The 285,263-nt window shown below is 46.1% G+C and overlaps 5 protein-coding genes across 27 annotated transcripts; 2 read left to right on the top strand and 3 right to left on the bottom strand.

Annotated features, from left to right (window-relative positions):
* The first annotated feature begins 20,508 nt into the window (after window positions 1-20,508).
* Window positions 20,509-47,488, top strand: LOC104147285 (sodium- and chloride-dependent GABA transporter 1). Its single transcript, XM_009679860.2, has 14 exons — window positions 20,509-20,746; window positions 26,116-26,247; window positions 26,960-27,060; window positions 30,305-30,414; window positions 30,808-30,940; window positions 32,287-32,421; window positions 34,574-34,677; window positions 35,067-35,191; window positions 36,282-36,394; window positions 41,926-42,057; window positions 42,808-42,910; window positions 43,347-43,447; window positions 44,202-44,369; window positions 47,329-47,488. Exons 1-14 carry the CDS (start codon window positions 20,509-20,511, stop codon window positions 47,431-47,433), a joined length of 1,800 nt encoding a protein of 599 aa, XP_009678155.2. The 3' UTR covers window positions 47,434-47,488.
* Window positions 47,489-60,749: 13,261 nt separating this feature from the next.
* IQSEC3 (IQ motif and Sec7 domain ArfGEF 3) lies at window positions 60,750-170,514 on the bottom strand. Of its 5 annotated transcripts, none has more exons than XR_011141605.1 (15): window positions 169,754-170,514; window positions 121,801-121,881; window positions 100,166-100,454; window positions 92,850-93,943; window positions 87,551-87,712; window positions 77,329-77,451; window positions 76,488-76,654; window positions 74,281-74,420; window positions 73,335-73,460; window positions 72,104-72,203; window positions 69,793-69,954; window positions 68,897-68,989; window positions 68,163-68,206; window positions 62,186-65,928; window positions 60,750-61,452 (listed from the first exon to the last, which is right to left on the bottom strand). XR_011141605.1 is itself a non-coding variant. In XM_068946791.1 (15 exons), exons 4-14 carry the CDS (start codon window positions 93,935-93,937, stop codon window positions 68,005-68,007), a joined length of 2,280 nt encoding a protein of 759 aa, XP_068802892.1. In that variant the 5' UTR covers window positions 93,938-93,943; window positions 100,166-100,454; window positions 121,801-121,881; window positions 169,754-169,998; the 3' UTR covers window positions 60,750-65,928; window positions 68,000-68,004. The 5 variants fall into 5 exon arrangements, 3 of the variants coding, with proteins under 3 accessions (XP_068802892.1, XP_068802875.1, XP_068802899.1); XR_011141604.1 differs by having other exon boundaries at window positions 60,750-62,273; window positions 64,726-65,928; XM_068946791.1 differs by adding an exon at window positions 68,000-68,079 and having other exon boundaries at window positions 60,750-65,928; window positions 169,754-169,998.
* Window positions 170,515-188,907: 18,393 nt separating this feature from the next.
* On the top strand, window positions 188,908-234,442 carry WASHC1 (WASH complex subunit 1). Of its 9 annotated transcripts, none has more exons than XM_068946725.1 (13): window positions 189,873-189,923; window positions 194,515-194,641; window positions 194,762-194,856; window positions 202,159-202,312; window positions 222,437-222,548; window positions 223,304-223,450; window positions 228,559-228,695; window positions 229,622-229,757; window positions 230,909-231,113; window positions 231,604-231,768; window positions 232,128-232,286; window positions 232,903-232,971; window positions 233,616-234,442. In XM_068946725.1, the coding sequence occupies exons 4-13, from the start codon at window positions 202,164-202,166 to the stop codon at window positions 233,765-233,767; spliced, it is 1,431 nt and encodes a 476-aa protein (XP_068802826.1). In that variant the 5' UTR covers window positions 189,873-189,923; window positions 194,515-194,641; window positions 194,762-194,856; window positions 202,159-202,163; the 3' UTR covers window positions 233,768-234,442. The 9 variants fall into 9 exon arrangements, with proteins under 9 accessions (XP_068802802.1, XP_068802836.1, XP_068802813.1 ...); XM_009679863.2 differs by lacking the exon at window positions 189,873-189,923 and adding an exon at window positions 194,040-194,416; XM_068946701.1 differs by lacking the exons at window positions 189,873-189,923; window positions 194,515-194,641 and adding an exon at window positions 188,908-189,814.
* Window positions 234,443-235,342: 900 nt separating this feature from the next.
* On the bottom strand, window positions 235,343-255,191 carry DDX11 (DEAD/H-box helicase 11). 7 transcript variants are annotated; one of them, XM_068946677.1, is made up of 27 exons: window positions 255,099-255,191; window positions 254,788-254,913; window positions 254,050-254,313; window positions 253,596-253,682; window positions 251,806-251,963; window positions 250,565-250,607; window positions 249,861-249,968; window positions 249,207-249,294; window positions 248,503-248,708; window positions 247,694-247,846; window positions 247,544-247,590; window positions 246,638-246,717; window positions 245,313-245,357; window positions 245,121-245,188; window positions 244,545-244,583; window positions 243,950-244,070; window positions 243,341-243,475; window positions 242,731-242,843; window positions 241,220-241,292; window positions 240,729-240,832; window positions 239,773-239,922; window positions 237,661-237,729; window positions 237,365-237,465; window positions 236,842-236,926; window positions 236,145-236,220; window positions 235,793-235,947; window positions 235,345-235,661 (listed from the first exon to the last, which is right to left on the bottom strand). In XM_068946677.1, exons 1-27 carry the CDS (start codon window positions 255,129-255,131, stop codon window positions 235,632-235,634), a joined length of 2,757 nt encoding a protein of 918 aa, XP_068802778.1. In that variant the 5' UTR covers window positions 255,132-255,191; the 3' UTR covers window positions 235,345-235,631. The 7 variants fall into 7 exon arrangements, 6 of the variants coding, with proteins under 6 accessions (XP_068802789.1, XP_068802778.1, XP_068802769.1 ...); XM_068946668.1 differs by having other exon boundaries at window positions 254,788-254,937; window positions 255,099-255,149; XM_068946688.1 differs by lacking the exon at window positions 254,788-254,913 and having other exon boundaries at window positions 235,343-235,661; window positions 255,099-255,182.
* A 593-nt stretch (window positions 255,192-255,784) lies between these two features.
* Window positions 255,785-270,974, bottom strand: LOC104147289 (zinc finger protein 502). 5 transcript variants are annotated; one of them, XM_068946607.1, is made up of 4 exons: window positions 270,907-270,974; window positions 268,164-268,966; window positions 259,601-259,707; window positions 255,785-258,285 (listed from the first exon to the last, which is right to left on the bottom strand). In XM_068946607.1, exon 4 carries the CDS (start codon window positions 258,269-258,271, stop codon window positions 256,850-256,852), a length of 1,422 nt encoding a protein of 473 aa, XP_068802708.1. In that variant the 5' UTR covers window positions 258,272-258,285; window positions 259,601-259,707; window positions 268,164-268,966; window positions 270,907-270,974; the 3' UTR covers window positions 255,785-256,849. The 5 variants fall into 5 exon arrangements, with proteins under 5 accessions (XP_068802708.1, XP_068802729.1, XP_068802739.1 ...); XM_068946628.1 differs by having other exon boundaries at window positions 255,785-258,446; window positions 268,164-268,661; window positions 270,907-270,928; XM_068946638.1 differs by lacking the exon at window positions 268,164-268,966 and having other exon boundaries at window positions 255,785-258,282.
* Window positions 270,975-285,263: the final 14,289 nt, after the last annotated feature.

Below are 285,263 nucleotides of genomic sequence, written 5' to 3'. Positions count from 1 at the left end.
CTGGGTTGCTCTTTAGTATGAGATATGCCTTCTCAAGATGGGTCAAGGGGCCCATAACTCTTGTTGGCTCCAGCATGATGTGTATTGTCAGTCACATAATAGGGAATGGCTGTGGAGCCCTCCCTCCCACCCCCCTCATGCAAACCTATCCCACCAGCTGTGTCTAAGCAGCGAGTAGGAGGCACACCTATCTGACTGTTGCCAGCACGGGGCTTTCCAGTTCCTGGCTGCTTTTGTAGAGTTCAAATTTAAGCCTGCTGCTTAACCAAAGAGAAAGCTACTGGCTAAGTAAAACTGGAGCCCATGGACAGCTTGTCCCATCTCATAAAACCTTCCCTTCCAGGAGCCCAAGAATGGGGGTGTGCTTCCATATGTGGCAGAGTGGTATAGGTCAGGCCTGTTTAATTTCCTTGCAGAGCCTGTGGGTGGAAGATATTCAGGCTTTGAAAACATGTTGGTTTTGTAGTGGCAGGATGGGAAAACAGCATGTTAGAATTAAATTCTCTTTTTCACTTTTTGGTGAGTTACCTGCCCTATCAGTGGCTAAAATAACCAACTTTTTAGTTATTTGGTGCCTAAAGTTTCTAAAATTTTCCATAATATAATTTTCTATGTGAACCAAAGAACCGCCAGTCTGGCCTCTTCTGGGCTTCAAGAGAGGGGTGGTGTTTCCCTTGCATTTGGGGTGAGAGAGCCCAGGACCACTTTCTTGCTTCCCCGGCCTCCAGGTAGTTAGAGTTGGGCTTTATTAGTAACGAGGGTGGCTCCTCCAAACACCTCTCTTCTGTTCGTCTCCTGAGTCACCCAAACACTTCTAAAATCTGAGTCCCAAGTGTAAGCCAAGTTGCCCTGGTATGTGTAACCAGTGCAGCTTCAAAGAGGATGACAGTAACCGAGAAGTGGGGGACAGTGCTGGGCAAGAAAGTCATGGAGACCAGCACCCTCCATGAGTGGGGTCTAACCTGTAAACTTTGTGTACTGTTGGTGGCTAGGAATGGGTGTTGCTGTTCCTGAAGGGAAGCTTGCATATGCCCCTATTCTGTTGATGCTGATAGAAGCTGCTTCGTTACTTCTGTAGTGTTTCTTCAAGCCAGCTATCACAGCCTGCAACTGGTGGCAGGCAGTAGCAAAACATTCGCTGGTCAATCCTTGGGCTCCCACAGGGTCTCATGTAAAGACAGAAAAGCTGAAATGGGGTTCCTCTCAGAAAGTCTGAGATACTGATCTGAAAAGCTGCACATCTCTCTATGTGTGCATGTCAGGGTATCTGAGGGGGGATTAAGCTTTGGTATTTTGTATGTCTTAATTGCACCAAACCGATGTATGCACCGTGACAGCGCCCTGACAAGTAAATATGTTGCAGGTGGCGTTTCAAATTTGTGAGCCTCTAGACCCTGACTAAAAACAAAGGTAGTTCATAATCTTGGTAAACCTTTTTGAAATGTCTTCCCTCTCTGGAAGAAAGGGAAGGACACTTTATTTACCCTGGGCTGAGGTGTCAGCAGCACCTTTGGGTTGTTCTGGCCCAAGTCCCACCAATAGGCTGACGTGCAGCCCATCGAGCGATGGCAAAGCAATTTCCAACTGTCCGATTCTATTGATGGAAACATGTCTTCCCCGGGGGGTGAAATACGATTACCGAAAACAAAAGCTCATTTTATGTCTCTGCATCACATGGGCAAACAGCAGCAAGGCTCCAGGCTGAAGACATTTTCTCTCACCCAGGCCCCGTTGTGCCCCTTCCTCTCCCATTTGCACTCACACAGACATACCTATGAACAAAGCATAGGTACGCTGCTGATGTAAATTAGAGACTGCCCACATGGGGCTTTGCAGAGGGTTCAAGCCTTTGCTTTGGTTTGGGATACTCCTGGGCTTTTCTCCCCTGTCACAATTTGCTCCAAGAACCAGTCCTGGAAGGTCCCAACCTGTAGCCCTGAAACAGAAACTTCTCCTTTTCTTCATCCTTTTTTTAAAAACTGCTGTTTTCTTGGATGACTAACTTGTTTGCAGGCTGCTTATGAGCGATTAAGGTGGGAGTCTACCAGTGTCCTCTGCTCCTTGATGTGATTGAGACCTTGCCCACTGTTCCCTCAGAGGGAGACCCATGTCTGTCATCCTGGACTGGCAACTTGCCTTCCTCTTCTGCTGTCTCATCCCTTCCTCTTCTCTCCAAGTCTTTGCACTTTCCCCTATGAGTGTGGCATCTCTGGTGGGCAGAGCTACTAACAGCTACTTCATTGCCTGGCTTGCATCTTAGCACCAAATCCCTTCTCTTTCTCCCCGCACCTATGGCATCTTTTTTCCCCACACCCGTGGGTTTCAGAGGTGCATAGCACTGAACAAAGCAGCTCAAGAGCTCCACAATAAAGTTTCCTCTTCTTGTGGGAAAGTATTGGCATATGGTTGTACTGGGAAGTGACTTAAGCTATAGCAGTATAACCGTACTTTAGCTGTTTTAAAGCATCTACCTTCAAGCTTTTATCTGCATAAGCCTCTTAGTAAAGAGAGAAAGAAAGTCATACTGTCTCCTGGCAGACCTATACCAATGATGTAACTAAACCTAAGGGCACATTTACATTTGAAGTTTGGACAATTCACCCACTATATGATTTCAGTTAAATCTTCCAAAGTATGTGCGGACACTTCTATTTATATTCCTTTCACACTAATTTCAATTTATATTAAGTCCATCAGGATCAAATTTAAGCTGGGTTGAACATAGTGCTACTTTTCACACTGCTTTTGGATGGATTAGAAGCAAAATAGCTAAATCATCAATCTCTTGTGGAAGCAGTTTCACTGATAGAAAGATGTTCCCGTTTTTTAACTAGAAGTTAGTGAAACAAGCTGTAGCCACAGGCATACTTGCATCAATGCGACTGTGTCCACCTGTTACTTTAAATGGTCTTTAAACTGCAATGAGCATGCTTACAAAGTGGGTTGTTCTGGTTTACCGGACTAACTGGTTTTGATTTAGATGGTCTACAAGGGTCGCTTACGTGCAGACAAGAAAAGACCTAACAGAGCTCCCTGCACTTTCTGCCGGTGGATAGGTACCGTAGCCCTTGGGTCTGCACTGGTTAGAAGCCCTTTTCCCTGCAAAATCCAGACTGGTGTCTGTGACAGCTATTGCTTTTGGTTCCTCGCTTCTTAGTTATTACTATGATCAAATGAATAGGTCGGGTTACCCATGCACGCCGATTATCCTCATGTGCCACTGCCAGCTTTACTGCAATTGAGGAAGAAAACTTTATGATGGTACAGTGGTCGGAGCTTTCACTGTTCTTGCCAGTTAACAAAAGCCACAGGCGTGCTACTGTGTACTCACGTTTTTCTCCCCTCAGAAACGTCCATATTTATATTCTTATTTATTTCTATCAAATGCAAAAGTTTGGTTACACGCCTAGAATCACTTCACTGAAACAAAGTGGAGGTGAAGGCTCTTCATTTAGAGGAGGGTAGGAGAAATGCTATTGTGACCTCTTTGAATAAATGCATTTTCTTTTAGTGGCCTTTTCTTTCTCTAGTGCCTAATATCTCCCCTTTTCCCACAACATATCTCAGGACTCGTCAGATTGGTCTTTATTTTGCGCTGGAATGCTTGGTCCTTCCAGTACCAAGGATTATGAAAGGTCTCACCTGCTAAGTGAGAGCATGGTGATAATGAGTCGTTAGCAGAGATAGCTTTTCTCCTAAGTGTTGCTCAGCCACATGAGTTAAGCTGCTGTGTACAGGAGAAACAGCAGAAAAAAAGCTGAGCTTTAGTGAACTTGGCTGTTTTTCTCAGCTGATGAAGTCTAACTTGCCATATCTCCAACGGCATTATCTTAGTTGTTCTCCAAGTCTCTAGAGTATTCCAGGGGGAAAATTGAATGGGCAAGTCCTGAATAAAAGTGCTACAACCCAATTTGTTTTTCTTTTGCAGGTCATCTTTAATCTTTACCAGGTAGGAAATTCCTTTTCTTTTCTTGTTCTTATTTTCAGTTTCGTTCTTGCTATGTTTCTTTTGTGTTTTTACTTCCTCCACTATGTTCTGCTTTGTTTGTGTTGTTGGCAATGAAGAGATTTAAAAACACTCTGTCTTTGAAACAAGTAAACTCCAAATGAAATTGTTCTCAAGGGCTCCTAGCAGCTGCAGGGGCAAGTGGCATAAATGCAGTTTTAAGAGCAATGGGTGAAAGCAGCTGTAAATAAAGGTGCTGGCTGTGGAACTTGCTGCACAGATTTGCAGGGGAGGAATGTTTCGAAGCTGAGTGCCCTGGGAGTGGGGCTGGTGGTCCATGAAGAATTACAAACGCGTAGGGCAAGACCTCTCTGTATGCCAGAGGGCTGACTGGTCCCAGCTCAACTGGGAGAGATCACAGAAGGTGTCTAAAGCCAAGACTGGAAGGAGTCTTGGCTCTGGCAGCTGTCGTGGGGAGAAGAGTTCAGAAAGGGCTGGGAGATGATTATTTTACTGAATATTAGCAGCCTGACCACTACTGACAAAACAATCGTAGGCCACAGTCCCCCAAGGGAGTTTAAATATTCCTTCTGGGATTGGCAATTCTCTATACCATTCGTGGGTGGAAGCTTGGAGGATTAAGCACAGGAATTGCCATCCCTTGTCTTACAAGTTTTCCCTAAATTTACCCTACTGACCACTGTTTGAGCAAGGGTGGCTTGGGTGGCTTGGCTTTGTTTGTCAGACCAGACTGAACCCTGAGCCCAGCTGGTCAGGGAGGATGGAAGGAAGTGAGCTTAGCCTGCAGGCCAGGTTGGCAGGATTGCTATGGTTGCCTAAGAGAAGAGCATGCTTTAGAGTGGACTCACGAAAGCACTGCCTGCCAGACCTACAGCGCTGGCCAGCTTAGCTTCCCTTTGGAGCTGGTGGGAATCTTAGTCAGAGCCAGGCAGCCTAAGAGATGGTAGCAGCTCTTTCAGTGAGTGCAGGCCTCTTACTCTTTGCAAATTATCCTCGAGTGATTATACCTCTGCTTATTTTGCAATGATTGCGCTAATGATTTTTGCAAATGAATTTTATATGAAGAGATGACTAGCCTGATTATTTGGCTGCTTTTTCTGCTGTCATCACATCCACTATCTGCTATTCAGAAAACACTCTTTGCACTTGTGTTTACTCACCCGGATTATATGGTGGGGTTGGGCTCTTTTGTTGGAGACTTCCCAAGTCACCCAAAGCTTTGGAGGTGGCAGCCCAAACGTTTCAAATGCAAACGCTCAAGCCAATGCGTGTTTGCCTGAATATCTGCCAAGCTCCCATTTTCTGTGAACACTCTAGTGAATCAAAATTCAGTCTCATGAATGTTTATGGACACCAACCAACAGAACAGTTCCAAATCCCACCCTTACAAAAAAATTCTGCTTCTTTTCTAAGGTACATTCCCAAATTGATTTGGGTTTACCGATCCATGTCTATTTCCAGCCAAGCATGAAACATCCCCATCCTCTCTTTTTTGCTTAGTTCTTTTCTTGGTTCTTTCTGCTTGAAAGGAGAGGGGTTGCTTGTGTCAGAGCGATGCTGAGAGGAATCTTTGCTCCCCTGTGCCTTCCATACCCACTGCGTAGTTCTGTTTCTGACTCACGCAACTAATGTTTTACAAATAACACGTATTGCTTTCAAACTCATTTTTCACTCCTTCAGTGGAAATTGCTGCTTTATGGCCTGCTGTCTGTCCAGGCCAGCAGTGTATGAGATGGGAAGATGGTCTGCGATGGTTTCAAAGAAAGGACTGGATGACTTTGCCTACTGAGCCTAGTGTTTTCATTTGAACTACTGCAGTTCTTATGCGTCCCTCGTTTAAGATTCTATAGGGCACTATAAAAATGTATATAAAAGGCTAGTTCCTGACTGCAATTTCAAAACTGACTTCCCCAAGATACTTAAACGCTTATGTATGACCAGTTGCCCGGATTTCAGAAGGACAAGTCAGGGGTCTAAAGACTGGTCTCTGGCTAACCCAGAAGGAGCAGGTGACGCATCCCAGCAGTGGCACCTGGTTCATGTACTCACGAGGGCATCTGCACCTATGAGGCTAGTGTGACGGGGAGCAGCACCTGGCAACTCCTCACCTGCTCTGCAAGCAAACTGCTATGGTCTCTTGCCATTTTTTTTTTTTTAAAGTAGGTGTCACATCAGCAATGGGCCTTGAAGAGAGACCTGAAGACTAATAGGGAACAGTGATGGACCAGCAGCAGGCATGGAGTGGTCAGGAGGTGGTGAGCTGTGAAATGTCCATAGCTGGATTTTCATCCCTTTTGACAAACGGAAACCAGAGGCTTTGCTATGGCTTCCTACCGAAACTACCGTTTGCAAATAGCTGTTCTAATTCCGTTTGGTTGGATGAAATAATCTGACCTGGTAACACAGTGTTACATTGAAGAAAGTCTTTCCCAGCCCGGGGCCTACATGATTGCTGCTAAGCAAGCCTGCCAGCACAGGGAGAGCTAAGTCTTCAAAACAGTCTAGCACATTTCAGTGCTGTGCCCTTGCATTCCCTGGGAAACGGGACAACTCTGCACCACCGTGAGTCTCACTTTCCCCAAAATTTGTCAAGTAGCACTCTGAAATGCTGCAAGTCTTGAATCACAGGGCAAAGACTTGATCTCACTTCTGTGAGACTCAGCTGGGAGTAATTCCAGCCAAGATCCAATCCTGTGACGGGCGATAATTGTTTTCCTGTTCTGCGCTACCTCCTCCGTGTGCTCGTGGGCCTGTCCAGGGCTGGCTGCACTCACTTAAATGCAGGATGGATTTTTGCAGGGAGTGGGGCCAGCACAGCCTCTTCACTGGCTGTTTTCTGTCCCAGATAAGAGTCTAAAGGAAAGATTTCTGAGACAAATGCAGTTTACCTTTCTTTTAACTTATATTAAGTGCTAAGTAAAAGGTACTCGAGATCACAGAGCAGCTCAGAAAATAGAGGCTTGCTGGTAGAGGAGAAGAATCAGGGAGTCTCCATCAGACTCCACAGCTCATTCTCAAAAGGGACTCTCACCCACAGCATTTGCTCCAACTCAGAGCGGATGCTTTTTTTATCAGTATGCCTATAGCCTCTTTGCAATCTTCCTTTTTAGCGTTCAGACCCTCCTGGGTTTACCCAGCAGAAGGAATTTTTTCTTTCCGTTCTCCCTCTCTTCAGCCTTGCTTGCCCTTCTGACATCAATATCTTTTTCCTTTGTCTGATGGCCAAAATATCTTAGTGGGGGTCTTATTGTCTCTTCCATACTCCTCTAGCGCCTGCTTAGCCTGAAATATGTTTTTTAAATATAGTTCATTGGAAAGATATTAGTACGAGGATAGATGGGACCATGCACAGCAGCCCAAGGAAGACTCGGCAAAGATTTAAGCTAGCATGTTTTCCTTACCATCCAGATGGTTTAAGGGCTGTGGTAGGTTTAAGAGCAATGGGTTACGATGTGTGATTCTCTGCTCTGAGGGGGCACGTGGGATCCATTAAACAGGGTGGGTTTTGCTAATTGCCTTGGAGCTGTGCGACACGGTTGAGGTACAGGCAACCCTCTCTGTTGGGCAACTGTTTCAGCAGTAGCAATTTGTGGCAGTGAGAAGGACAGGCAAGAGGGGTGGGGATGTTTTTAGGTTCCGCCTGGGTAGACGTGAGTCAGAGCTGAAAGACCAGCAGTCCAGACAGCTGGCCCTGCTCATATGAGGGGCTCTTCCTTGTTGAGGTCCTGTAGCTTGATTATATTCATTTGTGTGCCTGCACCTGACACTTCTGCACTTCTCGCAGCTGGGTAGTGGCATGTACCATGTCTCACCAACAGCAGGAGCTTCTTCTCAGCCTCAAAAGCATGACGAGGGAGCTCAATGGGGAGGTAGGTTCCCCTCTGGGTCGTCTTCCATCATGAATAATAAAATGCGTGGGAATGCCGTGGTGCCCTCCAGCCCTCTTGGGCACCCAGAGAGCAGGGGCAAGTGTCTGTGGTCGGGATGAAGCAAACACTTCTCTAACGAACGGGGGCAGGAGGATGAAGAAAATCCAGGTCACTGGTTATGTTGGCTCTGCGCGGTTGAGAGCCACTACGTGTATTTTTGTTACTATTTTAAGCATACCTAGCTCTGCATTCACACAAAGAGAGGAGCTGTTAAGTGAGGAGGTGTCATTTTTGCAGGCCATCTCGCAGCAGAATTATGCTTTAATTCACTTGTGCTCCTTTTCTGGTGCCTCTGAAAATACTGCCACTAATAAGGAGGTGCTTGCAGAACAGTCGGTTCCCTTGCACTTGCTTCGAGAGAGACTTCTCAGCTCTCCCGGTGGATGCAGATTATCTTGAGCCCAGGAAAGAAAGGAAAAGGAAAATAAAGATTCCAGGCAACCCCTTTTAGAGCCAAGAGTAGGACTTACACATTAGACATCTGGTCTTTCACATTTGGATCCTCTCTTTGGTTAGTGGCCAAGATCTGGCACTCCAAACCTCTGCCTCTGCCTTCCCCTTCTCACCTTAAAAGCCTGAACCACAGCCAGTAGTGCATCTGACTGGGACACTGTGGTGTCCTGCAGGATGAGTTCTCCAGAGCCTGTTTGCCCTTAGCAGGGCTGAGCTGTCTCAAGCCAAGGCCTGTGTAATTGCTACATGAGAAAGGGCTGATGTCTGAGAGCAGCAAAGGTGGCTGGATAGAGACCCATCCTGCTCCGGTGCACGGTGCACTGGACCTCTGCTTCCTCTGTGAGACTATGGCCAGCTCTGGGTTCAGAGAAGAGGAAGACCCCCGTCCAGCTGCAAATGCAGAAGGCAGGGGCACACAGTGCCTTTAGCAGAGCCCCTCATGCTCTGCTGCAGCCAGCCCTGCAGACACTGTTGCAGTGGCACTGCTGCAGTCCTTTGCAGCCTGCTCACCTGCAGCCTCCTGCCCACATGGTGCAGCACCATGCCCTTAGCCCTTGCTCGCTGCCCTCCCTCCATGCCCTTGAAGCCTTTTTTTTCTCCCAGTGGCCTGTATGGGCAGTGTGTTTTTGCAGTGACTGTGGAAACCTGCCCCCCCCCCAAACACACACACACACACACACACACACACACCCCTCAACATGCAGAGGGTTGATTTGACTGGACGTGAGCTCAAAGCTCATTAAGGCCTCATCGATATGGGCAATGAGGAGCTGCATGAGGCGAGGAGCAGAGAGCGGGGGAGAGGCTCATAGCTCCCCCCGGGTGTGGGAGCCTTTCAGTATGCGCCTCCCTGGACTGGTGGCCCCTTGAGCAGCTCCACACACTGGGAGGACTCAGACAGGCACCAGGAGGTAGGTGCATCCGCCGGGAGTGAGCAGATCCTGGTGGCAGTGGTGGCCTGCCACGGGGTCCTGAGTGCTGGGGTGGTGGCTGGAAAAGGGAGCATTTTAACAGGGAGGGGACAGGAGCTGCCTGCCCTCATGAGCTTGTCTGGGGCAGACCAAGAAGGGCCCACTGCTAACAGGTCCTGTGCCTTCCTCCATCCTTGTTGAACTAGATGTAGGACTTGGCACCTCGGAGGACAAGGAAGAAAGGAGGACGGTTTTTGCTTCTCAGCAGGTGCTGTAGAAGTGAGCAACCAAGTGGGCAGACTTGCTGGCCTGGTGTTTGGTATGGACAGTGTGAAGCAGGTGTGCTGCCCAGGGTAGGAGCAGGTTTTGCCTGTATTTACCCTCAGCTGCCCCACCACTATACCTACATTTCTTCTGCTGTCTGCCATTGCGACTGCTATTGCAAGTGTCCTCTTGGCCAAGAAAAATGCCAGTTACCTGGAAAGGTAGCACACTTCCTGGCTGATACTGCTGTGCAGAGCCAGCCTGATGCCCCTTGGTGCAAAATGGGATGCTGCAGCCATCAACCTCGGCTTCAAAATGCTCCTCACACTGACCAGTAGCCTGGGCTGGTGAGGATTGCTCTCTGTTGTGGTGGAGAACCTATGCCAGTGACACATGTGGCTGAGACATAGGGAAGAGCCTGGGCAGGAGGAGTGGGGCTGGACCGACGCTACCCGCCAGGCAAAAGGATACGGGGAGATGCTGAGAGAAGTCTAAATTTCTTATTCAACACTGCAGGCCTTTCCTCAACACTGTTTCAGCAGTGGGAGTCTTACTAAGGTTTTTGCCACCTCCTGGTCTGTCAGAAAGCCCCTGAGGTGCTCAGGACCTATCCCTGGGCTCATTCTGTCAAAGGGGCTCAAGGTCACTCAGAGTCCAAGGGGCACAATCCACCACATCGTGCATGGTGAACCGGGATGGCTGAGGAGGTGCTTGCTCCCTGCTCTCTTGTGTACAGCAGCCACTTCCTGCTGGGAGCCAGTGTTGCCAGGCGGGGTGAGGGAAAGGAGAGTGGCTCTGGAGCATCACCAAGAGATGGTATTGAGGCTCCTTAATGTGGAAATCTTCCTGGTTACAGTCCTCACTGTGATTTAGCTGCAAATGCATTATCTTCTTGGGCAGCTTAATGGCTGCAGGGAACAAATGACTGATGTAGTCGTATTGAGAATGGACCTCTCCACGGCACCAGGTCCTGCTCATTGGGGAAAGGGCGTCCTAGGCCACAGGTGATGGCTGTGTCCGTAGGGCCCACGAATGGGGTGCTGCAGACCTCCTCTGTGGAGCTCACGCAGGAGGAGTGGTGCTGGGCCCTGGAGGATCAAGGCCCTGGTAATCCCTGTGACAGCCCTGCTGCGTGAGCTGAGGCAGCTCATTGCCAGGTTGCTGTGGCTCAGTTCTCCAGCATGGAGACAACAGTGCTTCTGTCGCCTGCCTTATCTACTGATATCACAAGCCCTGGGGGAAGAGCTAGTCCTTCACTGCTGCTGTATAGCACTTATCGGTAGGGGGAGGAGAAGGAAGCTCGAGGTGCTAAAGTAGTAGGAAAGATAATACCCGGTTAGCTACAGGCTGATCCTAGACAGCGGGGGAAGTTGTCCTTACTAAGTAATAAGCACGCTTCCTGGGATATTTTCAAGGAAATCTCAGCCAAGGGGCTGCCAGTTAACAGCGCTCGTGCATGGCTCCTGCTGAGGAGCTGTGTCTGGCATATTGTATTTTCCACCCCCCAAAAAGCCACATGAACAAATGGAGCCTCACAGCACCCTCAGGGCCTTGGTGGTGTCATTATCTCTCTGTTTTCATGGAGAAGGAGAACAAAGAGTTTGACATCTGAAAGTGGGACACGTTTCCTTTCTGCCTTGTGCTACAGCAGGAAAACGCTGTTGTCCTCTTTGCTAGGAGGCTCTGGTCTTTCTCAGAGCTGAGTATGTGTGCTTGAGTGATGTCACGCACCTTTGGAAGGTGCTGTGTTTTGAAAGAGCTCCTGGTCTAGACTAGGATGGTTGAAGACTCCTTGGCTCTTGATGCATTTGTTGGCTGCCGTGACCTAGTCCAGGAGGGGCAGGGGAAGGACTGTTTTTTGCTTCCTCCTTCTCTCACCTATTTGCCCCTTTGTGGTTTCAGCTGACTACGGGAGCAGAGATTTTTGAGCCGATGCAGGAATTTCACCTGCTCCTCCCACCTGAGGAGCAGTGGACGCTGGCTGGCGCGGAGCAGCCTCGACTTGCCTGTGCCCTGCAGACGGGCTGTGCCCTGACAGATGCTCAGTGGCTTCCTCCGCCTGGCAGTGGGTGAAGCCACCCCTAGGTCTATGCTCCCAGGCCACAGGGGGACGTACACCATAGCTAATCCTCTGTTAGGAAAGATGAAGAGACATCACTCCTCTGTCATATAGGAAACGCTGCAATTTCTGAGTCATTCTCACACTTGCTTTGGCTCTTTCTTGTTCCTTGTCATTTTTTTTCCTTTATTCACTTTTTCATTATTAACCTGTAGCAAAAAGTCCAAGGTGACTTTCTCAGGTGAAGGACATCATTTTCCTTTGCAAGACCAATTTTGCCCAGATCTCCGTTCTGTTACTTCATTTAAAAAAAAAAAAAAAACCCAGCCCAGCAAATAACCACTGAAATATCTCTGGAGATGCATCAAATCCAGCTCTACATATATAAAGTTACTACTTTTCCCTCCCTCATAGCACAGCCATGCTTTATGCACAGCATTTCTGACTCTCGGCCAGACAGGGAAACTTGCCTCTGTGAATGCCAGGTCCCACCGAGGCTGCTGCTGAAGCCCTATATTTGAGCTAAAAGTCTCAGCTCAGGGGTCCAGTACTGGCTAAGGTAAAGGCCAGCAGGTGCAGTAAATCGCACTGCGCCATATACAGCTGAATTGCGAGCCTGCAGCGTCTCTGGAGGGGATGAACTGAGGAATCGCTGGGGATCAGCGAGGCTGCTGGTCCAGGCGGTGGTGGACGTGACTGAACAGGATGCTTGGCTGCAATAAAAAAAGAACAGAAGATATAAGGCAAGTGCAAAAATTGAGTGTCACAGCTCAGCTGAAATTGCACTCGGTGTTCATTTTTAGACATTTCTGTCCTGGTGCTGTTCTCACTGAAGTCACTAGAAGTTTTTTCCATTAGCGTCCCTGGAGAATGATTGTCTCTTACCAAGGATGAAGACAGGCAGAAGACGCCAATAAACATTATTCCTTGGCTGTGCAAAAAAGCCGTGGAAGAAATATGGGCAAAACAGCAATTTCTGTCCTAGAGGAGGAATAACAAGTTGGGTTTTTTACTCAGCAGAACTGAAGATACTTATTTTTCTTTTCATAACGTCATTTGTCATTCTGTCTCTCATTACCAGTCCCTAATGAAAACGTTCACTTCCTCTCTTGTTCCCCTTCAAATCCCTCCAACTACCTCACCCTCAGTGGTCCTGCCTGTCCCTCATGTCTCCAAGCTGCCCTCTTGGGAGCTGCCTGCTTCTAGCTAGCCCTGTGCTGACTCACCAGCTGGCATGTGATGCACAAGTGGGGGCTAGCAGGCTCATCCCACAGCCTTTTCAGGGTAGCAGCACTGATTTGAGTCTCTTTCCTTTCGCCAGCCCCTCATTCTCAAGAAAATTCATGTCTTTGAGACCTGTGCTCATTTCTCAAATGTGGTTGAAATTGGCCAGTGAGCTCAAAGAGTTCCTGGGGTTGGGAATAGACAGATGGATAGACACACTGGATAAGAAAACCAGGCTAAGAATGGCTGGATTGCTTCAGGTGAGGTGAGAGAATAAAGTAGTAAAGCTGTATAAACTTCTGGTATGGTGAAATTGGCATCCCAGTGTGCCACCTTGCACTATACACGAAAAGGGAAATGCTTCTTAATTTAATCAGCACATTTTAAATGGGCGGAAACGGGCCTTTAATCTTTTTAGTGGAGTAGTTTCGCTGAGGAAGACGGAGACAGGAATGCCTTTAAGCCATTTGTCTGTCTTTTCCAATCTTGAAGTCAGCAGGGAATCAAGCAGCTGCTCATGGTTTTCTTGGAGGCTGGTGTGACATGTGGCCTGGTGCTGGGCTGTGTGCTGGTGTGGCCAGCTGGGTTGGGTTGGGTGGTCTGCAAGAGCTGAGGAAGGGCTCTGCCTGTTGTCCGCTCTCTGGGAAATCCTTCCTATGACCACCCAGAGCCCCTCTGGGCCTTTGCTCTGCAAGGCTGTTGGAGATCAGAGCTTCAGCATGGAGAAAAGGTTGTTGGCAGATGCACACTGCTCATCTTTGGTGTTCACAGCTGTGAGATGATCTTTAAATAAGGGCATTAAAACAGTTTAGTGCTTCTAAGGAAAAGCACAGAGGCTACATTATTTGTGTCATTCAGCTACAGATAAAAAAAAAAACCACAGACCAAAAAAACCACTACTTTCCTCTGAAGCGTGAGACAGAACCAGCCACGCAAGGTGGGAGTAATAGTGGTAGGTGAACCAAGGTCTCCTTTAGTATTTTATTTCACTCCCAGATATAGTAGTTTAGTTTCCAAACAGCTCTCTCGAGTTGGAGAGAGCCATTAGTTCTGCTCGCATGCGTGAGAGCAGAGCTTGACCTGCATTGTAGCTGCTTCCAGATGCATTTTCCGAGTTTCAAAGAGAGCTGCCTTCCTCCTGCTGTGAAGGAGAGCAGGATTTGACCCCACTTTCCCCTGCAGGAAGAAGAGCTGGAGGAGTTTTAAATGGGCCTTCAAAGCTAAAGAGGAGATTGTAAGAGCTGACCCAATTCTTTCTGTTTACATAATGCAAGAATTAAGGTGTCACTTGACGAAGTTACCAGGCAGTAGACTGGAGCCAGAAACAAAAGCTTAGAGGTTTTCCCCTCTGTTTTCCCTCAGCCATGAGGAGCCTCCACAGTCCTCCTGAGTGCTGCAGGGTAATGTTCCCGGATGAGGGCTGCAGCACCACTAAGTCTCACAGCCAGGGGGTTTCCAGTGGGCTCGAGAGGTATTCTGGCCTCACTTTGACGTCTTGCTTGCCTAAAGAGTTATAAAACACCGATCGCCTCTGCATTGTGCTCCCCCCTCCACAGCTGGAGAGCGTTTTGGTGTGATGCCAGCCAGAGCTTACCTGCAGCACTGTCTGGAGAGATTTGGGTTCTGTGAGGCTGCTGGCAGAAGAGGGAAGCTGGGCAACAGCCAGGGGTCAGATGTGGACCTCAGCAACCCAAATGCCATGCAGGAGGGTGGAAGAGGGGGGTGGAGGTGGAAGATGATCCAGCAGCTGCATCTCATCTTAGAGGTGGCTTATTTTATTTTAATGTGCTCTATTAGCGTTAATTTCTCTTGTAACCAAGCAGTCAAATCACATCAGGGGAAGCGCAGTTGAAAGGCTGGGCAGTGGTGGGTCTCAGCCTCTCCCTCAGTGTGCAGAGAGCTTTGTGAAATGCAAGACCTGTCTGTTTGACTCAGCTGGGTACAGAGACCCTGCTGTTGGCAGCAGTCTGCACTGCTCCTAGGAGGGCTCCCAACGTGGAGGAGGCTCCCTCCCCACCACCACTGTTGTTGGGAGGAGGATGAGGAGCATTGGGCCCTGGCCCTGGCCCTGGCCCTAGCCCTGCTGCCATACATGGGGTGAGGAGCTGTTGCGGTCTTTCTCGGGGGACCTCCTTGGGGACCTTCTGCGGGAGACATCCCAGCGCGCTGAGAGCACATCCCCCTGCTTCAAATCTGCTGGCAGCTTGCGAGATCAGGGAGGGAAGTTCTCCTATGATGTGGTCTGGCTTCTGGCTGTGTTTTTAACCTTCCTCATAAGTGTCAAACATTGCGCAAGTCAGGAAATGGGATACCCTGCAGGTGGGGGCATTTTGGAAAGCATGGTCAGAAAAGGCCCAGAGGGGCTCTAGGTGGGCAAAGGAAGGATTTCCCAGGGAGTGGAGAGTGGGCAGAGCTCTTCCTCAGGCCTCCTGTATATGTTCTGCCTGTATGCTCAGGGACAGGTCTGAGTCTGGAGGGGGCTTTTTCCCCAGATGTTTTGGAGATTTTGAGGGTCCTCTGTACCACGGTGCCAGAGTTCCCCCTTCTCCTTCCTGTTGGATGTGTTTTATGGATGTTAGGGGAAAGGAATTCCCACCCTTGGGTTCAACAAAGTTCCTTTAAAAACACATGATTGAGGTTTTTGGATTCATACCCTTCTTCCCCTCTACCTCCCCCAAATTCAGTATTGTTTTTCCCTCTGTTCTAAAGAAAGCAGGTCTTTTCTATGCAAAAGATATTCCTTCATAAACCTCAACATCCTGGCAAAAGTCTTGCCAGACGTACTTTGGCCAAATATAGTTGCACCTTCACTGTGCTACCTCTTTGTGATTATTCAGCCACAGGCTAGTGTTTGGCTTCGTCTTCTTCCCCTCAAGTGCGCCATAGCGAAGCACTCGGATGACCTGTATCTGATCTGTGGGGCACACTGCTGGCTTTGGAAGGCTCTGCTTGCCCCGAGAATGGCTCAACAACATCAAGGGTTTCACAGACACAGGAAGCTCAAACACATGCTGCTTCTGCAATGAGCAGAAAATCAGCACAGAGTCTGTTGTGGCCTGATCAGCTGGTCACTGCTCTAAACAAGAAGCAAGAGCCTTGAGGCTACTTGGCTGTCATTAAAATGATGTGGATGGAAGGGAAAAGTCTAATTGACTGAACAACAGCCTGTGCCACGTAATTAAGCTAATTGTGGCTCTACCTGCATGGGTCAGAAGTGATTTGCGTGGTTGTTAGAGCACTGACAAATAAGAGGTGCAAAGGTGTGAAAGTATTTTTTACACGCCGTTTCCACATGTAATTTTGCTGTTTCGTTTCAGGCAATTTTATGCCCTTGAAATTTTGGTTTCTGTCAAATTTGAGGAGACTGTTAATATTTCATACTAAAGCAGGGGAAAGCAAAAAGGTCACTGTTGTTAACAGTTTCAGTCTGCAGTATCTCAAGTGGAGGTAATACATTTTCAGGGCTATTTTCTTATTTTAAGTGAAGTTCCTCAAAAAAGAAGGTAAAGGATTTTTTTTCTTCTTTATTTTTCCAAAATGTGTTTTGGTCTGGTTCTGCATCTACTGGGGACCATGCAATTGTTTTTACGGAGTTAAACAGCAGAAGATCAGGCCTTCTAAATGACTCATTGAAACGCAGGTCACTATTTTACTGCCATGGATTTACATCCCTAGCTTTTGGCAATTACTTTGAAAATCTTAGCTTCAGTTTATGATGCATTTAGAAGAAGTTGCAACGAGAAACCTCCTACAGTGTGATATTTAAACTCTTTGACCTTGTTTTCAGGGCCTTGCAAAGCACAGCCCACCTCCAGCTTGTAACTCTGCTCTTATTGATTATCATTTTTAGTCCTTTGGGCTTTTTGCTGTGCCTGAAGTGCTGTGTGCTTTTCAGAACAAATAATGTGACATGACAGAGAGCTGTTGAGCGGACCCTGCTTTCTCTAGGCTGTCAGCACCGAGCAGAGCCCTGCATTTATATTAAAGGAGACCCATGTGACTAGACAGAGGGTTATTGCGTTTTGTCCCGGTAGGACTGCTTGTCTGGTGTCTGAGTTCATTTCCAAATATGAGAGTCAAACATCAAGCCTGGGAGCAACCAAAGCCTGGTTTTTTTCCTGGCATTTTTCCTGCATGTCCAGGGAACGGTCAGGGCCCTGGCCAGGCTGGGAGATGTGCGTGGGCCTTGCTGCCATGGCTGTTTGGCAGCTCTCGGGACCCTGGGAGCAGCCCCATCTGACTGCTCTTTGTGGCATCCTCCCTCCCAACCAAAGTCGGATGTTGAGCTGTCTGCTCGTGGGTGCTGGTACTTGGTGAGCGACGGAGACACCTGGAAGAAGATGTGTAAAAAATGGTGAGATGGTGGTCTTCCACAGACTGGCAGCTTTTCAGCTCTTTCTCAAAGGGGGGGGGTCACGTTTCGTGTCCCTCTGCCCCTCACTGATCATCACCCTGCCCTGCAGTGGAAAGGGAAGGGCAAAAGAGGACATGCCCAGGGCTGAATGTCTCTCTAATTCTCACAGTCCTTGGTCACAGGGTAAAAATCCACCTGATGCTACTAAACCCCAAAATGCAGGTGCAATCTCTAGCTCGGGAGGCTGAGTATGCTAAGAGAAGTACTAACTGGTACTTGTAGTTACTATATTCTTTGCCTAACCCTCTGCCACTGTCAGGGGCAGGACTGCAGGTAGGATGGACCTTCAATGGGTCCGTTTCACTGTTATGTCTTTTGGCTGTGGAGAAATTTCTATAAACTTAATTAGTGTTTGGCACTAGAAGAGAGTTTATTCTTCCAAAGCAGGAGATGAAGGAAAGACCTGCTTCTCGGGTAAGAAAAAAACTGCCAACATGGTCTGCTTCTCCTCTGTCCTCCAAACCCCAAGTGCCTGAATTATGGACTATCATCCTTTCATTACAACATTGCTCAAGAACTGCGAAGGCAAGAAAGAAAGAACACAAGAAAAGCAGGATTTTTTTCTTCTTTTGAAGACAGCAACTTACCTACTGTTTTTTATCTCAGGAAAAAAATGAGTCAAAATGGCTTCTGCTGAGCCTAATTTGTTATGTCTCCAGGCATAGCTAATTATCCTGACTTAGCCCAGCTCTGAATTCTTCCCAGGGGTTTTGGTGCTATTTCTTCTGTTTTGATTTATAAATTGTCTTTATTTTACTTTCCTTCTACACATTCACTACAATCTTTTTGCTCTGTGCCTTGCTGAAGAGCCGGGAATCGGTGTGACAGTGCTATCAGAAGGTGCAGGACAGAAAGAGGATCCATTCACTAAAGTCTTTGCTAGAGCATTTCTGCTATTTGAAATATGGTGGGCTATTTGAAACTTTCTTCTTGCCAGGGGTTTTTGTGTGCTGTCACTTCTGGGTTTACCTGGAACCATCCTTAAGCTATAAAGGAGTAGTGTGGCTCAGGGCTGCCTTTGTAGATATAAGGGCTTTGGTTACAGCCTTTATCCTGCAGCAAGAAGTTTTGTGGCTTCTCCACTGGCATATTAGAATAAATTATAGTTATTTTCTGGTTCAGCCATTCTCTTTACATCTGATACAGTTTTTCTAATCTCAGTGACAATTCTACTGAGGATGGAAATCCATCTGTTGTAAGTTATGGAGCGTCAGTTGTAGTAAGAATCAACTCATTCAGCCTGAGATTAGGAGATCCAGCTCTGTTCAGAACACTCTAGAAAACTTAGTTAATGAACACCTGCAAGCTCCTCACGGGACAAACAGGTACCATTTGCTTATGAGATGAGACTGACAAGAGGAAGTAACTCAAGTGAGACCAGCTTTAACTGCTGGAGTATGCTACCTCTTCATAGCGTTGTTTTGTTTCCTGATGTCTACTTGATATACATGGTTTTTTTTTTTTTAATGCATCCATATGGGAATGTTTTCATCAACAGACTTTTATGGAAGATTGTAATTCTAGTCACCATTATGGCCCTTGAAGGAGGCTTAAATTCACCCTTGTGTAAAATGAGCTGAGAACTGGGTGAGATCAAAGGCCGTTCCAGCCCCAGATCCTATCTTCAGCACTGGCGAAAGGCAGATAGTGAGGGAAGAGAGTAAAACCAGGAAACATATGGAGTGAGACTTTCCTAGAATATTCTCTCAGCCTCCAACAACTTGGAGCTCAGGAATTTCCTGAAGTAAGGATACCTCCCAAGGGTAGCCCATGATGGATTTTTCTTCTATTATTTTTCCCATTACATTGTTTTTTGAAGCCATGTAAACTCTCAGGATCCACAATGTTCTGGAGTGAGGAGCTTCACTGCATAGCTCTGCGTTATGTGGAATATCACCTTTTGCTCTTTTTGTACCTGTCATCTGCTATCTTGATTTAATTCTCTGTAGTTCTCATGTTAGAAACAGTGGATACATTTTCTGTGACACTGATACATTTATAGACCTCCGTCAGTCATCTCTTCCACAGGCCATTGAATCTGAGTTTATGTAGTCGTTCCTCATATAGAAGAAGTTCCACCCTTTTGAGCATCCTTTTAGCTTCCCTCTGTGCCTTTTCCGGCTTTCTAATAACTTTTGTGAGGGGAAGGGAGAACTGCATGTAGTTTTTGAGATGTGAGTGAATATGGTTTTATACACTGGTATGAGACTGCAGTCTGTTATCTCTGTCTTTCTGAATTGTTTTGGTGCATACTGGTTACATGCTTCTTAGGGCCTCAAGCCAATGGAAATGCTCATTATGTTTTGAGTCAGACTCTTCTGCTTAATCCTCAGGACTTTGGTCCGGACTTAGTGGGATTTCAGTGGTCCACAGGCTTCCTCTATTCAGTAATGAATATCATCAGATTATCACCTGATGATTACAGTATCACACATGGCCTCGTGTACAAGGAGGCATGGAGCAGACGAGAGGTTTCCTCATGCCAAAGGGGCAGTCCCTATGTTATGCTATGCCCACTCTTTGGGGAGCACTGTATGGCCCTGATGGCCCCACCTCTGCTGCTCTCAGGGATATTTCCATGAAGCACTCATAGGAATCCCTCTTTCAGGACAAATGATTCCAGTCTGGGATGTGTCCGTATCAGAGGTGCCATTGCAAAGGTACACTGCCCCAGCCAGACATAGACCTGCTGGTGCTGCACAGTCTCTCTGGCAGACCTGTGGTCTGTGCAGTCTGTTTTGGGCTCCATACCTGAGGGATGTGGCACCTCAGGCACCCCCTTCTCCACCGTCACTCAGACATGCTAGATACAGTCTGTCCCTGTGGTGGTCACCTGCAGGCAGTTCACTACTGTTACTTCCCTGAATGCGTGCTTGTCCTACAGCTTTTCTTACGGAGGAGGTGTTGGTATAAGGGGGAGATGAAATGAGACGTGAAGAGTTTGCTATACGTTGGTAATAGTTGGGCTTGAAACCGTTATTAGCACTTTGTATGAACAAGGCTCCTGGTTCAAAGGGAGCAAAATAATTTTCTTTTCATCCCTGAAGAAAGCGGTGGGGACCAGAGATACTGCCCTGACATGCACAAGACTATCCGATGAGTCCACCTCAGCCCCAATGTGTCCCTTCCTGAAGCCCAGTGCTCTAACAGAGGGTAACTTCTCTTTTTACTTTTTTGTCAGGAGCTTTGCCCAGTCCTTCTCCTTTCATCTGAGCTTGGCTGGGGCTGAGGCTGCCATTTCTGTCCCTCCAGCCCCTAAGCAAGAGCAGCTGTGCACAAGAGCCACTATGGGCAAGATTGACCATACATCTGTGGAGCTGAATTCTCCCTCTGAGGTGAAGCAAGCAGCCCTAGAGGAGTCGGAGCCCATCACCTCGGAGGCTGTGAGCACCAAGAGGAAGAAGGAGATCCCAGACAGAGGTTCCTGGAAGGGGAAATTTGACTTCTTGCTGTCCTGCGTGGGCTATGCCATTGGGCTGGGCAATGTCTGGCGCTTCCCATATCTCTGTGGCAAGAATGGAGGAGGTGAGTGCAATGCTCGTAATTGCTCTTCCCTGAGCAGCCTTGTCACCTGAATGAGTTTTGGTTTGCTGTGAGTCTGCTTAAGTGGCTGGTTTCCTGGCTGAGAGGTTTCTCATAATGTGTGTTATTAAATTATGTGGAGACTAGTTCCCATAGTCTGTGGTTTTCCTGGCAAGTGCAGGTTAGAAAGAAACAGCACAAATAAATATAAAAAGAAGTCAGAGTTTTGTAAAGCTTCTGCCATCCAGATTTGCAGGGCTACCACAAAGGGTATCTGTGGACCTCATGTTTTATAGGGAAGGTATACACCTGTGCTCAGGCACCCAGCCGGATGCTGGGAAGTTCCCAAGGAAAACAGCTCATAACTGCTAACAGTGAGTTTCTCCTCAGTGTACAGTGTTCTCAAAGGGTAACGATTTTTGCCTTTGAGTTTGGTTTGTGTTTCTGAGGAAGTCTGATTAGAAGCTTCACATGGACCATAGTAGGGCCACATGTAGAAATACATACACCATGAGCACACATACGTATATGAGGGGCATCCTCTGGGTTAGCAGTCTTTGCGCAGAGCTGTAGCTAACTTTCTCCACTGTTGTAATAGAGGTTGATCTCTGCTCCCCATGTACCCATACTCCCTTACCAGATATGCAGTTAGCGTGAGGTGGTTTCCAGATGAAGGTAGGAAGAAATAGTAACAAAGTTTTGTTTTTCTGGGCAGCAGTAGTCTCCAGGTACGAGGACTTTCAAGGAGTCCTATGGAAGGAAATGAACATTACTACAGTGCTGTGAGAACGATCCCAGTCATAATCTCTATTGCAAAGACTGGAAAACTGAGGCAGTGAAAGGAGAAGGCACTTGGTGAAGGATTTCTGGTGACTATACGATGCAGTTGGTAACAGTGCCCTTTGTTGTGGATCACTAGTAGCAGCATTTCTGACCCTTTTTCCCCCCACTACATCTCTTCCTTGCCAACCCTCAGCTAACACCTTGCCAGTCCCTTGCAGGGCTAGAGAAAGGCAGGCAGATGGAACCAGTGCTGGGCTAGAAATCAAAAGATGTGGGAGATCAGTTCCCTGCTCAGCTACAGACTGCATGACTTGGATCAGGTCAAAAAATACAGCCTTGTGTCTTGGCTCACCTCTGTTGAGCAGTGCTATTTCTTCATCCTTGACAGGGAGGTGCTTTTATGAAGGGGAACATGCACCTGCGTTGATGTCAGCAGGGCAGAGAGCCCTCTCTTCTCCTCCTCCATGCCCACCTCTTTCACTAGTTTTGCCTCTGTTGCTAACATGACCTTCTCTCTCTACGTGAAGTGCTGCTCACCTCCTTGAACCTTTTCTCAAACTTCCCACGGAGTCCAGACTCCTCCTCCTCCTCACCTTTAGGGCTACATTTATAATTTTAGCAGTGTCTGTGAGTCTTCCCATGTTGCTCTTTGCTTCTGTCTTAGCTCTTGCTAATAGGTAGCTCAGAGTCCCTGTCCCCAGTGTCACATTCATTCATGCTGCTAATAGGGTCTCTGTTCCCTCATCTACTCGACATCTTTTTCTCTCTTTCAATTCCCTTTCATCCTTTGCTCTCATGGCTTCTCTTCATGCACACCCTGTTGTCTCCAGTCCATGCTGTGAGTTGTGTAGGTTGACTCTTCTCATTCCCCGTTGGAAAGAAGGAGACAGGTCTAGCTCCTACGCAACCGTCTGTCTGTGTAACTCCATGGCATTTAGGGGCCCCTTGCTCCTTTCTTCAAAGCATGCAGAGCTAGTCCCAGCTGGAGGCAGGGCAGTATGTAGGCTAACAGCTTATCCATTTTGACAAGACGGTTTCTGTTTTGATGGGTCACTTTGTACAGCAGCGTGAGCGTGCAGCTGAGCTGGGTGAAGTTTGGAAGTATCAGCCAGAGTCTCGTAGGGGACCCGTGCTGCCCATCACCAGGGCTAGCACTGATTCACCACTTTTATCGAGCCATATTGTAGCCCCTCACCCTGGTAGTCCTCCTCATACAAAACTAGCCCCAAGGCTAAGTCATAACACTGGTGCGTGAGAGGTTTTGTTTTTAGTGCAGACTTTGCTCTGTGATTGCTGTGTGATCTCAAACAAACTGGATCAGCTCTGTTCACGACTCAATCATTTCACACACAGAGGTGGGGATGATGATACCTATAATTAGATGAAGGCTGTTTTGAAGCTAAAATAAATCCTATTTGCAAAGCTAGCTGAGCTCCTAAGATGGATGTGCTGTAGCAGTGCAGAGCGCTATTATTAGCATTAGCCACACAGCGCAGGGCGATCCCTGACCTGGCAGCTGCAGGCGCGTAGAGGGATCAGTAGGCTGTTAGTGAAAACACTGGACGGTTGAAGCAAGGGGATTTGCGCCTGGCTGTGCTCAAACGCCCTGCGCTGCACGGCAGTCTGCATCGCGTGCTCCTCTAACCCTCATCCTCTCCGGCTGTTTCCGCAGCCGGCGACGCCGAGCCGCGAGCGGAGGCTGCTGATGCCTGAGACAGGCAGGAGAACTGACGCATGAAAGCGTCACTCCGAGGCGATCCGCAGCGGCGAGGGAGAGCCGACGGCGTCTGGTTGGCAATTTGGTGGGCCCAGCCCTCGCGCTGCCCCGACGGAGGTGCCTCCGGAGGGGAGCAGACCGTGGGTGGCACGCTAATTATAGCGCCCTGCACGCGCGGGGCTCGGGGCGCGGCGGCGTGGGCTGCTTCCATTACGCACAGGCAGACTGAACTGAATGGAAATATTGTCGTTTCGCTTACCGCTGTCACATTGTGTCAGCTCGCGGCTCATTTGCTCTGCATTGTAATCGGGCACATAATCAGGGGATATGCACCCTGGGTACGGCGGCCCCGCACAAGGCCTGTCCGCTGCTCGTTGCAGGCTCTGCCTAGAAGTGACGCCTGGGCTCTGCGCCGGCTCTGCCCAAAGCCGAATGGGCCCAGCTATGGCTAACGCTCCGGCCTCTACACTGATGTCTAACCTCGTGCAATCCTTCTGAGGGCAACAGGATTTTACGGGACTCTAAATTGGCTCAGTAGCTGCTAAAAATTGCCTATGAGACTGGGAAATTGAATAAGTTGAGAGAGGAACATTTCTTTAAATAGACAGCATGCACTTCACATTTACACTTTGAGGCTCTGACCAAAGTCACGTAACTGCCTGTAATGCTCAGCTTCTAATTCGTGGGCAGTATTCGCTGTTACAAGGATTAATTACTCTTTCTTACTGTATGGCATTAGAAGCTGGAGACTCCAGATAGATTTGGGGCTGCATAGTGAGTGCTAGGAGCTGTACAGTCTTTCCCTGCTTCCAGGAGCCCATGCTCTGAGCAGACAAGACGAGACAAGCACTATTATCTCTTTGACATACGGCATTTGCACAGAGGTTTGGACTCAGCGAAGGTGAAAAAAATCATTTTTGACAGGGCCAGGAACTGAAACAGATCTTTCTGCTGCCCATCCAGGGCCAGAAAATAAAGAGCATCCCTTTCTCTCTTTGCTGAAGATTTAGGTGCAGGTGTACGGATTTTATTTTCAAATTCCCAGACTAGCTTCAACACTGGCTGTTCAGCATCTGAGCGTGGTATCAGCGCCCACTCGCGGACCTGGTCCACCAGAGTGGCTTGTCATTGGCAACAGTTCAAGGCTGTGCTCTGGTTTGCAGTTTTTCCCTTGAATGACCTAGGTCTAAAAGTTTGTTTGTTTTTTCTCAGTAGTCCAATAAAATCTTTCACCTACAAACTTTCCTGGCCTGCTGTAGATGAAAAATGCAGAATTGTCAGGGCAGGGGCCAAACTTCATTAGCTGCTTGCCCAGAAACAAATTGAGTATTGTGATCGCTAATTAGCTCAGTCTCCAAACTCTGCAACGAGGCAAAACAGTAACAAGACAGTATCAGTGGCCTAGAGGTCTGGAGCTGGCTCTGGCTCCCTGCACTGTTTTCTGAAGGACTGGATTTCATCTCTGCCTTGCGGGCCACTGTTGCTGGTGAGAGCACAGTGAAGGACACGGAGTGGGCAGTGCTTTTGCTGCAGTTAAAGCTGCTCGTTCCTCCATGCAAGGCTGCTGTTGAAGCTGAGAACCTGTGTTTTTATGCCAGCTTGCAATTCAGGCTCATGGTCATCAAGCTGCCAGCCTAGAGCATGTTTTCTCCCTGCTGCCAGCTGCTGTTGCATGGTGCCTACCAAGGACTCCTATGTTGCTGGCGGGCGCCAGCCTCTCCCAGCCAGGCTCAGCTGCCCAGTTGGCACGCAGGCATCCTTAGCTGGGTGCCCCCGAGCTGATAGCCCTGGCTGCGCCACTTTCCTTACCTGCCGCAGAGATGAGCTGAGGGAGCCCAGCTCTGCTGGGTCGCGAGCCAAGCTGCGGCTCTGCCGGGTTGCTTCTCTTGCTGGCTTGATGTTTGCTTTCCCGTCAATACCTGAAGAAGACGACTCAAATTGACAAACCAACCCTTCGGTTAATACAGAGATCAGTGCCATCTCAGACATTGCCAGCTGCTTCTGAGCAGATTGAAAGTCTCCTCTCTCTGCCGAGCCAGGTTCTTTTGCTACAGTTTGTCCTCCTCACGGGTGATGGCATGCTCTAGAATATGCCCTAGAAGTCTGGAAAATGAGCTCTGTCCCAAGTCCTGGAAGTCAGGATGACATCAACATTCATGGCCTTCAAATCATATGGTGAGGCTCACCTGTCATGTTTGCTCATATAGTGATGGAGTGCAAGTAGCGTCTGTGCTAGATGGCCGCACTACCTCACTTCTAGCAATGAGATGGTGTCCATAGTGTCCATACAAAGAAATAACACTTTTGCTGGGATTTCTAAGCATAAAACCTGGGAGAAGGGAAGGCTGGTGGGGGTAAATATGGAGTTGTTATGAGAGCATACACAGTCTCAGCCACAGCTTGCTTAAAACACTGAAATGTTTTACGTTAATATTCACTGAAATGAACAAAGAAAGTAGTTGCTAATGCCACATACTCCTACATTCTTTTTCCTGAAGGTGAAGAAATGAGTGCTGCTGTGGGTAAGAGAGAAAACACCAACGAGATCCAGTTACCAATGTCAGTTTTAGACTTCTGGGTTTGTTCTTGGGCTTAGCTTTGCCTAAATATTTAACTACTAAGTGAGGCTGGCATCACATAGCTAGTGATTACATATGATATGTATGTCTCATAGTGGTATGAACACATGAGGGGAGGGCAGTGCGGATCTTAGTGGGAGACTGACTAAACATACTAACTTCAGTATCAGAGCAAGTCATGATCCAATGGATGCTGGGGAGGTGAGAAATCTAAGCTGGATGCATTTACTTGTTAATAAAATGGGGAAGGATGTATCCTGGAGCTCCCCTGATAACGATGCGCCTTCTTTCAGGGGCCTTCCTCATTCCCTATTTCCTGACGCTGGTGTTTGCTGGGATTCCTCTCTTCCTGCTAGAAACTGCTCTTGGCCAGTATACCTCTGTGGGTGGACTGGGAGTCTGGAAATTAGCACCCATGTTTAAAGGTACTGTACTGTAAGCCTGTGAAAGCTGATGGCACATAACTAACTTCAGACAAAAAACCCTTCCTTGATTTAGGAAATAAGTCCCTGGGGACTGGGGTGGGGTGGTAGGTCAATGACAAAGTCACATCTGATTTTCTCTCTGGTGTTTATGAGGCTGTCCTTCACCCTTCTGCCAGGAATCACTAACATGATCATTTTCTGTCCAAGCAGTCTTACGTGGTGACCAAACACCTTATGAGCAGCAGGGACTTGATGGAGAGGCTCTGAATGCAGAAAACCTGCCCCAAACCCTTCCATGTGGGCTTGCTCAAACTGCACAGAAAAGCTGCAGATGCAAGATGTGAACCTGTTCCTGTGTCCAGAGTAGCAGCGGTCTAGGAATTAGCGGTGCTAGCATATACGAGCTTTGTGTTTAGGAAAGAGCAATTATGCCAGGGAAGTGACTGGACCCTGTTTTCATGGAGCCCTGTCCATAAAGTTTGCAGGTTACTGAAAGATAGCACTGTCCAACCCTTAGAGACGAGTGGGTGAGAAATGTGGTGGAATAAAGCTCGCTTGCTGACCAGTGAACTTGAGGGCGCAGCATTGCTGTGCGACATGCTGCATCTAAGAGCTGGGTTGTCACTTGTTCTAGCCCTGCCACGAAGCCCATTGTAAGAGACTGGGGTCTAGGAAGAGCTGGGCTGATGCTGCTGTCTGCCTCCTTTTGCAGGTGTGGGGCTGGCCGCTGTGGTTCTCTCATTCTGGCTGAACATCTACTACATTGTTATCATCGCCTGGGCACTCTACTATCTCTTCAACTCTTTTACTGCCGTGAGTCTCAGACATTTCTATGGTGTGGCACTGGCTGTAATAGGTCCCTACTCCCTGTTTCATGCGGATAGGTGCTTTTACCGTGAAGCACTGCAACAATGTAGTTTGTGCAGAGAGTTTTGGTCAACACTATGCTGGGTCCTCCCCTTAGAGGTTTCTCAGCTCTGGAGCCAGCTGTTCAGCATTGGTCAGTACAGATGTTCTCAGAAGTATTCCTCCCTTCACATAAAACTTTTAAACTCATCTTAAAGATGTCTCTTTCATATTTCTAGAGCTATGTGCATCCAAGAGCTGCACATTAGAAGGCTCGTTTTGTCACAACATGTTCTCATTACCCAGGACTACTTCTGACCTTAATTAGACCTCGTTTACACTGCTCTTGATAAATGAAATCCAGTGCAATTTCTTCTGCTGGAGATATGATTCAGAAAGCATTTAAATGCTTGTCTGTGAGTGCCCCTTATTTCTGTCCCTTAGCATATGCTTTGGTGTTGTGGTTTATAGAGGGTTCCTTTCCTTTAGAAGAGTTTTTCACCATGGAAGATTAGAATCACACTCCACAATAATTTCTTGGTAGCTGAAGTGGCTGAGAACAGCTCCCTTAGCTCTCTGAGCAACCTGCAGCCTTATAGACATCAAAGCCATGGTTCTAATGGGATTTTTTTTTTTTAATTTTGATATAACCCCGGAGTGCTGTTATGGACATCTTATAGCCCAGTTTCACTTTTTGTTTGATCAAAATATTTCAAGCATCTACGAACCCTTTTGCTCAGATATTCTATCCCAGCTGTGCTTGTATCAGCAGTATACACTGCAGGTGCTTAGGTGCAGGGTAAAATTGTCAGTAGAGGAGGGTTAGGTACATCTACAGGGGATTCCCACATAAACAAAAGGCTACCCTAAAGGAACCCATCCCAGTGCTGGGTGCATCTTAGGATGAGGCTTTGGGAGTTCATTCAAAGCCATATAAATATTCAGGTGTCACAGACCTGATGGGTGACGGTGATAGTGTCTCCATGGACAGCTCCAGACATCTGGGTCGAGGCCTTCACTTTTGCCAGAGATACTACCAGATTCCTGAAAGGAGCCAGATGCAAATGAAAGTGCTAGGTAGACATCCACCCTGTCTCCCCTAAATTTGGGTTAGCAAGGTTTTGAACCTGAACAGGGAACGCAGTTTACTTTCTGCAGTTTCAGTCCTCTGAAATTCAGAGGAAATGGAGCAGCAACAAAATGACCTAGAGCTCTCCCCTCCCATCGGAGCTGCTGTCTCTGACGTGCAAAACTCTTGGTCGAAGGGCTGCTGTGATAAGCTATTACGTTTGCTTCAGTGCATTTAGCAAGTCCACGGTGAAATCACTAGGTGGATGGAAACAGCCTCAGTGGCCACGGAGTCGTCCCTGTCCTGCCAGGCCAGCTTCCTCCTTGGGATGTATCTGCTGGAGTGAACTGGTTTAGATGAAAGGTGGAGGCTGCCCTTAGAGGCACTGATGCCACAAAGCACTTAAAACACAGATAACATTTACTAAAAGAGTCTGTACTCTTACAGGAATAGGCATGGACACAAACATGCTTTTGCAGGCTTTGTTGAACTGGAGCCTTAGGTCTTATCTGCAAAGGGAAATCATCCAGAGTAGCTGTTCAGCATTAGTCTGCATGCCATGGATGTGTCTGCACTGCACTCGGGTAATGCGGTTGCTGCATGTGGAGGTGTCTCCGAGCTGCTCTGGCTGGCTGCCTCAGCTACAGCACTACCTGCTGTGGGCTAGTCACCCTGGGTGCTCGTACAGCCTGTGGTGCTGTGGGTTCACTGCTCACAGCGCCAGAGCTGGCTGGATTAAATCTGTAGCAGTGTGCTATCATCACACCATGTAAGCATACCCTGGGAATCCCTTTTTTACTGCTTATAATCAGGAGAGGGGACAGCATGAAATAGCGACTATACTTTAAATGTAGCCTGCGCTTATGTCACAATAGTTCATCCATATACAGAAGCCCTTAGTCCCCAATTCTCAATGCCATGTGGCTTTTAAAACATTGAAGTTTGTTGTAAACGATAGATCGGTGTTTATTCTCTGTGCAGTAAATTCCAAACACTTATTAAGTGAAACTAGCCAAGAGTTCTAGTGATTATAAACACAATATGCCCCAGGTAATGAGCATGTGAGATCTAAGAATGAGAAGAACCATTTTAATTAGTAGCTTTTAATTAGCAACAGGTATTTGGAAATGGTTATCTATCTGAGCAATTGCTATGATTATATGAAGGTTATGTTATTGCCCTAATCATGTATTGATACTACTTCCTGGATAAGCTATGTCACCATTTATTATTATTTTGAACAATTGTTGAATACTTTTGGCTACTGGGCCCTCAGGATGGGCCATTCAGGTTTCTTGTCCTTTGTCCTCTTTGCAAAAATTTGAATTTCTGTTTAAAAGAAAAAAAATTGCTTCTCGTTGTAAAATTTGTAAAATTTTACAAACTGTATTTTACAATTCACATTGAAAAATGGTGTAAAATCAGAGATTCTGCACTGAAAATTACCGTACTTTCCATGCGTTGGCTCACGTGAAACTTGCTCACAATTACGCAAGAGGCTCCTGGAAGAGCTGGGAATAAAATCACACGCTCCTGAGTCTTGGTCAGGCTTGGTCCACAGTGCAAAACCAGTCACTTCCCATCCTCTTCCTCACTAGTCACTTTGCTCTAATTTCCAGGTTTGCAGCTTCAGACTTGGCAGATCTCCCATGCTCCTGCCCAGACGTTCCCTGAAATTTCTCAGAAAGCCATGCTATTTCCCTGCTTTCCTCAGGTCCTGTAGGGTCTTCACACCACCTTCCCTGTGCTGCCGTACCATCACCTTGCAGCAGTCCCTCCTTGCTCATGGCACATCTTGCGCTTCTCCAGGAGCTTCCCACAGTGTCTTCATGGCGCCAGAGCTCTTCCTACTTCTCTGCTCCCCTCCCTGGGAACCTCACATTTGAGATGTTATTTCACCCACTGGCCCTCCCTATCAAACAGGTTTTCCCCCAGATCTCCCTGGATCCCTTTCCCCGCTCTCTGGGGGTGTCCTAGCATTTCCTCCCTGCTCTCTGCAGACTATCCTATGCCCATGGGATGCCATGGGGTGATCTGAAAGGAGGGAAAAAAATGGAGTTAATGAATGAGGGCACACAAGGGACAGACTTGTGGTGGGGTAGAGCTTTTCCTTGTGGCTTGACACCCCATTGCTCCCAGCAGGACCTGCCATGGCAGAGCTGCGGGAACGCCTGGAACACCGAGCGCTGCTTCTCCAACTACTCCCTGCGTGACACCGCCAACCTCACCAGCGCCGTCACCGAGTTCTGGGAGTACGTCCACACGCAACGTCAGGTTTTTCCCCCTTGCCGCGGCCCTCTCCCTTCTTGCCGGGGCAGTTTCCATACCCGTCCAAGTACCACCTCAAAAAGCCCCTGGGAAGGTGTCAGAGTGGTCCCATCAGCCAACGCTAGCAGGCACCCGCCCGGGGCCCTCCCACCATGGAGTGTGTTGTATAGTAGTAGGCTGCACAAACAGAGGGGGTAACCACCTTTCCATCATTTCATCTTCCGTTGTGCTGAGTCTCGAGGCCCTTGAGGCCTGTGTGGGCTCCTGTGCATGTCTGTGCCCACCTCACCCTTCACCCTCCCAGCCATCCCTGGGAACTCTGGTCACTCTGTCCCCAGGACCAGGCTTTCCGATGACAAAATCTCTCCCCTCTGTAGGAGGAACATGCATCAGCTCTCTGGAGGCCTGGGGGAACCAGGCAATGTCCGCTGGCCCCTCGCCGGCACGCTGGCCTTGGCCTGGGTTCTGGTCTATTTCTCCATCTGGAAAGGCGTGGAGTGGACTGGAAAGGTATTTCGCAACAATGGGGCATTTCAGTATTACTTTTATTGCTGCACGCAGATCGTGGCTGTTGAAATGTCCTCCAGACTCAATTTTGTTTGAGTGCCTATAATTAAGGTTATGGTGTTTCAAGGCAGAATTGCAGTGGATGCTATTAAGTTCTTGACATTTACCTTTCACAGTTGTAAAAACTGCTACCATGTTTGCAGTAATTTTCATTCTATGCGTAGAGATTAACTCCTCACTGTAAAGTCTGGGCCAAATGCTCTGTCTTTTGGAATGACTTAAGAAGACATTTTTCAGAAACTACTTGTCGTATCTACATTAAGATGGTTCTTTAAGAGTGTGAAGAGCCTATTTTGAGCTTCCCCTTTCAAAAATCAGGTTGTCTTAAAATGCTTCTGGCTGCAAAACCAAACTTATCAACTCCTTTGAAAATCTTTCTGTTGCCCTTTAGGTACTGGTGGGAGATCTTAAGATCAGAGGCATATTGTTATGCACTATGTGGCATTTCAGACTAGCACAATGGAAAAGTGATTGCTTAGTTTGGTGAAGCAGTAACGCTGAGATGTGTTATTTAGAGCACAGCTTGGGGCAGTGTGACAGCATTATGAAAGGAATAATCTAGAGGAAAGATCAGAAAGAGATGCTTCATGGGTAAATCATTTAAATTGCTAACTTGCCTAGCGGTACTCGAATACTATGTTTTTGCTACATGACTGCAGCACAGTCCTGGTGATTGCTATTACAACAGCTGAAGTCAAACAAGCACCGACTAGCAAGAATCCACTGTTGTGGGATGGTAATATTTGCGATTCCCTGAAGCTGTGTTGGAAAGAAAGTGGTGGAGCCAAAACAACTAAAGTTGCTTGTTGCGTTTGACTAGCGAAAGACCAGCTTTAGCATTGCAAAATAAGGATGTGATGACTTGAAGGGATTACTTCTGTAGACTAAATTTATCCCTGTGCAGTTCCCTTGTCTTCAGGCAATTCATCCAGAATTTTGCCTGCTATTTTTGTAATTAGTGAGTCCTTCAGTGTCATTGACAGAGATAAACCTCAAACAGTCAGGAATGTTACTTGTGCAGGAACAGAAGATAGAAAAATGCAAGGAAGATGTCAGCCACTCTCTTGCCAAGCTTATGAGCCCTCGATGGGAGGGCTCTGGAGTTAATCCACTTCCCTGATTACCAGGCTCAACAGAAAGCAGCAGTGTGCTTGGAGCCCATTTCCTCCCCTCACATCAGGACAAATTGGAAGCAATACCATTAAGTCAGGAAAAGGTAGTCACAGCTGTGCCCCAGCGTGCCAGGTACTGAGCAACTAACAGCTTTTCTCCCCCTGTGTCTTTCACAGGTAGTGTATTTCTCAGCCACCTACCCTTACTTCATGTTATTTATTCTTTTCTTCCGTGGAGTCACTCTACCAGGAGCCAAGGAGGGAATCCTCTTTTACCTCACACCAGACTTCAAAAAACTCTCCGAGTCTGAGGTTTGTAGCCTAATAAGGAAAGCATTTACATCCCTGTTATCGCTGCATTAATGTTCCCTAGGCACTTTCCTTGGATATTTTAAGAAGAGAATATTAAAAATAAAATGAAATAGTTCCCCCTTTGAGTAGTCACAACCTTCACAGTTTGATACCAAATTGAAGGGCAGGCCCTCAGTGAGTAGAAATTCATGCAGCTCTGTTGTAATCAAACAATATTATCCATGAAGTTGTGAGAAATTACATGAACAAAGAAACCTTCCCTCTGGGTTGAGATGGCCTCATTGCACTGATTATTTTAAGGATGGCTATTTGGCCCAGATCTGGCAGTCCCAGAGAAAGGACTATGCAATAACGCTGGTGTGGGTAGCTCAGAAGCAGTGCAAGCTCAACAATACACACAGCAGTGATTTTTAGAAGAGTTTAAATGACAAGTGATGGTCAGTAATGTTGCTTTGAGCAGTGGAAGCACAGAGGGGGCCCAGGAGAAGTTTTTCAGGCAATACAGTCTCCCCCTTTTCCAGCAGCAGTGCTCCCGCGGCTCTGGAGGTCACCAGTCACATGTGAGCGGGGACAATTGAACAACCACGAGCTCCTGTGAGGTCCTAGTGATCCCTCCCGTAGGAAGACACCCTAACCATATTGACAGCTGCTCGGTGCTAAAGCTGGAAATAGGGCTCTCTAGGCCGCAAGAGTAGTTTAAAAATTATGCAATTAAGAAACGAACAGTTTGTAATCTTTTCATGTGCCTTCTAGGCTTTAAGCCCTTAAGGTACCCTGGGACCAGCTTTTCAAACTGCGGAGGAACTGTCCTCCGCAGTTGTTTGCACAAGAAACTTTGTGTGGAAGAATCAAAGACACGCTAATGAAAGACTAATGGAAGGGGGTGAGAGCAGGACTTGGGGCTCGCTCCGAGGCAAGCACCACAGCTGAGGGGGAAGCTGTGACAAGCTGAACCTGTGCACAAACTCAGACATTCTGCAAGGCCCAGGGTGCTGAGAGACTGCATCTGGGACACCTGGCGCACGGTTCTTTCTCCACCCGTTTGGTTTTAGAAGCAGCCTCATGCCAGCTCTTTGGGAGGTTTGAGTATGTATGTTTGGAGCTGCATAATGCATCATTCTTGTTGCGTTTGCCACTTGGGAAAGAGGTAGACACCGTTCTCCTGCCACTCTTCTGTGGAGCACAGGTCTTGCTCTCTAGCAGTCTCTTTTGTGGCACTGCAGGTGGGAGAAGCAAGTGTTGTGTCCGTAGCCCAGTGCCCTGTGTTGAAAACCCTTGCCAGCCCTTGCTGGCTTCTTCTTCACATGCAGAGAGAGGCAGACACCCTGCTGACCCCAGCAGAGCGACAGGACACACCTTTTCTCCAGGACGCTTTGAGAGCTCCACTGACATCTGTGCAATGCAAGCGCGCGTCATCGCCACCCTAAAGGCAAAAGGAAGCCACGGTCTCCCTTGCTTTCCTCTCCTCCTGTGCCATCCTCTCTGAGTCCTACCTTACGCTGGAAATAGATGTTCTGAAACATGGGAAAAGAAAAAAAATCTATTCATGTGGACCTAGGCCTGTTAGCAGTAACAGTTACAGGATTCAAGGCAGTTCCTGTGAGACTTCAAACTGCTGGCCCAAGTATTTCCTATTAGCTTGGGTCAACAAGCCGTAGCAACAGAGAACCCTGTTGATGGTCCCAGTGCATTGGATGGTAAAATCTGGAGCACAGCAGGCCGGATCCACACCCCTCACTAGCATTGACTCTGTCACTGGAGCCATTGCAGGTGACATGTGTGCCAGCATGGAGTCCTTGTTGCAGCGGGCACTCCCCACCCAGCTCAACCCAGGCAGCAGTTTTGCAAAAGCTGAAGGGAGTGATGGGCTGCATTATTCAGAGGTTGATATTTGTCTCCAGAGTGTGCCAGCCTTAAGTGTTCACTAATTCAGCAAAGAAAAGCAACCGAGTTTTTGGCTACAGCAGCTGCAACGCTGTCTCTAATAGACAGTATAATCAATAAATTTTGTCATTGTAGAGAAAGAATGTCTCATCCGTCCCCTCCACGCCAAGCTATTGCTCAATGGAGAGAGGTAGTCATGCTCGGTGGGCTTGATCCACCGAGCTGGCAGAGCAATGCCACACACTCAAAACTAGCTTCTTCTCCGCAGGTCTGGATGGATGCGGCCACACAGATCTTCTTCTCTTACGGACTGGGGCTGGGATCCCTGATTGCGCTAGGAAGCTACAACACTTTCCACAACAATGTCTACAGGTCCGTTGAGTTCTTTCAACCTTCTGCCTGGTGGGAACAGGAAAGGCAATTGCCTTGTGCTGTGAGCACCTTTGCCTTGGCCGTTGAAGCACCGATTTGCCATTTCTGGGACTGGTCCTGTGAGTGACTGCTCAGTGGTAGGGGGTCATGGTGTGTTGGTAGTGCCTGACCTTTGACTGTCGCCAGCCTGTCAACATGCAACCTATGGGGTGCACTTTGGTCTTTCTATCAGAGGTCCTATGACTTACAGCACACTAAACAAGTCACCCACTGTACCCCTGCCCCTCTCCAAAGCCTCTCCTCAGGCCTTGTTTTTTTTTGTTTACCCCACCCTTTGCTCTTTGATGGGGACCTGCAGATGGTTTCTTTTCTTTCTTTCTCTATTCCAGAGACTCTATCATTGTCTGCTGTATAAACTCCACCACAAGTGTATTTGCTGGATTTGTTATTTTCTCTATTGTTGGCTTCATGTCTCACATCACAAAGAAGTCCGTCTCAGAGCTGGCCTCTTCAGGTGAGCGGGTACTGCAGGTGTTGCATTCAGAATAGTGCTGTAAATCAGATGCAGACTTCATTCCTGACTCTGGCTCTGTGACAGCCCCTCTTCATGCTTGTATCTCTCAGATGTAATATTTCCTGGGAAACCTTTATACATTGTGCATGTGCAGAGGGCCAGAGCTTTTTTCTCACTTGGGTGTAGTGATACCACTTCACACAACCAAAGATCTTCCCTGGGAGGTTACCACAAAGCACCTAAAATAGGAAATGCAGCAGCAGCCTTTAAGAGCAATTTGTCAGCGAGCATGGGATGCTCCCAGGCCTTTGCTGAATGGGACCCAAGTGTACAGCCTTATCCCAGCAACTGTACAGAGTTGCCTCTGTGGGGCTGAGCATGCCCTCCCACAGAAATGGGTCTCTGGCACTTGGGGCTGATGCTCATTGCGCTCCAGTTCCTGCTACTAGGGGAATGGTGTTAATGTTCGCCTTGTTCTACTGCTGAAGTGTCATGTGTTTTTGCTGAAGAGGGATCTTAAAGCCATTTGCTTTCTAAAACCTTCCTATGGAGGGTAGGTCTTCAGACACCTGCTACATTTTCAGCAGACTTGATCAAAACTTGGAGTCTCTTTTCCATGGGAAATTTTGAAATTGTAATTTCAGAAAAATTTTTCAAACCTAGATGGAGCTAGATATTTTTACACAATGGCATATTTTGAAATTGTTGTCTTCCCAGAGAAAGCTTTTATCTCAAGAAATAGCATTTTGTGATAGAAGAAAGCTGTCAGGAAAGTTATAACCAGCTTTGACTCTGTTTGTTTTCCTAGCAAAGCGCTCCAGCTCCATTTGGGTAATTTGATGACTTTCTTGCTTACAAGAAGAAAAAAAGCGAAGAGTTTCTCCTGTCATTCCTCCCTCCCCTTTCAACCCTTATGCAGCCCCACAGAGTTGTTATGTCATGGATGAAAAATGAGGTTTTTGTAGCATTTATGCTGAATACCTGCAATTCTTGACTGTCATCACTGTCTCTTTTTAACTGTTGTACTTAGTTCAGACTTCCTATCACGTGATTTATAAACATGGACTCTTCTCTACTTTCATTACTGCAGGTCCCGGACTGGCTTTCCTTGCCTACCCGCAGGTTGTCACACAACTGCCCTTGTCCCCGCTCTGGTCCATTCTCTTCTTCTCCATGTTAATGATGTTAGGTCTGGATAGTCAGGTGAGAAAACCCAGGGACAAAACCGGGTAAGAAACAAAGATACTTTGGGATATGTTGGTGGCTTTCCCTTCTACATTTTGGAGACAGAGCTAAGCAGAGTCATTTCTTGCTCTTAACTGTGAGACCCACCTATATGAAGTGAACCCTTCTGTGTGGTCACCTGCTCTGCCCTCTCTTCCTAACGTGGGCGTATATTGCAAGTGTGACAGTATCTGACCACTACCTGACACTCTAATCACTGTCTGTTACCAATTAAAAATAAGGATAATGATCAGACTCCAGCAAATCAGCAGAACAGATCAGCCTTCCTAAGATGATCACCATTTTCCTATAGCAGGATCTTTGGAAAGCTTTCCTGCGTTCAGATCAACTTTTGTCCCTAGTGAACTGGGTGCAGCATGTCCCACTCTTGCTGGACATCCCTTTGTTGGGCGACCTTAGCAGCTGAGCTGACAGATAGTGCACAAGCTTTAAGCACAGCTAATGGGAAACTATCTCACCAAATATTTTTGGGCAGGGAAAAGAAGAAGAAAGATTTATCTCAAGTAATAACTGCTTTTCTTTTCCTGTAATATATGACGTTTTTTCCCCAAAATAGATCTATTACATAAAAAAAAAAATCAGTATTAAGTATTTTATTTTGTGTCTGCATGAAAATAGCTTGTATTAATCACAAGTCTCTTGGCATTTTGTGAGCATTTTAGTTTGGATACTTTGGATTTCCTTACGCTATCATGGAGCACCTTAGCCAAACTGCATTTCCTGTGAGGCACTGTCAAGAAAATTCTTTCGGCTTATTTTCATAGTTTAAGCTCGAACGTCTTGATTATCCCTATGCCCAAAACCTGGAAGGAACATCTCTGCACAACATACTCATCTTCTGCTAAACCACAGTGCTCTGGTGCAGCACTAACAGGTTGCACTGAGAAAAGCAGTGACGTGGCATCTGAATGAGGGCCATCCCACAGTTCAGGAATAAGGGTTGCTGCAGGGTTTCAGCACTGTTTTTAATAACAAGAGTGACTTCAACAGAGCTAGAGCTCCCCAGATAGTTTCATGGAGTGAGCAGACATGGCTCCTGGCAGAAGGGAAGAGGCATGCTTTGGGAAGGGCTGGTACCGGGGCACCAGGAGAGCTTTGCTATCGGATAAGTCTTCCAAGATATTTGAGGCAAAGCGGAGGGGAAAACAGCTGGATGTAGCAGAAGATCCCTCCCTTGTCCCCCTCTTAGCCTTTCGAAACCAAAAACAGTCTGTGTATTTTTTACAAAAGATGATACTTTTCTGATGATTCAGCACAAAAGTGAAGCTATCGGTTATCGTAAGCCTCCCTTTTGACTGGAATGTGTGTCAAAATCAAAGGCTCCCTCAAAAGCATGTGACTGGTCTGTCACATCCTCTCCTGCGCCCAGATAGCCTTTCCTTACAGCTCAAAATTTGAGTACAACATGAATGCTCTTCACGATTACACGTAGCATTCATAAACCTAGGTCTAATTCATAATCAGAGGTAGACATATTCCTGAAACATCACACCGGGTGTCCAAGAAAATCTCATCAACTCAACCTGATTTTCAATTATGGAACACTCCCATAAACAGATCATGAAGCTCATATCTGCATTATCACTCAGCTCTGGTAAATAGTTTGAGACATGGCAATAAGCCCTCTAAGCATTGCGTGGAATTTATTTACTGCACTTGTTTCTCAAATACCACTTAAAATTCTCCATGTCCCCTATGACACTTTGTCTCAGAGGGCAGACAGTCCATGGGGGGCTATCATTGCCTGGAGGAGGAGGAGGAGGAGGAAGTGGGGGGGAATGAAGCATCAAAAGCAAAACAAGCTTCCAAAAAAGCACAGATAAATACATGTGAAGAGGCTTTCTGTCTGCATGGAGGAGCTCTGATTCAATCAAATACATGATTTAGAGCATAGCCGCTTATGCATATAAAAGAAATAACATGCACAGGCTGTAACAACAGCATTTGCATTTTGAAGCGTCCAACTTTTAAAGAGACGGTTTGGTTACATGCTGACTAAATATCATCTGTGGTATTTACAGGGTGGAGGAAGAAACAGCTATTTTCCTTTTGGGTCAGCAGTCCAGTCCTGCAGCATGGTGGGGCTACTGGGTTTCTCTCCCAACCCACTCAACCACGGGCTGCAGCAGGGAGCTGCAGGGAGGTGGGGACAGGTTCCCAGGCAAAACGGAGACCTCTTTCTTGGTAGGAGTTGGTCCATCCATGTCCCTCAGCTTTGATAAAGAGTCTTTTGCAGACCTGACACTGCTAGAGCCACCTCCTTTTACCAGGAGAGGCATCACAAATTGCTGCTTGTTGTGCATGCAGCTCCTTGAACTGGATAAATGACCTGTATTGATAGACATGCACCTCTCTTCTACCCTCACTTACTACTCATGCACACCTCTGTTTGCCCTGCCTCTGATCTACTCGGGGTTTAGCTCTCTTGTGTCTAGACCCTGTTGCATAATGTGCTAATGCTTTCTTTTAACCTACCAGTTGCCAGGTCAGATGTTTTTCTCCCCAGGGGAGCTAGAAAGCCTTGTGACTGCAAGCCTGCTTCCGTCCCATGTGAGGCTACTTCACACAGGTTATTTGTGAGGGTTTCTGGCTGAGGGCTCAGTAGTCAGCCAAGTGGAAAGACCTGCTCTCAGGGCTGCATGTCTGTGAGCTGTAGTTAAACTTCCCTTGGGCCTTGCGGTCTTGGTCGGGGTGCTCTTCTGGCCTATGCTTGCTCAGAGGGACAGCAAGGTCCTGGCACTGAGAGAGGGTGGGAGAGAGATTTCCGCTTGACTGTCTTTCAGGCTGAAGTGCCACCTAGATGGGCTCCCAAGCCCAGAGTGTCCGACCTAAGCAGCTCAGGTAATGATTAAGCCTCTAAAGGGGAAAAAGAGTGGAAGAGAAACCAGAATAGAAATAAAATTTGGAGGAGAAAAACAGGATCATGGGGTAAGAAAGGAGGAAGAAAGGAACACATACTAAAAATTGTGGCTATGGACAACTGGTGAGAAAAACGGAACTTTTTGGAAAGCGGACTGAAACATGCGTGCATGCATGTGTGTGTGTGTGTGTGCGCGTCTGTACACTGCACAAGTGCACACACAGGGCAAAAGAGAGAAGAGAAGGGCACATTGCAATGACCAGGTGCTCATCACTCCTGAAAACCAGCCTGCTTTTGTTCAAGTGCCTACATATCTTGTGTGAGAGTCTAAGCTTAGGTATGCAGGCTTGGAAATTTGGACCCCAGGGCACCTAGGAATTCATGGTCCCTACAGTCAGAAAGAGGAGCTTCCTCAGACCCCCGGGGCTGCATGAGCTCTGAAGTTTGAAGATAACCTCAGGCAATTTTCAGTAAATGCTATGAAGGGCATCACCTGTTTTACAGCTAGGAAAAGCAATGTCCAGCGTTTGATTCCCCATTGCATCCACTGCACACCATCTTAATTTCGATAGGAGGCAAAGAGATTTGAATTCAGTTTCTATCACTGTTCCAGCTGTCATTTCCCCATTACCTGTCTCCCTATCTTTTCCTTTGTAGTTTCCCTCACTGATTTCCTTTCCCTCTGCCTAAAACAAAGGGCTGTCACCTCCTTCCCTTAACCGGAGATGTCTTTTCATTCACTTCCTCTTGGTTGGGCACTGATCACGCGTACCCTCTGACCATGACTCCCTGGCCCTGCACTCCAGGTGATGGCCCCCCCGTACCCTTTTCTTTCTCTGCCTTGCTGTTGTGACCTGTGCTGCTGCAACCTGACCCACACCATCCTCATGGCTGCCCGTCTCTACCACCGCGACCCGTACTCCTCCTGTCCTCTGCCCTGACACCTGAGGTTCGTCGCACTCAGCCCAGCCCAGCTGTCGCTCCTGCAGCGCCTGGCTGTCTGCAGTGACTCTTGCATTCATGTGGAAGGAATAGGTTGTGACAGGGGTTTATTTATTTATTTTTTTATTTTTTTGTCATGCTGACTCTTCACCACTGTGGTGCCGGCTGCACTTTTCAGGCCTGGCTCTCCCTGGCAATGGTCCGGGTGGGATGGGGTGAAGAGCTTGCTGGCAGTGCATTTGAAGGCAGCTTAGCCCATGCCCGTGCCTGAATGCCAAAAGATGCTTTAATAGCACTTGTATCCAACTGGAAAGGCTTAGTTCATTAAAAATTCAAGTTCAAGAAATTGACCTTTGGGTCTTTGGGAATACCAGCTTTCCACACTGCACCATGTGGATAGAAAACCCTGTGCAGCAAAACTACTCTTTGACTCATTTGATGCCCACATGAAAGTCAACTCCAGAAGCCAACTGTGTGCAACTATACAAATGTAGGTTTTTCCAGTGCTCTGCTGCTCTTTGTAGCCTGCCTATTGTCTACTTGCACCTCTACAGATAGTTTTTTTTTATTTTTGCCTCTCTATTCAAAGCAGAATCTAAAAATGCCTGTACAGTCCACTTCTGAAGCGCTCTCTCTGGGCACAGAAAGGTCTCTGACATCCAAGAGCAATTTGTCTTTCATTTTCAGTGCACTGGCTTGTACATTTGCTGAGGGTGACCAGAGAAGCTAGGATCTTGCTGCCCTCATAAACTTGCCAGTATATTTGCTGGAGGCATGATGTGCTCCCTGAGAGCTCTATGTTACCAGTGGTTTCCAGGAATGAGATATAAAAGTGAATCTCACAATGCAACAAGAAATATTAAGGGAGGATGCACTTTGCATATAAAAAGTCAAACCGTCCTCAGGCCATAGGGCAGAACTAGTAAGAAAACTGACTGAGGATAACATCCATGGGGATTTTTTTTTTGCCTTATGGTGGAAGACAGCATTAACTTACTATGCCTGGTACAGGGCTACACAAGCCAGCCAGGTGATGTTACCACTAGAAAGGCCACCTGCTGTGAGGATGGACTTTTAGTGTGCTATGTGCACATAATGTAGTGTGCTTGAAAATGGAAAATAAAATCAAGGACTTGGCAGACAGAGATGATGTGGCTATTCATATGTGCATGAGACAGGACACTGGGTAATGCAGCTCTTTAATAAATGTTTAGATCATTGAATAAGACAAGCAGTATTGTAATACAATGAGAAGAGCATATACAGGAAAGGGAAAGCAAGCAAGGTCTCTCATGTGTCCCAGCAGCAGATGGACACATTGCTGTGACAGAGACTGTGGCAGTGCTGTCCCTAGTGTGAGTGTGTGGAGCGGGGCTAAGGGGGATGCCCAGAGATTTTGAGAGAAAAAGAGGATGCTTCCCATAGGAAGGCAGAAGGTAGAGGTTCATCTCCACTAATTTTAGGTATTTAAACCCATGCTGTTAGTTCCCCTTATATTTCATGGAGAGAGAGAGAGGCACTTTCAGATCATTCAGGCTAACTTTGTGCAGAGGTGCCTTCTTCTCTTCTGCTGTTTTTAGAGAGCGCTTAAAACAGCAAGGCTCCCAAAACAGGAGTTAAACTTAGGTGGTGGTGAAATCAGGCTAGGATGCTGATAAATGTTCTCGATGCATGCCGTTTCTTCCAGTTCTGCACTGTTGAAGGGTTCATTACAGCCCTGATGGATGAGTATCCTCATCTCCTGAGAGCCAGGAAGAAGGTCTTCATTGCGATAGTCTGTTTGATCTCTTACCTCATTGGATTCTCCAATATCACCCAGGTACAGCTAGCAGTGCTTGTGCCTCTGTTTGTGGCACCTTTCTATTCACCTTTGCCTATCACAGCAGCACTGGAAGCTTTGAGTGAAGTGACCGTGTCCCTAGGAGGCATCCTAAGGCCAGACAAATGGGCTTGCTCATCACTACCATGGCTTAAGTGATCTAAGACTCCTCCGTAGTTGTCACCACCATCCTGTAGTCCGTGTGTCCTGTTTTCATTTTCTCTTGTTTTTTGCAATAAAGGCTCAGGCCAACAAAACCCAAACTGAGAGACTGCCTGGTGGAAAGGGTTAAGATAGCATAAAGAAGACAGGTCTGTTGGGGCCCTGAACCTACGAGGCTGAAGCCAAGGTTCATGTGCGTGGAGGTCAGGGCTGAGTGACATGGAGACCATTTGTGGAGCTCTGTAGGTTCATGCAGAGGTAAGGCAGCAAAACTCCCGGGAGGGGCAGAGCAGACTAATGTAAGTGACTCCATCTAAGACAGAGAAAAGTAAGAAAGCTAAATCAAGGCATCCTGTACTCCTCACTGTTGGCCATGTCTGAGCACACTGGCTAATTAACTGCAAGCGCACGCCAGTTTTGATGCTGGGAACCAGACTGCAGTAGCAACATTGCAATGCTAACTCCACTGTCCAAGAAAATTAACATCAAATTAACATCCAAGATGTAGATAGTACCAGCCGAAACAGCTGGCTGATAGCGTCTACGATGATCAGTAACTAAACAACTTGAACCTCGCTGTCTCCTCAGGGTGGTATTTATGTCTTCAAGCTGTTTGATTATTACTCAGCGAGTGGCATGTGTCTTCTCTTCCTTGTCTTCTTTGAGACCATCTCAATTTCTTGGTGTTACGGTAAGCACAAAAGACCTACTTCCTTCATTTTTCTCTACAGGTATGGTGGGATTTTCAAAAGCCTCCCACAGTGAAGCCAATGAAAGCTTTGTAACTGAAAATACCTTAAGCTGATAATTTCAGAAAATCAGGAGCGGGAGGCTGAACTCTCACATCTGCAGGCCTCCGGTCAGAGGACACAAGCACAGAGACCTCTGTACAAAGTAGCAGATGCCTAGGAACCTCCCCTCTGATTTCTTAAGAGGGCAACAGGAACATGGAAGCTGCTAGCATGAATCCACTTGTGTCCCCTCCTGCCCCCGCTCCAGATAATGCTTCTCTGTGACACACAGTTGTCATCCTTTTACTGTGGCTGGCCTGTTCTCTGTCATGAGAAGAGGTGATAAGCATGGTGCTGAGAAAGGATGTCTTTTTCAACGCTTATTTCTTCTTGTAGGCGTGAACAGATTCTACAAGAACATTGAAGAAATGATTGGCTACAAACCTTGCATGTGGTGGAAGATCTGCTGGGCCTTCTTCACGCCTCTTGTCTGCTTGGTAAGAACAGAGGCATCCTATCTGCAGAAGGGATCCCCAAAGGGCTTCTTAGCTTGGATAGGATGTGGGGGAAACAGGATGTTTTCAGGCTAGTGTAGCTCTGTCCTTAACTGCAAGATGGTTTTAGGCAGACCTGAGACGGGTAAGGTAATGCTAGGATCTCTGCCTGCTGGAAATTAGCCAGAAGAAAGGTTCCAGAATGGTTGTTTTAACCTGGATGATGCTATCAGTTATTTATTCTTCTTTCTGACATGCCAGAAGATAAACAAATAATTTACTACTTTAGAAAGCCATTATTGGCCCCTGATTAAGGTGCTCAGCCGCTCCAGCCTCAGCCACTGCCAGGCTTGTCAAAGCAAGAAAACAAATGCAATATAGCTGACTGCAGAGCAATTTCACCTTTCCTGGTTCCCACACCCCTAGTAAGACTTGTACAGGGAATGGTGCGAGAAGGGCTCCTGAGACCAGCTGTGAGGAAGCTGTTAACTGGCTTAGGACCTAGTATGAGAGATACCGCTTGTCCAGTGTCGGAATTCCATTCGGAGTATTCCAATTCCAGCTTTCCACATAGGAAATTCAGGGGAGAAATTGTATAAAATTACCACTTGGTAGGCTGAAAACATCTGAGACTAGTTTAAGGAGCTGCTGAATTGCTGTAAGGCTCTTGAGAGCTAGGAGGATGATGAAGTAAAGAGTGAATGGATGGTCCCTGATTTTGAACATCTTTACCTGTGATTGTTGCTTCTTTTCCCAGGGTGTATTCTTCTTCAGCGTGGTGGAAATGACTCCTCTGACACTGGGAAAATATGTCTATCCCGCATGGGGACAAGGCATTGGTTGGCTTATGGCTCTCTCCTCCATGATACTGATTCCAGGGTACATGCTGTACAGTTTCTTCACCTCGAAAGGGACTCTCCAGCAGGTATGACTAACTTGGCAACTTCTCTACTGCTTTCTGCTTAGTGTAAACTTCTCCCTGAATTAAATCAAAGGAGAATCAAGGAGACTCTGCACTGTGCTCCTCTGACAAAGTCTGTTTTGTCAGTGTGCTTCAGGTTGGGGCTGCAGGAGCTATGCACACCCTCTCCTCCAGGAGAGTACAAATCAGTCCCAGCGCAAGGCAGTATGTGACTGGCTGTATCTGGCCACGTAGACAGACCTTCAGGTAGTCGCTCCTTGGGTCAGATTGCTGTTGGTGTCTTCCACTGTGATTCCCTGTCAAACTTTGTGCTGTCATTGTCACAGAAAGCGAGCCCTCTTCACCTGGACAGCTCGCCTGGAGAGGTGCAAGGGAGTGGAGCCCTGCAAGAGGTGCCTCAGTGGTTGTTTGGGAAGAAATCCTTGAGGTTTCTTCACCCTGAGAATTCCCAGTTCCCAGCCAGCTCTGGCTACAAGCATAGTTACCTTATGGCAGTTCTCATTGGAGAGATCAGCATCCACCAAGCATGAAGCTTGCAATACCTCAGGGCTAAGACTTAGTAATGAATTAAACATGCACAGTAGCAGTTTGTCATGTGCTTTGCGGAGGGCACTCACTGAATGAGAGGGTTAAGAAGCAAGGCATAATTTTCTGCAGGACTCCCAGTATCTACAACTCTTTGTTCTTGTTTAAAACATTTTTTTCCTTATTTCGAGCAGGGCTTTATGGAGCAGTGAAGCAGGGTATATCATACCTAGTAATTACTGTTAAGATCTTATTTATAATGTTGATGTTCAGTTTGAGAACACTGTGTACAAAGTGCTTGACCTGATGCCATCATCTGCAAGCTATTGGCATAATAAATTGCTACTGGGGTGCTAATTTGTTGCATCAGCCACAGAGTCTATTTAGATAGATTCCATGTGGTTACTTCACGTTTACTGGGAAATATTTTGGCTGAAGTTGCTAGGCTAAGGTTAGCCTCAGGTTCCTGAGTTCAGGTTCCAGGTGGGATTGACTTTCTTTTTTCCCAGCTATCCATTTAGAGGATGCTGTTGGAACTGGGCTGGTTTGGTATCTCATATCTGCTTTGTATTTCTGGTCTCTAGTTTTAAGTCAGTTTTGTGTTTTTATCATTTTTTACCATTGGTGTTGAGATCAGCATTGAGGTTTCTGCAAGATTCAAGTCAGAGCACTGTCCCAAGCCACTTTGGTGATTATGATTTGAGGGCCACTTGCAATTCCAATAGCAGATTTTATATATATGTGTGTGTGCATGTGTATGTATATATATATATATATGTAATGCATGTATATGTAATGCATAACATGAGCTGCAAAAGGGGGAAAAGGGAAGTCTGCAAATGCAGATACAAGTTCAACCCCATGCTCAATCCTGTACCCACTAGGGACAGTAGCAGCGTGTCTTGGCATCTGTGCAAGCCAACCTGAGCTGGCCTGAGGTCTCCCAAGATTGATTCCCCTGCTTTTGACCAAGGTGCTGGTACTGATAATAGGCAGCAAGCACAGTAATCCTGGTGCTTCAAAAGTGCCGGGAGCTGAGAGCGTGGCTCCACTGGGATCTCCCGTGCTGCCCTAGAGGCTGAGGCATGAACTGCAGGTCACGAGTGCATTTCCCCCTTTTCCCTCAGCATCTAGGGCAAATCAGCAGTGTTAGTCAACAGCACGAGTGGCCTGTGTGCGCTGTCCTCTTCCCTCTCTCCCTCTAACAGGCTCCATATCCTGGGCCAGCCATTTTTTTAAGGAGTCTCAGATCTCTTCCTTATGGTCCATAGATCCAGAAATCAGCAGCACATGGCAGGCAGGAAGAAAGTATGCCTCTGTGTGTGTGTGTGTGTGTGTGTGTGTGTGTGTGTGTGTGAGAGAGAGAGAGAGAGAGAGAGAGAGAGAGAGAGAGAGAGAGAGAGAGAGAATTTTTGGCCTCTTATATACACAGATCCTGGATTAGTTTGTAATAGAGCTGAAGCTAGAGGGAAATTAGATGCCAATGCAGAATAAAGTGATTTTGACAGACAGGAAAGATTATAAGTCATTTTGATCCTACTGTGCATGAATGTGAGGGGAAAAAAGAAAGACCATGAATGGCAGAAGCAGCTCAGTGAACATTTCAGGGACTTCACCCAGCAACAGCCACTTCAGCTGTATTGCAGAGTAGGAGCTTGTTTCTCTTTGCTGGAAAGGGCTTCTTCCTGACTTAGTGATGTCTATTCAGGTCAGGCTCAATCCTCCGCTGCCTTCTCTTTTGCAACCAAAAGCATCAGTCCCTTTCTGACAGGCAAAAGTGATTCATTCTTCTTCATCACTCCTGATGTTCAGTCCACACGCCTCCAGTAATGACTTGCGCCTCCATATTTTCCTGGGTTCTTTCTTCCTTTTACTTAGCCCTACGGTTTTCATTTGATCCCTTCAGGGTGGCGTAACCAGGCATCACTGCTGGTGGAAAGGTTGGTGCAGGTGGACTGGTCTGACCTGTGTCAGAGGCAAAGACTATAACCTTGCCAGCATGCTGCAGCTAGTTTATAATGTTTTATAATAAACTCTAGCTGAAAAAAATATGGAAACTGGGAAAAAGAGTCTGCTCTGAAGTCTGTGACATTACAGCTCTCTCTTGTTCCTGCTTGCTGCTGATATTGCCTGGTAACAGTTTGCCCGTGTTTTAATGGTGATCCCTGTATTTCAGATAAAAGGAGAAGCTGCTGTGCTTGGAGCAGTACCAAAGCAAAGGTGTCTTGCAGAGAGTCGCACTGAATTGCTGAATGGTGCTGGAGGAGTAATTTTAGTAGTATGCTCCTTCACCTCTTGCTGTAACTAGGGCCATGGCTGAGGCTTGGGGACAGGGGTCCCAACCCTCTGCTGCTGTCATGCTCCAGACGTCTCACTGCTGTTTTCTCCTTGAAGCCCCCTGGCAGCTTATGTGCACTCTTCCTTTCTTCCTGGGCAGCGTTTCCAGCAGATGACACAGCCCAAGCCAGAGGCAACTGCGCAGAACAACGGCCTCCAGCCAAAGACTTCGTTGAATGGGAGACCCTCGGACGCCGCAGTCTAGGAGAGCTGGACCTGCTTGCCCTGCCCCATAGCTGTTCACGCCACACTGTCCCTTGACCTCCTCCGACATGGCTCGTGTGTCCCTGGCTCTGCTGTGGTGTTTGCTCGTTGAAGAGAGGACCTGGTGGAAGAGGCCATCCCATGCCTCTTCCTCCCAGCCCAGCTTATCAAGGCTCTGCACAAGCTGCCACTAGGACATTTTGCAGTGACCACCTTCATCATGCAACATCCTGGTTCGGGCTCTCAGAAAGGAGCGGTCCGTGCTTGAGTCTTCCTTCTCCTGATGAGAGGTGATGTTTCCTAAATAGCTTAGACTTGTCACTGACCATTTCTTTGCTCTTCATCTTCCTTCTCATGTGAAGCTCTCTACAGAGTACCCAGTAGCCTACATCCACATTGTCCCTTATAAAGCCAGCCGACACCAGGGTTCAAATCCCAGATTGTTGTTGATTGATCTAGCATAAAACACTACTACTTAATGAATAATTGGAGGGGATGGGGCACAACAAGCAATTCTAGTGAGGAGTCCAGCGTGCTGGTAGCTGTAGGACATGGACCCTGAAAACTGGAGAAGGACACTGGGGCAGTGATGTGCTGCTTGCATAGTTCAGCTCTGCTCAGTCTCCAGCCATTATCATGCATCCACTGGGGCTGCCACTGCGAGCCAGAGCCAAGCATGTCAGGCAGCCTTTTCTGCTGGAGTGACCTGCCCCTTGTAGCTTTGCGCAGTAACCACTCTCTGACCCTAAAATGCAGTTACAAGGGTAAGTGGAGGGCTCTTTACTCGAGGCTTGACCTGTCTCTGTCTCTGACCATGCTCTGCTGTGGTCAGTTTTGTGTTCAGGCAAGAGGTCTGCTGTGTCACACAAAGACTTTCCTGCATGGTGCAAAGCTCCCATCTAAGTGGAATGAAACAGCTCCTGCTGAACAGCCTCCTTGGCTAAGTCCCTACGTAGGAAGCAGTAAGATGCGGGGTAGTGCCCAAGATTAGTGTAGCTTATACCTTTTCGGGAAGTGGCAACACCTACAACCCAGCCTGTGGAAGACAGGAGTTCCTGGAGGTGCTGGTAGGACTTGCCTACCATGCTTAAACTCGTCCTCGTGAACCAGTGCTGATTTCCCTTATGAAGTCTCTGTGCAAACAGTCCCTGATGCTGACATGTCCTGACTTCCAGCACACACAGTACTGGGAGCAGCGAGCTGTTGTAGATAGTGCTGGAGGTGGGTGTAGCACCTGGGAGGAGGCAACAGCATGCTTCAGAGCAGTCCTAAAGCAGCGGTATATTTCTTGCTTGTAAAGCCTTGAAAAAGGATGCGGCTTCTAATAGTGCCATTGTACAGCTCTTTTACCCACCTTAATTTTCCAAAGTGCTTGCCTGGTAGGTAAGGCTCTCGGTCAGGTATGAGAGTAATGTTCTTGTTTGTGATAGCCCCGAATGACCCCGTGTGGAGATATCTCTGCCCTCAGAGTGTTTGATGGTGTGGACACGCTGTGTAACTCTGGGCAAATTAGGGCTGTCTCTTCCCTCCCTTGGCAGACTGAAGCATCGCAAGGTTTCCCTGGCCAGCGTTCACGCTGACTCGCACACCCAGGTTCGGCTCTGAATCAATTAGTAGGTATGTGGCCACGCACTCTTCTCTCCGAGGGATACGATCCGGCGTGTGACAGGCCAAAACCCCCTTGGCTTCCCCTCACGAGCCCTGAGGCAGGCACTGCTGAATGATGAACCTTTGTGCAATTATTCAGCTCTCAGTTAGAGCTTCTAACCTCAGCATTTGTCTGACTTGTGGTCTTGCATGTGGCGCATGTAAAACATCACGCCAGGTGTGGCAGCAGGGGCTGCCCTGCACATCGCCTCCTCAAGCTAATAATATTCAATGAGAGTTAACCATTTGCTCAATTTCCTCCCTCTATCCTTGTCTTTTATTTTCTCTTTTTTCCTGCTTCTTTTTCCTTCTGTTGCCTCACTTCTGCCCAACTGTTATCCATCCAGTAGAAATTATCTCCCTCAGCTAGCTTCTTCCTACTTTTTTCCTCCCATTACTGTCAAATTATAGCTCTATCTCCCTTCTCTTCTCCCTTCCATTCTTTCTCCGTTTCTCTCTCTCTATTTTATTGCCAGCTTCACTTCCCTGCTTCATGCACCTGCTCTCTTTCCAGTCTTATTGCTTATTGTGGTTGCTTGTGGCTCAGCCGCTAGCTGTGACAGTGATCAGCCCTCCTGCCCACTGGAAGTTGGAGGAGCTCAGGACCCCATGAAGGAGCCCAGCTTTCTGCAGGAGCCAGTCCCTAAGAAGTGATACCTGTCCCAGTATCAAACCTAAAATGAATTTCCTGCTGTCTGCTCTTCATCTTTGCACCAGAACGAGTTGTGCCAAACAACCCTATCCCTTGATATATTGGTAAAAGAGGTACTCAAAACCATGTACCACCAGCTTTTGCATAGCTGTGGCTGTTCTGAAAGATTTTGTGGCCTTTTCTGGGTTTGCACTGTTTTATTTTTACCATGAATGTTTGGATCTGCAAAGTCTGGCATTTGCAGTATGGCAGAGAGGCATTTGCCCTCAGTCGAGTTCTGCCTTTTTGACCGATATCCTTCTCCAGCGTTACAAACTCATCTAACCCTAAATGCTAAACAGTGCTTCCCTCCTCCATCACACTCTGGTTTCCTGTGTAGTTTTCAGGTGGGGATGGGGATGACCCCTTTTACCTCACCCCTTGCCTCAGAAATGCCGCCTGTGTGCAGGTGCAGCGAGGCAGCCATACCTGCTTATCAAATCTTTGACTTCAGTCGTTGGGTGCCAGCTAAAGGGCACGTGCCGCGTTAGGTGACACTAAATCCTTTGCAAGAGCTGCTTTTAGCTGAAGTGCAGTTCCCGCACTGCCTTACTTCTGGTGACTGCACCTCTACTCCCAAATTGTTTTGGCTCCTCAGTAGAGAAGGCGTTTTCATGGCTAGGGAAACCTTGCTCCTTGCTACTCTCACCTACAACATCGCTGAGTTTCCTCTGCCGTGGTGGCTCCCCAGCGCCTGCCAACATCTCCCTCCCTGCAAGCCAGCCAAAATAATCTGCCATGAAATCACTTAATTCTAAGGAGCTATTTAGGGAGCTGTGCTCAAATCCCTCTGAAATCCTCTTTTTCCTGAGGGCTGCAAAAAAAAAAAAAAGCCGTCGCCTCCACCCTCTGCAGCAGCATGGGGAGCAGGGGGCAGGGGGGAGAGGTAGAAAGCGGGATTGCTTCATTGCTGCTTGGACGCCACTTCCTGATGAGATGTGCATGGGATCCTCTCCCCTGGGAGAGGAGCGCTCTTCCTCCCCCCACTCGCCTAGATGTGCTCCAACAGCTGGCAACCGATTGTACGAAAATGCCTGTAATGTTCGCAACGTGATACAGATGCGGTGTGGCTCTGTAAGGCTTCGGCTAGCAGGTCGCCGCGTAGTTTGTAGTCTCTCAACTTCTCTATTAAAAGATGTGTCGGTCACATTCATGCTGTGCACTGGGGAGAAGGGTGGGATGAGGTGCAGCATGCTGTCCCGCTGGCCCCTGGCCCTGCTGGGCAGCGTGGAGACACCATGTGTATGAGGAGATCGGTGGCTGGGGGTCCCCCATCCCATCTAGTGCAGCAGGCACCAGGGCAGGCCCTCTCACAGCACCAGTAGCCCCCACTAACCCAGCTGCTCAGGAGGAGAGGGGCACGGAGGGAGAGGATCATGGTCCTCAGGGAAATGGGAAGGCTGGTATGCCAGTTTCTGACAGCTTCAGTGAGCAACAAGCTTAAAAATCAGCAACTTGTGAAATGACCAACTTGTCATTGTGCGTCTCCAGTCCCAGGCCGGGTTTCTCTTGGGAAAAGGGTGCCCATGGGTGCATTTGGTGCCAAGAGTCAAACGGGGAGGAGGTCTAGACCATGCAGTCCGCTGTTGTTTGCCTTGCATTGAGCATGCTGGCCTGTGGGCTACCAGCCTCCCTTGGCAATGGAGCACGCCATGCATGCCGCACCGTCCTGGGGAGCTGAGTGCACGAAGCGTGGCGCTCTGCAGCGTAAGCTGGCACTGGGGCTGAAGGCCACACAGTGCATCCATCTAACGCGTTTATCTTCTCCTGACGTCTCATTCTGACTCGGCAGAGTTCAAGCCTTTGATTAGAGGTCATTTGAGCATCACACGGCTAGGAAGAAAAATCCTGGACTGACAGAGCTGTTCAATATGACATTTCTTCTTACTCGGTTGTAGTATGTTAACGCTGAAACACGTGGGAACTAGCTTTCAAAGATGAGCATGCAGACTATTCTGCTCCTTGCTCCCCTTCGAAGCTCTTGAAACGGGGCAGGAAAGGGCGTTAAGGGAGAGCAGAAAGATGTGGGCTCCCACAGCCTGCAAGGAGACGCTTTTCCTTTGTCCCATGATGTCGAGGACCTTGAGGTTGGTATATCCCCCCCATCCTGAGCTCTCTCATCAGACCTGCTTTCCCCGTGGCCTCCTGGGACCCAGCAGTCCCCTGGGACTTAACTGGGCTTTCTCAGCCTAATCCTGAAAGGAGACCTGCCCAGATCAAGGCAGAGAGCAATGCTTGCACGAGGTACCTATCACTCCTCCCTTCTCGCTTTCTTTCTCTTCCTGCTTTACAGCCTCCCTCTCTCCCGTCCCTTCTTCTCTCTTCAGTGAGAGGCTTTGCTCTTTGCCCCAGCGCCGCTGTGCCCGTGACCAGCAAGCCCTGACCCGCCGGGCGATGTGGGGTTTACCCGGCCGGGGTGAGGGCCGACACAGGGCGCCAGCAGCCAGTGGCAGGAAAGTCACTGTGTGGAGGCAGGGACGCCTTCGCCCTCGCCGCTCCTCCAGCCCCCACCACGCGTTTCTGCGCCGCTTGCTTTCCCGGGGAGCAGGGCTCGACTCCTGCCAGTACTGTCAGATCGCCTCTGCTAATGGCATTTTGCTCAACGCGGGAGGTTAATACTCTTGTTGCCATCTAAAAGGCTGTCAGATGAAGTAGGCTTTCCTCTCCCTGATGGAAAGCCCTCCGTAGCCAGAAGAAGGGGAACGAGTGCTAGCGTCAATGCGAAAGCCGCAGCACTTTGCAATCCTGGCTTTTCCTTCACTTGCTGTATCTTTAATAATATGTTAAAGCGGTGCTAGGGGTTAGAGGCCCGCGCAGGCTGCGATGTTGACGTCAAAGCTGCGTGCTGCTGCCAGCCGCGCCACGGCAGGGTCACGAAACACCCGGGGCTGTTTATCCCAGCAGGAGTAACCAACCCCACAGACGCCTTGCCCGTCTCCCAGCGTCCCGGGTCCGGTGCCGTCTTGAAACGCAGCATTCGCGTGCCCTTTCCCGTGCCCTTGTGCGATGCTGTTCGTGCCTCGGGAAGGGCTGCGCTGAGTTTTTTTCCCCCCGGCTCTCAAGCTTGTTTCGTTGCACCCCAAGAGGCGCTGCGTGTTGCTGCGAACTCGCTGGCCCGTGGGCTACCTGTTGCACCACCGGCCCCACGAGGGCACCGGCCGTACAAAAGCCCTCGGGGCTGCCGGGCCGGCGCGGGGCTCTGGGGACGCGGCCGAGGACGCGAGGGGCCGACAGCCGAGACGCGTCCGTGTCCGGCCAGCTCGGAAGAGGTTAGTGCTGCCCGCGCCGACGCTGATGGAGACGCAGCCTGGTAGCGCCGCTCCGCCAGGAAAACGGTTCCCAGCCTTCGGCGGCGGCTGCCAGGGGCCAAGCTGGGGCCCACCCAGGCGGCAGGGCAAACCCGCCGGCGCAGATGACCGCGCTGCAGCCGGGTGGGTGGCAGCCGTGAAGCGGACTTGGCCCAAAACGTTGGAGCGGGTTTAAGTCCGGCTGCCTGCTTGCATGCTCTTCGCCTCGGGGGTGCGTATTGGTGTTTCTGGCCACGAAGCAAACGGAGCGGGAAAGGACCTGCCCCCTGTCACTGGTGCAATGAGACGGGGGGGGGGGGGGTTGGCGGTCTCAGCAGGCCCTGCCAGCGGGGCTGGAGCAGGGCTGGGACGGCGCGGGCAGCTGCTGGCACCGCGAGCCCAGGGCTGGGCAAGCCCAGGGGCCGCGGCCAGAGCGTGGCGCCAGCTTTGGGCTGGGAGGTTTTTTTTGTTTTTGTTTTTTTCTTTCTTTGAAGGCCGTTTGGGTGCAAGCAAACTCTTGGCCAGCTCTTGCGTTATCTCAGACGGGCTGGGAAAGTGCAACTGCCTCCCTCCGTGACCCTGTGAAGCACAACACCAAAACGTTTTGGTGTCGTTGCTGCTGGGCCGCCGTGGATCCCGCTGAAACCCGCCTCGTCTTTTCGAGCGCAGATGGCTCTTCAAAGGCAAACGCAGCCTTTGCGTTGCGCCCCCTCCGTCCCCCGGCCCACGCCTGCCCCGCAGCGCCGGCCCCTTGCAGGACCGCAGCCCCCCGCCTCGCTCGGGGCGCAGGTGCCGGAGAGCCTGCCCCCCCCAACCCCGAGCGAACGCACGACCACCCCGGGCGAGGCGACGAGCCGGCTGAGCTCCCCGGCGGTCTGCTGGCTCGTGCCCGCGTGGCGCGGCGCCGAGAGCGCGGCCCGCTGCAGCCCCGGCTGTCCCAGCCCCGGTGCCCGAAGCCCTGCGGCTTCAGAGCCGGGGGAGTTTCTGAAGGGTGCCTGGCTCTGCAGGAGCGGAGGAGAGCCAAGATATTCGTCCCCTGCCTGCACTCGCTGCAAATGAGGAGATTAGGAATTATAAGCCAGGATTTGCCTTTTTAAGCGGCTTTTGAGCTCTGCGCAGGAAACTTCGGCCTGATGCTCTGAGGGGAGCGCGGCGACAGGGCGGCTGTAATAGCTCCCGCCATGCTCCGCTGCCGACGTTTCGGCGGTGACAGCCGTGGCTTAGCAGCGCTCTCCAGCTCTAAAAGCAGCTGCTGTGAGTGATGTTTTGGCATGAGAAAGGTGTTGGCAGAGGGAGGGAGGGAGGCCCTGCCGCCCGGGGCGGGGGTATCTCCATGGCATCCCAGCCATGCACAGGCGGCTGCCCCAGCTCGCCGCCCGGCCCCATGGCCGTGTCCCCCAGGGCTTCCCATGGCCTTCAGGACGTCTGCTGGGAGCTGCCTCCATGGGGGGTTTGCTTACGGGTAAAGGCACAGACCTTCCTTCAGCCTGCGATGAAGAGGGCACGAGGCAGCTTTTCTGGGGTTCACAGATGCTTTGGGCTTTTTCCTTGGGGAAACAGAGGGAGAGTTTGTATTAAACATCACAGTCTAAAGGCTGCTGAGCCACCGCGAGATGTCTGCCGTAGCAGGGTCACCGTGGCTGGGTCACTGCCGCCACCGGGCGCCGCGTACAGCCAGCCCTGGGCGGCCCCGGTCCGGCAGCCCACAGACACCGAGGACGGCTCGGAGGTAAACCACGACTCTCAGACTGAGGGCCGGCCTCTTCTCGGGTGAGCGGCTCTACCCCTTGCTGCTGCTGCCAGGCCAAGAGCTGGGGCTGATCTCTGCCAAAGAGCAGAGCGCCGGTACCTGCAGCGCCAGCAGCGGTTGCCGCTACGGGAGCTGCTGCTGAGACAGCATGTGCCGAACCGTCCCAGGTCGGAGCCTCCCGCAGCCTCCTGGACACCCGAAGGGCATCTGCCCTGCACTGCCAGCAGCCTCTGCCCTTGCAAGACAACATGATCTTTCTTTGGATTTGTTTCCCCCTTTTCCTTCCTTCCACTGTCTTCGTTGCAGACCTATGTGAAATGGTAGAGAACTGCTGTTTCTCCACTGGCATCTCTGTCCCCTTTCCCCCCACTAATGCTGACAGATGGCCTGGGTTTTATCTTTGAACAAGCTTTTTAATAAGGGCCTCTGCTTTTCTTTTGCATGTTTTTTTTTTCTGCTGTCCTGAGCAGCTGAATGAGTTGTCCTTTTCTCAGGGGAGGCTGGAAGGTGCAAGAGGAGGCTGAAGGCCGAGGGCAGATCCAAAGGGTTGGGGGGGTTTCTTTCTCTTTTGGAAGGGAGGCTAATTCTGCCCAGATTCATATGGTCCATACTGAGTAACACTCCCCCTCCTCCCCACAAAATGACGTGACGGGGAACTAGACCCACGTGGAGGTGAGGACTGGTGGATGCTTTGGGGCAGATCCTTGGTGCACAGAGAGCAAACGCAATGGCTGAAACCAGAGCTCTGCCCCTAGCCGAAACTGGGCTTGCAGGGAGCAGCTCGTGCTCAGGCTGAGGCTGGCATCAGCTGGATGGTTTTGGCAGAACCAGTACATGAAATGGCCCCCAAGCCTCACCTGTTAGCAGTGCTGGATGCTGCTGGCTCCCAGCCAGGGGATCAGCTGCATCCCCCACCATAGGGCAGGTGAAGCTTTGCTGGTGCCAGCAGCAGGGGGCCCAGCTGCTCCTCTCTGCCCCAGCCCTCCCTGTAGCACCAGCCTGTGCGAAAGCCTGGCCCTGCAGAGTGCTGGAGAGGTGCTGCTCGCTGGGCACCCTGTGAGAAGCTGGCAGAGGCACCAGCCTGCCCCAGCCCCACAGACCCAGCAGAGCGGGTCTCTACTACTCGTGGGAGAAGCATTTGCCTTTTGGTTTCCCCTCTCCATTTAGAGCTGTGACCTATCGGGGGAAAAGGAGGTGATTTCTTTCCTAGGTGGAGGGTCAGCCAGGCTGGGACTGGGCAGACGGGAAGAGTTTGTGGTGGCAAAGATTGGCCAGCCAGTGAATGGGACTGCCCTGAATGCACCATGGAGCAGCATGGGACATTTGCCGGTCTGCTTGGGCCATCATTCCTGCAAGCCACGTGGCTGAAACCTGAGGCTGTGGTGGTGTCCGTACTGGTGGGTGTTCAGCGCTGGAGAGCTGTGCAGAAGCCGAGGTCACAGGCACACAGGGAGGGAGGGCTTGCAGTACCCTCCTGCCACAGCGTCCCCCTGCACAGGACCCCCCCTCCCCCCCGACTGGCGCACGTTTTGTTTCGGAAAGCTCAAGCGAGGGTTGCCACCACCTGTTGCTGACTCCTAGGCTCTGAAGGGGATGCCCAGGGATGCAGTCGCTTCTGGACCTGCTCTAGGAGCTGTGATAAGAAAGACAAGATCTATGGAGAGCTTCCCTTTGCCCACGAGTGAAAGCCAGGCAACAGTAGGAGGGGTTGGGCACCAGTTGCCTTGTGGTAATGCATCAGTGGAGACACCAGGCAATAGCTGCATAAGGCCTTGATACTGCCTGGCTCACTTCAGTGGCTATTTTTCTTTGTGTTTTTTCCTATGCCTTTCACAGGTTTTTTTCTGCATTTGATTCTCCTAAAGGGTTTTCAAAATCAAATATCTTGGGGACTTGGTAGCAATATCCCTGAATTATTTGGCTGTGCCTGTCTTTGCAAGGGTTGGAGGTAGCATGGGCCTGGGTTCCCAGGGTCACAGGGGCTGCTGCACAGCAGGCTACCTCTGCTGCAAAGCTGGGGTCTCGCTAGCTTTAGGGGAAGGAAACAGCAGAGACTTTTCTGAAAGGGAAAAAAATAGCTAACAAGACTTCAGAATCTGCAGAAGGTTGTTGGAAAATTATCGTAGTGAATCCCGCCTATGCTCAGCAGAACTCTTTTTTGTTTTCTCCACCCGAATTTCCCCTTGCCTCGGCAGCTGAAGACAGTTTTGGCGGCTTGTCTGATCTTTCACTCGGATGGTTACAACTACCCTAACGTCAGCTGTCCCGAGTCACTCCTATTCCTGCCAGAGCTGCTTGTCCTGGCCATGGTAAGAGCCCTGCTCGTAGTGTCCCAGGAGAGCTGGCAGCCGGCTCGCCGCTCTCAGAGCCCCGCTGGCTGCCCCCTCACACTGCGCCCTTGTGCTAATATGGCCCGCACCAGGGATTGGGTCCTGATCGCATTTCAAGTTTTGGCCTTAGCTGGAGCCAGCACAGAGATGTTTGCTCAGAATGTATGGATTTGTATTTTCATACAAATGAAATGTCGTCCTCCCTCTCCTACACTTCCCAGTGACTTCGCTCCAAGTTCTTTTTATGAAAAATAGTAATAGCTCTTTCTGAAAAGCTGGTGAGGGGAGGAAGGGGAAAGAGCCTTATCCCATCTCAGGCAGTAGTGAAACCCAGAGGTGTGCAGAGGCAGCTGCGGGAGCGAGCAGCAAACTGAAGTGTGTCTGCGGCAAGGACATAGCATTAATGAGCCTGTGTTCGTGGGAGGAGTGAGCATCCCTCCTACCATTGGGCTGTGCTTTGTGCAAAGGAGCATCAGCATGTCTGCAGCTGCTGGCCGTGCTGAGCCCTGCAGTTGTCTTTCAGTCCACGTCGCTCCAGACTGAACTGGCTTTTTTCGAGTGAGCTGTAGAAATGGCACAGGACAGCAATGTGAGGACACGGATGGCTTTAACACTCTGCAATGGATACCTGTTTGCAGCGGGGTGTGGGAGAAGGGCTGCCCTAGTCTCTCTGAATTAGCAGGAGGAAACATATGAGATGAGCAGAAAGTGGTCAGCCAGTGCAGGGAAAGCCTTACGTGGTGGGTGCACAGCTGGACAAGTGGATGAGAGGGATGATTTCTCCTGTTGCTGGGACTGTGTGAGGCTTGTTTGATCAGCAAGCCTCTGATTACTCAGTGTGAGGCTTCTGAATATCTGAGATGAGGAGCTGAAATGTACTTAAAAATCAAGCCTTCTGTAATATCAGGGAACAGCAAGGTGTATATGGAATATTAGTATGGGTACATTTCTCTATCAGGCACTTGTCTTTGTCTCTACAGTCTCAGCCCTACAGTCCTATGGAGGGAAAATCCTTAAATCTCTCTTTTGCCACCTTCTTTTTTTTAATGTGAACTTGATATTGTTCAGGAGTATCTACCCTTCATGAGCAGAAGGCTTAGGGAGCCAAAGACTCTTGTTTTCAAGAAGTCACTGCTGACTGCACCATACTGTCAGACCCCGAGGCTGGAGTATGGCTGTTGCATAAAATGACATCCTACACTACACGGCTGAGAACTATCCCAGCTTGTGGATTGTATGGATTTCGACAAAAAGCACAGCTCCACAGCCAGCTTTTGACCTCAGCTGCATTCATTAGCTACAGGAAAGATGCTCCAAGTCCTCCCAAGTGTGACTGAGCTCTTAAACCGGTTAAATCCTACAGCCCTGCTCACCAAGTTGTCCTCGTCCTTGAGGCACCTGCCTATTTTTTTAGCTGCCTTGCTCATATCAGGCAGGAGTATGAGCATTACTCCTGGTTGCTCTAATCAGGATTTGGGCAGAGACTTTCTTGAAGGACACTTCTCCCCCATTAGCAGGTGATGATGGGAACCTTGAACCTGCAGGAACCCATGGAGCCCGACTCTGCCTTCAGATGTCCCCCTGGGACCCTCGAGGCACCAACAGGACCATTCCAGATTCCCCTACATGACGTGGAAATGGGGCCGTAGAGCCCTGCACACAATAGCAACGTTGCCGGCACTGTACTCTTGCGGTATGTGATAAGGGACCGTGACACAACAGCTTTGGGTTTGTGGTAACCCTCCTGCCACCATGATGCTCCCTGAGGGCCCCATTGTTTGTGTTGGTCTTGGGAAGAGTGTTTGACCCCAAGGGAAACGCCTGTGTGGAGCAGGAGACAGCAACAGCAGGCTATCTAGTACCGAATTCAGCAGCAACCCCTGTGCATCTTGCTTGGTGGGGGGTGGAGGGAACCCAGGTTTAGCAAAGCGCTTTAGGAATGTGCTGAATGTAATGCCCATCTTTAAAGTTTCAGAGAAAATTGCAAGTCGAAATTCTCTGCAGAAAGAAGTGGCATATTTGGATCAGCTCGGAATGTATTATGTATATGTTATTGTATATTATGTATGTATACTATTTACAGAAGACAGTACAGAGATGCAGTGTGATAGCTATAGTATATGCTTTCTGATCTGTAAACTCTTTGTACAGGCACTACCTGTCTCTGCCAGCACAGTGCCTGTCACAAAGGGACATGCCATCTTCTCATTAGCAATAATCAGTATATGCACATCAGAGCAAGGTAGGAGTATATCACATATAGACAATCTGTTTTTATTGCTTTCATCTTTACAGCCAGGTGTGTGATCTAAACATCAGGCAGAACTTGTTGAGATAAGCTCCTGTTTCAAAACATTTTAGAAAATAAATGTGTTTGGGATGGGCTGATTTATAATATATCCGTGGCACACAGAAACATAAATGGAAGCCTCACAATCCTGGGAAATTTCCTGTGTGTGTCTCAAAGGGATTTCTATCCTCCTAAGTGTTTTACTGGGCCTGGGCATCTAAGGGATTCTTTGAAGCCAGCAAAGAATTGGCAACCTATAGACAGCCTTTTCAGCAGGTGCAGTTTCACTGTAGCATTTGTTCAAGTCTTGGCTGCAAAAAAGTAGGTTGCCTTCACCCATCTATTGGAGAGGAGAGCTTGCTTTGTGTGTGCATGTGATTGTCTGTGGTCACATCTCTCATCCCTGTGCAGAATTTTGCAAAGGTCAGTTTCATTAACTGTGGAGTTACACTTGGTGTAAATATGTATGTCTCTGATTTGCATGGGAAGTGGCATTTTCCTTACGTGGCTCTCATCAAAATGTTAACCAAGCATGAGCCCATTTAGCCTATGAGATGTGCTTTAATTGTAACTGCAGCCAGCACAGCTGTCCTGCTACGGCAGTGTATAGCTGCATACGCCTGATATTTTTATATGGCATGTTCATCAACATGGATAGTAGAGGTACCTACTTATTATCTGCCACATAGTCTTACATGTTAAATGTTGGCAGATGGCATGTGTATTCACATACAGTATGTGCCGACGTCTCTGGGTGCTTGAGTTTCTCAGTGGCCAGCTGGCGTACAACACATGCATCGGCACATGCAGTATATGAAGTTACTGTCCTAGCCGCAGCACACACTCATGGGGCAGTGTGCAGTTTGCATGTGTGCATGGACCTCCTTCCTCAGAGGTGCAGAGCTACACAGGTGTGAGCAGAGGGCTTGGGGCTGGCTCTGCTGTGTGCCAGTAGGGTGGAAAGGAAGCAACTGCAGCAAAGCAGCTGCAGCAAAGCAGCAGGCTTTGCCTTCCCCCATTTTCCTCTCTGCCTCACTGCAGGAGTGACTTTTATATTGAGTTGCCTTCTCTTGGACAAGGCTATTTCTTCCTGCTTGCCTCTGGGTCTGGTCCTCAGAGAGCCTGACCATCAAGTCAGCTCCTGCTGCATTGATGAAAAATCAGCAGTCACTGCTGAGGGCTGCCCTGAAGCCAGCAGGAAGCGAGGCTGCTCAGCGCTCCCTTCGTGCACCCTTCGTGCGTGGCCTGTGCGCCTGCGCACTGCGACGGAGCCCAGGGACATGGGGAGCCAGGCTGAGGCAAAGAAGACATTAGCGCACAAGTGACATATCTCAATATAATTTCTAAAACTCTATTAATTGAACAGATAAAATACCTCTGATCTATTTTTGTTATTTTGTTACAAAATATTAGCCATTTGGATTCTTTGCTAGGTGTGACCACACCACTTTTCCCAGAGGAAGCTTTTCTTGGTGATATTTACAGCAGGAAACAGGTACAGACAGACAAACAGGTGCTCTCAAAAGCCTACGCACAGGTAACACTTCTGGTTTTAGTTTTACTTTTTAAAAAGACACATTCAGATGGGGTTGTGACTAGTGTTGAAGAGCGGGGTGATTTCAAAGCTGCTGTCCCAGGCATGGTTGTGGAAGAGCAGGCAGGACAAGGAGCGCGCTAGCTCACGAAACACTGCCGGCAGTCCCTGGAGCTTACACTAGCACAGTGGGTGGCTAGTGGAGCGGGAAGCAGGGGAGGCCACTCAGCAGAGTCAGACAGCAACTCCCATTTCAAAGCAGAGACTCTCCTAAGCAGCAGCTGCTTTGATCTAGGGCTCAGACTTGTTTTGGAAACCTCACAAACACGTGTGGGTAACTGCAGATTGAGCGTTGTGAAAAACACAAAACAGAACTCAAACTCCTATAGCTCAGAGGCTCTCAAATACTTCCAAATCTGGTGGTACTTTTCCATTAGGAAGTCTGAGTATTGATGAAATCCTGCTTGCAGACTGTACCTTCCACCTTCCATCTACAGGGAGGAGAGAAAACACACACAGTGGAATGCTTCGAAGGTCTTGCAGAAAGTACTCAGTGCTGCTACAGCAGTAGCCCAAACTACAGCATTAGAAGTACTACAGCGGCAGCCAAACACTGCATTAAACCCAACGTGTCTGTGCTAAGCTTGATTCTCCTGTCACATTTCTCCATCCCTTTGCTGCTGGAGTAAACAAATTAATTTCCCTGGACTTGCACCAGCATGAGCAAGAGTGAATTAGGACAGTCTGAAGGTTTGCGTGACACAGTTGTCTAGACCTCAAATAGCACTTTGCTCTTTTCCACCTTCCAGCAGAGCCACTTTATTTTTTGGCCACTGAGTATTGGACACCTACTGCAGAATTCTCTTTATTGGTTTTCTCTCCCGCCCGCCCCTCCGCCCCTGCCTCCTTTTTTAATATAGAAGGATATGAATTCAGCAACAAAATGCCACTGGTTCATTTCGGTCGATCTTATCTCTGTGGCAGCTTCTTGCCTGATCCTACAACCTGAAAGATCATGCTAGGCTCATGGTCAGAATCACTGCTGCCAACAGTTGATGATTTTTCTTTGGGCTGATCCCTCATGGTGAGCTGCTGTGTACATTTTGCCCTTCATTAGGCTGTCACTAACATACTCATTCTAGCCTGCTCCCTGTCAACAACTAGTTTATATGCAAGGGTATCTTCTCAGCACTACAGGTATACTGCGTCTGTGGGTTTACTCACATGTGGGAGGGCTGTGGGAGCGGACAATACAAGAGATCAGATGAGGTGTAGACGTGCTTTAAAGTGCTTGTTATCCTTCTAGACCAACCTTCAAAGGAAAAAAAAAAATCCATATTTTGAAGTAAAGTCTGAAGGGCTCAGCTACAAAATAGAATTTAGAGCAAACTGTTTCACTAGAACATGGAATAAAATGATTTGGTATCTCTCCAACTGACCTGACAGAAGATGCTGTATCCAGCAGGCTAGAAGACATCAAGGGTTATCTATGGTTGCTTCTCTGTCCAAAGCTCAAGGCCAGAATTAGCCTTTGCAAGGTCAGGGAAAGGGAGCCAGCTTGCCCTGAGAAACTTTTGTGCCTCAAGTATCTTGGCACTTTAGTTAATTTGCCTCCATCCTCCATCCAGCATTGAGATGGGAATCTCAAGGAAGCCTCCTTACTTCTGTTTTACATTCTTGTAGCTTTCCCAATCAATTATTAAAGCGGCAAATCTCTCTTGCAGGAACTTCTTAGGCATTGTTATAAATATTTTATCCAAAAAAATTATTTCATCAAGTACCTTAAGGTGTTTGTTGTTGTCAGTTTGTGTTAAATGCCAAGTAAAATCTAATTTATTTATTTTAACAAACACACACACACAACTCTTCCGTGCCTCATCGTGCTCTGGGAGAAAAATAAGCAAATGAGCATTGCTGTTCCTTTCAGATAGTGAAGTAACATCTGAGAAGGAAGAGCAGTGCCATTGCCCCTTGGATACCTTCACTTTTACCTCAGCAGTGAGTAAAAATAAAATGGCAGCCTGGACAACAGTGGATGCCACATGTCAGCTTTCCCAGGAAGCTATGGGCAAGTCGGATGAGATCCCGGCTACCACAAATGTGGCAGGGTGCCACCTTGGGTGGATCAAGTGGCAAATTAGGTAAGCCATATTTCTCAGCCAGCTGGAGGGCTAGGGGCTGAGCCCTGTCTGGGTCCATATCCTGCAGAAAGGGTGAATACCTCTCTGTGGGTCTGGCTCTGAATGCGGAGAGTCCTTGGTGCCCTGGGGACTCAGCAGAAGAAAGCTTCTCTGGTATGGAGGGAGCCAGGGCTTTCGCCCAGGACTTTCCTACAAGTTTTCAGTCTCCTGCTTCCATAGGTCTCCCTGTGGCTGAGCCTGTTGGTTCCTGGTCAAAACATCTGCTATTACAGCAGCAGTCTAATGTCCTGCGCCACATAGCTAAGCAGTCAGCTAAGACAGACCTGTTGGCACATCTGGGTATATGGGTCAAGCTCAGAAGTTAAGAGGAGCTGGAGGTGAGCAGCCTTTCTGCCCTGGAGGGCTAGCCAAGCACAGGGGACCCTTCACTCCCGCCCCTCTCTGCTTTCCTAACCTTGGCTGGGCTTGTGCCCAGGACAAATATATAAGTTCGTTCCTCTAAGTGTTTCAGCAGAGCCAGATGGCATCCAAACAGCACTGACGCAGGCCAGGCCCTGATGCAAACTGTGGTTTTGGCCACTGGTAATGGCCCCAGAGACGAGCATGGTGGAACATCGGTTAAGAAAATTGCCGTTTTCTTTTACCCTAAAAGGTCAAAAAATCTGTCCTGCATCTATCTGTCATTGTCCTCCTTTCCCTGACATTTTGCACATCCACACACTGCCAACAACCCTTCTCTCTCCTTACCCAGTAGCTGTGTCATCAGCACCTGGTGCCCATGTTTCAGCCTCACATGGGAAGGAAGAACATTTCTTTCTTTCCCTCTTAAATTAAAATAAGAATAAAGGCCCTAAAAGGCATTTTGTCCTATTTTTAAAATCCTAAAGTTGATCTTCTTAAGCCTCGAAGGAAGATAGAGCAAATGAGTGAGACCAAAGCCTTTAAGCTAATTAATACCTTCCCCTCCCTATTTCTCAGAGTTTTTTCTTTTCTAAAAACACAGCCATAGCCCATTTTTAATGCCTTCTTCCTGCACATCAATGTCCCCAATAAAGCAGAGGAGCTGAGCTGTCATCTCTGTCTCAGGATCTTCCCCTCCCCTCGCTTTGAAACTGTGATAGAGAGGGAGGGAGAAGAAGAGGCCTTGGAGCCTGGTGTGTGTGGCGCTTTCCTACAGGAAGGGCTGACAGGGCGAGGGTATAGCCAGGCGAGGGATGTAGCTGGGACCTCACGTGGGTGGTCTCCAAAAAGCCCCTTCCCTCTAACACAGGAGGAAGAGGCCAAGTGAAGGGCTCATCCATCCCACAAGGTGAACATAACACTTGGCTTTTCTTTGAGAATATAAAAAATCAGGTGGGAAGGAAACACAAACCAGCTACAAGGGGGAAAGCAGAGGAGGGTGTCTTTCATGCCAGAGAAGACCATCCTCGTGTGTGTGTGTGTGTATGTGTGTGTGTGTGTTTGGGTGGGAGGGCCCCTCTTGGTGCCATCTCTTTGGAAAAGTGCCCATCCATCCCAGGAAGGTCCCTGGGTTTAATGTCTCTCTTCTGCTCCCTCAGAACTGCTTGGTGTTTCCTTTAGTAAGCATGCGCCATACATACTCTACCATATAGGTGTATTTACATGTGATGAGGTCTGCTAGGTCTCAGCAGAGGTGTCTTGGTACAATGCTCCAATATAACAACAGAAACAGTTTTTGTGTTCATAGTGAGGCCTTCCTTGTGTTGTACTGCAGCTTAGGACAGTCTCTCCTCCTCTCATGCTCTCAGTGCACTCCCTCGCTCCAAACCAGCTGCTGCAGGAAGGAGATAATATTGAAGAGCAATGAAGAGAAAGCATGGCAAGTGGTACAAATTCTCAGCTCCAGCTTAGCAGGCAGCAGCAGCAGTGGCAGGGGGAACTCCAGCCCCAGAAGTGACCCGAAGTTGGGCCTTGGCACAGGTGGGTCTGTCTCTCTCCGAGGCTGCTGAAGTTTTGGGGTGGGTATAAACCTATGACCAGGTAAATACAAGGCAGGGGAAAGGGGTCAAGGAGTAGCAAACGGAAGACACAGTGCCTAGAAAGCAGCAGGTCATCAAGCCTCTCAGGAACAGGGCAGCAAAGTGCTACATGGGGACGGCATGAGCGCAGGAGGCCAGTTGGGCTGGCAGGGTGTGAGGATGTGTGAGCATGTAGGTCAGCAGTTTCTACAGATGGCTCCTCACAATTAGCATCATCTTGAGGGGAGACAGGGTAAGAGTTAGGTTGGTCGGCAATTTTTTTTTCTTTTCTTCTTCTTTTACTAAAAAATAAATCACAAACTAGATCTCTGTAGGCAGAAAGGGTGCCAGGGAGGCGGTGAGGAAGGGAAGGGGGGAAGTCTGTGCTGTTTTGGTGCTGGTGGTGTGGCTACACGAGGCTGCGTGAGCCACTGGAGTACCTGCGCCTCTGAAGCAGGGAGTTGGGGGGGCAATACTGGTGTGGGTGATTGTAAGGAGGTGGTGGAGGCGGGAGGGGAGGCTGATGGACTAGCTTCATGGGGGTCCCGGGAAGCCCACTGCCTGCGCTGCGCCAGGGGGTGGAGCTGCAGGAATCGGAGGTGACATAGCGTGTCAGAGTCTGGTTGAGGGCCGGCTCCATTCGAGCGAGGCACGGCTTGTCCAGGACAATGACTTTGACAATCTGCTGGCACTGTACAAGTGTCCCCGCCGAGGCGGGGTGCGAGGCCACCAGTGCTGTCTCCAGCCGCTCCCGTGGCGTATTAAGACGCGTGCTGGGCTGCATTCCACTCTCGGGCCCCAGGGCGGAGTTGTGCTGGTACGTTTGAAGCCTGTTGTGAATTGACACCTAGTTTAGAAACAGTCAAAGAAGCATTAAATGTTACAAGACATTTTTCCCATCTGCTGCTACTGGCTGCCCTGAACCCTCCCCACCAGTAAATCTCACATGCACTAAACCCTCCCTCGTCAAAAAAAAAGAACAGGCACAACCTCTGGCGGCTTCCCCCCTTCCAACAGCCCCACCATCCCCATCTAGGCCTAAGTGCCCGTGTCCTTTCCATCACGTCAAAGGCAGCAGGGCCATCGTTCCCAAATGCAATGCAACTTTGATTATCCAAACAGTACAGGGAACACGAATCAGCTCTGCAAGCGGAGGAGTGAATTCTCATGGTAATGAACAGACCTCAAAGGTCATGCCCTTGTCCCCAGCAGCAGAAAGGAGGGGGAACTGGATAGCAAGGTTTCAGATAATCGAGGTTGTACATTTCAGTAAAATGATGGTAGCTGAATCTGAGATAGACAGAGACAGAGAGACTCGAGCCCTTCCCAGTCCCCTGCCTTTCTGAGTAGGAAGGTACACCACATGACCAGCTAATCTGTTTACAAAGGAAAAGGCAGAAATCTGACATACTCTAGCAAAAGGCAGCTCCCTCTGATCCATTTGATGGTTTGTCAGTGAAAGGAAATGATTTTCAAAAAAGAAAAAAGAAAGAAAAAAATGCCCATCTAGCTCATACAATGATAAAAGAAATTCATGATGAAATGGTAGCAGATTAGATAATATCAAAGAAATGGAAATGCTTTTCTGCTGGCGGAGTATTACTTGGGCAATTGGAACATGGAAGGGAAGGAGCAGGTCATCAGGGTCCCCGCAAAGAGATGCCGATAATAGAGTCACCGAAATAAGGGAGCTTGCTGAGTCCAGTGTGTAAAAGGGGAGCTGGCCTGGACTGGAGGTCCCCTGGGGGCATGCGCAGCAGGAAAATGGTAGGTGAAGTCATAGTTCCTCCTGGCAAGGACATGAGCTGATGGAGACCCCAAAGCAGAGCAAGATTACTGGCTCAAAACAGAATGTCAGTCAAGTGACAAATCCTACACGGGAAACGAGTGTTTGCAGGCGGGCAGGACACTACCAGCTAGGCAGGTGTACATGGGACAATTGTGGGTGCCCTGATAGAATGCACATTGGTCAGTGGAGCCAGTGACTGGGAAGAGTGGCAGCGGCAGTGGGAAAGAGCAGTTGTGGAGTGGCCAAACTTCCCGCAAGGATGGGACAAGGATGAGCTGTTTGTACCTACTCAAGCATAGAAGTTGCTCAGGCTCACTGCACAGCAGGGCATAACGCTGTGTCAATATTTGTTCAAGCAGTGGATCACCACTAGGAAAAACTGGTCACTGGGCCATGAAGTAAGTGCTAATGACATTACGTGGAAGCCATTCCCCAAAAGGAAACAGTCATCCCAGCAGGAATTGGAAGCTGACTGGGAGAGATACCTGCCCCAGAAAGGGTGTGTGTGCAGGAAAATGGGGTGCTCTGAACGGAAGAGCAGAAGCACCCATTCCCCACAGAGAAGCTGAACTCTTCAAGTAAATATACTGTGACAAGAGGGGAAAGAACTATCCTGGAAAAATGGCAAATTTGGCGCAATAGGGATATTCCAGACAAGGAAAGAGCAGAAAGTAGGAGATAAGATTTTTCTGTGTAAAGATGGCATTTTCCTGTTTCCTCACAGGCAGTAGGAGTAGGGGTGCCTGTGAAGAAACAGGCAGCCCACTGGATGTTAGACATCCCTGCAAAGACAGATGCATACAGGACAGCCAAGCTCCCTACCCAGGAAGGTAAAGCTCTAGGGCAAGTCTCTGATATACAAAGGCCACGCTTAATCCCCTTCAAGGGGGGGTGGAGAGGTAGAGCTGCAGAGACTGTGCAGGGAACCTGGGCTGCAGAGGAGTTTGCATGTGATGCTGCATGGAGTTAGCATGTCAGGGAAGTCTTTAGTGGGATTTTCAGTCTCCCCGTAAGCAGTGGGGTGGGTTAGTCTACAGCGTTTGGGAGCTTGGTCCATGAGGGATGTTACAGTTATAAAAACGGATTGAAAATGCTTTGAAGTTTAGTTTGGATTTGAAAGTTGTATTACCCGTCCTAGCAGTAACTTTTAATTGTATCTCTGGAAATTGGTAAAATTGTCAGTCTGGCTGGGGAGGCATTGATTAAAACCTGAGAAAAGAAACAACAGAGAATGTGAGAAGAGCTGAACTGAGAGGGAATTACTTACCTCAGCTGCTCTGAACTCTACTTACCTCCACTGTGCTGTCCGAGACCTTCTCCCCCAAATCCTTCTTGCCTTTGAAATAAAACAAAAAATCTCACTTATGAGGTCCATACCTCAAGTCAACAGCTGGCTCATACTGCGGACTGGAAAGCTCAAAGCAGGGGTATAAGGCCCAATAAGACTATCAGCTGCAGGATCAAATCCAGGCCCTTTTGCAACCTGATAGCTGCTTAGCGGTGTAGGGGGAAAACCCCTTTGGGACCCTATCCTTAGGTCCTGATCATAGTGCCATTCTAGTGAGTTGGCAGCTGCTCACCACTGCGCTCAATTTTCCCTGGCGTACAAACCAAGGCATGAATAGACACAAAGCCTCAGAACACACAATAGAAGCTACACAGAAAATGTTACTACACAGAAAGTGTTGATGAAGACTGTGAAAGAAGCTGACAGTGCAGTTATTGTGTGGCACCAGTTCAGGGAAGAAAAAGTGGGCCAGGGTCTCCAGAAGCTATCATGTAGCACTTTGCTCCATCAGTAACCCCTCTTTGCTGGATGTTACAGCTACAGACTAGGTAACGAGATTTTAATGGCTTTTCTACCATACCTGAAAAATGCATACGCTTCTCATATTTCCACTATTCACCCAAGGCCAAAGGATGCAAAACTGATCGCTTCTTTTAGCAGTTATTCGCACAGGGATCAATGAGAACACATTTGCAAAGGTAGCATGACTTGGCCAAGAGAAGATGGGGGTCCCCTTACTTGTTGGAGATCCTTGCTTCGATTGTGGTTCCATCTGTGCTCCATTGGTCCTTAATGAGAGAGTCTTTGCCCCTTGCTGTTTCTCCAACTCCCCTGCAAGAAAGAAGTGTAGAAGTGAATGAGGAGGGGGATGGAGGGAAGAGCAATGGCATACTGAAGGAGCAATGTGTGAAGTCAGCAAGGAGAATTAATGCAAGAAAATGATGACAGAGTGGCAAGAAAGGAGGAAGAAAGGATCAGTTAAGAGAGAAACAGAAACTGGAGAGGATTTGACTTGTGAAGGCACTTAAATATCTCCATGCACCAGCGTGTATGACCTGCATTCATATAGGATAGGTTATTGCTGCACAGGAGGGGACCACTAATGCTGAGCTATTTTGGCTCATCAGTTCATACGTGGGAAGGCTATCGGGGGCTATGTGAACATCTAATCTGTGCTTCACAGAGGGGCACAATACAGACTGCCTGTCCCCCAGCCATCATCACCAACCATGAGTGTCCTCTCACTCATGCAGAGGACAGCTCTGTTAAGACTATCAGATCTTTCCTGCACTTCCCAGCTACTAGAGATCATATTTGCATAGTCAAAGGAGTATGGCATGGAGAGGAGCCTTTTTGGTCAGCCAGTCCAGGCTTCACTATTTCAGGACGCTAAACTGTGGGCTCTGCTTCATAACATCATAGTAGCTACATTCTTCCAATTCTCCCACTGACAGGGGATCACAGAGCCTAACTGCTTTTTCTGTTAATGAACACAAGGACAATCATATGCAGACTTCTACTACTCATCCTCCTTGGCCCTGTTTCTAAAGAATTGACCTCATTTGCCCTTTCTCCACCTGTAGACATATGCAGCGTGATTGCATTGGGGTCTGAACCATATTACAGGCCCTTACATTCAATTCGTATCTGCTCCAGTTCCGTCACCTCTGCTATTGACTCTTTCAGATCTTCCACAAATTTCTGCATTTCCTCAGCACCCAGAGCACAGAAGTGTAGTACTTGTTTCTTCTCTGAGCCCGAAACTGGAGTCACCAGTGTGATGCCATGGGGGTAATCTAGAAAGAAGGTGTGTCAACACAACAAAAAGGCATTAGGCATTCTTGCTGGAGTCGTTGGCTGCTTTGGTACCTCTCTAGGACAGAAAATTTCCAACATAAGTCCAGAGGAATGATGCACTTTCAGTTTGTCACACTGCAAACTGTGGGAGCCTGCAGCATTGCAGCACCTTGAGTGGCCAAATTGCAGCAGCAAGGCAAGTGCCATCATCACCATGAAACTGCATCTTTTCTGCTGTGTGCAGGCACAGCGGTGCCATGACCAGAAAACTCTTGCACTTAGTTATACTTAGTGTAACATTGGCTCAGAGAAACCTGAGCATAAAGATAGGACTATAGAGCCCTCCTGAATCTGTGGAGGAGTAAATGGTGATTATAAGAGGCCAGCAAAGCCTTTTCTCTTGTGGGACATGGAATAGGAGAGGTTGGCTCCTGGCATCAAAGACAAAACAGCGATTAACATCCACAGAGGCAGGACTTCTCCCTAGTCTCCACTTTCATCAGCAGGGAACATGGCAGGGTGTTAGCACAATGTGGGTGGGAAGCTCACTGTGCTGTGCAGAGAGCATGGTAAGAAGAATGTGGGTCTGTAGGTCTCTGCTCAGTACTCCCCAATAGGCAAAAGAAATTGTAAAGAACGCAAATGGAAGGACATGCCTAGGCAGTGAAAATATCACAGCAAAAGGTCTTGTGTTTTAAAGATTAGGTTGGGTGCAGGGAAGAGGCAACTGGAGATCCAGTCAACAGAAGCAGGAGAACCAGGGGCTTTTGGGCAGGCAGAGAAATTGCTACAGTTGTGACTGGACTTTCTCTATCTTTTGCTTATTGGCCAGCAGTTTCAACCCTTTTTCCCCTTCCCCTTCACCTTTGTCTACATCCAATTTCTCTCTTCATCTGTTTTGTTTTCTTTTCTCCTTCTGCCCCTGCCTCCGCCTGCCTTCACCATCCTCTTTCTTAAGCAATCTTTTCCAAACAAGTCAAAAGACAAACCTGCTCTTTGCTGCCAGCCCACAGCTCCTTCTGTTTGCATCCCAGGGCCCTTCTCCCACCATGTCTGTCTCATCTGTTTAGATCACAAGCTCTTTGGGACATCTGTGTTTCTATCTGTACAGGGGATACACAATGGGATGCTTTTCCCAGAAGATCCTTCAGAACTCCCTGGATAGTCACAGTACCCCAAAAGGTGATCCCAGGTCTAACAGTGCCTGCTGGATGCTCAGCTCTGATTGCCCCCTTTGTAAATAGAGGGGTATGAAACCTATTGCTTGCTGCAGAGGGTAGGGGGTTGAGAGGATGACTCATGCTGTCAGTAGGGTAGAGAAAGGATGTGAAGATCTCAGTATGGGCACAGTACTGCTACAGTCTTCCTTCTCTGCGGCATATTCTGCAGGTGCTCACAAAAACCCCAGTGGGCATTGGCCACACTGGCCTGGGACAGGCATGCAGCACCCCTGTCTGTGCCAGCAGGGAGCCTGTATGTTTCTGGCACTCCTCCACCACACAACCAGCCTCAGTCATGATACATCATGGCTCTATTCCCAGACCATCAAGGTCAGGCTGACTAGGGCTGGCCTCTTGCCATGCTTTGGTGGGTGCTGTTCCAAGGGCTCTACTTCTGTCTCAGAAAGCTTTCAGCATTGCATGGCACGGCCTGGTGGCGGGGGGGGGGGGGTGGGGGTAGGCAGCAGCAGCACTTGAGTCCTTATCTAATTCAAAGTTAGAGCTGGGAGTTGTGACTTGTGGTGCAAGGGGAGAGGGGCTAAAGGCAGCAGCAGCAGCAGTTTTGTCAACAAGGTTCTCCACATACAGTTGGCTCCTGAGAGCTAAGTGAGCTGTATCTGGGCATTGATTCCTTCATTCCTCCCCACTGGCACCCTTTCTGCCACCACAATAAATCAGTCCATTTCAAGGAGCTCAAGTTCACCCCTTCTGTGGGTGCTTAGGCCTGGAGAGCAGAATCAGGTGCCTCTTATTGCAGTGTACCTGCATAGCTATCCCCTCAGTATGAAGCCTCAGTTTTCTTGCCTCCCCTTTTAACCCTGATGGAATTCCTTGCTGATACAAGATCACACTGGGTGACACAGCCCCCTCCCTCATTCTCCTTTTCCCTTCCAAATGCCTCCAGGCTGCCATGGAGTGACAGACTTACATTCATTCTCAAAGAGATGGAACTGCATCCCCAGCAGGCCAACTGACTTGCAAAATGTGTAGGTCGAGGAGCTTTTCTTCTTGGGGCAAAGCTTGAGGATCTGTTGAAGGGAGAGATGTATCACTGGGCAAGGTGCTGGGGAACAGGAAGGCAAGAACAATGCAAACTGCTCAAAGCATAAAGCAAAAAAGTTTATTTGCAGGCTTTGTTAGTGCAATACGGTACTAACACCTGGTGACTGACAGGGTCTTTCCCCAGATAAATGCCTGGCATGCTGCACTTGTAACAACACTTCTGAACTTCTGTCTGCATAGCCCTGGGGGCCCACTCAGCTCTGTCTCCCAGGGATGCTAGCTTTTGATGCTCATATTTCTGACTTGGCAAGGGTCATTCTATTCACCAAGGGCCTGATTGGAAAGCTAAGGGGAGCCTATCAGAAATACCTTAGAGCTGAGAAACAGCACAAATGCATGCATGCTGTGCTGCCCTTGCTCCCTCAGTACTAGTCTCATGGATATGATTTACCCCATGAGGCAGACTAGTAGCAAGGAGCAGACCATTTCCCCACGCTCACACCTATGAATGTGTGCAGATCAAGAGGTGAGGAAAGCTCTCTTGTCCATTGCTCCTACATATACACAGTCTCCCTTTGTCATAAAGCTCAGGACTTTTCCTCGGGTGCTTAAAGCAGAACTTTCCCCTTGTTCTGCCTGCTCCCACTCCCAGTCTGCCTGCGCCCTCCCTTGTACCTGTCTGAACTCAACTGCAAGGACTCTGAGAAAGCACACTTTTAAAGTGCTATACACATTCCTGGCTCCAGTAAGTAATATCTGCTCTCCCACGGAGTGCAGATATTACCTTTGCACTGGTAGAAGGTATGGCTTTAAAGTGTCTGGCAGGAAAGATCTGAAGTGCATGGGAGAGCTCTGTCTATCATGGTACAAGCAGTGCAAGGAATGAAACTCCCTTGGCTGCCAAGAGATGAGAGAGTGCAATGATGTTGCTTGGATGGCTGTGGGATGTGGATTTGTTTTTTTTCACGGATCAGAGAAATTTTAGGTTTGGCTTGTTTTTAACAGCAAAGGATGCAGAGCCCTGTATTGCAGTGCTGATGGGTCAGGAGATGGCCTGTTCTTAGGAAAGAGGGGAGAGGTATGTATGTTTTAGACTTCTTTATAGATAGGGGGGGTAGTTTTATCACTGTGATGCCCAACTGCCAGAACACACTCACCACCAGCAGGTCATTGAAAAGAAAAACTTCCCTCTGGTGAGCTGCCTGCTTCTGCACTTTATTCACATCGGTCACCTCGTACAAGCGGCTGCAGCAGACCAGCCGGCGATGGGGCACAGAGAGAACCTGCAAAAGGCCCACAAGAGCGTGCGCTGAGGGGAGGATCCAGTGAGGGTCTCCACCTCACAAACCTGCCCAGTGGCAGCGGAGCGGCAAAAGCCAGCTCTGCCCACTCAAATCGTCTCCTCATCATCAGTCTTCCTGCTGACCTAATAGCAGAGAGAGACCCATGCTTTTGTGACTTTGAGAAATCAGAGGAGTGGAGCAGGCTCTAGGCAACCCTACTGATCAAAGAACCCATCTTCATATACCTCTGGCTTTCAGCGGCTGGGTGACTACTCATCCTCTCTCACGTCCTGGACAACTGTGGGGTCCCCAACTCCTGAGAGATTATTCAGCTCAGTTTGGGCAAACGGTACTTTTTTGCATTACACACTGATTGCTGTTAAAGAAGGTGTCTCTGCATTTTGGGCTCTCTTAACCCCAGCAGGTCTTGGGGAATTCCCATTAGAGAGATGGGAGAAACTGTTTTCTCTCACTTTCCCTTCTGCTTCTTACACTCTCACAAGACCTGAAAATCTGGACCCCAGCAGGACTATCACTGAGGCACTGGCAGGCAGGACCTGCAGTGGGATTCTGGACAAACAATTACTGCACCAGCTAAGACAAACTCTGGCCACAGAGAACCCAAATAATTAGGAAAGAATGAGACAGCAAGGAAGAAGGTTTTTGGAGAAAAAAGGAGTTTATGCATCAAGGCACACAAGAAAGGTTTTATGGAAGAGGAAGAGAAGGGTCATAGAGGAGAAAGGCAGAAAAGAGGGCCCAGTGAGGCAGGTGGAGGTGAGAGGGGTGAGTGGGTGCCAGCAGGAATATGGATGCTCACCGTTTTCATTCCAACTATGGATTTCTCCACTTTGGTGACATAAGTCACATGGTCCTCGTTGGATTTTAGCTCTTTTTGCTGGATCCTCTCATAGATTCCCACCACCAGCTCCCGTGGGATGTCGGCACCATCGTCCACCCCTGCCAAACACAGAAAATGTAGGGCAGGCTAGGCAGGGATAGAAGGAAAGGGAAGGGCTGGTGATCCCTGCCAGACACCAGCTACTGCCTCTGTACTGTGCAGCACTGGGAAGGCTAAGAGCAATCCTTCTCTTTAGGCTGTCTTCCCTCTTGCTCTAACATACCTGATGCACCAGCAGGAAAGACTGACACCTCTAAGGCCATTGCAGATTTCGTTACTCCATTGCTCTGCATGGTGGCTAGCCACAGTTTCATGTTCATATATCTTGGGCCACTCAGCAGCAACCCCAGCGCTGATTTCATATCATCATAATTGCTAGAGGTGGAGGAGATCTATCATGGGATCTAGCTGCTCCGTCTGCCAGTGCAAGCCTCAGTTCTTCCGTTTGCTTCATGGCCTCTGCCATTTTCCTTCTGTGATGTCTCCCTGGCCTCATATCTCCCTGTTACACTGTCTGTGATGTCTCTGTCCTGGATCTGTCCCTTCCTTCTTTTATGTCTCCTTAGATAATTTTCTAAATTTTGCTGTTCAGTCCTTGCAGATCCTGACAGAAAAGTTCTCCTTCACCCTTCCCTTAGCCAAACACCACAAATTAAACTGCCAGTCTTTCCTTCTGAACTGAATTCCTTCAATCATTTTATATTGATTTTATGTGCTTTGCCTCCAGCTCCCTCATCTGAGACGTATCACCCTGAGCGCTGTCCTGCAGGTGAAGAACTACTGAGGAACAAAGAAGCACTGTCATCTCCTGGTTTACTGATTCATGTCCTTGCAAATGTAACCTGATTACTCTCAGGTTTTTATAACGCAGGCCAGCGAAGCCCTGACCTGGGCGTTGGGCTGAAGGTCAGTCTAGGATGAACTGTCTCTGTTTGTCTGTACAGGGGCTTAGCACTAATGATGTGTGGTGGGTTACAAACTGGAGGTGAGCGATACTCATGGTGGTGGAATTCATTGTGATATTAACTGAAAGCTTACTGAGCAACTTTAAATGCAAACTAACAAAAAAAAAAAAAAAAGCTTTTGAAAAGCTTTTGAGTTTGGGCTATCTACTGTGATACCAAAAGGGGATGATGGCAGGTATGACTTCCATTTAGTATCTCCACAAAGAGGGCCTCAGCCACACATTATTCCAATCTGAAGTTTATGGTAGACTGGGGGACATGTAGGAGGCAGGGATGATACTGTCTGAATAGCCATGAGGACAAAGAAACAAGTCAAAGAAACCTACAGTAATTTAAAATCTAGACGGGGATTCACACTGGGAAAACTCTGAGGGAACTTAATCTGAATCACAGATGTGCAATAAGAGACACTTGGAGGATGACTGACCTAGGAGGGAGCATAGCTGGGAAATTAGACAAGAATTTGTCTAGACACAACGTCAAAAAGGCCAAACAATACCAGCAGATCTGAGAGCAAGGAGGAGGCAGTGGCTCTACATATAGGTGTGTCGTGACCACATTTTAAAAAGTGCTTTTAGCAACCTTTTAGCAAGATGGGGTGGACTTTGAAAAAGAGAAGAAAATTGATTTGAGGAACTAATGTATCAGAAATTGCTAAGAGGTAATGTAGGCATAAACTCAGTCAGGCCAACAGTTACTAAAAGTAATTGCAAGCAATTAAGAAAGGGAAAATTTAGCCTGAATTGAAGGAAAATGTGTTCATATTTTTGAAGCAGCAAGGAAGCGAAAGGCTTATTTAGTGCAAGCCAGCGAGGTCTAGGAAGAACAGAGCTGAGCAATAGAAAAATTTAATATGATGGACTGATTCCAAACAGTGAGATCTATTAAAAGATGAAAACATCTCTCAAGGAAAATAATGCAATTTTTATGTTTGGAGCTGTTTCTGAGATGGCTGGACAGCTTTCTGCAGAGGACAAAGCTGAGATTTTCCCCTTCCTCAGCCCTGGTTGTCAAGCTAGAGGATACCGGAAAGTGCCCTCTGGCTCACGGAGAGCAGAGAGGCCCTGAAAAAAGGCAGCTCTGCTAGCTTTTGGCTACAGCTTTCTCCTAGGTGTGTTATAGAACAGCATGAGAGCAAACAAAGCAAAGTGGGACCCTCACCTCTCAGATTGCGAATGAAGTCCTCCAGCATCATCTTCCTGTCAGGCTTGATGTTGGGGCTGTACATGTCCGTATTGAGGAGGATGATTGCAAAGGCCAAGATGAAGATGGTGTCTGGGTTGTGAAACTGCTGGACCACGTCTGGGTTACACATGCAGTACCTCTGGCTGCAGCAGGAGGGACGTACACACTTAATACAGAGACCTTGGAGTCCAGTCTGCTCCAGAAGGGCAATGGCTTCATCATAGGTGGATCCCTCCACCTCTCACAAAAATGAGATGGAACAGACTGCTCTCTGAAGGCCAGTTTACCCACCAGTAAAAGCAGGCCATTGAAACTTCAGTCTTCTTGTCTTCGGGAACCAAAGGAACAAGCAAGACCAGAGAGGCTACACAGGGTGGTGTCATTACACAGGGCTAATGCAAGAGCTGTCTCCTCCAGCCTGCCTTGCTAAGGACAAAGCACTCCTCTAGGTGCACTAAGGGAGCAGACTCAGCACCCCTGCAAGCCCCAGTACTGCTCCTCCTCTGAGTCATCAGTGAAACGGGAGTCCCTTGCGGGCAGGCATGTCAGGGCTGGTCTCACCCTGCCCTGTGAAGTCATACAGGCTGGATTTTGTGCCCTTCATGTCACTGAACATCCAACAAGGACATGCTCTGCAGCAGCAGCGGACAGGGGACTCCGTGCTTCACCTGCCCCTCTGTATTCAGCTCCTTTGGAAAGGAGGCCCCCTGCCATTCACTCCATTGTTACTGCATTTTTTCTGCCTTGAGTGTGCTCTCTGCTCCCACCCCATTGCAGCAGAGTGGAAAAGGGGCGGCCACAGACGTTGCTCTCTTACCTGAAGGCCTCAATTAGCCGCTCGACCTTCTGTGCCTCCCCCTGCACACGGATGTGGGCCTGGAATTTCCGCAGTGCTTCGTCCAGCTCCATGCCCGAGAAGTCCATCTCATCCACCACACAGCTGCAGGAGAGGGACACAACCTTCATTGGCACCTGCTCGCGGGGAGGAGGCCAGGCAGGCTCCTTTACTGCAGTGCCAAGGCCAAGTACCCACGGGAACTACCTTGGGAGAGGCCTTGAGACACTGCTACAGCTGCCCAAATAGGACAGAAATAGAGCAGTGATTTCAGACAACCCATTCCTGGACTCTAAAGCAGGTGAACAATTCTTATGCCTAACCATATATACATTTACATACATACATACATACATACATACATACATACATATGTGGTATATATCTGTATCGATATAAATTTATATCTATATAGATATCTAGACATCTCTCTATATATCTGTTTCTGCCTTTCCTATCATCTGGCAATCCGTCACACACTGCCCATTCCTTCCTCCCTCCTAGCATATGCGCTTAATCACTACTACTTATCCATCCTTCTTTTATCTGAATTCACCCAGCTGTTCCTGCACTGTCCTCTCCCCACCCTCCATTCAATCAGGCATCCATCCCCATTCATAAGCCACAGCTTCTTCACCCCTCTTCACTTACATACAACCACTGCAGCAGCAATGCTCACTATGTCTTTGAAGGTCATAGCCAACTCAAAGAAAATAGGAAATGGAAGCTATTGTACAGGAATGCCACTGTAACATCAGGCCAAGACTAGGTAAAACTCTGCCCACACACTTAAAAACCAGGTGTCCCCAACAATTCATTCCATCCCAATCCCTAGTCATTTTGAATGTTTTTACCCATCCCACACTATCCTTTCCGTTTCCACCACATTTCAGTGCCATGCTTCCCTCTTATTTGCTGGAAATCCTTCACCAGACACATTTAGTATTGCTTTTCCTTTTACAGCAATACATTGCACTGTAGTAGTTCACGGCCAGCTTAGACCTTCTAACACACCCCATATTTTTTACTCCTCTCTTGTCTCCCACTAAAGTATTCTCAGCTTTATAAAAGTCCTACTCCAAAACCTACTGTGAGAGTTCTTCCTGTCTGTATTGGTCAAATCATCTAGTTCTTCTTTTTACTGCATAATATTCTGGTCTTCATTTGTAATGACAATGCCTTCCTATTGTGGCTTCAGCACATTTTGTCAGGATACTGCTACCATTTGTGCCCAGGTCATTATCACAAACATTAACCGAAAGTAGGCTCAGAAAACTTTACTCATAACCTCCCTTAAACCCAACAGTTCCCATTTCAGCACAGTAGGTTAGCATTAATGTCTGCATCAGCCAATTCTCCCCCTGATTTATGATTTCTCTGCTAATTTCTCCCTCTTCCAGTCTTAGCTGGCAATTTCCCATGTCAAACACTTTGCTGATGTCCAGAATTATCTTCTGCATGTCTCTTGTCCAGAAAATCAGTTGTTTTATCAAAGACATTGAATTAATCTACTCTCCGCTACCTTCAGTATGTACCATTTACCTTCATGTCTGCCATTATTCTTTCCCCTAAAATGAATTCTCACATCTGAGATACTATCTGACAGACCAAGAAATCCACAGCTGCCAAAATCCCATTTTCTTTAAGCCTTCCTTAAATACAAAGTACTAGTTTGCTAATCTTCTGTCACATGGCACCACCTGGACATTATAAGTGTATTAAAAATTCAATGACTCCATATTTTATGTTTTTATATTCTTTGGATACTAGTTTTATCTTTTTCTCCCTTTATCTCTTTCTCTCTATTGTGATTAGTTTGCCTTTTTCATGTTGTAAAGGACAAACTGACCTCAAATTTAGGGTTAGGAGGAAATTTTTCCCAGGACAGGTTGTCTGGGTGGGATCTTATAGGGAATAATAAGGGGAAAATAAAGGGGGAGGGGATTACTTCTCTTCTGGATCCTTCCATTTCCTAGGTTCATCTGGAAACTTTACAAAGTGCTGCCATCAGTTTTTCCTGCTTCCTTTCTGTGACACCCTGGAGATGTGACTGCTGGTCTTCTTTACAGTTCTGCAGTTTGCTGTAGGCTGTTAGGAAGTGTTTTCCGAGCTAGGCTGTTGAACACCACAGGCAGCCCTGCTAGAACAAAAATCTATTGCGTGATGTCTCAGATGAGGGGAAGATTGGGTTCATATGCTCAGAGGGCTCTCTGCATTCCTGCATTCCCCTACTTCATCAAGAGCTGAGGTTACCTTGCTTAACTGGCTGGCTGAGAGACCCACAGAGCATCTTACCAAGAGCTCTAGCTCTTTAACTCATATGTTGCTGAATACAAGGTGTTCAGTATCTTTTAAAACTGGAGTCTAACAACCTCAGCTAGGAAAGGTGGGCTCTTTCCCTACATAAATTACATATAACCAAAATGTAGGAAAAAGTCGTCAAGAACAAGGACAGAGAACCAATGGGGCTGGTCTCACAGGAAATCTTACATGAAATCATTTTTTTCTTCTCTAAGAGATGGACTTCAGAAACACTCACAAATGGTTTCTGGCAGCAGCAAGAACTTCCTCCACAGCCTCTTTCTACCTCTGAAGTTGGGTATTTTTTGGCTGTTATTTTTTAATCCTTTTTTTGTTATTATTTTTTAATCCTTTCCAATTCATGATGCTTCTTGGCATTGGCTACAATGATTTTGCTGTTAATGTCTGGTTCCAGCCGTGTGAAAGAAGAGTCCTTTCACATATCAGTGAGACCTGCTGAGGTCACCCCAGTATCCTCAATCCGCCAACATTAAATCACGTATCTTTGCTTCCTTTCTCATTGATCAGTCCTTCCCCTTCCACACAATTTGGTCTAACGCTTCCTCTCCTTTCTGCCCAAGTCTCAAATAATGAAGTCAATGCCCTTGATGCAGAAGGTATCAAGCCCCTGCTAAGACGAGGAGGACAGATCAGCTGTTTATAGTTCTTTTCAAACTCAGGCAGGTATTGCTACATGAGTTATGCTCAGCTTCTTCTTTGAGAGTTTCTTTCATAACATGACACCTGCAGGTTTATTTAGTAAATTCCAAGCTGAAACTCCTGTAAATCCTCTCCGTTTGTCCCTCAGCCAAAACAAGGGTAGCCTTCTTTCTGAGAAAACTTAACAAGGCAGAAAGGACAAGTTACAAAGAAATGTTGACTCAAACAAAGACAGCCTGAGCTTGCATTTGACCTGTCTGGCAAAGCTTGTGCCAAAGGCCTGAGGAATAACTCCTAGAGTAGTCCTCAGATATGCTGCTAGTGGGTTGCAGACAAGCAGAAAGAATGCTGGGTCATAGTTATCTGACAATTTTTGTGAGCAAATTTGACACAGCAAAGTACATTCAAATCGGCAAATAGCTTTGTGCCATGGGGCTGCCATGTTCCTGCTCCTGTTCTAGGTGGCTGCAAGTTTTCCTGCCTTGTCTGGCCTCAGAGCAGGTCAGGCTTTATGTACAGTCTCCCATTAAGTTTCTGAAGTGTACACTGTGGTGCTTACATCAGAGCTTTCCCGAAACGCAATGCAACATATCTTTGTAAAACCGGAGCAAGGAGGTCTTTTCTTTCCAAAACAGGTAGAGACTTTAGAAGCTGACATAGGATATCATGGCAAGCATATTGCAAAAAGTGTGTTCACCTCATCAGCCCCCAGAGCTGCAATGTAAAAGACAGTATAACTGCATGCATGAGGAGGCTGTCTCTCCCCAGAACTGGGTTTGACAATGTAAGAGACGAAGGTTGAGCTGAGACCGCATGGTTCTCTGCATCCAAGCAATAAGCCAACAGCTTATGTGTATGTGCCAAAGCTAGTGTTGAGTTCATTTCTCCACTAACAGCAGCATGCCTGTGAGAGGCCTGCTCCAGGACCACCAGGAGGCCTGAAGGATAAGGAAGTAGGGAGCAGAGTAATTGCATTATAAAGTCTCCTCCTGTTTCAGCCCCTTCCTTCCCAAGGACTTGCTATGAGCCTAGTGAATTGAACTCACAGAACACCCAGACATGCAGTTAGCCCAGTGCTGCAAGGACAGGACTTTGGATGTTTGCTATGTGTTGCTGAAGTGAACAGGAAAGGTACTGACTCCTTGCTTCATAAACAAGATGGTGCATTTTAAAGGCTCCTCTGGCAGCTGTACACACATGGAGCTGGGTCTGTCCGGAGGCATTCAGCAGACAGGCACCTCACAACAGCTAAGAACTGGGCTCCAGGTGCCAGGTGATGGGACCCAGAAGGTGGGTGCCTAGTTTGGATCATTTTGCCCGGCTGTTGGGTATGTAGTAGCCATCCTGTTTCCTGGGCTGCAGGGCATGGGTCCCCCCAAAAGGGGGTGGACACTGGGGCATCAGGGCTGCAAAAATTAAGCACAGGGTTAAGCATGGCAAAAGAGCCTTGTTGCAAAAGGGTTGAGAGAAGGCAGGAAGCAGCTGTATTGTGTGGGGCTGGCATCTGCTCGCCCAAGCATAATGACCTATTTTCCAGCTTTTCCACTCAGGTGACAATGCAGCAGGAGCTGGGCTGCAACTGAAAGCGTCTATAACAAACCTGCAGCCCACACTTAGGGAGGAGATAGTGGGGGAGGCAGCCAGGTAGAAAGTTTAAAACCACAAGGCACAAGGATATTAATAAAAAACATCCCTCTTCTCAGCACCCCTATCCCTACGCTCTCTCACAAGAACTAAGCTCAGGGTGGGCTGCAGAAGAGCTCATTTCCTTGGGAGGAGGCTGCCCTGCATACAGAAAGTGAAGCCCATGGTATGAAGAGTAAGCAGAGCTCACTTGCACCAGCAAACACAGCCATGTGTCCTAACTCCAGAATTCCATATAGCACCTCTCCTTGCCCTCTTTCTGTCAGGGTAGCCTCTAAAGTGGAGGCCATGGCATACATCAGTCTTGCTTTTCTGGGGGATGGTGCACTACATATATAGCCTGTTTTTGTTTTTTTTTCTGGGGCTGAATCATGCCTATTAGCCGTCACAGACTTGTTGGTAGCTCACATGGCTCCTTGCTTGGGAACCTACTCCTTCACAAGTGAGAAATTGCTTGGAGTGCCATGCTTTGGGCCAGAGCTGTCTCCCAAGGTAGAGAGCTGTTCCCACTCCAGGCAGGCTGGCTGTGCAGGAGAAGATTCTGCACAGCTTTCATCTCCCCCTCCAGGGACATTAAGGGCCTTTGTACAAGGGAGCCTGCTGTTTCCCTGGGCACCTGTGCAGGTTCAAAATGTGCCTTCAGCTCTTGCAAGTCTGGCATGGGAAGGCTGCTCTGGTTCACAAGGCTGAGCTGTGCACACAGCTCTGCTTGCCTAAGGGAGGTTATGGCACAGGTGCAGCAGCAGGAAGTCAGAATGTGTGCAACACATTCTGTCCTGTCTCCTCCACCTCCTTCTCATCGTTTTCTATTGCTCCACAGCATGAGCTGCAGCTCTGCACTGCTCAGACGCTCCTGTACTGCAAGTTCCCTACTGATTCTCTGTAATGTCCTTAGTGAGAAGGGAAAGGGAGGCTAGTTTGGACTAACCTGTCAAGTTCACTCTGCCAATTCAAGAGGAATCAAACACTTCTTTGAGAGGCAGCCTCTTTGCTGGGTGTCCAGCTCTGCAGTTACACTCCTAGGAGCTGCTTTTCTCTCCCTGACTTCCCATTAGAGAAAGAGAAGATAATACATGTTTGACAGACAAGATAGCTGCTCATCTGCAAGGAGAGCATATCAGAACTACAGCAGCACTTACAGTCTAACAGCAACTAGCCCCCTACTCTGCACAATGTCTCCTCTGCTTGAATCCCTGTTCCTTTCTCTTCTGACAGCAAATGTATAAGGACAGCCACTTCTGCCCTTCCTAAAGACCCAAGACCTGAGTACAAGCCATCTGACACCAGCAGCACAGCCAGCTTCATTCACAGCATCACTCACATTTTCTTGCTCATGAATGAACTATAAATGGAAGCAATTCCTGAGTCAGAAAAAGGTGGAGGGGAAGAAAGAACTATAGTGAAGGGAAGGATGAATGAAGGAGAACAAAAGCAAAAAATAAACACAGAATGAAGACTGCACAAACAGAAATACAAAATTGAGTAATTTTGTAAGTTTGTAATTTCTGAGTGTGTAATACAAAAGAAAGAAGGTAAGAAAGGATGTTAAGAATGACAGCATGCATCATAATAAAACTATGTGTTAATGCTCTGGGCTTTACTCTTTCTTGCTCTGGCTAGACTGTATGTTAATCAGATATCTCTTCTGGCTTCTAAGAAAATCTGTTAAAGGCTGAAAGATAGAGGAGGAAAGTGGAAGGAAGAATATAAGTTCAGGGCTTTTAGGATTTGGAAATTCTGGTGTGGGAAGGCAAAAGAGCATATCACAGTGCTCAAGCCTCATCCTGTGCTTATCCTCCCTCATGCCTCATCATGCACATCAGAGGCTTTGCAACCAGCGTATCACGACTCTGGAGTATTGCATTCACTAACTAGGTGGGCAGTAAGGAGAGATCATCTTCACAACGCCAAATGTCAATGCACACTTCTGAGCTGTGTTCACTGCCTCCAGGCACAGGAAGTGCTCAGCTTGCTTATCAGCCACCACAGGTCAGGCACAAAAGGCCTCTAGGAGCACAAAAACCCATGGAAGCCAGGAGAAGTTTGCAGAGTATAGACTTATGGCTAAGCCTCAGGTTTGTAACTCGGGTAGTTCTGCCCAACATCCAAATGCACAAGGGAGGCTGAGACTTTTGCAGATATTTTAAAAGCTGTCCTATTATTTATTCATGTAGTTGGGTTAATTCAATCTGGCTGTGAGAGAAACAATGCTTACAGTACACATTTCTAACACAAGTTTTCACATTGAGAGAAAGCTAAACTAACACAGCAACTGGCATTAATAATTGAAATTGTTTTCAGAAGGGAGAGGGCAGACTGGCAAGGCTCCAGAGCTTGGTCTGGGATGTGAAGGAGCAGACATCCCCCCTTCACACAGGCCTGCTCACTGCAGGTAGTCAGTGCCTGTCCAATGGCCTTGGCCACTCTATCTGGGTGTTTTGAGTCTGCCAGGACCAGCAGTGCCTGTTCTCCTGCAGCCAGAGGGGCAGAGGAAAGGTGACTTGGGTTACAAAAATGCAGAGTGTGGCACTGGTAGGCTGGGCAGAAGCTACTGTGGGAGCTATCCTGACTGCTACATGCTCTCTGGGGAATCCTAATGCTGGCTTGCTAGGTGTGCATAGATGTGGGGACTGCGAGAAAAGCCCTTGCAGACTCCATTCTCCTGACCTGTGCCACTGTTCCTCTACTAATTTAATGGGAGTTGCTCCTTATTCACACCAACGGATGGGGAGCAAGAACCAGACTAGGTCTTAGCCGGCGCTAAAATACCAAAAGGTCCTTGAGCTGCCTCATGTTCACACACAAACAGCTCAGAAGTTGTGACTAGTCCTTGCCACACACACACTGGAAGTATCAGCACACCGAACTACCCTGCCAGCCCTCTGCATGCTGCTCCATGGTCAGGAAGAATAGCCAGGATGGCAATTCTGGGCCAGAACTTCTCCTGGTGATGCTTTATTTCCACAAATGTCACACTGCTGAGTGTGCAGCCATTGCCCAGGCAATTCTCACAGGTAGCCATTGAAAATTTGCTTGCAAAAAACACCAGCAATTGCTATCCTCTGAGCTCAAAACTGACACAGAAAGAGAGGAAAAGTACCTGCAAACAGCACAGCTGTAACCAGCTAAAGGTGTGTTTGGCAGTCTTTCTGTCTGTTTTTCCTTGCTGTTTTAGAACATTTATGTATATTTTATGTCTACTTTTATCTTTGCCTTTAAGGAAGATGAGTCAGCAATTTATTGTGAGGAGGGTATGGCAGCATGGATTGTTAGTGCAAGAACATCATCTGTTGCATAGAGGAATCAGACACAAGTTTCAGCCCTGAGTTCAGACCCCGTTGCTTAAAGACTGTAGCATGTAGACACAGCCTCAGCAGTTCATATCTCTGATCCTTGCTTTCTCCATCTGTAAATAGGATGGCAGAATCACTCTTTCATTGAATATTTGAAGTGCTACCACTAGAGGTACAGAAGAAACTGAGAGTAATGGGGATGACCTGCTTTAACAGCCCTCCTGCAACATGCAGAGGGCAGATTCAACACAGCAGCTCCTCTGGATTGAGGCTGAGAGGCGGAGACCAAGCTTTGCAATAGGGACTGTTCCCAGGAGCTGCTGACACAGAGTTTGTAGTGATGCGCGAGGCAGAAGAACATGGTCATTTGCAGAGATGATGCTGAACTTAGGACTACAAGGAAGTGCCAGCCTATTGCTATTGCAATAATATCTCTTTGTGCAGAGGCTAGGTTTGAACTTCGGCATAGTATCTGCCAGGGGAAGCAGCCCACACATTGCTTGCTGCAGAAGAAGAAGCAATTACTTTTAATTGCAGCTCTCAGCATGAAGAGATTGGAGAGAACATGTGTCTTGTTGCTGGCCAGATCAATATCCATACAGTATATTAAAAACAGGGCTGGATCAACGGTAAGGTACCTGAAGCAATAAACAGAAGCAATTGCAGCAGGGATGGATTTCGAAATCTGGGCCTAGATTTGGCTCTTGAACTGGCACCCTCCAACCTTTCCCTGAACTAGAAGGGGTATGTGTGTTGGATTTAGGTTTTCATTTTGTCTCAGTTCAAGAGAAGCCACTGTGAAATTCAAGGGAGAAGAAGTTAATGTTTGGGAAGATGGGTCCCATCTCTGAAAATAACAATGAATCCAGTGCAGTCCTCACTACCTAATGGAACAGTAGCTCTGACTAAGAGCTGTGCTGGTGCCTAATAAAGGAAGGGCCCAGCTGAGTGTTGATCAGTTCCAAAAATTGGGCTCTGAATGAGCTTGTTGTCCCCAGCTCCACATGTCACAGTGCTACACCAGGGCCCCATGAGCAGAGAGGCACAAGCAGCACTGCTGCTCCCACTGCCCATGCAGGGCAGCACTCATGCTCACAACCTGGCACAAACCTCCCCTGCTTTCACTATGGGAGTTTCTCAGGATGGGGGAGACAGTATTTCCTGTCCCTGATATTCCCTTTTGGTTATACACTGTGCTGTGCCTTCTTTGCTCTCATCTGAATGGCAAGCAGATGACCGGAACAAGCAGGAAATGAAGGCTCATCTCAGTTCCCCAGGCCACTCTTTGCACAAAGCCTGTCATCTTGGACAATGGTCAGAAGAACAGGTAAGATGTTTTTCTTCCCAGTACCTCAACCCTACTCCTGTGATGCCCACAGTTGGATGCTGACAGGTTAGCAATAGGTATTTTTTGGAAAGTAGAACTACAGGCAGATGCTGAGGTAGCATGTATGAGTTTCAGGTGTTTCCAGGATTTTGCAGGCCAAATTGCAGGGCTGAAAGAGGAGAGAGGTATAGGGTAAGAGCTGATGGTGAGGCCTGTGAGACCAAGAGAGCGTGTCACAGTGAGTGAATTAAAGGGAACAGTCCAGCAAGGGCAGCCACTGAATGAACATAAGCAGGGAGGAAACCTGGGCTGTGCTCAGACAAGGGACAGCTCAGCCCATAGGAGTTTTTGGAGTGGGGATGATCATCAGTGCTCTAGAATTACAGAGGTAATGATAAGCCATTAGTAGCATGCTTCCTCATGCAGGCTGCTTCATTAGCACCAACAAGACCAGCTCCCTTATTATACCCGTAATACAGCTAGACAAACTGAAAAGGTCACCCATGTCAGAGCTGAGCACTGAGGGAACCAAACGAGCAGCCAGAGTTCTCCATTCCCTGCTGGTTTCACAGCAAGGAGCGGATGTTTTTCTTTCCTTTGCCTGTCTTAACACTTCCCAGAAAGTGTCACAAGTGCTTTACCTGGATGAGTGGTAAGACCTGTTTTTTATGCTCCCCAGCCACAGAGCCACCCAGCCACAAACCTCAGCATACTAGTTCTACCCCCTGCCAGTGCTGAGCTCCTGCAGGCGCTCTGGGAGGAAGAAAACAAAATGAACAGGTTGCTGATATGAAGGAGCAAAGACATTGCTGGAGAATGCAATGAAAGGTGCTAGACTGGGGTGAGGAATATTGAGGCTCCTGCAGAGTAGGGATGGAGGGGCATGGAGGAGAGGGTGCTTGCTGGCACAGCCAGGACCAGGGAGGGCTGGTGGCTCCTTTATAGAGCAGGAAGGAGGAGAAGAGGTTTCCACACTTACTCCAGGACGTCCCTGTTGAACTGTTTCTTGCTGTTGCCCAGGAACTCCCCAATCATCTGGCGGCTAAGGCCCTTCCGCTGGAGCAGGAAGTGTGCCACCCCAATGGGGGTATCCGGGATGAAGCCTCGGGAGATCAGGAACTGGATCCCTTTGTCTGGGTTGCTGTAAGGGAAGGACAGAAACATGGTGAGTTTGGATGATCTCTCTGAGGTGTTGCTACCTCTGGCTCATCTTATGGCATCCAGCAATGCAACCCTTGGCTTATGCATGGGCTCCTATGCACCTGTGTGTGGCAGGGGCAGGACTGGTAAGGACAGGGACAAGTGACTTGGAGGACTCCCCTCCAGGTGCTGCTGACTTCAGGATGAAGGGATGCCACAGGACCTGCTGTGTCACCTGCAGCACCTGCTGCCACCTGAGGAGCAGAAGTGCCATCTCATTGCCACAAAGGACCCTGCCACACAGTACCAGCCTCATAAGTGACTCTTTTCTGACAGGCCTCTGCTACAGGGTCGATTCTCTTGTATCCTCCATGCTCCAGCTTGGTTTGTTTAGGGCTGTTGCGAGGACATGACATCCAGACAGGTGTCGGCGGCCATTGTGGTGCCCGCCAGAGACAGCACAGGGAACACCACTAGGGTCAACTACTCTAAATGCACCCCTCAGAGAGCCATCCACTAGGACCAGGGATGAGAATGGGGCACTTGGCCCTTTGCAACTGTCTTGAGGAAGTTGAGCTGCATGTTCTGTAGGACAGATAAAAGGCAAAGGTACAAAAGAGACTTAGGAGGCATTTTTAACGTATGGTCACAGGCAAATAAATATCAAGACACAGAGCAGGGTAACCAAAGGTGGGACCCTTTTTCCGCAAAAATTTTTATTCCCTTTTTCTTACATTTTTACTGCTCAATGTTGAGTAACACTTTCTACCCTGCTCACTCGAGCCTGGTGCTGGCTGCCTGAATAGAAATGCCACACTCAAATTTGTGCCTCTCTTCCTCCACTCCCCCACCCTTAGCTGTGTTGTTCTTGCTTTCTCTACTGATTTACCCCCTCAGGCAGAAATCTCTGTGTGTGGGCAGATGAGAGCATGCACCTGGAGGATGCCTTAGCAGAGCTGGGAGAGAGTTGTGTAAAGGCTCCGAAACAGAGGGTGTTTCTCCCTCTGTGGCTGTGAGTGCCTCTCTGAGAACAGGCCTGGCATGGAGTGAGCCTGAATGCCTGTTTGTGGGAATGTTTTTCTGCTTATTAGCGTGCCTTCAACTATGCCTGCGTACGCAGCTCTCTGCGGGTAATGCATATGCCTACAAGGGCACACATTTGTGTGTGTGTTTCCTCTTCATACATGTAGATTTCTCTTGGACCATACACGTTCCTAAGAGCTGCCACCGCTGCCTGTGTGCACATTTTGGCTTTCTCCCCAAGTCTCTTTCTATAAGCATGTTTCTATGTATCTAGGAGCGGTTGTGAGTCTATGTGGGTGCTTGTCCCTCCAGGTATATGCAGGAGTATGTATGTGCATGCTGTGCAGGCTTTCTTCCTGTATCTCAGTCTGCCCCACTGAAGGGTGTCAGCTGCGATGCCCTTCTGCTGAGGTGAATTAGTGCTTGCCAGGAAGATTTCCAAATTCTGTTAGCTGGGGAAAGCATTTCTTCCTAATGAGAGAGAGGGAAGGGTGCTACACTTCCACCATTAACCTGAATTCAGAGACCTTTGTTAACGCCCAAGGAGTGAGTCTGCTCAGACGGTTCCCTGGGTGGGGAAAGGATAGCATGAGATCTCAGAGCATGAGAATGCCTGATATGCACAGGCAGACACTGTCACACTGTCAGGTGGTGAAGGACATGGGTGAGCAACATATGCCTAGCTGTAAGGGGATCAGCATTCAGGACAATGACCTGCTCTGTACAGGGGTCCCTGTCAGCATGCCAAAACTAGAAGGGCCTGAAAAGTTCTACTTACTTTTTAATGACACAAAGAAAATATACTGGGCAATGGGACATCCCTGGGGAGAATGGTGAGGAGAGCAAGTCAGCCCATTAAATTTATGAACAGGGGAGCTGCAAGATCTGCTGTTGAAAAATCCAGGCCTGTTTAGCCTACTGAGATCTTTGAGGAAAAGCAACAGGGTCACAATGCACCTTCTGTGCTATTGCACAAATCTTCTGACTCACCTTTGAAGAACACAGGTAAACGTCTTTGCTAAAGTCGATAGTCATAAGTTCGGGTTGAAGTCAAGCTCAGCAACAGAGAGATTCATAAAACGCACCTCTATGTGCATATTTTGGTGTCCTGCAAATGACAGTGTGGTGTTCAAGGCCAGAGGATGATCTCAGCTACTCTAGTGGGTCTCTAAGGCCACTGGATTAACTTTGGATTCACTCCAGGAGAAGCAGGAGCTGAATGTAGCCAGCAGAATGCAGCTCAAACATTGGCATGGATGTATGGATTTCAGGTGGGATGACATACACAAAGTAAGACAACATAGAATAAAACAGCCCATCTCTGACAGCCCTTCTGCACTGCCTAGACTAAAACTCAAATATACAGGCACACACTATTATTTCACTAACAGCAGGCTTTCATCAGCTTTTCCCTGGATTCAAGTTGTTCCCCACAAAATCCTGACAGTGACACAGCACCTCTGCCACTGAACACCTGCAGATGTATCTCATCTACTGCAGTATGTGGCTTTTACCCAGATGTGCAGCACACAACTCCATTTCCTTCTCTTCTGAGCCTGGTCCCTGCTATTTTCCTTAGTGTTGCCGGGGTGTTCAGCAGGGCCAGCAAATGCTGTGGGATTCCTCACGTCCTGCTGGCTTTCCCTCTGCCCACGCAGCCAGCTGCCCACACACACACTGAGTTATTAGAGCAGCACTGCATAATGAAGCAAACTCCGTTCCAGGGATTCCTCCCCCTCACTGTGGAGAGGGAACGAGGAAAGCGCCACAGCAGCGCAGGATCAATACGTTCCCAGGCGCCTGCTCCAAGCCAGAGCACTGCTTCCTGAAAACACAATGCAGGGCCAGATAGATTATGGCAGACAGTGCTAGCAACTAGAGACTTTCACCTCTTGGCCCAGTGGAGCAGCCAGGAAAAAGACGCACGCGCGCACACACACACACACACACACACACAGAGCCTCAGCTCCATGTCCTAAGGGTTCCTGCCCACATTACAAATCCTACAATGGTAAACGATCTCCTTGCTGGAAAATGGCAGGGATGCCAACAACCAAATAACTGAAAAAGGCTGAATGGCTGAATTGTAGCCTCTGGGATTGGAGTGCACTACGCTGTCACGGGGGAAATATGTATCCCTTAGCTCCTGTTCAGTGGTTAAAGAGAAGGTTTCACTCCCCAGATCTAACAAGCCATTTCCCTTTCTCTCTGTCCCCCAATGTTTTGTCAATAAAACTAAGCTTTACATGTTACTGGCACATTATTTCAGCAACTAGTTACAAGGGAGAAGGGGAGACCTGGCCAGAAAGTCATGTTTCTGAGCTCTGCAACATCACCAAGTCTCCAATCCCACAGGGACCTGCAAGATGCAGTGAACCTGGGTCACTGAATGAAGGAAGACAGCAAAGCTGCTTCCCCAAAACAGACCTGGCACCACTAATTTGTCACATGAATGTGTGCCAGACGGACTGGGGGAGAAGGAGAGGTTGAGAAAAAGCATTTTCATTCCTGCTTTATCGTCACGTCAGTGCTCGTGTCAACCCTGCAGGAATCAAAGGAAAATAATTTGGGTGGACAGACTCCTGCCAAGCATGGCTGGGAATACTGAAGCACTTAGCTTGCAAAGATGTGAGCCCCATGTCCCTCTCCAGAAGGACACCAATCCCAACACAAACACCAGAACATCTGTGCGGACCTGGAACTACCTCTGTCATAATCAGTCCCCATCTGTGCCTGGTACCTACCTTCTCTCAGTTCCAGACGGTGGGTATTCATCAGGGAAAACTGTGCGTACCCACAGCCTGACTTTGATATATACACATGGACCCACCCATTCATGATCTGATCTCAGACCTAGTAAAATGTTCTTTCCAGTTCTGTATGACTCCCAGATCTGTCTGCTAAAATTTCATTTCAGTTCTGGATGTGCTCTGAGCCCAGCCCTACAGACCTCTTATCCAGGTTCCTCCCTCCTTGAGCCCATGAGCCTCCATACTACACAGATATAAGTCATGCGCATTGCTCCCTTGTCTGTGCAAAACTGCTATCTAGAACTGTGCAATCTTCAGGCCTCACTCTGGCCAAAAGGCCAGAGTGGCAAAATATTCTGCTAGTATGAAAGCATCACACTCCCAGCATCCTCATCAGGGGACTCAAATGGAAAACATAACCGCATGAGATGAGAGTGTGATGATGGGGCAAAAAGCAGTATTGCTCATGGCTCACTTTGATCAGGAAAGTCTCATCTAAAGGCAATGAGCAAATCTAAAGCTTCTTATAGGAGCTCAGCTGCTTTCTGCCAGTCCAAAATAGACTCTGTGTGACCCCCTGAGTTAACCTTTCCTGACTGTAATCTCTTGTCTTGAGAGTGGTGCAGCTTATTTACCAGCTACTGCTTCTCAGCATAACACTAGAGGGCTGGTGAGTGAGGTCATGACTCCTTGCTGTCCATCCCATGAGACCGAGTGTGCTGACAGTACTCAGAGCAGGAGCACATCATGCTGGGAAGTTGGAAGGGTAACTCAGGTCCTGAAGGCTGGTTTTCCTGAGTTCACACCTACAGCATTTTCATACAATATCAGCTTCAGATGTGTGAGAGACTGAGATGACTAAAGCTGGTCTGTCAGGTGAAGAAAAATCTACCCAAATACTGAAAGGAAAATGGCAACCAGAGCACTCATACTGGGCTAGCAAGGCTCAGCTCTACCTCTGTCTGTCTTTCTCCTTGGAAATACTCCATATTAAGTTACCGAGGCTGGGACTACATTCCCAGCTTTGCTTGTGCTTTTACAACGGAGTGGAGCAGGGGTCTACATCCCAAGCTCAGCTGTTGGAAGCCAAATGGACAGCAACTGGGAGTGAAGGTTCAGAATTCAGGGAAGCATTCACTGGTTTGTTCCTCTGTTGTGACAGAAGATCAGGACAGCACTTGGGAGACCTTAGGGACAAAGCCTCTGGGCAGCCAGCTTGTGATCTGCATTGCATACCCACAGGGTCACACCCCTGAATGTGAAAGAATTTCCCCAGAGATGGAGCTAGCCCAAGAGCCTGCCATCACATATTCCTGTGAGGCATGAAGTAGGTTGGGAAAAACAGAAGATGAAAGAGATACTTACATATTAAAGAGGTTCAGCCCAATGCGGTAGAGGCGTTTCCTCATAGTGTCTGTGGAAAGTGTGGGGGACTTGCAGCTGGCTGGGTTCTCGCAGTGGTACCGTGGGAGGCTGAGGATCATTGCCTGCAGTGCTTCCTTTGAGGAAACCTCAGAGGCTGACTTGGCTGAAGTGGAGGTGCTGCTGCTGCTCAGCTGCTCTGAGTTGTCCACGTTCTCAGTTTCAGAGCCTTTGCTTTGCCCCATCTCGTTGTTAGCATCAAACTGGAGCTTCTGCACTGCAATCTGTCCGGGCTCAGCACTGTTGTCCCCCATGCCGTTAGTGCTGACGTTCATTTCGGTGAAAGTGTGGCTGTTCTGGAGAGCTCTGGACTCAGGTAAGCTCTCTGGGGCAGTCTGAGGCTCACTGACTTCTCCCTCTCCTTCTCCTGGGGGTTCTTCAGTCTTAGTGGCTTGAGAGAGCCCAGCCTGGGCATTGCTGCCGAGGCAGTTTGCCATGGACACCGAGGTAGACGATGAGACAGAGATGTTCTTGTTGTCAATCTGGACAGTGACGTCCCGGAAGGCCATCATGAGAGTGCTGCTGCTCTTGGGCAGGGTGTCTGGCAGGAGCCCCTCCTCCTTCTCCTCATCCTGCAGCTCAGCTTCTAAGTCTTGGTTTGGCTGCACTGAGCTGGCACTGAAGGTCTCTCTGATCTGGTATGAGCTTCCATCTTGCAGAGAACACATGGTTTTCAGGCTCCAGGTGCTGAGGGCATCATCAATGGACTTGGCCAGAGACTGAACTTGTTCCGTGAAGGAGTCCTCTAGCTCTGTCAGTGCCCCACTGATAGTGGCTGGCAAAGATGGGGACCTCACCAAAGGAATGCCAACAAAGTTGTATCCCTCTACCAGGGCTTTCTCAGCAGAGAAGCTCTCTGAATTCTGGACCCGGACTTTCCTCAGAGAGATGCGGCGTGGCATGCGGCTCTCCAGCAGTGAGTTGCGGATCTTCTCAAAGTTCTTGCTGAGCTGGTACTGCCGGAAAGCGGTCTGGATGGTGCAGGCTGCCCTGCGAGACACCAGGTGACCTCCGTATTTGTGCTCTAGCATTTCAATCTGAAAGACATACAAACAAACGGGCTTATTTTTTCTTAATTGACTTCTGATAGCTTTCCATAACCCCCAGTTCCTACACTGATTAGTCAGTAATGACTGTCAGAGGAACTTCTGACACTGAATTAGCCTTTTCCTGCACTGCCATGCCTTCAATTTTGACAGAAGGCATCCCTTTGGGCATGGCTGGCTGAAGCATCAGCACTGTGAGCTTACTCATGGCTGTCATGATCATGCCTCCTCCTAGACCACCAGCTGTACAAGCTGAAGCCTGCAGCTCCTCGTGCCTTGCGTTCCCACCTCTGATGGTCTTTAGAGCAGGCTCACCACTGCAAAAACAATACTCTAGCAATACGTTTTCTTCCTCAGCGGTGCTGTGGCCAAGTCAAGCATGAATCCTTGTCCCAGAGTGTTATTAATGCTCCTACCTTCCTTAGTCATCTTAAGAAATACTTTTTGGGGAAAGGAGAAAGCATTCAGAAAAAGTAAATTAAAGTTAATTTCTAAACATAGAAAATGCTGTCTTGGTCACAGGAGTTAGTGAGAAACATCAGCTTCCATAGAAGTCAATGGGGGTTGGGTTTGTTCAGTATCCTTTAAAAAGCACTCTAAAACTCAGTCTTCCTTTCTGATCTCCGAGTTTTTCAGGCATTAGCCAGCAAAATGAAATGAAAGCAACTCAAGAAGAAAAAGACCTTCAGTTCTGAAAGGCTAAAAACTTTGATCTTAAATGCTGAGAGAAGTTATCAAGAAAAGTGGTAGCAAGATTTATTCTTTCCTGAGCTGCTAACAACACACACATGCGAATACATACACACAGAGCTAAACGACATCTTAACAGGCTTCAACAAACCAAGTATGCATTTCACAGTCTAATATTTATACTTCCTAGCAACCTCCTTGTTCTTCTTGTGCAACTAGGACTTCACTAACATGCTACAGGAGGATGTTTGATATCTCAGTTCCAGTGACTGACTGACAGATGACAAGGGGGATGGTGTGAGGATGATGATGGATGGAGAGTTTGAGAGTACATCATTCACGTAGTGAGTCAGAACTCATTAGCAGATCTAAAGGATGTATTTTACTGTCTACTTGAGGCCAGATATGTACCCCTGTCCCTCACACCATGCCTTGCTAGCACAGTATTGATGGGGTGAATGAGTGAGCTCACAGAAGATCTCAGGTCAAAAATTGTTTTTGTATAGTCAAAGCCAGACTGAGGCATGAGCCCAGCTTGCAGGGTCATGTCTTTTCATCTGCTCCCCTCTTCTTTCCCTTTTTTGTAACAATATGTAAATTGCAGAGAAAACCATCGGCAAGTGATGTAGCTAAAAGTGAAGGCCTGCAATGACAGCTGAGAGAAGCGCAAATCACCCCTGTCATCTCTCCCGTATTAACTGCTCTGGAAGTAGGGAAAGCTGATATCACCTCATGAGATGGCAGGAGAAGAGGAGCAACATAAGCCCAGCCCTTCTGCTCCTGCACAGGTATCCCAGCTGCTGGAGTTAAGTGCTAAAAGCCTTGACCTCTACTACCCCATCTTCCCAGGCAGCAGTAGGGAAGTCTAGGTCTAGGGGTCCTGCTGCACTTGGTGGGAGGCTGCTATTTCTTGGAGGGGAGAGCACCTACTTTTGTGCTTCCCCTTCTGGGAATGAAGCAACCATGAGGTAGGATTTATTGTCCTCAGCCATAAGGTAGGATTTTCGGTTTGTCTTGCTCTTGAATTCACATTTATATAAAGCAAGCATCAAATCCCAGTACTGATAAATAACACCAATTTGCTTAGCAATGGGGTCGGTCACTGCCCTGGTAGAGACAGCTGGCTCAGAGCTCCGCTTACCCCTGATTTGGAAAACATTGGCCCAAGGTTTACCCTTCCAGAAAGGGCCTGCAGAACCACTGCTAGAAATCACCCATACAAGGATTGTGGATTCAGCTTCATTTACTGCAAGACTCATCAGTAGGTTTTTTGGATAAACAAAGTCTCTGCAGGTTCCCAGAGTTTGTTTCTTTCATGTGGCAGGAAAGAGGAGCAGGAAAACAGTGGCAAGAAGAGGTTCTGAGTAGCCAGCAGAAGAGTTTTGCTAGGGTTCTTTGTCCTTCCTTCCAAAATGACCTCATCAAATCCCACCATATAACCAGCACTCCTGCCACTTCTCTCTAAAGGTAGCCTCCTCGGAAAGAGTCTGAGTTACCTTTTGGCCCTTCCCTCCAGCAGGAAGGCTCATGTAGATTCATGCGAATTAAACCAATAACCTGCACAGACCCCAACCCAGACAGTTATTATTGGCAATTGACTGTGAGCACTTAATGGTCTGGTTAATCAAAAAGAAGAGCTAACTGTGTTGTGGTTAATCAAAAAGAAGAGCTAACTGTGTTGGGAGGGAAAGAGAAACAAATGGGAGGGACAGACACAGCTATCTGAGGGACTGAATAAAAGTAAGATACAAAATAAGGCAGAAGCAACAGCCTTATAATTATCTGAGGTTTCTGAGGAGGTGACAGCCATTCTGGAAACGTGAAATTCATATGCTCTCATCTTATTAGAGCCCAGCACAAGATGTCATTGCTGATCTGAAGTAAAAAGGTGGTTTCTCTCATGCAAGGACACTTCCCAAAGAGGCAGGCTTTAATAATTACTAAGAGAAAAGGCCCTTCTAAGAATCTAAAGGAATGGTGCAAGCTATCAGTACAATCACCAGCGTATTGCAGTCTATTATCTCCGTTCTCCCAAAGGGCTAAAACATTAAGCAGCATAACGAGATGTAAAGTGAGAGTAGTCCCAACCTAGTCTATTCTCCAGCTCATACCAAGAGCACAAGGACACATTCTGTACGCAATGTGCTCCCAGTCGGTCCTGTCCAAAGCAGAGGTCTTACAATGTCTTGCAGCTGAGGAAAGAAGGACTTGGGAGCTGGCCCAAAGGATGTTTGAGATGACTAGCAAAGTAGGGAGCAGCACCCCCAAAGCCCAGTGCCCTCCCAACCCTTGCTCAGGAGGAATGGGTCTCTGTCTCTCTCCCCTCAACATAGCTCAGACATGTATACTATTTACTGAAGCCTGAGATATTCACATTTGCTACTAGGCCAAGCTAACTGACACCCCAGAAGAATTAAGGAATCCATGCAGCTGCTGGCCTCTTTCTCTCCTCTCAAGAGGGGGAAGGGCATCCATTAACACACCACAGCAGTCACAGGTAATGGAGATGTATGTCTGGCTTGCTGAAGGAACCTTCTCTTCCCAAATGAGAGGTGAGAAAGGCCAGACATGATTGGACTTCCCTTACTTCTAATAAACCCTATGAATCACAAGTAATTGCCTACTTAAAACTACTCTTCTCCGGAGACTGATGTGACAGCCAGAGCCAAAGGAAGGGAAAAGCAGGAAGGGCAATATGGGGGGAATTTAAAGAATAATTAGCTTAATACATTTCTGGGCCTCAACATGAATACTCAGTTTAAGCAATTCAGGCCTTGTGGCTGAATTAGAAATGACTGGGAAATACCCATTGCCATAAGGGATTGCACATGAAGGGAGCTTTAACAAGTCCAGCCCAAGGCAAGCCCAAGTGCCAGACCTGGATGTGGCCATACATCTGAGGTGCACACCCCATGGCTTTGTTGCCCGTCGGCATAAAACCACAAGTCTTCCAGGAGACAGTGGGCCTGACCTTACTTTTAGTTAGCACTGGTTTTTCACACAGGCTGCTACTGAGTGTGGTTGCATGCCTCAGTGTTAGCAAGAAGAGAATCAGGCTCAGTGACAGGATCTGAGTTGCTCCAGTCAATGTATGCCTTATTAAAAAAAAAAGAAACTACAGAGAATACATCTACTCTATCAACCCTTCTTAACTCCTCTCCCCACCAACCTCTCACAGTGGAAGAACATTGTTGTAATGACTATGCGTTAATGGGATATATTTTCCTTCATGCAAAGTACATCTGCCAGCCCTTCAGCTCAGCATTAGTGGAGATCATGTACTACTGAAAAAGTGCTGCTCTATTCTGTGGTCCTCTCCATTTTCCCAGTTCTCCAGCAGAACATAAACTCAGGAAAACCAGCCTTCAGGACCTGAGTTACCCTTCCAACTTCCCAGCATGATGTGCTCCTGCTCTGAGTACTGTCAGCACACTCGGTCTCATGGGATGGACAGCAAGGAGTCATGACCTCACTCACCAGCCCTCTAGTGTCATGCTGAGAAGCAGTAGCTGGTAAATAAGCTGCACCTTCAAGGTGCTGAGGAAGCTGAATGCTGTCCTCCTTTCTTATCAGTACTCAGCCCTCCCCCAAAGCTAAGTTTGACTTCAGCTGCACTGCAACACTAAAAATTCTCCTTCCACCTGTTTGTAACACACTAATAATACTTACAGTAAGTAGTAAATTTGTGCTACGACTAGACAAATACTGGGACAGTGCTGTGAGGATCCTATCACCTTTGTACCCATTTAATATAACCTATTTGACAAGTCAGTAGGAACACCCATGAAAGTAGATAATACAGAGTGTAAAAGTGGAAGAATTAATACTCTTCCCTCCATGAAAATCCTCCCTTCCAGAGCAGGAGGCAATCCACTGAGGATATTCATCAGGCTGGAGGAGCACACATACTGTAATCCCCCTTAGCTGTACAAAAAGCAGTTCTACCTATGAGATAGGCAAGGTCCTTGCAAGGACAGTACTATAGGGCACCAAAACGTAACGAACAAGCAGCTAACACGTCTCTCTGTCTCACATGCATCCAGGGCAGGTCTGGCCTCTGCTGCAAGAACAGTCATAGGACAACATGACCTTAAAGCTAAAATATCACAGGGCAGACACTCCCTAGGACAAATCAGTGCAGCTCTAGGGCATCAAGGAGGTGTAAGCCTGTATATACCAGCCAAGATCTGGCCCACCCTGAGGATATGTCTCATTGGATTGTGAAGTCAGTTAATTAGTCTCTCCTGTTTGTTTCACTGGTGTGAAGCAAGAATTCTGTCCAAGTCGAGTTGGGTATGCAGTATTTGAGAAACACAGAGCTAAAGAACTAAGGCCTTCTTGCTGCTCAGGAATTTAGAGGGCTACAGATCTGACATGTCTGTTTTGGGACAGCAGCAATACCTTGAGGGAAATGGCACAGAGATCTCCCAGGAACAGCACGTTCTTCTGTGGGAACCTTGTTAGCTGAGACCACTGTTTCTTCATCTTCATCTGCAATAGCACAGCTCCCTCTGAATTCTCCCACTGAACACAATCTGGACACTGTCACTACCACTTGTTTGTCCTCTCCATCTCCCATTCTGCAGGTTCTGTATATTAATATTATATTACTCCTTGGTTGAGCTGCCATTCCAGGGAAAAGTCAGAATCGATTCTTTGTGTTTTGTTTTGCAGAACAGTTCTCCTGGGCTGTAATCTGCAGAGAAGTGGGGTGGGGGGTGGGGGGCACATTCCACCACTGCCTTTGAGCGAGGAGGCCTGCTGCCTTTAGCCCCAGTAGTCCAGCTAGCCCCCTGCTGAAAGCTATATCAGGAGATGCAGCTAGAGATGGGCAGACAGTGCTCTGGAGCCAGGCCATAGCCTTGGGCACAGGAGGAAAGGCTTGCAGTTCGAAGTACTAAATCATTTTATCTCAGCCTGGTGAACCTGCCTGTCTCTCAAGTAGCCATTGTTGGGTTGAAGGAGGCGTTGACAGCAATATACTGACATCATGGTAGATGCTGTGCAGGACACCTATTGAGTCAACCCTGCTTCCCCAGGAAGCTCATAGTTTGAAGAGGCTAAAGTAGAAGAGCACATGGGGCCTGCCCAGACTGACCCAAGAGGACAAGAGAGCACTTGGAGACCTCTGACCTGACAATCAATTGCTGGGAGCCCTACAGGCACCGTGTACTTGTGAGCAGGCAGTACCTATGGATGTTGCAGGCTCTGGCTGCCCACAACCCATCTCTAAACCTATAGTCACACCTGAGTAACTGGGTCCATTTTGGACCACAGAACATAGGGAATGAGCAGCAAAGCTTGGCAGGTTTGGGTGAAGGACTGTGGCAGGCAGAGGTGAGGAAGTTATTTATTTCCTCCATCAGCCTCGCATAGCCAAAGGGCCAGGCCTGCTCAGGTGGGGCAAATGCTCAAGGTGAACGGGAGGCTAAAGTATTTTTAGAGATATGATCCACCACATGTGAATGCAGTCCCACCCGCCCCATCCCCTTCTCCCACAGCCTGAGTAGGAAGCCTCTGTACCTGTTTATTCTTTAAGTCAAGGGAGAGCTCATAATCGGAGGCAGCTGCATGGGAACACGAGGCCGTCCCTTTGCTGCGCTGCACTCTCACTGGGGAGCCCGTGTGGTGGAGGCTCGCCTTCTGCACCAGAGGGGAACACCCCGCTGCCTGCTCTTCTTGGAGCTCCGCATGCTGGGCTTTTAGCGTCAGGGTGTCGGACCTGCCTTCCTGGCCACTGTGTCTGCCGGTCTCCTTCGGATCCTCCGTTTCACACCCGGCTTTCTTGCTTGTGGAACCGCAGGGATCATCACTGTGAACAAAATGCAATGTTTTGCTTTTTTATTTGTTTTTATTATTTGTATTATTTATGATTATTTTTATTATTGTTTGCTATACTCATTCACTGATCTGCATTTTATGTGTTTATGGAGCCTGGGGCTGGAACGGGTCTCTCTCAGAGATGAATCAAGACTGTACATTGATGCAGTCAGAGCTCTGATCCCTCCCTCCCAAAGAGCAGGCACCTGTACTGCACACACTGCATGAAACAGTCTTGCAGCTCCCTTGATCTGCATGATTGCCTCCGCTCAAAGTGCCGTAGTAGAAGGTGAGGGGCCAAAGAAGGTATCATTGCCTAAGGATCTCTCTCCTGCTCCCTGAAGGCAGTCACCTCTGCGCTTTGCTTGCAACCCCCTGTGGGTCCTGGGGTCCCATCTGGCATGGAGACTGGACCCCAAGGATCCAGTTTTCCCCTAGAGGTTCTAAGGGTATGAAGGAAATGGTACAGGGGCAGCTGAATGTTGCAAAGTTTCCAGAGAAACTCTTGGAGCGCCAAGAGTATAAAGCCGCAACAGAAACATCCAGACTGCCCTGAGATCCTGACTCTTTAAAGCATGTCTGCAACCGACACACAGCAGGCCACAGAGTTTCCATAAAAGAAACTGTTTCTTTATGACCCACAGGGCAGATTGCTGTGCCACTGAAATCTCATGAAGAAAGGAAAACACCCTTTCCTCCTGTCAGCCACAGGAGTAATTGTATGAAAACGGTGTCTAACAGTGCACTACTCTTAAGAGAGCTGACGTGATTAACATATGTCTGATACACTGAAAAGGTGAGGAATTCTTTTGTTAACCGCTCTTGCCAAATGTTTTGTGAAATCATCCAGTTTCAAAGATCTTGGTATTCTGGGGTACTATCTAAACTATCGGCTCCTTTATTTGTTTTTTCCTCTCATGTTACATCAACCTCCTTCCAGTGGCTACAGAGGAATAACTTGTGATTTCCAAGAGTATGCAGGCCAGTCAGAGTGGACTGTGGGCTCTACTGCACACAATAAATCAGATACCATCAGTTCCATCAGTTTCCAGGGGTTTGGTGCTTAACTGAAAGCAGCATCTGGTTCCAAAATAATAAGTACAGAACCAATGCATTTAGTTCCATTGAAACTATGGGTGTGTATTGCCTTCTATATTTAAGCACCATTAAATTATTTAATTCTTCACTTCTGAATTTCATTTCTTCCCCTTGGATTTTCTCCTTATAGGATCAATTTGCTGTCATTTAGATACCGAAGTCATTTCATGATTAGTGTTGGTGTCAGAACAAAATCAGAGAAATCAGAAATCACTACTGTTTTTCAGTAGTGCCCAAATCACTTAGAAGCATTTAAGTTTCATTTTCAAAAGTGCTGTAGGCACATAGAAGTCCAAGTCTTGTAACTGTAAATGGACTTTACCTCCTAAGCCTCAGAGCACTTTTGAATACTTACTAGTACTTTAAAATGAAGCTTGTTCTTTCCAATGGCAGGTCTTCCTCTTCCTTTCAGTAGATTTAAAAATGAAATTTATAAATATTCCCACAGTTTCCGAAAGGACACTTTGATAAGCCAAACACAAAATCTCAACCTCAGAGCTAAGGAAGAAGGAGGATTTAAAGGTAGAAAGCTTCTACTTTTACACACACTCCTGTAGTCACCAGTTAGAGTTAGAAAAATAAATTTGCAGAAGAAACTAATCTCTTGCATAAACGCTACATAATCAACTTTGTCAAACGTATATTAAAATGACACAGCTGCATACTCACAGATCAGAAAATATCCCCTTCAAAATGAAGCATAAAACTGTCCTTTTATGTTGTACACCTTATAAAACCTCTCCTTGTTCTGTACACTATTTTTTCTACAGCAAAAGGTGCACATGTATACCATATATCCATTTTTAATTCCTTTTGTTCTATGTCCATGCACATCCCAGGCAACATTAATAACAGACTTTCCCCTTACAGCTCACATTGTAACACTTTTATTGGAAGCCTGTTCTATCCATTCTCATTTAAACCAGCAGTGCAGCAATTTTCATGTTCAGCTAAAGGGATGACCAGGTGAACATAAGTTTGATCATGTTCTCATTGAAGTGCGTACCAAAACCTCACAACCATTTCAGTGAGAACTGGACTGTGCCCTACAAAGCAATTTCAGCTAGACTCAAACTCTGATTCAGCAAGCCACATCAGCATATCCCAAACTGCTTAGCTGAGTCAAGGCCGCAGTGCACAGCATGCTGTGCAGACTTTCTTTAGGGCAAGTCAGGACCTGAGGCAGTGAACTAGAGAGCTAGTTGACTTCCCTAGGAGCATGAGTGGACTGTAAATGCCAGAAAATGTTCCTGACATGATGGTTCTCTAAACACTAATGCATGTGCTTAGCTATACTATTCTGAGGGCCTCCACTGACTGCTGTCAGAGTGCTCGTGGTAGAACATGAAGTGCGTGCACAAGATTTTGCAGGATTGGGGCCCATTGCTCTGTGAGGCTTTATGTCCCCTCTAGTGTGTGCTGCCAGTTCAGTTTTCTGTCCTATGGAGTTTAGAATCTGAGCAAGTAACAGGATATTCTGCATGCACAGCTAATATAGAAGGAAAAACAGTAGGCTTTATAGAATCATAGAATAATTTAGTTCACAGGGAAAGGTTGGAGGTCTCTACTCCAACTCCCTGCTCAAAGCAGGGCCATTTTCAAAGACAGATAAGGTTGCTCTGGGCCTTGTACTATCAAGTTTTGAATGTCTCTAGAGGTGAAGACTCCCCAGGCTCTTTGGACAACCTAGTCAGGGCCCTAAGGGCACTACCAGGCCTTATTGGCCCTGCCCAGCCTCCCCTGGGGTGTCTCCCTTCCCTGCCCAGCCCCAGGTCCAGTCCAGGGCTGTCAGTCATTGCCCTATGACACAGTAGCAGTGCCAGTCTCCAGCCGCACCACAGCCCTGTCCGTGACCAACCGCGGGCCCCACTGATCTGGATCCCAACCCATGGGCCAACTGCCTAGCCCAGCCGGGCCTTGGTCTAGCCCTGTCACCACAGCCTTGCCCAGCCATCATGGGGCTGTATCTGGCCCTGGTTACCCTCACTAGGCCTGATCCAGACCTTGACCTGCAGGCTGACCACCTGGCCCAGGCTTGTTCCATTCCCGGCCTCCTGGACATGCTTCATGCCTAGGCCTGGGGCTGCCCCCAGCTGCCCCCTGGTGTGCTGTGCTCCCTTGTGGGGCAGTGGGACGGGTCTCAGCTGGTGAGACCCTGCCCTGCCAGTCCAGGGATCCTCAGCAGCTCCTGGCACCATGGTTCTCTAAGAGCAGCTGGCCCTTGCTGTGCCCTGACAAATCTGTCCCTGTGCTCCAATACACTTAGGATGATTTTTTTCTTTATATCAGGATGGAGTTTCCCTTGCTGCAGCTTGTGTCCATTGCCTCTCATCCTTTCATGGTGCACCTGTGGGAAGAATCTGCCTCCATCATCCCTATATCCCCCTTCTCCTCTCTTCTCCAGGCTGAACAAACCCACCTCCCTCCAGACCCCTGTCCATCTCAGTCACCCTCCACTGGATTCACTTGAGTTTGTCAGTCTTTCTCTCCTGTTGTGGGGGGGCTATACTGTTTTAGGATGCCTTTTCCGAGACACAACAAGGTCATAGTGTTTATATTCTGGCAGTATCAATTATTGATAAGCTTGCAGCTGAGAAAGCTATAAATTCACATTGCTATTTTTCAAAATCAGAGTTGTCAGGGCACGTGTTTTACATGAAGCATGAAGCATGAACTGAAGCAGGTAGTGTTAAAACCATATATCCAACCCAACTTTGAATGCTCAGCCCTGAAACTTGAGTATCCTTGCTCCCTTTATTTGGGAGCTGGCAGTGCCTAGAGGTTGTGCTTATCTGTTTGTTTGAAGCCTTTGAAGAAAAGAGCTTCACTTTCCAAGACTTTGTAGTCCTGCTGATGGGTATGTGTGGGCCAATTTTTAAAAAGGGAACAATCTGGCTAGTCACCAGACCTGTGTGAACACTGCTAGGTAGAGGAGCTGTTAGGGCAGCCTAGAGGCTAAAACATCCACCTAGCTCCATGGCTTATCCATCAAGATCCACCTTCGTTCAGCACTCCAGTGTTTCTGTGGACACTTCATGTGCAGGGCAGTGCACAGAGAGCACCATCTGGCGCGCACTTACCTGCGGTATGAGCAAAGCCCCATTTTCTGCACATCCTCCCAGATTCCATTTGCTCTTGCAGTTACAGCATCATGTAGAAATGACAACCTAGCATCCTCCCTTGCATGGCCCTGAGGCCATCCCAGGATGGGCTTTGTCACAGCTTACTGTGAGGGTAGTCAGGATCTTTAGGCAGTATGAGCTCAGGTGACCTGCAAAATGAAAACTGGATGCCAGTCCTGTAAGTGTCCCTGTACATAGAGGGCTCCCAAGGCTGGCCTGTCATCCCTATCTCCCTTCAGGGGATCCAGAGGAGAGAGATCTCTCCAAGAATTTGCAGCATTTGAAGCACAACAGTGTTGAAGCCCTTCCTTCCAACCTAACAAAGGACCTTATCCTTTGCCCCCTGAACTCTATATTCTGTAAGTGAGCCTTGGATGAACCCAAAATGCTCAGAAGCCTTCTTTAACCTCATGAGACATCCAGGATATTCCTCAAGACACAGGAAGACCCTGAGACTGCAAACATTAAGTGAACACCTTCAGTTACATATGTAAAGAACCATTAATCTCAGCGCTCCTGTTCACATTGCATAACTGAAGCCCCTAAAGACACTTTGCTAGGATAAGGATGTCAGTTAACCACACATACGTATGTAACTTTGCCTTCCTCCACCACGCATGTTCTGAGGCCAGTGAAAACACACATACAGACTATTGTGCTTATGCAGTGTGGAATTTTCTGAGGGTTAAAACTCGGTCAAACCAAAATCAGATTTCCCTGAAACACTCAAAGGCATTTTTCAGCTAGATGTTTCTATGCTAAATATAAACTTTTTAACCTCCTGCTGGTTTGGCTGTTGAGCTGTTCAGAAAGCAATAGCAAATATTGTTGCTACAGTGCGAATAGTATCTTCATCCTTTTTTTGTGGCTAAATCATTTTTATTTAGTGAGGGAAAAAAAGCCCCCAAAACAAAACAAACTTACTTCACCTTTGGGCCAGAGGCAGAACCAAGGAAATTTCAGCTTGATTTGGGAAACTTCAGTGACTTACAAGCAATAGAAAAAGGGGAAAATGGAGTTTGCTTAGCAGCCTCATTGTTAGCATTGAAGCCCTGTGGTTCCAGCAGCAACCATATTTTCCCCCCAAGTTCACTCCCATCTTAAATCTGTTCCCAAAGAAGTTCGAGGGAGGAACGGATGAAGTCCCTATATGGGAGACACAGTGCATCATTGCTAAAAATCCAAACTGATACTGCAGTGAAATACAGGCTAAAATCTTAATGATCCTGATCCTTTCTCTCTCCCCTCAGTGACACAGTTGATCTGTATTGGTAGAGCACAATTTTTGTTAATAAGTGAGGGTCTCGAGGACTATGGTAATCATAGTAATAATAAAAAAAACAGTAAGAAAAATAAGTAGGGCACGGATAGAAACTACAATATGTAAGATCTCTGTGGCAAAATCTGAGGTGCTTCAGGATGTTGTTATAAGTCAATTGAGGGGATACTGTTGCTATTCTCTTGTCAATGTACAATCAAATCTCCTGGCTGTGGGCAAAAGGAGGAGCATGGAGCTATTGCATATTCTGTTTCTCGGATGAGAAAAAATTTCTAGCCATTTTTAATAATTAAAAAACCCACGCAGAGTCTAAGGTGTGAATCCCAATGTCCTGGCCAAACTCCAACTAGGTCAATTTAGTTCTGAATCCCAGCATCACCCCTGCAGTTTCAGCTGTAATCAGAAGTCTTTCCTTGCTATCCTAAAGTATCATATGCCACTGTCTTTCACATTTTTTACAGTTTCCTTTGCATGATAAATGAAGCAATTTTCTGCTGGTTGTGCAATCAGGTAGGGAAGGTTGGCAATGTGCTTTGAATTCTCTTTGATTGAAAGCTGCAATGTTAATGTAAATCACTTGCAATCAGATAAAAGATGAAGACTACAAATTCATCTGTTTTGTTCTTTCTAGATGTTCCTACATGACTTTTATGACCCATAGAAACTAGCTTAGTTGTTATGACAAGTGGATTTCATCTGCTGTAGAAAACACATCTGTCTGATGTTTCAGATATCTCCTGCTGCTTTTGCACTGCTAACTCTTATATGCCTGCTGTAGATACAAAACAGTTTTGTTAACAAAGGTGGTGGCTACCGACAATCTGACTCAGGGCTTAAATGAAACACTATAGCTAGTCTAGCATGAAGCCTATTTCAAAACAGGGATATCAGGATTCTGGTTTAAATCTTGGTGCTTGTTTCCAGAAAGCATGCTGGTAAGAAAGCTCTCACTGAGACTATTCACCCGGGCACCAATACATATTTTTGTCAATGATGTCCAACACAGGTAAATCAGCTTCTAAGTACAGGTTTCTCAGGAAGATTTTGTATAAGGAGAAAAATAAGGGAAGGATGTAGGGAGACACGGAGGAAAAACGGTATTATGGAGAGGTTTTTTTTCAGACTTCCTTTTTTTTCTCCTCTACTGGTAAGATGGAAACCTAAAGTGAGGTTTCCAAACCTCAGTCTAAAACAGTGAGACCTGATTTCTAAGCCAGAGATGCCCACCAGCCCATTTCTGGCAGCATCTGCTCCCTGTATCTGTACAGACCTGTTGTGTCATCCTCTGCCCTGGGAGAGATTTGACTGTTTGTCCGTTCTCATACCATTAGGATGGTACACTGCTTAGCATCCTCCTTCCCACCTCCCTCTTACTGGAAACATACATTTGCAGCTAGGCAAGTATCTTGCTTCAAACTACCAGCTATGGAGTTGGACCATGGTTATTTGAAGGATCCTGACAGTAAGGTGTGAGTATTCCCATGCCTGATGGCTTAAGAAAGAGCATGCAACCCCCTGCCCCAAAATGTTTCAAGACAATTTCAAGCTAGACTCATAGGCAGGAGTACAGGACTTGGATGCTCCAGACATTACATTCCATTGCCCTCGCTGTCAAACACTAGAATCAGTTCATGCTCTGAGCAGTAATTTTCAGAGCTCTTGAAGAGATGTTTACAGGGTAGCTGAGTGACTAAACGAGGCTCCAAGATCAGGAGAGCTACTCTTCTCAAGGACAGGAGAGGTCTTCACAATAAACATTAAACCTATGGGAAAGGAAAACTGGGCTTTCTCATTGAGAATTCCATAGCTACACAGGTCCCATGTGCTCAAGACACAAAACACATATCTTTGCTCTCACTCTCCTACAACAAGAAAAAATAATGCAGATAAATAAGAGCAATAACAGACTAACAAAACCAGTAATGGCTCCTCTGGACTTGGGTAGAGGTGTAAGCAACCAGTCACTCAAGAAGAGGGTGCTCAGATACCTTGTTGGCAGGTGAACTGGTTGTGCAAAAATCCAACTAATTAGATGGGAGGAGCTACGGGTGTGAGCACAAAAGTGCTATGCAGGCTGAGCTTGCTTTCTCTTTGTGTCACTCCAGAAAAAGACAGTGGTAAAGGGTAGTGCCCTGTAACTGAGGCAAAGACTAATTACATGGAGTAGCTGTGAAGGACCACAATAATTTATGAATCTGTTTCATGGAACCTCTTACAAGGATCTGCTGGTTATTGTCTATATGCTGCTCTGAAGTGCTGGAAGCAATTAGCGTTACCACAGCCTGAGAGTCATATGAGACTTCAAAGCTTTAGAGAGGTCAGAATAAAATCCTTTAGAAAGCACCATTTGGAGAATTAGAAAAAGAGGTCACTAGCAAGAACCAAGAATATGGAGTCCAGACCCCAAGTATGCAAAAACATGTCTTCCCTCTGTCTGAAGACATTTCAGCATTCCCCTCTCTTCTCTCTCCTCTCCTTGCTCAAACAAAAAAGAAAGAAAGAAAGAAAGAGAGAGAAGGAAAGAAAGAGAAAGAAAGAAAGAGCTGACTTAGCAGGATCCAAAGTGTCTTTTCAGCTTATTTCATTTTAGTATTCCCTGAGGATACTCATAACATATGGTGAATGGGTTGATCAGAATTCCATGAAAAATGGCTGAGGCAGGCTTGGTAATACGCTGTGGTATCTTTTCAAGGTTCAGAGATTTCTGACATGCTTGGAGTCTCAGCTCAAAAGAATTGTTACTGATTTGCTTTAAAATCTGATTTTTAGGGTGACTTGGAGGCATGACTTTCTGGGAGCATGCAGAAAATGATGGAAGGCAAAAACCCCTCCTGCCAGACAGGCAGGGAACTTGGAACTTGATCTTGGCAAATCATCCCCTGACAACCAAGCTGCAGCTTTCTCAGACAGTCTCCCCCAACATGGACAAAAATAGGAACAAGATTCTGATTTTGTCTACATTCACGTAACACCTTGCAAAGCATTGGCACCAAGCCATCTTTTCACATTAGTTTTACCCAAGGGGAATTAATGATAATTAACCAAACTTATTACCCATTCCAGCATATATTACTTGTTTCATAAAAAAAGCTGGCACACACACCTGTAGAATAGATTTGACAGTACAGTACAGTAAATATACTGCAAATCAATTCAATTCAACATACTTTAGCACAGACTGAATGAGGCAACATCTTTTCAACATCGCTTAAAGCAGTCTTGGTGACATGTATAATAAGCAGATGGAGTATGTAATAATAACAAATGCCTCAGGTGCCACAGCATCCAACATGCCGAAGTCAGGGGCCCTGCTTCAGATCTAGAGTTTAATCATATCATAATCATATGGTCCCCCAAGAACTGCGTTATTCCCACGTTGTTACGTCGTTATTTCTCTTGCTACAGAACCGCGCTACAGGTGCTAAGCTTTTCTGATGCACTCCAGGCCCTCATGGTGCAAAGATGATTGTTCAGATGTCAGTCTGAGCTGGCTGCCTGTCTGAGGGCCAGGTTCACCAAGACTGACTTCAGCCTCTTGAGGAATAGGATCTCTGTTTTTTCACAGAAAGAGACAGGCTCCTCCAGAGGGTGACTTGGAACAGCTAAGGCAGCTCCTGCTGAATGAAAAGTGATATCTATGGTGCAAGGCTGGGAGTGCCAGGTGGTGTGCTTTTCACATGGATTTTCTTATCGTTCCTATGTCTGCCTGGCTGACACCTCAAGATGACACTTAGGCCATCTCTCTGGCATACTCCTCTCTCCTTCCTTCCTAGCCAAGCCTCCTGTTTCACCACCTGTAGGAGCACAGGGCTCAGCCTGGGAAGTATAGTCTTTTTCTCAGCTGCCCACCACACCTCAGCACTGGATGCCCCAGGCTGCAGTTGCTGTATTGTCTCTGCAGGTTAGACCAGGAGGAGGTCCCACAGCCTGTCACTGCAGAGGAGGTAACATACAGCTGCATCCAACAGTGCACCTGCGTTTACCATTGAGGTGTGAGAAGCACTGAGTCTACAGCAAAGGGGCAGGAGGCCTCTGCTCTGCAGGGTTTAATTGCTTTTACTTTAACCCCAAACCCCTCTTGCGTCTGCAATGTTTAGTAAACACGACCTTTTAGAGGAGGAAAAAACAGATGGCATCCTGCATTAGTGTAAGTGCCCGCTCAGCACCCCGGGATAGAGAAACTTGGCTTCTCAGCAGCAGTCTTTCTGCCACTTCGACTCAGATCTCTTGGCTCCTCATCCCCGAGGCAGGTTTGAACATCACCGAATTCGCTGACAAAAGCCTGCCGGTGCAATCATGCAGAAGATAGAATTTCACTGCTAAAATGAGATGAATTCAGGGCTGGGAGGCAGCAGAGTCTCCACAATGGGAGGAAGCCTTGTATATCTTCCTAGTCCTCTCCAATAGGAGAGCCCATGCTGTCCTATTCCAGCTCCCCGTGAGTTGAGTCAGGGACATAGCTCTTGGAATTTACAGACCTAGGCAAGGACTTCTGTGATCTTCTCTTTTTTCAGCATGCTGTGATAGACCCTGGGTTGGACTGCACCTCTGGGTTCCTTCCTGAGGGAACAGGGTAATTGATCACTGAGGGCAGCGAGGGAGTCATGTCACAGGAAGACCTTTGTGTAACTGAGATGATACATTTTGTTTCTGGTCTCAGGTATCTCACATATTCTATCTCCTGTGATCACTGCAGCCAAGTAGAAGACCATTCTTTGTGTGAAACCCAGGAGAAGGAGGGCCAGCTATCCTCAACATAAAGAGTATCACAGTCTCAGATCACTGCCCTCAATACAAACAGTCCAAACACCATTCACTAGCCTTAGGAAGGCAGACCTGATCAAGATTTTAACTTACTCAGTTTGTTCAGATCCATGATTTGGAGTTGGCCCATGGCTGAAGACCAGGACAGAAAAAGTATAGTTAGCATCACCTCCTCCCTTCCCCCATCCAGGCACTGTCACCCCAGTCTTGCGCTGCAGGCACAAAGTTATACTCTTGCAAGTTCCAACCCACCTTCATTGCTGCTGCTATTTATTCACACCCTGATCAACTTCATGACACTTCTCCTCCCTGATACCTTATTCCCGTTCCTTTTTTTCATTCCCATTTGGGAAACAGGATGTCACAGCAGCTTACACATCTTGTCATGCAAGCTCAGATGCTGCTAGGGACACTTCAACTTTCCTTCCCTATGACAGATGAAAATGATTCCCATCTTATACCTTGTAGTCAGACATTGATCTTTCTGGGGAAGATCATCTAAGAAAAATAGGACTTTGTCTTTACACAGTCAAACCCACTGTGTTGCTGGGCAGAGCCAAGGCTGGTGCTGAATATCCTCACACCAGTGGACTCCATCCAAGTCAGTGGAGGATCTAACCCTATATGCTGTATTTTTGAAGTCAACCTACATCATGCTCATCAGATCCGGCTGAGCTGTATCAGCCCAGCAATATTTTTTACAGTGCGGTCATGCACAGTCCATTTTTGTGCACCTTTATCTACTTCTCTAACATTAGTATGTTCTGGGAAATTCCAGGCAGCTTTCCATTTCACCAGTGACCCCAGAAGATCTAGTACCAGCAATGTATGCACAGGGCATCCTACCACCTTCTTCCCTCTTTCTGCATAAGATGGGAAGAGAGAGATTGCAATCAACTCAGATATGCAGGCAATGATAACAGCATCATAACTTGTTTACAAGAAAGCAACAACATAGCAGGCTAGCACATGACAAAGACCACGCATGGCTCACCACCAGACAAATACGGTTCCCTGTGGCATGATGGTACGCTCTGTATGTGGAAACAACCAAAATATTAACCAGAGATGGTTAAAAGTTACTGTCATACACTTTCAAACCGTGTGGCCAGAGTAAGGTTCCTCAATCGAGAGAGCAAACAGCCTCATTTGAAATTATGCAAGCTGGCTTTTTAACATACAGCTGGCCCCAAAGAGGCTTGTGTAGACTCCACAGTTTTGAAGATGAGACCACTTTCATCTAGGTATGGACCTAGTAACCTGCATATCATCATAGTTGCCTAGCTTCAAATCTTCAGGGCAGAAAATTGAACTCTCTTGGGAAGTGGGGCTTACATCTATGAAATCAGCCCAGTATTGAGCACTTCTGCTTATTTTTGAATAGCATTTTGACACTCCCTAAGGCAGGCTTGCTGCAATTGTACTGCATGTTTATATGGACAGCTTTGTGACATGCGCAGGGAAAAGGGAAAGGTAAAGTCTTGCTGTCTTCCACTCAAATGGTATCCCCCTCAGTATCCTCATTAGACATCCTACCAGCTTCCTGTTAGCCACACTGGTCCAGCCTTTCTCCTCTGTCTCCCCACTGCACTAACTTTCCATCTAACCAGTACAATGGCAAGTCACCATGTAAAGCAACGAGAAAAGGGCTTTAGGAAATAGGCATTTCTGCAGAAAGTTCCATTTTAGGGCATGTACTGGTAGGAAGCAAGAAGTCTCTCTCTGCCCACAGAATCCTACTTGCTGCCACCTTTATCACATCCTCCACTTCACCCTTCTCACTAGCAGTATTCTTGCACTGCAGTACACCTTCTGGGCCCCATCCAGCTACTTCAGCCATGGACTCTGAATGGAACCTGAGGGAGTTAGGCACCCAGATCTAACTGAATCTCATCTCCTGTTTATATCTTGATGCTCTTCTTCAGAAGGCTCTTTCCTCACAGAAGATGGGGTGGTCTCCAGCTCTCCTGTCATTTTTGAACAGGCAGGGTGACAGTCCCAGTGCCTTTTTTACCCTCTCTTTCTCAGCTAACCAACCATTTGCAGAGTCCAATGAGACTGGTCTGAGCAGTTGTACAGCGTGCTCCTCTTCAGCCTTTCAGGTTCTTCAGCATTTCTTGGAGGAGCTGAAAGCCTGGCACATGGAGGGGAAGTGACTCTGAAGCATAGCCATGTTTTTCCAAAAGGAGAGCTTACTGCATTTGAACACAGAGCCTGGCCCCTGGGGACGGCTGGAAGATGGATCTGCAGATAAACCTTTCCATATGCACAGGCATGAGCCAGTGTTACAGAACACAGAAAAGAGAAAAGGCCTTTGTATTGATATCTCACTGCAAGAAAATGTGTAATAATAGGCCAGAGCCTCATTTCTGTCACTGCCAATGAATGCTGGCACAAACAGAAATGTTCTGGCCAAGGACCTGCTCACTTATCCCCTGTTCACATGTTCTTGTCCTTTCCAATTTCTTATTTCATTTATGCTTTTTTTTTAACTTCTTGCTTTTTCTGCTACCTTCTCTCCCACACTCTCTTTCTCTCTGTAGCATTTTTGATGCCCTTTTCTATTACAGTAGGACTTCCTTCTTTCTTGGGCTGAAACCATACCCTCCTTTTTTCTCAATGACTCTTTTTACATTTCTTTGCCAATTTCTCAGTACATACTTGCTCCATCTCTCTGCCCTGGAAGCCAAGGAACAAGTGCGTGGACAGAGAGTCCATCGTGACCATCTGATGAGTTCAACAGAATACATCTTACTGCATAAAAGATCTGGAGTAGTCCAGTTTTGGGAGATCTGCAGAAGATCTTGACTGATACAGATCAGGTCAAATGATACCAGTAATGATCAGGGTGAATGGTGTCAGTTCCACCAAAGCCTATCTGATATTACCTTACCAACCTTTTGTGCCCATTTCCCGGTGCTAGAGGTAAGACTGTTTCCAAAGCTGTCATTGCTTCATTGCCTCTTCTCAAGCAGCTCTGTGGTGTTGTAATGCAGAAAACACAGGAGGTAGCAGCCGTTAATGTTGCAAAGAAGGGAAGGAAAGCCTCAAGATTGTGCTGTATTGGCACTGAGCAATTGCTGTGTTACAGACGGGATTCTTTGCAACACAGAGAGGAGAACATCAGGATCATTTGCAAGCCATGAGTGAGTAACCCAGTATTAAAGCAACTAACCGAGGTCAACAGCTGGTGGAAGTGCCCCCCACAACTGCAGGGTTTGGCTGTGATTGACTCACTGACATTACTACTGTTCCAGCCCAAGACATGGCAAATGTGGTTGCACATGGGAGAAGAGTGCCTGAATCTCAGTTTGAATTGCTCTAGAGCAAGACCCATGTAGACAACAGAAGCAACAAGGACAAAGGAAGAAATGGAGGACATATGGTGGTCATGCAATGGCTGGATACAGCCTCAGGCTTTCAGGGAACGCTTGTCTGATAGATGTCTTTGAAGTTTTAAAAGGAGATGCTTCATACTAGTTTCTTTTGGTCTTTCTCTCCTGTCAGCTTTCTTCTTTCTGAAGAAAGGAGTTGACAGAGAACAAACCAAGCAGTCAATATGACAGGCAGGCTCCAGCTGCTCTCAGAGATACCTTTCTTTTCCTGTTGAAGAGCCTGTTCATTCCTCACTTTACTTCCCCACCTTCACGTTTTCTAGACCTGCCTGAAAGTGGCAGCCCCAGGTGGTGGAGCGAAGGAGCAGAGAAATGCCTATATAGGAAATTGTGTCAAAATGTTCAGTCCTGGTGGATCTCCTTTACTGGACTGAGCTACTGCTTCTGCAACTCACCTCCTGTTTCTTTGTGTGCTTCCAGAAAGAGCATTTCTCCCAGGTAATAGTACCAGAATTGTCAGCGATACTTCCATGGAGCAGATTCCTGAGGTTGTTGGTAACTATGATGTTAAGGATGTTCTCTAAAACCATAGTCTAATTTTTGCTTATAATCGTATGTGCGTCCTTATTTCCCCTAAATCTACATGCACTAAATACCTTTGTGATTCTGAACCTAAGCTCCTGCAAAGCAATTAAAGCTGCTAGTCCTGTCCACAGAAAATACCCTTTAAAAGAGAGGACCTCCTCACCTCCAAGTTTAGAAAGAGTTGAAATCCAGGTCCAGATGTTACTCCTGGCCCACATCTCTGTGTTAGACTGAAATTAAAGTTCTGACAAATGTGAGCCTGGGGAATATGTAGGTGACCTTGTTGACCTATCCCTGTCTCTTTGCAGCATCCCCACAACCTCCAATTGTAATATCTTGAACAGAGGATTATTAAATCTACAGGGAGGAAAGTATAATAAGATGAGCTGTTAAGATGCAGGAAAAAATCCTCTCTTCATGTCTGTGACCTCAATAAGGAAAAGAAATGAAAAAAAAAGCACAAACAGCATGTGCTAGCAAAGCAGAAATGTTGCTGAGATTTCTCCTGTGCCTTTTTCAAAATAGTGTTGTGGAGGACTTTAGTGGGAATGAAAGAAGTCAGACTGAAGAGCTCTGTACGTGAAGTCACTTGTCCTCAGGGCACACAAGGCACAGACTGTGGGCATGGAGGTTTCCTTTAAATTGGCATGTCCAGTTGCTGTAAGCCTAACATCGAGGGTTCTCCGTGAAGAATCAGGGGAGAATTCAGCCTCCATGGTCCACTTATTCTTGGAGCTTACACTTGACACTGCCAGCTGGGTGCCAATCAGTCAAAGTTGTTACGCTGTTTTGTGTGGTAGGTCATAGATCTGATTTGATATAGACTAGAATCATTATCATGTTTCACACCTGGACCAAGAGCTACCGAATACCTCTGAGCCGAGAGCAACCACTGACTTGCAGGTTACAGATTCAATATCCTGCCAGCAATCCTAAGCTGGAAAGGCTAATTTCTCATTTCAGGGAGTGGACTCACACCACTTTCTGTCAGGCAGGGTCACTCTTCACAAGTTCAGACATAATGTTGTCTTCAGTAATGCTGAAACAGTAATGGATACTGGTGGAAAATTATCATTCCCTACCTGACTCCAAGTTTTTTATTAAGATACTTTGGTGGTATCTAAAAGGGGGATTAATCTGGAGAGTGGTTCAGTTCCCATCAACCTCATGGGCTCCAGCCTTAGGGGGACTGCATTAGCAAGTCAAATAAAATCTTGTGGACCTCTCAGGAGGATCTCACTGGCAGAGGACCTAGGATGGCCTAGGGGCAAAGTCAGAGTTTTACTGTGAGGAGAGGTGCTCTTGGGTACAGCAGTGGGCAGCCAAAGAGGGGCATGATGCTGTGACTGTGCAGTGGGTAATATTCGTGGCTCTCTTGCCAGTGCCTTTCAGCATGACTTCATAGGGCACACAGCTGGCATGTATGTAACGGAGACAGCTAGTTCAGGCAAAAACACACAAAGAGTCAGGGACAAAAGACCTCCAGAAGTAAAGGAAATCAGATTTTGGTTTTTAACAGTGTGCTGTTTAGGGTATAGCATGCTCTCATCCATCTCAGGGAGCTGGGAAGAAAAATGTATTTCTACTAACTGAAGTAGTTAGTTCTGAACTAACTTTGATTTCAAAGAACTGTCCAAAATCTGTCCACCCACTTTTCACCCTCCCACTTGCAGCAATGGGGTGACAAGCACAAAGGACCACTTCCAGCAAGGACGTATCATTCCATCTGAGTGGTTTAATGAGTCAGAAACGGGGCAAGAGGGAATTCCACCTGAAGTGCAAAGAAGGCTGACTTGGAGATGTAACCAATGGGTAAGAGGATCAATTACAAGTCTCTTTTCCAGGAACTGATGCAGTAATGCCGGGCAGTAACCAGTCTGTGACAGTGACTAATCCAGGAGGTACTTTAGAAACAAGTACGCAGCTGTTTGAAGTCTAAACTATATTGAGTTACAATTTAATTGGCCTATAATCATGAAGTAAACACTTGCCAGTTGCATTGATCATGTTTCAACCCTGATCTAAGCAGCATTCTCTATACTGGAAAGTTAAACCTCGTGAGGATGTATTAGGTACAAATACCATGAGCAGAGCTTGCCCACCTTTTCCCTAAACCTTTCAGAATGCAGACTTTTTACTTAGCACATACCCAAGCCCTTCCAGGCGATGCTGTTCAGATCCCCAACCTTTCCCCTTTCTGGGAAGACTCTCTGTTTCCTTTGCCTTCAAAGCAGGTCAGGTCTCATTTGTACTTTTTCCAGATAAGAAGGACCTTCTTTCTTCCACAAACACAGCTAGAACACCCTCCCTTTCCAAAGTGCTGTCTGGGATCTGACCCTGCCCCTCACAAAAGGATAGCTGGATCTCATCCAGTCTCCTCTGTGATGTGATCCCTCAGCCCTCTGGTCCTATCCCCATGTCCATTGCCGAAGCGGACTTGCCCCAGGCTTTTAATAATTTCTGTAAAACTTTTCCCGTCACTGAAGCAGAGGTGATTTTTCTGCCGACTTCTTACTCAGCACTGCAGGCGAGCCAGAGGCAGGCTTCGAAAAGCCTATGAAAGGCAACTGAATGAATATACTGTTCCCTTAGATTCTGACTCCATCATTTCCTCTCATTACTCTAATAGAAACAAATCTTTCTCATCTCAGTCCCATTACCTCACACAAAGGCAAATGGTATGTAATCCTATTGGAGCTGGTTTGCTGCTGGACATATTTTAAGGTCATTGTTCTGGGATGCCAGTCTCCACTGTGCGAGACTGGGAGAAGTGGGAAATGCAATTACTAGGCTATTCAGATTCCCAGAATGAAACCTTGCTGATAACAGGCAGAAGCCAGCAAGAAAAAGACCAGTTCCTATATGAAATTATAGGGTTTGGCTAAATCAGAGTCTAATCAGCACCTCAGCAAAAGAGCAGGACTAGTTCCTACTACCACCATCATGGAGTCTCCTCATTCCCCTCAACCCAATCTTCGGCATCCCTGTGGAGGTCCAACCTGCAAGGTGGGGTAAAGTCATGGAGTAAGACTCCCCTTGTGCCAGGTGCTGTACAGGTCCAATGCGGAAAATGATGGCCCAAGCAGTTTGAGCTGAGGAAGCCCCAAGCAGAGCCCAATGACAGGAATCTGCCTGTTGCTGCCATCACCTTGCACTGTCCTTTGGCTCTGGGCTTCTTGGGTGAAGACTCTGGGAACAGAAATGTCTCCTAATGTTCACGCCCTGCGGCACCAGTCTTGCTGATCCCTAGCGCAACCTAAGTGGAGCACCCAGGTGGGCAATTTGCATTGTTAAACTTATGAAGCTGTAATCCCCCAGGAATTCATATGGTAGAGGAGAGAAGGGAGACAGAAGGAAGGGGGTTAGCTCTGCTTGTGTCAGTCATTGAGCAAGTAAGAACAAGATGAACAGAAATTATCCCAACTGCCTCACTGAGTTGGCTTCTGTTTAATGGTTAGACACTGATATGCACTTAATCGATATCCACCGACTTGAAACCAAGGTCTTTTCAGCTGGAAGGGCAGCAAAGAAAAGTGCCAGAAATCTTGCAGGGTAGAAAGCAGGGGAGGCCACACAAGGACAGTGGACAATGACTACCTCAAAACACAAGCAGAGAGAAACTTTTGCCCCAGTCTGATCCTCATTGCCAGCCTCCTACTGTTATGTTCTGTGTCCTTGTTCTTCTGCACCACACTAGAGCTGCATGGCTGCTCTCACTAGCCTGCCTGTCCATTGCTATTCTGACTTCCTCGTATTAGATACACCTCTTTACCTTCACCTTCCCTGCTGCCCATGTTTCCTTTATCCTCCAAGGTTGTTGTTGGTGGTGGTTTTTTTTATTCTCACAAGATGAAGCTGGGTTCCTGGGGAGCTAAAAGCAGAACTATTCTTGCAGGCCCCAGGAGGAGGTGATGTGGACTGAGGTAAATTTCCTGGCAGAGGAGGAGGCATCAGCCAATCACCGCTGGAGTCTCCAAGTCCCTTGAAGAGACGAGAGTCACTTCCCTGTTTATGCTCTTTATTAGTCCCTATTCTCTTTAATCGGCTTAGACTGATGAGCCGAGGCAGTGGTAGGGATCAGCCAGGCTGTTTAATTAAAGGATTGCAGCTCAGCCCTGCAGTTTGGGGGTTTGTGTAAATGAGCTGCAAGTACATTATTTAATCTGCTGCACAGAGAGAAGTTGGGGCATTAATGAAGCAAACTCTAATTAAAACTAGACAGCTGACAGTTATTAGCGGCATCAGTTCTGACAGGATTTATCTCATTTAGGGAAAGGCCTGATCATGGAGGGGGAAAAGAAAGAATAAACCCAAGCTGGTTTATCAAATTCACCACAGCACTGCTTGTGACTAGCTGTCCCCCGAGCAGGACTCAGGAGAGCTGCACAGGGATCCCCTATGTCCCAGGCTGCTCCACCAGGAGCCCTGATGAGCTTATTCAGCAATGTGCCTGGTTCACCCAGGAGCCGATTACCTATTCAGGATGTCTGACCCACGTATTTCAGTCCTGGTTGACTTAGCTTTTGTTCTGCACTAGTTCAGTGGGAACCTTGACTGGTATTTGAGTGGGATGACAGGCTCCATAATGATCTGATGAACTTCTCCCAGCAGCATATCAAGGCGTTCCAGAGCAGCATAGCTATGAGCTATGGACGTCAGCCTCATGGTGATCCTGTGTTTTTCCCTCTCTGTTATTTCTCTTGCCCTCCTCACTGCGCTGTATATGCCACTTCAGGAACAAAAGGATGCCCGCTGTTGACTGCAGAACTTGGAAGAGGGTGGAAGGTGCTTTCTGGTCAGCATAAAGCTGATTGGTGAGTTTAACAGTCCCGTGTGTGTTCTGCCTTTCTCCTGGCATAGTGTAGAAAATAGGGATTCTCTTCTCACCTGAGACAGTCACACAGACCACATCTAAAGGCTGCTCTGTTTCAAAAAGCAAAAAGCCTGTGTACCTATTTCTAGTCTTCAAATAGCCAGGGTGGCTTCAACCATCTCTCTCTCTTCACAGAATATTGTGTCTCACAGAGGCAGATTTAGGATCGCTGTTTGGATGAGGGTGGGGGGGACTGGAAATGAAGAGGTGAAGAGAAAGTCTTGGAAAGAAAGCATGGAAAGCAGGTGGCCTGCAAAGTGGGATGAGCTGCAAAAGACAGGCTAGGTACCATTAAAATGACAGGCAGAGATCAGCATGGATGGGCCTTAACTGGAAGCCCAGATGCAACATGCTTTAAGGGTCATTCATCTCCACTTCTGACTTTCCTGACTCAGGCTCATCTTTGGAAAAAAGTTGCCAAGTTGTTAAAATACTGGAATGAGTGACTGTTTTCTCCTCCATTTACCCGCCAGACCCCAGATGATGAACTTGATCATTCCCAATATAAGGTGGACAGGCACACTCAGGCTTGCGGGATGGGCAGGGCCTTTCAGAGTCACTGCGCTAAAAGGAAGGCCTGAGGCATGAGGGTGACACATACTAGCCCTAGACTTTAAGACATAGTGGGAGTGACTGAGCCTTGTAGGACAAGAAAATGCTAGAAGGTAAGGCAAGGAAACCCTCAAGCAGACCAGAAATAAGATGGAGGCTGGGACAAGAATGGGGCAGGGCCAAGGATCGGAGTGTGGAGATTGAAGGCCATGGCTAAACAGAGCCTCAGTTAAGACTAAACAGAGCATATCAATCAAAACTGTCTCTCTCCAGAAATGCAAGGGAGAGGCAGCTGTCCCTACTGCAGAAACCTCTGCTATCTCCTCCTCTTTCTGCCAGCATCTCCCCATCTGCCACTGAAGTGCTGCCGCAGATACTCCACAGTGCCATCACACAAACCTTAGCAGTTCTTAAGAGCTCTTGACACAGACACCACAGAGAGTTAAGCCTTCCATCTTCATACACAAATGGGGAGGAAGGGTCCTGCTCTTTTCCCCTGTCTTCACCTGTGGCTGAACCCCACTTTTGAACACACATACACACACACACACGCACGCACAGACACAAATATGTCTATTCTTTTCACAGATGTCAGCACTCATGTTTTTTCTTTTCCTTGCAGGGACATCAGAAACCAGAAACTGTTCCAGTGAGCAGAACAAACGAGAGAAAAAGCATTTCAAAAATGGTCCAGCCTCATTACTGCAATTCAGCTGCCTGACTCTTTTTAGAGCCCTCCCCAGTAACTTGGGCTTCTTATACTGATGTAAAAGTCTAGCAGTGTGATGAGGGAAATCTTGACAAAGGTACCTGTTTGCTGCTGACGACAGGTTGATAAAGTATGAGAAAAAGGAGCAGGTTTCTGAAACAGAGGTATAAGAGGTTGTGAGTGAGAAGGCGATGGAAAGAATGGGAAAGAGGGAGACAAGGCAGAGCATGGAAGCTACATCCAGTATGTTTATCTCAGGTATTTCTGAGGCTCCTTGGACCACTTGGTTTTGGCACTGGCATCATTTACTGCTGAGGGAGAGCTGTATCTGTTGCTGATGTGCCCAAGCTTGAAAGCATTGGATGCAGGTTGGTAATAGTTAATAGTACCGGTCTGTAATTGCCCCTCATTGTCAAGCTCAGGCCATTTCAGTTGTGTGTTATGTTAAAGTGTCCCCCCAACCCACACAAACACAGGCTGCCCCAGCCCTACTGGTTTCTGAGAGGTCAGCTTTGGCCCCAGGTGTGTGCAGAAGAGAGAGAGGAAATGGACACTGTGTGCACACTGGTATGAGAAAAGAACCCTGAGTTTCTTCGGTGATTTTTGCTGTAGCTTACAGATTATGGGTCTATACCAGTGTATGTCTGGGCATCACTATAATGTGGAGTAACTAATTTGAAGGAGAAAAGTGAGGCATGTGTATATGGATATCAAAGTGATACAGAAGAGTAAGAAAATGTACAAGTGTGGATGTGAGTTGATGGAAGTAGATGTTTGAAAAGAGGCTGAAAGTACATCTTCAGAGTCTCAGGGTTTTGTGTGAGTGGATGCCGGTGGGGGACATCTCTGGGAAGGAAAAGAGAGGAATAGCAGTGCTGGGGACATGGGACACAAAGAAGAATGGAGGAGGATGGAAGCATATAATGCGTGAGTTTTGTTTGAGGCAGGAAGATCAGTGATGGGTGGTGAGGGAACAGGAGAGGATGGGAAAGAAAAAGCCTTGCTGGCAGCAGCTTCCCACCTTGGTGAGGAGTCTGGAGAGGAAGGCTTCTGCTCTGCATCAGCTGCTGGGCAACAGAACTGGTGTAAAACAGTTTCATTCCTGCAAGAAAAAACAAACAGTAGCAGGTCAGTGTTCAGCTCACTCAGTGGAAAACTCAGGGGAGACTTCCCTTTCCCAAGACTATTCCAAGGGGACAGTGGCTCTCCAGTGATGCTGAAAGAGAAATCTGATTATTACATGAATGCTTTGCACTCTAAGATGGTGGGGAGCAGGAAAGAAGGGAGCTCACTGTTCTCTTCTCCTCCCTCACCTGCCCCACCACTGATGTCAAGCTGTAGAGAGCAAGGCAAAAGGAGCCAAATTAAAAGTTTTCTCTCTGTCAGCATCTATCCCATGACCCCATACATCTTATGAAAAAGTTTTGCTTGTCTCTTTTACTTCTATGTAGTTTGTGACAGTAACATTTGCTTACATGTGATTTCCTATACACTTTAATGCAAAGAAGATTTTTTTTTTGTCATGACAATGGCTGAATTAACTGCATTGACTTTTCTCCTGAAGAAATGGCAGAAACAGCCTCTGCAAATCAGCACTGGGTGTTATCAGAAATAGTAGTGAAAAACTAACAGGACAAGCACAAGTGGAGGTGCTGAGGTGATGAGGAAAACAGAATAAGGTAACAGATTACAGCAAAGAAAAATGCAAATGTAGGATGTAGCAAACTTGAGGAAAACAACTGACTAAAAAAGGTGTTTATTAGATGCAAAAGATGAAAGAATTCATCCAGAGGAAGAAAGCCAGAGGTGAGCTTTCCAAAACTGCTCACTAATCTTGAGTGATTGGATCTTGGGACCCTTGCTTAGAAACATTTGCAAGCAACCTCGTATTCAAGGGGGTGAGCACTTATCACACTACCAGTACCCAGTTAAAGCTGCTCAGCACTTCTGGAAACGAGATCAATTTAATATGCATCTATGCAGGCCCTCAAGATGTTAGAGGCAACACAAATCAACGGCCAATTTTGAACACATTGACCTTTGTCAATGAAAAGGAGTAACTAAAAAGAGACACAGGCAGGGGAAAAATAGTAGGGGAGTGGAAAGGAAAATAGAAAAGAGGAGAAAAAGGCAAGGGAGATGAAGTAAGCTGAATCCTCAGACGGCACAAATCACCCTGTCTCCGAATCAGTGGAAGAGCACTCAGAGCTCCATTCTCAGCACTGCTGCTGAGAGTCAGGACTCAATGGGGTCATCTCTTTAAAATATTTTGTAGTTTCTAAACCAGTGATAGCAGTAAAGCTGCGTCTCCTGGCTTAGCATGGGGTCTCAGATTCTTCCAAAGGCCCTGCCACACTTTCTGTCACTCTGAAACGTGAAGCTTATCCCCTTCTTCTTTCTCAAAATCTGACAGACATGGCCACAGAGATAGTTAAATTGCAGACAACTTTCAGCCTTCCCTGCTAGCTTATTATAACAAACTGCTTAGTGTTTCTGCTTCCTGTGCTTCCAAGGTATTCTCAAAAGAAATCTTTGCTTAGAAGCAACAGTGTTAGCAGGAGCAAGAGAGAAAGAGGAAAAAGAAAGTATTAGCTTTCTTCTACCTCACTGACTTATTCCCTATGTCCTCTGTTCCTGCCCATGACATGCAATCTTCTGGGGACGTGTTTGTGTGACTTACTTAGCGAATTCATCTCCTGGTCTTCCATTTCAGTAACTACCCAGCTCACATCCTTTCTCTTCTGCCAGCCTGGTTATTGCTTGTTCTCACTATGTTGTTTGCAATTTAAGCTTATTAGATAGCAAGTGCCTGTTAATCTGGTGTGTTCATAATTTACCTCTTCTGTCTTTTTACCAAAGCAAGCGGTGGGATCACATTTGAGCCTATGTTCCAGGAGGCTCACGTAAATACTCAAGCTCCTATATCTTGTCGTTCTGCTTCTGGATAGAATTCATCAGGAGTTTTCTGACGAAATTTTGTTTTCTCAGAAAACACTGATTCTTCAAACTGAAACTGTCTGGAGAAAACATCTTGGGTTTGACAAACTTTCTTCAGTTCGAGAGTTTTATCTGAATTTACTGCCAGGCTGCTGGATGGCCAGGCTTCCAGTCCCCAAATCTCTTGTGCAGCCATACCATATAAACAGCACCTTGGACAGAGACCATGGGGTTTCCAATCTCTCCATCCACCCAAGCTTTTGTTCTGCCCAGCTCTCAAAGAAGCAGTCCTGTGAACTGGCTAGCCCAAGAGGTGTGGAGCACCTGTGCCAAGGCAATCAGCTCTGCAGGGCTGCCCTGCAGCAGCAGCAGAAATTGCCAGCTGCAGTGTGGAGACGCAAAAGGCTCTCAGCTGCTTCAGTAACAGCCAGTGTTCTTTCTGAGGAGCACATTTAGTTTCAGAAGAATTATATGCTGGCATTTCCTACTGAAAGCCTTTCAGAATTCTGTGTCCACAGGAACTACTGGGAAAAAAAGGGCCTACTTCCAGATAAAAATAACACATTTTGAAATATTGGAATCTTCCAAAAAATGGAACCCGCAAATTTCAGCCAGTTCTAATCTCAACACTTCCCTACATGAACTCCAGTGTTCTTTACCCTATTCTAATATTAGATGCACCACTCAGATAAGATTGCTAATTACACTTGGAAAGAAGAGAGCAAAAAACAAAGAAGGGCGACATGGCAAAAAAGAGGAAGGAATAAGAACAGACAAAAAAGACTGAGAAAGGGAAGCCTGCATATGTATGAAAAGGCTCTCGCCTTGTTAGTTAACTACTAGGAAAGAAACAGAGAAAAGTAAAGAGGAAATAGGGAAAGGAAGACCGTGAAGCTGCATGACTTTAGGTTCAGTCTCCTGCACAGATACTCTTCAGGGAATCAGTATGCTTTAAGCGCTGCAGCTGCACAGTCAGCTGTTGACTCTATTTGTCACGATTTCTGGGTGTTTAACATTAACCTCAGGTGTTTTGAGGCCATACCAGGGTCCTCTTCAACCTCTGAGAGTCTAAGGTCTCTGGAGCAGTTATGCACCTTACATACCACTATCAGATGTTGATTATGCCCGCAGGCAGAAATTTGCCTCCAGGGCTTTTAGGAACCTTGAATCCAGGGCCATGATTCCCAGAGAGAAGTCGCCAAGGAGATGGTGGGGAGCACACGCTGCCTGATGGAGGGAAGTGTATGTGATGCAAATGGGTATTCCAAGACTGTACCAAAAGCTCTTCCTATGATTGGGGAATATCCTATGATGTCTCTGAGTTCCCCAAATACCAAAAAGCTTTTGGAGCTCTGCATCAATTTACTTGCTTCTTTTAAAATTTGCATCTTCTCTTTTGTCCCACCCAAACATATACCACAGGGAGTGGGTTCCATCTTGGAGACTATCCCTATTAATTTTCCTCTCTCTTTCCAAGCCCTTATCCCCCATATGCCTGATGTTTTCCAAACCTATAGGAAGGTAAGGCCCTTGCCTTTGCAGCATGGCATGCATAGCTCAGACAGGAGCTACGAGAGAAGGGGTTAACTTGCTACAGAGTTAGCAGACCACGTGGAAGAGGCTGTATTAATTGCCAGTTGAATAAAGCAGCTCTTATCTGGGCAAAAAAAAGCAAGTGTCCTAGGGCCCTACTATCACTTCTGAGCCTGGGGTAAGTAGTTTAGCAAAGCGGCTGTCTTTTTAACTATAGGGAGTCTTTCAGGTAAGATGTTATTTTTGTTGCTGAGCCTGGCAGGGTGGTAATGGCTGGTAGCACCTGGATTGCGTTCCTGCGTGGTTTAGTCAACCCTTGCAGCTCTGGAGTGACTCTTGGGATATCTAGTGTCTGTCCTGAAGTCAGTGTAAAACCTTTGATTTTTTTTTTCCTTTCTGTGTTTTCTTTTTTTTTAAACAGCATTGATTTCACAAGTCAGAAAGGCTGCATTAAGTTTGAATGTGCAGCCTCTGAAGATTTAAGCACCAGAAAGCACAAGGCTTGTTTTACCTTTGAAAAACAGGGAGGAAGGCAGGGTGTTTTCAATCTGGTGAATTCAGACTCATCACTTTAGGGTGCAGATCTGTTGTGTGTTTTTTTTTTTTTTTAATAATTCAGGTGGGTGGTAATGGTTTCTTAAAAAGATAGGTCCATGGATTGTCTTTTTGTTTTTCTGTCTTTTCCTCTATTGCCTCTAGCTTGCCTTCCCCAGTCTTGCAAACTGTTTCAGAGAGAACAGCTGAAGAAGCACTGTTGTGGGCAGGATAGGCAGGCAATTGGGAAGAGAGAGGAGTTCTTCTGTCTGTCAGGATACTGTTAAACTGATCTGTTTCAAATTAGTTGCTTTAAAAATAAACAAATAGTTATCTCCTAGGCTGTGCCGTGATTGAAGCCTGGAAGGGAAAAGCAAGACGGAAGAGAAGGTGTTTTGGGCGAGTGAAGAGGAGGTAGGTGGTACAAAATCAGAAGACACTCACAGGCAGAGATGAAGCATGGTGAAGGGTCTTTTGAGGTAAAGGCTGCCAAAAGCGTGACAGTTGTGTATGTGTGAGCAGCAGAGGACAAGGGTAAGCATAGACGCAAAAGGCGGACCATGAACAGCCTGAGCTTGTCAGTGCATTGCTCTGTCCAGCTGGGGTGCATGCTCCAGAGGCAAGGATTCAACAGTCCAGACCCATCTTAAATGCAGGGAAAGCTGTGCTCGGCCCAGTAGCAATCTCTGTTGTCACTTGAGATGTTAGCCTCTTCTCCTTTGAGTAAAAATGACTGACTTTTATTCAACTGTCTTTAACATTGCTCCTGACAAGAGGTACCCTCCAGGCAGCTGCTTGCAGGCTTGGTGGGGGTATTGCTGAATATACCATCCAGACACACCAATTCCTGCTCCATGAGGAACTTTACAGAGGCCTGTACTGAGCCTTGCGGCTAGCATGAGCTATCTAGTTGGCTTAGGAGTTAGCTCAAAGCTCCTTATACCTTTATGGCTTCTTAGAAAGTTAGACTGGGCTGCAAAGGCTCCCTCTGCCACTATACCTTGGCCTTCACAGCTATGGATCCCAAAGAGCTAAGTATCTTTTTTCTTAAAACTGGTGTTGTAGAAGGTACCTGAGTTGAGCTCCAAAATCCTAAAGTCTCTGTAGCAATCTAGATTGCACACCACAGAGCTGAAAGAGTGCAAACTTTTCCAATAGCACGTTAATGCTGCCTCTCTTGTTAAGATAAGCACCTGAGGTTCTGTGTTCATTCAGGCTTGCTGCCCCTCCAGGGCATCAGTGTCCATGAATTTGGTGCTGATCATAGCTGTCCTAAAGTAGAGATGCCTATCTGCTGAAAGCTGGATTGAGCTAAACAACTCATGTGTTCTAACCCCTTCTTTTTCTCCTCCCCCAAAACAAAACAACCACCCAACTCAGTCAGCGTATGGAAAGCTGTCATGCTCCCTGCGCTCCAGCAGTCAGCTTTAATTAAACAAATACCAAGTGTGGCCTGTTCCCATAGACAAAGAGCAGCTCTGTGTTTTTCTGCCTGAATGATTTTAGACAACAACAAATGCCAAATCAAGAGAGAATAAAAATTAGTCTCACTGTGAGTGTACAGATCATGCTTCTCTCTAACTTGCTGCATCACCTTGCCTTGCCCTGTGATTCCTGTCCTGGTCACTTCTGTAACATAGTTGGAATGGCCCACACTGCAAGGAGGACAGTGAAGATCACTGCCTTCTCCAATTACCAGTACGTGCCTAACCTCTCTAGCCTAGTACCTGGGCCCTACCAGCCTGCTTGCTCAGTAGTTTTACCCTTTGTCCAAATGCACATCAGTTCTTAGAAATCTGACGATGCTGACAGGCAAATGCTCCTTTCTCAAGTAATGTTCTATCAGTAAATAACTAGGCACGCTCTCGTCACCTTTCTGGTTTCTCTTTAGAGCTCCACCTTTTGGAGAAATGCAAGACGTTCTGATCAAAAGTCATTGTTTGTAGTGTGGTATATCTCAGCTTTCCTGGAGTCTTTCGCTAGTTGTCTTTATCTCGCATTTTTCGGATGACTGCTATGAGAACAGATGGAGTCACAAAAAAGTATGGCCTAGAAGTGGAAGAGTAAAGGCAGAAAGTCAAAGGAGAACTGAATTCATCTCACAATAGGTTTTACTGGCTGTTATCTTTGCTAAGCGGACGGCTGGAGAACTGCAAACGGGATCTATTTAGTAGTATGAAGTTTATGAAAACCGGTCACACAATCTTACTTCTTACTCCCCTAAAATGTACAGCTCAATGCTAGCACTACCACCAGAGCTGCGATATAACCTAGCTAAGATTAGCTATAGGCCTTACTCATTTTAGCATCTCCCTCCTGTGTTAGATCTATTTCTGACTGTAGTCTGTCTGGAACAGCGTTGGTGAGATTTGAAGGGGACAACGTTTTAAAAAGAAGAGCACCTTTAATTAACTAGCTGTTTTGCCCTACCACCCTTCACCCTTTTCTCTGAAATACCCTGGCTAAAACCTTCTAGCTGTCTTATTTATTGGTCTCAACCATAGGTCATTAGACTCATGTGTTCAGGGGAGTTGAGTATCACCAGAGTTTATTTTGTGGAGGAACCATGTAGGTAATTTCCAGACTTTAAGTTCTTCAGCTCCTTGCAAGTCTGATGGCCTCCTCATTGCTACATGGTACTGTTGATGGCAAGAATTTGGAAAGATTCAGAGAGGGTTTGGACACTTAAAAGAATGATAAGGCTATCCTACTAGAACAGTTAACGCAGCTGAGTTTTTACATCCTTCCCAAAGTCAAAGTTTAGGACTCAAACTTTCAGCATTAGAAGACAGCTTTCATGGGTGTCCCATGGCTCTTTACTTTTACTTGTGCTCTTCCTCTTGAGCACCTGATGGCGGCCATCTCTGGAAGACAGCTACACAGACCTGGCTGAGCCAGACTGTCTGACAAGTCCTGTATTAGAGGGCAAGTGGTTTAGTAGCCAAGGCATTAAAGATCTTGGAGATCTGAACTCCTGCCTCTTAAAACCTGCTTGGTTTAATCTCCCATTGTCAAAGAAGCTAAATGAGCAGTGGCTGTCTATCTACTGTGGGAGTACAACAAAGGACAGCTGACATCATTGCTTTATTTTACGTTCCTAATAACAACAGCAGTCCCACCCTGACAGTCCTAGGAATACATCTTGGGAACGGGCTGATTTAGTAATCTTCTCTAAATTGCCAAAAGCCCTTGGAGTCAGTCCAAAAATCTTCCAATATTAATCCCCAAAGAGCAGAACAAGACTGCAGTAGTTTGGAATCAGATTTGCATGATGGATGGCTGAGGATGAAACTACAAAGAATGAAGCAGGAGTAAGAATTGAGTAAAAGATAATAAGAAGATGATTTGGAATTTGTATTTGTTTGTGGACCCACCAAGTTCTTACTGACTCTTCTGGGCTACTTTGGTTGTATTTCTCCTTCCCGAAGTTCTTAGCCTCTGCTTCTTCTAATACTCCACTTAATATCTATTATTCCCCATGGCTGTTGATTTCCTTTGCTGCTCAAGTCATCATTGCCTCCACTGTCATCAGAGGCAGCCTCTCAAGTGTCAGTGACCATCCTTAGCCCTTCAGCTATCCAGAAGGTCGGTGCTAGACTTGTTTGTAAAGGGCCTGCAGATGCCAACACAATCTATGCAGAACCACTTCATACCTGTTCCACATACTTGCTGTTGGCTTTCAGGTCTGTGCATACAGGAGTAGATGCTCATAACGTATCTATGTACTGAATGCCAGCTACATCATCTCAATGATTTGCATTTTCTTAACTTGTGTATTTCAGACTGGGGATTGTCTAACTCTGCAACCCTTCACAGGCTTAGATATCTGAATAACTGTATGGAAAGATAAGGCTGAATCTTAGTAATGCCTAAGTGCCAGCATGCAACTCTTGTCTACAACAACAAATTGCTGATGAAATCCCCTGGGTGCTTCAGCATGATGGATGAATGTAAAACATACATACATGCCCTGCCTTGCACATTGTAGCTCTTCTTTCAGTTCGCTTGAGGGCTTACTGTTCTATGACATTTTCTTTAGCATTTTCCAAGTTGCTTTTCCTTCCCCTCTCCACCACCCCCCTCAAAGTCAAGCTGAGGTGGAAATCACCAGGAGAACCTATCCTTTCTGCTTGCCTGACAAATGAAAAATCAAATATGTTTTGTAGTCTTGAACTTGGCCTGCCTTGAACACCTCATGATTCCTGGAGAGAATGTCTTCTTCCATGATATTTCTTTGGCAATTCGAAGACCAAAAGATCAGCACTCATTCTCTAACACATATTTAGCACCTGCTTAATCATCATACTGTTTCTTGGTCCAAATTCAGTTTAATTCAATACATTCCTTGTTGTTATCCTTCTCTAGCATTACTGTAAATCTGCCTTTCTGGGGCTAGACAACGGGATGAAGAGAGGAGGCCCACCGACAGGGCAGTTTCAGCTTATCATCAGAATGTATTGATTTTACACGAGCTATAAAATATTTTAAGACAAATTCACCTCAGTAGTATAAAATACCATATGTATACACTTCCATTTGGAGAGCGAAAATTCAGTATGACATGCTGACGCAAATATGTGTCTTTCAGCTATTGTGGGTTCTTCAGAACAGCACAGCTTGGAAGGATAAGCACAAGGCATCCGTGTTGAGGAAATGGAATTTCCTGTGTTGGAGGAAGAAAATCTGAGCCAATGCTGGTATGACCTGATCTTTTTTTGGTTAACCAGTTGGGTGAATATAAAAAATATGTCAAATATGCCATTCACTTATCACCATCTGCTTCTACGGATAGAGATATTAATGTCATATCTTCCTGAGCAGTTGCTTTCTCAGCTCACTTTCATCCATATCGATGGCAGGCATTCCTCCTGTGCATCCTTATTCATACCTTGAAGAAGCTCTTGGGGAGAAGGGTGAGCACGGGTGGCAGATTAGTGTGTGGATTTGAGAAAGAAGTAGAGGTGTTTTGCACCAACTTTAGTGTGAAGATCATGACTGGTGGACAAATGTGTGTAGATGTGTACTAAGTGGGGTCTGATAATGTGAACTGGCATCCATAGGCTCAGGCTCAGCAATGTGCCTGAGAGACAACGAATAAGAACTGTGGCCTCTGGTGTTCTAGCTCAGTGGGGTTTGCTTCTCTGCCATGGACCTAGAATCTCTCTCTCCTTTTGCTTGTTGGTGACAGACTACCTGACAGAAATTTCCTTGCCCAAGGACTAGGGCTCCAGACTTCAGTACCAAGAGTGAGGGAGATTGGAAAGATATCACCTGCAGACCTACTTTATTCACTGAAAATTGCTGCTGAAAAGTCCATTTTGTTAGCCAGAAACACTTGAAGGAAATCTAATCCATTTGTTAAGCCTATAAGGAGTGGCTGGGCTGACTACCAGGACCTCCCCTACATGCTAGAAACAGGCAAGAGCAGAAAAAGGAACGGAAGGAGCAGCTGGTATTCATATAGGCCCCTGGAATCAAAGAGGAAGGGTGTAGGCTGGCTTCTGGGTCCAGTTTGCCAGACAACCTTGTCTTGTAACATCCAAAATCAAATGTCTCTATCTGGAGCTCACAAAAGGTGAGGGGATTCAAAGTCTGTGGCCAGTTTTTGGAATCACTTCCATCCTTTCTCATGCTCTGTGGTACATTATTCTTTGTGTGGTTTTGTGCCTCTTGCTGTTTCAGCTACAGTGGGATGAAATAATCCAGTTACGGTGAGGTAAGGACGATCCACTAACCCTCAGCTATCTGTGGACTAACTTCATTATAACTGGAGTTAAGCCTAGATGACAACAGTTGTCCACAGGAGGAAGTTTAAGATGAAGTATCTACTGTACCAAAAAGTCTGATCCTTAAAGCAGTAAACATAATGTCTTGCATATACGTGTAATTGAACAGGCTTGGAGAACAGCTTGAACAGACTTGGAGAACATATTCAACTTGGACTGAACAAAACAGTTGGCTATGGGACACGTGGATGGCCTGAGAGAAGCTTGCATTGCTGAAAGTTCTCCTGTAGAGTGAGGGGCACTTGTAGCTCTGCGGTAGCTATGCTGGTGTCTCTTGTAGAGTTACTAGTTGAGAAAATATGGGGGATGCTTCTCATGCTCTCACATTTGCCCAGCAGAGTGACTCACTCTGAAGCTTCTCTTTTTGCCATTAGTTTCTTTCCTAAGGCATAGTAGCAACAGGAACGAGGGAAATGATTGCAGTTCCCAGAAAGAAGTTTGCTGGGTGGAAAAGAGTTTGTCACCACCTGCTAGATGACTTGAATTCTTGGTAGCAGGAAGGCATGTTGTAAGCATGAGTTAGAGCATGGCAAGACAGAATGTAGCAGTGTGAAGGGAACAGGAAATAAGAAAACAAGGGCGGCAAAGGAATGGAAGTGAGGAAGGGAGAGTGAACCAGCGTGGCTATGAAAGCATCATCAAGAGGGCTTGGAGGGCTGCGTCCCCGCAGATGTTTTTGAATCACATGTCAATAGGGAGTCTATTCACTCAATTTAAAGTGGATTTCTCTCTTCCAGAGGAACACCAGCCATAAGTAGCCTCACTGTCTGATAGCTGGACTAGTACCTTCTTAGGACTAAGAGGTTGAAGGCAAAGCAGCCATGATGGGAGCAAATGCTGCTTGTCACGCTAAGCAACAGCCCAATGTGCACCATCAGTCTTGTTTAGATCCTCTGTCAAGGGTAGACACAACTGATGATCTGCTGTGGTAGACCAGCCACAATACCATTTACTCTGCCTTGCTATCAGAGTCAATAGCAGTACCCAGGAAGAGCAGCTACTGTATTAAAGAACAATTTGATATTCTACACGTACAGGTACAGCTAGTCATGTGAATGGCTCTTATAGTGATACATGAAACACTTACTGGCAGTGAGGAGGGGGTTAAGGGGTTGTGTATTTCAAATATCACAAATAGGAAGCTACTATGTAAATGTGGGGTTTTTTGGTGTGTAAATTTCTGAAATTCTCTCAATGAAATAATTATCAAACAGAAGAAGTTGTATTGATTAATTCCTTAATGAAAAGATCGTATATACATACAACACTACTTTTCCAAGACAGCATCTGATCTTGTATACAAGCACTTCCTTCCCTCAACTTTAGCTATCTTCAATATCATCATTTCTTTTAAAGGTTATATATGTAAAGGAATAATTACATGTCTGCAAATGCATACTGATAATGCCCTTCTGTAGCTTTGAAACGTCTTTTCATACTTCTGCTGTTTTGTACTATACAAAGGTCTTTTCTTCTCTGTTCAAATAATAGATTTATAACTATGTAGAATGAAAGCAACTGGCAAAAGCTCACTTTTAATTACACTGATGAACATTCTCCAAATCCCCTCCAGTTCTTCATATATTAATTATAGTTTGTCAGCCTAATACCAAGGAGTATGTGGTCCTCCTAAAGAGATCTGGCGCTAGCACTTTGCCTGGATGCTCTGCCAGCAAAGTAAACACCTTTTTTTTTTCTCTCCCATTTTTGACTAATATATACGAATGCTATAAAAAAGCTAAGTTCATGTTAGTGGAACTGGTAACTTTTTGTAATTACTGGGACTGAGAGATGTGAATGGAATTTAGGTATCCTTCTCAGTAAGAAGAAATGATTTTTACATTTCGAATAAGTGTTAGAATTCAACTTATGATTTTTGTTTTGACTTAGGTCTGCTTTTAATCAGATTTAGATGTTTTACTGGCTGCTCAGCTATGTAGCTCATGTTTAACCCTTTAGCACAGGAAGAAAGGCCTCGAACTTTCTAGAGGCTGAAATAAAAGTGTACTTCAGCGCTGGAGAATGACACAGAGCTGTACAAAGGAGTACTGTTTAATACTGCAGAAGCGCATAAACATGCAAATTAACTGCATACATAGAATTGGCTCACTGCTGAGCTCTTTATGCGCCTTAGCACCGCTGCCTTCTGTAGACTTGCCCCTGCACGGAAATGCATGGCCGGAATTTCCGCTTCTATACCTGCAATCCTGAGCTCTTACAGGCAGCTCTGCCTTCGCTGCCAGATTCCAGCACAATAGTGAATTGCACCAGCAGGACAGTCCTTAAAAGCTTATTACTACTCCATTGCGCTGATGCACTATATTTAAATACTGGTTTTATTCTGCATACCACCCACCAAAGATTATCAAGACTGTTCTGTGGGGTAACTCCTGCTGCCTCGTATTCAGCTGCTCAGAACGCTACTATATATTGAGGCTTGACACAAACAGAACAAAATAACAAGACGAGTGCAGTTGAGTACTGTGAGAAAGACCTTAGCTTAGTTTGGCTTGGCTTGCAGAAGGCTGCTTCAGAGCCTTTGTCTGGGACCTTTGCTATGGAAACTCAGTTGTTACCAGCTCCTGCAACTAGCAGGGTGTTGTCTATGTCACACCAATGACACCTACAATTGAAGGTGGAGTGTCTGCCTAACTGGGAAGCATGACAAGGGGAATTAGAAATGTAGAATTGGACATAGGCTGCTTTGGGGCATAGGCAAGACTGAATTCTGCTGTTCTGCACATGACGCGCAAGAGCTGAGCTGCTTCTGCTGGAGGAACAGAAGCAGAGGAAAAGGGCTGAACCAGCTGCAGAGCAGGTTCTTCTGCTTCAGGTGACAGATAGAAAGAAGATAGACAGAGAGACGAAATAGTGACTGTTGCTTCAGGGGAAAGCTACTTTCCTCTTTTCCCTGCTACGCACACCCATGGGTTTGCACCAGGGCTTTGGCATAGGGAAAGTAGGCAGAATTTAAGACTGTTTGTTGTCAGCAGCCTGCTGACACAGACAGCAGCTGAATTTGTGTATGTAATTGCCCTGGAAAGGCATTAGCGCCTTTGGCACTAATGAACTGTGCCTAAAAGCTTCCTTTCAGGTGGGGAGAGGATGGAACTTGAAAGCTGTAGTTCAACATTTGGACATCATGGATACTTGGTTTTAGGTTAAGAGAAGACCTCACAATCTCTTGAGGCTTCATATACTCATGCCCTTCACAGGGTAGCAGGAGTGCAGGTGGGATTAATGAGCTGTCTAAGATTTGGGAAAGCTATGGAAATTGTTCTCTTTCTCCATCTAAACTGCTCCTAAGATTTAAAACCACAGGAACGCACAATGTACTGTCAAGTCAATATCCTCTGCAAATTTATCAAGATGATGACAGATAGTTTAGGTTGCTCTCAATCCCAGGAATTGCATTGTGGTATATTCCATATCCGGTGGAGTTGCTTTCGGAAAAATTTACCACAACAACTGAGAAGGCATCATTTCTTAAGCTGATGCCCTGCATACAATAATTATTCATCCATGCCCTAACTCAGTTCTGGGATACAAATGTTAGTCTGCACTCATAATCCTGGCCAAAAAAGCACTGCCTCAGTCAGTAATGACCACAGAAACCTACAGCCTGCATTTGCAACCAGCTGTAGAGTTATTCTTGAACTAAATGAGCTGCTCATGTCTTTCTGTACTGTAGATTGTTCTGTAGTGCCTTATTGCCGCTAACTTGTGCCTTGCGGGGAGTCTTAGCTTGCTGAAGTATCTGACTTACAAATCCACTATTGTTCTCTATTCAATAAAGCTTTGAGCTTCTCATCAGTATACTGAAGCTGTTAATTCTTTTCCTCTATTTGGAAAAAATATCTAAGGAGTGGTTCTGAAATCATACACATAAGGAAGTTTTCTATACTACAGAAGCCTGACGTCTGTTGAGATATTTCAGGGAAGCTGCAAACACAGTTACTGGCAATCAGCGTCAGGAGCTGTGGGACTGATTATGCTCCTGCTCCTGAAACAAGATGGCTGATGCAGACCTTATGAACCTTGTGGTACTACAGCTGGGCAAAGTCCTCTAACAACTGAGATGTAATAAGTATGCTTCAATACCCTGGTGCCAACAGGGCTTTAGCATAAGCTGACACACCATGTGGCTCAGCATAAGCTGGCAGTGCTATTTCTGCTTTCACACTTCAGCTGTGAAGCTACATCAGTGATGGTTCCAGACCCTATATGCTGGGATGTGACGATGCTTTCCATCTTTGGAGGAGGCAGCAGCAGCGCACACACTATCCACAGTATCTGCATCTGTAGTTGCTTTAACATTAGCAGCTGTTGAAATCTTGATTCTTGTGATGAATGCATTCTGCCTAGACTCTAGTTTAGCCTCAGAAGGAAGTCGTGTCGTGGGGGAAATTCCACCTTTGGTAGCTGTTACTCTGTATAACACAGGTGTAGTGCATGTAGAGATCCCAGAGCTGTAGAAGAGGTGGTGGGAAGAGACACTTCAGCCTTTCAAAGGAAAAGTAGCCTACTACAAATAAGATTTTAATCAAATAAGTGTCAAACAGTGAGGCGCACAGAAGTAGAACTCTGGGTTGGAAAAGACATGCATCTTCATACCTGTGCTTAGGGAATGGGAAGGAAGATGGGAAAGCAATTATATCACACTTCCCAGGCTACAAGGGTCATTTTGCTTGATGCTGAAACACAGCTCCCTGTGTCTAGGGAGTAGCTACACATAACAGCATTCTCAGGGTGACTCCAGAGCAAACAAATTGTGACAGAGATTCATTAATCACTGAATTTCCTTCATGGAGATGAAACAGAGCTTGTTTAATGTGCCATGGAGACTATATACCCTCTCTCTTGTGCTAGGAGGGGTACTCTGTCGCCAGGGTTATCTAGTTCTATCCTGCTTACACGCTGCTCCACTGCTCCACTTCAGTCCTACCCTACATAGAAATAAGATCCTTCATGCCTGGTGTCTTGGTTCTGAAATCCCAGAATTCCTGTCTTCCTACAGCTGCTATTTCTTCTTCCAAAGGATTACTACCTGATTCCCTACACAGTTGGCAGAGACCAGCACGCTCACACAACAAAAATGTTATTGAAATGTACAAAACAGCAGGGATGCTGTCCTGGGCTGCTCCCTGTGTGCCCTTGAGAAAGGTGCAATCTGGGCTACAGCTGCTGACTACGACATAGCCTCAGCAGGCTGGGGCCTCCAAGGCCATTTTGAACAGAGACCTCGGGACCATTTATAAAGTGAAATTCTTGCTAGACAGTCAGCAGACACCTGATAAAAAACGTTAGAAGTGATTCATTTTGCAGGGCAAGAATACTGAATAATCTCCAATCTTGCAGAAAACTGACAAAAACTTCTGAACAAGATGAGGGAGGTGTATCCTCTTCCCATCTGAGACAAAAGTTGTTCTGCCATGCTTGCAAAGCCAACAAGTAAATAACATAGAGAAACAAATCCACTATTTATACACTTGCCTTCTATTTTAACTAGAAAAGCACCTCCTCAACACTGTTCAGAACCAACTGTTTCAATATACCTGCCAATAGCATGTCCAAGCTAGATTAGAATGGTTGTCAATAGCTCTGTGTTCCTCAGCTGACCTTTCCATCGTCTAACAGACCTCCCTGTTCAGACTAAACTTCTGCAGCATTTTACTCCCCTTCCTGTTGTACCTCTCATAACAGTTTATATACTTTCTCAGCTGAATATTGATTGCTTCAACGACCACTCTAGTCGGTACTTACTCAAACTATATAAACTCATACTTAGTTGATTTGTTCATTTCTCCTTCTACCCACCATGTTTTCAAATTAAGCTTGAAGGTAACAGATTTGTCTCTCCAGTCTGTGTAGCAGCACTTATGCCCACGATACAACTGGGATGGGGTTCAGCGCATAGTGGACCTTGCTGGGATCCGAATCATCTAAGTAAGGGGATACCTTTGCAAGAGACGAGCTATAACAATGGTCACTATAGAATATGCCTACTCTGGGAGGTGGTTTCTACCAGGAGGGACTTCGCTTTTCCAAGAAAGGATGTATTATGTATTATTTATCAAATGACCAAAGAGATATTATTAAAAGTACTGGCGTGCATCTGTATGTGGGAGAAGGGAGCAGTGCATTAGAGTCCTGAGATATTAGCACTTTGAATAAATCTGAATTATGAAAAGAAATTAAATTGATTCTTGCAAGTCAGAAGCTTCTCTCACTAATAGCATTTTTTAATTGTGCTGTTGTGGAATTCCTTCAGCTGGTGCCAGGCTCCCTCATTCAAGGAACTATGGGGGAGAAGGGGAACTGGGGGCAACAAGTATATAAAAAGCTTCAGGTTTCTTTCTTCAAATAAAAGGGCAGATTCTAAGGGCTTCTTCTTCCCCTTGTAACATTAGCCTCTGGTAACTAAGAGAGGGACTGATTTGCTAACTCACTCCATGATATCTTAAATTCTATTTCTATGTCCTAAGTTCGTAGGAGCTCTAAATCTCTAGGAACAACCACTGCATTAACAATTCTCTTCCTTGTGTACCAGCTGTTTCTGCACTGTATAGTACTCAGATAATGAAGATCAAATTGCCAAAGTTTTGACCCAGCACAGAAAAGGCTCACTGGGAAATTCCAGAGGGATGTTATTTTGGAATCTGCAAGGTCTTAGAATAGCAATAATTTTGCCTTTCTTGCAAAAGTAATAACTCTTCAAATAACTTAAATGTAAAAGGCTGTCTTTTTCTTCAGGTCTTATGATGGCAGGACTTGGCTTCCATTCCCACTTGCTACAGCTCCACTTCACTAGTAAGATCTTCCATGCAGTGATCCATTCTTAACTTGACGGACACAGAATTTCCCATCTTGAAAAAACATGTTGCATTATAGACTGGAGTCTGAGGGCTAGGTTGTACCTGGAATGGACCACTCTCTTCTAGCACTCGTTGACTTTTCATGGTGACTACTGTCATATGACAGCTTAAGCCTGTGCAAAACAGTGCTGAATTGTATAGTAGGCACCAAGGGGGAAAAATAGGGGTATTTACTGCTTCAGCCACTGTGTGGTACTGTATGCAATGACCCAATTGCATGGTTTAGCTGCCACTGTAAAGATGTTATTTGGAGTAGTCAGCTTTCACTGTTTACATGACTGTAAATGCCTATTAGAATAAATAACCTAATACCTATAATAGTAGTTGGTTCATGTGCTTTCAAGACACAAAGCTATTTTTAAAAATCAGTAGTAAAATCCAAGGAGAATATGTGTTAGTGTGAAATCAAAGTATCAAAGGGGTACTGGATTTTGTAGAGAAAAGACTCCTAAAAGGACACTCAGGGCAAAATCCAAACCTACTGTAAATTTATTCGCATTAATGGCATTTGCATAGCCTATGCACAGGTGGATCTGGCTTTGAGACTTGCAGTTCCTATCTAATCAACTAGGTTAAAGGGAAGGTCAGCTTTTGATATCAGGAGAAGCAGGATTCTGTTCTTATTTAGTAGCTAGGAAAATAACATTAATTGAATTATTTTATAATTTGTTCTTATTCACTCTGTAGCTGAATAAAAAAAATGAAAGTCAGTGAATAATGTATTCAATGAACTTTGCAATATTTCTTATTCTAGAATCAGTTTGTCCAGCTTTATTGGGGAACTTCCTAGGTGCCATGGTAATGTTTCCATGCAAGCCACTAATCAACAGTTACAGAATCACAGAATTGCTGAGGTTGGAAGGGACCTCTGCAGATCATCTAGTCCAACCCCCTACTCAAGCAGGGTCAGCTATAGCAGGTTTTGAATAACTCCAAGTATGGAACCTCTGCAATCTCTCTGGCAACCTATTCTAGTGTTCAATCACCCTCACAGTTGAAAAGTTTTTTCTTATGCTGAGATGGAATTTCATGTGTTTAAATTTTTACCCATTGCCTCTTGTCCTGCCATCTGGACACAGTCCTCGGCAACCTGTGCTAGGTGACACTGTTTGAGCAGGGAGGCTGGACTAGATGATCTCCAGAGGTCCTGTCCAACATCAACCATTCTATGTCCTATTACTGGACACCACTGAGAAGTGTCTGGCTCTTTACACCCTCCCATCAGGTATTTATACACATTGATAAGATCTCCCCTCAGCCTTTGCTTCTCTAGACACAACAGTCCCAGCTCTCTCTGCCTGTCCTTGTATGACAGATGCTCCAGTCCCTTAATCATCTTCATGGCCCATCGCTGGACTGGTTCCAGTAGATCCATGTCTCTCTGGTACTGGGGAGCCCAGACCCAGACACAGCACTCCAGGTGTGGCCTCACCAGGGCTGAGCAGAGGGGAAGGATCACCTCCCTACACCTGCTGGCAATATTCTTCCTATTGCAGCCAAGGATACTATTGGCCTTCTTTGCTGCAAGGGCACATTGCTGGCTAATGGTCAATCTGCTATCCACCGGCACTCCCAGGTCCTTCTCTGCAAAGCTGCTTTGCAGATGGTCAGCTCCCAGCCTGTACTAGCTTATGGGCTTATTCCCCCCCCCCCCCCCAGCTGCAGGACTTTCCATTTCCCTTTGTTGAACTTCATGAGGTTCCTCTCTGCCCGTTCCTGCAGCCTGTGGAGGTCACTCTGAACGGCAGCACAACCCTCTGGTGTGCCAGCCATTCCTGCCAGCTTTGGACTATCTGCAAAATTTATGAGGGTGCACTCGGTCCCATCCTCCAGGTCATTAATGAAGATGTTCAACAGTATTGGCCCCAGTACCAAACCCTTGGGGGACACCACTAGTGTCTGGCCTCCAGCTGGACTTCGTGCTGCTAACCACAATCCCCTGAGCCTGGGAGCTGAGCCAGTTTATAGTCCACCTCACCATCCGCTAATCTAGCCCGTACTTCATCAGCTTGCCTACGAGGATGTTATGGGAGACCATGTCAAAAGCCTTGCTAAAGTGAAGATAAACAACATCCACTGCTCTCCCCTCATCCACTAAGCCAGTCATCTCATCATAGAAGGCTTTCGGATTGGTAAAGCATGATCTCCCCTTCGTCAGTCCTTGCTTACTACTCCCAATCACCTTCTTGTCCTTAATACGTTTGGAAATGGTTTCCAGGATTAGTTGCTCCATCGCTTTTCCAGGCAACGAAGTGAGGCTCACCAGCCTGTAGTTCCCCAGATCCTCCTTCTTGCTCTTCTTGGAGATGGAAGTGATATTTGATCTCTTCCAGTCCTCAGGCCCCTCTCCCAGTCACTGTGACCTTTCAAAGATGATAGATAGTGGCTTCACAATGACATTGGCCAGCACCCTCTGCACTTTTGGGTGCATCCCATCGAGTCCCATGGACTCGTGTGTGACCAGTTTGTTTAAATATCCCCTAACCTGATCCTCCTCCACCAAGGGTAAGTCTTCCTTGCTCCAGACTTCCCTTTTGGTCTCTGGGGCCTGAGATTTCTGAAGGCCAGTCTTGCCAGTAAAGACTGAGGTGAAAAGGCATTGAGTACCCCTGTCTTTTCTGTATCCTTTGTCACCAGGGCCCTTGCCCCATTTAGCAGCAGGCCAACATTTTACGTAGCTTTCCTTTTGCTGTTTATGTACTTGCAGAAGCCTTTCTTGTTGTCCTTCACTTACCTCACCAGATTAAACTCCATACGGGCTTTAGCTTTCCTAACTCCACCCTTGAATGCTTGCACACAGTATCTATATTACTCCTGGATCACCTGTCCCTGCTTCCACCTCTTATATATTTCCTTTTTATGTTTGAGTTTAGTCAGAATCTCTTTGTTCATCCATGCAGGCCTCCTGCTGCCTTTGCTTGATTTCCTGCTCGCAGGGATGGGCCATTCTTGATCTTGGAAGAGGTAACCGTTGAATATCAACCAGCTCCTTTGGACTTACCAGGCTGTATCCCATGAGATTCTTCCAAGCAGGTCCCTGAATGGGCCAGAGTCTGGTCTCCTGAAGCCCAGGGTTGTGAGCATGCTTTTTGCCTTGCTCCATCCTCACAGGATCCTGAACTCCACTATCTCCTGGTCACTGCAGCCAAGGCTGCCCATGACCTTCACATTCCCAATGAGTTCTTCCTTGTTTGTAAGTATGAGGTCAAGTGGAGTGCCTCTCCTTGTCAGCTCGTTGATCACCTCTATTAGGAAGCTGACATCAACGCACTCCAGGAACCTCCTGGATTGCTTATGTATGCCCTGCTGTGTTATCCCTCCAAAAGATATTGGGGTGGTGAAAGTCTCCCACAAGGACAAGGGCCTGCGAACACGAGGCCTTCTTCCAACTGTCTGAAGAAGACCTCACCTATTTCTTCTTCATGATCAGCACTCTATAGCAGAATCCCACCATAACATCACGTATGTTGGTCTGCCCACTAATCCTGACCCATAAGCTCTCAGCTGGCCCCTTATCCACCCCTTGGCAGAGCTCCATGCACTCCAGCTGTTCTCTCACATACAAGACAACTCCTCCTCCTTGCCTTCCCGGCTTGTCCTTCCTAAAGAGCCTGTATCCATCCATTGCAGCGCTCCAGTTGCATGAGCTTTCCCACCACATCTCCATGATCCCAGGGAGACTGTAGCCCTATGTGTAGCTGCACATAGACTTCTAATTCCTCCTGTTCATTTCCCATGCTGCGTGCATTAGTGTACAGGCACTTCAGAGAGTGCCCTAAAAAGGGCATGAGAACTTTCCACATAATGTTGTTCCATAGGCACTTCCTTATTTATGTGCACATGCTTGGTTCTGAGACAGAGATTCCAGTGAAGGGTAATCATATTAGAAGACTCCCTGTAAGTCAAACATAAGCAAAACATAATGACGCTAGAAGATTCCCCGTAAATAAAAAGCTTGAAAGAATTCCAGAAGACCCAAACAATGATGCACAGGGGAACTTCGTTATAGAGCGGGAACATAATGGAGGAGGCCCTCTACGGCAGCCCTTAGTCTTTTCAGAGGAAACATGTCACAACTATAATCAATATGCTAGCTAGAAAAGGGCTCGTAATGTCTTTGACCACCTACTTCCTTGTAGGCCTCAATGCCACACCTAATCATCCTTTGCCACTGAAATTTTCTCAAGGTGGAATGGGTTTGATTGAAATAGATTGCTCCTTGGCTGGCTATGTGCAGTTCTCCATGATCACACTCTTGAAGACCTCCAGACCTGGATCTTATTAAACTGTCTGTTAGCACTTCTGGTACAGAGAGCCAGAAAATGCCCCTGACCTGGGATAAGGTGCCACACGAATACTGTTTCCAAACTTTTAAATCTTTCCCAGCTAAATCAAAAGAAGCAACTGGCCAAGAGTAAGGGTTGAAATGGAATCTGATTGTTATTCAGCTGGGATCTCCTCCAACTCCTGCTAAAACAGTCTTTCCACTGATTGCATATAGGGTCTGATTTCAAGTCCCATGCAGTGCATCCTAGCCAGTTCAGCTCTTAAGGGATGTCTTGACTAAAATGCTAACTATCCATGCTCAAATGAAGGATCTTCCTTCTTATTCTTGTCTGTTGAATGAGAAATGTCACTTATTGCCATTTCAAGCAGGAAAATCCATAAACAATATGGTTTCTCATCCAGCTAACTCCCCTAGCAATGCCTGTGTTGTCCTCTCTATCTCATGTCTTTTTACACTTGTTCCTAAGCACTTTCAAATGGCAGCATTTTTCTATGGGTAGCAGAATTAGTGGTCTGATTTTCAGAGGTCGTGATGGTTCTACGTTGAATACTACTTGAATGTGTGCTTATAGAGAGATTATGTATGTAGGCATGCAGTTCTGAAAAATGTGTGGCTCATAGATAATCCTCAGCATATGACCAGCAAAAGCCACAGAAAGATTGAAGCAACAGCAAAAGAGGTGTGAACTGTCCCACTTATTTGAACGGAGTCTGAGTGCCAGTATTACAAAGTCCTATATGACTTACTGTATCCCTTTAAGTTGATGCTGAGAGGAGGCCCAGCTTGTAGTAGAAGTAGGTGTGTGTTTCACTTATGGAAACAAGGCAGTAGTTCTGAGCTGACCCATCTTCTCACTGAGATCAGTGAACCTTCTCAAGATGCTAGGCACATCATTTAAGAATATTTGTAAAGCCTTTTAAGAACCTTGGGCTGAAGGTGCTTTGAAAGAACAAAGTGGTAATATGCTGCAAGGATACTATCCCCACGCTCCTGAGGCATGCTCCCTTTGGGTGAAGGCTGAAGATGATTTGATGAGGCATTCTGTGGAAGCCTGAGCTGCCACAGAGTGTGTTGTGCTTGTTTTCTGAGGTAAATAGACTCAGTAATAGACTCAGCTCTGAACTTCTCACTAGGACTAATTCTCTTTAAAAGGAAAATAGCAGCAGAAATGATCTCTATGTTTAGCTATCTCATATCTTGTCTTACATGGTCCTCTCACGAGTGTGCCAGCAAGCCAAAAGGAGATCTCTGATTGTCTTGTCTGACCTGCAAAACGGGCTTTTCCAGTTGTTGATAGGGCATATGGGAGACTGAGTAAGCTGTGTTCCTGTTCTACCTAATTCAGAGTGACTGGAGAGGAAAACTTTTGCTCTAAATCTGCACGGACTTAAACCTATGTCTCTCTCCCTTCCCAAATGAGTTCCGAATGCAAAAAACTTACCTGTAGAAACACCAGGCTGGCTCTGAATTTCAACTTCCAGTTCTTCTTCTTAGTATTCTCACTGGAAAATTGTCCTATTGCGTCTGGAATGCCTTACCCAGCTACAGATTTAATCATCAAAACATATTTAAATACTGGGAATTTTATTATTTCTCCACAAGAGACTAGCAGAACACTCTTACTGTTTTTGTCTTCCTTGAGCTTTCCAAGGCAATTCAATTCAAGCTCCTTCTTTGTTTAACCTACAGCAGAGCACTTGTTGGGGTATAAAGTTGTGCTGTTACCTGTATGTCTCAACCATTATGCTTGCCTTGAGGTACTGGAAAGACAGGAATGTGGCTAAGCAATTTAAAACTACTATCCCAAGAGCTCTCTCACCAAACAGTGTTTATACCTCTTAACTGCTCTACCTAACCCAACTGGAAGAGGAAATGGGGTTGTTCGGCACAGCATAGGGCTCTTTCCTTCAGAGGTTCTCAAGACTCAAAGCTCAGTGCTGGCTCTGGGGCAGTGCCAATTGCTCAGAAATGTTCCAGCTCAGCTGCCTGATTCAGCCTCTGCTCTAGTTTTTGAAGTTGTAGTGTCTTGTATGTGTCTAAATTAAAATATATTCTTGCATTAAAATGATATATAGGATTCAGCTTCAAAAGCTGTCTCTGAAACTGTCTCCTCTTTGTGACAATACACAGTCTCACTCATTTCTTTGCTCCACAAAGTGCTGTCAAACACGTCCAGTCATCCAGCTCTCGCTGTAGCAAAACCCCTCATCTTTCAAAGGCAGCAGTCTCAAAGCTCTTTGTAAACCCCACTAGCAGACGCTTCATGCAACCCCCTGCAAGAGAGGTTAGTAACAGTTCTCTGCTCATATAGGGGGAAGCTGAGGTAGAGCAAGGTGGTACAATTTGCCCAGTGTCACACAGCAAGCAAGCCTGTAGAAAGAAGCTCCTGCTTTTCTATGCCTCAGTCCTGGATTCTAAGCTTCTTCTGTATTCACCAGCTCAAACTGCTGCAAAGACTTAAGTAGGCACTTAACACCATATTGAGCAGAAGCCAAAAGGATTAATTTCACTGGAGAGGAAGGAACAAGCACAAAATATTCAACAAGTGTGGGGGTGGAGGGGAGAGGGAGGGAATGTGTGCACTAATTAAGAGATAGAAACAACCTATGTTTAACTGCTAAAGCTTGCAGTCTAGCCCTTCTGTGCTGCTTCCCCCTGCCCTGATTTGTGATAATTTGCAAAGTAAAAAGCCTCTTTAAATGATGGTGAAATTTACTAGAAAACATAGTGCAAGTCACACCTGGCCAGATGTTCCCCCAAAAGTCATTGTAAATTCCTTTATTGGATAGCAGCTCCAGGGAAGAGAAGCAAATATCTTTCCTTGAAAAGAATGGCACCTGAATCCTGATGCTCCTCTACAGAGACTAAATTGTGGTCACAAAGAGTATGTCTGTCTCAGAAGCAGTATGCTGTGTCTGATATTGAGTACAACCTTCGCTCTGCCAGGGCTGCAGATGCTGTGTAACCTGTCATTGGAATAACAAATGAGCTCACACAACCAAAAAAGGGGCCTTGAACCTGAGTGGTATAAACCTGACCCTTCCAGGTTGAGCAAACCAAACCATTAGTTACAAGTAGTGAAGGCAACACAAAATGGGCTGTAATGAAATGTCACTGATAAACCAAAGGAACAGAAATTGACCTGACCTGCACAGCCCAGTTGTTACTAACAGGCTAAATTTACAGGTACTGTAACCAGTCTCCTCCTTTTCAAAGGCGAACATATATCCTGATCAGTACAGTGACAACCTCCAGTTATTTGTCAACACACTAAATAAGCAACACCTTTCTGCTGGAATTACTCCTAAACCTCATAAAAGTCTTGAAGCAGCATGCAAATGGGCACAGCAGCACCTGGCTAAACACCTGCTTGTATGTGAGAAGCAGAGAAATGGATCCCCCATTGTCTTTGTCTGGAAAAATAACCCTCTCCTTCCTGAGCTGAAAGAGGATCTCCATGAGATACATAGATGTTTCTGGGATTGTTTCCTCCAGTCTCTAGGCTTCCTTAAACCAATCATTCTCCATCTCTCCTACTAAACAGCAAAGAAGGAATGTGCTCATATTTGTTTTTCAGTTGGCATTTATATACAGGAAGAAAACTAGAGACAAAGAACATGCCTAGAACTTGAGTCTGTTTCATGAGAACATTAAAAATGGTAACTGCATCTTTCCAAAAGGCACACATTAACAATTTAGTTGAGTTCTCACATCCTGTCTGCTTCCATTCAGGCAGAAGACATGTCATGTGGTGGGAAGTACAGCATAAGCAAGATATTTAATTTAGGCTGATTTTACAAAGAATAAAAGAATCAAACAGAAGAGCTGCAACATGCCCTAATAGGCAATAATATTATCTCTTTTACTAAGTGACTGTCACTAATACTCACTGTACACAAAGGGAAAAATAAAATGGAGGCCCAGCAAAATGGAAGCCTCAGCCAGGCAACAGGAAAAAATATCAACAAACCTTCATACAAACGTTTGAGATAGTCTCTCCTAATCAAACAGCATAGACAAAATGCAGCCCTCGCATGATTTATCCCTTTCTGTGACTGATCCCAACACATCTTCCTGTAAGAGGAAAGAGCATGAGCGGTACCAGCCACACAATGCATGCAGGATGGAAAAGCAATAATTTCCCCCCCTTCTGTGTTGTTCTAACATTGTGCTTCTTCTTTGGTGTTAGGTTTGAGAAGGTTGTTAGCCTTTGCAGATTCCACAGGCATAGGTTCCTCTGCTGAGCCTGACCATAGGTAGGCCATCTTCCTGCAACTGTGCCTGTTCATATTGAATAGCTAGGAGCTTTCAGCGTACTGCAACTAATGCCACCAATCCTGAATATCTTGTGGGCACTACACCACTTCACTGCTATGCAGGCTCCCTCCTCCTGCAGACTAATCTTGTTGCTTGGCACCAATGGAAGAGCTTTCAGAGCTGAGGAGGATTGGCACACTTGAAATTTCAGCTAATTCCCTTTCAAAAGGCATTGTTGCTATTCTTGGAACAAAGAGTAGGAAGTTTGCTTGGTCTCTAAATGGGTACAATTAGAGGAAAGATTGTTGAGTCTTTTTCTGACAGCTTGCTCCAAAGATGCCATGACCAACATCAGTTCCAGCTGAAGCACAAGAAGATAAGTTTTTGTCTGAATGACAATTCATCAGATGACAACTGGTCAGAAATTGTTAAAGTCCACACAGTCTCCTGACAACAAGTGCTTTTCTGGCCCAGAAGGAAAACTTTCAGATTTTTCATGTTGGTCAACTTTTTTTAACCATCTTTCAATGGAAAAACTAGGAACCAAAGCCTGTTTGCTGATTCTTCAGTGTTACATTTTATTGAAAGATATAGGTTCTCATGAGACTTTATCTTATACTGGGAATGTGTGGGTGGTTTCTTAGCCAGTTTTAGTGTTCATAAATATCCTCAAATGGTGCAAGAGAGGGATTATAAGAACACCTTGTGCTTCTGCTCAGTGGAAAAGGCTTTTGAATCCTAACTAAGCTATGTTATTTCTTAACATGGAAAAGCTATTCTCTTTGAGGCTAGCCACTAGATGGAATTATTCTGGTCATACAGTTCGATCATAATGGACCAAGTGCAGTATTTTCTTCCTTATTTAGTAATGTGATCCAGCTCAGTTTAGGGTGAATGAACTTCATCTGAGATAATGACCTCTCTGCAAAATGATGTTAATACAGTTCAGTGCTATCTGTGAAGACAATCCCCATCTATGCTGTGAGCTGGCATTATGATGTCTGCTTTCATGCTGTAACTGTGAAGAAGATGTTGCAATGCTCTTCATTGATCTGGGACATGTCACATGTTTTTTCTCATGCAGCAGTGGTGACCATGAATACATATGTGTGGGGAGGAGGGAATGTTAGAAATCTGTTTGTTGGAGATGTGTTGGAGAGAGCAAAACTAATGTCTTGATGCTAAACTCAAGGGTCTTGGGTCCCTAATCTGTGTAAGCAGCATAGGAGGGTAAAGAAGACAGTGAAGATGCTTTGCCATGCATAGAACTACTGATATTTTTTGTACAATAAAAGCAGAGCAGCTGTTTGGAATAGGAACAATAAGTAACTGTCTTAATGCTTCTGTTAATCCCTTAAGTACTTCATAAGGGTGCGTGTGTGTGTGAAAAGGAGAGAGACGTTGATGTTTAGCCATCTCTTAGGTGGGATTTGGCAGTCAGTATGCTGCACAGCTATGTAAGGAGGAGCTCTGAGCCAGGGATATCTAAATAAACCCTTACTCTTGCAAAATGTACTAGAAGATCATCTAGGATTTCAAATCTGCCTAGGAGGATCCTTTTCCCTGAGGGTTAATGGAAACTAAGCACCTGAAATCTCTTGGTGGCTTTGGAAGTCCTGCGTCTGTACATTAATATCCATTCATTCAGAGTAGATGGGAACATTGACCTTCAAATCTCAAATCAGAGATTTGCTGCTCCACAGTAAGCTCCCTGAGAAGTTAGTTTCCTTTGCCTGAACTCCATTCTCCTGAGTCAGGGTTTGAAGAAAAGCGCTCAGATCACTAATCCATTTGGGGTAGGAACTGAAGAGCAGTCCTGCTCGACTTCAGCAGGTATGCTGAAGGTCCCATATATGATGGCAGCATGTCTTCAGAAACTAATGTTCCTGGAAGGATAACTGGTTTCCTTAAGCTAATTCTGTTGTCCCAGAACAAGTGTACTGTCCGTATTATTTGAGTTCCCGGAAGAGTATGTCATTCTATTGCTTCTAGACCCTCTGTAAGCTTCTGTGTGATTCTTTATCCCTTTCCACCTTTTTTTTTGTACTTCAAACTAAATTGTTGAAGTTGATCTGGTTACACAAAGGGAAATTACCCTGTCACTTTTTTTTGATAGCTTAGTTTCTTGTCACCAGTCAGGGCTTGGAGCATGAGGAGCCTTTATAGAAGAAAAATGGGGAAAATGTTGAGAACAGGTACAGGTTTAGGCTCATTTGGTTCAAGACTGGCAGGTGGAAATGTTTTGGGAATAAGACTGGGCATTCCTTGTGTTGTATTTTCACCACCTGCAAGGGTGTGCCTCTGTTCTTTAAAAAGAATTGGAGTGAGCTCCTTGTATTTAAGAGGATAAAATTCATGGCAAAGTTGGATTCAGGGTGATTCAAAAGCAAACAGACTGTGACAGGATTTCATTGCAGTTGCTAGACTTTCTTCACTGAATTGAAACAGAGTCTGTTTAGCAACACTCTGTGGCCTGCAGCTATGCTTCCTCAGGCTGCACTCACGTCAACTATTATAAGCTAAGTGGGTCAGTCCAGGCCTGCAGTTGGTTTAGAGATTTCCAAGAAAAACTGAAGAGGGTGCTGCTGAAGAGTAGGTGGTATTCTTCCTTCTGAGTCACCAGTGAAGCAGTGTGGTAGCATCGTGCTATAAGTTCCAGGACCCTCAGTAAGATGTAATGCTGAAGTTCTGACCACTTGAAGTCTTAGTAAGACAAAAAGGATTTTTTTGTTGCTTTGTGCTTTCATGTCGAAAGCTGGAGTCTTCTGTCAAATTGCATTTGGCTAACAGAAGTCACTGGGGCTATACTCATATGCACCAACTAATGCCCTGATATCAGTCGGTCTAGCCTGATACCTGCACAACAGTTTTTATGAGAGAAACGGCAAAGCTAATCACATGGACACTGCTGCCTTCTGTCTCAGAAGCAACCGCGTCGCTGTGGCAGGTAACGATCAGTGTGAGTGCTCAGGATAAAGAAGGGTTCTTTAAATGTAAATTAACATTTTTTAGGCTTGGAAATGAAGTACAGTGTTCCTCAGGGCAAGAAGGAAATTCCATGTCCATGACCATTATTTGATGGAACTGTTTCCAATTACCTATTCTCTGAACTCTTTAATTCACAAAGTCTTGTGTCTGTGAGGGAAAATGTTCCTGAAAAGCCTTGTTAAGCATATGGATGGAGGGAGAGAATTTTTTGACTGCTTTGGCTAGGGAATAGGCGGTACCTCATGGTTGTGTCAAAGGGATGCTGATCTCTGGAAGATCCGTGGGGCTGGGCACTACTAAGGGCCATGCACACAAGGGAACTGCTTATCAGACATTCCTTAGTAAAATTACATAGCAAAGAGACTAAGGAATGAGATAAAACTTTCATGGGTGTGCACAGTTCCACCTTACATCACTGCTTCTGGAAATCTGTCTGGAAATCCAACAGTGGCTAGCTGGAATGGGTAAGATATTAGATCTTGGCAGGATATTCCTCAATATCCCTTACTCAACAGTTCAGTGTCATAGGCTTACAATTTCCTTCATGATCCTTAAAATGAGAAAGACAAATTATTTGGCTCCTTCCCTACCACCCTCTTCTCCATAACCCAGAGCTAAACTCCTAAACCTCTGGAAATATTTCTGTAACTAGACTAACTCCTTCTCAACTTTTGGAATCTAAAATGCAGCTGAGGGCAAAAGGTGCTAATGAGACACTTGCAAGTAGAGAAGGAGTGATGGTGTTTTGAATCACTCTTCATACCCACAGTTTGGTAGTCTCTATGCAGACATGGCAGATGCAGACCAGCTTAGTTCAGCTCAACAGCTTAGTCTTTCTATGTGCCGAGCACTCTGAACAAAATTGTGTGAATGCCTAGATACAGACTTAGGTTCCCTGATGGAACCTTAGGGCCCCTGAGGTGTTGTGATTGGGAAGGGAGGAGTTTGATTATGTGTACGTATGTCTGTGTCACTTTCTTTTCTGAGGAGATTCTAAATCCAAAGCACTTGCCATATTCTTTCACTTCATTCTTCAGTCTCTCATTACTCTCTAGTCATCCCCTTCTCTGTGGACAGCATGGCCTGCTTTCTAGGATCATTGAGTTTTATTTACCATACTGTACTTCTGCAGTAATTTAGGACTCGTGATATTCTTGATTTCCTTTGATCTCTTTCTGTTGCATTTTCTGTGGCCTTTGGTCTTTTGCTAGTGGCTACCAAGTTTGATGGAAAGTGTTTTGCAGCTTGCAATGCATATAAAATAAAAGTTTAGTGGATTTTTATTGTAAGATATCTAATGCATGGTTGCTTGGTTTTGCAAGGAACTGGAATCACTGACTCAGTTGGTCCCTTCTGGCCTATTGGTTTATATGTTTTTGTAACAGCTGGAACTAACAGCTCCAAGTGTCAAGATGAAATTAGGAGGTGTCTGCACTCCATTCCCTTTCCTTAGCCAATCTCTTGCTTGTGATGGCTCAGAAAGACCACGGCAGCCTCAGCATCTCACAAATATCAAGGGAAAGGCACTTACACTTATTGTTTGACCTCAGATGAAATAAAAAACCTTTGTCTTTCTGATGATGTTCTCTTTTTCACTGATGGCAGATTCATAACAAGAAAAACCTGCAAGGAGCCAGGAAAAAATCAAGAGGAAAAGAGGGTGATGGAAGCACAAGAACAGGATATGGAGTATTATCACATGGTTTGGAAGTTGCAATTCTGCCTCGGTGACTAAATAAGTTAAGGCTTATACATCAATCCAGGGACTGCTCCAGTGAAAGAAAAGATGAGGAACTGTTAATAATTGAAGGAGACTGAGGATAGAGGCAGGAAGAAATAAAAGGGCTAGGAAGAAGAAAATTGTACAAGCTTATAGAACTGAAATTCAAACCCTTTGGAAGCTGCTCCTGAATGATGTTTCTACAGGCTCTTCCACTGATGGGCTGTGAGGTAAATGTGAACCTCCAGGACCAAGTAATACTAGCACATTTGAGAAAGGAAAACTTGCTGCATCACCCTTTGCTCTCCGTAAAACAATAATGCTGGCCTCTGTGAATAGATTGCTCAACGTGCTCCAGCACTATGGGTATCTGGCCCAAGAGCAGCAACTTTAATTGTCCAAATGCCATCTTGCAGAATGTGCTGAGGCTTTGTGACTTCTGGATGCTGTGAACCTCTGAAATGCAACAGGTCTGATCAGTTGATAGCATTAATTTCTACCTCATCTTCTCTTTCCAGCTGTTTGTTGTTTTGGTTTATTTTTTTTAATTAACTCAGCCTTCTGAGGGAGAGGGCTATGCAGCAGTCAGTCTTCTGTTTAACTTCCTTCATAAAAACAACTCCTGTCAGACAGTGCCAGGGTTGGAGTGATTACAAGATCCTATACATAAATTCACCAACATAAATCACTTTCCTGAAACTCATTTGTCTTAACAAGTTCTTGTATCAATGTTCTCTTTATTATCTTTCCTTGGGAAAGCTTGCAGTCTGTCTAAAGACCCTCAGTTTGTTAAAGGAGAGGGTAAAATGAAGACAATTGATTAGGTTTACTAAAAACTATGCATACATTTTAACAGGCTGACTGCTGCACTCATGCATGCCCCAGAAAAAACTTTCTGGGGAAGTGCAAGGCAAAATGAAGCTTTTTGCTTTTTAGCATTTATGAAGGCTGCCTTCAGATGACACTGTGTGGTTTTAAATTAATACTACCTTTCCTCTCATCGTTTTTATTCTGCCTTATCACTTTTTTTTTTTTTTTTTTTATTGCATGTACCAGATCCTTACTGAAAGCAGCCTGGTAGGGCTTTTGATCTTGACAGTGGGTAATGAGGGATTTGGGGAGAAGAGTAGGGTAACTTTTGTTCTGTTTTGGGAGGGTTTTGGTGATGATTGTTTTCTTGGGGGTTTTCTTGCACTTTTTTTAAGAAAAGCGAAATACTGGAGTGTGCAAGGAAAGCAGTACTCTGAGTGCTACCTTCACGTGACATTCTTATTTGTGATTCTCCAACATTCTCAACTGCATTCTCCAACAAAAAGGGGGAAACAGGAACAAAGACGTCATGCTTTGAGTGTCTGGAACATAAAAATCCATTGCGGCTTAAAAAGGTAAATTAAAAGAAAAAAATCATTTCTCAATTCATCTTTATCTCACTTGTGATAGAACTGGAATGGGCACGAATCTCGAGATATGCAGCACTGCACAGAACAGCTGCTGTGGCACTGGGACCCATGCCATGTCCATTACTACAGACAATTGTTCTCTTACAGATAACAGGCATCGTTGACTACAGCGCTACCCTTCTCCTTATTTGCTTATTCAAGATATTTTTTAGTTAGCAATGCAACTTATATCTCTACCAAGGCTGAAACAGCTGTCACTATTAACTGTTCAACCAGCTAATAAAGGTTTAATTAAATCTGCCTCTGTTGCCTATGGGCTCATTAGAATTCCAAGGGCCTCTGCTCTCTCCTCACTTATGTCTGTTCATGGCTATGGGCTTCCATTGGATTTCTTTCATTGTCTTGAATGGTTACCTTCGATTTTTCCCAAGGCAAACAAAACAGGAATTACGCACTGTCTAGAAGACATTGGGAACAGATAGAATATATGAATAGTATTCTTGTTTGCATCTATGGTTAGTTAATTCTGCAGAAAATCTGTTTTGGAGACTGGTTGGAATGCTGCTTGGGAGGTGGCTTGACTTGATCTATCTTTCCTTGAAAATCTATCCTTGGGTAGTTAATAATTAAAACATCAACAACAAAAGCCTGATCAAGAAAATTGGTTTAGATTCTTCAAAGTCTAATCCCCAGACAGCAAATGAATGCATACCTGGAAATTCTGTGCTGTGGAAAGGCGTCAAGTCTTTCTGCTCAGGTAGAAAGCTACATGAATTTCAGCTACCTATGGAATTGCTATGCTCTCTCCCCTATTGTCATTATGATTTGGTGAGCCATGTGGAGCATCAAAAGTTCTCAGGGTGAATGGACTGTGTGTCAACATACTGTTACACAAACAGGCACCCACTTGCATGCCAGCATTGTGCCATTAAAACAGCATTTCCATCTTTCAAAACAGGCTAGAAATAGCCTCAGTGGATGGATGGACTTGCTATTATTAACTAGAATATCTATCAGCAAATGAGGCGATTTCTGGCCTGATGCTACTGGAAATCACTAGGCTGAGAAGACAAAGAACAGCCTGAACTGCTCAGTGAAAAGTAGTTCTCTGAAGAAGCAGAACTTTACAAAGGAAGAGGTAAAGGGAGGGGTCAGTAGCAAGTAATCAGCCCACACTGGCACTCATTGTCATGATGGGCAGGATAAAATTGAAGTGTCCTTTTTCCAGATTCATATCAAGTTCTCTCTTTTATCTAAGTTCATAAATATGAAGCTAAAGAGCCTGTTCTGCTGCATTTGAGGAACTTTTTTTTTTTCCATAATTTATATGAATATCAATGCTTGGGGAAGTGAAAGATTAATAGCTACTGTTTGGTACCAAGCAGAGCGCAAGCAGGCTTCCTTTGTGCAGCTCTGCAGTTTCTCCTCACCTGCAGTGTCTCTGCTAGCCTTGTCCTGAGCAGCTGTGCAGCTGCCAGTGCACCAGAATCTTCCTAGCCCAGACCTATTCATCCATGCAGCTCTGCTGCTGATGCAGAGAGTTGCCTTGTTATTCTGGTGTGGATCATCCTCGCAGCTCTGCTGATGCATTAGAATCCTGACATATGCTTTCTAATGCTATTCCAGTATTGCTCCTTCACCTATCTCACCAGCGTTGCTGGTCACGCAGAATCTCCTAGTCCTTTGCGCAGCACTGGTCCTGCACTTGAGCCCTATAGCATCTCCTCCTCTAGTTCGCAGTGTCTCTTCCTCAAAAGGCAGACCTCTTGCATTCACGTCAGTTCTGCCCAGTGACTCCTACCTTGCAAATCCAGTTCTAGACTTGCACAGTAGCTCTGGTGAGCAAAGCTGAGTTTGTCACCTGGGTAAAGACCTACACAAGGGGTAGACAGAGGTCACTAAACTCACTTCAGTTCAACTTAAAGCAGATTCAGTGCAGCCTGTAGGCGCGACAGCCACTGCATGAACTTGCTGCCTCCAGAGCTCTCCCCATCTAGCAGAGGGCAATGGTAGTAGCATGGTGCCTCCTGTAGACAAAATGTACTGTTCCCATTTAAATAAGAGCATCCCCTGCTATGGTGTTAATTCCCATAACAACACCCCTAGAGTTTGTATTGAAACAAAGCTGTGACTGCTGAAGATCTCACAGCACCTGCTACGCTGCTTGCTACAGCCACTCAGAAATGGAGTGGCAAGGAATGTTGATACATTTTTTTTTGCTTCATGGTCTGTGGTCTGACAGTTGAGGCTAAGATCAGAAAGCCTGCACCTGATTTCAGCAGTGTCATTTCTGTGATATGTACCTTTGCCTGTTTGTTTCTGTGTACTAGCAGGAACTGGGTTAACAGGTGCACCAGTCAGCATTTTGCTTGCCTCCTGAGCACTCCCACCTGTGTTTTTGCAAGCTTGACTTCCTCTTGCTTGAAGCCTCCCCTTAGTTTTCTTCTTCTTGCAGCTTGACTTCCTTTCTGCTTACTCAGAGCTTCTTCTAAAGCTGCCTCTGGAGCTTTCTGAGTCCCAGTTTCAGAATGTGGTCATTTATTCTTTGGAGCACAAAAGACAGGTCAAAGGAGCTGATTTTTCACACCACTAAACAACACAATTAAATATAAGTTCTTTTAAAAGTCGCTGGGCAACTCTCCCCTTCAGTGTTTCCTTACTGTTGATTTTGTTAATTCATGGGGTTCCTGAAGCCTATACAAGTCATCAGATATAAAAACTGGATATATGTGACATGAAGCACATCTCACGTAGACTGCTCACCCAGCCAGAAGTGAGTGACTATATACTTTATATATTTTTATACCCCTCATTCCTAGCTGACCTCACCTATCTGTACACAAATGTATGTCAAAGGCATGTGCAGAAGGAAGACGTATTGTCTTGTTGATACAGGTGTATCATTCACACCCCACTTCACCCTTCCTATTCACTGTTCATGCCATGTTCTCAGCCCTCCTACTAAGGGCCATTTTGGAATCTGGCAGCAGCAACCTTCATCAAAGCCTTGTTCTAAGCAGTGTTATATTCCTATTCTGCCTTCACGATGTAGCCGCATCTGCACCACTGGCTTCTGGGCAACAGAGCTACAGAATGGTGGTTGCCTGGGCAAAGGAGGGCGCAACTATCAGTCAGGAAGAGGAACAAGGGCCAGCTAAGTAAGGATGAGTACTGGCTGCAAGGAGTCAGTGAAGTTTGGAGAGAAGATCCAAATGCTCTTCCTTTAGGCCAATTTCTTTCTGGTCAGTATCTTTGCAAATGCTGCTGTTGTCTCAGGAGCCACACAGGTCCTAAATTTTCTTCATGATTTTAACAAAACAAGCAATAACAGGGAAATGTTATGAAAAATATTTTAGCTATTTTTTGTGACATATCTCCAACTGGTGCTGTACTGCAACCCAAGGGAACAGCTACTAATTGTGCCTCCAGTTACTGTTTCCCCCAGAGAATTCAAAACAGCAGCAAATAAAATAAGAACGGAGAAATAAAAAATGGTGCTGGGAAATGGAGAGATGAGTGAGGTCCTGATCCTCTGAGATGCTGAATCATTTCAATTTGAGGCCACTCAGTATTTTCCCAGAGTACAAGCTGAGAGGAATAAGTAACCAACATAAATAGTTCCTTGCTGCTCAGAGAAAGGAAGTCTAGAAAAATCTGGGGCACATTTCACATCTTGAAGGTGTTCTCGCCTTTTGTTTGGATCTCCCTTGCCATGTCTGTCATTATCAAAAGCAGGCTAGGTCCATACTGAATGCACCCCTTGACTGTGAGAAATGGATTCAAGTTGCAGAGGAATTCCCATAATGTGGCCCCCGTCTCTGCGTGCATGCGAGCTGTGTGCCAAAGAGCACCATTTAGGTATGTAAAACAGTGGGACCTGCCCAGCACTTAAAGAAAAAATGGACAGGATGGAGGATCCCTATCAAAGTGTCAGGTTACAAACAAGTCCCTGTCCAAGAGGTCAAGAGTGGCAAGTCAGACTGAGCTAACGAAACATGTTGTAGCATCAGGCACTGTACCACAAACAGGAAGGATGGGGGAACAGGGCAAATGCTCTTCTTTTACTGGAAATGCAAACTTCAATTCAGAATCCATTAAGCCATGCATGCCAGTCACGCAAGAGCTCTCCTTGGCCAAGATGTCCCAGAGCAAGATTTGGAGACTGTGCGCATGACTTGGTGTTTGCATGTACTAGTGTGTTTGTGTTGGGGGCCGGGGGGGATGGAGGCAGTAAACGCCCTGTTTGGTAGGAGAAAGGGTGAGGGATAACGTAGCTATGGGAAGAAGGGACTGCATCTTGCTAGGCAGTGGCTTTTGGAGAAAGCACTCTGTCAACTTATTCACATGTGCAGCTGTGATAATTACTTTCCGCTTTCCTAGCTCACATGCAGTGCATACCTCTCTATGGGAGGCTTTTCCTTTTGCTCCTACAAGAGGAATGATTTTTGGTGCCTTCCATGTGCTTGCTAAGCTCTCACTCATCAAACCAGACCAAAACAGCAGAGACAGTAGACTCTTAATGTAACTCCTCTCGCTGCTCCCTCCCCACATCGTTCTCTGCAACCTGTCACTGGTTCACTGCTGCAAGAAACACAACAGGCTACATCGACTTATATATCTCTTGGATTCGGTGATATTTTCTTGCTCATTTGTACAAGGATTGGCTGCCTTTGTGAACCTTGCTGGACTTATGTGCGATACATATTTACAGCCCTGCCTACCAGAGACCATGCGTTTCAATTCCCCATCAAATTCAAGATTCAACTTTATCTTCAGCCTCTACCACTCCTTCTTTCTAGTATATCTGACTGACATCAGTAATGAACAGATGTTATCAATTTTTGATCAAGTTCTAGCATCTTTATTTGGGCAAAACTCTTCCTGACATCAAGCTGTCCAGGGAGTGAATCAGATTTTAGGATTTAGAGCAATGTTATTTATGCCATAGAAGTTGACCTTCTTACATTTAACACTTCTTCTTCTGTTTGTCTCCTTCTTTCGAGGCACTGTAGCCTGCTTGACAGATTGGTGCCCTGGGCCACAGGTTTTATTCTCAGCTTTGGCTTGTTGGGTGAACTCAAGCAAAACATTTTCCATCTCTTATCCCCTTCCGTAGGACCTCCCTTGTAAAGCACTGAAGGGTCTGCTGCTAAACAATAATGTGCAAGACGTAGCGGTAATATTATTTTTTCTTATATGGTCTTTTTATCATCCATCCTGCAACATGATCTTGCGATGGTGAGAAATACGCTAGAGGAAAAGCTTATGTACTTGCTACTTGCCTGCACTTTTAGATATTGGTAGAGGCACACTCTGCAAATATCCTCCTTGTGAATAAGTGCACTATTCCCCAAAGCACTTTAGAAAATGTAACATTACTAAGTATATGTGCTCATCTCTGAAAAGAAGCCGGTCCTGGGGTTAGATGCAACAGCTGGCCATAGCAGCCTGCAGTGAAGACTTGTATAAAACTGCAGCAGCAGAACGGGCCTGATTCCTTCCTGTTTTGTAAGTTATCATTTGTGCTTGACGTAGTAGGACATGAATCGCTCAGTGAGGATCTTCTAGCATCTCAAACTCATGTCACACAAGGGTAAAAAACGAGGGTAAAACTTGACAAGGGGAAGGCAATAGAAAATTGGGCCCATTGTCATTAGGCAAAACAGTGAGAGGAACATGACAACAGACTCAGGCTGGCATGTGAACAGGGATAACCTCCTTTCTCTCTACATGCGTATTCTGAAAAGAGACACAGGTATTTTAAGTCCCTGAAAAACAGGTGCTAATGCCAGGCTGGGACATCCTGAAAGGGATGCTATTTGTAGATCTACCCCAGTGGCCTCTCCCAGCACTCTAGGTATTTCTTGAAGATCTCCCAGACGATCTGACAAGGCCAAACTGCATTTGTTTATCAGATTTGACAAGGTCCCATCCTGCTGTGATGAGAGCTAGTCACATACACTCTGGGCACGCAGTAGCGAGCTCCTTCCTTAAGCATAGGACCCACTGACTGGGGAGGTGGCTTCGACCAGTCAGTACCTGTTAAGGGTAACGTTGAGTGTATGGTGTTCATTAGTAATTTCGCCTGAGTAAGAAGGCTCATAAAAATAGAACATAGCCCCCTGTCATTCGTTCTCTCCCTTTCCCCAGCTACATTAAAATACCATTACAGTAGCACACATAAATGAACCAGGCATTCAAGCACTTCATGGCTTCTGCAGGATGAGGTTATGGGGACTCCTGGCATTCTTGTATTCTTCAGCTTCCAGTGGGTCTTTTCACTATCCCCTTTTAACTCCTCCCCACAGCTGTCCCGTTTTCCACCAACCTGTATCTCCCTGCACAGGTAACCCCTGCAGAACCCAAAAGTATGGTATACTCTATTTTATGACTGCTGCACAGGCTTGGGAGAGCATGCAGTTGTGCACACCCCTGGGATATAGTCCTGAGGCAATGCTACAGCCATGCTTTCAGGCTTGGGGTTTGAAGAGCAGGTTAATATAGAACTAAGACCAGCCTGGAGGCTGCCCTTAGCATAAAGTGGAGACACACTGTGGATGCCTCTCATCCTCTTCTTCCCCTTTTACCCTGTCACTAGTTATTTCCTGTCTCCTGCTTACCTGTAAAATAACTTGTTGAATTCAAATGCAGTTTAGCAGGAGAAAAAAAAAAAAAGCACTCAAATCTGGCCGCCCTTTAAAAAGGAGTAGATTCATTTTTTCACCTTCAGGAGATTAAATACCTTTAAATGTCTGAGACCAGAATTCTTTGTCAACTTTTTTCACCCATCAAGGATACAATCTGGTCCTGGATTCTCCATCTTCTTGGCTGTGTAAGAGCCACAGTAAATGAGGGGATAAAGGTAGAATAATCGTTCCAGTCAGAGCATGTCTACTGAAGTCAGTAGTTATGTATTCAGCTTGACAAAGATGAGAATCTCAGTCCTTTCTTGCCTTTCTTGGATGTCGCTGCAGCTACCAAGGAGCTCAGTCTTTTCCCAAATGAGTAATAAAGAATTCTTGGGGGAAACATTACAGCAATTGGCTGTGCCATCCCAAATGACTGCCATGGCAAGTATGCAGGGAATCTGACAGGCTAATAACTAACTCAAACTAACTAGCTCCAGTGGTGCGACAGAAGTCAGGTCAAGAAGATCCATAATGTCAGCAGATGTTGTATACAAGTTTAATCTCACATGTCTCTAAATCTGAAACCACTTAACTAAGGCAATTCAGTTGCTCAAATCTGCTGTTAAGTGATAACAGAATCTGGCTCTTAGACCTATCCACATTGCAAATTAGGGCCTATTACTGGCCCATGAAGTCTATCTACATGAGGAGTTTGACTGGATATAGGTTTATTATCACAAAACATTATAGAAGAAAACCGTTTAAAGGGAAGTCTTTGGCATGGGAACACCACAGAGTGTTCCGAGAAAAGAGAGGCGATTCCTCAGATCCTTTGCAAGTTCAGATGAAGGTTAGTGGTCCAGTATACATGAATATCAGCATGGACCCTCAGGACAAATCCAGATACTCAGTTACTATGGTGAAAGGGGCCATATGAGTGCCTATACAGACACAGGCAATTTACTGGTGTCCTACTGGGAATGGATTTGCAAATTAAAAACGAGTAAATGAAAGACAAGGACATTTGTGAGTCTTTGGAATTGACTGCAGAGCTAAAGCTTTTCCTGGAACAGCCCTACAAAGACAGAAACAGCATTCTTCACAGAGGGGCATAAGCAAGGAAAGACGGGTCTGAGCTTGATTCCGTAAGCAAACTAGAAAGAAAAATAATAATCTCTATAAATCTGGACAGGTACCCTCCCTTTCGGCAAAGGCAATCTTGTATACAGAGCACTAAGGACTCAGGACCACAATCACGTCTCTCCAGGAGGTGGATACAAGAATGTTGCTCAGGCACAGGGCCCCACTTGGGCACTGCAACACCAAGATGTGGGACAGTGAAAAAGGTGCTGTGAGAGCGACTTTCCCGTTAGAGCATTATGAACCACTTTGGAAGACTGCCTGGAAATGGATGTCAGAGAGACAAACATATTGATAGGAAGGTCTTGATTTTTAATAGAAAGCTCGAAATTTGAACAAACATACAAAGTGCAGCACATGCTGAAGAAAACCCCAAGCCTCCGTAATATTTTAAGTTTCCACTACTCTTGAGAATGACATAATGTTTCAGTGTGTTTCAGTACATATAAATTAACCTCTCTTGTAGTAACTGTCTCAGCAGCAGTTCATGCTTATGCAAATATTAGCATATGGGTTAAGACGATCCACCAAATTCATAACGAAGCCAGGAAGAGCAAGAGACTCCATTTGGCATTGTTAATCCCCTTCCTGGGTGCCCACTGAATTCCTACCGTCATTTCCCAGCTCTTTGCAACTTTAATATTCCAAGACTTTTAAGAGGTGATTACACAGAGAAAACCAACTCCACGTAATATTCCTAGATCTGGAGTGGAGTGGAGTACTGGTGAGCTAATTAAAAAAAAAAAAAATCTAGGATTGGGTCTTTTTGTCTGGTTTCCTAAGGAAAATGTGTTTTCTGTAACCATATCATATTTCCCTGTTTCTATGCGTATATGCCTCTGTTTTTCTATATATGTTCCGTGTGTGTGAGTCAATACGTCATTTCCTACCTTCTAACTATGGATCCCAATGTGTAGTTTCAACAAAGTTTGACAGAGTAATAGTGATCTCAGAGACATTAACTTCTTATGAGTTCCATGAAAATAGGTGGCTGGGTAGAACAGAGAGATCTTCGTAGAGTCTCCCCCGAGGTAAAGGCTGCAGAGTGAATGAAGCATTACTCCACACAGAAGGCTCCATGCTGGAGAGAGATGTTATGAAAGCCTCAACACCAGAAAAAGCTTAGATCAGAACTCATATCTTGTTCTGACATCAGCAAATGTAACCACAACACAAATCTTCTGGAAGTCAAGCTTTGTTCGTTCTGCAGCTCACAGACCCCCGTGTTTTCAGATAAGGAGGGCAGGCAAGATGAGGAGGTTTACCATCTTTTATTTCATATTCAAAATTAGTTCAATTTACCCAAAATATTGCTTCTTAGATGGGAGTAACCATGGAAAATATTGAACACCTTCTATCCCCCTCAGGAAATTATAACTTCAGAGCACGTGAAAATAACAGCTGATAAATGAACACAATTTTAGGAAAAGCTATAAAAACAATACCTGCATAAGAAGCAGGCTGAGGGTGCACACTCAAGGTAGAGAACAGAAAAGCATTATCAAACAGAACAAATATATCTTTATAACCCTGCAGCAACAAAATTCCTACCACCTTAAATTAAAATACCATAAGAAAACGTTACAACACAATGAATCAAAATATTTTGCTTGATGATTTTCTCATTGTTTGCTGTCATTTCTGTGATGAGCTGCTATTCTTTGCTATTGTCAACACTCATTTACACTAGTGAATGTTTGTATATTTGTGTGTGAGGACAGATACACAAAATCTGGTACAGATCCTCAGGTGATATAAATTGCCTTGGCTGTACTGACGTCAGTAAAGATACACTGATTTCCTCCAGCTGAAGGTTTGCTTTTCTTTACATGAAACGAGCAGAAACTAGGAGCTGTTTCACTTTTCTCTTAGACACTTACTGTAGACAAATGTACATGCAAACACATTCTCTCTTATATGTGCAAATATACATACTGCCTTGCAGTACACATTGCAATAAATGATAGGGGGTCTACGCTGCTTCTTATGCTGAAATTTACAAAAAGCATAGTTCATGATCTGTTTGCCCACTCATATCTGTAACAATGTATCTCCAACTGCTTTGTTACAGGTCTTAAAATACACCGAGAAAAAAAAGGGACCGTCCAGCATCAGAAATCTGTTAAAATTACGTTTAAGAAGAACTGAACTTTGATTGGACTGGCAACTTACGATTGCCAGTCTAATGTTCTAGCTGAGAGATCTTGCTGCCTGTTAAACACAGCTACCGCACAGAACAAATCCAATAGTCAAGACTCATTTTCTCATCTAGAGCTTAGCTGACTGAAATAACAAACTCCAAAACAGATGAATACTAGAATATTAGTTTGTATCAGGACACACCTCTTTTGGAAAAATATATATATGTATAATTTCAAAAATGTGCATGAAAAAGAAAAAAAGAAAGGTCACATTTCAGGCTCTGACTTCATAAATGTCTCTTTCCTCTTTTGCTCATCTGCTCTTATGTGGTTCCGTGGTTGTGGACTAAGTAATGATTACAGGCTACAGGTAATTTTATAACAAATGAAGTATTTTCCATCTGTTGCACAGAGGAATATTTCTGGCTTTCTATAATGTTTTCCTAAGGGAGAAGCAAAAGAAGGTTTCATACTAGAGAATTTAAAAAGAGGGAAATAAGCCATTGCTGAACTAAGGGGGGGGGGGGGGGGAAGCAACATAACCAGGCACTTATAGGAAAAATAACAGAAAAAGCAGGGGACAAATAAAATAAAGGTTCGGAAACAGTAAGATAAAAAGAGTAGCTCTTCTTTACTCCTTCTACTTGGATTCCAAGAGAGAAGGAAAAATATTAAAAGGCCAAGACAGAGAAATCACTGCGATCCAACACATCTGTTTGTCTACAGGTATTTGTGCTTGCCATATACTTCATTTTATCATGGAGACATTTTTTTGAATGAGTATATAGAAGCCAAAATTCATAGATGACCAAACCGCTTACTGACAGGCTGTATATGGTCTGGCATCATCCAAGGACTAGAAGCATATCCTAAGGCTAGATTTCTCTGGTTTACCCTGAGCAAAAGTGTAAATAACTTCAGGTATGGTGTGGTGGGAACACACACAGTCTATATCTCGTACAAGCCAGTAGCAATTGGCTGCATGCATAAACTGAAGTGTATAGGCCTAAACTGTATATTCCTGTGTACACGTGGTTTTATGAAGAACATGGAAGTATCAGCCACTTGTTGCCATCTCAGAACAGTGAGCGTCTTCCCACTGTACATGCTGCAAAGAACGGGACAGCTGGCCTAAGAGTCAGCTGGCACCGAGACCCTGGCAGGAATTCTCAAAGGTGATGTTAATACTCATTCGTTTTCCGCCATTTTCCTTTTATACCATTTCCAAATAGCCATGCATGAATTCTTTTGGTTGCTAACAGTGTTACCATATGAGCCCATTGCTCTTAAAGTCATCGTATGTGTGCCTTAACCTTGGATCTGCCTGGGATGTGACACCAAACGGGCCAATCTAAAGCATATGCAAGAAATGTACCCTTAGCACCAGAGAAGAACAAGCCTGGCTGTAAGAGAGCACACAGCCGAGTGACATAAAAACAAGAACTGCACTATCTCGTGAGAAAAACAAAACAGTGTATTTGCATCCCTCTTCATTTAAGCATTAAAAAATTCACCTTTTTTGCTGTTGCTTTCAGCCTTGTCTTCTCTTCTTAAAAGATCAATCAGTATGAATCTTAGTTACTACAAGTACTGCTCTAACTGAAGTCAGGACACAGAAGCCTGTGGTATCTGTCCAAAGCACAGTTACCAGTATTTCATATAGACTCCTTCCTTGTTATTACTTCCTGAGGTTCTCATCCAGCCAGTGAGATTTCCCACTACTTTTAGACATTGGCACTGTGTTGCTCTGGTCAGATTTTTATACAGCATCATATTGAGGTGCTGTCCCTGTAGGTGGCATTCCTCGTGCCACCTTTACTAGGCAGTTTTATAAGTCTTTTTGCAGGTAGAATTTCCTCCTGAACACTTCCTAAATTGAGGCTTTTTCCTTCTCTTGCTTCAGCTGGTATTTCTTACAATATCGTTATGAATCATTAATTCCATATTCCTTTGCCTAGGATTTTATAGGCCCTGATGCAGATATGACGCAGGTGTGTTCATGTCATAATGCATTTCTTCAGCTAATTACAATATGAATGGAACCACTATGGATGGATATAACTTAAAATGGGAGGTTGTCGCAGTCTACTTTCTTTTTTCCTTTTCTTATGCTCTTTATTTCAATCTGATCTAAGCAGGACTTTAGCACCCATGCAGCTATGCCAATGCAAACCTCCGTCATTTGAAGCCAGCTTACAGCACTCTACTCCATATAACTTTTAATGCTGAAACTGTACATTGCTAGCAGGGATTTGCAGCACCCAGGGCAGCACCAGTGCAACTATTTCTGATATGTGAAAGCTGCAGGGAGTTAAACCCTGAAATAGGCTGGGGAAAATTTGAATCCAAAAGAACAAAAGCAGAGGGCAAACGTAGTGTTCTTGGTGCACCTGAAGTGAAAAAAGTGGGTATTTTGGGGGTTCGCAAGCAATTGACAATTGTTCTGGCTTTTTTTTTTTTTTTTTGGTGCTGGTGCAATGCGCAAATATAGCAAAATATGTTAATAGTAAGCCATAATATTTACAGTAATTGTTAGTACCCATTGAAATCAGTGGGATTTTGTCTAATGCCTTTACCCTGGAGATAATCCATAGAATAGAACACTAATGCATAGTTAAAAAGAAAAATTATGGAAAACAGCACCTTGCATATGCAATATCTTCATTTTAAAATTACATAATTAAGCTTTTGAAATTAAACAAAAATACAGGAAACAGCCTCAGACCACAACAGAGACTAAGCGACTCTAACATCCAATCTTTTAAACCATGCCTTCTTTACTAAGATAAAAAATATCATCCCGAACCAATACAAAATAAAATAAAATAACTTTCAGCCCAGTGCAAATACAAGTGAGCTTTAAGACCTCTGGGAAAATGTGATTTTAGAAAATTTCTTCTAAGAGTTTTAAGAGTTTGTTCTTGCAGCAGAAAATGATCTTGTAATACAAACACAGACTAATACTTTAAACGAAGTGCTTAGATTCTTTATGTCATGCTAGATGAATAATGTTTCTACACCTTTTGTCACTGTTGGTGACATGGTTTTAAAAAAGACTTCACTGCCATATGGAATATTGGTAAATTGCACCCATGTCTTTTGATGGAAGGAACTACAATGTATTTAGTTGTTATTCTAACTGTATTTATCAAAGTGAGTTTTCCAGCTAAGGCATGGGTTCAAAATCTTCCATAGGCAGAACTCCCATTTAGAGAGTTTCACTGATAAAAATGACTGCAGGATCTGGGCCATTTAGACTTAATCTGCTAAATCCAACCCTGTGGCATTTCTCTGATACTCAGTGAAGGGTACTGAGGATTGGCAAAGAAGGTAGTTTTCTGATAAAGAAAGGAAGGAAAATTTATACTCACATTTGACGATACTTTGGGGTGGTCCCTTAAGACAAGAGGCTGCCTAATAAGGGTGATCTAAGCTATGCTAATTTGGCAACCTGTATTTTGAAGCAAAACATTCCATGACGAATGACCTTATTTTTTGTTTTTAAAGCTGCGAGGCGCTTATGCAATAGATTCCTAAGGTAGAAAGAGACAGATGCCATGGAATAATAATCAGCCTAATTCTTGCTGAGGATCTGTTCAAATACCTTTTTCCTTATTTTTCCTCTCATAGGTAAGCTCAGTGCTACCTTTCTCACACAATGGCATGTAGCAACAATTAGTGGGCCTCTGCATAACTCCGGAATTTCTCCCTTTTTAGAGAACGACTTATAACCTAGGGATGTGGTTTTTGTTCTCTTTAAAAAAAATGTAGACTTAAAAAAAAAACTTAGTAGTTTTAAAAAACTAACAAAGAAAGTCAGACTGAACTTTAAAAAAACACCGAGGCTTTTGTTGCTTTTTTCCTGCAAGCCCCCTACAGAAGGCTGCCTCGGATGACATGAACAGTCATATGTGTCCAAAGGCTCAGCTCTTCACTTCTATCCAGGGCTGGGGGTGAGCAGGGCTGCAAAAAAAACTCAGTCCTGGCTCAAAATGAACAAAATCACTGGGCTGTGTCTGAGGTGAGAGGGGGCATCACATGTACATTTAAACATGCTGTCTAGAACCTCTCGTTTTCTGAGGGACGGAGGAAATTCCATTGCTGGGCAGTGACAGCCAGGTGCTGTGTGGGTGCTGCTTTAACCCCTGCTTTCAGCCACTGCATCCTGACATGCTAAAATTTCATTTCTGTTTTTCTTAGAGTGGCCATTTTCTGTAGTGATTATTAGTCAGTTCCTAAGTTCTTTGCTAAGAGGAAAAAATTCAGAGAATGTTGAATTTCAGGGTTTATAATAGTCTCATATATGAGTATAAATGTAAGGAGGTAGGAAGGGAGTGCAGATACCTATTCTGTGTAGGTATATTAAAGCATATATCCCCTGCTGTCACACAAAAGCCAAAACATAACTCTCAGGTTGGCCAGTTGGATCATAAGGGATACCGGGCGTGCTGTCAAAAGGAGGTGAAATAGCCTTCACATCCAAGTTGCCTTTAAGTTAGATTTTGTGGTCTCTTTGATTTCCTTCTAACAGTCAGACATGAGAGAGGATGAAACACAGCGTATACAATCAATGAAAAAAACAAAAAACAAAAAACCAGGAACCTGCAGGAGTGAAAAATGTAGACTGTTTTGCATTTCTCATATTTCCTTTCCTATACAAAGATTTTGATTTGCCTAAGCCATAGAAGGAAACAGAGGCAGTCTATTTTAATCTTCCTGAGTGAAGAGCGCTGCAGGGATTGCTCTGTTTTACGCGGCAGCAGCCCTGACTTTCCACAAAAAGGTTACGTATATTTATCTATCTGATATATATAGATTATTCTATAATATATCAGAGATCAGCCGTGTTCTTAATACAGTTCTCCTTGTGCATTTTGGCATGAAGAAAAAAATCTACTATTTTATTCCCCCAATCAAACCCCACTGCAAAAAGGCTCAGATAAGAAGGAGGTATTTAGATCTGTGCACAGAAATTGATTCTTCAATCTGTGTAATGACGTATGTTAGAAACTCTGTTCAGATGAAAGGAAAGCCCTTGCTGATACGATATTTCTAACAGTGCCTTCACTGCAGGGATTCACTATTTAAAAAACAATGAGGTTGATTATGCATTTTTATAGGGCTTTCTGGCTGTTTTGACCTAAGTGACTTAACCTAAGCTAGTCTGGATTTAAAACAATGGGCTTGAGTTCAGGATCAGGCCCTATATCTTTTTAAAACTTCATCCATTGCATGATGAATAAGGACCAGATCCTTCAAATGCTTGCTACCTGAATTAACATTCTGAGTAGCCCAATCAGTTCCTCTAAGTTACACTTGCAAAATTAAGTCCTTGCAGTGATTTTAGGAGTATGGATCTGTCTTCTGGGATTCAAGCGTGCCTTGGACTATACATATTCCTTTAATAGTATTTCTTTCAATAGTAATTTCTCCACTGATTTTCACAGAATCACGTGACAGATGCTTGGCTGATATGAAGTGGTGTAACTCTACTTATACCAGCTGAAAATCTAGCTCTATGTTCTAGCTATGCTTTTGTATTCAAAACAAATATGAGAGAGAAGGGGCCCTTTTATCTAAAGTGTCAAAAGAGACAAAGAACATGTTCTGGGCTATAGAGTGTGCTGCCTTCTTCATTTGTTTTGACATTACTGTAACCAAAACAATAGAGTTCATTCTATGAAAAAAATGCAGATCTAGCTTTACTACTTATATAAGCTTTGTTCTTACACAAAAGAGACCAGGTCAGAAACTACACTCCTTCTCTTCCTGACTTCACTAACTCGGGCCCTCAACCAGAAAACATTCCCTTACTTTCAAAGTGCATAAGCAAAGGCAATTACAATATTGAGTGCAGTTTTATTTACCAGCTGGTGTACTGATGGCATATACTAGACAAGTAATCCAAGAAAATGTGACTCTTCAATAGTAGCCTCTTCCACCACCTATAGCGCTGGAATGCTAATCCTTGTTTACTATACATGCATGTATTATCAGTATTCAGTACTAGTAGTTATGCTTTCTTCACTAAAAAGGAAGGGCCAGCAAAAAATACTTTATCCTTTTAAGAGCTGGATCAGTGTCAGGTGCCACTCACCAAAACCAAAAAAAAAGACAACCAACACGCAAGTACAATATGCGACGTAAATGTCAAACATATGTGCAGCATCTGTAACTCTATGAACACGCATACATCACGTGCAATGCAGTGCATATGCTATGCCCTTACATGAATAACGGTAAGAAAATCCCAGCTTCTTTCAGGGAATAATTTTTTTTTTTGACAGATGCCAGCAGTTTAAGGCAAACAGCAACTGCCACAATGCTGCTCTCCTTCGCAAAGCTTCTTCTCCCTGTCTGGGCTACACCGCACTCATCTTTGATCAAAGACTTATTTATGACAGGCAAGTAAGGCATGATGCCATGTGTGGGCACCGTGGGTGAGCAGCCCGAGTGGGTGCAAACAGACATTTGCACGTTAAAATAAAAGCAGTAAACTAGGAGGCAAATGCCTCTCGGAAGCAGCATCCTGGCTCCTCTTTGCACTCTGCCTGCTCTCCCCGAGAATGCATCGAGGGAGGGAGGGAGGAAGGGATTCCCCACCCACCCACGCACTGCCTCTCTCCGTGCGAGGCTGCAGGGGGTTATAACCTACTTCTCCCCTGGACTGTGGCCCGGAAAGAGCCCGCTATGCTGCTTTTCCCCACCGCTGCCCGCAACCCGCACCCCTTCCCTTTCTCACTTACTCCGGTCTCCTGCTCAGGACGCCTTTACCGATGGCCTGGGGGGGCTTGTGCTGGAGCAAAGCGGCGCAGCAGCCCTTCTCCCTGCCGTCCTTCTCCGCGGGGTGCTGGTGGGGCTGGAGCGAGGGGTGCTGGTGCCCGGCAGCCCGGCCGCCGCCGGGGCCCGCCGGTGCCTGCTTGCCCGGGGGCTGCTGCTGCTGCTGCTGCTGCGCCGGGAGCTGTTGGTGGTGCTGGAGCGGGTCGGGCTGGCCCGGCGGCGGCGGGGGCTGCTCGGGCGGGGGGCCCTGGGGCGGCGGCGGCGGCGCGGCGGCCGCCGGGGGCTCGGCGGGGGGCGGCTGCTGCCCGCGGAGGCTGCGGTTCTCGGTGCTCAGCTCGTCCAGGCGCCGCTCCAGCTCGTCGATGCGCTGGCGCTGGGTGTGGATGAGGCTCTGCTGGTTCTGCACGATGGCGGTCAGCTCCTTCAGGTAGAGGACGGCGCGCACCGGGTTCTCCAGCAGGCTCTCCATGCCCCGGTTCCCGGCCCGGGCCCCCCTGCCGGGCCGCCGGCGCTCCGGCGAAGAGCGGCGCGGGTTGCGGGGAGGCGCCTCACCGCCCCATGCACGCACATACACACACACACACACACACACACGCACACACACACGCGCACACACACGCACGCGTGCGCGCGCGCGCCTAACGGCCGCGCGTGCCTAACGGCCGCGCGTGCCTAACGGCCGCTGGCTCACGCAGGCGCGGGTGGCGAGGCGGCTCGCGCGCCTGCCCCTGCCCCCGCGCGCCACGCACGGCGAGACCGGAGGGGGGGTGGAAGCAAAAGGGGGCGGGAGCCGTCGCGGAGGCCCCGCCCCCTCGTGCCGCGCAGGCGCGGAGGGGAGCGGGGGAGGAGGGGGGCGGGGGAGGCAAACGTCCCGGGGTGGTGGGTGCGGGCGGGGCGCGGCCGGGCCCCGCGCGGGACGGGGCTGCTGGTGGGGTTTTTTTCCGAGAGAAACTCTCCGTGGCCTCTCGGGGGCCGGCGGTGCCGCTCCGGCCCCCTCGGGCTTGGGCGGGCGTGAAGCCGCGGCGAGAGGCGGGAGCGGGCGCCGCCTCAGCAGCCCCGGCCGTGCCCCGTCAGGGCTCGTTGCAGCTTCTCCAGCGCGTTTCCTCCTGTCCTCCCTGACTGGCGTTTCTAGATGTTACTGGTTTTTTCCCCCACTCCCTTCAGAATGACTTAGTGGTTTCTTTTCTTTTTTAAGTGACTCGAATCAAATTTTGGCTGGTTTTGTCCGCTGCCTAGATAAGACTGCTGTATTTCGCTCACCCTGTTAACATGCAGAAGACAGGACTGAAATACGCACTCCAGGGAAGGAGTTATCAAGGAAAATGGGTGTTAGGGGAATGTGCTGCTTCCTCACAGCTTTGCCTCTCCTTTGAATCTTTGATGTCCTTTAACTTAGGAAGAAAACAAGACTTACTGTGGTGTTCCTCATGGGAGAAAAGGAGGGGAGAAAGCTGTGGAAATAATACCACAGAAAAGACAGGCAGGGCCTTTGGTCTTAGTTTCCATGCCGATTTTGTTCCTTTCTGTAGAATTACCTTCCTCTCACCCGTCCTTATCCACAATCTTGAAAGCTCACACACTTAGAAACCATGGGACATGTGAGAAATCTGGGTACTTTCTATAATATTCATTAAAAAATATCCTGGCTAGGAATAATAAACTTACTTGCAGGAAGTCCTCTGCGGATCCATTAACAAGTTTGACGATTTCTGAAAAGGGAAAAAAGCATCCTTTCTGATCACTGTTGGCCCTGAAGAACCAGGAGGGGTAACAAGCAGGCAAACCTGATGTCAGGCATGCATATCAGTAGATTTAACTGCCCGCACCAAAAGTGCAAGTCCACAGAATGAAGAGCAACTGTTTTTAAGTAGGTGATTTTGAGGGTTTGCCTTTTCAGATCAGCTCAACCTGCCTGTTATCAAGGATTTCCTGAAGTGAAGGACTGAGAAATGTAGAAGAGAATCTCTGTTTCAGATGAGTTGAAAGGTGTATTTCCAGCCTTTTCTGTTCACAGATAGCCTTGGAAATGTAAACTGATGCAAACAGGATCACCAGGATTAGAAACTGTTCACAGATTCCTCCTGAAAAAGAGCTGCTTTTCACAGCTCTCTTTGCAAGCACTTAGAGATGGCTTTGGGAGATCATGAAACATTTGCGTATGTCCCTTGTGTGCTGGGGGAAGACCTTGGAGTGAACTCCAAGGAATAACAGCCTTCAAGTCTCACACACTTACGATTTTACTGGAAAATTTTTAAAGGATACCTTCCTCCGTCTCGTTCTCTAGAGTGGCAATAATGCCTTGTGATGGGGGACTGACTATGCAGGAGCCAGCATTATTTAGCAAGGTGAAAAATGGTTATAGGGGAGTGTGAAAAAAGGCACGCATAGAGAAACAGGGGAGGTGAAAGCACCTAATATGTTTGAAGGGAAGAGTGGAAATGATCATCTGGGGAATTGTGCTGGTATGCTGTCTCGTTTCAGAGACACTACTGAGCAGCAGCATTTCAGTCTTAGAGGAATGGAATCCAAGGAGACCAACGCAAATAATGTAAATTTGGTATGAGTACATGCTGGGAAAGGACCAGGGATAGCTGTGGCTACACTTGTGTGTGGACATACACACACACACACTTACACACATGTATAGAAAAGAGCCAGCTTATCATTATTGGGGAAGACTTAAGATGGGGATTGCTTCTTTTGCAGAATAGACTAGACTCTTTTAACTCTTCAGGCTAGCCCTGTGCAGAGTGGACTTAATGTTCCTTTATAGCTCAGCTGAACAAAAACAATGGAGAAATAAGAATCATAAACATTGTGCTGGTCTATCTAGATATAGTAAGACAGGCTGTGGCATGTATTCTTAAGGAAATACTAACTAAAATGAAAAATCATCCTGGTTTGGATGATTGGGAATGAGGCAAAACAGCTTGGAAGTCCTGTGTTATAATGCTTGCATGCGTATTGAAAGATGTGAATTTTACCATGCAGAATGGACCCGATGTATTCATTCATTTTTGAATAATAAATGCATCCTTCACTTGCTTCACCAGCCTCATCAGCCCAATTCTTCTAAAGATCTTTATCATAAATTAAATGGACAGGGACCTACAGCCATTGACTGGTGAGTTAAAAGCAAACGGGCTGTAAGAATCAGAAGGAAACCAGTCAATTTTCTCTACAGGTGTTGTGACTGGTGGCCAAATATGGTAAGGTCAGCCCTTGACCTTCCAGGTTTCTACAGACAGCATGTGCCAAAGGAAAACATAGCAGAATGCCTGTGAACATAACACGAAAGAGCAGGCAGGGTTCTACTTAAAAATTTTCGAGAGGTAATAGAAGTGTATAATCCTCAGTAATAAGCAAATTCAATGAAGACAGAATATTCATTCAAGAGGGATCTGAAAGGATATTGGAAGAAATTGAATGTCTTCTTTAGCTGGATAAGAATCCTGCATAGCTAGGAAACGCCTCCCCTTCTTTTCCAGCCATCATTGTGTCCCTTTGATTACGCTGCCACAATACCTAGCGTATATCATTTGCAAAGCTCTGCACATTAGAAGTAAGCTTTACTGTTCTGCAGGAGGTGAGCATTAGGATTGTAGCCATCCCACATCTCTTGTAGCCAAAGAAACAGGGAAACAGGGACACAGAATGGTTAAATGATATGTCCAACACCATGCAGGAAGGGGGGGTGGGGGCACAGATCTCTGATTTCAAGCATCTTTGGCATTTAGCCCAATCTTCAGGTCATTAAATGCTGCTGCTTCCCCCTTTAGGAGAGATGATGTCTAGAGGGAAACAATGGTGAAGATGATGAAAGTATGAATTCTGTTAAAATTATTTTTACCATAGATAATTTGTTGGTATTGTATTTTTCAAAGTCCTGATTCTTTTCAGTCCATTCCTGAGAAATAATAATGAATAATAATGGATTAATGATGTTATTTGGAAAAAAGCGTTTCCCTTATCCACTTAGCAAGGTGCTTGGGCATTGCACAGACAATTACAATTGAAGTGCAGCAGTAGTAATTAAAATGAGTATGCATTATAAAAACAAAAAAAAATGCAAATGAATCAAGCCCCAGGATTTAATGGAAAGGTCTGATACTACATGATTGAATCTTATATTTATTTAGTTATTTCCTTCAGTCAGAGTAGGGTAAATCCATAAGTAAAACTATATTAATAAGCATACACTATCAGGGAGGTTGTAACATCTTCATGTATTTCATTTGCAGAACATTTTTACAGCAAAACTTTCTTGTACCTTTTTCTGAGAAGTTCTAACCCCTCTCAAACTTCCAACAGCTTACTGAAACCTGATGACAACAAATTCCTCCAGCCTTTTGACAGGTAGAGATTTGCCATGTTTTTCCCTTAGAAATTCTGTTCTGAGGAATTTCCTTCCTCTCAGCTGTGCTCTATCTCCTTCCCCTGGGCAGGAGCTCCTCACAACTCAAGAAATACAGGCAGGCTCCTCTCTATTCCTTGCACTGATGGAGCTCTCCTCCCCATTCCTGCCTGAGGCCTTTCAAGGTAACAATTTTCTCCTGCTAGTTCAGTACCTAAAGTGCTACCAGTTTAAGATGCAGGGCGTATAGCTTAGATTCCTCGATATGATTTTATGATCTTATTATCATAAGCTTATGAGCTTATAATAAGGGTTTATTACACTTGTATGAGACAAGTGTATTTCTACTGTCGTCCTTTTAGGAGAATGAGAATTATGTACAAACACACCTAAATACAACAAAGATTATTATTATTACCTGACAACAGCCAAGTTCTTAGAGCTCAAGGAATGGCAGATCTAATGTTGTCCAACCAACTTTAATTAACCTAACATTTTCTCCTCTTCTTCCTGTCCCTCTTAAAACCATGGTGGACTCCTTAGTGAAATCACTACATCCAGTGTTTTTCACTGGATCCAATCTCATTCAATTCATAAGATGGATGCACAAGGGAGCGTGACACAAATCATATTAAAAAGACAGAATTAGAGTAATAGCTGGGAGGGAGGAGAATGAAGGATCGTGGTCTGGTGTATACCTTCCATTATGATCTCTGTGGGAAGCCGAGCCTTTTCCACACACTTCCAGAAGTTAGCAGCTGCTTGAGCAGAGATTCTCAAATACTGCTTTCAAACAGTCTACAAACCAAAAATTTTCTGTAGGAATTAGATGAATAATTTCAAAATAGAGGATAGAATCAAGACAATCACAATGTACTCATGCATAATTCATGGATGGAAAAAAATCTGCGTCTACTGAATGCTTCTTTCACTCAGACTTCTTTGCTTAAGGCCTCATCCAAAACTATTCAGATCAATGGGAGTTGTTTCACCATCCTGAATCTTAGCCAAGTCAATATCTGCTTACCCTTGTTAAGTAGAAGGATAAACTGAAGCTAAGACCAAACAAGCCACTCTTCCAAGGTTCACACAGGAGGCCATCGAGGGTCTGTGATCAGAAAGCACTGAAGTCAATGGCGTTGCTCCTCCACTTCACGTGGCGATTGAATAAAGGCAGGAGGAGACCTCTGGCATCTTTGTTCTCAGTCCGTCTCTGAAAAGGCAGGCCGTATAGTCTGCAATCTTACCTACGTTCTTTAAACTGAGATCTGCAACAAGGTGAACTCACTCCTGTTGGGGCTGTTGAATTGTTAATTCATACTGATATGACAAAATCAGGAGCAAAGGGAAAATATCGTGTTCTATAAATCAAACATAAAGAGCTGAGATGTGGTAAGGACAAATACTTCGGTTTCTTTCGCTGCCTTTTTTTTCCTCTTCGGTGAAGCGCTGCTAAGCTGACATATAAATATTTTAAAACAGAGCCTCATCAGTAAAAAGGTACAAATTCTGTACTGTAGCCTTAACTGAGATGTGTACTTTTCACACATTTTAAAATCCTGCCTATATTTGAGCTGCGCTGTTGCAACCTTGCAGTATTTTCAGCAAATTAAGAGGGATCAAGGTCTCTCTTTAGAATGCACCCTTCCTTTTTAATGTCGCTAAATGTTACATTATCTCCTGTCTTTTTTTATGAAATGAAGCTTTGCCCACTTAATTGATTAATTCTAGCGAGCAAAAGCTAGGCAGAGACATTTTTTCAGGCAGTCAGGTTTTTGTTTGAATTGACAGTTGTTCAGTCTTTTGTAAATACTGCAGTAAAATGAAAAAATGGAATATGAACTTGAATCTCCAAATCTTATCTGAGCAGCACCACTGAATTACATGGGAATTTTCAGATGGGACAAGTTTGTGTGATCTGGGCTTGCATAAGATACAGAAAAAAAAATACATAAAGAAATTGAATAATGTTGAGTCTCAACTCATACTCTGTCCAGAAGCTTTTTCCACAATGGCAGAGATCAAATTCTGTCAAGAAAACAAAAAACATGCATGAACAGTATATATCTCAGCTGAGGCTACAATACATTTTACTGATGAGGCTCTGTTTTAAAATAGTTATCTGTCAACTTAGCAGCGCTTCACCGCACAGAAAAAAAAAAAAAAAGCAGCAGACTATACGGCCTGCCTTTTCAGAGACGGACTGAGAACAAAGATGCCAGAGGTCTCCTCCTGCCTTTATTCAATCGCCACGTGAAGTGGAGGAGCAACGCCATTGACTTCAGTGCTTTCTGATCACAGACCCTCGATGGCCTCCTGTGTGAACCTTGGAAGAGTGGCTTGTTTGGTCTTCACACCTGTTTACATAACAGGTATGCAGATGCTGGCTTTTCAGGGAAATTAGGGCCAGGACAAACCAATAAAGCATCTGGCCTGAGATGCTACATGCCATATAATCTCATGCAGCTACTGAAACAGGAACTTGTGTTTAAGAACAGTATACCTCCAGAAATGCCTCTTCTACGACTAGGAAGATAATAAAAGATGGGCAATTCAGCCCTGATATTCCTTGATATTTTGTTCCAAGTGTTAATGCCTGTAATTGTTGATAAGTTGGAGTATTTTTCTCACTTTCAATTTATCACTTTTTACTTTCCAGATAGGAGTATTTATGCTGTTCTCCACTGGGCTAAAGAGCTCTTTAGTCCTAAAGCTCTTCTCTCCCTGAAGGTGACTGATCAGATCACCTGATGATATTATTTTTAGCAAGCTAAACAGACTGAACTCTTTAAATGATGCCTTTTTTTCAAAACTTGAGTCATTTCTTTGGCTTTTACGTTGAGGTGATCCTTCAGACTTGCTGATGCACAGTACGGTCCTTCTAGAGGCAGGCCAAATGTCTGTATGCTGAAGAGGTCACTGCTCAAATGTGTTCCTATCTTGTTGCCCATTTTTTATGGGGTTAAGCTTCTGCTCTGGTTAACCTTTGCCTTCAAATCTGCTTATAAACAAGATTGCCTGTGCTAAGACATGTTGAGTTGTGATAAAAAATTCCAGGTTTTAGTGTCTAAAAAAATTTTTTTGAAGGGGAAAATAAAAAGGCAAAAATGATCCTGTGACTCAAAACCAGAAAAATTTGCTCCTGATTTTTCTTTGAGGAACTTAGCAGAATTGCTTCTGACAGCTACAGCCTTCCACATTCCTGCAACCGAGTCTGTACAGTAGGACCTCTGCCTGCACAGCCTCTTGCAAAGGACACAAAAGGCCATGCTCTCTTTTGGGAGGCCCAGCTGTAGAGAGCAGCAGATGGGTCAGACAGCAGCACACCCTAGCTCTAGTTTTTGCATTGTGCACATCAGCTTAACAGCAGAATTGTGTGGTGATTACACACAGGCTGTGGGTGCAAGTGATTCTGCCTTGCCAATTTCTTTACAAGTGATGGGATTTTGGCAATGGCTGAAGTCAAGCTGGTGACCATGCAAGCGGCTGCAACCTTCTTACAACTTTTAACTTGGCGGGAGAGAGGTTTCCCTCTGATTTGCTGGCTGCTATATTTACCCATGTCCCTGTGTAAAAGCAGTCTTTCAGGCCTTTTCAGATAACAGGCAGAAGTATTTTCTCAAACAGAACACCCATTTTTAAAGGAGGGGAAGAAGCAATAAATCCCAAAAGCTCACAGCAGCTCTGCTCCTCCTTTCCATGCCGTGCATAGATGACAGCTCCGTTACTCCTTCTGTCTCTGCAGGGCTCACCTTGGGAAAGGGGAGAGAGAAACAGAGAAGGATGAGGAGTTTCACCCCTGGAGGGAGGGCTTAGGAGCTGGAAGCAGTAATAGTGGGTGGGTGGATGGGGAGGAGAGCGAACTGATGTGAATTGGGAAGCATGACACAGAGGGAGACTGGTGCAGCATTGATAAAGGACAGAGAGGGGACTGAGCATGGAAATTAGTAACTGGGGTGAGCAGAACCGAGGCGGGGGAGGAGGGCTGGTACGCGGTCTGCAGACAGGGCTGATGTGGAAGTTGTGAAGAGGCAGGAATGGCAGGGGAGGCAGGAGGTGTGAGGGGAGAGGCAGCTGGAGCCCCTCAGCAAACGGGGCAGAATGGCTGAATAGGTGTAACAGAGACATGCTGAGTATGGCTGAAAGGAAGACTCAAAACTCAAAAGTGAGGTTGAAATCCACAATTTGAGACTTTGAAAACATATAAATAAAGAAAAAAGGCCAAAATCAGATGCCTAGGAAAGAGATTCAGACTCAGACCAGCACGAAGTGATACTTCCCCCAAATTTTCCTTCAGCCTGGCTTCCAGAGCCAGAGGTTATAGCCTCGTATTCAATGACCCTCAGTAGAGTTCTCTCCTGTCAGCTTGGCTGGTCTCCTCTTGAACCTGTCTGAATTTTTAGCATTCACAGCATCCTGTAGCACAACTTTGTGGTGTAACTTTGCTCCAGCAGTACTTTCTTAATACTCTTAACCATGTGGTAATGAGGAAGAAAGACAGTACCACATACCTGAATAAGGGATCGAGGCCAGATGGGCAGACACAGTCCTCTCTGCAAAGACATAAACGTGCAGGAGCCCATATGTACCTGAGGCTTGGTCAAAAGGCAGTGCCAATCTTTCCATTGACTCTGCCTTAGTTTCAGGTCTGGATACTAAAGTAGCCAGAGTTATATGCTGATGTCTTAACTTATGATTTGCTTAAAAGCCTCCCATCTGTTTAGCTTTGTACTCTTCTTTCATACACATTTAAATTACTGCTGGTTGGATGTGGTAGTGATGACTTTGGAAACATTCTCTTTGTTTTTTAATTTCTTATGTGCTGTGTTTTTACAGAGATCAGCACAAAAAGGCAAAACACAACCAACTGTGACAGAATATACAAAACAGCATGAACTGCCTACAGATAAATGAAAACAGTCCAAAATAATAGAGACCAATGTAAATCATGAACAATAAGCATAATTGTAATAATAAACATGTCATCTATGTCAGATAAACAAATCACAAATATTTATTAAGATAACAAACAGATTATTAATGGAGAGACATTCAAAATTCAGATCATGTCTTTCAATCCTAGTGTGTATAAATTAGCAGCCAAATCTGCCAAAGTAAATGTAGCACTCTCACAGAGGTCATCGTGCCTAACAAATTAAAAAAAGCAGAGTAGAAAGGAGGAAAGCACAGACAGGCTTTTTTTTTTCTTTTTTCCTTCTGCCAGTATGACATAGTTTAGAAGGATCAGGCTGCATTAGTGCTATTTAAGATGATATAAACATGATGAGCATAAGAAAAAACTGGAGGCAGGGGTAAAAGGAAGGCTTTCCCTGCTAGCTGAAACTCTGACCCCAATCCTATAAGCTGCTCCAGGCAAGCAGGTGCATGAGACTTCATTTGAAATCAATGAGTTCTAAGCACAAAAATCTCTCTAAAAGTGGAGCATCTGCCTGCATTTACTATTTACCTGCATTCAGCAGTCTTTCAGATTCAGATATATTTTGTTGATATGGGGTGGCTTTTGCTGTTGTGAAAAAATGGGACATAGTATTTGTTGACTCTGGTGGGTGCAGGATGAGGCCAGTCAGTTAAAAATCAATTTTCAAGAGGAGCTAAATAAAAACAGTTGTTTCTTAACGCAAACCTGGCACTAACACAGCATGCAGGTGGTGAATGTACAGTCCTAAGCATCTGGAAATGGAGAGACTGAGGTTGTAGCAGCAGTAGGAATTCTTCCATAATGTACATTCTATATGTTTCATAGCACAGATTTCAGGACATAAACAGTATTAAACCAGACGGAATGAAACAAGCCTAGAAAATACTGCCTGTGACGGAAATAATGTTGTTTTGGCATTAATTTGTTGTATTTCCTTCCCTTCTGTGAAGGTAGTGGTGCACACTCAAGGCCAAGTTGCTGCTGGCTCATCACAGACATGTTCAAAGAGGGAAAGGAGGCAATCGTAACGTTATGGTCTGTCTGTCCTGGCTGGTGCTCCAAAGAGGAGTAGGAGCAAAAACTATCTCCTCGTTGCTACTGTTGGCTCGGCTAAACCCAGAGTTACAGTGATGAGATCCCAAGCGCGGATGATGTTCTGGCAACTGCTGGCATTTTTACCACCATGCTAATTATCCCTTCTTGTCCTTGCCGGCACTTCCAGTGGTGTCACTGCTGCTTCAGCTGAACTGGTGGTTAATGCTGATGGAACTTGTCCATGCTTAAACAGCTGTACTATAGCCATTAGATCGTTCGTTCAATGGGCTCCTGAAAAATGAAAAAGCCCTCTTTTATGGGAAAAGTAGAGCTAAGGGCAATGGTTCACTAAATGCTTTTAAAGTCAGAGAGTAAAACTTTCGCTGACTTTAGTGACAGCCAAGATTTTACCCTGCATGATGTATTCCACATTGCTTTCCTAGTGGTCCTGGAGCAGTGGTGAATATGAAGTAGTTTGTAGTGATAGAGGCAAGGTGGAGTAATATGCCACAGTTCGCATAGCCTAGGGTGTAAAGCACAGAATAAAACCAGGAGCTCTCGGCTGTAAATACTAGTCAACGTAATAAGAGATAGAGACCGCTTCTACTCCCCACTGGAGCCAACAGCATCACTGCCAGACCAGTCTGAAATTTAAGAAATACTTTTGTAGCTGGTTTGGTTTTTCTTCTTCTTTTTTTTTTTTTTTTGGCCTTCTGATAAGTCCCAGTTACTCATTTTGAACTACCCAAAACAATCCCTCCTCTTCCTTTCAGATATTCCTTCCCACTCCCAGCAATTGTTCTGCGAAGCGACCGAATTCTCTGACTCCCTTCCTCACAAGCCAGCTTCTTGCTCCTAATGCTGCGTGACTTGCCTGTCATGGCCATCTCTGTGCCCAGCCGACTTTCCTGCCTGCTGGAAAGGGCAAGTCTGTAGGTCCCCCTCAGCGCAGTGACACATCCTTTACCGCCCGCTGCAGAGGAGGAATGCCACCAGGCATCTGCAGGCAAAGTAGACGGGTGCTGTCTCGCCGTTCAGAGCAGGGCGCAGCTTGTCATTAGGACTCCAGCTCCGCCCCTCTGCCCAGCAGCAAAATACTCCGACCAAACTGCATGGAGAGACCTCCCCTCAAAAAACTTATTGGATTTCTGGGCTCAGCCTTGATTGTCCTGGAAATTCATGGTCCATATAGATTTGAGATCACATCATTTGTTGCTGACTGCAGATGAGCCTGAGCTGAGAGGTTTGGATCTTGGCTGTGGTCCGAACTTCCTTCCTGCTGCGAAGTTTTGGTTCCTGGCTCATTTCAGTGGATGTGCTCACCTCCTACAGAAGGCCATGCTGAAATTGATGTATTAGTAGTGAATCATTTGTCATAAATTGTTTCTTTGCCAAAGTAAACATTCAGTCAATGCAAAATTGTTTGTAAATTTGAAATGTACTCACTGAACATTTTGGATGTTTAAAACAATGAGGACAGCATTATAGGAATGTTGAAGTATTTCTTTCCTGTATATTTTTAAACACGTTGTTTGGATTTCTGAGATGAATGCATAAGGTGGTAGGGACAGAGGGCAGCTCCACACCATCACTCAGCTACAGTCCTTCAGTTCAGCAGCTCCTGGTCAGGATGCTTGTAAGAACAATAAGAGAACTGAGTCACATCTCTCACATGTGCCTGAATGTATCCTATTTCTCAGGGAAGGGATCTTAACATTGGGGCATAAGATGGATCCCCTTCATATGCTTTAGTTTGTATGAAATTCCCCAGATTTGTGAATTTTTAGCTTTTTTTTTTCTGAGCCTTTTGCCTTCTCCCAAGAACAGAGGAAAAAATGAAGCAGCGGGAGCAGTTATTTATTGATGCTTAACTTTTTTTTTTTAAAGAGTGAGCGATGCAGTTTAGCTAGCACACAGACATACTAATAGGTGTACTTATCAGATAAATGCAGTGTCTTTATTATGGAATAATGACAAAAATATTCACTGTTAAAATGGATGTTGTGCTGCACACAATATTGTTTTGCCTGTTGACACCTCTCTGAATTGGAAAGGGAAAGTGGGAAATATATATTCTACAGATTTGTAAATGAAAAGGAAGATTATATCTGTAGGTCTTAGAAACAGAATTAAGTAGGGACCTAATGTTATCAAACAGATGCAAAATAAATTCATGTTTCTACAGAAAAATGGTTTGAAATTATCATGACACCTTAGTATACAGTTATTACAATGCGGTTAATATGGCATAATTTTAAGGGCCACCAGGAAATTTGGCCTGCAGGATATAGGAATTATAACAGTCTAATACGGTAAGCTTTGAAATGAAATAACTTCATGTGAATACTTAACAGCAAGAGAAAGCATTTGAAAGATTGAAATGCAAGAGTAATAACCTCATTGGCAAGCTTTAACAGGTATTTCACAGAGAAGAAATATTTCACATAAGAATTTCAAGTTTTAACTATATTTCCATTGTTGGTAGGAATGGCGAAAACATCTCTGCATACAATGTCTAGGTTCTTCTGTGAATCTAGTCTTTCGATTTAATTGCATATACCTGGAAAAAAATGGCAGAATTCATGTTGGACCAAACCAAACAAGTAGCCAATAATTTACCCTGAAATTATGTGGTTTTATGTGCTTCAATTTACCAATCATACCGCAAATAATTTGTTTTGGGGTTGATCTGGGGGAAAAATAGAGCTTAATTTTTTGGTTCAACAATGGAATCAAATAATCATTTATTCACACAACCCAGCCACTTGAACACCCACTTAAATCCTAAAGTAGGAACTTGCCATTGACAACAAAGAGTTTGGATCAACTTCCTCTCGCAGGGGCGAGGCTCATTCCCTGGGAATATTGATTTCTTTTTTTGTTAGTTTTTATATTAGAAAAGATGAAAAATTGTTTCCATCTTGAAGCTAACTCTGCAGGAGCAAGCTTTTATGAAAGGAATTTTTTCAGTGCACAGGTTTTTTTTAACCACGCTAGTGCATTTTCTAGAATATGCTCCGATCAGGCAATGTCAAAAGTACAATTAAATGGTGCAGGCCCCTAACTGATGCTGTCCGTAATTAAAATGAATTGCTTCATCAAAGGTCTCTCTTTGTTTTGCCCCCTGATTATTTTGTTTGGAAACAGACTGCCCTAAAATGTATCAAGTGTCCTGCTGTTACTATTTAGACAAACATATGTCAGTAGATTCTTAATACTTTGAGTAGGCTTTTATTACAACATCTTTCTCCAGCTATATTTAACTCTCATCTTTAATGTAGGGACTTGCATCTCTTTTCATGCTTCTCTTTCTATTAACTTTCCAGATATATTCAGAAATCTCCTAATTTGCATCCAACAATGACTTATGTCTTGAAGCATTAATATGTACATTTGAAAACATTGAAGCTAATGTAAGAAAATGATAAAATACTATTGAAAGTTCCTAGTTTAAATATGTGTGATTCGTAATACATGAATTTTTAAAAGATCTATTTAAAAAATAGGAAGAAATGATCTTGAAAATTCCATCTATCCTTTTTCCCTTAGGAATTAAGGCCAGAAGAAGAAGAAGAAGAAGAAGAAGAAGAAGAAGAAAATGGGTCTAAAGCTGGGTAGGAAATGCAGTGAATTTTCATCAGAATGATGACATTTATTTCAGTCTCCGAATGGCAGAAAAAAAAAAGAAATGAAATTCCAATTTTTCTGAAACAAGGTCTAATATTTAGTGCCCACATAGCTCTAAAGGAACTTAATAGAGATGGTCAGCATCAAAAGAATTATGTTAAATGTCTTGCTAACACAGTGAGTTATAGCTGACTCTTTAACGCTTGAGTTAATGTCCTCTTCTTGTGGCAGAAGGGGATTAGTCAGTTCATGACGACTGGTAGCTTCATTGTAGTGATGAAAGAATGGCTCCGCCAGGGGCCTAGTAGTCACAATCAGTGTTCGGTAAGACTGGACTGGAAAGGGTTCGTATCTGAAATAACGTGGAGAAGGCTTGGATAGCTGGATTTTGGGTTGAATATGCAATTGTAATTACGATTGCATGATCAATAGCTGGATGTTTGGAAGTACGTGCAGGCTCCTCAAATTTTTTATGTGCTGACTTATAAAACAAGTAGTTTGTGCCTGCTGGCAGCATGGCTAAATGACCAGCTCAGAATACTTGTTGCTTTTCTTGTACGGCCATAGCTATTCTTAATATTTCTCTCTTTTCTGTTAAATATGTTTTTTTTTTTTTTAAGCCCCGGTATGGTATGTTTGATCTCTTGCCAGGTAGCCTAATGGGAATACTCTGTTCTGTTATGCAAGAAGCATGGGCTTGATCCTTAACTGCTGTTACCATGCTCTTAGGAATTTACGGTTACAAAAATAAAAGCATTCGCCTGCAGCCATACTGCTGTGGACTGTGCTCTTGTCAGATCTCAAGGGTTAAGCAAGGTCAGTCCTGCGCAGGACTCACACTGTTGGGGAGGGTGCAGTGGGGGTATGGAAAGGAGCCACAAAATAAAAAAAAAGTGTGTGAAACTCCTTCCTCGTCTGCACTCCACTCTGGGGAGCTTCTCTTCTTTTTCCTCTCTTGTGGCTTAGTTTTGGTTACATTTTTTTTCTCAGATATACAATTATTTCCTAAGTGTTCTTTCTTTTTTTTTTTTTTCTAATGAGCAAAGGCAATTACTGTGAGTATGCAAAACTGTCAACACTAAGCATGGCCTGTTGGAATTCACGGCTAAGCCTCTGCCCAGTGACCTCCTGGACGGACACTGTTTGCAACCCAACCTGCCCTTACAGACCATTCAAGGTGCATCTGAAACAGAGCATCTGCGTAGTTGTACACGCAGGTACCATTTTACCCTATGACAGTAATCCACAGTCATTTGATACTCATGTGTGCATTGGAGAATTGTTAATCATGCTCCTGACAGTACTGCCTGAGAACCAGACACTGCTGGAGCCCCACACGAGACACTGGCAGTCCGTACCCTGGGGGCTTACAGCTTAAGGGATGGAGCAGACGCGGATGTCGGAAGGGCTCAGGCACCTATGAAGAAGGAGTGGTGTGATGCTGGAAGTGGTGTTTAAAACTGTGAGCTCGGAGGTGAGGAGGAGGCTGGGATGATCGGGAAGAAAGTGAAGCAGAAGTAGAAGAGACCGAGGAGAGGGCTTTGACAAGTGAGGTGGAGGAGGAGGAAAAGGGGGAGAGTTCTTCTGTCAGCTTCAGGCTCTGGTTTTCTCCGCTCTGCTGCATCTTACCCTAAAGCCTCATAACTAGGGAAAGAGGGATGCCACATGCTGGGGAACCGCCTGTAAGGGAAAAGCATCTCCTCTCCACAAATCTGAATCAGATGTAAACTTGTGCAGAAGACTGTAGCTGGACCCCATTTTAGCCACCTGCAATAACACCACCTCAGAGGTAACACGAATATTGAATGTTATACTTAGAGCATCTATAGCTCCAGAAAAAATGATAGCACATTATTTTGTTTCCCAACTGATAAAACATTGTTTACTAATGTGTAAGCTCAGCATCCCGCGAGCACATACTGATCATCATCGTGCACTAAGAGGAGGAGCTAGTTGTCACCAGACACAGAGTAAGGGACAGATGTCCAAGAAGTATCCTGCATATTCCTCTAAGGCAATCCTACAAGCAAAACATAAGAGCCAGGCCGGAAGGAAAACCTGAAGTCCAATCACTTCCAAATGTCAGGTGAGCTCAGTCCTGTGCCCCAAACGCATTAGCAAATCATTCCTCGGATCTGAAAAACTGCAAAACTACAGAGAAGTCCAGAATAAGATCTGATCTGTTTTCTGATCTTCTCCTGACCTTGTGCAAAAGAGACTCAGCCAGCTCTGCTTGAATGTTTGACAGACGCTATTCAATGGACTACAAGAAATTTCCAGTGTCTTCGAAATACACAATCAAAGCAGCATTCTGTATTCTGCTCACCTTCCCTTTTTCCATTTTCCCTTCAGGTTCTGAGGTTTATGCCATTAAATTTTGGTATAAAACATTATAATAAATAATAAGTAGCAGCATTTTCCATTCTAAAGATATCAAAGATGGAAAAATATTATTGTTTCCATTTTTCTAGTGAGGAAAGTGAGGCACTAATTACTTGCCCAAGGTGACTTTGCTCAGTAAAAGATATTGCAGCAAGAGAAAGAGCAAATTAATTTAATGTTTTGAAGATGGTTTCTTTTTTTGCTGAAGAAAAAGCATTCTGGTGGAAAAGTGCAGTTTCAGAAAGTGAAAACATGTGCAAATATAATGTAAGTCTAAAAGAGTTGGCTCTTACACAGGAATTTGTGGCTGCGATAGAAGAACAGATGAGTGATCAGTTTGTGTATAGATAATTGCAGTGAGTGAGTCTAGCCTTCAGGAAAAAATGTCTTTATGCAAGAGTCCTGGACGTAGTGGAAGTGCTTGAATACTGCTGTGATGGAAAAGCAGGCAGACAGTATGAACTCTGTAGACAGTTAGACAGAGAACGGCATGCAAAAGCATGGAAAAATTGAAGTGCCCTGAGCTGCTCTGGATCAGCCGCTTGTTCACAGCGAGGACCCTGCCTGTGACTGACAGCAACGTAGAGCACGCAAAGCCTCCACACAGTCAGCCAGAAGAACCGGTGGAAACATCTGGTGTCATTTATTCAATAGGCCAAGGGCAAAAGCCTGCCCCGGCTTCAAGCAACCTCCCTGAGGGTGAGAGGGTCTGAGTCGTTGTCCTGCCGCTGCAAGACAAGGGGACCAAAAGCAGCAATGCCACAGTGCATGGACAGGGGCTCTTTGCAGCTCACCGGATAGTGTCTCCCGTTGGTATCGATTTGGGTGGCAGCTCTGGGAAAGCCTGAAGGCATTTTCCTAACCAGCGGACAGAGCCTATGACAGCCTGTCATGGTGACTTGGCACAATACTAGGCCTTTTTCTTTGCACCCTCTGAAATAGTATGTCCTACTGACTGTATGGGAAGAAGGACCTCCATGTAAATCTTCCCTTACCTGGGCAATAATGGGCAACAGCGTTCCTTTTTGTTAGGGGAGAAAAATACTGTGCCTGATTTTATTTTGGTTTACTACGATTTGCCAATAGAAAGCACCAGGACAGAGAGTTAGCTGGCTGTAGGTGTCAGGCAGCTCCCCGAGTGCAGCACTTGCTTATATAACAGGATCCTGTCCTCAGGACCACTGACAATTACCCAGTGAAATGTTAGGAAATGTAGCTAGTAAACAGTATTTTATAGAGAGAGAAGAAATGGTGCCCATTATTTCACTGGCTGGGCATGGTGTCGCTCAATCTCCACCAGCCAATTGTGTGGGCTGAGATGTGCCGTCAGCCAGAAACTAGCGCTTCCAGCCTGTCTGTGTGCTTGAATTAAATACTGTGTAAAGCAGCTGCTCTCCTAATTTGCCTCCAGATTCCTTCTGTACTGTTGCTAACACCTACTCGTTCTCAGTGGGTTAGGCCTCATCTGCACAGGAAAGATGTTTGATGTATGACAAGGTTACACAGGAGCTCACTGATTTATGACATCTCACCTGCTACCGTGGTCTTACTGATACGTCACCCGGTCTATCTGGTATGCTGCTATCCTGCTCTCACTTCTTACGCTGGACTCTGTTCATCCCTGCTGCTCTTCTGCTTTATTATCTCTCTGCCTCCCCAGCCTAAGACTGACTACCTTTCTTTTCTCTGTCCAGTGCTGTTAGCTCTCCTTTTGCCTCCTACTGGTGGATTTGCAAACCTGTTGTTTCCTCTTCCTCAGGATGGGTGGGAAAGGGACATGGGAGGAGGGGGCTGCCTCAGCCTGCCATCATCTCTTGCTTTATCTTGGATTTTACAAACGGATTGAATTGGATTTTTATCTGAGTATCACTAAGCAGTCGAAAGGCTTTCCGGCAGCAGTATATAAATAAAAATGAATCAGAATAGATTGGATTGTTGCTTCTTACATCCGCTTCCCTATTTTGTTTCTGACAGGTCCTGACACCCACACACATGCTCCTTGCTCAGACTCTGCTAGATCTCCTTTTTCGTCTGCTTTGAATTTTTAGCAGCATTTTACATTCCTTATATCCTCTTTCCCTCACAGAGGATTTCACTAGCTCTTAGCCTGGTTCTTAACTCTGAGGCCTTGCGCCCTTATGCTCTCCATAATGATGGGTCTTACCAGTCCCATCATTAAAACATCACGAGGCAAGCCTTGCACTCTCCTGCAGACTCTGAAATAGGCAACATACCCCTAACGGCTGCTAATTTGCTTTGGATTTCCATCAGGTCTAATAACTCCTCTCTGCTTCAGTCTGCAGCAAGTATTTCTAACTGTGCCTCCCACTGCAAAGGAGTGGAAGTGAGTGCAAAATCTGCAACAGGTAATTTATGTAATCGATTTACCCTTCTTCCCTGAGTTGGATATGCATGAGCAGATCCCGATTTCTTCAAATGTATTCACTATTTGAAAAGGTTTGCGTGATTTTTTTACTTGTGCCGTTTTTCATGCTATGTATCAATCCCAAATGTTCCCTGTGTGCCCTCCAGAAATGGTATTTGCCATTCAAACAGCATTATGTTCTAACTGTTTAGGTGTGTTGTGAGGAATTGTTTCTGATCCTAAAATGGATGAGCTTGCAGACACCTCTGTTATGTCTTGCATGTGCCCCTTTAAAATGTGGTATTAATATTTACAGATGCCTTCCTGAAATTCACTTTCCATGAATATTTGTGCTGGAACGTGCGCATTGGTTGCTTGAATGTGCAGACAACAAGGGGATATAAAAGGGACACACGAACAAACTAGGAGAATGTATTTAAAAAAAAGAAGGAAACGTTCACCTTTTTACAAAGTCAATTTTTAAATTGCCCAACTCTAAACACGAGCACTGGAGAGAAAACAAGCAAGTGTATGAGTCAGAGCATCCCTCTTTTGTCTGCCGCACTCCAAATCCAATACGTGGAAGCACAAAAGCTGCTAGGAACAGAAGCAGGGCTGAGAGTGGAAACAGAAAATAACATTTGCAGGATCCTCTCTTAAATCGTGACTTCGCCACAGGTGGGTAGAGACAAGGTCAAGCAGCACGACACCACCTCCCTCCTCCTCAGGGCAGGCGCGTTGCTCCCAGAACCTCTTTTCCACGACGGTGCTCGGCGCTGGCGCATGGCGGAGGCCCACAGCCACCCCCACGAGGGGCTCGGCTGCCCTGCGGCAGGAGGAGGGCTGCTGGGGGACGTGGCAGGGGAACCTCGGCGGCGGGGGCTGCTGGGCTGGCCAGGCTGGTAACATGGCGGCCGGCCTCTGACATGGCGGCAGGCCTGTGACGCGGCAGCAGGCCTTGTGACGTCACCGCCGGCCTGTGAGGTGAGCAAGGGCCCGCCGCTGTGCCGGGCCATTCTGAGCCGGGGAGCCGCCAGGTGCGGAGGCCCAAGCCGGCAGGGAGGCTGGAGCAGCGGGTGCGGAGCGCGGCGGCGGTGCCAGGGGAGGCGGAGGGGGCTGAGGCGGGGCAGGCGACACAGCGCATGGTGCCCGCAGCGCCCGGACCGCAGGCGACGCCGCGCGACGGCGGAGGCCTGCGCCGGCCGCTCGCCCTTCTCCCCGCCCCTCCCCGCGCGCATGCGCAGCCACCTCCCCTTCCCGCACTCGGCTCGGCCCGGGCCTCTTGGAGGGGAAGAGCTTGCCTTGCCACGAGCGGGAGCGGCGCGGTAAGCCTGGCGGAAGTGACGCGGAATTAGGGGCGGAAGGGGTGCGGGAGGCTGCTTCCTGTTTGGCCCTGGTGGAGGGGGTGGGGGGGGCGCGGCCGGCTGGCGGCAGGTGAGCGCGGCGCGGCGCGGCGCGGCTCGGCTCGGCTCGGCTCGGCTCGGCTCGGCTCGGCGCGGTTGCGCCAGGCCGCCCGGGAGCGGGCGCTGCCCTAGGGCCGGCGGCCGGTTAACGGCTGCGCTGCTTTGGGGCGGCGGTTGGGCGGGCGGTGCGGCCTGGCCGGGCCGGGCACCGGGGGCCTCGGGCCGCCGGCGCCGTGGTGCCCGGGAGGGGTGGCCGGGGGAGGGCTGGGCCTTAGCGGCGTCTGCACGTCGCGTCGCGGTGCTGCGCGCCGAGCGTGGCGGGCGGCCGCCCTGCTCGAAGCCGTCCGCGGAGGCGGGCAGGTACTGAGGCTCCGGTTTTGTGGCGGTTTTATCTGGTGGCTTACGTTTGGAAGTTGCTCCGCAGCTCTCGTGGCCAGAAGCTTATTTCGAAAATCAGAGTCCCAATTTTGCAGAAAGTGAGTCTGGATTAGTAGGTGTGATGGAGCCGGAACTTATTACTACTTTGGCTTTTTGGGGCTTTCCTTTGTTTTATACCTTCATTTATTGCAGAAATCAGATTTTTTTTTTTTTAATGGGTGGAAGAAACACGGCTTAGACCGGACTCAATTACAAGGAGTCAGATGTCATAGAAGGTTACATCAGAGTTGGATCTGGTGTAAGGAAGTAGGTTCTGACAGGATCCTGTAAGTGGGTTCTTTAAAGTTCTTTAAACTGCTCTAAGATCTACAATGTGTTGTGAATAAATGAAATGCCTCTAGTAATGACAGACTTGGCACGTCTGTGACCACTTCAAGCCTTGGAAAGAAGCGCTTGGCAATATGGAATGAGATTTGTATCGATATCTGTTTTGATGGGAGGACGAGGTTAGAAAACGTTACATTACGTTCACCGCTTCAGAGCTGAGTTAGGAAACAGACTATTGACACTCTGTAGTGGAGGCAATGGAACGCTGAAATCTCAAGTTGGAGGTCACGTATGGGACTTAGCATAGGCCTTTTGTGATTGGGAAGGTTGGTGCTTCCTTGCTGTGTAGATTAGATACCCTGTAGGGAACTAGATGCTAAAGCCCGAAAGGAGTAGTGAAAAAAAGCAAAGGTGCTCAAGATTTGGGAACTCTAGGATTTGAGTTAAGTAATTTTTACCCAGAAAGTTAGGTAATGACTTGCAGTAGAGTTGTGATATTTTTATACTGCTAATATTCTGAGGACCAAATAGTTATTGTAAAATATCAGCTAATTCAAATAATGCTGCTGATTACAGAAAATATAATTTCTAGTCCATCCGTGCGTCAACGCAGTTCCTATCTGGAATTTAATGTCGCCTTTAAATTGCACAAGGGCATGCTCCCAGCTGCCAAACTGGTAGCTGTGGTGATGTAACTAGTTTTCAAATGAAAAAATGTTAGAACTGTTTGCAAAGTGAACTTAAACGCTGTTGTGATAAATGCATTGGTTGTATTAATGTTTTCTACGTTCACAATAAAGAATGAGTCAGCCAACAGTAACAGACCATAGTCCTGTTAGATCTAGCTGCATATGTGTACTATGATGGACACAGTGAACACTGTGAATCCACATCCAGCAGTGATGACCATGGTTAGTATTTACTTCAGTAATGAACAGAAACCCAGTTGTGGTGAGTGTTTTGGGCGTTTTGTTGTTTCTTTTTAAGGAGTAGCTCAAATGCTGAAAGGCTGGACAGCACCTCAGGTTTCCCTAAGACTCCTCCCAATAGAGGAGGCCTCTCCTGTCAGAGGAATGTAGGCACTTCTTGGCTCTGCTCCCTTCTCCAATGTAGCTGTCAACAAGGAGTGCTGGATAGCGCCAGCTGTGGTGGTGGCGGCGTTTCACATGGTTCAGGCAAATGTCAACTAAGCTTTGACCTGAGATGACCTATTTGTTTCCTTTAGATTGTGCAGCAGGTGTTGCTGGTAGTGTTTTGCAGGCCTTATAGGCTTATCCTGAGACAGGTAATGTAAAGGCAAAACTATCCCTATTTCTTCGCAGTCCTCTGAAACAGGGAGTCTTCCTTGAGCAGTGAAAGGAAGCAGAGCAGATAGTGCTGCTTTTGCCAGGGGCGAGGGCTGGAAGCAAACCAACTTTAGCATGTCCTTTTAGAGGCTTTCTGCATTTCAGTTCTCCTCAGAATCAGAGATGCTCCAGTCAACTGTCCCTTGCTCAGACTTTCTTTTAGGAAGGTTAGCCGGGGGATGATAAGCCCTCCTAATATTTAATTATGTTTGTTTTGTCCGAGAAGAAGAGCTGGGATATAAATGCTGCCCAATATACCTGTTTGTTCCGGGAATACATTGGTTAGGGGGAAATACCGAAACCTCCGCAAGGCCCTCAGGCAGAAAAATGCCTTAAGCGGTCCCAGAGCAGCACAGGCTGCTAGGTTTATCGTGTATCCTTCTTCTATCATTCTGGAGATATAAACTGAATTTTTAATATTCATTTCTTCAGATAGAAAATACTATTCTCTTCTCTCAACTCTGGAGTTTGTTGGCAAGAAAACTGAAAGCAGATAATCTCTGGAGACTACTCTGCAGTCTGGCTTCTGGATTGTGATAATAGCGGGTAACTGTAGTTACTGCACGCTCAGTCGGAGTAGTAAGAGAGGAGGGTAGAAATTGAGAGCTAGGGAGAAATAGCGCTGAGATAAGCCTGAAGGCAAGGCAGATTTTTTTTTTTTTTATTTTAAGATTAAAGACTGTTCAGAGGAAGAGGAGGATTATATCTGAAATTGTGGTGTTTCCTGTGGCCGTGGTGTATGAGCTTGAAGGGAATCGCTTTTATCACTCAAAAAGCAATTTCTGCAGCTAATCAGCTCTGCTTGGACCTCTTCACAAGATAACCTTTGCCAAAATGCAGTCCATCCAGCAGTCTATTTTGTGATTATTGATTTCCCAGGTGTCATTCTTTTGGCCTAGCTTTTTGTCAGCTCCTGTCATCCTAGCCACCCTGTAGGGGTATTCCTGCTAGCAAACATGAACAGCCTTGAATATATTCCCTTTTAGTGAATGAGTTCCCACCTGCTACCCTGTCATCTCTCAGAAATGCAAGTATTATTTCCTTTGCCTTTGAGTGTATAAAACTGGCAGTAGTGGGCTTAGTGAGTTTGTTGCGATTTGGTGATTGTGATTGTTAAATATGTTAGGATCTGAACTAAAGCAGTGCGTATGGGCCAAGAGTGCCATAAAACTACATAACTTTGGGGCAAAGAGCACTGAACGTGGAGGTGAAAAACAGGATTTTGTTAGTTAGGATCTGAGAGAGCGAGCTGTGGCAATCATTAGGGTTGTAACTAAGGTCCCTCTGCAAAAGGTTGTATGTGATTAATGGAAGCAGCTGGATCCTGTTTTCAGGAAGGTGCTATATTTTGGGAAGTATCTGTTTGTTGATATGAGCTGATACTAAATTTGAGACGCGTCTTATTTTTCTGAACCAAACTTTCTGTAGGAATCTCTACAGCAGCGTTTCGGCTAGCCTGCTTCTGGAACACTCCAGTATTTAAGAGCTTGCTGCAGGTACATGGCCTTCAAGAGGACTTTACAGCTTCTGTGTAGTTTAGGCTTACAAAAACAAATTGCCCCCTAGTAAGAAATCAAATGAAGAGCTACACCTGAATGCTTGGGCTGGAACTCTCTTTGCCTTTGCTTATGTTGTAGGCTTATTTAAGCTAGTCACTTAGGTTTCTTTTTTAGTTAGTAGGGAGAGGACGGGAAGGCAAGGCAAGGCAGGCAGTTTGAGAGCATAGTGCATTTGGTCAGTTTTAGATGGCTGCCTTAGAATAAGATCAATTATTTGTTAGAGCACCTGTTTCTCTCTACTAATGATAAGGAGAGCCAAGGGTGACAAGCGCAGGGTGGGTTATCTGATTCGTTGTGGATATCAACATCTGTCTATCAAAATGAGCTTTACGTATCTAACTGAAGGAAATCATTTTCAGTCTCTGCTTAGAGGAAAAGACTTTCCTCAACAAAAGGATGCAGCTGACAGCTCAGTGCCTCGTTGCAATAAGGGCTGCTGCCCAAGCTTCTAAGGCAGCACTCTCCATCGAGAGGAAAGGTTATCGCCAGCAGTGATGGCTTAGAGGCCGTCTTAGCTTGTGGAGCTTAGAGAATAGAAGCACATCTCTCATTCTTTAAGTCTCTACCTTTCAGATGCTATTTACGAAATAATTTAATGTAATAGCATTTCTGTCTTCTGGAGAGTTAAGCTCGCTTGATTTATGTGATCCAACTTTAAATGTCAGGTATTTTGCTATTTTCCAGGGAGGTGATGTATGCTATCATAAAAGCAGGGCTCCAAGATCTCAAATCTTGAATCTTTACCTGAAGTGGGGTGAGGCAGTGTGACATGTGGGAAACCAGCGAAGTAAGTGTCTTTGAATAGTTTTTAGAGAAATGGAGAATCTCTAATGGAGATGGAGAGCAAGATCACTGAGTCTCTTGATACATTGGCTCACACCCACATTTACTTGATCCAAGAAATAACGCTGCTGGTAAGAAACTAAATCCTGTGGTTTATGTGCATTTAGTTACCCATCAGCGATGTCTTTGCCTTAGTGTCATGTTGCTCATAGATGTCATCTGTCTTTAGGAGCTGCGACAGCTACTGTTTTCTGCAAAGCAATGTATCTGAGCTAAAGGTGTTAACAGGCCCTGGCTTCCTGAGAGACTCTACCTTACGTACTGGGCTTGTACTTCCACAGTTAGCTTTCTGACAGGTTAGTGGTTTTCCTTTGGTAGCTCTCAGTGCTCAGGAAGGATCACATATGCCCTGGAAAGAGCTGGGTAGGGCAAACACATGACAAGTAGCAACTGATCTTATTCATTCTTTCACACAGCCCATGGCCCAGGAGTACATGTTCCTATCAGGCACCCGGTTTGCAGAAACCACGTTTCTCTTCTATTGCCCTTCTCCAAGTCTCTGTCAGCAACCGTAAGCTACTTTTTCATTATAAAGCAGCATATTAATTGTATTTTGTGTCTGCAACTCAGGGAATTTGAAAAGCATCTACAGTTTTGGAATGCAGGCTTCATTCCAGAGTCTCTCTTGACGTTCCCAAAAGTGAATATCTCCATAGCGTTACCTTAACAGCTCTTTCCTGTACCGTGTTGGTAGTCAACAGGTTGAGCAAAACATAGACTTTAAATTGAATGGGTCTTGGGTGCTTTTTGTGCAGATCCCAAGGTATATTGGCTTGGACTAAACAGTTACCCAGTAGTATGTAGATTCGACTAACAAAAAGACACCTAGTACGGTGACTGCCATTCTGGTGCAGCATGATGTTCTTGTGATAAACACTAGTAATTCCACACCATTTGGGTATGGAGAACCGAGTGATATTATGTCACTGGATCTGGTAGTTAGCAGTGGCATCATACCAGTAGTTCAGAAAAAGCTTTTCCTTTTCCCATGGCTGCTGCCAGGAGAGATGAGGAGGGATTGCTTCAGCAATGGATGGAACCCTCTTCTGCTGTTTCCTGGCAGAATATTGGCCTGCAAGGCCAGGATGCCCAGTGTGTGAAATGCATTTGGAGCCTGAGTCCCGCGAAGTGTTAGCTCAAACTTTTCAATGCTCTGCTGTTTATGCAGGGCTGTGGTGTGATGTGGGGGGCCGACTCCTTTTGCAAAGGTCTTATCTGCATAGATAGTACAATATCAAAGGGGGCCTTGGAAGTATTTGCATGTAATAGGAGGTGCCTTGTGAGATTCTTTTTCCACATGGATTTTTCTGTTCTTCTGAGCTACTGCCCCGTGATAGTAATTCCCTGTCCTGTGAGGATAGGCTAAAAGTATGAGGTTGACAATCCATGGTTTGCATCTCTCACCCTAAAGCTGAAGCAGAGGAGTAGACGTAGCTTTTAGAGGTGTGGCTAGCTTAACTTTATCATGTAGATTTGTCCTTGATGTACTTGCAGGAGGGGGAAGGAGAGCAATAGCTTCTAAAACTTGCCAGTTGCCTGTATCACATGCCAGTCTCTGTGCCTGGGAAGCTCTGGCAGCCCAATTTAATTAGTTCATTGGGAGTGGGCAAGGTGGGCACAGCTGAAGCTGAGAGCTCTCGGCTTACTCCAGTAGTAGTATTGGGAAGTAAAATCCTAGCAGGTGTCAGGCTTGACAGTTCCTCCAGAGATGAAGAAGCCCTGCTCCATAGCTTTGTCTGACATAGCTACTGAAGGTCTTGAGACCCAAAGCAGTCATGCTTGCAAGTAAGGGATTTCGGCGTTCTGCAATGAGAGATGCCTACTGACATGAGCACCTTGGTGGAGTACAGGCTGCTACAGGGCCTAATTCTGGTCTTATTAATGCTTTCTTTCATCACCGTCTTCCAGCCTTCAGGTGATGATTAGACCTATTTATAGGGACAGAGTTCCTTAATATTCGGCATGGTGCACCTCTTGCCAATCAAATCAGTACGATCTGCATCTTTGATTGCTGCTTAATAACACTGTAGAACATGGTTAATTAAAAAATATAAATAGACTTTTCATCCTCTTATCTTATCAAAGCATTCTTCCCCTCCCTCACCCCCCCCTCCACAAACATAAGGTTGGCTTAGCACAGGGAGCATGGAGAGCAACTCGCCTTACTCCTTGAAATACATCTTGCTCTCTTACCCAAGATAAGTCTGCCGTCTGTTCTGCTGGAGAACTAAATTTAAGCCCCTCCAGTGAATGTCAGCACAGGGCAGAATGATCGTTTGCTTCACAGTAAAATAGGACTGTTATCTAGGCTCTTGTGCTGCATTTACCACTGGCATATACAGAACTTCTAGCGATGCCTTCTGCTGCATGTCTACATCCGTGTATGTGCATGTGCACGCATTTCCTTATCCCGTCCCTGAACAGGAGAAGCATATACATGACATGTTTTGCTTTTCTAGCATTTTAAGTCTTTCTACTTGACAATACATTTATCTGATTTTGCAGCAGGTAAAATCAGAAGCACGTTCTTTACCTGTGAAAGAAAAAGTGAACTATGTCTTTAGTTCCCGGAGGAGTTAATTCTGCTTGCTTTGGGGATGGCCTCTAGGCAAGTTTCTTGCATAATCAAGGTTGAACATGGGCCATGGGTATGGCTTGGATTTGCCAGCAGAGTTGATCATGGTTTAAAATTCTGTGGGAAGCCTGTGTAAAAAGTAGATAATGGGGATGATGCACTCACAGCAGTGTAAGTTTATGATGAGACACGCAGCAGACATCTTTACCCGTTGTAAGCTTTGAGTGCTAAAAGCTGCATGAGGTATTGGGGGTAATGTGTTGATGTATGTTAGGTTGGAGCAGAGGAAAGTTAACAGGCCTCGGTTGTTCTTGTTAACCAGGATGGGACAACGCTTATCCAAGTAAACATGATATCAAGTATTCTGTGCAAGAGCTTAATGTCAGTGAAGAATTTGGGATGGCATCTTGCTGTCAACCCAACTACGGATATGGGTTCCCTCTGTGAAAGGGATCAGCAACTTGTGACAAGCTATGTGCAAAGCTTACCTCTACCCCATCTTTGGGGGAGTTTGATATTAACCTGCGGCTCATTTCCAATTTGGTCTCTTCCCGGCATGAGACTATCCTGTTGTTGGTGCTATATTGGTATGCAATGGAGGATGTGCAGACTATGTGTTTTACTGCATATTGCTTATGCAGTTTGTGTCCTTGCTGGCTGATCAGTTTGCAAGTGACTGCAAGTCAATTGGTCTTTAGTTAGGACCCTGCAAAGGTGAGGCACAGGGCTAGAGTCTGTCAGTTCTTAGAGATGTTACTGTACTGCAAGTGGGACTTAATGGCCTTTAGTTAGTGTTGTCTTTCCAGTGCAGTGACAGCAGCAGCAGCACAGTAATTTCTAAAGCAGTCCTTACAAGTTTGCAAAATAAACGCTGATTTTTTTTTTCTCCAGAGTTTTTAAGCCCTCCTCTCCCTGTCTGCCTGCCCCTTGTTATCCCTTGAAGCAAGTTAAGGGAGCAATTAGTATTGCTGGCTTGCTTTATTTTCTCCTTATTTTCACAGCTGAGTATGCATCTGGTAAGCACTCCTAGGTAGCTTTGAAATCACTGCCTGTGTTGGGGGAAACCAAATTATTTTCTTATTATATGACTTCCTTTGTGTTCCCTTGAAAAATGAAGGTATTATAAGAGTGTTGTTTTTTTTTAAGGTAGATAGTCGTCTCAATGATTGGTCCTCCACAGAGTGATATTTTCAAAAGGACTTAGGAGTTTTACTCCTTTACAGACTCTTTTTGTTCCATAACAAGTTCGTTTGAGCTTAGCCATGATATAAGGAGTTTTATTCCTGAATCTAGGAGGACTTGTATCCCCAAGAGGTTAGCAAAGTAGGTTGAGCGATTCTCTGCTCAGTCAGAGCACTGAATTGTATGCTTTCTTCTCTGATTTGGAGCTGCCAATCTCTGTGTAGCCATCGGAGCTTTGTAGACTTAGCTGTGATGACTGGACAGTATGACCAGTTGCTGGTTCCAGATACTTGAAAACCCTGGACTGCTCAGCTTATCTGTCCTGGTGTCAGCCTTTTGGAAAGGGGAGGTAGTATGTTGGAATTGGATGTTGACTTTCCCACAGCTGTTTCCCTCAGCTTTTGCTAGTGTGAAAGCGGGAACTGAGAAAGGGAGGCCGGCTTTGGGCACAGTGAGCTGGTAAAAGGATTGTCCAGACTGATGGTTATCTTCCACCAGTCTGGACAATCTTTTCAGGAAGTCACTTGGGGTTTGTACCAGCTCACAGAAAACTTAAGGCAAAAACGCAAATATGAGCATTTGGTATCTGTAGTCAGAACTTATAAATCAGAATACAGCACACCTAAGCAGGTGGTGCAGCAAGAAAACAGCCTTTTCTCTTCCCTTGCAATTTAATAAGGCAAGGCAGGTTATTATATAACACCAGAGCACATTTGTCTTGATCAGGAAATCTGGTGTAGAAAAATTGTGTTAAGAGTGGCTGGAGCCTCCAGATCCTGCAGCTGTTCTCTCTTTGATCAGAAGAAATAGCCATGCTGCTGTTTTTTCTTACTTTTCATGATCCACAGGTGGTCAGTACCACTAATGATCAAATCTTTTGGGTGATCTGACACCTGCTCTTGTGAATCATACTTGCTTTGTGTTTTTATATGCCCATTTCTCACCATAGCATCCGAGTACTTCATGTTAGCCTTCGTAATTCCAGCATGCAGCTCTTTCTGCTGAGACATGATAGCTACCTCTGTAAGCTTCTGTGATGATATGGGAACTAGTTTGTTGCTCTGCAGGAAGTCACTTCTATGTGCAATTCACAAGCAGTTTATTTGTACTTTTGGTATATAAGTTATAGGAAAGCTTGGCATCCATTGGGCAGGGTAGAAAAGTTGCAATCTTTCTAATTTGTGGCTCTTTATTTTGATGTGCTACTTAATTCTGATAATCACAGAATCACAAAGTGGTTGAGGTTGGAAGGGACCTCTGGAGATCGTCTAGTCCAACCTCTCTGCCCAAGCAGGGTTGTGCAGAGCACATTGCCCAGGGCCCTATAGAGATGGCTTTTGAACATCTCCAGGGAAGGAGACTCCACAACCTCTCAGGGCAACCTGTTCCAGTGCTCTGTTACCCTCATAGTAGGTAAGTTTTTTCCTTATGTTCAAACAGAACTTCTTGTGTTCCAGTTTGTGCCTGTTACCTCTCCTCCTGTTGCTGGGCACCACTTGAAAGAGTCTGGCCCTGTTCTCTTGACACCCTCCCTTCAGATATTTATATCAATCAATAAGATCCCCCCCTAAGTCTTCTCTTCTCCAGGCTGAACAGGCCCAGCTCTCTCAGCCTTTCCTCATAGGAGAGATGCTCCAGTCCCTTCATCATCTTCGTAGCCCTCCGTTGGACTCGCTCTAATAGCTCCGTGTCTCTCTTGTATTGAGAAGCCCAGAACTGGACACAGTACTGCAGATGTGGCCTCATCAGGGCTGAGTAGAGGGGAAGGATGATGGACCAGGGCAAGGACATCTGCTACTTCCTTCTCCGTGCCCTGAAGGTCAAGATAAAGGAAGAGTCAGTCTTGCTGAGTAACGTTCAGTCTTTGGAACTTTCCTTCCTTCCTTTTTTTCCTTCCTTCTTTGGTGGAAGGAACATTCGTTCCTTCCTGGCCTTAGTTGGGAATAACCTGAATTGTCTCCATTAATATCTCCCTTGTTCCTGCAGGCCCTATCTGCTGTAGCAAGCAATTCCATTTTTATTCTAAGCACATGGCCAGTGCATTGCTTGGAAGCACTTGTAAAACTGACTTCCTTCTCCAGTTGGTTTGGTCACAAGAAGTAATAAATAGCAGTTGTAGCATGTGATTTTGCCCAAGTCCAGTCACTTAGAAGGTTGTTGCTGTTTTTGGTCTGTCTTGCTATAAGTCTCTCAATTTATTACCTTACTCAGGAAGGATTGTTTCTTGCATCTGTATCTTACAGCAGTTCCCACAGAGTCTGCCACGTTTCTCTAGTATGTTTTCCTTGTAAAGGAGAGAACCTGGAGCTTGTGTGAGAGGGCTGTTGAGAGCTTGTAAAGCTGAAATTGCCTGACATCCAAACTGTGACAGTGCAAGCAGGAGCACCTGGGGCTTTTCCTGCTTTGCTCCACTACTGTGCATTCCTTTCTTTGCAAGGGAGCAATGGGACCTGAAGGACAGTTTCTAGCTTCTGAGTTTTAGGAAAGAAGCAGTTTGGTAGCAGTTAGGACAGTGTTGTTTTGGAGTGTAAGCATCTGTCAGTTGGCTGCTGAGTTGACGCTAGTTTTAAAAGGGTCACTGAGCCAGTTGGTGAGAATCTGGGCCTGTATCGTCATGATTTGGAAAAAGCTCGACCTTCTCATACTGTGAGTCAGGATTACATGACAGTGGTTTTGATGGTGAAGCTAGTTTAACACATCCTGTTCTTGCCCTTTCTTCTCGCTCTGTTTCATGACTGAGCAATTACAGATGTTTATGCAGCTGCATTAAATCGGGTCACTGGTCACTAAAATGATTTGAGTTAAAAGTCGGCACCCCAAAAGTTAGCAGTATTGATGCAACAAAAGGGTTGTGACCTGCGACGGGGAGGGTCGCGAACTGGCTTTGCTACTGAAGCCAAAGTATCCTGTAACTGCATGCTCAGTGCATCAGCCTGTGGCTTTGTTCCACCTTGTCAGTCAAATAGTAGCCTTGAAAGCAAAAGGGCTCAAGCTTGGTTGTGGTCAGCAGATCAGAAAATGCAGTCTCAGAATTAGACATATTCCTTCTTATATTAACTGGCGTGCTTTACAGGTAAAAATAATAATTTTCTGTCTGCTGAATATGTTCAGTCAAGAAATCTAATCAACGTGCAAACTGGCCACTAAAGACTGGATTTGAAGTTTGTCTGCCAGTGATGCATGAAGTAAAACAGAATAGGGCTAGGCTCTTTGGGAACAACTGAGGGATAGATAAGTACAGCTGGCAGGATGGAAACATGGATGATACACAGCCTTATCTTGACTGTTGGCTTTCAGGGAGGAGTAGTGTCATTTGTCCAGCTGCATCTAGGAGTATGCATGTGGCTCTGATTCATGTGTTAACTGCAGTCTTTCACTTGTGTTCATCATTTAAGTTTTGTACGTGAAAGGTTCCTAAAGCGAGGCTTCTGTCAAGATAGTTACTGAAAAATCCATTCACCAGAAGGAACGAGCAGCTCCCGGGAGCCTGAGAATAGAGCACTAGAAAGGAGTAACTCTCGTTAACCTACTTGGAGCAAGGGTGTGTGTGCACATGCGTGCCCCATAATTTCATAGCTGCTGTTCTTGGAAGAGAGCAGTGGTGGTTCTTGGAGCAGAAGTGTGAAGTGAAATGTTTTGCTAATCGTGTTGAATGACCTGAAATATATCCATCCAGAATATGAGGATGGGAGAGGGGGCAGGGTGATCTCTGAAGAATCTTATCACCATCTTGAACTGACTTTATTCCAAAGTGTGGTCTTTGTTTTCAGTGTAACACTGAGCTGAGATTTTTAAGTGTCATGCTAAAAATAAAATTATGTTTCCCTGGAGCATTCAGGTAAACAAGAGACTCCCACCTCTCTGTAGCTGCCTGAGATTTCTAGAAAATCCAATATGTCAACTTTACTCCTTGTTTCTGCTTCCTCAACTTCCTGTTTGCCTTGCAAACACTTTTCTAAAATAATGAGGGGAGCAGAGGATTGAAGTCCGTGGCTAAGAGCTGTGATTAAAATGGAAGTGCATTTGTTATAATGACCTATTTGCTCTTTCCTTCAGGTATAATGGCTACAATGGCCCAGAAGCACTTTCTGGAAGGGCAAACGTACTCAGTCCCCCTGATCCAACCAGACTTGCGCAGGGAGGAGGCTGTTCAGCAGGTGGCAGATGCTCTTCAGTATCTGCAAAAGGTGTCAGCTGATATCTTCAACAGGTATGCTGCTTCATGCTGGGGAAGGGAGCTGGGTCTTAACATCCAGTAGTAGGAAGTGGAGTGCTGTGACAAGGCTGCAGCAGTCAAAGGGCGTTGGTGAGCAATGGAAGCTGAGAAAAGCGTCGAGGAAGGACCGGATGCACTTTGATAAGTTTGCTGGATTCATGTACTGTCAAAGTTAAGTATAGTCAAATGGCTGCTGTTAGCAAGAAGTTATTTGTTATGAACTTATACATCGGTGTCAGACTGTCACAAATTGCTGTGGTATTTCTGCCATAGTTATACTGAAATCCTTCTTCCTCATATTTGAAATGGAAGACTTTCTTATTTAAGGTATCTTGAAGATGGGTCTTTTCAAGCCATTGCACTTAGAGCAGTGGAGTAGAAAATGGCTCTTTGTTCTGATCTCTGGGGCTTGCAAACTGGGTTTTCTTTAGGCTTTTTGTGTTTTGCGCTTCTCTCTTTGTACATTGGGAGGCCCAAGCGCAAGAGGGTGTCTAGCTGTTCTCACCATGGTCCTATGGTCTATCCAAACTGATCCGTTCAGGGATTCAGCCCAGTCTTGCCATTTCTTGCATAGATTTTTTTCCTTAATATTGGGTCTGCCTATATAGCAGGTCAGGGAGATTCTTGTGTTTGCCTGCAAATGATGGTAGATAGTGTGGTGCCTTTTTCAGCCAATGCCACATTTGGTATCTCAGTGCCCTGAAATGGCACATAGTATCATTGGTATGGAAAGAGGAGGTCAGCATTAATCTTCTCATAGACTGAGAAGCAAAAGCACTTGCCTTGGTTTCAGTGGGCATCATGCCTGCCTAGTATGATTTGTCATGATGTGAGCAGGGCCACGATGTTCCTCCTTCTGTTGGGTATTTTAATTGCAGATTAAAGTTCTTCAATTTTTGATGGTGATGCTACGAAGGGCAGGCACTAGAGAAAGCGTAGTCGCTGAGGCTGAGCTCAGCTCATTGAGATAAAGAAAGTATTTTCACTGGAATACATTTTAGCTGGAGTCATGCACAAGGGCTCTCTGTAGGCTGGACTGCCTTGAACACAAGGTCTCATTCTCTTGTACACTTCTCGGTATAGGAACTCCTTGATACAAGGCCAGGAGGAGGCTTTCTGGAGCTGCCAGAAATGGAAGACACCCCTTGGGACTGACTGGCAGTGCTGTCCTTGTCCAAAGCCTCTTTGTGGGGCAAATAAAGATCCTGACTAAAGAGGATTATTTCGTTCGCTCTCTCGCTCGCTCCTTTGTAAAGCAGTACCCTATAATTTCCCTGGGGAGGCAAGCCTGCTGTTTTGTATTCGAGTCGCTCCTGAGTCCTGAACACTGGCTGTGATGCTGTTCCCTCGCTCTTCAGTGCACTCATGACTTTTAATTACCAATTTTTTCCAACAACAGAGGAGGCTTCTTTGGGTTCTTTGTTTGCTTTGCCTTTCCTCTGAGGTCTTGCCTCTCTGATATAATTAATAACTATTTAGTAGTTATGCAGGTGTCTGATTAAAAATTCCATGACCTTAGCTGTTCCATGCCAATCAAGGGGAAAAGCTTTCAAGGTGAGAACTTTGCCACTTAGCGAAGACTGTCCTTTTTTTCTTCCCTTTCCCGAGATAAGGCAGCTCTGTATTCCGTTTCCAGGAAGGAGCTGCTTTGTCTTGGGAAGCTGACTGTTCTGATCTGCAGAACAGTAGCTTGCATTGTTGATGGAGAGGAAACTTGTTCAGTATGGTAGACTCAGCTGAGTGTGTCAAACTCATTACTCTGATATTACAAAGATGCAGATGTTCTGATGTTTTGTAGGAACAGTTGGATTGGTACTGTGCTCTCAAGAGAGGCAAGCCAATTTGTAATTTATTGAAGGTGGAGCGAAAGAATGTCTATCCTTCTATCCTTCTCCCTTCCTCCCTCCCTCCCTTCCTCCCTCTTCCTCTCAAGAGGATTCTTCCCATAACCAAATCTCTCCTTTTGCTGTTGTTTTGTTTTGTTTTTGTCCTCATAGTAGCTAATCAGAACTTTGGCTCGTTGCTGACATAGCAATCAAGTAGGAGTTCTTAAAATGAAATTGTCCATCCTTTGTGCAAGGGAGGTGAGCTTCTGCTCTTTGCATTTGGAAGCCTGTTGAGGACAATTGTCGTACTGTTATGGTTACAGAGAGAATATTCCTTGGACCAGTTAATGGCTGTTCAGGAGAAAAAATGCTGAATGGCAGTCACAGAAATATTGTTGCAATAAGTGCTACAAATAGGTGATGGGTTTCGTTTTCTGCAGTGGCCCTTGGTTGGCTAGGTCTGCCCTTTGGGATTTCTCATTTTCTGAGGAGAGCTTTTGTTGCCAGGAGATGTTAATAGCCTCCAATATGTTAGTTCATTATTCAGACTGTACACTCTTGGGTAATCGATTGGTGGACAATTGCCTATCCAAGTTATCTCACTTAGTGTTATAGCAGTACAAAGAAAACTAATACTTGGGTTTAGAATGTTCTTATCAAGGTTGTGGTTTTCTTTTCCTATTATCCAACCACAAGTTGTTCAGTATACTGAATTTCTCATGTGTGTTTCCTTTTTCACTTTAGAAAGGAGAGTTTTTTTGTTTTTTTTTTAAATCTTTATTCACTGTCTACTTGTCTACAGTACTAGTTTGATAAACAGGTATTTCCTCCTTCTCCCTTTTTCTCCCAAAATGACCCTAAATCAATTTCATATTACACGTTTGAAAGGGGCTTTAATATTAATCAAAATTTAAATGAGAGCCACGCTTCTGAAAGCGGTAGTTAGAAAACAAAAGCACTGCAGAAATGCCTTGAAGCTTAGGGAGGAAGTCAGATAAATGTGTCACCAGTGAAGAGAAAGAGTGGCTGGCTGGTCCATAAAGCTGTTAGGGATGTTGAGGACAGGAGCAGGATGAGATGCGAGTGGGGAGGACTCTGTAGGATATATGCGCTGGACAGAGCTTTGGCATTCTTTGTATGTCAGTCTGGCCTGAAACTGAAAATGCAGACAAAAATTTAATCACTAGGTGCCTTTGGGTGTTCTCACCTTGTTTTAACCTGTTAATGTAGTTAATCACAGAGATCAACAATTGAAATGGATGACTGAATATCTCTGTAAGAGTATCTCTGATTCGGGATGTCTATGGAATGCATTAAATGTTTATGGAAATTTGCCAAGAAGAGCATCACAGTAAACTGTCTTGTGCCCTTTGTGCACCGTGGCTCTGGGATGCGTCTTAGAGCTTGAATGCTGCATAGGTGCTGTAGGGGTTTGATCATACTAATGAGAGAACTGTCAAGAAGTCTTCACCTTGATGGGTCTCCATTCAGATGATTTCACTCCAGGAGGCTGATTGTAGCAGAGGGTAACACTTTTTTTTCCAGATACTTTGAGAGTCGCCTGATGGTACTTCGAAGTTGTCCCATCTCAGAGAGGATGTTAGAACTAGTTAGTTTCAGATCTCTCTCCTTAGGGGCTCTAAGAGCAGTCACTCATTTTTAGGAAGAACAAGCAGAAAGCGTGAAGTGAAGGAGTGGGTGAATGGTCTTGCAGATGTGAGGACACAGAGCATGAGGAAACCAGAGGGAGAAATTTTGCCTGCAGATGATGGCTACTGTTGTAGAGGTTTTTAATTTTTTTGCCCTTTCCAAGTAATGTGTTATGCGTGTGTGGGTTTTTTTTTTTTTTTTAAATTTACCACAGGCTTTTTAAGAAACTTCTCCTCATCTTTTTTTAGCCCTCATGGTTCTCTAGAAACTAAATTTGAGTAAATTTGAGGTGGAGCTTGAGAAAGGTTGTTAAACTATTGGGAAGACTTTAAGAAGTGATGTATGGGGGCAGGGAGTAGGATAGCATGCCTGGAAGGCTAGTGGCAGTGGGCAGTAGCAAGCATCCCATGCCCTCAAGAAGAGGGGAATGATAATGAGTGTTCAGCAGGAGTCCAGATTAAGACTGTTTCTGGATGCTATTAAAATCCCTAAGCTTAAAGTCTTGTGGGATCTGAGGCCCAGGTCCAATTCAGCTGCCTTGACAGCCCAAGGGGAGGGAGGTGCTCAGTTAAAGCTGTCACAGCTTGAAATGAAAAAAGAATAGTAAGAAAGAAGTGACTGAATGGTATTAAGTCATTAAAAAAAGATAATTCCTTAAAAATGAATAGTGGAGAATTAGCAAGACAGGATTCTTGCTCACCTCAAAGTCCTAAAAATCTGTGTCTTTTGGACTTCCAGAGATTAAATATGTCTTTTGAAGTACAAGAACGGAAAGCTAAATTTGATTCTGCAAGGGAGATGCTTCTTTATGGCATTATCATTGAAATGTAGCAGTGGTTACTTTAAGCCTCTGTTCTGAGTCTACTGACAGCTCTTCAGCATCAGTTTCTTTCACTAGCGATCTATTTATCTTTCAATCCCATTTCCCCAAAATGAGGACGATCAATGTGTTCTACCTTAAGTGATTGAAAGACAGGCTTGAACTTGATAAGAGTCTTGTAGCCTTCTTTTTTGCTAACACGGCCTTCAACATAGTTTAAAATAAGCAATTTAAAGAAATGATCGAAGTGTTTCACCATCCTCCTCCAAGCAGTCTTAAAGTTGTTGCACCTAATAGCAAGTCTGCAAACAGAGGTACATTTTGATGAATAACTAAAAGACTTGGTACTGGCAGTGATGCAAAATGTTTCTGAAAGCAGGAGATGACTTTGCATTAGCTACAGAAAACATTATTTTGGGGGAAGAAAGGCTCCTAATATTTGATTCTATATCTGAAAGGAAAATGATGGAATATTGTGTCCAGGCTGCTGAAGTGGCCATCTAGGAGCACAAAAGGAAACACAAGTCTTAGCCATATCCTCAGTCACTAAAAATAAAATGAGTGGTTTAGGTGCAATCGTGCTAAACTGCTGATATATCAATTTGCTGTAAGTAAAGAAGTGAAGCAAAATGCAGAAGTTACAGGAGAAGCATTCTGTTACCCTTGGAATTGGTCTAAAGGCTTGTTAGAAAGAGAAGGCAGGCAACAATTTCTGACTTAATGGAGTTCTTGAGGAGAATTTCTCTATGCTTGCAAGGCCTTTCATGGTACTGAAATGTGTAATGGAAACATGAGCCAATTTGCACGTACCATCTGTTTTCATCAATACAAAAGGCAAACTGTAAGGAGAGGTTCTGCGTAACCTTGGTACCTATGTTTTTTAACCCTGACAGGATAGTCTCTTGTTTGTAATGTGTGCCTTGTTGGAGAAAACTCAATTTTGAGTGGCAGCTTCTGAGTTCTACTGAGGAAATTCTCTCACTGGTTCTTAAAGACAGGACAAGACAGACTCCCCAAGAAGGCATGTAAGAGATTCAAAAGCAGGAAGAAATACAAGATGTAGCTACCTACAGAAGAGCAATTCAGTAGCTGGAAAATACCAAGTAGAATATGCAGTGCAGCGTGCCCCTCTTGGGCCCTGTGTTTGTTCCTTCATCTCTGGACAACTGTTCTTCTTTTTTTGACTCTGGGGAGATATAAATTCATTCTACTCAGAAGTAAGATTTGCTTGCTGTTCTTTGAAGGATGAAACAATGATATGGAAAGAGAACAGCAGGAGCCTTGACTCCTTTAATCCTATTTCAAAAGTTTGAATTAGGGCTTGACTTTGAAGTTGTTTGGTTTATTTATTTTCTTTGTTTAATCACAGGCAGGGGAAGATCCCACCTTAGCTTCTAGAGGATTGATTGTGGCAATGCTGATCACTTGTAACGAGAATGCTGCAGTCTACAACGGCAACTGCATGAATTGGATTTCCTGAAAAGAGGTGTCCCTGAAGTAATAATTTTAGCACACTTTAAAATAAGTTCTTGATAGCACAGGAACTTCTTGCTGTGATTCTGTTCGTGCAGCCAAACTATGCATCTTGAAGAAAATCACTGATCAAAAATCCATTTAGTCCAACCACATGTAGTTCATATTAGCTTTCTGACTTAATTTTCTTTGCTTTTTGTTTTTAGCAGGTTTTTATATGTCTGTAGGCCAAAATCACCTTCCTGCCATCTGTAGTCTCTCTGTGGCTTAGCAAAACCTTTTAAAATGTTTAAGGAGCTCTGATTTTAATATGAGAGATGTATAGTAGCCATGTGTAGTAGCTACCATTGTTTACTGTTCAAAGGCCGCGTTCCAAAACAGAGAAAGCCAGTTTCAAAATTATCTATGGGAATAAAACCTTGAGCAGGAAGAGGCAGAAGAAGCAAATGTTAAATCCATTGGTGAAGGTGAGAAGTAATCATCTTGATAAATGATAGCTTCTTTCACGAAAGATTATTTGAAAGCGTAGTCAATTTGAGGACAAAGTTGTGACTGAGTTGAAGGATGGATCATTTTGTGTGCCCCCCGCTGCTATAAATTGGCTTAAACTTTCATGAGATTTCTTATAACAAGAAGTACAGAGGTATAATTACCCTTGCTGCTCTTGTTTTGACATGTGGAAACCCAAGAGGACCTCTGTGCTATTGGCAGGATGTAACTTTCTGCTTTCTAAACCGATTCTGGAGTAAAATGGCAGTGTGTGAGTAGCCCGGAGTCCAAGTGCAGGGCAATCACAGTGAAATACCCTTCAAAGAAGCTGAGTGCAACTGGGCCTGAATGAGATGGTGTTTGTGAAGGCTTATGGATTTCAGAAATGCTGCCGTCATGGATGTTGTATCCATAAAGGTACAAAGGTACGTGAGAAGAGTCCCCACGCTGACCCCCCAGGTAGGCTTTTCTGCATAGCAAGGACACTGAAAGTCCTTTGAGAAGGAAGTCAAAGAACTTGGCTGGGGGTAGAAATGCTGGTGGTCTGTTATCCTTGCCACATGCAGTAAGACTTGTTTTGGTGAGTCATACAGGCCTTTATGATGGGAACAAGCTTCTACCTTTACATGTTTATATTCAGTTGACTCTGAAGCCAGAGCTACATGGGTATGTTTGACCCCTTTTCTAAGATCATCTCTTAAATGTTGCTTAAGAGTTTCTACCAATTTGGATAGATGCTAACATGTTAATCACTTGTATGTGTTCTTCATAAATCCTGGGGTTGGGGGGAGGTGCCTTAAAGGCAGAGGTAGAAAGCAGTTCAGAAGCATGCCTCAGTGTGAATGTGATGGACAGGTGTGGAGGGAAACTTATTTTAGAGTGGAGGAGACTTGGATTAGAGTTTGTCTGTGTTTCGCCAGCAGTCATGGTGCTGATCCCTCAGGTCAATGGGATGTTAAGAAGTCCAGAGGATGTCTGAGTCCAGAGTATGACCGGGCCTTGAGCAGACAAGTGGGACTGACCTCCCAGCCACATCTGTGAATGACTAATGTGAAGAGCACGCATGGCTGCAGTCCCTATCTGTGTGCTGCTAGGAGCGCTGGAGTGTTAAGGGTCCTTCCCTAATACCATCCCACTGTGTGTGTGCCTAGAAAAGCTGTGAGGGAGGGAAAGCTTTGGTATCACTGCCCCACTGTTCCAGCTGTCCTTGCTTACACCCTGTCTTTATATGCCTTTCCTGATAACTTTCTCCAGGACTGGTCCAAGCAAAGCTTGGAGCCTTCTGAAACTCTGCTGTTTGTGCAGCCAGGTAACCTTTATTTCCTTGCGCTCTTCCTGATCTTGGACTATTCCAGCTATGGGCTGGAAGGATCCGGATCCACTTGGTGGGAGATGAAGTGGCTGAGATCTTGTCCAGCAATGAGCTATTTGTGTGAACTACTGAGCAGGAGATTGCTGTTAACAGAAGTCTGGAAAAGATATTACTATGTTCCCCATCCAGACATCCCCTCACCCTCCTCCCCATCCCGCTCCTACCCCAAAAGGCTCTAGCAATTACCCATCTCTGATAATATCCAAGGAGAAGACGATTTTGACAGCAAGTCAGTGTGTGCTTCACAGCAAAACAAACTTTCTCTTTTGTTTTAGTTTACCAGTGGGGCACTACTGTCTGAACTGGCCCCAGCTCCCACTCACCTCAGTACAATTGTCATGTCGTTCTTTTCTTATACAGAGTAATAGCTCTACCTTCTCAACCAGCTTCTGCTGTTGAACTCTCTCTCATACATGTGTTACAGTCCCTTTCTTTTCCTATGGATGAGTTTTGTCTGCTCAGTCAGCCCTGGAGGAAGAGATGCAAAGTCGTCACTTTGTTTTACAGGCATGACTTCCATCAGGAATCTAATGTGGAGAAAACTGTCTGGAAGATAATACTGAGTGGCTTGAAATGTGTATTACAGACTTCCTCCTATATAGATGGGAGCGTGTGCGTGGGAGGAGAGTTGGGGGAAGAAACAGGAGTGCCAAAGGTCTGTTCTTCACACTTGACTGGCAGATTAAGTTCTTTCTCTCTGTGGTCCTTCCTTTTGACTAGATGTGATGCTGTCACTGGACTTTTTCAGAATGGGGTAGGCTAGAGTATGGGTGCAAATGCAACTGACAGTTAAGAACAGAATAGCAGTTTTGGAGACAGCAGATCCATTTGCAGATAATAACAGAGGAGTCCCTCCCCACCCCCATCTAATCCTCCAGATAATCATTTTACTGAGGGAATCTGCCATGCTATGTGATTAGAGAGAGGAGAGGATAAAAATGCTTTCGAGTTGAGGGTGAGGGATTTAGGTGTAAAGTCTGGGGGTTTTTTTTGTTTTTTTTTTTTAAAAAAAAAAAAACACCCAACTAAGAAGGGTAGTATAGTATCTTCTGAGTCCAATGCCATTCTTAATTTATCTAATAATATGATTCTCATTCTGTATTAATACATATTTTAAAATGCAAGTACCTGGTTTATTTTACTTCTAGGGTTTCTATTTTAGATCTGTCATAAAAGCTGACCAAGAAGTTACATGGGCCTAAGAAGCGTAACAGGATACTTGTTGTACAAGAAAAGGTAAAGCTGTTGTGCTTCTGCTCTGTGTTTATGCGGCAGGAATGGCTCCTCTGATTATCTATGGTTTATATATAACATGCCAGTCACTCTAGTAGCTCAGCACCAGGCCTAGCTAGAAAGTTCATGGTCTCCTCAGTTCAGTTCTCTCCATGCCATTTTGACCCAATGACTGGGTTTCTGCGTTGACAACAACGCTTTTGAAAGTGGCATCCTAGATTTTGTTACGAGTTCCAGACACAATTTTAGACGTTTTTGTGTGGCTTTTTTGGGAGAAGAAGAAGCTATGTAATCTAGCCCTGCAAAACTCCCATTGGGCTACTTTCTAGGGCATGGACAATTTAAAGTTAAAAATAAAAAGAGCAGCCAAAACCATGGGTTTTGTTATGCTTCATGCTTACTCTGTTAGTTAGGATGAGGGGATTAGCTGCTGCTGAAGGTGTAATTGGTGTGGGATAATGTTTCCTATGGTGGTGTGTCACAAGGAGACTAGGCTACTAGGGTTTGGACTGAATTTATGGTCTTGGCAGTTTGTAGAGGGGAAGTCAACAGTGGGGTTGAAAAGTGGACTGTACAAATTCGATTTGGTGTTATTGTGAAACCAGTAGTGCCATTCCTAATGACTATTCTGGAATACGTCAGGAGTCGCTATTTAGAGAAGGTGAGTTAAAACGGGTAGCGAGGAACGTGAATTAGTGTGTCTATAACTGTTCTCTAGCTAATGTCTGAGTGCTGATGTGCCACAGACTGTTTCATTGAAATGAGGGGGCAGTTGCTAGTCCAAGCAGGGAGACATGTGCTCTTTGATGTCCTTAGAAGAATCTCTGCGTGGGGCCCAAGGATTTTTGGGAGGAAGTAACTAGAAATCCATCAAGAAAGTAGGGAAATGCTGTAATCACTTGGGGAAGGTGTTGGATGGGAAAAATGTCACAAAGAATTACTCTCACTTGTTCTTCGTAAGAAGCGCTTATGCTCAAATTAGCTTATTGATGGGCATATCATAGAAGGTGCCTTCTGAGATTTGAGTGAACGCAATTGATCATAGGAGGATGAAGAAGTAATGCTAAATAGCTCCGATTTCGTCAGAGCAAATAGTTGCTAAATAAAAAATTCCGTTTGCAAAAAATAAGAAAAGAAATCTTTCCTTTAAGAGCAGGAGACCTTTTCTGAAAGAGAAGGATCTGTTACCAGGAGAACTTTAAACTCAAAGTACAGGTGAGAAAGGGAAAAGATGTATTTAGCAAGGAAGTTTCTTAACCAACAAAGAGCTGATAACTCACTCTTGAGAAAGAGTTGATCTTATGTTTTGGGCTTGCTTTTTTAGTAGGAAGATTTTGGGTGCATCTTGAGGAATACGAACTGGTGGTCACAGGATGGTGAGAAGGATCATGAACTGATAAACAGAAGCACTGCATGGCAGTGTGGGCATAGACAGAAGTATTTAACTAAAGGAGGAGTGGAGAGGCTAGAAGTATTTTGGTAAAGTGAGTTGTGAGCTGTTGAAGTACAGTTATCACTGCAGCAAATATGATAAGCCGAAACACAGTATTGGAAGTAATAAAAATGACCTACATACTCTGCGAGTCATCCTTTAAAAGCTATGTAGGTCCTTTACCAAACATCTGATAACAAACTCAATAGGTCAGGGCAAAGTGAGGAGAGGCCACAAGGACAGACTCTTGTTAGGCAGCGATAGGCAAGTAGGAACTAAAAGCTGTGAGAAGAGATGAAGTGCAGGTTTTGTTGAGGGTTTATCAGCTGATGAAACAGGCTGATTTTTGGTAGCAAGTCCTTTTTCTTGGTTAGGTTTTTCTCCTGAATGCGCTAGTCGAACAGCGTGAGGCAGTGGTTTTACAGAGACTAATTTCAGTTAGCAACTTGATTTGTGCTCATGCGTGAGAACTAGCTCATAAATGATAGCTGTTAAATAACTGTTATTGAAAGGGAGACTGAGAGGTTGAACTGGTGATGTGCGAAGCAAATTCCATGTGACTGCCATCCGCTACTGGGAAGTGGGGAAATGTTAAAGCTAATGCAAAAAGCCTTTTACCTTCAAATCTGTGTTTTAATGTGGAGATGGGGTATGTTTTGGATCCAAACGAGGTGATGGAGAGAATGGGTCAGAGTTCTGCATCGGTGTTTACTGGCTGCAGTTTATTCTGGAAAGGCAGCAATTGGACAGATTAGGAAGTGAGGAGGCGTTGAAGGGTATAGAAGTGCTTAAACAGGTGGTCTTAAATTCAGTAAAACTGAAAACTAAGCAGCTGCTGGAATGTATGTGTTAACTCCTATGAACTAGAGCAAAAACTTCAGATTAGTGAATGAGGGACTGAAAATCTGGCTCCTGGGACTATACTCTGAATTTCCCCAGCTTTGCTTTGTCACTGGGGACAGATGATTCCACTCTTCGTGTCACAAGCCACTGAGGCTTAATTAACACTTGGAAATTGCTTTGAGATCTTTGGGTGGAAAGCTATGAAGTTCAAGTTCATTTGATCAAATGCAAGGAGAAGCAGTGCTTTTCTCAGAGAATGATTAGGGTTTGAACTTTCCCTATATATCATTTTCTATATATCATATCTATCATTTTCTGCTCTGGAGGTGGGCCTGTTCTGATCAGCGTTCTTATTGTTTGTGACAGTGGCTTGTTTGGGGTAGTGGAGATGCACAGACTAGGAGCAGCTTATGTGCTGTGTACCACATTGAGGAAAGAAGCCTCCATTCCAATAAACAGCCAGGAGCTCAGCAACCCTGGTATGTTCAGCTTTACTGTAGTGTAACCCATGTAGTAGAATCTTTAGGGATGTTCATTAAATCAGCTCTTGACACACTTTTAAAAGTGGTTGCTGCTTACCTCTGTCAAGAAAACTGATTTAAAATCATTTAGAAGGTATGGAGGAAAGCTGGGAATGAAGAGGCACTTCCTGATCTTCTGCAAAGTAGCCTGTCCTGCACTGTTGAGTAGGTGTGGACTGCTCTGGCGTCAGGGAGAGAGGCACTGCAAATGCCACTCTTCCTTCCCACACCATCACGGCGAGGCAGCAAGGCCTCTGGCTGAAATGAGTCAGACGCTAAAAGAGCTGGGGTAGCTGCTATAGGCTTATCTGTGCTCGGCTCGTTCAGTTGCTACCTTCAGTTAATAGCCCAGAAGAAATGTCAGTTTTGGCTGGTGTATCATGCTCTTCTGTCTTTCTCGATCCCACTTGGAGAAGGCATAGATTAGACGTTTAAATCCTGTGTGATCTGTCTCTTCTGACCTCTGCTGATGAGGCATGTGGACTCTAATGTTGTTTAAGAGGAAAGTAATAACAGAAGAGTTGGTTGCGTAGAATCAGGAAATGAAGGCTGGATAGGAGTTTCTTTTACACTCAGTGATCCAGAGGAAGATGAAGTCCTTTTAAAGGCGTTGGCTCCTGCTACCCCCAGATACGTTTACTGCAGGGTTGCCTGGCCATTTCTCTACTCCTTAAATTTCCTGCAACTGTATGTGATGATGCACATTTTCTGTTCTTTGGGGGCAGGGAGGAAAATCTTGCACTGTTCTGAGAAAGCAGCTCATGTGAGAAAGGAGCAAGAGATTAACTTGAGAGTAAAAGGTGCTACAAGACCACCTCAAGCCATTTGCCAAATATGGTCCACAACTTCAAGCAGACTGGAAACAATTTGGTGATTTACTTGTGACAGTCTTGCAAAATTCTGTCTGAACAGGAAGAAACTTTTCTTTCAATAATGACTTAAAAAAAAAAAATCAAACCCCCACTGTTAAGGTTACTTACGGTAGCACTACATTTTGTAGTAATAAGGAGTCATGATAGTTTTGCAAGGATGAGTTAAGTCTATATAGATACACAAACCAGTTACTACTGCTTCAGCCATCTTCTGCCTAATATCTCAAGGCTATTTCCATGGCTGTTATTCTGGGAAATGGATCCATAGTATTGTTTGGTATCTGTCTCCATGCTGCCAGTGGAGGAACTGGAGAGGTCACCTATGAAACTCTAGCAGTACTGGTAGGAGAACCATTTTATTTCCCCCGTACATCTTCTGGACCATCCTTCCCAAAAGCTGTCACCATGAGGGTAGAGCCTACTGTGTTTATATATCATAACACTGTTTATGGAGAAGTAGTTTGACCAAAAGTAGCCTGTAAGGTTAAGCTAAAGGATCTAATTGTGCAATTTTTTCACAGTCATCCAGCTTAGTATACCTTTCTCCTAAAGAAAGGAAAGCCTGTCAGCTTTTAGATCAGTCAGTGGGGGGAGGCAGATATAAAGGTTAGAAGAAGACATTGTTTGCAACCTTGAAAGAGAAGCTGTTTTTTCTGGGGAAGAGAACAGTGCTGCAGGGGATGTGGGGGGAAGGTGCTGTGCGGATAGTTCAAATTTGTTATGGTTTCCAGTTTTACATAAATTTAATTTACAGTAGTGGGAACACCTTGTGAAATGAGAGATTCAGAATCAAAATGAAATTATTTTTGAGAGAGAACATAACCTCTACAGTGATGCATACCAGATCATGCTGAGGATAACCTGACAACCTTGATCACCCTCCAATCTCAAAAGCAGTTTGGCATCGCAGGAGTGGGGCGGTATGTGCATGCTGAAACACCTGCAAATCAGACTCAAGGAGCAATCAAAGTGTGATAAACATTAATTAGTATAATACCTAAACCCTTAATGGAGGAAAGAATGTTGATTATGCTATCTCACTTGAGATTCCCTTCTGTCAAGAAGAGTGTAAGATGACACTTACTGATTACACTTACTCAGACATGAAATAAGACTTTAAAAAAAACTGCTTAAATACGAAGGGGAGAGAAGAGCAGAAGGCAAACAAGTAGACCTTTCCTTGAGTAATTGAACTTGTTTGGCTTTTATTAAAGCTTGCACTCTTGCTTTGTGCCTTTCAAACTTCTGAGGTGAATTGGCTTTGTGAACTGACTTTGACTGCTTCCCTGGATTGCTGTAAACTGTAGATGTCTTATCAGCTTTTCTTTTCCTCTCCCCATCTTTGTTCTGAGTTGTTGGTAGCTGCTGGGGCGGAGGCGGCATTGGTGGGTGGTGAGAGTGGGGCTCGGGCTTCTTGGAACTCATTTCTGACCATGCTAGTCATTGCTGTGTGAGCTCTGAGCTGGCCCACTACTGTGTGTAATGACATCTGTATGCGGTAAGGCTGTTGTAAAGCACTCTCAAGTGTCTCATAAAATATTATCCTTTGTTAGCCAGCCAGCACACACTTAGACAGTCTACCCTAGCTCTGTAGGCCTGTTTCAGCCTAATGGACGTAAGTCCTGAGTTATAGGTACCGAGGGTGATGAATTGGTGTTTCCCCATGGCTTCAGCAGCTTGAGGAGCTGTAAAAAGTCCATGGCCTTTTTTCAAGATGATTCTCACAAAACTTAAAAGTTGAAAAAGTTTGAGCTTTTCTCCTTTTCTGCAGCATAAAGCCAGAATAGAGCAGTCACATGTCTGTAGGTCCAAGGAGAGAAGTGTGTAAGGAAAGGGCTCTGTACCCTGAGAAGAAGGATAGGCGCTTAGTTCCCTCCACACCACCCTTGTTTTAATGCTTTCATCATGGGATGAGGTCTCTCTTCCGCTAGGAGCTGATGTCTCCTCACCTCGCTGTTGATTCTCTCATTTTTGGAACGTGAACCTTGTCCTACAGGTTTAATTGTACCTTGCTCCTCAGTAGTGAATCAGTGCTGATTTTGACACAGGTGTTGTGGAAAGACCAAGGGCAGCCAGCCATTGTTACCCTGCTCCAGTACCAGGCCACTTGTGTTTTATTACATCCCTACACTCTGCAAGAGCCATAAACTCAGTCCCTTCTAATTCATACCTTCTGCTGTAAGGGAGGAATTTAATAAAAGCACTTGTTGTTGGAAAAAAGCAGCCTGACTTTTAGGAAAAAGCCAAAGGTTTATAGGACAAATTTATTACGTGTACCTAGAAGTTTAGAACAGCTATGCGAGCATCTCCCTGAAATCTCTCATGGCTGGAGCCTAAGCTGGGAGGAGACCAGAAGCCTGACTTACTGTGATGTGTGTACAGGCCTCTTTTAAGGAAAAAGTCATTTAATACTTCAGATCCTCTATCCTCCTGTGCAACTTCATTTCTCATTCTGCTCTGTAATGTTCTTTCTCCTTGGCTGATTGCTTACTTTTGTACTTCAGACGTGAAATTGAAGTTCTTTGGTATTCCAGAGAGGTCTGCTCCCAGCCTCTGCCATCTTGCCTTTCTCATTCACCTTGATATGAAGCTCATCTCTTCTCCCTGCCCCCCAGCCCCTCCCCCCAGTTCTGTAATCCCCTCACTTTTGGGTGATGTGCCCACTCAATGGGGACAGCAAAGTGGCTCCGTTCCTGTATGCTGTGATGCCTCCCTCCAGCTGAATTCTGTCATTCCTTAAATTGCTTTCCTCAGCCACCCTTCTGGGAGTCCATCAAAATGCCTTCAAACCTGCTCTTATTTTAAACTTGTTTCTAATCTTGTCTGATCAAATACAGATGATTAAAATCATTGCTTTTTTGGCACTGTGGTGTGCTTGGAGACCCTCATAGGAATATGGGATTATGGCAATTCATAGGCTGTGTCCAGCGTCCTGGATGCCAGCTTCCTGGTGCCTCAACTCTTTTCCCTGTATGAGCAAGAGAGCAATCACTTTTCCCCTACGAGCAGACGCGTATGCAGCAGAGGTCTTCCAGTAACAGAGCGTGAGGATTGTCAGAGAAGCTGTAAGGAAATAACAGGAAATGATCTGCTCCATGGCTACAGGTGAGATAGAGGAGGCAGAGCTGATAAGGGAGCTGGTGAGGTGGGAGGAAAAATTCCTGAGAACTACTGTGGGTGCTGCAAGGGAGTCACCTAAAACGGACAGGAGCTCAGGGCAGTGACGCGAGGGTGTTAGGAGAAATGAGATCAAAGCTGAGGGAGAGGGGGAGAAGCCCTTGACTATAAAAAGAGTTCAGAGTAGCAGAGAATGTGAAAGCTTGAGTTAAAGCCAATCTTCCAGCTGTTTCAATATCTGCATAAATTAAAAAAAAAAATCTGTATGGATTTAAAGATAATCCACTAGATAGATTTAATCTACCTCATGTATTACTTTCCCAAAGAAAAGCACTAGGAGTGGAAGGTTGGTTTGGTGCTGTGCCCAGGATTTGAAGACAGGTGGTATGTTCTGCCTTTTGTGGGCCCCCTTTTCGCTTATTCCAGAGCATGCATACTGCCAGAGGTTGTCGCTGCCTGCCTGCTCCTTCTTCACAACTCTGAAGTCACATTGAATCTAACTAAAGGAGTTTCTCGAGCAGAAAAGAGCACCGAGAGCAAAATAACCCAGTGATGACTAATAGGATAGGCATAGGGTAGGTTCAGATGCTAATGGCATTCTCTGCTGTCTGAGCACAAAGATTTTGAGGTGGGCCGTTTTACTAACGCTTACCCCTCTTGCCTTTCATGCAATTGTCTTTCAGATAAAACTCGCTTATTAAATGGAGGCTGAAGTCTAATTGTAGCCCTGCTTCAAACACTTAGCCCCTGAAATCCTTGGGAACAGGCCTCTCCATCCCTTAATGTTTCCTCTCTTTGCAAATACCAAGGTGACTTCTTGGAGTAAGTTCAGTCTCCACAGCAGTAGAAATACTGAAGGTGCTGGAGGACCCTTGAACATGAGTCTTTTTTCATGTATTCTTTTTTTCAGTATCTGCATAGTACATTATCTCTTTGAACTAACATGCGTAGCTGTAACTTGAACTGTACATGCATAACAGTCGTGTTTTTTGGGACCCTGTACATGTGATGAGAATTTGATGGATTAGTTGGATTGAGGGGGCTTAATCATTTTTCATAGTTACCTTGGTCAGCAACAAATAGATTAATCCTTAGGCTTGCGTGTAGTCCTTCTGTGATGTCTGCCTGCATATATACCACTGCAGGTGAAGGTTTTTGGCAGAACTCCTAAGCTTGGTGGGATTAGACCTGGCAAATCATAGGGTAGAAAATCACAGGAGAAAGTGCAGGATGCTGCAGGGAGTAGCTGTAATGATTTGAAACACCTGAGCCAGCTCTGGACAGCTTCCTCAGCTTGTGCGGGGAGAATAAGGGAAGAATAGTAGGGATGGATGAAGCTCTATATGTCCTCCCTCCTCCCCTTCTGGATGCAGCATTACTGTTACAGCTAGGGCAGAGAGTGAAAGGTTAATTACACAGTAATGGTCAGTCACGGTCTGTTTTTCAGAGATGCCTGCTTTTTAAGAGTGGTTCCAGCAAACCTTAAACGAGCAGGATGTATGCGGCCCTACAGGCTCAGATAGGTTTTGCTTTGTGTTCTTCTCTTGCCATCCATGTGCTATGGGAAGCATTAGTAACCAAGGAGCAAGGATTACTTTGTAATAGCCAACACACTGCCTGTGTTTGGCGGCACAAAGGGAGTTGTGGCCCTGTTCCTCTCTTCGAGCAGATGTCTAGTAGGATGAACGGTAAATGTGGAAGTGGCCCTATAGGGGTGACAGGTAAAGGTAACTGGGATTGTTCATCCCTCTAGAATCCAAGGAATAGAAAGTTATGAGCATCTCTAAAGCACAAATTATCTGTAAACCAGCTATTCCCACTTCTGTGTATTAAAATAAGGAGAAAATTTGGAACATATCTCATGCTAGAGACACCCTATATGTTGGATCTTGACAAGACTGAGACAGAACTGATGTTCTGAGAGCAGCCTGTTGCCTGCCATGGAGTAGCTTTGCTCCGAGTCTCCCTCAGTTGCTTGCAGTGCTGCTTGCAGAGGTGCTCTGTGGTGCTCAGTTTTGGGACTGGGGATGTCTTGCAAAAGCTCCTTTGCTCTTCACAGCTGGAGAGGGAGTGAGTGTGGGGAAAGAGGGGATACCCGATGAAGCAGTGGTGATAATGTGGGATAGGAAAGGGAGCATTCGACCATCTCACTTTACCTGCTCAAATTCATGAGGTTGAAGGGAGGAGAACACTTACTGGTTTTCACATCTGAGCTTGGGTGACTGCTTAACGTTTCCTTCTAGGAGAGAAACGTGTGCTTTTTTGGCCCCTGAGAATTGTGTCTGGGAGTCAGTGGAGTAGTGGCTAAAAGGCAATTTGATTGGAGTTTCAGGAGGGCTTTGAGTTCTAGAGAACTGCCAAGGAAAGGGATTACTTATGGGTGAGAAGGAAAGTTATATCATGAATTTGAGAGAGAAAAGCAAAACACGAATACATGACCAATTTTTTTCCATTTCTAAGGAAGTAAAAGTAGGTGGGAGCCCCCAGGAGCAGTGCTAAGAATAGTGACAATCAATACAATTATGAATCCTCTACATAAGAGGTGAACTGTGAGTGGGAAAATTTGCTGGAGGGAGCGGTTAGGGAAGACTTGGATCCTTCTGAAGCGTCTCACACTTTCACAGAACTAGGCAGTGGGATGACCCTGTGACACGTGAAATCACTGCAGATAAGCGCTAGGAAATGCACACTGAAAGGAACAACTTAAACTACTGGGAGAACCCAACAAGTATATAAACGATATGGACCTACTCCACTAAGACAGAGGGAGGGTGTGGGAAGGGAATCATGAACAGATTTGTACTTAGTGTTGCTACAAAATACAAGCTGTTAGGATGTATTTAAAATAAAAGGATGGAGAAATGGAGAATAATACTGTGAGGCAGGATCACATGAGGTTCAGTTTTGCTCATCTCCCATTCCAAAAAGAATAAGTAGAACAGGCAACTTGCTCTCCTGTTGTATGCCTAAGGAAGGACTTTCATGTCTCCAGAGAGAGGGGAGCATGGTTATAAACAAACAAAAACTCTTAAAGCTGTTCAGAGCAGGAAATGGAGGTTTTTCAGAATGATACAAGTTGAATAGGCTGCTGCCACTTACTGTTTTTTTTTTTCACTACATATAACCAAAGAGGGCCCTTAAGTAGAGTCCTTTTTACTGTAATAGTGAACATGTGGCACCAGGTGAAAATGCTTGAAAAGACAGGCTTGATACAGTTTGAAAATGGGAATCATGGATCACTGCTGATATCAAATTAGTTGCTAGAAGGAATTATACAGATAGAATGAAAAAAAACATGGGGGCTCACTGCTTCAAAGCAAAGAGTGAAAATGTTGGTGAAATGTTTGGTGAAATTTAAAGACAATACTTGAGTGTGTGTTTTTTTTTTTTTTTTTTTTTTTTTTTTTTTACATGTATAAGGTGATCCTATGGAACTCATGCCTACAACATGTTGCTAAAGTGGAGTATTAGCTCTTCTAATAGATTGCATAGCCAAAAAAGTATTCTTTGCTGTTTTTTATTAGAGGGATGAAGATGCAAAACAATTGTCAGTCTTTCAGTTTGAAGCTAGGGAGCACCTACTAGTTGTATGAGGGGAAGAAAGGTCTTTCCTGAGCAGGCAACGCTGTAGTTAACCTGGTGCTAATGTCTGGTCCTGATGCCTCTCCTGGCCTCTGGGCTGAGCCTGTGTGGCAGTTCTCTCAGCACAATAGTGAGTGTGTACAGTGTGCTGGTGGTTTCAGTCCCACCCATAGCTGCAAGGTGTCCACTGAAAGCTTTCTGGGAAGGGAGTATGTCCACTTGGTCAATGCAGAGGTTCTTAAGCAGTGACTGCTATCGCCTGCTGTGGCAAAATGCTTTTTATCTCTTAGTCCCAAAGCATTCTTATTGCTGACCTAGTCATGCAGAAATTATGCAAGCTAGTGTGCATTATGACGCCAAACGAGGACCTAATGTTGTTTTACTGCTGTGGAAACTGAAGCACAAAGCTGTGAAGCAGTGTGGCAGAAGTCACGCAACAAGCTGCTGGTAGAGCAGAGAATAGGATGGGCTCTGTGGGTCCTGAATTCTGCTCACTAGTGTGTGCTACCTTTCATTTTTAACAGATCATTTTTATTAAAAATGTATTGGCAGCTGATACTAGCTGTAACCGTCTTGTTAGTAGCATGTGTAGTGAGGGGTAGGGCTTGCTACGGTCTAGTGTCCTGCAGTTCTCCAGCTTCCTCTGCCTTGCCTCAAACAGCAAGGGGAATGTGCTGTAAGTCACAGGCTAAACTTAGTTTCATGTTAGAGTATAGAAAACTCTCAATGGGACCAAGATAAGCCTGTCTCAACCAGCACTAATCATACCCTATGAAACAATCCAGACCACTGAGATTCACATCCTTCCCCTCAGACTTGTGCACTGGCTGTTGCATAAAAATCTTTGGCTCTGGATTCTTATCCTTAAGAAATGTGCTTGCTCCTTAGGATCTCTCAGCGGGTGGAGGCCAGCCGGACACAGCTTCAGACAATCAGTGAGAGAGTCACGCTTGCCCAAGCAAAGATTGAGAAGATAAAGGGCAGCAAGAAGGCTATTAAGGTAGTGACCGCAGTTGGTAGCTAGACTGTGAAGACTATATAGCCTCCCTTCTTCCTTCCACCTTCTCTCTCTGCTCCTACTGTGAGCTCCGCAGAGCAGGTACTCGGCTTCCCTAGTTGCAGCCTGTTTGCCCCTCTCTGCCTTGCTGCTGAGCTGGAGCAGTGATTAGAATCCTCTTCCTGACTTGGGCAATTGATGAGTTTTTAGACCCATGAAACGCACCTCTTTTCTGGACTTAAAAGGCCTATATAAGTTGCTGCCCGAACAGCTTTTTGAGAAAGAGAAAAGGCATGTGTTGCGCTAAGCTCAACACCCTCTTATTTCAGTTGCTTAGCCTTTTGGCTACTTGCATGGAAGTTGCTGTTGGAGAGCCTCCCTTTCAGTGCATGTTAATCCTGTTGAGCCTTGTAAAACTCTGGGGAAAATCCTCCTTTCCTTTTTCTTGCTCCATTTATTATAATGTCTGTACTTCCCTTTCTGTCAGTGGAAGCCTTTTTGCCTTTGACCTTCTAGTACTTCTATAGAGAGAGAAGTTCTGGCACATGGACTTTCAAAAGTGACAGCCTATGCATGGCTGGGGCCCTCAGCCCCAGCTAATGCAGATTGCCCTTAGGAGCCTGCTGACTCCAAAGCAAGGCTGTCCATTCCCGCTTGCAGTGCAGGTTGTGTGCCTTGCTAGGCTCCTTGCCTTTCTGTTGTGTAAGATTGCTTAATTGTTGGGATTTTTTTTTCAGTTCTTCCTTGTCCCCCTACAGGTATTTTCCAGTGCCAAGTATCCTGCCCCAGAACGGCTGCAGGAGTATAGCTCGATTTTTGCTGGCGCAGAAGACCCAGCTAAACAGAAATGGCCAAGACATAAGATTCAGAGCAAACATCGAATGCTGGATGAGAAATCTCTGCAGGTAAGGAAGAGAATAGGCCTTGAGATGAACAAGTAAAGAAAAATTGGAAGGCTGTGAGTTCCCTGGATGAAGTAGACCAGGGCTTTAGGAGATAGGCCATGGGCATAACATCTGTTATATTTTCAGTGTGACCTGTTGGGGTGTGTGTGAGAACGTGCTGGGAAGCTTGCAGAGCTGCCATTTTGAGGCCTGTGTCAGCACAAGACCTTGGCTATGGGTGACTGGCTGCTCTGGGTGCGTGTTGGCTGCTGACTCAACAGAGTAGTTCCATTTTCTTAAACGTGATGACTTCCCACAATGGTGCTAGTGGCTGCTGCTGGCTTTCCTTGAGACTTTGGCTGTGCATAGCTAGGCAATTGGGATCAAGCTGATACTCATCCGAAAAATAGCTTCTGAAGGCTCTCAGTTATACAGCAGTGGTGAGAAGGGAAAGATAAAAGTGCTTGCGAGTGTGTGTGTGTGTGTGTGTGTGTGTGTGTGTGAGGGCGGGAAAAGGAGATACTGGAGCATTTTTCCTGTCCCAGGAAAGGATTACACTTGGATCTTGTCCCTAGCACATTCCCAGCTAAGTTTTGTGACGTGTGGGGATATAAGAAGGTCATTTTACATCTTCTGTTTCTGCCTTGCTTGTCCTATGCCTTGCCTTCAGCGGTTGTAGGTTGCAAGCCCTTCAGATAGGGCCTGAATCTCTCAGTGCATAGCACAGTTGGGGCTTCTAGGTGATCCCGTAGCGCATACGTCTGTAACTGGTGTTGCTGAAGGAGGAGCTGAAGTTCCCTTTTAGGCTGTGGACTGAGTGGCAGAGAGAGTCCTCTTAAGAAGATCTCAGAAATTGTGAGTTTTGCAAGAGTTGCTACCAAGGGATTTTCCAGTTTGAGTCAACACTCCCTTACCAGGGTTGGAAGAACAGAAAGAAGAGTCATTGTGTTCAAAAACTGTTGCATATGCACAGTGCCAGGGCGTAGCAGACGTTCTCTTCGTGACAGGTTAGGGATCAGCTGGACAACTTCCCTTCCTTGTATGCCTTGGTCCAAAAATAAAGCTGCTACTGAATAATTTATTGCACAAAACTTTCCTGAGTTTCTAATGGAGTTGAGACCTCTTTACAGTAAGGTAGTTATGAATATTTCAGCCAGTCCAGGAAAGTAGAGTTGCTGGCCAGATAGACAGCCAGCATACTGGAGCGGAGTTTGCATTTCTTTCAAGCCCCAGCGGTAGCCTGGGGCACGGTTGTATGGGACCCACTGCTGGCCAGCTAGAGGAGACCCACTTCAGTTGTGCTGTCTGGCTGGTGGCTCCTGCCCATTGGAGAGCCTGGGGGTAGCAGAGGTACCTGGGAGGAGGGTGAGGGAAGTGCTGTCCCTCCCTGAGCTGAAGGGCAGGTGCTGATGCACAGTCCCTTGCACAATGAGGGGCTTGAAAAGAGGATCAGCTGGTGAAAAGCAGTGTCCCCCAAAGAGCAAAAGGTGTTCGCGTTCAACTGGTCTACTGGCTCCTGTATGCTCTGCACACTCTTCCCCACAGCCCATCCTGTCTGTCTGTAATGCCACCTCTTTCCCACCCCTTACAATCTCTGTACCATTGCAATATCCTGCCCTTCATGACTAAAGCTGCTTTCACCACAGGGATTTTTGCTGGCCCCATGGGATGCTTGTGTTTCTTCCTCTCCTGTTGACTGATCTCTGGATCCTCCCTTGGCGTTAATGAGTGTTCTTGGGCCTCTGACCTTGGCTTCTCCCTGCTCGCCCTACCTCATGCAATAGTCTTATTACTCTTGCATAGCTCAAACACATCTTCTGCAAGTCTTCCATGGAACTGCAAGGGAGTGTGGGCAGAGTGATGCTGCTGTGCTAGTAGGTGACCGTCAGCTTATGAATGATAGAAGGGCCTGTGTGAGCAGCAGCTGGTGAGCTGAGTGGGGCTTGGTGTGGCCAAGCACTGATCACGTTCCGGGGGGACAGGCTCTCCTTATCCATAGCTGAGTAAGGAGCCTGATGCTCCTTGCAGTAACGAAATGTGACAGAGGGAAGTCTAATGTTTGCATTTATGCCCTCCTCAATTATTCTGGGCTTTCAGCAGAGGCTCTCTGCCCGTTTTCACTTCTAACGAAGGCTTCTTTGCTGGGAGCAGTCACAATGGCCTTTACTAACTTTGCACACACACGTCCCACCAGGAAAGCAACCTCTACTTGTGTCAATTTAAAAGAAGTGGTGCCTGTGCTGGATGCTCAGGGTTCGTGCTCTGGAGGGACAGTGGTAGAGTTAGAAATGTATGTGGGGCTGTGATTTTATTTTAAAATGGCTCCCTTCCAGGATATTTTCCTTTCTCCTCCAAACCCCAAGCAAATGAAAACTCAGCTGTTAGAAGGACAATGTTTGGGTTGGTAAGACAAGCGCCTAAGGGCAAGAATCCCAGAAATGGGGACCTCATGGCAAGCCTAATTCCCTTGCTTTGTGTGTCGCTGTGGTAGAAGCGAGGCTATACTAAACTGTGAGTCAGCTGTAATTCTGTTGGGCTTTTCAGATGCTGGACATCATTGCCTTTGCTGGTGGGAGCTGTTTCCAAGTGCTGCAGCTGCCCCTCCAGAGGCTGGGAGATGTAGGGGGCTTTGCACTGGGGTGTGGGAGACGTGGCCTCTTTGGGGTTTGGAAGAGGTCCAAGCAAAACTTGCAATCTACCACTAATCTTGATAGTCTTCTGAAACATTAGTAACTTAACGTGTCCTTGTGAATTCTGCCTCCTTCAGCTTTCATGATGGGTATGGGGAAGCTGAACCAGCTTTCTGGCACTCCTAATCCTCAAGCGCTTGTCTTGCAAGCCTTGGCCCTCTGTTAGCATAAGAAGGAATGGGGTTACCGATGCATCACCCAAGCTCCCTTTGCAAGAGTGGATGTTTAACTAAACTTAAGAACCAAGGTGACTTTATACTTTTTTAATCTTTGGCTCTTATGGGGAAAAAGAAGTCTGGAAAAGCAGCATATTTAGGGGTGTGATCCTGCCAGTTGTTGAATCACCAATTCTGTCAGGTGTTGAGCATTTGGGCACCCCCCATGACCTCAGTATATTGAGGTTGCTGAACCCTTGGCTTAAGGCCTTTAATGTCACTAGAAGAAAACTCCTTTCTAAATGACATGTTAACTTGTGGAACTCAAGTTGCACAATATTGATGGCACATAGCCATTCTGAATTTCCGAAATCGAAGTAGATATTTGAGTAAAGCTAGCACTTTGGTAGCATTTATATGAAAAGGATTATAAGAACCTCACGTTCAAATAATACTTATGCTTAGTGCTTTTATAGCTGGCTTAAATTAGTCTTATAAGTAAATGTAGGTAATGGCTGGTGTCTCACTCCACCCTTAAAGTGACATGCAGTCTTCCAGTACTAATCGAAATCCGCAAGGAGAGAATTAAAAAGGAAAAAAAAAAAACGGCTCTAGGGCTGAGTGTGTGTGAACAGTTCTAGCAAAAGTGTCAGTACTCCCTCAAGCTTTTAAAAATTAAACATTGGGAAATGAATATTAATGATCAAAAGAACCTTTATTTCTGAATCACTGCCTCTACAGTCTCTAAATAACAATCTATATATTTTTGCCTATTTGCTGTGGCTGCAAAAATTCAAGATGTTAATTTGAGTGTATTTTTCACAAGTTGGAACTCATTATTTTAAAAAAAAAAAAAAAACAAAAAAAACCAAAACAAAACCTCCCAGGTCTCTTCTTATAGCACTTCATACGCTCAGAGCACCATACAGACTCCTTAGTGGATTAACTAAGGTGTGACTAAGCCATTTCCCAGGATTTCTGGCTACCAAATTCAAGCCTGAAATTTTAGTCAGCAGAAACTGCTTATGTTGCTGAAATAATAGTGTTAAAACTGAACCAGCAGCACAGTCTCCACTTCACCCATACAAATGCAAAGAGGGAGGAGGACTCAGAATGGGATAGAGTAGAGATGGTGGAAGTAGAGAGGCAGTAGGAAGTGGTGGACAGTATTTGAAATGGCCTATTTGGTCATCTTTTGGTGACAGAAAAAAAACTGTAACAGTATGGCCAAATTGCCTTGGTTAGTGCTCTGGTCTGGTGTCTTCTGGTCTGAGAGTTAATCACCTTGGAGCTGCACGGCTGCTGCTTATCCTAATTTCTCTATGTAGAAAGAACAGAGGAATTGGGAAGGAATTGGAAAAGAGTAGCAAGAGGTCTGGGATGAAGGTTCGTGGTTTCTTAGGCTGTGAAGAACTGACTATCTCTGGGTTCAGGAACTAATTCCTCTCTTTCCTCTAGTATGGTGCATAGAGTGAAATGTGTTGTGGGCACTGAACAGCATGCCCCTGAGCATCTGGCAGCAGGTGCTGTCACACTAGCTGAATGGTCTGAAATGGGGTGGCAATTCCTGTGCTCTGTAAAAGTCAAGCAGTTCAGATGTAATAAGCCCTTTTCTAAAGGGAGTTCTATATATTATGCATGAAGTTTTAGAACTGAGAGAGAAGAGATTTCAGTTCATTAGAGTTGAAAACTCCTGCAAATCCCTCAGGCTTTGCAAAACCATCTGGCCCACATTCTACCCTGCACGCTCTTTTGCCTGATCTCTTGCCTAGTGCAGGCACTGCTGTGTCCTAACCTCTTTTTTCCTTCACCTTTCCTGCATACCCCACAGGTGGGATCATGTGTCTTCTCAGCTGAAGGCAGCAGAGGGGAGGCAGTATAGGTGTTTGGGGGAGCCTTGCCTGTGTGCAGATGCTCTAGAATATCCCACTTGGAGACGCTGTAGCAAACAGCTTTGTAGACTGAGACGCCTGATCCCTGTCTCTGGCTATAGAGCCTCCTTGGTTGTTTCATTTTGGCAGATCCTTGCCACAGAAGCAGCTGTTCAAGATGACCCAGCCATGGCACTGAAAAGCACACGCCATGAGTATGAACTTCTGAGATCTGGCATGACTGTGGGACAGTGATGCTGTCCGTGTGGTTCCTTGCTCAAAGTGGGAGGGGGAGCAGTAGCATTCCTGACCATGCAGTGGATCCACCAGCATGGATTGTGGTGGCTGGGGAGAGCTGTCACAGCTGCTCTGCTTTGTTAGTGTCTTGCCACCTGTTACCTGTTTTCTTGCAGGAGAAGCTCAAGTACTTCCCCGTCTGTGTGAGCACCAAAATTCACCAGGAGGATGATGCAGAAGAAGGTCTCGGCAGCCTCCCCAGGAACATCAGCTCCCTCAGCTCCCTGCTGCTCTTCAACACTACGGAGAACCTGTGAGAGCTGGAGCAGTGCCAGGCTGTTCACCCACCCTTGCACAGGCTCGGAGGAGCTCTGTCCACCCCAAGGACAGCAGGAGCTGCTTGCCTTCCTGGGGGCCTTGCATAGCAGGCTCCCAGGACAGGATTTGGTACCTCTCCACTGGCTTCTGGCTAGCAACCCTTTCTTTTCCCCGCCACCACTGCAGTGGAAGGAGTTTTGTCTGCATATGATCTCTGCTCACCCTGCTTATCAACTCAACTTTGTCCTTCCTGTCTATGACTTCCTTTCTCAGTTTTTCCTGTCATCCCCCTATAATTTTTCTCTAGCCTAGAGAGCTGCTGTTACTCCTGCCCTTCTTGGCCTTATGTACTGCACCCGCTCCTGATTGCTTACTCCCAGGGGCACTTTCCCACTGTCACTGCTTTAATGTCTCCACTGCCTCAATTGCGAATCCCCTTCCCGTGGGGCTTTGCCTCACTGTTCCTTCTCCTGCCCATACTGAAGAGCTTCTTTATGTTCACCCTCTTTGAGCTTTCACCTACTGAACCTCCTCTTCCTTCTCCTGAGCCACTGTTTTCTCTCCTATCCCATTTTTGCTGCTGCCCCTTGAGCATCGTGTTACCAGGAGAGACTGGTGTCCTGGTGCAGGCAGTTGGATGGGCTTGTGCCAGGCTGAGGAAGGGGGTAGAGCCGGGAAACAATGCTGTGCAGCTGGGCTTTGCTTTAGGATGAGTGTGGAAGCTAAGCTGGCAGGGTGGAGGAGGTGGTGAGCTCCTGGCTGTAGAGGGGAGAAACAGGAAAGTGGGACCAGAATGTGTATACTGTGAGGGACAGCCCTGCTGCACTTGCGTGGATGAACTGGGAGCTGTTCACCTCCAAGGCTGCCTTGACTACACTTATCTAGCCTTGCCCCTGTACATCACTTCCTTTCTGCCCCCAGGTACAAGAAGTATGTCTTCCTGGATCCTCTGGCTGGAGCAGTGACCAAGACCCATGTAGCTCTGGAAACAGAGACAGAAGAGAAACTCTTTGATGCTCCTCTCTCCATCACCAAAAGGGGACAGCTGGACCGGCAGGTGAGATGCAGCTGTGGGGAGCAGGGGAGGGATTCTGCTCAACTCTGAGGGGAGAGGAGGGTAGGTAGTGCAGAGAACAGATAGGGGAATCACCCGTCATAGGGCTGTAGGGTATTTTTGCTTGCCAGAGGAATCACGCCTCAGTTTCTGTGCTTAAAGTCCTGGTTTGGGCCTGGTGGATGTGACAAAGCCCTGAAACTTGAGAGCTGTTTCTCTCCACTCAAGCCTTTGCGGGCCAACATGAGAAGAGTAATATGTCAATGTGTTGTGCTGCTAGACCTCAGGGCTACAGAGGAGATTGGCAGCTCTGTCACTTGATCATCTCCCTTGTGCTTACTCCTGATCCTCATGAGTAGTGTGAGGGTGAGGCGCTACAGCACACACAAGGAGGCCTGTGACTCGAAGAGGGCACTTGCTGATGCCACCAGAAGGGCCAGCCAGCCTGAGCAAAGGGGTTTGTGCTTGGTGTAGACATGGGGCATGCAATGCACCAACCTGGCTGCCCCAGCGGGTGACAAACCTTGTTTCTGACACCTGGTAGTGGCCACACCCCGAGTACTGAGCTTCTGCGCTTTGCTGTTGCATGGCTGACTGTGTGGTCTGGGGCAGGAAGAGGGAGCCTAGGAACCACTCGTCCTGTGTGTTGGACTGGAGGAGAGAGCAGTGTGTATAACCAACAAAACCCTTTATTCACAGTTCACCTTTGGTACTATTTTGCCTGCATATTAAACACAAGACCTTTGTGACTATTTTGCTTCTCCTGCATCTTTATCTCACAGACTGTCCAGGCACTGTTCTCTTGCAGAAGAGAAGAGACTGGCCTTTGTAGGCTGCGAAAGTTGTGGGTGAAACCTCTGGGGAGGAGAGAGTAAAGTTTACTTGCAGGAAACCAGGAAGAGACCTGCACCTCTCTCCTCCTGCAGCCTGCCTTTGCCTAGCTCGTTCTGCAGGGGGTAACCTCAGGGCATGGGAATCTGTCCCAGGACAAGAGCACAGACTGGCAGGGCCAGCTGAGGAGCAGCCACTGTACCAGGGCACACACGCCCAGCTCTGACTGCCGCCCAGGCTGTTCCCTGCACTACCCCTGCTTGCCGCAAGGGAAAGCGGGTGCCTAGTCACCACCTTATCTTTTTACTTTGGATCTCCTTTAGGTAGCTGAAAACTACTTCTATGTGCCAGATTTGGGCCAGGTGCCTGAGATTGATGTGCCATCCTACCTGCCAGACCTGCCTGGCATTGCTGCAGATCTCATGTACAGCGCTGATCTGGGACCTGGCATTGCACCGTCTGCCCCAAGCAGTGCTATTCCAGAGTTGCCCACCTTCAACACCGAGTCAGTGGAGCCTTTGCAACCAGGTATTTTCAGTCCATGTTCCCAGGGCCCAGTGAAGGAGGAAAGAGGGATCACTAGGATAAGATTGGGGCAGGGCAGAAAGCCCCTGTTTGTTTCAAGACAGATACTGCAAATACCTCTGGTGTCTTGCGCTTGGGCCTGAGTCAGAGCCACAACCTACTCAAGTGGCAACCAGGCTCCCAGCCCCTTACTTTGAGCAACTGCTGCACTAGGGAGGAAGGAGAGCAGCGTATGGGGACTTGCCTCATGGCAGCCTAGTAATGCAGGGCGAGCTGGACAGGCCCAGTGGGACACAGCTGGGGAGGACAGATTGCAAGCCTTGCCTTGGCTCTGCCTGCTGTAAGAGATGCTGCCAGGGAGGGAGTGCTCTGCTGCATGTTTCAAGTGCTGAGGATTGTTATCTATTGCTGCTGAGAACCGTGGAGCTCTGAGCTCAAGCTCTCGGCACAATGTCTCTGGGACTTTTCATATGCAATTTCTTTCATCTTTCAGACCTTCAAGATGCTGGGCTATTGCCGCCTCCCCCACCGCCGCCTCCCCCACCGCCTCCTGTTATGCCAACTACTGTGCCTCCTCCACCACCCCTGCCCCAGCCCACAGCGCCTTCTGAACCAGCCCAGCCAGCGAGTGAGGAGAACAGCAAGGCAGTGCCTGCAGGTAAGGGCTGGGCATCTCCACAGCTTCACTGCCAGAATCTAACCCAACTCCCTGGGCTTCAGCCCGCTCCCTGGATTCTCTTCTTCTGTGGCTTTTCAGCCTTCCAACAGAGGAAGGAAGTTGCAGGTGGGGGGGGGGGGAGGGGGAAGTTGCTCACCCCTGCCTGAGAACTGCAGGCCTTTGGTTCCGCCTTGGCAGGGCTGCTGCAGGCCTGTCATTGGAAGAGGTGTCTGCTCTGCTCAGAGCCTGGGCAGAGGCTGGCAGGGTTTTAGAACAGCCCTTTCCATGGGGTTTTGGCTGGTCCCATCATAGCTCATGTGCTGACCTGGGGCTGATGCCTGTCTTTCCTGTCCCTGCAGCTCTGGTCCAAGGAGCCCCAAAGGAGGTGGTGAACCCCTCTACTGGGCGTGCCAGTCTCTTGGAGTCCATTCGCCAGGCTGGTGGCATCGGGAAGGCCAACCTCCGCAGTGTCAAGGAGAGGAAGCTGGAGAAGAAGAAGCAGAAGGAACAAGAACAAGGTGCCAAGGCTCTTCTGTACAGTCTGCCTTGCTGTCTCCCCCAGGTTGGGGAGGTGTATGTCTGGAGGGAGAGAGGCGAGCCAGGAGCCAAGAGCACCTGGCTGTGCAGAGCAGAGCTGTTGTCTGTCCTCACAGGTTGGTGTAAAGTCTCAAGCATTTCCTGTCTGGAGGAGGGCTTGAGTGTTCCTGATGGAAACCCATCCTGCCTCAGCAAATGGTTAGAAGTTTCATATGTGCTGCATGGAGACAGACACTGAAAGGAGAGCTTGAGGGGAAGCCTTGGGCCAAGATGGTCTCTGTGCTGAGCTGCTTTGAGTACATTGATTTAGGGAGCTGGTTAGGGTTATTGACTTAGCTGATGGGGCAGAATGAGAGTAACAGTGCCCAGCCCTTTCCTACTCCTGGACAAATCCGACACTTGGCTTTCCCTAGAGGATGCTGCAGTGCCTGGTGTTTCCCAACATGAAACTGAGCTGTAGTGGGAGGAGAGGTTAAATAGGAGGATACAGTTTTTTCTTTAATCTGAAAGCAATACTGCAGAACACTTTCCCCTTAGTTCTGGGTTCAAACGCACTTTCCCTTCTGGTCTGATTCATAGTATTTTACTTTGTTTCAGTGAGAGCTACGGGACAAGGTGGAGACTTGATGTCAGACCTCTTCAACAAACTGGTGCTGAGGCGCAAAGGTACTGTTCTGCAGGGTGGGCTGCCCCTTCCCTCTGGCAGAGAGGTAGAAGAGCCCTTCTGGCACCTTCACCTGGGTGTCAGCTGCAGCCCTAGAACTAGGAACAGACACTTACCCAGGCTAGTGTGCCCCATGGAGGCTGGGAGTGTCTTTGTACAGAGGGACATCAGCTCAATCTCCAAGTCAAATCAGGCTGGCGACACTAGAGAGAGAGTTTGTACACCCGAGGCAGATACTGGGCTGTAAAAGCTGCCCGTGAGTGAGCCCTGCAAGGTGAGGGAGGGACAGTGGCATCCTTTTGAACTGATCAGTTGTGGGGGCCAGGTCCCTTGTCCAACAGGGCACCTGAGTCACAGATGAAGCCCTAGGTAGGTACCTGGTGTATCCAGGACCAGTGCTGCGCCTCGGTGCCTGACACAGGATGGGGGGGTGGGGGCACAGACTTGCGCAGATGGAGCTTTAGTTCAGTGAGCTCGTGTGCAGTGATGTGATGTCATTTAAGGTTGTCCACAGTGCTGTGTCTGGGTCACCTGGGTGCTGAGGCAGCAGTTGTATGAGGCATGTTTTTCCCCCTCCCTCTTGCTGAGCTGCCTTGTTCTCCAGTCCCCAGGTGTCACTCACTCTTGCTTTTCTCCTCCCTCCTAGGTATTTCAGGGAAAGGGCCAGGAGCCTCAGGAAATCCCGATGCTCCTGGAAGTCCTGCTGGTGCCTTTGCTCGTATGTCAGACTCAATACCACCCCTTCCACCCCCACAGCAGCCCCCGGGTGAGGAAGATGAGGATGACTGGGAGTCATAGATGGTATCAGTTGTGCGTAATCCATCAGCATGAGTCCCATGACTCTTGAACTAAGCACCTCTGAGACAGACTGGCCCATGGAAATATTCCCTGGAGAGTGGGCACTGACATGGCAGAGGGACCCTGTTATTTCTTCTTAAAGATGACCTCGAGCAGCAGGAGCTAACCACTGCTGAATGCAGTTATCAAGGAGCGTTACTTCTGCTCTGTTTGCTCTTCCCCACCCCCAGCATTCCATCTCAAATGCTGCTGCTGCTCACACTGGCTCAATAAATCCTGCCTTAGCTGGAGGGCAGTGAGGTGGCTTGTGCTCAGAGGATCAGAACTAGCATCTCTCCTGATTTGAGAGGCCTTCAGTCTTTCCTAATGTGATGGGTGATTACTGCAAGAGCATCTCTTGCAGGCAAACAGCCTTTGCCTCATCCCTCTCCATGCTGTTTGCTTGTTGAAGCTCTTGTTTGCTTGGTTGTTGCTGAGTGTGAATTCTTTTAAGATAAGCTGGATGATGAACAGTGTATGCATGTATGTCTTTCTGCTCCTTCATTTGGGGGGGGATCTAATTACTGGTGCCCCAGCCCTTAAGAGTCTTCGTACTTGGCTTATGGCAGTTCTCTGCTGGTTGGTTTCTGAAAAAAATTGCAATAAACGCAAGGAAGCCGGTCCTTGTAGCCTTCACTCTGGTAGAAGAGAAGCATGCTCAATTAAGAGTGTCTTAAGGGAGGCCCCAGCTGTCCATTCTCATCTCAGGCTGGGGTGAGGCTTTGAAACCAGCACCATATGCTAAAGCACTGGAAGTCATTGGCTGTTACAAGCAGGCACCCATCGCTCCAGCTGCTGCTTTCAGTGGGGCTAAGGCGGTGCTTTTGGCAGACGTGCGGGGTGGGGGGAGGGCTCAGTGCCCATTGAAGGTGCAGAAGAGGCAGAAGCACTGTTTTTTTTTCCCCCCTGTGGGGCTAATTAACATACAGAGAGCTAAACACTCTGTAGATGCAGGGAGTCACAGTTCTGTGTCTAATTATAAGTACTGATTTCACTGTGAAGAGCCTGAAGAGGTAGCATCCAGCTGCTGAAACTGGCAAGAAGGCAAAGCAGTTCCTGTGAACAGGATTGTTCTTGATGACAGAAAAGAGCTGGGCATGGCCATGGGATGGCAGAGCAGCAAGCAGCCTTGTTTGCTGTCGTTTCCCTCTACCACTGACCCATGACTTAGGAAAGAACCTCAGGGCAGTTGCACTAAAAAAGCATTTCACCATTTTATACAGCAAGTTACTTTCTAACTCAAAAATCGGTGCAGTAAGAAAGAGATGAAAGATCATAATCCTATGATTATGCATGATCAGAGAAGTGCTGCAGTGGCATTTTGACCCTATCCTTACTCCCCTTGAAAGAATGAGCCAGGCCCTGAATTTATCGACTGCTTGAAGCAAGCTAGGGCGAAGGGCACCTTCAGCTAGCCTGCGTCTCACTAGTTGCACTGTGTAATCCAAAGCGACACAAGCTAATGGCCTGCTAGTTGAAGGGAAAAAAAGGAGATGTGTTCAGTCAAAATAATTATGGTGCCCCCCAGATAAGTGTCTGGGTTGAAAATATTTAATCAATTTAAATAAAACTTGAACAGCTATCAACAAATCAGAGCCTGATATTGCCTTCACCAGTGTCAGGGCTACAATCGGTTTCCTTCCTGGTTATGGTGCTGAAGGTGCAGGTCTCACCATGACAGTGCTCAGATACTGAAGAGAAACCGTCCACAAAGGAGGCAGACGAAGAGCCTCACAAAGTCTTTGGTACAGAAAAGCAGCAACCAGCTGTTCTTCAGAAGCAGTAGCTCACAGAGTTGACCTACAAACCAGTTCTCTGGTCTCCATCACGAAGTGTCTGATTTCCCTCGATGGAACTAAGAACAGAAGAAACCTGACAGTTTGTTCCTGGCCCTAGATTAAAGGGCTTGGTTTGAGGGTTTGGACAAGTACAAATGAACACACGGGAAACAATTTCCATAGCAGTACATAAGATACAAGTTCTGACCTTTCTTAACTCTGCAAATGCTGATCCAAAGGCAGGTTTAACCTGGGTTCTCTCCTTGATCCACTGTGGCAGCTTATTAAAGATGGCAGGGCGTGCATACCTGTGATCCAGGAGTAGGATGCTTGCAAAGTCCCTCTGGTGGCGAATGGCTCTCCCTGTACAGTGTGCAAACACATGAAACTGGCTAACTTAAGTTTTTGTTCTCAGGCAAGTAACATTTATGTTCTCATCATCTATATGTAGAGTGATTGGGTAAGGCCGCCTTTTTTTTCCCCACCCTCCTACTCCAATGCAATTGCATTTTGTACCCCCCCCCCCACCCATGCCAGCCAGCCTAAGGGAGGATGATTACCTATTGACTGGTTTACTGCTTTCATGCAGAGGTTTTCAATCAGCACTCTGCTAGGTGCCTGGCCAGCAGCTCTTGGCTAGAAGAGAAAAAACACTGAAAATGAGGCAGATGTAAATCAAACTAGGAAGTCCTCTTTCTTTAGTGAAGAACTCGGGCAAATAACTTTTATCCTTGCAGGATGAGCAGATGCCTAAGCAGACCCAAAGCAGAGGGTAAGAAGGAACAGAAGAGAGGCTGCAGTTAGGAAACTTATTGTGAGTCATTCACAACGAGGCAGCCCAAGGCCTTGAAAGCAGACCACTTGTCCCCAGCTGCCCTGACTCTTATAGCTGCACAGGAATAGCATCGCTGGTAGGCCAATGGGTGAGGAAAAGTGAGCCGAGAGGAGATGCGATCCTAGCATGGAGCCTCCACCACCCTGCCGCCTCCTCTGGGCTGAAGGGCTTTTGTTCCCCTTGGAGCTCAGAGTTCCCAGGAACGCCCTGTGCTGTTTCTTGTGTTCAGGGCCAGCCGTGAACATGCAGCGTAAGAAGGCTGTGCTTTTGGTACCACATCGTGAAAGAACCAGGCCCCACCAACCATGGGCAAGCTCTGTCAAAAGAATCCCTGAAGGCAGCCCTGGGACTCTTGTGCCAGGAGGGCAGTTACTAGCAAAAAGCAAAAGTGAAAGAAACGGAGGCCTAAGCCTCCCTGTTACCATTGTTTTGTCAAGCCAAGTCATTTTTTCCTGGAGCTCTGGAGATTTAATGTTGGGGTAAGGCATGCCCACCATAATCACACACCTGCAAGGGGCAAGGGAAGAATGCATTATTATTAACGTCTCATGCTAGAGCGCTTTGCCAATAGACAGATAAATTAGAGAGGTCACTGCACCCCTGAAAGACAGCCAGCCTTGAAAACCAAAGGCAGCAATAAAGCACAGCAGTTTGACACGCACATACTGAACTGAAAGCTGCAGAGGGATTCAGGGTGCCAGAACAAGGAATTATCTAGCACAGCAAGCCTAACTGCATTACCCTCATGAAAAGGACGCTGGACAAGTCACTAATCAGGAGTTTTACACCTAGCACCTAGCAGACTTGGTCCCATTAGTTTAAGCATCAGCCAAAGTCATGTGCTCCCTAGCATTTTCTATCTATGCGAGTACTGACTCATCCATCCTGCTCAGAATCACAGCACCACAAGCTGAGTGCCCACCTTAAAAAGAGCAGCTATTTTACCTTCCCAGGTCATCAGAGAAGTTGATCCCTTCACTCATTTTCCCTCCAACTACCGAAAACAGCAGGGCTCCTGTCATCTGGCCTCCCACATGGCTGCAGCGCTGCAAGAGAGGAACCAACACATTAAACCAGAGTTGGGAAAACTTCGGTGTTTCAGAAACAGAGGCACACCTGGGTGAGAGCCCGCTTTCCTTGTTAAAAGCTTGTTTCTTTGTTAAAAGCTACAATGCCCTTTTCAGCAACACTTCTACACAGCTGGGATGCTTCACTCCCAGCAGACTGCCAGCTCTGCTTACCTTTATGCACTTGGCATATTCCACGAGCACCTGTTCCACCTGGTTGGCTTTCTTAGGCTCCTGAAAGATCTGTCAAAGGCACAATGTGTTAGTTGCAGCAACAGGAAGCAAACAGAGTGAAGAAAACAAATTATTTTAATCCCATGCTATTGAACACTACATGCTATTAAACACTGCATGGTAGTAAGATGGGGCAAGGGCACATTGCCTGAAGAAACAACTTAACCAGCACCTTTCCCCTCCAGCCTGGAAAAGCACTACATGTTCACTGTAACACCTTTCCACTGGGCTCTGAAGGGAACAGCAGCAAACATTCCCATTCATCTTAGGCAGACTTGTCCAATTCTGTAAGAAGTTAAAAATCATCTGAGTGCTGGAAGGCAGGAAAGCGTGATCTACCTCCTCCATCTATGAATCAAGATATGGGGGGATGACGAGACCCTCTGGCTGCAGGATCTTGGAGGATAGTGAGACAATCAAGCAGTTCAAATCACCAACTAATTACAAGTAATAATCCCCCTTGCCTAGTGAATCAATTATTAGCTTTCTATATTAAAAAAATAAAATACATTGAGTAATATTTCCTAGTACTGAATTTTCACATTACTGAAAACCCTGCAATTAATTGAGCTGCTTTTTGATAGGTGCTGCATCTTGACCTAAATCACAATTTTTTTTTTTCTAGTAAACAAAAAGTGCAACATCTGTCTTACTTATGACAATAAAGAACCCAAGAGACGTGTTTCCTTTTGGTTAGCAAGAAGCACTATGAGTTTTTACCAGCCAGAATCAATCTTTCAGAAAAAAATAACTGGTAAGTACAAATGTAAGCAAGGCTATTTAACTTATTAAACAGTAGCTATTGAAGCCTCTGGTTTAAATGAATCCTCCCTGTGTAATTTATATATAAATTTCAGTGTGATCTCACCACAGCCACCTCAGGAAAGACTTTAACCTCCCTCTTCTATTATATGATCTTGTGTGTAGGCAGCTGAAAGTCCCACTTGCTGCACTTCTACCAATGGCTTTGCTAACACATATCCAATTTTCTGGAGACTGCAAAGGCCAAACAAGAACAAATCAGTAATGAAAAGTATAGCAAGTAGCATGGATGTGGCACAAGCCCTTGGGAGATGTTAGCCAGACCATTACGACCCTGACGGAACGTACCTGAAAAGCACTATGAACGTTAGTTGTACAAATACACAGAAAGGCTGAACTGTGGTGCTTCCACCAAGAAAACCAACAGGCAGATCCATGTGCCAGAATGCCAGCACCAAGGCTGTGAAATATCTGGGACTCTGCTTTCCAAAGCCACGTGGTAAGTTATTTAGCTTCTGGTAAACAGAAGTCACAGCTATAGTATCTGTAATTCTTTTTTTCTGGCACATGATCCAAGATCTGCCCAAGACAACCAGGCTGCAAAAACCTCAATATCCAACCTTCAAATACTTGTGACAGTCATTAGAAAGGTTTCATATGTGCAGGGATCTCCCCATTTAATGTTTCCCAACATACACAGGAGTCACTGCTGCCACCTTGCCGAAGAGGCAGAAGGGTCAAACACCTCAGTCAAGGTCATACAGGCAGCCTGTGGCACAGACCACAGGCAAGATCAGAGTGCTCGTCTTTCAGTTCTCAGCTCTGCACTTTCACTGGAAAAAGCCATCTGTCCTATGAACTGCAGGTTAGTACAATCCTGTCTAGCCCTTAGTTGTGCTATTCTGTGTTCAAGGGATACACAGCTGAGCCTGGGAAAATTCCTTATAAGAGCCCAACCTGAACACTCCAGCCTCACAGCCCCAGCCACAGGGGAACAAACCTGCAAGCTGTGGAAAGGGAGGGTTGTCTCCCTCCACGGCCTCTACACAGTCTGTGCACTTACAGAACCTGTAGCAGCATTTAATCTAATTTAGATCCCAGCTCAGTGGTCAGCTGCCCGGGAAGTATCATTTATTCATTACTGGAGGGATTGGCTAGATAAACATCCGCTCTGCTCTGCTGTGCAGAGTATGAGAACAACTCAGCGAGAGAGGCCTGTAATGCATAGATAATTGTTTGACTTTTGAAACCTCCATTTAAAGTACCAACTGCCCATGGCTGCACAATTACCTTCTTTTTAGTTGCCAGGCGGGTGAGCAGCCCCGTCTTTTCCCAGTGCGCATACACCTGCTTCTCATACTCATAGGAAGGGAAGAAGCACACCACACCCCCTGGGACCACGTTGCACACGTTGCAAAGGATTCGGCCCGTCTCATCCATCTGCAAGAGAGACGAGCACACTGCAGCTGACAGGAGCTCCACCTAATGCTGCTTCAATTCTGAGGACAGTGTCAGGAACACCTCTTCCCTAAGTCATGCCTTGGGGGAAGAAAGGATGTGGGAGACGTGCATGGTCTAAGAGGGCTCTCTAGGGGAGCTGGGAATCACCAAAAAGCCATTCACTGCTTGACCTCTCCTAAGCCACAGTCTCCATGACCATTGTGAAGCAGTGGTCGCTCAGGGAAGGAATGATTACATCTGTTGCCTAACGGATGGGAGTTGTCACACTAGAACAGATGTGCTAGTTTGCTCTCAACATCTGGTGGAGATAGAGGCAGAGCAGACCTAGTGTCCAGTGTTAGATCCTTACTGGCCCACCTCAGGAAGAACAGAGCAATGAAGAAAAGTGTGCAGAAACATCTGCCACCTGTCTCGTCTGGGTGGGCTGCACTCCGCAGGGCTGCCATGCTGCACAGTCATTGAGCTCCCTTCAAACCATGAAGCAGTCAGGGATCTCTTTCTGATAGCCGGCACACACAGGCTGCAAGATCTCAGTACAGGCAAACAGGAGATGCTAGTCTCCCTAGTCTGCAATAGCAACCTCCGAGCAGGCAGCTCAAAATCCCTTTTGCTGCTCTTCTTTCCCAATCACTTGGCAACATGCCTGCCCCAACTCCCACAGATTGCCTCTCCCATGGCTTTTGATCAGCGCACCTTTCAGATACAGAACATGGAAGTGTCCTATGAAACATCAGCAAGTGAAACAAAGAAGAGATACCAAGGAAGAGAACAAAGGGAAGCCTTACCATTTGGGGCAGGTCTCTCGTCTGGTAGGTGAACTCTAGCTGCTGGTTGGACGGACCAGTGCAGAGGATTATGGGTAAAATGTTTTCTGGAGGAATCACGTGACCTGGAGGCAAAAATGAGGAGTGGGAGTCAGCATCACTGCTACGTGCACAAACCCAGCTAGCTGAACAGCTTCATCTGTGCGCAGTGACTCAAGCACGTTTGCCAAGCTAAGCCAGAGTGCACAAGCCCCTCAGCACTCAGCTGCTCATAACTTATTTTCTGAGCCCCTTGCAAGAAAGCAAGGCACACTGCCTGCCGATACTGGCTGAGATCACTGCGGAAGCTTAGATTGGAAGGGAACTAGCACCCCTTTGCTGCCGTGATTTCTAGGAAAGATGCCATGTTGCTGAGAGACTGCTGACAAAACGGCACCAAACATCCACAGCAACACTCAGTCCCCACACAGCAAGATTATGACCCCCTCCTTCCCCCACCCCAGCACACTCACCACAAGAGAACTCCACAATTCGTGCAGGGTCCACCCCAGCACAGGACAGCAACTGCTCTCGGAAGTCAGCCACCTATCAACCACAAGCCGAGATGAGTTAGAGCAGCAGTGGTGGAAAGGTGGTCAGCTCAGTACAGTGGGCTGGTGGCACCAACGGAAGCAGAGCAGATGGGCTCTCTGCCTCACAATGAGAAAAAACGTCAAGGTGATAGGCATGCAGTCCAGGGGTAGGTGGCGTGCTGGAGACCAGGGCACACAGGAGAAAGAGGTGTGGAAATCCTGCAAGGTCAGCCGTGGCCTGAAGCTGCTGCCAAGCACAGGGCTTGTCTACCTTGGTGGTCCCACGGCTGGCACAACTGTCCAGCCCTGAGCTCCAGCCCGGCGGCAATGTGGAGCAGTGGGTGGCCGTGCCTCAGCACCCACACTGGGTGTGGAGTAGACACATCCCCCTGCCGCCCACCTCCGTGGTGCTGCCCAGGCAGAAGCACAGCTCAGCCAGCAACATGGTCTGCTCTTGGGGGAGCAGGGACCCCCTGCACCACAGCATTGCTCCCTGCTGCTGAGGTAAGGCCAAATGCCTGGCACGGACCTTCAAGCTGGTCCAAGCAGAAGAGGCAGCGTGAATGCAGGAAGAGGTTGATTTTTTAGAGCCCTTGAGCCTTGCTGTGGTCCTGCTGCGTGGGGCAGGTCTCCTGCCTAGAATCCATCCTCTCTTGGCCCATCACACTCCAATTTCAGACCTTCCTAGGCCCAAAAACCCATAACCAGGTCGTCTAAATACTGTACAGAGCACATCTTGGATTGCAATTACATTCTCTCTCCTGGGCTGCAGTCTGAAAGGTTCAAAGTGGGAACAGTGGTCTTCCGAAAAAAAGAACGCCACTACTGCACTCAGGTCCTGCACTTTGCACTACTGTCCTTCCCTCACTTGTCTCTACAAGAGCAAAGAGGAGATTCAGGGCGTTCCTCTCCAGAAACAAGAACGGCTGAACTGCATAAATGTAACTAACTGGAATATCTGACACACCCCTACAGCATCTACATAACAGGAACACACTCTCTCTTAGGCCCTTTATTCAAAAGCAATGGGCTGTAAATTGAAGAGAGAGATCCTAGCACCATGGCAACTCCGGAGTCTTGATTCTTCTGAAAGATTCCCTACGGCATGGTCCCTGTGGGATCCCTATCCCTTTAAAAGGTCAGTGCCAGTCCCAACCTGTGAGCTCAAGAAACTGCTTCAGCCTGTACCATAGCCTTGAGGACCAGCAGGCTGACCACAAGGCTGCCCTTGTATCTACAGCTTTTGCACAAATAGGCAGGGTGACACCTCATACAGGGAAACCACACCAAGAAGATAAGAGGGTAGATAAGAGAGGTCTTTTCCCCATGCATGCCATAGGAACTGGGTGGAAAAGCATGTCCCAGCAGGGGCCAACCCGCTGTCTTTCTACGCTTGCTTGCAGTGACAGAGACCTCCTAAGAGCTTAAGAGTAACATCCGTAATCCCTCACCGGCTGCATGGTGCCCCCAGCAATGATCACAGCTCGGCACTCTTTCACCACCTTGGCAAAGTGTACAGCTGGATTCAGCAAGAGGAATTTGAGGCTGCTCTGACCAACAGTGCCTGGGAAAAGGAGAGAGAAAGTATCAGGAGCCAACTGAGACACTCAGTCTGGGACACGAGGGATATGAGAGGTTCCCCTCCTGCCTCCTTGGGCACTCAGGCAGATCCATGCCTCTCAAAACCAGGACTTGCTGTTCAAACACTGCCAGGGGTGATGGTAGGCAATACTGACCTGGAAGCTTTTTTAGGAAGCTATTATTTAGCTTCCTAACCTTCCTGGAGCTGTAGAGGTGCAGTATAAGTTGCAAGACAAAAATCCACACCCAAAGTGGGAGAAGATCTCTGCAACTTTTGATTCCTAGCCCCAATGCCCTTGTAAAGGCTTCCTTTGGGTTCACGAGACTCCTCACACAGGCTGAGCCTGCCAGCTGGAACCACAGACCTGCTGAGTATATTGGCAGGGCTGCAGACCCTCACAGAATCAGGATCACCTGCCTCACCATCAGCGAAGTGCTCTGCTCGTGAGTCTTGTCACCTCAGCTTTCCCATTCCAGTACCTTGCTTGTTGAGAATGACTCGGCCATCTTGGTTTGCATTCGTCAGGGCTGAGAGAAATCCTTCAATCTGCATCAGCGGAGAGGCACTTCGGAGCTGGTCACTCTCAGTCTCCACAGGAAGGCTCTGAAGAGCACCTGCGAGCCAGAAGAGAGAAGAAGTAGGCAACCTAGGCCACATTTTCAAAGGCAGGGACTAAGCACTAAATACAGACGGGCCCTCTCCAGGAACACGATACAAGATCTACGCTTGCAGGTAAGGAACAAAGTTCTGTTTCGTTGCTAATAAACAAAAGGAAAATTTGGCTTTGTAGCTGGTATCGCCATACGGGTCCCTATGGTAGTTCAGGTCCCAGAGCCAGTTGGTCACAGCACTGCAAAGCTTGAGTTTGTGCAGTGTAAACATAGAATCACATAATCATTCAGGTGGGAAAGGACCTCAGGAGATCATCTAGTCAAATACACAGTTGCTTAAGTTACCTAGTCAAACATATTTTACAAAAGTTGTGTAGGGCAGCTTCTGCAGTCTCTCACACTTTTCAGATCTGCCTTCCCACTTTCCACATCCTTACTTTGTCCACAGACACACAAGTGGAAGCTGTCAGAACTCACCCTCTTTATCAGATCCTTGCTGGAGGCTCAGAAGAAAGTTCTGCAAACCAGTCAACTTCTGGTTCTCCTTGCTGGTCTTCACAACTGTGGGGGCTCCATATCGCTCCACAAACCCAAAAAGCTGCCAAGCCAAAGTCAGAAACACTAAGACTACCAAGCAGCAGGAGTTGGACAGAATAAAAATAAGTTTGCTAGCCTGCCACAAATTAAGTTCCCTGACAGGTGTTCAGAAACCATCCAAATCAGAGTCTGTGAGCACTGCCCAGGCCTCCCCGCTTTACTTTTCTCCCCACGCTGAATGAAAACCAAAACAAGTCTCTGATGCTTGTTCCTCCAATGCCATGCAGTCTACTGGGCTGGCAAGTTTGAGGCCAAGCAGCAAAGAATCATCACTCACTGCAACACTAACATGCCATGTGCTGCTCTGCACATAAGCGAAAGGTAACATACAGTGCTTTTTGCAGGAACCATTTTGTTTGCAAAGCAGGGTGGAGAAGACAGACTCCTACCCAAGCTGCTGCATCTTCCACTTCTAACACAACATGTGGAGCAGCGTTTGAACACTCTACTGACTACAAAGCCAAAGGAGCAGTACCTTCCTACTGATGAGGCTCTTCTCACAGTAACGCTGAACCTGTTAGATGAAGAGAGAAAAAATAATTGGCTTTCAGCATCCCTTCTCCGATCCTTGCCTCGATCTTTGACCAGCAGGGATATCCCTTGCTGTTCTTGCTGAGCTCTTGGGGACAGCTGCCAGGCTCTTTGTGAGCGTTCCTGACCAAACAACCTTTTATTACAAAGGGCACTGCTTCTGGAGTAGAAACCCTTTGTGTTAAGATACCATGTTTGGAGGTTTGAGAGGTAGGTTACTGGAGTGGTCCAGTTTCCTCACCCTCCACCTTTACAGTCTTGCTTTGCCTACAGACCGTCCCTACATTGATACATGCTTAATTGGCTGCTCCCTGCTACCCCAAGGCCATCCACTCGGCTTTAGTGCACTGTTATCTAGACAGCAGCAGGAGATCTAGACATTGGGGAAGTAGGGAGAAGCTGCCAGAATGCAAATCCTGCCATGTGGACCTAGGCTCTACTTCCCCATCTCACACAGGCTTCCTGATAACCCTGAGCAACTCACCACTTGTGCCCTAGCAGAAGACAACATTTGCACTACCTTGAAGAGGTTGATGTTGTCAATCTGGCTCTGAAACAGAAAGTCATTGATGGATTTTAGCACTGTCCCTGAAAGAGACGGGGGGGGGAAAAAAATAAGAAATTAGCTGCTGGGTCTGCAGCCCCACACCTATGCCCACACCCATGTTCCTACCTGATAGCCAAACATCCTAGGTGTTAACTCTAGTCTTACCTGTTTGGGAAACTGCCTGAGAGTTAGGATTTTGGTTCACATTACCTGTAAAATACGAAATCAACTCAAGGAAAGCTTACACTGGGTCTGTCTTAAAACTAAGCAAGAGACTAACAATTGAGCTGAAAGGTGCATTGTGCCAGCACAGAAACAGGAATCAACTATACATCTGGAAAAAGTAGTTGTACAGACAAAACATCAGCTCCTGCTCAGTTCGTTTTTCTTACCCCCACAGCTTAGCCCCACAGTGTAGGATAAGTATTCTGCTACATCCTAAGAAGTGCCACCTACATTCCTTCTGTAGTAGGAGGCAGCAGGTAGGGTGGGAGCATACAAATGCTCACACACTACATAATCATCATGCTGCAAAGATAAAGGGATGGGGACCGCAGTGCATCCCTCACCCCTCCTCAATGCAGCACCAGGGAGCTGGGAGGCGCGTAGGCTGGCAGGTGATCGGGAAGAAGGGAAAGCCTGAGGACAGCTCTGCACCCAGACCCTGACAGACAGAACAATATTAACTGCTGCCACTCACTGTGTTTTATGTCCTAGTGTTTAACACCCACCTCACATCTCATTTTTGCAGCCTCAGTCATGAAGCTGTACACAGGCTGCATTTTCTCATGAAAGTACTTAGCCAGGCGTGGGGAAGAGAAGACTGGCCGGAACAGAGGAGGAAAAAAAGTGGTGCATTGGAGAGAAGGAAAGAGAGCACCAACAGGCCCCTGCCCCAAACAGCTGCATTTTCCCTGGGGGAGGAGGAAGTTCTTTACGAAAAACAGGTTCCCCTCAAGGCATTACAGGAAAGGAGCCCTGTGAATGCCTGTGGATTTAAAAAACACAGTAAAGTAATGTTTTTTCCACAAAGGAAAGACTTCACTCAATAAAGATTCACTCTGCAGAGGCATGCCTGCCATAGCAGAGGCCTCGCCACCAGATGATCCAGGAGATTTATTCTCTGCCATTCTTATTCTGCCCTGATTACTGTCACATCTGCCATTTTCCTCACCTAGCACTCCAGCTCCCCCCCACTCAAATCACATCTGAGAACTGTACAGAAAGAGAAGCAAACTGCCTCGCTAACAACTTACACCATCATCTTCTGCTCCTCAACTAATCAAACAGAATAGGGGTTCAGGCAGACACCAGTCCACATTTCCAGGGTACAAACCAGACTGAGGAAAGAAATTACTAGTGTCCAAGCCTATATGTGAGCAACAAATCCCTTACGCCTCTGCAGAGAAGGAACTGCGACACAGTGCGCTGAGGAAACACCAACTAGCTCAGAGTCTAAATGCATCCACAGAGATGGAACATTTTCTTACCTCCCAGCACAGACACAAACTGCTGCAGCAAATACAGGATCTGTTTAATGTACATCAGGTTCTTTGCCTTTAGACGTTTCCTATGAAATAACAGTCAGGTATCAGATCCCAAAACATCTTCAGGGACTAACTCACACACAGCTTCCTAAGCTGCAGAGATAAGCATCTGAACTCCCTTCATTTTAGGGAGACAGGAACCAAGAATGACTTCTCCTAGGTTCACTCTCCAAATTTGTGACAGGGCACAGACCCCTGAATATCCTGCCAAAAGTCAAGCCAGAGCATTCACCCTTGCAGCCCAGGCGCTTCACTGTTCCCACCATCACCTCCCTCCTTACATACTAATTACAGTTTGTTTATTTTAACAGTAGTGATGCGCCAAGTCCATGTTGCAATAATGCTGCACAAATTCAAAGGTATTAGCAGTGAGCACAATAATCAGTTGCTGCAGGGATGACAAGATGCAAGATCTGGCCAGAGCTAAGAATCACATACAGCTTCCTCCTCCTCCTCCTCCGAGCTTACTACCTCTGCCATAATGGCAGTGAGCACACGAAAGGCTAAGGACCACGAGACGCATGAAAGACTGGAGCTTTTGAAACTGGGTATGACAAAGTAGGAGTGATTAGAAGGAAATATTGGGAAAGAAACTGAGAGGATATGGGAAAGCTAGAATCTCCAGGGTACTGCCTCTTTTCACTGCTTAATACCAGCCCCTGGAGTCCAGATTAAGATGAGTTCTAGACAGAGATAATGAAGCCAGTAGGTCCCCATCTGCAAGAGCATTAATGCAAATAACCTTCTACTGGGGAAAAAGCAAGAAAGGCCCTGCAGATATGAGATGTAAGCTGCGGCACCCACGCTGCCTGCCACTGTTCTTGTGCTATTTTCATCTGACATCCTCACCTGTATCGTTCCATGTACTGCAGCAGCTGGGAGTGGGCACAGCACAACTACAAGGACAAAGTAAGGACCTGGCATTACAGAGGAGTCAAAAAAGGGTGCTCTGCCAGATGTAGTGCTCAGTCATGGTTAACAGACCAGAACATGACTCACCTGAGCGCCGCTGACCTCTGCGCTGTGGATACAAGTGATGGTGTCTATGAGGTTGTGGGCCTCGTCAATGATTACAACCTGGTCCTTCAGACTGACTCCAGCAGCGCTCCTGGTGGCCTCATGCAAGAGCATCTGATAGGGCAGCACCACCAGCTGCGGGAGAAGTTCACAGTACTCTGACTCCCACTCTCATCCTTACAAACATAGAGCACTCACCAACTGCTCATAAAAGGCCCATAGTAGATGGCCCTGCAGAAGTCAGTCAAGTTATCTGCTCTTATTCTAGGAGGGAAAGGGAGGAGCAGAAACAGGGGCTTGTGTTTGTAGAGAGACACTGGGAGTTGATCTGAATGCAAATGACTGTACTACAACTACACACGGACAGGGATCCTGTTCAACCCTCAAATAATAATGGTAAGAAAAGTCCAGCACCACAAGAGCAGGTTACATTTCTAATCTCCTTTGAAGCACCGAAAGGATGTTTTCTGACAGAGAACCGAGGGAGTAAGAAGAATAGCAGTAAGTGCTAAGATTATACCCATGCGCCAGTACTGCTTCACAATTATCTGAGCCATTCAGGTACTTCAGAACGCTTGACTCACTACTGAAAGAGACTTAGAGCTTCCCTATTAGCTCCAAATGAGTACTTCTTGTCTTCCTGTGCTCTCTCAGCAAAACTAGAGCTGGCAAACATTCAGACTGCTTACAAACACCCAGAACACTGGGTAACAGTACTGGAGGGAGCAGGTAATCGGTTTATTCTTGGGAGGCCTTGGCACTAATCCCCCTAAACAGCATGTACACCTTACCTGAGCAGCAGGAATGGCATATCGACTCCCATAGTACGGGCAAGCTTTCGTCTCCTTTCCCAAAGCCACCAACTGCTCAATGTCTTTCACTTCCACTAGGACTTCATCACGGAGAAACTGCATTTGCTCATAGGCGTAAAATGGGCATATGGTACGACTGACACGTCTCTTCTTCCCCTCCGTCTCCTCTCCATCATTTTTCTTTTCTGATAGCAGAAATCAGAAGAAAGCCATGAGCAACATATATACAACAACCTAAAACAGCTACTTTGAATCCTTACAGCTGAACCTCATGGATTTCAAAGCAGGCTTTTCCACATGTATTTTTTACCTATCGTCTATTTAAAGAGCATCCAGCAGCAATATTCCCATCCCTGCAGTGGTCGCTGCTCCTGCCAGTTAGATTTAGCCATGTGACACTTTCCTATATTTCTAGTACTAAGTTGCAGCAACCACTTCCACTGCAGAAGTCCTGACTGACATAAGACTCTCCAAAAATATACAAGTCTCAGTCAATCTCCTCTAGCCTGGACGGACAAGAAAAGTAAAAGCTCTAATGGCCTCTAGCTCTGCTTCTCCAACCTATCATTTTCAAGCTCCTGCCACTCTTTTGCTGAAACGGATTGGCAGCAAGCACTGTCTCCAGACTCTCACTCATACCAGCTTTATCAGTGATTGCTTTCCCAGGCTAAAAGTGCTCATACCATGTTTGTTCTTCTGCATCTCCATACAGCGGTCATTGATGAGTTGGAGAGCCCCCAAGCGGCGCACCTCCTCATTCACACACAGGTTCTTAGACATGCCAAGAGAGGAAGCAGTAGGTGGTTATTTAAAAGAGAGAGCCCTCTGTGCTCCCTTTGCTGTAAAATAAAAGATTTCTCTAAAGGAGTCTAAGGCTAGACTTCAAAATGGAAAAGTCTATGGGTCAGACATTGTATACTAGCTGCTATGAATATGCTCCAATCCCATCAAAAAAATAACAAAGAGGAAAAATTAGAAAAGGTGCCCTGAGATGGCTCACTGCCACCCAACAGCTTCTAACAAATGCACATAGAAGCAATACTAAGAGAAGGAACAAAGCACCTTCCCAGAGAATCAGAAATCTGTAATCTTCCACATTAGAGGGAAGACAGACTCTTGAATTTATGTCAAAGGATAAATGGCAAAAACACAGCGCTGGGTGATGTGAGTGCACATCACCCAGATCTGTGTCATTACTCACTACCGCTTTAGTTTTCAATGGAGATTCAGTCAATCCCTGAGATGCCTTGTGAGTTGTTACACCCACACACCTCCTAGCAAACACTTTCATACCAGGTTAAGGTGCACTCTGGTTCCCCTGTGAACATACCACATACCTGCCTGGATCCCAAGGAGACCAGTCGTGTGTCTTTGCCAAAAGGACTTTTCTGCACCTCATGCACAAACTGAGACAGCTGCGAGTGGGTGCGGCTACAGTAGTAAATCTACAGTGAGGAAAAACGAAGGGAAGACGAGAAGAACGTGGAAGCCAAATCCCCTGCCTACAGCTAGTCCTGCAAGGAGGCAGGCAAGCACTACAACCAGGTTACCTTCCTCAAGCCTTCACAAATACAAGGGAAGACCTATGTCCGAGTGTCACCTTACAACTGCTGAGACCCACAGCCCTATCCTTCCTGTTAAATCCTATGCATCTGGCCTTTGTTTCAGCTGAATTTCCCAGAGTCCCTATGACAACAGTGAGTCACCATTGGAGAATAATAAAAATAATAATAATAATATAATTAAAATAATAAAAATAAAAATAAATTCTAGCATTATGCTTTCACAGCGAGTTACAGCAAAATTTCGGCAGCGTTAGCCGAGCGAGCTGCTTGGGCAGCCAGTGTAGTTCAAAAGGAGATAATGGCAGCAGTACTGGTTGCTATTATCAACAAACTTGACAATTATTGGTTAGTTTTAGTTAGTTTCTAAATCCCTCTGTACTGTATTACTCCGGGAAGGGTGCAAGGAAGCCATGATTCTACTCACACATACACTGATACACTGTTCTGTGTGCCACCATCTGCCCTCCTCATCTCACCTTAGTAACATGCTCTTCTTCCACATCATCATCTTCCTCCAGCCTAGGAAAAGAAAGAAAAGCCCAAAGAGTTTCCTTTCATCAGGTCACTGAGAGCTGGTATCGAGTGATGCTCTACCACAAGATAGCAATCTCAAAAGAGATGGCTGTATCGTCTCAAGAACAACCTGAGATCTTAACACATGAGCTAAAAGTAAAATTGAGTTTATAAGAATAGTGCAAGTATGCATGATCAAGTCAAGCCTTGTTCTTTAAAAATACAAATGTCTGTAGGACTGTGTTCAGGAACTTCAAGATACTTTTTTTTTTTTTTTTTTAATTTGGTGCTCCTGAGCCCCCAGCATGAGCTAATCAGTGTTATACTGCTCTTTGGTGTTTGTTTATTTATTTATTAGCTTTTCCCTTAGAGACAATATACCACCCTCAAGCTATTGCATAAAGCCAAGCTTCGGGAAGATGTTTAGTTGCCATACAATTCCTCAAAGGCAACAGCAGTTTAATGTTTGATAACTACTTCATTTATATGCAGTATAAGTGTTTCACAATTTAAGGCAACAGGATCCATCTAGATAATGTTACTAATTAGGAAATTTGTATTTTAAATGTATTTGACTTTTCCTGCTAAAATATGGCTTCTGGATTTCTGCATAAAGCAAAAGGAACAAAATCATATACAAGAGAGAAACACATGCACATGGTTTTCATGCTGAAGCTCAGTTTTTAGAAATGTGAACATCTCTCCCTTTAGAATACCAAAACGTGTCAATGCTAATCTGCAGGAGCTTCCCTGGATGCCCTGAGGAGCATTTTGTTTTTCTAATGTATGAAATTTGATCTCAAGTTATTTACCCAGCAGCCAGAGGGCTTCTTTGTGGACCCAAGCCTTGGTGAAGGGAGGACATTGCCATGCATTTTAAGAAAGATGCACTTTCTCAGAAGACACTACAGGTCACTGTGCTGTCAACATAAGGCAGATCCAGCCAAACACACACCTTTGGAACTCACCCGTTTGCGTGCACTACAACAAAAATCTACCTTCCCTAGCTCAAACAGAGAAGAAACTCCAGATTTGCACAATACAGAGCCAACTTCAGATCCAGGAGGATAAATACTCAGTAAAAGAATCCCAGAGAGACATCTAAGAAAGTAATCACACCTGGAAACCCTACAATTAAGGGAAGCCAAGCACAATACAGAAAGCATTGCACTGGTGTGGAACGCCCTCAAGTCCCTGTCCTTACCCAGGTACTACTTTCTTCTCCTCATCACTTTCATATTCAGCAAGAATCAGCTCCTCCTCGTTGTGATCCAGCTGCTCTAGAACATCTGCTCCTCCCCCGTCCGAAAGAACCTCCTTGCTGAGCCGAAGAAGGCGCTTTGTCTCATCCTCCTCAGATCTCTGAAAGGAGCACACAATCACATTATTTCTCATTCAGAATAAGAGGTAGCACTGACATCACTTTATGCCATGGACAGGTCAGAAGACAGCACAGTCCCTCATCCAGAACACAGGGAACGGCCTGATGGGCAAAACCCCAGCAGGACAAACAAATGCATCAAGCTGTTCAACCGCACAGGAGGCAGCTAATATCAATAGCCAAAGTTTGCCCACATAGAAATACATGAAAGGGAAAGAAAAAAAAAACAAGGACTTTTGTGCAAAGGGCCCACCAAATTCCTAACTCCTGAAATGATAACACACACATAATCCAGCACTCGGTTCCTTGAAGAGGCCAACAAAAGATGACTGACTGGGGAAAACAGTATGTAAAAAAAAAAAAAAAAACAACGAAGAAAACCGATAAGGACATAATGAAGTAATCTGTCCACGGCGAAGGTTAGCATAAACTCAGTAACTGTTTTAAACTGAGAAGCACAAGATTTCTCTTGCTGGTTCTTTTCCTAACACTATGGTTCTTACTCTAACACAGATCTACCCCTCTACAAAAATTCTATGAAAATACTAAAGAATAGTTTTGATGGTTAACTGTGTTCTGTTACAGAAGAGGGGGTTTTCAGTCTGAAAGCAGTACCTTCCAACTTCAATAAGCATTCCTTCCTTTAGCATGTCATTATGAAGAAAGGCAGTTAGCAAGCACTATACAGCAGATGAATCATTTGTTTTTTCAAATCTCTACACTATTTTCTCTCATCTGCTTTCTCCCCTTTTATCGTGCGTCTCATTTTCATGCTTCTCATTCTCTTTTTAGCGACATAAGTTCTTTGTTCCATTTATTTTTTATTTGCCATTTACCTCTGAACTTTTGCCATTTCTGTTATCCGCTTTTGACAAGAGTTGACCAAAACTGAACACAGTACTTCAAATGGAGCATACTAGATACTAATAGTCTGACAGCCTAATAAGTCTGCCTGCCTGGGCACTTGAAGTGTGTTTTTCTGGAAAGTTTGACTCATATTACCAAAAAGCTCTTAGAGTATTGTGACCAGTTAACTCATCTAAATGGCAGAAAAATATACACCAACTGAATATGCAGAAAAGAGCATTTTCTGAACAATACAATCACATTCTCCATGAAAGTAAACAAATACAATTGTTCACTAGTGGTGAGCAAAGCACAACTAAAGCCTGATCCGACTTTTTTTGGTCCCATGATCTTAAATTGAACCCAGCTCTACAGATTTTATTTTGGATGTACACAATCAGTGTTCACACATGCTCATGAGAGCTTTTGAACAGCTAGCTTTCAAAGAAACTAAGTATCAAAGCTTTTGAAAGAAAAGCAAAGGGATGGAAGGCTATCAGAATGCATCCCCTCTCCATGTGAATACACAAGTGCAGTCGCAGGAAATTCTCTACACCCAAATTGTTTTTCGCATTTGTACTTTAAAAAAAGAATCCAACCAGAAATTTGGGATGGCCAGTTCAGCAGTCTAATGCAAAGAGCCTCCCAAGCATATGGGGAGCTCATCCGATTCCACTTAGAAAATTCAGAGTCAAGTTGTGCATGCAAGAATGAAAAGACGTGATATAACCAATAGAGAAACTTCTAAGCTTTGTAAGACAACTCACTTTTCTCTTTGCTGCATATTTTAACTGCACATTATGGCGAATTTTCTCAAGTCGATCTTCTCGATTTTTCCTCCTGATCTGCTCTTCCTAAAATAAAGGGAAAGTGAAGGAAGGATGAAAGGGGTTGAGCTGTAAAACTCAGGTATAATTACCTTCTAGTACCCCGGAGATACAAAAAAAATGCATCTGAATCAAAATTGTCAGTATGCAGTCCCTTTCTCCTTGAGTGCATTCCTACTCTACATTCCTAAGTTTGGAGCAAGTAGTTTCCTATCTTATGCCATCCGCACAGCAATGCTTCATCCTTCTTATCTGGAACAAAGTGCTTTGAAATAGGACCACGACCACCGAAGACTGCATCACTTGTTTCTCCAATTACCACCCATGGTACCACCCATTCTGATCCTCACACCTTGCTACTTTCCCCTTCCTCTACAAAGGAGCATTTCTCAACCTTTAGTCTGTCCACCATTTCCCGTTCTTCTTTCTTCTGCACAAACGCAGTGATCCAGTCTGGTTCCCTGGCTGAGCTTTTCCTATCTGGATGCCCGGGGTCATCCGAAGTCCCCTTCTGAAGGGACTCATCTGAAGTCAGCAGCTTCTTCTCCTCCTGTCCATTGTGCTCAAGTGCTAGAAGTCGGGCCTCCTCCTGCTTCTTTTTTTCCTCAAAGTCTCTGAGCCAGGAGAGGGCTCCACAGATAAGACTTAAAGATTTTCCCTGTCATTGAAAACAAACAAGACAAGCCACACATAGCTGAAGCATTGGTGTCACTGACAGTCAAGCAGCAATGCTGCTCCAAAGAGGAGACCCACATGTTGACAGTTCCAGCTCAGCAGGATCAAGCCACTTCCATGTGCTCAGATATAGGAAATTTCACACTTACTATTTGGCATTTCCCTTGTAATTGCCTTCTTTCTGTTTTTCCCCTTGCACCTGTCAGGGGCAGGCGGTGCACACCAATGCCAGCAGAGTCCTGCCACTAGCACCACAGAGGTGGCCAAAGTGCCTCCAGGCCGGAACCGTGGGCTCACCCTTTGTGAGGCAGCCGAGTCCCCAGGGTCCCTGGCCCCTTTTCCCAGGCACCACCGTCCCCCCAGCAGGGGTCTCCTTCCCCCTCCCACCTGACCGCCCTGCCGGGACCGGCTCCCTAAAGCCGCGCCACCCCTCCCTGGCCCCGCCGCACTGTCTCACCGTGCCCGTGGGGCTCTCGAAGATCCCGACCTGGCCGGCTTCCAGCACGCTGTACAGCGCGGCCATGAACCGCTCTTGGATGAGGTAGGGCGTGTAGGGGAACGGGAAGCGGGCCGGGCCCGGCCTCTGCGCGGCGCCGCCGCCCGCCGCCTGCGGGCACACGGGCCGCGCGTGAGCCCGGCACCGGGCGCCACCCGCCTCAGCGCCAACCGCCGCCCCCCGCCCGCCCGCCCGCCTCAGCGCCAACCGCCGCCCCCCGCGCGCGCCCGCCCGCCCGCCTCAGCGCCAACCGCCGCCCCCCGCGCGCCCACCTCCGCGCCCACCGCCGCCGGCCCGCCTTCCATCTCGCGCGCCACCGCCGCCACAAGGCCCCGCTTCGAACAGAGCGCCCGAGAAGCCCCGCCCCTCCCGCTGTGACGCCGCCGCGACGTCAGCTGCGGCGCGGAGAGCTGGCGCCTCCCCGGCGACAGGGGCGGGGCGGGGCCGCGGCGAGTGTGGGAGTCGCCGGCGCCGGTGGCGTTGGCGGCCGCTCGCGCGCGGCGCTCGTGCTCGGGGCCGCGCCCTTCCGTGGCGCGTGCGCGGTGCCAGCCGGCCGCGGCCTCCGCGAGCTGCCCCGTCCTTCCGCCGAGGAACACAGCCGTGGCAGCTGTTACCAACTTGCGCTGTTCTTTCTTGGTAGCCTTAAGTCCCCGTTCTTCAAACCTGCCTTCATTAAAAAAACCCCCCCGGTGCCGTTCCTGGCGTCTTCCTCTAGACATCTCTTCTCTTCGTTCAGCTATCACGAGTCATCACCTGGTACCGAAGCCACGAAGGGCGACTCGCTCTGCGCTGGACTTGCGCAGACCAGGCCCTGGGTCGCGGAGGCGAGGCCAGTCGGCCCCCCGCGCCGCGGCTCCCCGGGCGCGAGCTCCTCGCCCCGCCAAACACCGCGCGGGCCTGACCCCCATTTGACAGCATCGCTCCCCCTCTCTATCACACACCGGGGCAGGAAACGGGATTATGCAGAGAAAAAGAGGTTTTTATTCAGGATGGAAACACGTGCCTAGTAATAAAACATAGCAATATAAAGAAGGTTTATGTAATGTACAGTCATTAACATAGTCATAAATTTAATCACAGTAATTCCTAAACGTTACGCTGAGCTTCGTATGTTACTACTTTACAAACAATAGTAAGCTACAGAAGAGTACTCTATCATAAAAAGGACTAGAAAATTGCAATCTCTAGACTACCAATAGGAACCCGTCAGGTGTACTCAATCTGACTAGGACATCTAGGGGATGGGTTTTTTTTTTTTTTGGTTAAACAAGGTAAGGCCACATTTTTGCCTGTGTTTTACTGATGTCACAAGGTGTGGAAGGTGTTTCAAACCAGAGAAGACAAATTTTGGTAAAGCTCCCAAACGGGCAGCATTCCAACCAAAAACGGAGTTTGTAGCCATGTTTTCTGGAACAGCCACTTCCGTTCTGCGTTACTCACATATCACATCACACAGATTTTGCTTGTGGAGGTAGGAATCCATTGTCATTTGGAAAAGAGGAAGAAAAGACAAACAGACTTGAGGTCCAGCTCCAGAGCCTCAGACTCAAGGAATTGCAAGTGCCTTGTCAAACACTAGGTAAATTACTACATTCATGAAAAATAAGGTAAGAAAAAGACAGAGTTTCTAAGACTGCTACAGCATCTGACAAGCCAAAGTTTTCGGTCAGAACCAGCCTGAGCTTTTTATTTTGATCTTTTCTTCAGTTAAAAAGTTACTTTAAAAGCCTAGTTTTCCACTTCCGTTCTACCATAGATTCACAGTCCCCGAATTACCCAAAACTTGGTCCCCGTTCCTCAGGCTGTCAGTACCCTTCCTAAACCACCAGCACTTGGCTCTTACAATTAATTCACTGCTTCCAGGCCTCATAATGGTCTTTTTAACCACTGGCATTAAGCATCCAGCCCTGATATCAGAGTGACCCTGTCACCAGTTAGTCTTTCTCCATTGCGGTTCTCATCACCCGCCCTTTTTCACATGTCCTCCACACAAGAGAAGACTGCTTTTGTTTCCTATCCTGGACTACGGTAGAAGTGAGCGGGAACTGAGAGCTCTCCTACCCACTGTACATTTATGAGGTTTCTTGGCTGCATGGATTTTCAAATGCACTTTAAGTGTTGAGCTTTTCCGGAAGCTTTTCCCACACTCACTGCACTCGTAGGGCTTGGCTCCTGCGTGGATCCTCAGGTGCGCGCCGAGAGCCGAGCTGTGCCTGAAGGTTTTTCCGCATTCCTCGCATTTGTAGGGTCTCTCCCCTCGGTGGATCCTCAGGTGCACGTTGAGGGCTGAGCTCCGTCGGAAGCTGTCCCCACACTCCACGCAGATGTAGGGCCTCTCTTCTGCGTGCGCGCTCTGGTGTTTGATGAGAGTGGAGTGGTCGCTGCACCTCCGGCCGCACTCGGTGCACTGGTAAGGGTTGGGCAGCAGGCTATTGTGGAACACGGGCAAGGCCTTTCCCGCATGGATCCGACGATGAGTGGTAAGCGCTGAGCTCTGGCTAAAGCCCTTTCCACACACAGGGCATTTGTAGGGCTTCTCGCCCGTGTGCGTCCTCATGTGGGTCACCAGCGAGGAGCTCTGGCGGAAAGTCTTCCCACACTCTGTACACTCATACGGTTTCTCTCCCGTGTGGATCCTCTGATGCCGAATGATGGCTGAGCTGTCCCGGAAACGCTTCCCACACTCCTGGCACTTGTGAGGCTTCTCTCCAGTGTGGACTCTCCGGTGGATGATCAGGGAGGAGCGGTCACTGAAGCTTTTCTCACACCGGGGGCAATTGAACGGTTTCTCACCCTTGTGGCTTCTCTGATGGACGATGAGATGCGAATTCTGGCTGAAGCTTTTCCCACATTCATTGCACTGGTAGTGTCTCTCTCCTGTGTGGGTCCGCTGGTGCCTGATCACATTGGACCTCTGGCTGAAAGTCTTCTCACATTCGTTGCACTGGTAGGGCTTCTCGCCGGTGTGGATACGCTGGTGTTTGATGAGGTCCGAGTTTCGCGTGAAACTCTTCCCACACTCGGAGCAGCTGAAGGGTTTCTCTGCCAGGTGGATCCTCTGATGCTGGCTCAGGTATGAGCTCCGGCTGAAGCTCTTCCCACATTCAGGACACTCGTAGGTTTTCTCCCCCACCTGCTGCACCCAGACCGAGCCATTCTCACACACAGGTGGGCCTGGATTGTCCCCAGTGAGGATCACCTTGCTGATGTGGGCGCTGCCACTGTCCTCGCATTCCCAGACTTCTAACCCACAGGGAGTTATTGTTCCTTGTCCCTTTCTAAAAGACAGGTCCACCTCATTTTCTGACTCCAGCTCCTGCTTGCAGTCTTGTCTTTGATTGGAGTCCTGGGGGGTATCTCCTGTGAGCTTTCTGGAGGTGAGCAGATGCGGCTCTGCTTTCACAGGACTTTCCTGACGAAGCTTGCCCTTGTTTGGGTCGCTCATGGTCCTGCCACCTGCTGGAGTGAACAGAGGAACTAGCAATAAATAATCCCCTCTGCTTCTCTGAGAGAGAAATCCAAAAAAGGCAACTGCCAGAGATCTGCTGTACATCAGTCACCGATAGCCAGTGCTGTAGGAACTAGGCCCTTGGTATTCTTCTCTGGGCGGAGTGAGGGATCTGAGACCAAGGAACGTGGGAAAGGAGAGAGGAAGAAAGTGTGAAACGAGAACAGGTGGCTACTGTAGCATGGATTGCAAAGAGCTTCCTCTGTCATAAAGTGACAACTATAGGGACAAAACCTGTCATTTGCTTGTCCTCAAAACTCCCGCGCTCCTCAACAACCTCCAAGGTAACTACTTCTCTTCCCCGCTTCTCTTCCCATCACCTATGGCTGCTCTTCTTCCAGCATTCCCATGCTTAATCATGTAAGGAACCACACAATACCACAGGAACACCTACCCCTGCTAAACAGATTATTTTCCTCCTTTTCAGGCATAGACCTTTTCCTTAGTAAGAAAGCCCTAAGTATTCTGCAGCAAATTGTATCTAAATTTTGTCTATAGAACAAATAGGCGATTGAGCAGTATGATAAACTCTTTTTATTAATCAAGCATGCAAGTGAACATATGGACTGAAACATTTAGAGGCGCCTGGTTTTTATTATTTATATTGGAGAACAAACTTGGAAATGAATCTTGGAATGTAACGGATGAGGTTAGCAGGAGAGCAATGCTTACAGAGTCAGTAGTGAACCACTTAACATTGTTGTTTTACTTGTGGGAGGTCAGAATAGGAGATGAATACAGTAGGATAAGCTCCTCAGGTTTTGTTTCAGGTGATTTGTTGACTTTGGGAGACAACGTCACATTGGCTACACTGATTTCCAAAAGTGTCTTTTACAAAAATCAGGGCTGAAAAATATTTGTAATACAAACAAATGTATAGCATTGGCCCAAGGAATGAACCCTGAGGCAGCTAACCGGCCAATAAAACATTAAAAATACTGTTAGAATGAAAGGAAGAAAAAGCCATGCTTTAGTTATTTACTCCTCCTAAGTATGGTGTTAATGCTGAAAAATACATGGGATTTGATTTCATTTTGGATAGGCTCCTTTTGAAAGGGTATTAGATTCCCAAGGACTGTGTGTTTGTGTTTCATCTTTATCATACCCTGGGCTACGAATCTCTTGAAAGCAGAAAGATGAAGCTATATAATATAGGAACAGAGGAAGCAGGATGAGTACGCACCAAAGTGCGCATCAAATTTTCAGCATTCAGCTCTTTTCTTCCTTTCCCAGTCATTCTCTATCTTAGCCAAATCAATTCCTCACCTTGTGAGCAATAGCTCTACTCTCTCAGTGTTTAGCTGCTTCTGTCCACAAAGTTGTTTCCCCTCACTCCATGCAGGAGGTTAAAGTGAAGTCACGGATGACAGATCCTGATCAGAGGAAAGAAAACAAACATAATAAATACCAGCCATAGCGGCAGTGCTGTAGACTGAGATTATAAGAGAATAACTATTGAGGAAATGGAAGAAACCTAGACCAGAGGAAAATGAAGCCCAGAAACGTGACTGAAGCCAAGCCCAACCACAGCCACAGAAGTTCTGCCCTTGACCCTGACAAGGCTCAGTGACTCAATGTACTTCAGTAACCATATCTGAGATCATGACAGAGCCCCGTTCAGCACGATAGGTACTGCTCCACGAGCAGCAGCCGCCTCTTCTCCCCAGCAGGAGAGGAGCCGAGGGGCTGATCCATGGGAATAGCACCCAATCTCTGAGCCATTACAGGCAGGGCTGGCAGAGACATACCCGAGCTGATATCCGATAAATTCTGCCTAAAACCAGTTACTTCTTCAGGGTCACAGCCTGTTCTGCCATACACACCGTGGCACCACAGCTCAGATCTGCTAACCAAGGCTAGCTCACGCAGTGAACACAGAGATCACCTACACGCGCCGCAGAGAGCTACCCGTCTGTGTGCTGCCTTCTCACAAGCAGCTGGGTGTTCCTCCTGCTGCAACTCAAACAAAAAATGCCTCCTACTGAGTTCTATACAAGAAAATATGAATTCTTCAAACCATTTTCTCTCTATCACCTTCCTTCCTACTGAACTGAAAACCTGATGCAGATCTGTTCTGGAGATGGAAGGAAAATGCCACTTTCACAACTGCTCTGCTTTCTGGGTCTGTTTGGGGTCCTGTTTATTGCCTTTACCAAGAGGATTTTGCATTGTTACTCTCAGTAGCTCAACCAGGCATTCATAGGTCTGCGAGAGACAAGAGATTTTATTCTGTTCACACACTATCAACAGCAATGGTCCAAAGGTAGAAGTTCCCATCCCTGCATTCCAGAAAAATAACAATTTGACTGCCTCATTCCAGACTGAGTTTACAGGACTGGCAGCAAGCAGGAAAAAAAAAAAAAACACACACACACCTTTTTATATATGAACACTGAGATGATTTAGTTCGGATATTTTTGGGAGCTAATATGCAATCTCATTTCTCAAGAAGCTCTTTTCAGAGCAGAACTATACTGTATGGGAGTTGGCTTTGTGGGATAAAAAATTAGGTCACCTATGTAGTTTCAGCACTACATTTGTGCAGCAGTAGAAGACAGAAGCATTTTAAGATGCTGAGGACCCAATGACTTCCAAACTCCTATAAGTGTACAGCTTAGGGAAAGAAGACGCTTAAAAACTGCATCTCTGCATAGCAATTCTGCATGGCATAGTGCAATGGCACTGTGCCGTTTTAGTCATGTGGATTCCCACCATGCCACCAGGAACATGGTAATTGAATATATGCAAAATTATTAATTACAGCGTGTTCATAAGAGAAAGGAAAGTAAACTAACATTCTTTCCTTTCAAAATGAGACTCTAACTAAACAGAAGTTCTCTCTTTTTCTAATTTTCAGTCAACCCAAGCATCCTTCCTCTTTGCAATATGTTAAGTAAATGGTATCCCTCTATTTTTTGCACCACCAAGTTGCTTGCTAAAACAGAGACTGCTCAGGATTGTCTGCATGCAAGATAAAAGCCCTGTCTATACCCACTGATGCCTTACAGGAAAGCAATGTAAAACGCCCTCTTGTTGGTCATTATCATTTTGCCCACATGATTCCTATGTTCCTATTATGGGATGGTGTAATGAAATTTGTGTGAGGCTCTGAGGAGGGTATCACAATAAACATGGGTCCCTGGGCCCTTCCAAGGACAGAGGAAGGATTTCCAGATCTATGTACTGTTACTGGGGGAAAAGAAGGCCCTTGAAGGGATAGAGAACTGATATTTTGTTTGCTCTACTTCAGCCTAGAGTCACATCCTTCCTGCTCCTGCCTGCTTCTCCGCAGAACTGATGAGGGGAGGTGGTAGCCAGGGAGTCAGTAGGTATCACCCCTTGGATAGAGATTTGCAGCCCTCCTCACAGCAGGCAGAGGTTATAGTCTCAGGATACAGACCCTGGGACTTGTTGCCCAGGTAAGAGATAGGGAAGCTGAGGTCTCCTTTCACCCACAGCCCCCTTCAACTCTACAACACAATACTATTCAGCAGGTAAGCCTGATCCTACTAAACTATCCTTCTGATTTTAGAAGGACAAAAATATCCTTCTGATTCAGTCCCTATCTGTTGCCTTTCAAGGGCAGCTTTGAGCACACAGTCAACACACACAGCCCTAGTGTGACCGGCATTTAATGCTGACCGACAACTGGTGCTGTAAAAACAGCAAGAACTAGACAAGAGGGAAAGCAGATACAGAAAACTGCTTACTACATACAGACTCAGGAATATTGTGGAATACAGCAGAAAGCACATTATTTGATGTATAGTAAAGATCTGTCTGTAAATAAGATGGGAAACCTAAGACACTACTGAACAGCCACATAGGGACAACATGCCAGCCTCCAGAGCAAAGATGTGCTGATGAGGCTGAGTCCTGAAGAAACATCCTGGCTGATGAAACAACAGTCCTAGCAAGGTCAAATAAGGAACGAGAGAGGTGACCTGTTGGTGTCAGGAAGATGATGAGCCGCACCAAGCTCCTGAGATGACAGATGGAGAGAGGCCTCCCCCAAGGGACTGCCAATGAAGGACACTGCTGGCCAAGGACAGAGAAGCCACTGAGAGCACAAACATTGGTGAGGCAGAAGAAGCACAACGAAAATAAACTGCAGGGGATGTCAAACCTGGGAAAGCAGACATCCTCTATAGAAGCTGCTGCCATCAGGATTTCTCGGAGTTTGGGCCAGACTGTGTGTGACAAGCACAGCGAGAAGGAGGCAGTAATGACTTATCAGCAGACCTCACTGCTGCAGGAGGTTGATTGTGTCCACACTCAGGCTCATATACTCAGTAGCTGTTTTCTTCCCTGCTATGCCTTAATTGGGCTACCCAGGTGCATATGTTACTTTTTCTCCCCCCTTCATGTAAAGTTTCTGCCTCTTTGAAGCCTCAGTATTTGACTGGAGCGTGGGGAAGTACTGCTTTTCTTGAACATCCAGGGAGCGTTATTTAGTTCCCTAGACAGGGGGACTAAGATGATATTTTTTCAGCAAAAATGATTAACAATAAAATGCCTAAGAAAACTGAACCTGGCCCCTTCTGTCACCAGCCAGTGTTGCCAGAGGTTACACAGGAGAACGGTAGCCCTCCAAGGACCAAAGAGAGTTCATATTTGGCCCCCAGTAAAGGTTCCTTACCTTGCTTTTTAGGGAGTCAGGCCTCCAGATAAAACTGCAGGCAAGCTCCTTTCAGCACTGATAGGAAACGACTGCGAATGGTCAGACTGCAGCAGAAGCAGGCAGGGTGCCTCTTCCTTCCCATTTCCCCTTACTACAAACTCTCTTCTCATGCCAGGTCTGGCTGTACTCACATGCTCCCAGCTGTCCCTCCCTAGCATCCTCAGTCTCTGTCCCCGCATCCTGGCACTTGGCTCACTAGCAGAGCAGATCCCGACTACAGCCGGAGCGCTCTCCTGACCTCTGCAGGAAGCAACGGCTCTGCCAGCCAGCAAGGACTCAGCAGCTCCGCAGACCTCTGCCGGCTGCTGCATCTGCACAGAAGAGCCAGCGAGTCTGCAAAGTGGAAAAAGGCTGCATCTAGACCAATCCGAGCAAGGTGTTCCCGCTGGGGCACACCCTATAGTCAGGTCCCCAATGATGAATCCAGTTTTCTTACACATGCCTACCCAGATCTGCTGGACTTCATGAGCCAACTCCTGGACTCCTGAAAGTTTCTGCCAGCAAACGCTGCCCCTGCAATTGGACTGCAAAGATAACGCGAAGAGGAGCCGAGGAATCCTGGACGGGAGGGGACACCTGGTGACAAGCCCAGAGGGCTTGTGATGTCACACACAGCTCTCTGGGCCACCTTCTCCCCCCACTGCTTCTCCCCACCTTCTCCTGCCAGCTCCCTGTGGGCCCACATGGCTGCTGAAGGAAGAGACAAGAGGAGGTGAACAGGCAAAAGAAAAGCAGTGAAATCTCTAACAGCTTGGCCTTCGGGCTCTGCCAGGTACCACACGTACGGCAGCAAGGTGCCGATGTCAGCCACACAAGCTCTCCTGACTTTCTCTGGTAAGTAGCAAATGCATCCACCGCCCTCACAGCTTAGCACTAGTTGTGCAGAGCACCACCCCTCTGCCTGCAGTCCTCCAGATAGTTTAAGTTAGTTACTTCCTTACGGGTGGGTGACACACCTTTGAACTGCTCAGCAGACACAAAGCCGCTGTCTCCAATTTCCACACTTTAATGAAAGCAAAAACAACATCAAAGAGAAACGCTAGTTAAGAATATACATGAACTTAGCCCTGGCAGCAGGGCTAAGTGCTGGAAGTGGGCTACAGGTAGACCATTTGATGAGGACAACATCCTTCGTCAGCAAACTCCGAGGATGACGAACTATATAAAGAGGCCTCACAGCCCCAGGTATCATCAGTTGCCTCAAATCCTCAACTACAAAGATTTTGGATGCTTATAATTTTGCCAGTCTTTAACCATTGGTGCTGATATTTTACATACCAAAGGCATGAACCAAACCAAACTTTTCTGGACTTTTTTTTTCCCCCTCCCCTAATCAATTCAATCATTTCTAAGAGAGCAGCAACGTAAAATGTACGTTGCTCTTCTGGTTCCTGAGCTTTTGTGCTTCCACAGAGGCAGCACAAGAGGAAAGGAAAACAGAAAAGGCTGAAGTGGAAGGCCGACCCGCTAGGATAGCTGCAGAAAAGGAACAGGAAGCCTGCAGATGGGAAAAAGGTACAATAGTGTGATCAGTTCCCGGTACAGAGACAGGGCAGAATACAAGGATTAGTAGCCGGTGTTTGAAGGAGACAGCTGGCAAAATGGAGAGAGATATAGCAAGGACCAGCAGCCTGGGAGAAAACTGGCTAAAGTGAGGAGAACCACTGAATGAGAAAATGAGGAAGGCTCAGAACTGGAAGTAACTGGGCAGAGGACAATAGAATGAGAAAGGCAGAGGCTGGTTCAGCAAAGACTTGAGACAAGGACTGAGACAGCTGGACTCAGAAACCAGAAGTAAGTGCGGAGGCAGAGATTTGGATCTGAACCACAAGCTGGGAAGGGAAAAGGGGGAAGGGAGGGGAAGGACTAGCTAGATGAAGGGACAAGAGGAAGAAGGAAGAGGCTAGGTAGGAGAAGAAGGAAATTCGAGAGAGGACCTTGGTTAGAGATGAACAGAAAGTGTTAGAGCTGGGAGAAATGGCTGGAAAGGTCTACCTTATCAGGCCACCTCCTACCTAAAGACTGCAGAGGGGTCCCATACTTCCAGGTCTCATCATTCTTCTGCTTTCAGCAATGTTATATGTTACTTGGCCAAGTGTTGCATCCTCATCTAATACTGCCTCACAGAGTGCTCTGTAACCTCAGTTCATCTTTCAACAGGTAAAGTTACTTGCTTTGGTTTTCATCCTGCTGCATCTGCCGACACACAGATGTTAGTAAGACAGAGGCCATGGGGAAATTTTAAGTTCAGGAGTTTTTAAGTTAAAAAAACTTCTTAGGTTAAAAAGACTACTGTGGAGGTGGCAAAGTCAAAGAGAATGCCTAGAGCGTGCCTAAATGACAGTTACTTTTATAACTTCATATTTGTTCCCCTGTGTATAGACATGGCAACATAGTTCTTTAACTATATGGCTTCACTTTTTTCACAAGGGTTGGCTTCTTCAGTCCCAGGATGGATAATGCCTTTTTAATAAGCAGCTATTCAGTATTTAATGTCACACTTAGTGTCCAGTGTTTGATCCTATGATTTATTTACTGATCGCATTCCAACTCTGGCCTAGACAGAATGACTCATAGCCTCATGAACTTTTTCACATACTCTGCATTTATTGCTTCACAGCTATCCACTGCTTTTAAAATCTCAGTTTGAGATATCTCAGCCCTTTCTTCTCCAAGTACATATGCTAATGTAGCAACTTACTTGCTGTTCAAAATATAGCATATACAGACTCCAAAAGTGCAAGAGCTTGGTCTTCCTATAAATGGCAACCCACAAGGTAAGGAAAATGCTATTAATAACACTCTGAGAAACTTGGTTAAATTGCTTGCCTGGCAGTGAAGGCAGAAATAAAATCTACTTCTTGGAAGAACATTCATAAGACTACCCTTCCTCTTCCAGCATCTTCCTGCCTCACTTTTCCATACACCTTCCAGCTGTGGAAAATGATGCAGCTATCCTGAAGATAACTGCCTAGCCTGAAAAACTCTGAATTCCTGACAGGGCAGGTCCAGTCTCTAACTGAAGGAATGGGAAGTCTGATGGAAAGAACAGTAGGTTGTTGTGTACTTAAAGAACGTGTAAAATGCATATGCACAAGCAGATGAAATGAAGATTGCATATGAAACTTATTTGGGCACCTCTCACCTCCAAATGTTTGATTTTGCAAGCTTTTATAATGTTCTTTACAAGCAAGAAGCTGCAATAAGTTTTGCATATGGGTTCAATGAATGCTTGGACCACTGGAAGGGCATACACATGCCCATCGGGGCGTTCTCCATTAATTCAAGGGTTCTGGATGTACTTACCAGAGGAAGAGAACTTGCAGAGACAAAATTCTTGAAAGGAAACCGACTCCTCTCTCCAGCCCCCACAGCAGAGCTGTATCACCAGTTCCACCCATGCCATGCAAGACCCTTCTTGTAGTTGAACACTTCAATCACCAGAGTTCTGGTCATGGCCCGAAAACACTACACCCTTTGACAGAGGTAGAGGAGGAGACAGTGTCACCCTCAGTTTTAGACCCCGGTCCCTGCACTTCCAACGCTGGGGGCCCTGCATCCAAGAGAAGGGATTATAGATTTGAGTTGAGCCTTCCAGCTCTTCTGAGTGTATCATGGTTAGCGTTTCCTCCCGCTCTACCTGCCTGCATTTTATTTTTCAGCAGTGCTCTCAGGTTGGGGCTGCACAGGCAGCCCTCAGGGTGGAAAGGCGCAGCAACAGGGAACGCCACTCTCTGATCATGAGTATCGCCAGTTCTTCAGGCCCCTTCGGGCTGCCCACCGTGCCAGCACTGCCTGCCTCATTCGCGCGCTGTACGGCTGCCAAAATCCTCTGGTCCGGAGACTGGATGAGTATGAAAACCACGGAGTCATCCCTGAGGGTAAAGCTGACTATAACTTCTGTGGGCAGGCAGACGGGTGAGAGTCTTGCGCAGCCAGCGTTAGACTTGATCGATCAGAGGAGAAGGAGAGTCGGGAGCTGGTGGGGGAGAGGGACAGAAAGCAATCCTAGGCTGAGGGGAAGATATCCGCTCATGAGCGTCCTCTCTTACAGCCGCTCTCCAACAGCAGCCACGTGTGTGGGCCAGCCTCCTCTCACCAAAGCTCATGGAGATGACCACAAAGTGGTGGAGTTTTTCATTCAGGTTCAGGGAGGCACCTGAAGGCCACAGGGCTTTCACAGAGGGATTTGGATCATTCCATAGTGCTGAGGGCTGGTGGGAAGCAACTGGCTGTATTGAAGTTTATCGCTGAGTCTGTTTCATTATTTGCCTCTTTCTAGGGCCCATTTGCTCAGAACTGCCAGGAATTCCTTTCTTCCCAGACTTCTGTGCCTTTTCTTTTTATCGCTGTACTAGGAAAAGGTATTTCATAAAGGTGAGTTATTTAACTATTTTCTGAAGACCGCAGTGTGCCTTGAGCAAAGATCAGGCAAAAGGGAGAGCCGTGAGAATCAGGAATTGGGAAAACACAAGGCTGAAAAGAGAGGGAAGCTGGAAGAGAGCCATGGGTAGCCCAGCCTTCCACCAAGCTGACTAGTTTACAGGTGGGATCTGCAGCCACTTGCCAAAAAGGAGACTTTGAGGAAAGAACTCTTGAAGAAAATGAACCTCTGAAGACGACATCAGTCCCCTATCTCCAGCTGTCATTCCCAAGCACGGTGAGACAATCTAGGCTACTGCAGGAGAAAAGGTCACTCATACAGGCTAAAAGAGAAGGAGAGTAAAGAGGAACACAACTAGGAGTCGCAAAAGAAGGCTTATGAGGAGATATGACAAGGAAAGGAGATGAAGGTTTCTTTTCCTCTCCCCGGCTTGTGAGGAAGCCGACTTTTTAGGGAATGGGAAAGACAGGCTAGCGCAGTGAGCACTAATCCCACAGAACAGAGGGATGGCTGGGGGCCCGCTCTCTGTGTTGCTGCCTCTTACAGACGTATGTTTTCTCCTCCACAGAGGACCACATGCCAAGGAGCGAGTAAAGCCAAGCTGGGAAGCTCACAAGCCTTCAACGATCAGACCACAGATGATTATGCTGCATTGTCCGCAACGGTCCCCAGTCCCCAGCCTGTTTTCCCTGCGTTTCCCACAGCTGCCCAGCCAGCCCACTCCAGCCCTGACACGGAAGCAGCTGTGATCTCCACCTCCTTACCTGAGGGTTCACCGCAGTCAAGGAACATGCAACTAAATCCTTCTGATACATACATCCCAGAGGTGACGGTTAGTGGCCAGCAACGAGAACAGCTGCCCACCAGTGACCTCCAGGATCTCTTCCTGAGGCTACAGGATATCCGTGTGCAGAGTTCACTGCAGACACTGCAGCGGTTGTTGACCATGGGGAAGGCAATCAGGGAGGATGTGTTGCAGGCTGCTGCCCTGAAGCTCCTGGTGGCCATGAACAATGCGAGTGTGTCTCCGGGCTCCCAGACAACCAGCACTGATGCGAGGCATGAAAGAAAGAATTGAGCAGCAAAGGAGGAGCAGCCATTGTGGCTCTTCTGCACACTATCTGGTCAGATACGCTGACTCAGAGGGGACACGTGAGGCTATCAGAACCGGACACGGAGTCCTCCTTCCTAGGCCCAAGGCATCGTCAAGTCTGCCAGTGCTTTTCCAGGCCAACAGTGTGGAAATCAAGAGGAAAAGCCATCTGTTCAGAGTGCAAGGGAAAATCCAGGCATTTGAAATGGTACTGGTTGGAATTCAAAAGGAAAGATGCTTTCCTCTCAGAAATAACTGTATTAAAGGGATTTGTCCTCTTCCACACAAACTGTTCAGCTACTATTGTTTAATCTGGGCCATCTGTATTTCTGGACAAGGCAAGACATTTTGCCTACTCTGGGCTTGAACCACCACCACCAACTCTGTGGTCTGTGCAGACAGCTGGGGTTTGGTGCGTCATTCAGTGAACATGATGGGGTAATGCTGGCTTTTCTTTGTCAAGCACAGATGTTTCTGTTCAGAGACATGAAGGGAAGAATCTTCTTTAAAAATATATATATACACATATGTATATATAAAAATATATAAAATCAGCTGAAACAAACAAGGGGTGCTTTCTAAATGCAGGAAGTCTTTAGCCTGCAAGGGAACTGCTGATCTAGTATTCCCCTTGTATTGCTGTTTGTACACGGTTGTCATCTACTTCTGAAATAGATTACATGAAACACATAGGATAAATATTCATATTAAGAAGCTCCTCTTGTCTCTGTCAGAAAACAAGTAACAGAGTCTGATTTATGGGAACTTTGGCTGTAATAGTGTTCCTTTTGTAAACACCGGATGCATCTGTAAGGAAAACTGTATGAACATACCTGGTGCCAGCACTTCCTGCAAACTGCACTGTGGAAACTCTTAGGGAACCAGCTCTGATTTTCTGAATTTCCACTCAGGAAGAGTTCAGAGCTCCCTCAAAGCTATTCTAAACTAGATCAGTGAGTTTTAGCTTTCAACAGATCCCTGTTCAAGCCAGAATCCCCCACTACTCTTCCTTTCACGTGCTTTTTTGAAAACTATTCCCCTGAGGGCTATGAGGAGACAGAAACTAAAGACAGCTCTCCTACAGATTGTATCACACCAAGTGTCTCCCAGTGGAGAGGGTCTGGGATGTCTAGGCTCCCTTCATGATGCTTAAGTGACACAAAAACAGCTTAGTGAAATATAGATGCTGATCCTTTATCCACTGAGGGAAGTCCTTAGAGGAAGAGTGCCTTCCACATTTACAACTTTTTGGCAAATACCCAGTTGAAGAACGCCATGTCTCTGATTTTTCCCGTTAAAAACAGTGTGTTCCAAGGATCTGCAAAAGGGAATAATGTTGGAGCATACACTGTTTAAAAACAAAACAAAACAAAAAAACAGGGCAACAAAGAAGACCTCATCGTTGATCGTTTTAAACAGATCCCATGATTTTCAAGCTACAGACACAACGGTGAAGCGCAAGAGGGACTCAAACACTGGTTAAGACTGAAATACTTAGATACGCCCCTGGATCTCAAAGTTACAGACCCCTCTACTTGTCCGGGGAGGTGAAATCTTTTCCAAGGCTGAAAGCAGGCCGCACACAGCAGGTGCGTACGTACTTGAACAAGTCGGTGGACTACTCAACGCATTGTCCTTTGGTGGGGGGGGGGGGGAATCAAAATATAGGATGCCCTGGCCTCACTCCGACAGACAGCTGGCTGCTCCTCTCCCTAAGGTGCTGGACGTCACCTCAAGGCACCAGGGCTTCGCGTCCCCCTCTGGCTCCATCCAGCCCCAGCAATGGCCACCACTGGGGCACCTCTCCCAGCACGACTGCAGAGGTGCTTCCCATCACCCTCCTCTGGTCCCGACCAGCAGCCCACGAAGGGTGGGCTGATCCACATCTAGCTTGACAGATTTGGCCTCAAGAGACCCCAAACCCCGAGCTCTCCTCACCGGGTGGCTCTACCTGCACCGCTCACGACCAGACAACCCCAGCCCCGCGCAGGCTGCGCGCCGCAGCGCCCGGGCCACCCTTGGGCAAACCCCGTCCCAGGAGGTGCGGGCAGCGGCGAGGGCCAGCGGCTTTCAGAAAACCAGATTTAAGCCATTCTCTTTTTCTTTTTTTTTTTTTTTTCTTCCCCGCCGGCCGGTAAAGATCCGCGCTCGGGCTGCGGCTGGGGCACGCCGCTCCCTGCGGGCCACATCCCCGCGCAGCAGCGCGGGCGCGGGCACAGCCGCTCCGCTCCGCGCCGCCGCCGCCGCCGACCCGTTACTTCGACCCACGCCGCGGCCCGGCTCAGCCCGGCCCGCCGAGGGGGCGGCAGCCACCCCCGCGCCGCCCGGCCCGGCCCGGCCCGGCGCCCCCGCGCTTTTGCTGCGGCGGGCGCCGAGGGGCCGCGCTCCCCCCCCCACCCCGCGCCCCCACTTACCGCCCGGGGCCATGTGCGCGGCGGCGGCGGCGGGGCCGAGGCGGCGGCGGGAGCGGCGGGGCCCGGGCGGCGGCGCTGCGGCCCCCGCTCCCGAGCGGCGGCGGCGGCGGCGTGGGAGCTCGCTGGTTTTAACCCTTTGCCTGCGCCGGGCTGTGCCGCCGCCGTGCCGGTGCGCGGAGGGAGGCGGCGAGCTGGCCGGCGGCGCCTGGCCGCGCTGCCCGCGCGGGTGCGGAGCCGGGCTGGCTGCCGCCCTGCCGCGGGGCTGAGACCCGGGGCAATGAGTTTCCTGCCCACCAGCCCTGCAGTGTTTCCCACGCGCTTTGAGATGGGACGGGGCGGGGGGGCAACCTGCCGCAAAGCTGCCGCCGGGGAAAACCGGTTTCATGTTTTTTTGTTTTTTTTTCTTTCCAGAGGACAGCTGACCTCTCCGTGGCTCACCGCTGGCTCACTGGCTCCTGGAGAGGTCTGCCGAGCTCGGTGGACTAAAGGGCACTTGCTTGTACGAGCAGGCAAGTATGTCCGACATACCCCGTAGGTAATTTCAAGAAAATGAACTTTGTAATTGAGAAACTCGGTAAACACTGGACCTTTTCCTTATCTCTAATTGCCCTCACACACGCTAAAGAGAGGCTCGGGGTCTCCCCTTCCCAGGTGTGGACTGCACCTTTTCCAAAGACAGAAAGAGAGGTTGTTCCTAAATGCAAAGCCACACAGCTGCTGACTCCAGCGGTACTAGGTGGCCAGGGTGGAAGCTTAAGCAAATCTGGACTTCGCAGCCTCGCCTTTACAGAGGGAAGGACTTTGCACAAATAGCACATACTTTCTTGTGAGGCCTGACCACAGGCCCCTCTGTCTTTCATTTGTAGAAGACACTTGTCCCTCGTGCGACAGGCAGACAAAATTAATAGTACTGGTAGAAAAAAAAACAAACCATTCCTGCAAAAAGCCCTGCTATCAAAGCATAAGTTCAAACAGCAAGGGGAAAAGGTGGAAGGGAAAACATCTCTGACGGGCAGACAGAACAAGGCTCCTCCGCCTTTTATTGTACTGAGTGCTGCAACGGAGCACATGCAGCATGGCTGTGATAATACAAGCTTGAAGGGACATGGGAAAAACATGTTCTAGCTGCGGTTTGTATTAAAGGCAAATTATAAAAGAGCTAAATTGTCATTTACTAACTGTGCTAATCAGTGTGCTGCACTAAGAGCATTCATACCTATTGGAGTTTGCCCAGCAGTTTGTGAACCTAAGCCCAGTTATCACCTGTGGCCTCTCTGCTGCAGTCTTCCAACCTGTCTCCCTTTTTGCCTTTCATGCCGTTGTCTGCCTCCTGAGGGGTATATGTCTGTGAGTATCCTATCTCTGACCAGCTTGGGTCTCAAGCAGAACTGTCAGCTGAATTTTTCAAAGCTAAATGTCTTTGATCAGTTTAAGCACCACTCAGAAAATCTCCATTTTTAAACTCAAAATAAGGACATGAGGGTCCTGCCTCTGACCGTTCACCCGAATACTGACTATCGCGGCGTGTCCTTTAAACCAGGTTTTGGATGAAATCAGTTGCACCATGTTATTGGCAGCTGCATCTTCAGCAATCCCGTGCGGCAGGTCCCTCCCGCAGATATTCTCAGTATGAATTAAACAACACTACAGCTTATGCAAAAGCAAAAATTGTGACAATGCAACACGAGTCGTCCCACCCCTTAGCCCTGTCAAGTTCTGCCTCTTTCCCCACAAATGCTGGGGTCTAAAAATGAATATTAGCACCTACTAAACTCATTCCCCCAGAAAGAGATTTCACCATTCATTTGGGCAAAGGACATTTCCACATCTTTTCAACACAGTTACTGACAGCCGTCCCAGAGGGGGCATATATCCACCAGTCCCAATGGCCTGGAGCCTAACAAAGCAGGTTTGATGACGTCTTTAAAACAATTCTGCTACTCCATACCCTACAGCAGTAACAGCTGGTTACATCAGGCGGAGCTTTTCTTCATGGGGCGGGGCTTTCAACAATAGTTAATGTAATGCTTTCTAAAACTGCCATTTATGGAGCATTAGGCTCTTGCAGGTCTTTAGGTGTGTCCGCTTTCTTTAGCTATTTTCTCTGCGTTGTGAGACATCCATGGCTGAGAGAAGTAGAGGTTGCCATCAGACAACAGAAAATGGCTTTTCTGAGCCACATTACTTCTCATTCCTGCTACCTTTATCACAAATCAAGTCTTATAATATTTTCTCTAAATCTGAGGCAAGGGCTATTAGTTCCAGATAAAAGTGTATCACAGTTATCAACTTCACTGATTTTCTGTCTGCCTGAAGGTTAACAGAAACAGCAACTGTATTACACTGTACTAATGAAGAAAAAAAGGAAGACTGTTCTGGTTTACATGTAAAGGAAGCTGGAAAAAAAGGTTAACAAGCCTTTGCTTCTTTATCACTGTACAAAGATGCCTCGGCCAGTCTCCTCACACTATGCTTCACAAAGGATTTCCAATACAAGTCCTCTAACCCTCCATTTCCTTTTTGGAATCTCAATAGTAATAGGGTCACCGTTTTCTAATTCCTTGGTGATTATGATCTTTGGAAGTCTTGCACATCTTAAGAGTACTTTCCCTCAGTGAAGGACTCAAGTCCCTAAGAAAATCTTCTTTGATAATTAAGGGGTTATAAAAAAAACAGCATGTGACAGAAAGCAATACCTTAAATAATCCTGAAAACTCATGCATGAAAACAAACCACCAATTCCCTGTTCAATGAATCTAACTTCACTATCAATTTTGTGCCAATATTCTGAAACTGCTGTTTAAATGTTTCAAAGCAGACTGAAGCTGAGTCAGTCATTGCAGCTCCCTCTGAAATGAACTGTTTTGTGGCTAAAGTTGGCTTCAGACGGCTGGAAATCTTAATTACTTGTTTGCCCATTAGGCACAGTTTTTCAAATCAGACAAGATCTGAGTTTCTAATTTACAAGTTTATTACTTTAGAGGCTTTTAGGAAACCAAAAGGTATGTTGGAGAGGCAACAAGGAGCTCTGGTTTCTTTGCAGGTAACTTTCAAAGAAAATAAAACATTTGAACATCCTGAAATGCACAGTAAAAAGTCTCTCAAAGATGTTACTCTGCTCCCAGAGCACTGCTTTGAAAACTAGGAGAAAGTCAGGTTTATTTTTCCATCCAGAAATAAAAACCAGTCAGGTTTTTATTTTTCCTGGAAAACAAGCTCATTTTTTAACTCACATTTGTCTAACACAGGAGCTTCATTCCTTTCATGAACAGTAGGAAAATAAATCTCTGGCTTGTCTATTTCTGTATTAAAAGCTTACTGAGGCAATCATACTCTACCACTCAGTGACCATGAATCTCTGATTATACAGGTGTCACCATCCATCTAGACAGCAGTTACTCATACAGAACACCTAAATGGATGGCATTAAAGTCATACAAATGGGAGAAAATAGTGTTAAAAGGCAGCTTGTGAACATGAAAGCAGTAAACCCAAAGACCCGTGATCCATAGTGAGGTATAAGTCTAACTTGCAAAATGAATGATGTCTTCTTTGATTTTAAGATAAGGATGAAAAGACATGGGTCTCAAACCCAGAGATCCAGCTAGTCACACGTGTTGTCTCTAGCAGCGGCCAGTAAATTGTTTATGTAAAGAATATGATGCACAGAATTGCTTGCTGTAAGCTTCCTAGACATGCTGTAAAAGAATATGAAGTGGAAGATGGCAGTAGGATAGAGGGAAAAGATGTGTGTGTGTGTGTGTGTGTGTGTGTGTTGTGTTGTGTGTGTGTGTGTTGTGTTCATAACTGTAAGATGAGTCTATCCTAAAAAGCTTACAAACATCTGACAAGCAGCAGGGCAGCACTCCAGGGGTCTGAAGAGACGGTGGGATGGGTACCCTCGGTTCTCTGGAGTGAAATAAAATCTGAGATGCTGCTGAAGCCTCACCACATTGCCTCACCACTGCTGCTCTGCTAGCATAGCGATGTGGCACAACTGCGCCACGATGCTTCAAGGGAAACCTTAATGTTGAGGAGAAGCCGAGAAGGAGGGCAGAGCTTTTGAGCTACCTGAGCTAACCTCAGGGCAGTAGAGGCCTGAAGACAGCAGTGCCTCCGGCGCAGCCCCATGTGCATGCTCCACCAGCAAGCCCGAGGTGGGTGGGGAGAGCAGGACCCTGAAGGGCAGCGCAGTGAGGAGTCCCTGGCTTGCAGCGGGTGCTGCGGTGCTGGGCGAGCCACCAGTGTTGGCTGAAGGCCTTCCCGCAGGCACTGTCCTCATAGGGCTTGTCGGCATATGAACCACCCCATGCCGGGCCAGGGCCAAGCTCTCGCTGCAGCACCAGCTGCACGGCCAGCGCCAGGATGGTTTCTCCCTAATGGCAGTGTTGGGTGTTGAGTCTCCTCCGTGTTGGGCCGAGCTGTCACAGCAGCTCTTCTCGCACTGGTAAGGCCCAACCCATACCAGCAGCCTGGCGTATCTGAGGCAGAGACAGCTGCCCAGGCCATTGCTCCCTGCCTTAGTGCAGGCACAAGGCTTGGGGCGGCATGGACCTGCTGGTGTGAGGTGAGGCAGGAGCTTTGGCTGAAGCTCCTCCTGCATCACCCCCACTTGCAAGGCTGCCCCGATGTGGGTGCGCTGGTGGGGATGAGGGAAAAGGTCACGCTGAACTGTTTGCTGCCTTTGCAGCGAGGATGCGGTCACTCCCCGCGTGCACCTGCCGGTGTGTGGCCAGCACAGAGTGGACACCAAGCCCTTTCTGCACTGCCCATGGCAGTACTGAGGCCCCTTCCCAGCATCTGTCCTCAGTAGGGAGCCCCTTCCTCATCCCCTTCATCAACATTTTCCACTAAGGAAGGAAGGAGCAGCTGCCCCAGGGCTTCTTGGGAGAGCCTGGCCCCACCGCCTGCCTGGCGCCCGGCCCCATGAAGGGGCCCTGGGAGTTTATCAAAACTGCACTCACCCACAGGGAGCTCCCGCTTCCTTGCAGCAAAGCCGTGCTCCTGGAGGCAGCCACCCCTGTTTTCCGCTGCAGGGTCTCCCCTGAACCTCCTTTCCTCCTCCTTTCAAAGAGGCAGCAGGAGGGCTCACTGTAGGCCCTTTTACTCTGCTACAACTTGCCATGTGAAGAGGAAGAAAATGAGATACATCACAAAAAGCCACCCAAGGCAAAGTGTGCCTTCAAACCATTGAAGTGAAACAAATATCTTGAGAGAGATCTTGCTGGTGATGTCTGGGCTCCCAGTGCATCCATCAGTGCCCAAGTATTAGTTGCGTTAACACAGCTGAAAAGATACAGACTTAATACATGCAAAGTTACTTTTAGCTGTTCTTTAAATCCTTGAACCATATCTTTAAAAAACTCAAAACTCAAGAGCATCCAAACATATAAGTTTCAAATGCCATCTCCGTGGTTTTCGTGTTCCTTGACAAGTAGAGCTTGTACTAGGGAAAGTGAATACAAGTGTAACACAGTAGCTGAGTAAAATGTACCTACCAGAGCTGGTCTCTCTCTGCCTCGGTTTCTCTTGAGTCTGATCCTCTCAGACCAGTTCTCATTGATCCTCTTAATAATAACACAGGCATTACACCTCCCTCTACCTTTTTTAAAACAGAAAACTAACTTGCCTTGTGCCTCCTGATATGGTTCTTATAAAAAATAAGTGAAATGGCATTAACTGCTTTAACAGCATGCAACATGTCTTTCAGGAGCTCCTACTTATTCTGGCAGGTCTCAAAGACTTTTTAGACTTTATTTTCGGAGACTGATTCTGCAGGCTTCATCTCCATATTCTTATCTCCCAAAAGCTTGTCCTTCAGGAGTTTGTACTCTGAAGGAATAAGAAGCAATCTTCTTAACAGTCAGAGCTTTGTGAATCCGTGAAGTGTCTTTTGTATGCAGACTGCATCTCCTTGCCCTTTAGTATCCTTGTTCCTCATGAAATAATATGACTTTTGTATAGCTTCATCTGTATTTATAGGCACTCATATCAGTTCTATACTAAGTCTGGTTCTCAGCCGCCTCTTAAAATAAAAGGAAACGGACCGTGTCTTAAAGGCACTCTTCTCAAGTTCAACAGAAGAACTTGTATTAGATCTGGTAGCTTTTTAAAGAAATCTTAAGTATCTTAATTCCATAAGACCATTCCGTACTGGATATCTGGAAGTGGATGTTACATGGCAGAATCCCTCCCCATCATCCCTTGCAAACGGCTGAAAATCCTGTCCTTTGGACAGAGACCCATTACTTGGCTCATTACTCATCTGGGGTCCTGCAGCTGGCAAATGCAGATGTGATGTGCACTACGGCCTGCTCTAATGCTAGAATCCCAATCACACAACCACACGGAAATGCAAATAATAATCCAACACTGCAATGTAGTCTCTGCCGGAAAAGCAAAGCGTAAGTATAGCTACACTTATTTCAGTCTATGGCCCTAATGTGTCCTGATCTACTCGCATGAACTCTGTTCTTTTCTAGGTTGATATTTAGAACAAATGGCTCATTCTTACAATTTTCCTTATCTCTGAGTTTGTATGAAGCTGCTACATGCACCTATCTTGTGCTTTCCATTTAGGCTTTCTATACCATATGAGCCTGCTGAATTCTCCAAAGGATATCAGCTTTCAATGCACTTTGCTCTGCAATTCTGTTATGTCTAAAGACCAACCCATTCTTTACAGCAAACTCCAGTTTGATTTGCTAATATAAGCTTGCTGTGTAGTTCCCTGACTCCTTTACGTTGACAGCCTTAATGCCTTTTTATAATCTCTCAGCTTTTACTGTGCCTCTGCAAATTTATTCCACGTTGCTGAGACCAAGCAATTCCCTTTTCTGCTATTTATGTGTGTGTATTTCTGGGTTCCTTTTTCTTATATAAGTCATATTTTCAAATGCAATATTGGGTCTTTGTTTCCAGCAGCTATAACAAACTAAATATATTACGAAGAGTATAGGATCAGAGCAAGGATAATCTCTGTGTCTAACTTGCTCAGACCTGTTCTCACTGCTCCTCTGAAGGAGGCAATGTCATCTTCTTTAGAGCCCTCTTAGTCTCTTCATCCTTGGCACCGGCAGGAAATCAGGGCCCAAGGATCAGATGCAAGCACTACATGGGGAAACCAGCAAAGGAGGGGAGGAGAACTGATGCCAGAGGACAGACGAAAATGGAATATCTGAGAGGAAAAGGTGCCAGTCAGGGAGCAGAAAGACACAACGGCTGGAGGAGGAGGAGGGCCAGAGGCACTGGGATGAGTGGAGCAGTACCAGGGGAGGAAGGAGGGAAGGAGGAGTCTGGGAAGGAGTCCCAGGGAGCAGGGAAATGCGAACCAGATCTCTGCTGCTGCCCCCCAGCAAGATCACAGGTCCCAGCTGCAAAAGCAGCAGGCTGCTCGCCAAGGCCCCTTTCAGCTGACTCTCTGGAAGATTTGTTGCCTTCGGGTACTTAGCAGCCGGCTGTTTCCACCGGTGACTCATTTTCCTTTTGCTGCAGTATAACCCTGTACATCTTTCCTGGAGGCAGGCAAAGGCAGGGGAATTGAAAGCGCTCCTTGGAGGATTCACCCCACTCTGGGTCGTTCACCCCAAACCCTCTCTTCCTTCTGCACAGCAAACGTTTTCTCTCTGTTCCTTTGAGCTGATATCACCACACGGCAGAAATGGGAAACTTTGTCCTCAGGCCTTCCATACTCACGTAGGTTGGGCAGAATCATAATCTTCCCACTTAAAGGCTGAAATTCTAGTGTAAAAACACGGGATTTCAGACACAGAGGACTGAAGGAAAACCTCAGGTCTCACAAGAAAAAGAATCCTAAGAGGCAGAAGCACTGTATTTCCATCCCACACCACCAACTGCTTTTAATGCCATCCTTTACTTCAGCCAGATCCCCCTGCAGCATAAGCTGGCTGCAGCATAAGCAAAAGCTGGTTCCACCAGAGACTTAATGCAACACAACAGATTGAAGACAACAACCAGTATGGGAACAAGCAGGATTAGAGAGGTGTGAAGGCTGAATCCAGCTGAGCGCTGGATTGCTTTTTTTGAGACAAACAACCGTAAGTATAATTGCACATTCAGAAACCCATTGCTTAATTACTACAACTGAATAAGACAAGTGGCAGGCACTTGTGGCACAGCTTTATAAAGCAATATCGACGCTATGGAGAGCATCAGTGTATGAGAGAGGTTCTGTCCTTGATGTGTGCTGAAGATAATACAACTACCACAGCAAGGTGTTATTTCTCTTGAGTTTAAAGCATCTAACCAACCACTTTTTCTGTTGAGAGGAGAAGTAACCTGGAGAGATAGGAAATACATCCAAAAAGGCTCGGGCCTCCATTGCTTCAAGGCCAAAGCAACTTCATTCATGGAATCTGGATAAAATTAGGAAGGGTCCCAGGGCTACAAGGAGAGTTCCCCTAACCCGGCTCAGCTCCTGCTGCGTACTCTGATCTCTAGGATATGTAAGTAGCTATGCCAGCTCTTGTCTTTCACAGCCACAAGGTTTCTGGAGCCGCGTGCAAGAGGGAGGCACTGCTCTGGCTTTACTGCCTCCTAGCAGGAGGGGATGAGACGCTAACTCTGCATCTCAGACAGCAGTAGCACGTTTCTTAAAATCTAAGCCACAGGTTTACATTATCTTACACGCTCTCGTGTGAACCACTGACAAAAGCCAAGGCACCACACCACAGTTTTACAGGAAGGCCTATTCAAGAGGCCTGTACAAACCTATCCTCTGGACTCTCTGCAAGTCCTCCTTCTTGGCTCATTGTCTAACCAGCCAGGGACCAAACTAACATGAGCCTTGGAGGTAAGGAGGTGGTATCTCAAGGACTGCTTTTCCCAAGCCTTTGTCTTGAAACCCGCCATTCTACATGACATTGCAGGCCAGTTATGTACTTTACAAATAATATAGTTAATATCAACGTAATTGTTTGAAACATAAATATTAATACAGCTAGGGGCAAGATTAAACTTAGTGTCCTGGTTGTTGTGATGACTATCCCAAAAACACTTCCCATCAAGAACTCTGTGAATGTTTTTTAAAGATCATACACAATATTCTGAATCTGATACTTTATCAAGTTGAATGGTGAACCTAGCAGTTGCGCCTTTACTCTTAATATAATTAATTAAGCCTCTTCTATAGTTCTGTGAGACATCATTAATTATTCCACTGTCTTGGAACAAATCCATAAGTATAAGGAGTTTACAGATATATTTGGCAATATAACCCCTATAAATTCCCAAGGTTGAAGTGGAACGAATCATTTTATTTTCTCATTAGCAAGTTAGACGTGCCTTATATAGTATCAAATCCAGGTTGAACAGAAAACTAAAGAAGACAAAAGCTTCCCTGCCTGCAACACATAAGTAAAGGCTCAAAGTCCATTGTCCAGGTATAAAAATACAGTTAAAATCTACGCAGTAATTTTGTTAAAATGTGCACGGTGGTTTCATGTGTGTGATACAGCCATTCATTAGGAATCTCTTGACAGTCTCCAAACTGCTGTGTTTGGTAAGTTCCATCCTTGTCATTAAAACCGTTGCCACAATTTAGTGTTCTTGATACTGCCGGTGTACAGCCAGATTTTCCTACTCCTTGCCAGCATCAAGTGGTGGGGGGGGAGGTTGCATCTTTTTTCCTTCTGTTTGATATCTGTGACATAATTTTGCATATCTCCTGCTCAGCTCCCAGAATACGTCCCCACTTCTGCATTTCTAGGGGGAACTTTGGTATTAATCCTTCTGACAGTTACCAATCGTATTCCAAGTTTTTATCTTTGCAAAGCAAAAGACACACACAGCTGTATCCCAGAGACCTGCCTTGAACCATACGTATCCCAAGTTCTGACTGCGGTGCTCTGAGATTATTTAAAGCAAGATCTGTTGCTTAGTCAGGGACTCCAACTTTTTATGTGTGTTTGGGCTTCATCTAACTCAGCAACGTTTCATAGAAAGTTTGATAGGATTTAAGGTCTTTTCCTGCGACAGCGAGCTTCTTTGCAGCTGATACGGAGTCTAGGATTCTAGTTTTATGTTATGTTCCTTCTAGATATCTTTCTCAAATCCCTTTTCTTTCATTAAGAATAGCAGCCAGTTCAGCACTCCCCAATAGTGAAGTTTAATTCCTGTTCGTAACTTGCCCTGAGCCCAACGAATGTCTTGTGAGCAGTTTGGGTGTGGTTTACTCCCATTTCATTTTGTTAGATTAAATCTTACTGTTAGTATGGCCATTTTCTCTACTTTTATTATAGAACTCATTGAATATAACAGAGGGATTACAGTTCCTGCTGGGATTCTTTGATCACAGGGGTCTTACATTACCCTTCATTCAATTATTGCAATAATTTTAGTATAAGGTTTTATAAGAGCTTTAATAAGGTCCTCCATATTTCTCATACAAGCAGTGCTGGCAGCTTTAGGGAGTATTTCATCTGCATAGTATGACGTGTTTTTTCTCCCTAGCCTGAAGAATATTCCTAGCACATAGCACCTGTCATTCCTGTACAATGATATTTACTCTACTATTTGAAGCATAGCACTATCTGGAATGTAAAAGTATAGAGTTCTGTCCAAGTTGCAGGGTGTATCTCTTGTCTTTCAGGGCAGTTTATAATCTTAAACCACAAAAGAGTGACACATGGGCTGATGCAAAAAATAGCATTGCAGTACTGCAATGTTCTGACTCTTGTTTGTGTATATCAGAGCATTCTCATTTTCTTCTCATAGTTATTCCATGGCCTGTCTTTGATGGTTTACTGCCTGCTGGGTACTAGTTCTTGTCTAATCAATTTTAGATTATTTTTCTCCATATTTACTCATATATTCCTTTACAGGCCTTTTAAACCAAAATCAATTTCACTTTTGCCGCAGCTAGACATCCTGGCTGTGCAAGGATAGATTCTTGAAATTCATTCCTGGAATCCAAACTAGAACCCACCCGATATTAATCCTGGCCTTAACCAGAGAAGCAAATATGCATTCAGTTCTTTAGAGCTCCTGGTCATGGCACTTTGCAGTCATCTGTGATTAGTTCACAATCGCTATGTCTGCGCACAGATCCCAAACACCTCTGGGGCTCAGTTTTATAGTTCAAGCACCCTTAGTCTGCACTCAGGCACAAAATGATAAGCCCGTCCACAGGTGCTCTTCCAGGGCTAACAATTTTGTACCCAGTTAACATGTGCAGTGCTATGCTAAACCCTGCCAATGTTGTTTAGCAGTATCTTGCTGTGCCCAAAATACACATATTCTTGCCCTACTTTTTTGTTGTACAACGTATAGCTTTCTGAGGGTTAGCATTTACTCCACAGAAAGAGTGCAGCGTCCTTCACTACTGTGCATCATCTTTATTCAAGCTCCTGAATTCACAGTCCTCTGTGCTCTGCGACAGGATCGTAGCAGACTGGACATCTCCAGGTATCTGCACGCCTGTGATGACACAGTGCTGCAAGCAGGTCTCACGCAGTTTCCCCTTCATCCACAAAATGCTGTGGTTCACCTAAAGTACAGCAGAAAAAGAATAAGGCACAAAAGGGAGGAAAGGGGCTCTGGCCTGTGGGGGATCAGAGTGGGAGAAGGGGAGAAGAATATCCCTACCGCTGCGTAGAAGAGAAATTTATTCTGAAAGGGGAGCCTGTGCAGAGATGCACAGCACATTATCTTCATGGGCCCCCTTCACTGTGTTTTAACAGGGATTTTTCCTCACTGAATGTGTAATGAAGATTGTACTGGCTGATGGGAACTAATAAAGTCAGGCTTTCAGGCTTTCATAAGCACACTATAATTACCAGCAACTGTCTAGAGAATGGCAAGTGCATTCTGTGAATCAAATATATATTTCAGCTGGCATTATTACATACAAAGTACCTTCCGGCACCATGGAAATATAGCTGGAGAAATAGTCATCGTTATCCCCATGGTTTCTGAAAGCTTCTGGGAAGCAATGATTGCAGCAGGTTTGGCTGCCTAGAAATAAAGGCGAAGGACCTGAGCCTCGGCCGTGCTCTCAGTGCACCGGTGCAGAAGCGGCCATGGGCTCTGAGGCAGCATGGGGAGGGCTGGCAGACAACTGAGCCATCCCAAGGATGGTTTGCGGGCATGTCACTGCCAGGAAGGTGGGAAGTATTGTCCCCTTCTGGAGGGAGTGTGTGTCTAACACTGAACCCCAGGGAAGGGCGGGTTGTCTGTAGGGTGTGATTCCTGCCTGTGTTGTGGTGCGAGCTCCCCCTCGTGCGTCCTCCTGTCTCTCCGCAGTGCCTGTATCCGTCCAGCTGTGCTCCTTCACAGTACAAGGACACTTCACTTTCCTCAGTCTTAAGAAGGACTTTTCTTGCTCTTTTGCCTGTACAGAACCAGCAGCCATCACCCTGAGCTCTCTGCCTCCTCTCTGTCCTTAATCTTTCCTATCTTGCTTCTGCTTATCTGCTCCACTAAAACTGCTGCTCTTGCTCCCTGCGTCTCAGAGTCCCTCTTCCACTCTGGTCTTCCTTGCCTCCTAATGGCGCCAAACGTTTTCATTCATGGCTTCCTTGAATCTTAGATCTTTGAGTTTTGCAAATGGACTTTAGTTCCCTTCTTGTTTCTCTGGTCATTCCCCGGCTCCTTCTTGGGTCAGTCTTCCCATCATCTCTCAACATCAGGCTGTGGAGAAGATTAAGAGGTGCTTTAACATGCACTCCGTTTCCTAGCAGAGTACAGAAGGGATAGGACCTGACCCCGTGGAAGCTGCTCAGGCCAGGTGGAAAGCTGCTGTCACTGACAGTAGGAGAGGAAAAGCTGTTTTACAGCAGCCAGGGACATCCAGGAAGGCTCTCTGGAATACAGCAAAATTCTGCAGGGCACACTGCAGAGCCCTGCAGAGAGCCCTTAGGGAGTCTGGTGCTCACAGAAACCAAAAAGGAAGAGGGTATAGAAAGATTTGGAAGTATCTGCAGAAGTAAGGGAATCTGAATGACTAGAAGCTAAATCTCAGTCTAGGCTCCTCACCACTCCCTAGACAAACATCTGCGAGATGACATGCTCCTTCCCTTGGCCAGTCTAACGCGTGACACTAACAGGCATGTGCGATATCTTCACAGCAGCTCTGTAGTTCAGTGCCTTGATCCTTTCTTACCAGTGTGGCATGGTGATGTATGCATATCTGAGTGAGTTGCGTTCCCATATAAGCACAGTGCTTTTTTTGAGAGTGCAAGTCTTTAGAAGAAGCAAGAGGAAAAAAATAAAAACCTAAGTTTAAGGTAAGATCTCAAGTATTATGAGCTTCTGAATGTCTCAGAACTGGAGTTCCTTCCAAACGGAAGCCAGTTTATCTTCTGCAACAAGGAAGCTAAAAGAAATAACCAGAGGGTGAGGGAAAACAACACTGTTGTAAAGAAAGATGAAAGAGAGAGTCTAGACACCGAAGCCAATGTAGAAAGAAACGAGGTAGACTTCAGATCATGGATGAGGAAAGAGAGAGAGAGAGAGAGAGAGAGAGAAAAACAAACCTCTTTGGAGGTCTGAAAAATGTAAGAGCAGGAATTTTGTTTATGTGTATGCAGGTAAATCCTGTTCTTCTCTTCCACCAGCAAGTGAATGTAATAAATTATGGGAAATACCTGATATGTTTAAACGTACAGATAATTCTTATCCTCAGTTCTTTTTCCCAGCTAGGCATTTTGGTGTCTGCATCTTGACACAATAAAGAGGTGAACTGGTGTAAAGGTGATAAAAGGCTGACTTTCCATCGAAGTGCCTTACCAACCATCAGTCCAGTCTGACAGACCCTAAAAACTGAAAGCTCCTTTTAGCCTGTCACTCTGCAATGTGAGGGAGGACTCACATTTCTCTCGTGTGGGCAACCGAGCAGAAGAAGCTCCAAAGTGCCTTCAGAGGTGGCCTTGTCTTTTGAGGACAAGTCTATTGGCTGAGGATGATTATTACTTTGGTTGTGTGTGGATCCTCAAAACTTACCCTTAGAGCAGCCAGCCTTAAGAAAAATCATTGTCATTCATTCAAACTGGGACCACCTAGAGTGGTGGACTATCTCGCCGAGTGATATAGTCCTCAGCTGACTGATTCTATGTCTTTCTGGGATGGTATTTCCCCACATTTTTAAAAGTGCACCTCCCCTCAACCCTTGTTGGTTTATCTGTCTTCATGTGATCTCCATAAAGTTTCACACCATGGCTAGACTTTCAAGATCAAATTTCATGCAATTTGAACACGCATTACTATAATTTAGCAATATTACTAAATCAGAATCATTTCACTTTATTACTTAAGAGTTTTTTTTCATTTTTGTAATGAAAGTTTAAAAATAATCTGTTGGAAGACTGCTGTGCTGAGGAGAAAAGCCTAAGAAAAAAGCT

This window comes from Struthio camelus, chromosome 1 (genome assembly GCF_040807025.1).
Source record: "Struthio camelus isolate bStrCam1 chromosome 1, bStrCam1.hap1, whole genome shotgun sequence".
Taxonomy (NCBI): domain Eukaryota; kingdom Metazoa; phylum Chordata; class Aves; order Struthioniformes; family Struthionidae; genus Struthio; species Struthio camelus.
The sequence above is the reverse complement of the archived record's forward strand: the minus strand, read 5'-3'. Positions and strand labels throughout refer to the sequence as shown.

What these genes read in the sequence shown, in the direction of transcription:
- WASHC1 (XM_068946701.1), top strand. Translation starts at nt 189,726, where the DNA reads ATGCGCAGCCACCTCCCCTTCCCGCACTCGGCTCGGCCCGGGCCTCTT. An exon ending in CAGCAAGGCAGTGCCTGCAG is followed by an intron (nt 231,769 to 232,127) that starts GTAAGGGCTGGG and finishes CTGTCCCTGCAG; the next exon opens with CTCTGGTCCAAGGAGCCCCA. An exon ending in ACTGGTGCTGAGGCGCAAAG is followed by an intron (nt 232,972 to 233,615) that starts GTACTGTTCTGC and finishes CCTCCCTCCTAG; the next exon opens with GTATTTCAGGGAAAGGGCCA.
- LOC104147289 (XM_068946628.1), bottom strand. Translation starts at nt 258,379, where the DNA reads ATGTACAGCAGATCTCTGGCAGTTGCCTTTTTTGGATTTCTCTCTCAG.
- DDX11 (XM_068946647.1), bottom strand. Translation starts at nt 255,131, where the DNA reads ATGGAAGGCGGGCCGGCGGCGGTGGGCGCGGAG. An exon ending in AAGAAGAGCATGTTACTAAG is followed by an intron (nt 249,969 to 250,564) that starts GTGAGATGAGGA and finishes TCCTCACTGTAG; the next exon opens with ATTTACTACTGTAGCCGCAC. An exon ending in AATATGCCAAGTGCATAAAG is followed by an intron (nt 237,466 to 237,660) that starts GTAAGCAGAGCT and finishes CCTCTCTTGCAG; the next exon opens with CGCTGCAGCCATGTGGGAGG.
- LOC104147285 (XM_009679860.2), top strand. Translation starts at nt 20,509, where the DNA reads ATGGGCAAGATTGACCATACATCTGTGGAGCTGAATTCTCCCTCTGAG. An exon ending in TCTTCAACTCTTTTACTGCC is followed by an intron (nt 27,061 to 30,304) that starts GTGAGTCTCAGA and finishes TGCTCCCAGCAG; the next exon opens with GACCTGCCATGGCAGAGCTG. An exon ending in TCACGCCTCTTGTCTGCTTG is followed by an intron (nt 43,448 to 44,201) that starts GTAAGAACAGAG and finishes TTCTTTTCCCAG; the next exon opens with GGTGTATTCTTCTTCAGCGT.
- IQSEC3 (XM_068946774.1), bottom strand. Translation starts at nt 170,256, where the DNA reads ATGGAGAGCCTGCTGGAGAACCCGGTGCGCGCCGTCCTCTACCTGAAG. An exon ending in CCATAGTTGGAATGAAAACG is followed by an intron (nt 73,461 to 74,280) that starts GTGAGCATCCAT and finishes GGCCTTTTGCAG; the next exon opens with GTTCTCTCTGTGCCCCATCG. An exon ending in GAAGCAAGGATCTCCAACAA is followed by an intron (nt 68,207 to 68,896) that starts GTAAGGGGACCC and finishes TTTATTTCAAAG; the next exon opens with GCAAGAAGGATTTGGGGGAG.